We start from the raw sequence: 270,675 nt of genomic DNA on the forward strand, positions 1-270,675 counted from the left end.
CAAACTTACTGAAATTAGAGAGAAGAAAACACAAAAACATCTGAAAACCTTAATGGTCTTTGATGATTGATAGCCGTGACAGTGTGTTCAAGGTATTTTGTTGTTGTTGTTGTTGGGGTGTGTGTGTGTGTGTGTGTGTGTGTGTGTGTGTGTGTGTGTGTGTGTGTGTGTGTGTGTGTTTTTTGCCTTCGCAAAGTTCAGTTTGATATCAAGTTGTAATTTTAAATTACTCTTGTGGAGTATAATTTGATTGTCTCTTTGATTGTTGAAATAAAAGTATTTCTAATGTAAATTTGTGCAAGTAATTGTCTGAAATCATATATGATTTGTATATGCAGAGATATTGTAATATTTACAGAAATCATGTAAGATAATTATATGTAGAGATATGAGGAATTAGGTGGAAACATATAAAGTTTGAAGAACAGACACAATTTACCTATTAAAAACATATATAATCTGTATAAAATTCATATGAGCAAATAATGCAAAATTTAAATGAATCCTATATGACTTGCATATGATTCTTTAAGAATTTTAAATGATTTGTATAGGAAATTTACTGATATTCATATACATTTTCTACTAAAATCATATACTATTACATATTGTTGTCATGTAAAACTCATATAAGAAATTTGCAGTATTCATATATGACCTAAAAATCCCATATAAGTTTTATGTGTGCTTTTTAGTATGAAAGTGGCCATAATCGGTCTGATTTTGTATATGACATGTATTGGACTTATATGAAACACATAAGGAAATTCTGGCTGATTTGAGTAAGGAAGATATATGGTTGCTGTATATGAAACATACAGGTTTTTTTCATATGGGCTACCAAACTGCTGCAATGTCTGAAATCCAACTTTTCCCCTCCGACGATGACTCCTTCACTTCCCAGGAATCTCCACCTCATTCATCTCATGTCAGGAGTACCCGCGCATCACCGGTTGTCATCTCCGAATCTCCGGAGCCACTGCGTGGACGTCAGCCCATTCGGGCTACTTCCCGCTCTCCACGACGCCGAGGATTACCCTCGCCTCCGCCTACAAGACAAAAACCAGCATCTCCAGCGTCTTCTTACGCCTCGGCCCATCCAACAATTCCTGCAATTGAAAAATGGACAGTAGTAAGTCTGAGACAAGCACTCATCAGCGCTGACATTCATTTTTCTAGGAGGATGACTAAAGCTCAGTTGTATGATCTGTATGTGTCACTTCAATCCACCTTTCCTTCTCCCAAATCCACTCCTCCCTCCAAAAGCGCTAAAGCGCACAAGGGTCGCAAAGCCCCGACATCGCGTCCACAGGAATCACCGTCTCCTTCGCTCACAAGACCAGCGCTTCCTCGCACTTCAGGCCGCGGCAGCAAGCCTTCAGCAAGTTTGGGCTGCGCCCCAGACTCCGTGGCTGCTAGACCTGATCCTCTTTCTTCCGTTCTGCCCGCAGGCAGTTCTTTTAACGTGAGTATGACTCCGTTAGAAACACAGGCCCAGCCGTCGCAACCTTTTTCTCACACTGTCTCTCACACTGTCTCTAATCCTCTTCCCTGTCTGTGGCCTGCAGCCCCAGCAGTGGCCTGTGGCCAGCAGTGGCCAGCAGTGCCGTCACCTCGGCTCCCGCAGGAGCTCAGTTCTTCTGGCTATTTCCTCCACTGCCGCAGCAGTGATGTCGCCTCGGCTCCCGCAGGAGCTCAGTTCTTCTGGCTATTTCCTCCACTGCCGCAGCAGTGATGTCCCCTCGGCTCCCGCAGGAGCTCAGCGCTGTCCAATGTCTTCATCCATATGACGATAAACTCTACCGGTCCTTTACTAACCCTCCTAGCAGCACATTCAGCCTAAGCAAGGCAATTTTGGGGGTCAACAGTAATGTTCCGGCTGCTGTCCTGCATTGGTTTGCAATTTTTGGGGGGAGTAATCTGGGTTCGGGCCAAAATACCAAGCTCGGAGCCCTCTCCTCGGACAGCACGCCAAATACGCATACTACGCATACATTTTTCTGATTATTTGTAAGTGTGAACTCATGAAATTATGTTTTATTAACAAAATTCGGGAGGAGCAACGTTCAAATAATCTGACTAATCATCACGTCATCTCGGCCAGCTGTCAGCAATCAGTAATCAACATATCTACCCAATCAGCATGAGTGAAAGCATATATAAGACACGGTCGACTCACCCATATTCCTCGACAGTTTGACAGCATCCCTCCACCACCCCGTCTCCTCACACCTGCACTGGTTACTTTCCAGAATACTAACCAGAATGGGGGGAGTAATCTGGGTTCGGGCCAAAATACCGAGCTCGGAGCCCTCTCCTCGGACAGCACGCCAAATACGCATACTACGCATACATCTGATTATTTGTAAGTGTGAACTCGTGAAATGTCTGTTTTGTTGGCAATAGGCGCCTATGTGCACATAATGTAAATAACACAAACGTAGTGAATTAATAAATTCATTATTCATCATTCATTATTCATCATTCATTATAGTGATTTAAAAGTTATCCATGGATAATGCGATGGTGTATTGTGTGTGTTTAAATACAGTTGTTTAGCTGACCATTGATAGCTTGTAGACAATCTCTACACAAAAGCTGCGCGTACACGTGATAGCTCGTCACTCTATCTCCGCTCACAACGACACGGCTCCAGGCACTCAGCTGTTTTCAGAAATACTCGGTACAGCGTATGTATGTTTTATAAATATGATTAAACTAAAGACTTTTTGGAGATATGAAAGATGCACTACTACTCTATAGGTACTCAAGATTAACATGAGATTGGCAGAAACTATGTGTGATACCCCTCCTTTAAAGAAATCATTCATACAGTACAGTCCAAAAGTTTGGAACCACTAAGATTTTTAATGTTTTTAAAAGAAGTTTCGTCTGCTCACCAAGGCTACATTTATTTAATTAAAAATACAGTAAAAACAGTAATATTGTGAAATATTATTACAATTTAAAATAACTGTTTTCTATTTGAATATATTTCACAAAGTAATTTATTCCTGTGATGGCAAAGCTGAATTTTCAGCATCATTACTCCAGTCTTCAGTGTCACATGATCCTTCAGAAATCATTCTAATATGCTGATCTGCTGCTCAGCCCTTGCCATCTTGCCTCCAGCAAGCTCCATCCTCTGCCCGTTCCCAACAGACCATGGTCACACCTAGGAGTGGATTTCCTCACAGACCTACCTGCATCCAACAACTGTACCTGTATCCTGGTGGTAATTGACAGATTCTCTAAGTCTTGTCGTCTGATTCCCTTAAAAGTTCTGCCCACTGCAATGGAAACTGCTGAGATCATGTTCAACCACATCATCAGATATTATGGAATTCCAGAGGACATAGTATCGGATCGAGGACCTCAGTTCATCTCCAGAGTGTGGCGAGCATTCTTTTCTCTCCTAGGTGTGACCGTGAGCCTCTCGTCTGGATACCACCCACAGTCGAATGGGTAGACAGAGAGGAAGATCCAGGAGATCGGCCGGTTCCTCCGTACCTTCTGCCACGGCCACCAGGACTCTTGGAACCAGTTTCTGGGTTGGGCCGAGTATGCACAGAACTCCTTGCACCAACCTACCATTGGACTCACTCCCTTCCAGTGCATGCCCGGTTACCAACCTCCACTCTTCCCCTAGTCAGGGGAACCGTCGGATGTACCAGCTGTCGACTACTGGTTCCGAGAGAGTGAGAGGGTCTGGGACTCTGCTCACCATCAACTCCAACAGGCTTTGCGCAGACGCAGGATGACAGCCGACCTTCGTTTCAACACTCCAGTCTACCAACCGGGACAGAAGGTCTGGCTGTCTACTCAGGACATCAGACTGCCCTGCAGAAAGCTAAGTCCCAGATTCACTGGCCCCTTCACCATCACCAAGTAGATAAACCCGGTCACCTACCAACTCAAGTTACCTGCAAAGTACCGCATTCATCCCACTTTCCATGTGTAACTGCTCAAACCTCACCACCCTTCTGATTCTGTTTCCACAGAGCCTGGCGCAGCAGCTGAACCCCCCCTTCCTCTAATCCTGGAAGACGGAGCTGCCTACCAAGTGAAGGAGATCTTGGACTCCCGGCGCCATGGTGGTCTTCTGGAGTACCTGGTGAACTGGGAGGGCTTCGGTCCCGAGGAACGATCATGGGTACCCAGAAACGACATTCTAGATCCAAACCTGCTCGACACTTTCCACGCCTCTCATCCAAACAGACCTGACCCATGTGGAAGAGGACAACCTCCACGACGTCGGGGTCAGGAGTGGGCCATGAGGCGGGGGGTACTGTCACAGACACGCCAGGCTCCACCATCACCCAATCACACACCCACTCCCTCACCAGAGTACTGAGCACACGCACCTGTCTTCAATCAGCACCCCAATCAGTCACGACATAAAGGACTCACACACACTCCAGTCAGCGTCCGGTCTCGTTTGCACATAGAATGTCTTCTATGCTTACCTCAAGGACTCCAGTATACTTACTATCTCGCCTCCAGTGTGCTCCTCGTTTCCTTCCATGTTCCAGTCTTCGTGTGAGTTCCCAAGTGTCATCTCATCTCTGCTACGATCTCCATTCCTCTGCCATCCACAATCTCCACTTCTACAACACAAAGGACAGTATTACCATTCAGTATCTTCCATTCAACCTGACACTTTGCCATTTACTCACCTGATCACTGCCTGTTCATCTGGTTGTTCAATGAACATCACTTACCTGTTTCCCGTTGTCTCCATCCCTTCTGTATTGTAACAATATGAAAAGCGGCAATTCCTTATGTATTATTCAATATATTGATATATATTTACGCAATATATTTTTCTGTATGTTTTCAAATATACTGTTAAATCGTGTAATATATTGATCATTCATATATAGAGAAATATATTTTCTTTCCATAAGGGACTACCGGGGTTGGAGCGTTACTATCCTAGTGGCAGGGTGATCCACCAGCCCTCCATCCATGCGCCTTCTTATCCAAGAAACTGTCCCCAGCGGAGCGAAATTGCAACTTTGGTAACCGTGAGCTTTTGGCAATCAAACTCACCTTGAAAGAGTGGAGACACTGGCTGGAGGGAGGCAATCATCAGTTCGAGGTAATCACTGATCAGCGCAACCTAGAGTATCTCCACGAAGCCAGAAGGTTGAATCCCTGTCAAGCACATTGGGCATTATTCTTCACCTGATTCAATTTCATCGTCACTTATTACCTAGGGGATAAGAACCTTCACGCTGATGCCCTCTCTCACTCCACTGAAATAAATACCGGTGGCTTGAAATGACCCATGATGTTCAGTCTTTGCCATCTCCCCTTCATCTTCCTGTTGGCAAACTGGTTCCAATACTTATTCCCAACCATCCATGGTCCCACATTGGCAATGAATTTGCCACCGACTTCCCTCCGTCTGATTCCTACACCTGCATCCTGGTAGTCGTTGACCAATTCTCAAAGCCTGCAAGCTAATTCCCTTGAGGGATTACCCACAGCATTAGAGACTGCAGAATCCTTATTCCATCATGTCCTCCGCCACTTCCACATCATTTCCAACCATGGGCCCCAGTTCATATCCCAAGTCTAGCGTTACTTCCAACTGCTGGGTATTTCCATCAGGCTCTCATCCAGATATCACCCACAGACCAACGACCAGACTGAACATAAGATGCAGGATAAGATACCTGCGGTCTAACTGCCACCAACATGACTGGAGTAGTTTCCTTCCCTGGGCCAAGTATGCACAGAACTCTCTCCGTCAAACCACCACCGGGTTAACCCCCTTTCAGTGCATACTCAGCCACCAGCTTTCCCTGTTTCCCTGGTCAGGGGAACCATCAGACATCCCAGCTGTCAACTACTGGTTTCAAGAGAGAGAGAGGGTATGGGACTCAGCTCACGTCCGTCGCCAGCGAGCAGTACAAAGACACAAGAGCCAGGCTGATGCAGGTAGATCTGCCACTCCAACTTACCACCCTGGACAAAAGTTTTGGCTCTCAACCAGGGACATCCATCTTTTGTCCATTCCTGGTTTTCCAGGGACATCTACCGTGTGGATACCATCCTGGACTCCCGACGACAGGGCAGCCTTCTAGAGTACCTAGTGGAATGGGAAGGATATGGCCCTGAGGAAAGATCGTGGGTGAGTCGTGAGGACATCCTAGACCCATCCTAATTGGAGGACTTCCACAACAATCATCCAAATCATCTAGCTCCTACAAGTTAAGCAGTCACACTTCCCTTCACCATTGTCTGGCCTTGACTCAACTTACCCTACCTTACCTGTTCATCTCATGATTGATCCTCACCTTCATCAACCTTCGTCTTCCCTCATCTTCAGTCCTGATCATCCATCTGCCAGTCACCAGCATCTGCAAATACAAAGAGACTGTTATCATCAAGCTAAGTTAATTCAACCTGTCTTTATTCAGTCTACTCACCTGTCTGTTCTCCCACTCTTTGCCACTTACAATAATAAACCTTTGTGAACTGTATTACCTGTTTTGTCTCCTTCTGTCTGCTAACAAGATCTGTGTTTGTCCTTTTATAGGCTGAAGCAAACAAAGAGCATACACTTGCACATACACATGGTTAAAGTCCCCCTGTAGTGAACAATTTTATCCCTTAAAACTCATCTTTGATCACAAAAATGACATTTAATAATTTTTTCACGAGTTCACATGAACATATAATTAAATAGAGTAAAAGTTATGCGTATTTGGCTTGCTGTCCGAACTTTGTTAATAAAACATCATTTCCTGTTAGAAAAATTTCTTCATGCCTTAAAATAACTTGAATGTGGTGTGGAAAAAGTGCTTGTCCCCTTCCTGATTTTTTTATTTATTTATTTTTTTTTTGCATGTTTGTCACACTTTAATGTTTCAGATCATCAAACAAATTTAAATATGAATAGAAGATAACACAAGTAAACACAACATGCAGTTTACAAATGAATGTTTTTGTTATGAAGGGAAAACTAAATCCAAACCCACATGGGCAAGCAATTTTTCACACCACTGTAGTCCTCCACTCATGCTGATTGGGTTGACGTGTTGATTTCTGATTGCTGTCTACTGGTTTGGAATGATGTGATGATTGTATAGATCAGTGGTTCCCAGCCATATTCCTGGAGGCCCACCGACACTGCACATTTTGCATGTCTCCTCAATCAAACACACCTGATTAAGGTTATCAGCTCATTAGTAGTGACTTAAAGATCTAAAATAGGTGTGTCAGACAAAGGAGACATGCAAAATGTGCAGTGTTGGTGGGCCTCCAGGAATGTGGTTGTGAACCACTAGGAAAGATCTTTTGAAACTGCTCCTCCCAAAATTTTTTAATAGTTTGTTAATTCGAAGGGCCTGTAGCACCCCCCTCACTTCGGCTGGGTACAAGACCTAGTAGAAACCCCAGACATTAAGCTGGCAGAGGGCCAAGATGGAGTCTTGAACACTGTCCCACTACACATAGTCGAGCAACGCTGGACTAATAAAATGCAGTGTGTGGAATAATAAGCAACAAGTGTACTGGTGCACACAAATTAAACCAGCTCTTATGATAGCCTCAGCTGTAGCACCATAGAAATTATAGAACACAGAAGGCTGAGTCGTGAATGCATATTTTTAGCTTGCATATGCAGTAGCTTCTAATAGTGCAAGCAGTGGTACCATGGGCGTCGGAAGCCAAAAAAATGTGGGTGGGTCCTCCCTCCAAATTTTTTTTATGCAATTATATATATATATATATATATATATAATTTATATATATATATATACATTAGATAGATAGATAGATAAAATGCCAATCAATCGGTAGTTATTGATTTTTTTTTTTTAATAGAACAACGAGACACAAACCTTTACATTCAATCGCGTTTTTGCTCCCATTTATTTTCACACATTAGTGCATACAAAGTTTAGTCCCCAAGTGCACACAACCGGAGAAATACAGAATTACCTTTGATTTTGTTAGATAGAAAAGAAGCAGGGCTGTACGCAGGGTTTTATATTCACCGAGGTCACAAAATGTACTATGCTAGGGCGGTTCGGGGGCATGCTCCCCCGAGAAAATTTTGATTTCCTTGGTGTACATATATGCATTTTAAAGCAGAACTAAGTAACTTTTTTTACCTTCATAAATAGTTTTCTAAGTCCTTACGATGGTTAATTGACTTGTAGTGGTGTGTTTGAGGCGAGCACTAACCCCATCTGGCACGTCTACGCTAGAATACAGCACTTGCAAGTTGAGCTGCATCGACCCGAAACAATCTCGCCTCATGTTCACGTTCACGCGAGAGTGACAAAATGCTTTACGGTAATTCAAAAACAATGTATATATATTATGACTTTATAAGACAATTTCGAAAATTACCCACCTCCATCGAGTGTACTGTATTTGCAAATTACCCACCTCCTCTTTCTTGTACTGTATTTGCAAAACTACTGCGCTGGTGAGCGTTGTAGTCGTTGTAGTCCAGAGCTGCGCATGGAGTATTTATGACAGTGTGATTCACTGAAGGAAACTGTAGGGGGAGCTTCGCAAATATTACTGAGTTCCGCTTTAAGACATTTTAAGGCCAACAAATTGGATAACAATAGCTTTAAAACCATGTCAACAAATAATGAAACAGAATAATGAAAACAGAATAATGAAAAGAGGGCGGGTTTTACTTTAGCGCTCCTCCTCTCCATCTCTCACTCATAGCAGACTAACAGTTGGAAGGGAGTGGTTTAAGCATTTTCAACCCAAGCCGTCAAACTTTTTAGGTCTATTATAGCTACAATGAATCATAGGCCTATAATTAAAATTCTTAACAGTCTATATTAGGCTATTTCCTAACACCGTCATCAATGAAAATTAAGAGCAGCTTTACTTTAAGGACTTTAAAAAAAAACAACTTGTTTAACTCGAAATACTATTTTTCACATTTGTTTCACTATGTACGGGCCACAAGAGAAATAATGGAATAAATACCGTTATCAACATTTTATGTTAAAATTCGTCTCTGATCCGTTAATACAGCGTCCGATCGATGGTGCTCCACCGCAGTAAAGATAGTTTGCGGTTTGATATTCAGATTTCTTTTGGCTATAAATACGCAGTGTGCTGTCATAGACATGCAAATAATACCGAATATCGTTCTCCATGATTTGTGAATTAAGGTGACGCTGTCCTTTGGGCCGAAATCAGGTTTTTTTTTCGTAGCGACTCTTAATTTTATAATGGCTATAGCTCCAAATGTTGGACACTTAGAGGAATGAAACCGGTGTCATCTTCACCAGCTTGATCTGTGAATTTTTTCACAGCAAAGCTCTTGTCCGTAAATCCCTTGGTAAGTCCGCCAGTAAGGAATGTAAAAGAAAGGCGTTCTTCATGTTTAACGTCTATTACCAATGAACACGCGGACTGCTGGAATAAAATAACATTGTTTTAGGTAGAGCTCGATTTGTGAAAACTTTCACAATAGCATTTTATCTCGTGGCCGTGTTTCTCTTTGCTCTGCCCCCCGTTTTTTGTATTATATGATATATATATGTATATTTTTATATGTCTATATATATATATATATATATATATATATATATATATATACAATATGATATATATATATATATATATATATAGATATATATATAAATGACCTTGTACAGATAATGTACATCACTTTTCTGATCTGTGAAAACTTTCACAGTTCAGTACGGGTCAGCTGACCCTTCCCTGGGTCACTAACATCACTATTCTGATCTGTGAAAACTTTCACAGTTCAGTACGGGTCAGCTGACCCTTCCCTGGGTCACTAACATCACTATTCTGATCTGTGAAAACTTTCACAGTTCAGTACGGGTCAGCTGACCCTTCCCTGGGTCACTAACATCACTTTTCTGATCTGTGAAAACTTTCACAGTTCAGTATGGGTCAGCTGACCCTTCCCTGGGTCACTAACATCACTATTCTGATCTGTGAAAACTTTCACAGTTCAGTACGGGTTAGCTGACCCTTCCCTGGGTCATGTACATCACTATTCTGATCTGTGAAAACTTTCACAGTTGAGTTTTGGTCAGCTGACCCTTCCCTGGGTCACTAACATCACTTTTCTGATCTGTGAAAACTTTCACGGTTCAGTACGGGTCAGCTGACCAAAACTCAACTGTGAAAGTTTTCACAGCTGACCCGTACTGAACTGTGAAAGTTTTCACAGATCAGAAAAGCGATGCTAGTGACCCAGGGAAGGGTCAGCTGACCCGAACTGAACTGTGAAAGTTTTCACAGATCAGAAAAGCGATGCTAGTGACCCAGGGAAGGGTCAGCTGACCCGAACTGAACTGTGAAAGTTTTCACAGCTGACCCGTACTGAACTGTGAAAGTTTTCACAGATCAGAAAAGCGATGCTAGTGACCCAGGGAAGGGTCAGCTGACCCGAACTGAACTGTGAAAGTTTTCACAGATCAGAAAAGCGATGCTAGTGACCCAGGGAAGGGTCAGCTGACCCGAACTGAACTGTGAAAGTTTTCACAGATCAGAAAAGCGATGCTAGTGACCCAGGGAAGGGTCAGCTGACCCGAACTGAACTGTGAAAGTTTTCACAGATCAGAATAGCGATGCTAGTGACCCAGGGAAGGGTCAGCTGACCCGTACTGAACTGTGAAAGTTTTCACAGATCAGAAAAGTGATGTTAGTGACCCAGGGAAGGGTCAGCTGACCAAAACTGAACTGTGAAAGTTTTCACAGATCAGAAAAGCGATGTTAGTGACCCAGGAATGGGTCAGCTGACCCGTACTGAACTGTGAAAGTTTTCATAGATCAGAAAAGCGATGTTAGTGACCCAGGGAATGGTCAGCTGACCCGTACTGAACTGTGAAAGTTTTCACAGATCAGAATAGTGATGCTAGTGACCCAGGGAAGGGTCAGCTGACCCGTACTGAACTGTGAAAGTTTTCACAGATCAGAATAACGATATTAGTGACCCAGGGAATGGTCAGCTGACCCGTACTGAACTGTGAAAGTTTTCACAGATCAGAATAGTGATGCTAGTGACCCAGGGAAGGGTCAGCTGACCCGTACTGAACTGTGAAAGTTTTCATAGATCAGAAAAGCGATGTTAGTGACCCAGGGAATGGTCAGCTGACCCGTACTGAACTGTGAAAGTTTTCATAGATCAGAATAGTGATGCTAGTGACCCAGGGAAGGGTCAGCTGACCCGTACTGAACTGTGAAAGTTTTCATAGATCAGAATAGTGATGCTAGTGACCCAGGGAAGGGTCAGCTGACCCTTACTGAACTGTGAAAGTTTTCACAGATCAGAATAGCGATGTTAGTGACCCAGGGAAGGGTCAGCTGACCCGTACTGAACTGTGAAAGTTTTCACAGATCAGAAAAGCGATGTTAGTGACCCAGGGAAGGGTCAGCTGACCAAAACTCAACTGTGAAAGTTTTCACAGATCAGAAAGTGATGTTAGTGACCCAGGGAAGGGTCAGCTGACCCGTACTGAACTGTGAAAGTTTTCACAGATCAGAAAAGTGATGTTAGTGACCCAGGGAAGGGTCAGCTGACCCGTACTGAACTGTGAAAGTTTTCACAGATCAGAAAAGTGATGTTAGTGACCCAGGGAAGGGTCAGCTGACCCGAACTGAACTGTGAAAATTTTCACAGATCAGAAAAGTGATGTTAGTGACCCAGGGAAGGGTCAGCTGACCCGTACTGAACTGTGAAAGTTTTCACAGATCAGAAATCTGTACAAGGTCATTTATATATATATATATATATATATATATATATATATATATATATATATATATATATATATATATACATATATCATATTATACAAAAAACGGGGGGCAGAGCAAAGAGAAACACGGCCACGAGATAAAATGCTATTGTGAAAGTTTTCACAAATCGAGCTCTACCTAAAACAATGTTATTTTATTCCAGCAGTCCGCGTGTTCATTGGTAATAGACGTTAAACATGAAGAACGCCTTTCTTTTACATTCCTTACTGGCGGACTTACCAAGGGATTTACGGACAAGAGCTTTGCTGTGAAAAAATTCACAGATCAAGCTGGTGAAGATGACACCGGTTTCATTCCTCTAAGTGTCCAACATTTGGAGCTATAGCCATTATAAAATTAAGAGTCGCTACGAAAAAAAAACCTGATTTCGGCCCAAAGGACAGCGTCACCTTAATTCACAAATCATGGAGAACGATATTCGGTATTATTTGCATGTCTATGACAGCACACTGCGTATTTATAGCCAAAAGAAATCTGAATATCAAACCGCAAACTATCTTTACTGCGGTGAAGGACCCTTCCCTTTTTACTTTCACTTTCTGTAGTGAATACTGATCGAGGTTAAGACTTTTTCCCCGGCACAACTCTTGCCCAAAGTTTACACGTTGTTTTTGTGATATCCTTTGGCTCGCCTTCTTGGTTTAAAATGGAAATATTTGCAATATAATAATATTCTATTGCAATATAGCATACAGGCGAAGGATCGAGGGTAATCTATATCTGTTTGTGCATTCTGATTCAATTCCCATATGCTTGCATAGAGTGGTGTATTTAGCTTTTTCCTCTGCAAGAAATAATAAAATCAGAAAGACCTGCATCATGGGGGGTTATAACTGTTAACACCTTCGAAACAAAAGATTCTTAAAGGTTTCGAAGCTTCATGAAGTGTTTCGAAATAGCCCATCCCATACTGTCTCCACCTCTTTTTTATGTTATAAAAGATCATGTGTATCCGCGTTAAGATACTGCCGAGTGTGGGAGCTTGTGGTTTCGTTGCACAGTAAGTAGTCTACTTATGATTAACTGTTTTGTTTAATTGTGCTTTATGGTTTGCTGCATTTATGTCGTGAATATTCGTATATATTTTTACAAGTGTGGATTCCAATCGCGTATATTAAGCGGTTTACTATTTTCTTAATATGAAAATATTTCTATCTGTTATGTGTCTGCGGCCAACGGAAAGATTACAATGTTAAACAAGTTTGTTTTGTTTGCCATCGCCGTCGGACACAAAGTTGTTGTTTTTTTCCTCACTACGCCTATGCTGTGACTGCTGTAAGAACCATAAAATACACCAAAAATGCCGAGTCAGCAGTAATCGTAACCCCAAAATCCCGCGCTCGTAAAAAAAAAAAAAATCGCTGCCAGCTTCACGAGGCTTCACTGCACACGACAAACGACAGCCGTTGAACCAAAAGTCGTTCATTTCCAGTGGAGAGTAGTACGAGGGCTACGTGGGTTATTAATAATTATGTAAGAAAAAACATATTTTATAATTATTAGATAAATTTTTATGTTTATTAGTTCTATCTACTATGTTTTTTTTGTTTTGTTTTTTTAGATGTATTGAGGGTCATTTGCTTTGTGTGGATATATTCACATGCAACGTTACATTCATTATCAAATCGTTCAGTTTACCATGGTGAATAAGAAGAGGGAAATGGTTGCTTCCCGACCAATTTCAATGTTCCGTGCGACTGCCGTTAGGGGCGAAATGCGACAATGCGGATGTCGTGTAGTGGAAAGGCGGCTTTACAGCAGTGATGTCAAACGCTCATATTTCCCAAGGAGTGGTAACTTACCAGAGATTGTTATAGGAAGATAGGAAGTTATAGGAACATAAGAGAGTGTATCCCATTGGAGAAAGCGAAACTTGGATCACATACGGCACCTCTCAGCCTATCGTGTAATGGCAGTGACGTCAGTGCCCGCCGTTCAAAGTTTTATGACAGTTAGTTTACATTGATCAGTTTCTTGTAGATTACCGCGCTGGTCTTGTGAATAAATGTTCTATATTTGGTGTTATATCAGACTGCATTGTTTGTGGAATGTGCTTTACTGAGCAGAAAAAAAGGGCAGGAATATCTCTTAGCTGCAGGGCCGGCGCGTGCCCATAGGCGAACTAGGCAGCTGCCTAGGGCGGCAGCACACTAGGGCGGCAAAAAGGAGAGGGATTTAGTTTTTAAGTTAATTAATCAACATTCATTTGGGACATTCGTTTGGAATTATTTCACTTATATCAAAAAGTTATCACCCGATTAGTTATTCTAAATCTAAATTATCTTTCCCTCATTCTACTGACTACCAAACCCCGCCCCAACCTAGAGCAGCATATCACTGAAAAACTGGCGTTTTGAGCGGTGAGTGGACTGAATTTGCACGATCGCAAATTCTCTCATAAAAACAAAGAAATTTAGACATTATGTAAATAAGAGATTCAGTATGTGACAGCTTCATTTATTATAGCAGAACTTTGTGAGATATGACAACTTTTTAGTGATTACGGAGGGAGCACTCTTTGCGTGACTTCTGCCATGCCTCCTTACTGTAGGCCTATTTTCTATTAAAATTAACAGTGGTTTGTGAACGTAGTGAACAGACGTCCCCGTTTTCCGCAAAAAAAAGCCCGACCAACATAGCAGCCTGTTGGTTATCGGAGCAATGATGTAGTGATTATATTCACCAACAGAGGGGGCTGTGCAGCTACACTGTCACTGATACACTTGTTCGCGCGCGCGCCGCTAACCTGGACCAGAGCAGAGCATCATCAATTATCAAAAGAAACATCGTTATCTGTTTCGACTTTAAAAGGTAGTAACAACTATTCATGTTAAATTAAATTAATACGGTTATGTGTTTTATAACAGGGTGCGGGATTGTTTTAGACCGGTTAAACGTCCCCAGTCACAACGCAGCAGATCTGTATGAATAAAAAAATAATACACTTGCAACTTACTTAGTGCTTAAAATGAGACTAAAATGCAAAATAATTAAAAATATTTGTTAAATGCTGTTTTATTAATCTAATCTAATATTTATGCTGTTTTGTTTTTCTAATGTGATTTTTTCAAAATAGTGTAATAGTTTTTTCTTAGTTAGGCCTGGTTAATGGTGTAATATTTTTTGGTGAATTGTATTAAAAACAGAACAAAAATCCAAATAAAATTAAATCATAATAATTATTAATGCAATGATATAGGGAATCTGCAACAATTAAAAAACAAAAACATTAAAAAATGTATTGTCCCCGTCTTTTACTAATAGATAATAACAAATGAGATTTCGGTGAGATTTTCGCCTATGTGTGTGAGAGAAAGCGGAGCAGTCACGTTGCTCACCTTTGTGTGCACAATATTTATAAATGCCATATAGCCTATTATAATAAACTCTATTCATGATGGAGAGCTGTGCACGCGCAAGTGACGGGATTTGGGGCGTGAGAACCGCTTGCACACCGTCACTTCGCAATTAGCTAGAACCACCGATTTGGGGCTTTCGTGTGTCTCATTGAAAACGAACTAGAGACTTGTGCTTTGCGCGTCCTGTAAACTGTCTTTATGTCGAAGTAGGCTACTGCCGGCCCAATTTATCAGCGGCCCACCAGGAATTCTCCTAAATCTTCCAGGAGATATTCTTACTATTATATAATACATAATTGTTTGCATTTGTAGTTAGTGGTTACGTGTTGATTATTTTTTTACATTGCAGAATGAAAAAAAGAAAAGAAATCAGAAAACATGCTTGTACATTCTTTTATATTAGTGCAAGTTTATTAATAAATCAATAAACAAAACCTTAATTCTTTCACATGCACCTCAAAGATCGAGTTTAATTGTGAGTGTAATGTGGGGGCAGCACGACGGTGTTTTGCCTAGAGCGGCAGTTGAAGCTTGCGCCGGCCCTGCTTAGCTGCAAAGTTCACTGCAGGTGAACTGCCAACTTCTGGAAAGGAAAATAAGGCACAATCGTGGATCTTTTTATTCGTGTCAAAATCAACCAAATTTAAGAAACTTTCCCTGCTCAAATTTTTTCTTTTCTTTTTTTTTTTTTTTCCTAAAGAAAGACAAATATAAATGAAGAAGAAAGCCAAAATAGTAATGGATGTAGCTATATTTACTGAGTAGGATAATATCAGCTTCAGAGTTACAACTGAGTAATAATGAGGCTTGTCATCTGGTGGCTATGGTGGTACTCACTGCAGAGTCAAATTACGTTCAGCTCCAAATTCCTGGATGTCTTAATAGAGTGCCCCAGGGATGACGCGTTTTTGTAGGCCAACCCGGAAGTTAGCGGCGCACGGGTTCCCTCGACTGAAAGCCTATTCATTTTTCCCATAGACTTTTGGAAAATCGCAGAAAATAAGCTATGTGTTTAACAAAGGGTTATGACACTTACACGTTTTGTCTATCAAGATAATCTTTACAAGTTAACACAACATTTATAGATTTTGAAGCCTAAATAAAGTCGTCAGATATAAAAGGCTAACAGTAGGCTATAAACGGACTACAGCACACCATGGTCGCGGATCAACGTCGTCACCACCAAGCTTCCTCAAACTTTATTTAGAAAACAACTCTATTTAAAAACATGCTCGCTGATTATGATCTGTGTTGTGTATGAATACTTATCCACTTTTTCATGAGAAATGCTGTCCAAATGTCCTGTTTGTCATGATGACGTCTAAAGTCCCCGCCAAAGGAAGTAGTCCCTTTTAGCAATTTGTTAGCAACCGCCGATTTTAAGACACCCATAGATTTTACGGCGTTAGAACCGGAAGTCCTAAAATGCTAACTCGCTTCCGGGTTTTGCCTACAAAAACGCGTCATCCCTGGGGCACTCTATGCAGACAGAGCGACAAGCGTCATAATCTGAAAACCAATAGAGTCAATGGAGACGGTTGGATTGCCCCCACCCCACCCGGGTGGGCGTGGTTTTCAGATTATAAATGCGCTCTGTCTCTATGGGGTGGAGGGATAGAGTTGTGGGTTGGGTTAGGGTGTGGTTGGAAATTGTAGCTCAACCCATTAGGACCCATTTACATTCACTACTCCTTGCTGGAGTCATTTGCTCTTCAGTGAGCAGCTTCTCATCTTCACTGAATGGATTGAGAATATATTCAGCTATTAACAATTTGATTTCTGCTTCACAGGCCTACCTCATATAGACATAGTCATTTGGACTACTTTTGCTATCGCTTTTGACATTTTTGCAATAAAAGTGATTGTGATCACAGTCATCAGTCTATTATGCTTTTCTTACTGTACTCATTTGTAAGAAAAAGTCTATGGTTAAGTATCTTTTTATTGCTATATTGTTCCTAAAATTGCCATTGTAGGCCTACATATTTTTTCTATTATGTTTATCCTTTATTAAATGGTTATGTTTAGGTTTTGTGGTAGGGTAAAGGAATTATTTATCTATAAAATGCTAAAAGAGCAACTAAAAATATCTTTATGGTATAAAAGATTAGTAAATATTTTACGTTTCTTTAGTTGTAAATGCATATTATTGTTTGTTTTAGATGTTATCAGTACTTCTATTGCACATTTTAGCTTCTATTTCTATTATACGTTTAACAAAAATTTATGTTTTTTTTACCTTGATACATACTAATAGGCTACCTATGTATAAACAACAAGACCATTACTTTTTACTCAATTTTATTCAATTGTTATATTACTATTTCAGCTATGACATTATTTATATATCTTCAAGAGGCTCTGTACTAAATTTTGCTAAGTGTTGTAGGCTTTTAAGAGTTGATACAATATGTTAATTTAGCAAATCTTAAGTGAGTCTAGAGGTCACTTTTCCTGCATTGCAAGTGTTAGTTCACCCAAAAATTAAAATTATGCCATTTATTACTCACCCTCATGTCGTCCCACACCTGTAAGATCTTTGGAACACAAATTAAGATATTTTTGATGAAATCCGATGGCTTAGTGAGACCTCTATAGACCCTTTTCACAATTACTTCAGTTAAAGGGTTAGTTCACCCAAAAAGGAAAATTCTGTCATTTATTACTTACCCTCATGCCGTTCCACACCCGTAAGATCTTTGTTAATCTTCAGAACACAAATTAAGATATTTTAGTTGAAATCTGGTGGCTCCATGAGGCCTCCATAGGGAGCAATGGACATTTCCTCTCTCAAGATCCATAAAGGTACTAAAAACATATTTAAATCGGTTCATATGAGTACAGTGGCTCAATATTAATATTATAAAGCGACGACAATTTTTTTGGAGCGCCAAAAAAACAAAATAACTTATTTAGTGATGGCCGATTTCAAAACACTGCTTCAGGAAGCATCGGAGCACAAATGAATCAGTGTATCGAATCATGATTCAGATCGCGTGTCAAACTGCCAACGGCTGAAATCACGTGACTTTGGCGCTCCGAACAGCAGATTCGACACACTGATTCATTTATGCTCCTTTGCTTCCTGAAGCAGTGTTTTGAAATCAGCCATCACTAAATAAGTAGTTATTTTGTTTTTTTGGCGCACCAAAAATATTCTCATCGCTTTATAATATTAATATTGAACCACTGTACTCACATGAACCGATTTAAATATGTTTTAGTACCTTTATGGATCTTGAGAGAGGAAGTGTCCATTGCTCCCTATGGAGCTATCGGATTTCAACTAAAATATCTTAATTTGTGTTCCGAAGATTAACAAAGGTCTTACGGGTGTGGAACGGCATGAGGGTGAGTAATAAATGACAGAATTTTCATTTTTGGGTGAACTAACCCTTTAACTTCCACCTATCCGCAAAGCAGTGTATCAGTTGTTCCGTCTTACCTTCGCGCCGGCAACTCGGGAAAATGCTTTAATAACGGGTTCTTCTGGTAATGATATTTATTATTTCCTTTCTGTAACTGCCTTGGTTAGGGTTTCCATGAGCAGAAACTTTAGCAATGTTGTGTCCTTGAATTGCTGTCAGAGTTTTATCACAATGATTGTGTGTCCACACAAATCTGTTAGCCTATTTGGAATGACACAAATATTGTCTTTAAAAACAAATCTTTATTTTTAGAAATTGGTAGGCTATGATAATGGATATTGTTCTTGTGAGATTTATTTACAGGTAATGGACACCTGAAAGCACATCCACATACAATACTCCGAAGAATTAACAGTGTTAAGATTTTAGATCATTTTACATCATAGCAGTTTAAACTGAACTGGTGCAATATATTAAGATTGTATAATTTGTAAGAAGTGTATTGAAAATACAAAACGGAAGTAGCCTATGTGTTCATTTAATGTTATTCCACTTGGGTAAAGTTGGTTTTATATTCGCACATTCGGACATCCGTATTCAATAGCCTTGTTAATCACACTACATTGGACATTCAGTGGACATTCGGACAATTGTTGGTTGTCAATATCATGTTGCTGCTTAAAATTCGCAAACATTAATTTATTGCACATTTATTGGAAAGTCTGAATTTATCAGAAGTCCGAATGTGCGAATATAAAACCAACTTTACCCAAGTTGTTATTCCCTGGAGAAATAATTAGATTTTGTTCATTTAATGCTTCTATAACAATGAGTTCTGTTGTAAATCCTCTGTATATTTTTGTATGCGACGATCTTGTTCTGCAATAAAGAGATGAACGATGACAATGTTTTTTTACTATGGAGTCAGTTTTTACAACATTAACAGTCTTCATGTAGAAATAGTATTATATTAAACACAATTTGTATTCTTATGCATGTCATATTTATCGAAATAAAAGTGGAAAAATAGATTTTGATATTTAAAAAGAATAAGCTTATGTTGATCTTCATTGTACATAGGCCTGCAGGCACTGAAATAAGTAGTACATTAAGCTTTGAATGAGAAGTTTTCTACTGCACGTAAATGTTGGAAACATGCGTTTATTTCACAAATATATATAAACAGCTTCATCTGCAATAAAGACAGCAAAGTTTGCAAAATACGGGCAGCAGAAAGTGTATGTATGGCTTCAGTACGTATTCAACTCCTCCGACTTCAAGCAGCAAATCGCTCTGATCGGTAAGTTTGTTTCAGATCTGCGGCTGCCAAATACCTCACCTTGAATTTACATGAAATTAGGCGACTACAGTCATCCTTTAACCACATTTGTGGCATATGTACAACTGTTGAGTGCACTTCATTCGAGTCGCGCTAGTATTGCACTATACTAACGGAAGTGAGGATGCACTGCATCGAGTCCTAACAGAAGCTGTGTGACGTCATGTGAAAAGGGTCTATTACCGGCAAGGTAACTAACAGTAGTTCAACCTTAATATTATAAAGAGACGAGAATAATTTTTGTGCGCCAAAAACAAAATAACGACTTTTCAACGGTATCTAGTAATGGCTTAATTCAAAGCAGTACTTTACAAATATTTTGTTTCGAATCAGTGGTTCGAATTTTCATTTTTGGGTGAACTAATCCTTTAAATTTTACTTTTGACAGTGCTGACTGAAGAGCTCACAAAACTGTTTCTACCAAAATAACAACATAAACACATTTAAAATTAACTGAAAGACCATCAGTCCATCATCAACAAAATAACTCAATCAAAGTTGTCTGTGAATCTGTTTGTACAATTTTGTTGGTGGAAAGTTCAGAAATACAATGAATTCATTAAGCATGCTACATACTCTCATATAGCTGAAAGAAACCAAAACGATTCTAAAACATGTCTTTAACCTGAAATTTGGTCTTTTTTTCTTCAAGGTTTTTACTGTTAATTCCATAATGGATAGCTCTGGTATGTAATCTCTTCTATTCAAAACTTCATTGATGTGTCACAGCTTTACATGTTGTTGTTATTCAGGAAGTATTTGTTTTAAATTCTCTAACAGGGCCTAAAAAAAGACGTATTAATGATGAATTATCTGATTCAAATAACATTGCCTGTGCAAACTCACCACTGACACCAGGTACAGGTAAGTCAATTAGATAATTCAAAAAGATGTGAAGTATAGAACAAACCAGTTTTTATCAAATGTATCATGCAGTTTATTTAAAATATCTTCCCATGAACTATTGCATTGGACACAGATATGGCCACCATGGAGAAAGCAAAGCAGATAATGGAAAACGTAAAAATTAAAATTCAAGCCATAAAGAACATAGACCAGCCCATGACTGAATTGAAATCCTATATAGTGTAAGTGCTCACTAAGAAACAGTTTTATGATATGATTGTCCATATAACTTGATTTTTTTGAGAAGCATGCATCCTCAGATCCTCTGTTTCATCTGCACAATGCACAGAGATGTCATTTCAAAAATGGATCAGATAGATAAAGACAACAAAAGGAAGGCAATCATAGGGGTTTTTGGAAAATCAGGAAATGGAAAGAGCTCCTTATTAAATGCAGTCCTGGGAGAAGAGGATCTACTACCACCTGGAAGTTCAGGTGCCTGTACAGCCGTTTTTACTCAAGTGGAAGCCAATCTGGATGACTCCAACTACATAGCAGAGATTGAACTCTTCTCTGTAGAGGTTTTAGTACTTCAGTATTATAGTACTAATTTTACCATGATTTTATTTTAACTTTAACATTCAAAATGATTGTAATTAAATTTTTTTATTATTATTTATTGTATTGGATGCTTTGTGTGTTTGCAGGAGTGGGACAATATGCTTCGAGATCTTTTCAATGTTTTGTCAGATGAAAGTGAGGATAGGGATGACGAAATGTTTGAAACCGCTAAAGAAAAGATCACTGCACTGTATGGAGCTGATGCAGATAAGAAAACATTAGAAGAACTTAAAAGTGATGAGAAATTTGCTGAAATTGGCAAATTTTTGTCTAGCCCTCGCAAACCCATCTCAAAAAGTGAAGTATGTTTTATTGTTTTAAGCTGAATATTTCCAATACCTCACATCTGAATTTTTCAAAATATTTACCTATTAATAATATAAATAACTGTAAACATTGAGATTCAGAATTTTCACTTAATTAAATCAACATTACTTACTTCTTTTAACAGAACATTTAAATCAACATTACTTACTTCTTTTAACAGAAATATGACTTTGCCAATGAAGTTGCTTGTTACATACAATATAGTGTGTCCAGTCCTGGTGGCTGGTACTGGCCGCTTGTGAAGAATGTGAGAATCAAGGTTCCTAATTGTCGTGAACTTTTGGAGCACATTGTCCTTGTTGATCTTCCTGGGACTGGAGACTGCAGTACAAATAGAGATGACCTGTGGAAATCTGTAAATAATACACTCTTATTCAACAATTGCATATTCTAACAGTAGAAAATGTGTGCTTATTAAAAATGTGTAATTTATTATGCTACTGCAAGTATAATAGCTATCCTTCTGTAGTGAAATTTTAATATTTATAATTTCATAGATCCTGAGAGAGTGCTCTTCTGTGTGGATTGTAAGTGATATCAATCGAGCAATCACTGACAAAGACCCCTGGGGTATTTTAAAGCACTGCATTAAGGACCTGGGACCAGGAGGAGAATGCAAAAGCATCAACTTCATCTGTACAAAGACTGATGATATCTATCCAACAGCCTATATAAGGTTAGAACAAATTATTAAACAAACAAACAAAAAAGAAACAACACAAGATCATACATGTTATTATTTAACACTGTCAGAAAAAAAGTACAGTGCTTGTCACTGGGGCAGTACCGCAATGTACAAAGGTAAAAAGGTACTAATATGTACCTGTAAGGTACTAATATGCACCATTTAGGGGTAAAGATGTACCTTTTCACTTTTGTACCTTAGGTACTGCCCCTAGCACCATATCTTTTTTTCTGACAGTGAATGATAAATTATTTCAGTTTCAAATATCACTTGTCTTGTTTGACATTTAATTTATGTTTTTATTTATTTATTTTAAGATCTGCACGGCTGACTAATGAACAAATTTCAGGATGCAAGGTTTGGTAAATTTAAAAGAAACTATACTTTTTAGCTAAACTTGTTTAGTTTGCAAATTATTGTTTTTTTTTTTGTCAGTTGTTACCATGAATAAACTGCTATAGAGCTAGTCCTGATACCAAGATGTTGCTATGCAACATGTTGTGACACAGCCTCTGCATATCATTATGATTGTTATACACTTAAAATGTCTTTTATTATTAATATTTCTCAGGATCCAGCAACAGTGTGCATACTTCACAGAAACAACTCCACTAAGGATTTAGTAAAAACAAAGTTTGAAAGTTTGAATCCTGGAACCAAAGTAATACCTTTGATACTGTTATTTGTTCTCATTTATGTTTTTTGTGATCTTCACAATTTTCATTATTATTATTATTTTAAAGAAAATGATGGAGAAATTCAGCACTGATGTTTTTACTGTAAGCTCCAAGGCATTTTTCAAGCAAAATTCAAATATGGATCATACTGAAACAGGTAATATAACCAAAGGAAAGTGAGAAGTGTGGTTGCTTTGCCATTACTGTATTTCAGTGGTTCTCAACCCTGTTCTTGGAGCCTCTCAAACACTGCACATTTTGCATGGGTGCTTCTCAAATGGAAGGCTGCATTACTCAGCTGCTACTTCAATTTAAATATTAAATGCCATTTAAATTTGAAGGATTCCTGGAAAACAGCCTTTGCATTACGTCCTTTATTGAGTATTTTGAAGAATGCATCAAGTATATCTTTCACATCCTTCAGTCACCCACAATTCTTTGCACACATACCAAATCAAGACCATGCGTGTCCAATTTCATTATGTAATGCAATGCAAAAATTTATTTAGGACACAAAGTTATGTTTTCTTTTGTTTTATTGTAAATTAATCACTTAATGGGTAGCTGTCCATGTAAACCACTGAGAGACCTTCACTGTAATGCTTGCATAGGAAGTAAAAAACTCTTATGGCTTAGCCGTGCAGGGGTGCGTTTCCCGAAAACATCGTTAGCCAACTATGGTCGTAAGTCCTATTGAACTCTATTGGTAATGACGGAACTTGCGACCATAGTTCGCTTTGGGAAACGCACCCCAGAATCACCTGAATGTCTTGTAATATTGTTTAATGCTGAAGAGGATTCTAGTCTAGAAGGACTGGTCTAGGAAGGATGCAACCTTCCATTTAAGAAGCACCGTATGTCTTCCTGTCTGATTAAACACACCTGAATCAGGGGGGTATTGCAGAAAGCGAGTTATAAGTGAGTGGATAACCTCAACTTTCGTTTAATTAAAAATGCAGAAAATATTCTGAAATATTATTACAATTTAAAATAACTGTTTTATATTTTAATATATTTTACAATGTAATTTATTCCTGTGATGCAAAGCTGAATTTTCTGCATCATTGCTCCAGTCTTCAGTGTCACATGATCCTTCAGAAATCATTCTAATATGCTGATTTGCTGCTCAAGAAACATTTATTGTTTACAATTGTACAAAATATGTGTACAATATTTTTTTTACATTTCAAAAGCATTTATTTGAAATATAATATTTTGTAACATAAATGTCTTTACTGTCACTTTTGATTGATTTAATGCATCCTTGCTGAATAAAAGTATTAATGTCTTTAATTTCTTTCAAAAAAAAAAAATTCATAATGACCCCAAACTTTTGAACGGTAGTGTATAATGTTACAAAAGCTTTTTATTTCAGATAAATACTGTTTCTTTAACCCTCTATTCATCAAAGATTCCTGAAAAAAAAAATGTACACAACTTTTCAACATTGATAATAATAAATGTTTCTTAAGCAGCAAATCTGTTAGAATCTCACATGTGTTTTATTATGTCAAAACATACAACAACAAGGAAGCAGAAAGAACAGAATTGTTGTGTCACAGTAAATAGTAAGGTCTTTTCCTTAGTTCTTTTTTTTTTTTTTTTTTTTTTTACCACATTAGCAGTTCCCATTCAGTCGGTCACGTTCGACGTACGTCGGACAGACCGACGAATAGGAATCTCGCTAGAGAGGCCAATCTACTTCGAGTGTAACTAAACGAGCCAATGCACATTGGCATGCAATCATATGCATCAGCTGCTCGCCTCGCAGCGCGGGTATATAATGAGCAGCAGGTGCGTTGCATCTTCAGCTTTTCGCTTCGGAGCCGAACGGTGTTTGTTCCTGTTCTCTGCAAGCGAGTGTCTGCTAGAAGACGAGTCAAGCTTTTGGTTGAACTTCTCTTTTTTTTTCCGAGTGCGGGCGAACAGCACAGCAGCGGGGTCGACGTCCTCTCTTTTTCTGTTTCGTTTGCCGTTTTTGAGCAAATAGCTGTTTGACAGCGTCAGAAGGCTGTTCTCACGGCCGGTACGGTGCGCTTTTGAGCGCTGAAAAGCCGTTTTTACGGCTGGTAAGAGTGAGCGCCTTCAAAGAGAGAGAAAGCACATGACAGGCTGCACACAATCCCTGTCTGTGTTGCGGTGGCCGTTCCCCTGCGTGCTTCAGCACTTCTAAAAGAGTAAAGTCCCTGAAAGAGCTTACACAAGTAGATTCGCGTCTTTTTAAAGACGACATCCTACTTGTGTTTCTGGATGCGATCGTTCCTGTCCTCACTGACGGCCACGATCACCGTTTCGCATGTCTGGGCGCGTGCTGAAATGATGTTCGTGGGTGTTCATGTTTTCATATGAGAACATGATCACGTCGACACGCCGGTCGTGACTCTTCTTTCTCCGGGAAGCTTGAGTCCCCTCTGTTGTTGGCCAGCTGCCGCTTGTGTGTAAAAGCACAGCCGCGGCTCTGCCCGACACTCTGGGAGACCGCGGAGATCAGCGAGAGCAAACCTCTCGCTCCTCTGCGTGTCGTGTGCCGTCGAGCTGCCGGGCTGCAGCGCGGGTTGTCACGGCAACCCAGCGCTCGCTCGGCGCTCTAGATGCGCGGTTCCCTTGCGTAATCTCCATTGTAGCGCCCTCTCTGGTGCACCAGAAGAGGTCTACTTTGCTGATATGGCTTGGGTGACATGAGGTTGAGGGGTTCCTTCGGGGAACCAACCCCCTAGGGCCCCTCCCTCTCTAGCGCATTGCAAGCTGTGCAGTTTCTGGATTGGATTGCTGGTCCTTTTCATAGGGGAACCTAGCATTTCATTCAGAGCTCCAGCTGAGGGACAGACGTCGATTGCAGCATCGGAGAGAGTGCTGTTATGCTCTGGAAATGAGGGTGACGCTGCCCACTGTAATGGTGTGTGCTTATGCTGACTCAGATTCAGAGTTTACAGCCATGCTTTCCTGGGTCTTCCAGATGTGCATGGAAAACTTGGCAGTATGGGGGTATATTGGTGCCATAAATATGGAATGCCAAAGGTGCCAATCTGCATAAGTTTTTCCTCTCTCACTACCCTCTTGGATGGGGTGGCTGTACACAGACCACACCCACCCTGCATGTGAGGCCAAGGCACTCTTTTTGCATGAGGGTAGTTCTGTGCTGGGGTTGAGCTGCGCTTGTTGACTAACCGTGATCAAAGTCACGGCGCAGGCCCTCAGCCAGACGATGTCCACCTCCGTGGTCCAGAAGTGCCCCCTGGCTTACCTTGTGAGGTGTGAGAGGTTGTCAAGCTAAATGCTTTCTCAATGCTCCCATCTTACGAGGTGGCCTTTCGGTGACACTGTCGAGGACTGAGCCCAGCGGTTCTCCTCAGTTAGTAGCGGATAGGGGAGCTTCCCATGACAAACCATTGAGTTCCTCTTGGGCCGCCCCTCAGTCTGCTCGTCGCCAAGGGTGTCGTCCCCTGCAAGAAACTCCGGCCCAGCAGGCTCTGCTGTATCCATTGCGGGGAGATGACGCCTCCCGTCTCTGCAGCTGTTTAACTGGTTGGTGAGAATCACCCCTGAGACGGGCGACCCAGAGATGGGTGGGGCTGCTCTTCCACCCCTGGAGGAGGGCCAGGTGGTAAATCCTTTATTGGGTTTGTTTCTGTTCCGCCACTGACCCAAGAGGCAGCGGTACCCAAATTTTAAAGAGCAGTTCCTCCATTTCCAGGTCTGAAGAGGGTTTGGAGAGCAGTGGGAGGAGAAAAACCTCACCACTCTCATCCCCCTCTTCTGTCGCCAGTGGACAGCAGCGAGCAGCGGGCAGCCAAAGCCTCGACTGCTCCCTCTGTCCATCCGTGGAGCCAGGTAAGTGTTGCCTAGCACACTGTGACGCCGCTTCGGGCCGCCTCACAAAGAGAGCCCCCCGAGCCGCGTCCCTGTGTTCCACCTCGCTGCCCTGCTGCGGGTACACCGGTGGTCCCTTTGGTCCTGCTTGTACGGTCTCTGCGAGCCGGGTTAGCGCTCCCCAGTCCGTCTCGCTGGCTCCTTCGGACCATCAGGGTCGGCTTTGCGATTCAGTTCGCCCGGCTCCCCCCCAAGTTCAGGGACGTCCTCTTCACTACAGTGAAAGATGCCGATGCCCCTGTCCTGCGTGCGGAGATCGCAGTCCTACTGGCGAAGGACGCGATAGAGCCGGTCCCTCCAGCCGATTTGAGGTCGGGGTTCTACAGCCCCTACTTCATTGTACCCAGGAAAAGCGGCGGGTTACGACCGATCTTGGACCTGCGAGTTTTGAATCGGAGCCTCCACAAGCTACCATTCAAAATGCTCACGCAGAAACGCATTTTCGAGTGCATCCGTCCCCGAGATTGGTTTGCAGCGATTGACCTGAAGGACGCGTACTTCCATGTTTCAATTCTTCCGCGACACAGGCCATTCCTGAGATTCGCGTTCGAAGGTTGAGCATATCAGTACAGAGTCCTACCCTTCGGGCTGGCCCTGTCTCCCCGCGTCTTCACGAAAGTCGTGGAGGGAGCCCTTGTTCCCATGAGAGAACGGGGTGTTCGCATTCTCAACTATCTCGACGACTGGCTCATTCTAGCACAGTCCCGGGATCAGTTGTGCAAACACAGGGATTTGGTGCTCAGACACCTCAGCCAGTTGGGGCTTCAGGTCAACTGGGAAAAGAGCAAACTCGCCCCGGTGCAGAGGATCTCTTTTCTCGGTATGGAGTTGGATTCGGTCGAGCAGATAGCACGCCTCACAGAGGAACGTGCTCGGTCAGTGTTGAACTGCCTGAATACATTCAATGGCAGGACAGCGGTCCCACTGAAGTTCTTTCAGAGGCTCCTGGGGCATATGGCGGCTGCTGCGGCTGTAACACCGCTCGGTCTGCTTCATATGAGACCGCTTCAGCACTGGCTTCATGGCCGAGTCCCGAGATGGGCGTGGCAGCGCGGCACATTCCGGGTGCCAATCACTCAGGAGTGCCGCCGAACCTTCAGTCCGTGGTCGGACCCCTTGTTTCTTCGGGCAGGAGTGCCCCTAGAACAGGTGTCCCGGCATGCTGTGGTGTTCACAGATGCTTCTGCCACCGGCTGGGGTGCCACGTAATACGGGCATGCAGTCTCAGGGGTTTGGACGGGACCCCATCTGCATTGGCACATCAATTGCCTCGAGTTGCTGGCAGTACGCCTTGCTCTGAGCCGCCTCAAAGGCCTGCTTCAGGGCAAGCATGTACTGGTCCGTATGGACAACACTGCGACCGTTGCGTACATCAACCGTCAAGGTGGTCTACGCTCCCGTCGCATGTCACAACTCGCCCGCCATCTCCTCCTGTGGAGTCGGAAGCATCTGAGGTCGCTTCGCGCCATTCATGTCTCCGGTGTGCTCAACCGTGTGGCCGACGAGCTATCACGAGCTGCGCTGCCAGGAGAGTGGCGACTCCACCCCCAGGTGGTTCAGCTGATCTGGAGAGAATTCGGAAAGGCTCAGGTAGACCTGTTTGCCTCACCAGAAACCTCCCACTGCCAGTTGTTTTACTCTCTGACCGAGGGGACACTCGGGACAGATGCACTGGCTCACAGCTGGCCCCGGGGCCTGCGCAAATATGCGTTTCCCCCAGTGAGCCTACTTGCACAGACCCTGTGCAAAGTCAGGGAGGACGAGGAGCAGGTCTTGTTAGTTGCGCCTTACTGGCCCAACCGGACCTGGTTCCCAGAACTCTCACTCCTCGCGACAGCCCCTCCCTGGCCCATCCCTCTGAGGAAAGACCTTCTTTCTCAGAGACGGGGCACTCTTTGGCACCCGCGTCCAGACCTCTGGAAACTCCATGTCTGGTCCCTTGGACGGGATGCGGAGGTTCTAGGTGACTTACCCCCTGAGGTACTTAACACCATCACTTCGGCACGTGCACGGTCTACGAGACGTGCTTACGCCTCCAAAGTGGAACCTGTTCGTCGAGTGGTGCTCTTCTCGCCGGGAAGACCCCCGAAGATGCTCGATCAGAGTCGTGCTTTCCTTCTTGCAGTAGGGTTGGAGCGTAGGCTGTCCCCCCTCCACCCTCAAAAGTCCATACTGCTGCTATATCCGCTTACCACGACCACTTAGATGGCAAATCTGTTGGTCAGCACGACCTGGTCATCAGGTTCCTTAGGGGGCGAGACGGTTAAATCCTTCTCGTCCCCTCTCCATACCCTCTTGGGACCTCACTCTGGTGCTGAGAGCACTTCAGATTGCTCCCTTTGAGCCTTTGCTGTCAGTAGACTTAAAGATTCTGTCTATGAAGACTTTGCTGCTGGTGGCATTGGCCTCCATCAAGAGGGTAGGGGACCTGCAGTCATTTTCGGTCGACGAATCGTGCCTGGAGTTCGGGCCGGGTGATAGCCACGTGGTACTAAGACCCCGGCCTGGCTATGTGCCCAAGGTTCCTACCAGTCCCTTCAGGGACCAGGTGGTGAGCCTGCAAGCGCTGCCCTCGGAGGAGGCAGACCCAGCCCTGGCTTTACTCTGTCCAGTCCGCGCTTTGCGACTGTACATAGACAGAACCTAAAGCCTCAGGACCTCAGACCAGCTCTTGTCTGTTATGGAGGCCAGCAGAAGGGAAAGGCTGTCTCCAAGCAGAGGATGGCCCACTGGATAGTGGATGCCATCGCCCTGGCTTACCAAGCTCAGGGTGTGCCCTGCCCGCTCAGGTTGCATGCTCACTCCACGAGAGGTGTCGCATCCTCCTGGGCGCTGGCTCGTGGCGCCTCGCTGACAGACATTTGTAGAGCTGCGGGCTGGGCGACACCTAACACGTTCGCTAGATACTATAGCCTTCGTGTCGAGCCGGTCTCCTCCCATGTTCTCGCCACAGGTCAGAGGCACGGAGAGGCCCCGGCTTAGTGTCGGCTTGCTGCACTACATGCGCTTCTTTTCTCCAGAGAGTCCCTACAAGGCAGACCCTGTCGAGTCCTCCGATATCCCTTCGGCAGCCGACGTGGCGGAGCGTCTGGCGCCAGGCCTATACTCCGTTGTATCCTTGAGAACCGGGTTTAGGCTGGGTTCCATATGTGTGACCCTACGGGGATCCCATATGGTTGGTTCCACGGTTGCTCCTAAACGAAGCCCGTGTCTTTCCCTCTGGGAGAACCTACCCTTCATCGGGTTGGAGTCACCCCAGCTCTTCCATATGTAGCACAGCCCTACAGGGTTAGTCCATATGTACTTCTCCACATAACTTCTTCGGGGAAGGATGTGGCTTCCGCAGCGTTCCTTTCCCAGCGAAGGGTACGCTTTCCCAGCGTTATCCAATAGTCTCACTGAATGGGTTTTGGGGAACAGCAGTGATCGACTCTCTCTGTGTTAGCCCTGTCCCACCATCCTCAGGCAAGGGGGTTCAGGTGGCTTGCAACAGAGCGCTGGAAGGGGGCAGCTCCTGTGGCGCTTTGGTAGGGATTCCTATTCGTCGGTCTGTCCGACGTACGTCGAACGTGACCGACTGAATGGGAACGTCTCGGTTACAAAGGTAACCCTCGTTCCCTGAAGGAGGGAACGGAGACGTACGTCCCGTCGCCACAGTCGCTGTACCCCGCTGATGCTGCCGCCTATCCGGTTCGGCTCCTCAGCGAAAACCTGAAGCTGCAACGCACCTGCTGCTCATTATATACCCGCGCTGCGAGGCGAGCAGCTGATGCATATGATTGCATGCCAATGTGCATTGGCTCGTTTAGTTACACTCGAAGTAGATTGGCCTCTCTAGCGAGATTCCTATTCGTCGGTCTGTCCGACGTACGTCTCCGTTCCCTCCTTCAGGGAACGAGGGTTACCTTTGTAACCGAGACGTTTTACATCGTAACAGATTTAACACTAAACAAAAATACATATAAAGTCCAATCTCACTCCTAATATACTCAAACTTCTGTCTTACCAATGTCTTGGTCAAGTTATCTGCCTTCATGTCATCTGTAGGACAGTATCTCAGTTGTATTTGTCCATTCTGGACACATTCACGAATGTAATGATAACGGATGTGCTTAGTTCTTGAATGATCAACTGGATTCTTTGCGATTGCAATGACTCCATGGTTGTCTTCCAGAATCCCCACAGGCATAGAATTTATTCCAAGATCACTCAGTAGTTGTCTAAGCCAGACACATTCCTGAGCTGCCTGACTAAGTGCAACATACTCAGCTTCCGCTGTTGAAACAGGAACAGCTGACTGCTTCTTGCTGAGCCAACTCACTGCTCTTCCACCCAGTAAGAACACATTACCGACTGTTGAGTGGCGATCGTGGCAATCAAACTCATATTTGAGTGACTTCCAGTGTATCCTTCAAGTACTGTAGAATTCTCTTCACTGCAGTCAGATGAGAAGCACCTGGATTAACATTGAACTTTGACACAACACTCACTGCTTGTGCTATGTTTTCCAAAAAAACCGACCCTATAAGTCGTTTTTTAAGCACCATATAGGCATAACCTGATATTGCTGAGTTCAACATGTTCCTGGGTCAACATTTTTGTTGATCCTGGAACTACATTCAAATCAACCAATCAGATTTGAGGGACACGTTTTAGGCTTAAAATCATGAATTGGTGGCTCTACATCAGTGTTATTCATCTATCATTTCCCTCTGATTTTTGGGATAACTTATGGGAAGGGTTAGGTTTAAGGGTACGAATAGGGTCAAGACTAAATTTTCAGACTAGAATGTTGTTCCAGGATCAACAAAATATGTTGACCCAGGAACACATGTAACTCAGCAATATCAGGACATGCCACCGTATAGAGTACCTCAGGGATGACGTGTTTTTGTAGGCCAACCCGGAAGTTAACGGCGCACGGGTTCCCTTGATCGAAAGCCTATTCATTTTTCCCATAGACTTTTGGAAAATCGCAGAAAATAAGCTCTGTGTTTAGCAAAGGGTTATGACACTTACACGTTTTGTCTATCAAGATAATCTTTACAAGTTAACACAACATTTATAGATTTTGAAGCCTAAATAAAGTGGTCAGATATAAAAGGCTAACGGTAGGCTATAAACGGACTACAGCACACCATGTCGCAGATCAACGTCATCACCACCAAGCGTCCTCAAACTGTTTTTTAAAAATAACTTAATTAAAAAAAGGGGACGTATGACTGTCATTATGAAAATGAGTGTTCATTTAAATGCAATGTGTGGACTTTTTACACCATTTCTCCTATTTCCATTTACCAAACTTAAATTTTATTAATGACTACATTTAGTCCTCCAGTGTGACTTCTCCTACGATGAACGTCAAATTGTCTTCGTTTTTCAAGACAAGCCGTGATCAAAATTAATGATAGAGATGTGTCCCATGTGTAACGCAGCTCACAGTCACCGAATGTGTATGTTTTGATGATTTAAAACTCCGGACAAGTTTTCATGCGCGTCCGTTTTTTAACGCGTTTTGACTGTCATAGTCTGACATTAATGACAGCTGAGATCCCACAGTGTGACATGAGGATCATGTTCATACAGTCTGACAAGCAACCATCGTAAAGGACTATTGTAAATCGCACAGTGTGAACCCGGCTTAAGACAATTTGATGTTCACACTGGAGGATTGTGCACCAAATCTTCTGACATTGCCAGAATTTCGCCGGAGGTAAAATTTGATCGCAACGGTCATTGACCGGCTGTTGGTGAACATGTCAAACTAGCCATCAAAGACTACAGATTATAGGCTAGGATTATTGGAATCTTTTAGGATTTTCAAAATTTGTCTCAGATGACCAAATCGTGGCCAAATCGTGGCCAAAATCGCACAGTGTGAACCATCCTTAAGCAAGGTTTAGTTTTAAAATCAACTGAGAGTTCAGGGTATATGTGATGGTAAGTTAACACTGCTTTCCGGAATACCCCCCTGGTCACCAGGTTATTAGTAGAGAATCCAAGACCTGAAAAAGGGTGTCTCCTGAAAAGGAAACATTCAAAATGTACAGAGTTCAATCTACTTTTGAGTGTTCAATATTCTATGAAAATATTTTAATTTTGAAAATGTTCTATAGAAATACCAAGACTGCAGGAAGTTCTGAAGAGTATTAACAAGGAGATTAACCGAGAACTGACCAGAGATTATGTAAATGATGCAAAGGGAGTGCTGTCCTTGATCCAGATTTTCGCACCGAACACAAACCAAGAAATGGTATGACTGATATGCTTTAAATGCACATGCTTTACAGAAAGCAGTCAACAAATAATATTGTCTCATTTGCATGGATGTATTTTCAGGTTGACACAAAAGTCAATGAAGACCTGAAGGACAATCTAAAGAAGGCACTAACAGAGTTTGATTCTCAGTTCGGCAAACTTTATGAGAGTCTGAACAAGTGTCTTTCAGAGGGTGTAGAAAAATCAGTGAGATTATCTGTTGATACTGCGGAGAGAGAAGTGATAAATCCTGTAAGTATACATTTTTTGTCAAAATATTGCATTTATATTTTAATCACATTTGACATTCCTTTTCAATTTATATCTTTGACTTCATTACTGCAGTTAATGTTTTTGTGTTGTAACTCAGGAACAAAGAGATAATAGAGGATTTCATAAAACTCTTAAAGCTTTATGCAACAAAAGAGGACGCTATTGGTCAAAAAACTGGGATACAATCCTAGATCTCAACGAGTGTTTGGCTACACACATGCAGGAAAGCATAAATGAGGAATTTAATGATCTTTTTCCGTAAGTCTTGTTGAAGCTATGAGAGTGTGATTAATATTCTTTCTTTACTATATTTCTTATTTATATATATTTCTGTCTAATTCTGTGAATGATCCATGAAAGATAAACATTTCCATTATTCGCACTACTTTTTTCTTTTGATCCAGTGTCAATACCACAACAGAGAAATCCTTGCAAGCACACATTGGTAGAGTCAATATCATCCAGAGGGACAATATGTACTGCAGATCTTCTGTGTTACATCACATTCAGAACTTCATCATAACACGGGTAACTTCAGTTATTCTGCAAATGTCTTTCAGATTAAATGAATTTAAAACAATAAGAAGAGTTGTCTACACATAAATACATAAGGTATAAGATCAATGAGAAAGATCTCACTGAGAAACGCCTTATCGATAAAGTGCATTGCACACTGAATTGACAATTTAAACTATTTTAAGCATGAATATGAGATGATAGTGCATAAAATCATTTGCTTCATAAAATATATATTGTTCAAAAAGCTGTTTTAAAGTTGTAAACCTCATGTAAAGAGATATTGAAGTTGCCTCTAAATTGAGCATAACATATTTACATATCTACAGCTGTCACAAATTATTTAATGTTCTTTGTTTCATTTATTCTGACCCTCTAAAAAAGGAAAACAAACTGAAGGCATCACTATGTAGAAAGGTAGTCAAGGAGAAGGGGCCAATCTATTCATCAATCTCAACACTGATTCAGGAAAAAATGACTCCTGGCTATGAAAGTAAGTCAGCATTATTTTTATTTTTTTTTTCAGTCAGAAGCCCAATAGATGATGACTGAGACAATGTAACTATTCACACATTATACAGTATACTGTAAAAAATCACTTACTGCCTTAATTTTTTAAGTATAATTTGAATTGGCTGTACTTTTTAAGTTAAATTATATTAAACGAGCTTAATCAAGGTGAATCTTGTATAACTTAAAAAAATCAAATTGAAATTAAAGTTGAATTATTTTGATGAGCTAAAGTAACAGAAAAATATGTTACCATGGCTATTAATCATATAATTGTTTATACTACATAAAATCTTGCATAGCAAAGAGATTTTTTTATTTACAGCGTTTCATTGTCTCCATGTTAAAGATGAATACTACTAATACTTATTTCAGAAGCTGCAAAAGTAAAAGGAAAAGGAACCTTGATGAAAATGCAGAAAACTCTGACAGACACAATTGAGTCATTAAAAGATGACATGTTCAAAGATGCCGAAACGGAGGTCCTTGAGAAATTCAATAGCTTAAAGGTATTTTTATGCAGTTATTTTGCTTTTAAATGTTCTGCAGATGCCTTCTGAACCAACCAACATAATGCGCAAATTACATTAATCACAATCAAAACATATAAAATATTGAACAATTTTTGCTCAATTTCCAGTATAAATTTCCACCAAAAAAAAAAAAAAAGATTTTATCCCCAGAGTTTTTTGCCATGTCTTACCCCAAACTTCTCATGATTCTTTGCAAAGCTATATATAAAGGATGCCCTTGAGTCTGAGCTGAATAGATCAATGGAACCCTTTCATTATAAAACTGGCAAAACCACTTTGTTGGGTAAGTAAGCTTTACTCAATCACATTACAAAATAATCAGTCAATGTTAGTAATGTACAAATGTACTATGCTCATTTTGAATTACTTATCCCACTGAAGCTAAGCAGGATTTAGTTCATAGATAAGAGACCTCGGGTACACTAAGGCAGTGTCTGGTTTGCACATTTTGTATGTTTCTCTTATCTAACATGCTCAGTTCAGTTCATAGAGCTTTCTGTTACTGAGCTGATAAACTGTATCAAGTGTTTTTAAATATGGAAGACATACAAAATGTGCAGAGGGATGGATCAGCAGGAGGACAATAAGGGACACACCAAATATCTTTGTACCACATATGTTATGTTGGTGTATACTATGTCTGCAGCTACATATGTGTATAAAAAGCCTCTGCATTGCTAAATTAAATATTAAAATAAATCTAAGACAGGATCACTTTGCTTTCAGATACTAACATACATGTCAGATACACAACTCTATTTCCAGAAAAGTTGGGACATTTTGTAAAATGCAATAAAATTAAGAATCTGTGATTTGTTTTCAAATCTTTATTGAACTGACAAATGCACAAAGAAAAGATTCCTAATGTTTTCACTGACCAACATCTTGAGTTTTCTGAACTGTGGCGGCCTGACAAAGTCTGTTGCGCCATGAAATAGGAAGCTGTTGTAACTCAGGCTATGTACGATCTGCCCCAAACTTCACGTTTGACTGGCCTGAAGACATCTACATACAAATATTCAGTTAGTCATAGCGCCATGCAACACTTGGCTAAGTGCTGTAGTAGATTTTCCCCAACGCACCTGATTTAAGTTAAACCGGGTGTCCCAGTTACCCACAATATTATCTTTAGGTGAATGCCACTCTGCCCGCAAAGGTTGACGCATAAAGGCTCCAATGGTAGCTCAAAGGTGTTTAGGAGCCAGAGCGAACTTTCCCAAAAAAAATGCTTTGGCAAGCTGTTTCGAACTTCCAAAAAGAGCTGAAAATGAACTTCGTTTCGGCCTGAATTTGTTCGAAATGATTATATTTTGTTATATTTGTTATATATATTGTTATATTTTCTAGCAAAATAAACAGTAATTATTTTGAAAGCTTGTATGTTTTAGGGTACAAATGTATGTCTAAAAGATATGAATTTCTCTGTTCTTCACTCATTTGTGCAGTCACATTTATTAGAGTACAGTTACAAATGTGTGTCCCCTCTGACATAATGCGCCTTTTAAGTGATTTATCCTGGCACCAACACTGATGTTTCATGGAGTAATATGTGTCTTTTTTTAGATGTCTCCATTGAGATTGAGGAACTGTCAGAATTGGTTGTCTAAATGAGGTCATCGAGCAAAAGGAACAGCACAAGGCGCAAAAGTCAAATGACATTTATGGTAGTTTCTTTGGTAGTTTGTAATTTGCTAGTTTTAACAGAATATATGCTTTTGTTAGAATGTTTGTCTTTAATTACAAAACATTTTCTTTATAGCCATTTTTTGTTTAATTTTCAAGCTGGTAGATATTATGGGAAATGTATTACTACAAATCTTTGGATCAGCTTTGTTTTATATGCCTATTGATTGTGAGGTTTCAAGGATCAAAGGATTCTTTGTCGCAACCTTTGTGTTTTTGCTTCATTTTGCTTCAAGAGAGCAACCATACTTTTGTGTTGTATTTAATTTGCTTTATTTTATATTCATTCATTCATTCATTCATTCATTTATAATCATATAATCCATTTTTTTTATTCCATTTTAATCATATATTCATTTATAATATCATTTAAACCCTTTATATACTCATTTTATTGGTTCATTCATTGTCATTTTATATTATTCTATATTATAATATTTTTTATTGTTGCACAATAATCTTAGGAATGTGTGGTTTCAAGAGATATTTGTCTTCACGACTAATAGATAAGAGAATATCTTAATTTTAAGGTTTTTAACATCACATAACGATGTTGTGAAGCAGCAATTTTCTATTGCTATTGCTTGTTGTATAATAACACTTGTTGGATTTGTGCGTTTCAGACAAAGTTTGACTAAGCGTGGAAATTAAGATTATTCCATAAACTGCTAATTTTACAATCACTTCGTCTTCTGCTTTCTGCTTGATTGCTCACGATTCTGCTTTACTTTATGAATTTATTGGTGGCCCTGAAACATCAATAAGCCTAATAGCGAAAAGGTTACTGCTTAACTAAAATATATTTCTTTCCTTAAAAATAACTACTGTTTGTACAAATATCTGTTTCAACATTACTAGAAAGCAGCTAAACTGAGTGAACTATTGATGACTAAAATCGTGAAATGGCCTTAAACAAATGCGAGTAAAAAACGGTGCTGAAACAATGTTAGGCTTGCCAGACACTTGAAGATTATGCTAACATAGGAGAATGCTTGTTTCTAAATGTTCATCGCGGTTTCAAAATAAAAATTTACCCTCACTCTGACTCTGCATGTTTTGATGTTCTTGTTAAAGAAATTACAGAGACTGCAGCATTTATATCATAAAGATGTGGCCAAATATTAAAGAATAATTGAACATTTAGGTAATTATTAAATTAAATGTTGCTTGGCAAATATTAAAAAAGTATGATCATGCTGTAAAAACAATAGCAAGAAGTGTAACAACAACAATCACCTAGCCTCTGGCACCCTCTGCAGGAATTTAATATAACACATGTAAGTTGATTGTTTACATTATGTATTTTGACAGTGTTGTTAAAAAAACATAAAATAACTTGCTTTTGTTACTTTTGTTGAAACATTTATTACTGCCTCATTGTTATTATATAGCCTATGTTTAAGTCATTTTAAAGACTGTTGTTTGCTTAGGTCTATTTTTAAATATTAATATATATATATATATATATATATATATATATATATATATATATATATATATATTATTGAGTTTGTGTAGGGGGTTGGGGGTTCTGCTTAGGGCACCCTTTTGGCCAGCAACGGCCCTGATAATAACAATATTCAATGATTCATGTACAATTTTATATTCATGTGCACATTTTGTGTGCTTTCTAAGCACAAAATTGGTGATTAAAGACATCTCACATTTATATTTGTAAGCAATCATTCTAAATAAATAAACGGTAAAGTAGATATCTGTTTTTATCATTTATTGGCAATTAAATCAAAATCTAAATTTCAATAAAAAAAAAAAAAAGATTTAATACAATAAGAGTAGTCCAAAGCACTTTTTAAACTGAAAATTCCTTACCTATAAAAGCACCAGTAGGTTTAACTTTATAACAAGTAGCACTCTTTGCATACCTTGTTTATATCTTTAACATATTTGCAATTACTTAAAGCCAAATACAAAAAATGCCACATTTATTTGTTTGAGTGAACGTCTCGGTTACAAAGGTAACCCTCGTTCCCTGAAGGAGGGAACGGAGACGTACGTCGGACAGACCGACGAATAGGAATCTCGCTAGAGAGGCCAATCTACTTCGAGTGTAACTAAACGAGCCAATGCACATTGGCATGCAATCATATGCATCAGCTGCTTGCCTCGCAGCGCGGGTATAATAAGCAGCAGGTGCGTTGCATCTACAGGTTTTCGCTGAGGAGCCGAACCCAGCAGGCGGCAGCATCAGCAGGACAACGCCTGTGGCGACGGGACGTACGTCTCCGTTCCCTCCTTCAGGGAACGAGGGTTACCTTTGTAACCGAGACGTTCCCATTCAGTCGGTCACGTTCGACGTACGTCGGACAGACCGACGAATAGGAATCCCTACCAAAGCGCCACAGGAGCTGCCCTCCTCCAGCGCTCTGTTGTAAGCCACCTGAACCCCCTTGCCTGCGGACGGTGGGACAGGGCTAACATACAGAGAGGGTCGATCACTGTTGTTCCAAAACCCATTCAGTGAGACTATTGAATAACGCTGGGAAAGCGTAACCTTCGTTTGAAGGAACGCTGCGGAAGCCACATCCTTCCCCGAAGGAGTTATGTGGAGAAGTACATATGGACTAACCCTGTAGGGCTGTGCTACATATGGAAGAACTGGGGTGACTTCAACTCGATAGAGATGGGTTCTCCCAGAGGGAAAGACACGGGCTTCGTCTAGGAGCAGCCGTGGAGAAAGCCATATGGGATCCCCGTAGGGTCACACATATGGAACCCAGCCTAAATCCGGTTCTCAGGGATGCAACGGAGTATAGGCCTGGCGCCGGACGCTCCGCCACGTCGGCTGCCGAAGGGTAACCGGAGGACTCAACAGCGTCTGCCTTGTAGGGACTCTCTGGAGCAAAGACGCGCACGCAGCGCAGCAAGCCGACACTAAGCCGGGGCCTCTCCGTGCCTCTGACCTGAGGCGAGAACACGGGAGGAGACCGGCTCGACACGAAGGCTATAGTATCTAGCGAACGTGTTGGGTGTCGCCCAGCCCGCAGCTCTACAAATGTCTGTTAGCGAGGCGCCACGAGCCAGCGCCCAGGAGGATGCTACACCTCTCGTGGAGTGAGCATGCAACCTGAGCGGGCAGGGCACGCCCTGAGCTTGATAAGCCAGGGCGATGGCATCCACTATCCAGTGGGCCATCCTCTGCTTGGAGACAGCCTTTCCCTTCTGCTGGCCTCCGTAACAGACAAGAGCTGGTCTGAGGTCCTGAAGCTTCGAGTTCTGTCTATGTACAGTCGCAAGGCGCGAACTGGACAGAGCAAAGCCAGGGCTGGGTCTGCCTCCTCCGAAGGCAGCGCTTGCAGGCTCACCACCTGATCCCTGAAGGGAGTGGTAGGAACCTTGGGCACATAGCCAGGCCGGGGTCTCAGTACCACGTGGCTGTCACCCGGCCCGAACTCTAGGCACGATTCGTCGACCGAAAATGACTGCAGGTCCCCTACCCTCTTGATGGAGGCCAATGCCACCAGCAGCAAAGTCTTCATAGACAGAATCTTTAAGTCTGCTGACAGCAAAGGCTCAAAGGGAGCAATCTGGAGTGCTCTCAGCACCAGAGTAAGGTCCCAAGAGGGTATGGAGGGGGGACGAGGAGGATTTAACCGTCTCGCCCCCCTAAGGAACCTGATGACCAGGTCGTGCTGACCAACAGATTTGCCATCTATGTGGTCGTGGTAAGTGGAGATAGCAGCAGTATGGACTTTGAGGGTGGAGGGGGACAGCCTACGCTCCAACCCCTGCTGCAAGAAGGAAAGCACGACTCCGATCGAGCATCTTCGGGGGTCTTCTCGCAAGAAGAGCACCACTCGACGAACAGGTTCCACTTCGAGGCGTAAGCACGTCTCGTAGACAGTGCACGTGCCGAAGTGATGGTGTTAAGTAACTCAGGGGGTAAGTCACCTAGAACCTCCGCGTCCCATCCAGGGACCAGACATGGAGTTTCCAGAGGTCTGGATGCGGGTGCCAAAGAGTGCCCCGTCTCTGAGAAAGGAGGTCCTTCCTCAGAGGGATGGGCCAGGGAGGGGCTGTCGCGAGGAGTGAGAGTTCTGGGAACCAGGTCCAGTTGGGCCAGTAAGGCGCGACTAACAAGACCTGCTCCTCGTCCTCCCTGACTTTGCACAGGGTCTGTGCAAGTAGGCTCACTGGGGGAAACGCATATTTGCGCAGGCCCCGGGGCCAGCTGTGAGCCAGTGCATCTGTCCCGAGTGTCCCCTCGGTCAGAGAGTAAAACAACTGGCAGTGGGAGGTTTCTGGTGAGGCAACAGGTCTACCTGAGCCTCTCCGAATTCTCTCCAGATCAGCTGAACCACCTGGGGGTGGAGTCGCCACTCTCCTGGCAGCGCAGCTCGTGATAGCTCATCGGCCACACGGTTGAGCACACCGGGAACATGAATGGCGCGAAGCAACCTCAGATGCTTCCGACTCCACAGGAGGAGATGGGGGGCGAGTTGCGACATGCGACGGGAGCATAGACCACCTTGACGGTTGATGTACGCAACGGTCACAGTGTTGTCCGTACGGACCAGTACATGCTTGCCCCGAAGCAGGCCTTTGAGGCGGCTCAGAGCAAGGTGTACTGCCAGCAACTCGAGGCAATTGATGTGCCAATGCAGGTGGGGTCCCGTCCAACCCCTGAGACTGCATGCCCGTTGTACGTGGCACCCCAACCGGTGGCAGAAGCATCTGTGAAAACCACAGCATGCCGGGACACTTGTTCTAGGGGCACTCCTGCCCGGAGAAACAAAGGGTCCGACCACGGACTGAAGGTTCGGCGGCACTCCTGAGTGATTGGCACCCGGAACGTGCCGCGTTGCCACGCCCATCTCGGGACTCGGCCGTGAAGCCAGTGCTGAAGCGGTCTCATATGAAGCAGACCGAGCGGTGTTACAGCCGCTGCAGCCGCCATATGCCCCAGGAGCCTCTGAAAGAACTTCAGTGGGACCGCTGTCCTGCCGTTGAACGTATTCAGGCAGTTCAACACCGACCGAGCACGTTCCTCTGTGAGGCGTGCTATCTGTTCGACCAAATCCAATTCCATACCGAGAAAAGAGAACCTCTGCACTGGGGCGAGTTTGCTCTTTTCCCAGTTGACCTGAAGCCCCAACTGGCTGAGGTGACTGAGCACCAAGTCCCTGTGTTCGCACAACTGATCCCGAGACTGTGCTAGAATGAGCCAGTCGTCTAGATAGTTGAGAATGCAAACACCCTGTTCTCTCATGGGAACAAGGGCTCCCTCCACGACTTTCGAGAAGACGCGGGGAGACAGGGCCAGCCCGAAGGGTAGGACTCTGTACTGATATGCTCGACCTTCGAACGCGAATCTCAGGAATGGCCTGTGTCGCGGAAGAATCGAAACATGGAAGTACGCGTCCTTCAGGTCGATCGCTGCAAACCAATCTCGGGGACGGATGCACTCGAAAATGCGTTTCTGCGTGAGCATTTTGAACGGTAGCTTGTGGAGGCTCCGATTCAAAACTCGCAGGTCCAAGATCGGTCGTAACCCGCCGCTTTTCTTGGGTACAATGAAGTAGGGGCTGTAGAACCCCGACCTCAAATCGGCTGGAGGGACCGGCTCTATCGTGTCCTTCGCCAGTAGGACTGCGATCTCCGCACGCAAGACGGGCAACAACATCTTTCACTGTAGTGAAGAGGATGTCCCTGAACTTGGGGGGATGCCGGGCGAACTGAATCGCATAGCCGAGCCTGATGGTCCGAAGGAGCCAGCGAGACGGACTGGGGAGCGCTAACCAGGCTCGCAGAGACCGTACAAGCGGGACCAAAGGGACCAGCGGCATACCCGCAGCAGGGCAGCGAGGTGGAACACAGGGACGCGGCTCGGGGGGGCTCTCTTTGTGAGGCGGCCCGAAGCGGCGTCACAGTGTGCTAGGCAACACTTACCTGGTTCCACGGATGGACAGAGGGAGCAGTCGAGGCTTTGGCTGCCCGCTGCTCGCTGCTGTCCACTGGCGACAAAAGAGGGGGATGAGAGTGGTGAGGTTTTTCTCCTCCCACTGCTCTCCAACCCTCTTCAGACCTTGAAATGGAGGAACTGCTCTTTTAAATTTGGGTACCGCTGCCTCTTGGGTCAGTGGCGGAACAGAAACAAACCCAATAAAAGGATTTACCACCCGGCCCTCCTCCAGGGGTGGAAGAGCAGCCCCACCCATCTCTGGGTCGCCCGTCTCAGGGGTGATACTCACCAACCACTTAACAGTTGCAGAGACGGGAGGCGTCATCTCCCCGCAATGGACACAGCAGAGCCTGCTGGGCCGGAGTTTCTTGCAGGGGACGACACCCTTGGCGACGAGCAGACTGAGGGGTGGCCCAAGAGGAACTCAATGGTTTGTCATGGGAAGCTCCCCGATCCGCTACTAACTGAGGAGAACCGCTGGGCTCAGTCCTTGACAGTGTCACCGAAAAGGCCACCTCGTAAGATGGGAGTATTGAGAAAGCATTTAGCTTGAAAACCTCTCGCACCTCCCAAGGTAAGCCAGGGGGCACTTCTGGACCACTGAGGTGGACATCGTCTGGCTGAGGGCCTGCGCTGTGACTTTGATCACGGTTAGTCAACAAGCGCAGCTCAACCCCAGCACAGAACTACCCTCATGCAAAAAGAGTGCCTTGGCCTCACATGCAGGGTGGGTGTGGTCTGTGTACAGCCACCCCATCCAAGAGGGTAGTGAGAGAGGAAAAACTTATGCAGATTTTGGCATTCCATATTTATGGCACCAATATACCCCCATACTGCCAAGTTTTCCATGCACATCTGGGAGACCCAGGAAAGCATGGCTGTAAACTCCGAATCTGAGTCAGCATAAGCACACACCATTACAGTGGGCAGCGTCACCCTCATTTCCAGAGCATAACAGCACTCTCTCCGATGCTGCAATCGACGTCTGTCCCTCAGCTGGAGCTCTGAATGAAATGCTAGGTTCCCCTATGAGAAGGACCAGCAATCCAATTCAGAAGCTGCACAGCTTGCAATGCGCTAGAGAGGGAGGGGCCCTAGGGGGTTGGTTCCCCGAAGGAACCCCTCAACCTCATGTCACCCAAGCCATATCAGCAAAGTAGACCTCTTCTGGTGCACCAGAGAGGGCGCTACAATGGAGATTATGCAAGGGAACCGCGCATCTAGAGCGCCGAGCGAGCGCTGGGTTGCTGTGACAACCCGCGCTGCAGCCCGGCAGCTCGACGGCACACGACACGCAGAGGAGCGAGAGGTTTGCTCTCGCTGATCTCCACGGTCTCCCAGAGTGTCGGGCAGACCCGCGGCTGTGCTTTTACACACAAGCGGCAGCTGGCCAACAACAGAGGGGACTCAAGCTTCCCGGAGAAAGAAGAGTCACGACCGGCGTGTTGACGTGATCATGTTCTCATATGAAAACATGAAACACCCACGAACATCATTTCAGCACGCGCCCAGACATGTGAAACAGTGATCGTGGCCGTCAGTGAGGACAGGAACGACCGCATCCAGAAACACAAGTAGGATGTCATCTTTAAAAAGACGCTAATCTACTCGTGTAAGCTCTTTCAGGGACTTTACTCTTTTTAAAAGTGCTGAAGCACGCAGGGGAACGGCCGCCGCAACACAGACAGGGATTGTGTGCAGCCTGTCGTGTGCTCGCTCTCTCTCTTTGAAGGCGCTCACTCTTACCAGCCGTAAAAACGGCTTTTCAGCGCTCATATGGCAAGCCAAAGTACTCACAAACGCCTGGTCGGACGTCTGATTGCACACTGACGCGTCAAAAGCGCGCGTTTTGACAGCAAAACGCGCGTCCTCGACGTGTGATTTGCGTTAAGAACGCGCGTTCTTAACGCGCGCTTTGGTATCATGGAAAACGCGCGTCAAGAACGCGCGTTTTTGTGTACCAAAGCGCGCGTTCTCGACGTGTGATTTGCTATTAAAACGCGCGTTCTTGACGTGCGCTTTGGAATGACCAAAAAAAGCGCGCTTTTGACGTGCGTTTATCATAACAAAAATGGGCGTCGAATACGTGCGTTTTGAGTCAGACAAAACGCTCGTTATGAACGTTTAAACAGGTAAACCAAACAGGCAGTGCAAACGTGTGTTTGAAGTGTCCATCAGGCGAAAAGAACGCGCTCTTTCCTTAGTGTTCTCAAAAGTGCATGTCGAAAGCGTGTGCTCACTCTTTAGGGCTTTGAGTCTGTTATGTTTTTGTCCGCTATAGGTTTAGGACAGCATTATCATTAAACTCAACCAAAACAACATGGAATTATCGAGGATACATTTGGCAGATGATTATAATGGTTGAGTTATAATCCAGTATAATTAATATGAAATATGCATATGAAAACGTAAAACTATTATTTAAAATAGCCGTGGGGGGATGACAGTGGATATACCTTCGATCAAGGCCAAAACTTTGTAAGTTTGTAAGGAGCCAATAAAATACTACACCACATGTATGATCATCTTGGCTATATATTACGGTGGCGTATTGCCTCATACATAATAATTTTTTCCCCTCAATTATGTCGTTAAGACATCTTTTCTCGTAATAACGAGATGTTATGTTGTTAAGACATATTTTCTCGTAATAACGAGATGTTATGTCGTTAAAACGACATTTTGTTGGCATATATGACGTGAATGTATAGGCTATCTTTATCTGATCAATAATAGAGAATTTATCATGCCTTTATCACTCTTCCGCACTCAAAAAGCAGAAGCAAATATAGTGTAAAATATCATTCGATGCCTGTATCGATGGCAGTGCCCAGAGTAATGAACACAATATTGTTTTATAGGCGTGTAGCCTATGCAGTTTCTAATAGCCTAATAAAGCACAATTTTATTATTTAGCATTACTTACATTCTAGAAAATAACTCGCACCTGATTATGCCACATGCACCAATTCAGAATTAAGTTTTTGAGAGAAAAATATTATCATTGGTGTTTCAGTCGCATTTTATTATAGGCCTATTCAAAAATAATTTAGCTAAAATACCGGTAAACAGGCCTGGCGCTACGGATACAACAATAATGCTATATTGTCATAGACCTATTTATCAAAATAAAACTATTGAATGAAAGTGGAGACAATAGCCTACCTCAAAAAAGGTCAACATTTTAATTTTCCAACATTTGTGTCATTATTCTTAAAAGTAGCATAATGTAAATTATGTTTGCAGCTGTAGGTTTAGCCTCGATGAGTCTGAGACTCCCGGTCAGAGATTGTGTCTTAGACGGCATTAAATAATTCGTGAATATTTGTAAATATCCGTGGCTTAAACAGCTGGAAAAATTCCTGTATATGTATACTGCAGTTCTGTGGATGTTTTGCCTAGGCAAGGTTATTAGTCTATAGTTAACTAAAAAAACTATTCAAAACATTTATGCTAATCGAAATAAACCTGAAATATTAGAAAATATAGCCTAAATATTAGTTGAAAATTATATTTATTTTCAATATAATTTCCTTTCCCCAACGACCTTCAACCGACGCGATCCTTTCATTAACCGACAAGATTATGTTAAATTAGAATTAAACGAAATTAGAATGAGGAAAAAAAATCCCAGGGCTTTAGTTTTAGCCTAGGCTATATAGAAGAAACAATAAAACACGATGATTCATTGCATCATGCAGCGCTCATGTGAACGGAGAAAAAACAAGATGAAATCTTATAAAAGGAATAAATAACATTCCTATATAGCTAGGCATACACATATGAAAATGAAAGAAAAAAACTGCGACAAGTAGACCATCTATATGATGAGTTTCGATTCATTTTGGAGAAGTTCACGGAAAGGCATTGCTTGTCTTTATTTTTCAAGCAATGTTTTATTGTGTGAGTAGGGGCTACAAATAATAGTTACAATAATAGTTATACCTACACATATTCGAATGGTGTTACTCTTATGACCATAAATGTCTGAGTAATTTAAGTTGTTTATGCTTTTATAAGAAAATTCAAGTGAACGCGCCGGCGCCATATCAGTTGTAGTAGCTAGCCTACTATAACTTGACATCGCAGCCTGTTTATTGTCAAAACAAAATACATTCAACCAAATACAGAAAAAGTTTCACTGCTCATTTATAGTCTGTGTCAGGGCTGAATTTCCCGAAACCTCATACTTTGGTCTGGACCACTAACTACACTGCTGACAGTCTATACGAATATAATTCAGAAGTTGTAATGCACCCAGTGTTCAATTAGGATAATGACAAAGAATAAAATGCAAAGATTCACTTCAAATGTGCTTTAGCTCTGATCCAAAGACAGACGCGCTCAGCTCTTGTCATATATCACAACTATTTAGTGTTTTCAATCCCACATCAGGTTTATTTTAGGTTTCAGTCATTTAAATACACATATGAATGAGGTACTAGGCTATATAAAAATACATTTATAGTTTGTTAAATTCAAATTCAATACACCGATGTCTATAGAAGCTGCAATAATAACCCTTTCAATTATATAATTTGACGAAGTGTTTTATTAATATCAGATACACATTGTGTATGAAACATTAAAGTTTACTCTATTCTTCTCCCAGTTCATCAGCCACATACTTTAATGTATTTCGGGGAAAATTAAGTAAATCCGACATCGCGCGACAAAAATTCACTTCCACATATTTTACAATCGCAATAGCCTATATCATAAAATGCATGGTGTAGTTAACAACAGGGATGGACTGGGACCAAAAATCGGCCCTGGCATTTTGGCCCAGACCGGCCCACCACCACATAAGATCACAAATACCACCCGTCCTTCCGCTATATATATATATATATATATATATATATATATATATATATATATAAAATTTCATGAATATATAGTTATATATTTCTAATTATATAATTTCATTATATATGTAGGCTATATAATTTCATGACTATATAGTTATATATTACTAATTATATAATTTAATTATATATATATATATATATATATATATTTTTTTTTTTTTTTTTTTTTTAAGTTGTTTAAAACCAAGTCACCAAAATACGATGAATACACACTGAGCATAACCCAACACACAACAGTAAATCTATTAGCCTTATTACAGTTTACATATTCTTATCACAATGTTACTTGTTGTTGGTGTGGGTGACTTATATCAAACAAGCTATGGTAAACAAGCTAGGTAACATTTTAATCGCTAAAATAGCGGACTCACTGGAAAAAATCATCAGTTATCATCTTTTTTTGTTGTTGTTGTTATGACTAATTACTCAGCACCGTCAGCATTAAAGAGAAAATAATCACTTCATCCGATGTTTTTGAATAAAATAGCCTTGACAGCCGACTTACTGGAACTCATCTATCTGTAGAACTGTTCTCTCCCGCCGGCGCCGCCGGACTTCTACAGAATCTACACACAAGCGAGTGTGACGTGCGCGGTGGACCAAACCACTGTGAGGCAAGGGAGGGGTGACTCAAAATGTTTCTAAACTTAAAACGCCCGTTTGCGTTTGTATTGCTTTACTACTTACATAATTATTTTAAGTTTATATAATTTATGCACAATACTTAGCGTGGTTATTAATTATATTTTTTTGGGGGGACAGCACTCAGATAGGGGGGGTCCTTTTTTTTGTGGTCGGCGACCGTCGGCCCCCAAAAGCACGTCGGCCCACCGGGAAAGTGCCCGGTATGCCAGATGGCCAGTCCGCCCGTGGTTAACAAGTTTGTGAATATTTTGAATAACAAAGGAAAAACGATATAAACGAGCTACATACATATCTGCCAGCTGCATGACGCGTCTCCAAGGAATTAATACATTCTAAAATTATGTTCTAAATAACTGTCGCCTTAAACTCACACCGATGGGGGCTCCGCACCCCCAGAATATAGATCAATTACAATATAGATTTAGTTTGTAATTTGGATTATTTTTATAAGATCCAATGAGTCCTGATAAATGCAATTTCTACTTCTGAAGTGCTTCTTTTTATAAAGAACACTGATTTCTCACATAATGCAGTGAAGCAGCCCCTGCATAGAGTGAATTATTATTATTTCCACAACAAATCCTTTAAATTGTTCTATTCAAAATATAAGTATTAAATAAACATAAATTATATTGGCATTCATTACCTACAAACAATATTTTAAAGCCTAAACTACTAAATTTTGTTATACATTCAAGTTAATTTTACTGCACAAAGGTAGAGTTTTAAAAAAAAGTGTTCAAAAGATTACATGTATTGAAAAAAAATATTAAAAAGAAAATATTAGCCACATATTGCCAATCTAGACAAATACAGCCAAAAATAGCCTAAAGTTTGTCTATATTCTTATTGAATATTCATTAATATTAGCAGGTTATTTAGAATGATTAGAAATAAATTCATTAGGGATTGACTTGATATAGGCCTATGTATTGTTCATGCATAACATTTATTAAATAGGCCTATATCGTCCTATAGCCTATATATATTTTTTAAATCCCTCATTTGGGGCTGAGCCACCCTAATATTGAAATAATCGACCCTGTTCCAAACATGTTTTTGCGCATGTGAGTGCTGTTTTGGGACAAGAAAGCATTGTTTACATAATAGGCGTAAATATAATGTTCAAGTGCTAATAAACAATTGGATTTGTGCCAAATGAGAGCCCAACAGTTTCAATTTAAATATTTTTTTAGGCTTTTAAATAAATATGGTTTGTAATGAATGCCATAATTTGTTTAGGATTATTTTATACTTTTTATAACAATTTTCAGTCTTGTTTTGTATTGAATACCATTATGGATTTGTTGTGGAAATAGATGTTTAAACACATGTTTAAAGCTTAATGCTTGTATAATGACATAAATGACATATGTGACATAAAAGACCAAACTCAGTAAACACCATACTAAACCATACTATGTACAGCAAAACAGATGAGCCCAGAATATGAACGCAGTTCGTTTAATTAGCCTACATTAAGTGTTTTCTCTTATAGAGAACCGTTATAAAGAAAAAGCTCAAGGTCGCTTAATGTAGCCTACTAAGTGATAGGCTATTAGATCAAAATTCTGCACGAATACATTTTTCTGTGTAGTACCTATGCTTTCTTAGTAGGCTACAGCGTTTAATATGTAGGCTAGGCCTAAACATTTTGGACATGGCTCATTGTTTCTATGATACATTGTTTAAATTAATATGTTAGCTAACTACATATAGCCTATGTATAGGCTATATATGTCTGAAATTAGGCCATAACTTGTACAGTCACCTTTGATAACAGATTACTCCAAATTGTAATGTTAAAGCATTTCCTATAAAGCGGCTTTAAAATTATAGGGCTAAGTATTGTGAAAAGCGCTAAACAAATAAATGTAAATTGAACTGATATAGGCTATATGAGCTCTATAGATCAGATAAAGGTATAAAGGTATTTTTCGTACACGTCACGTACAAAATATGTCGTTTTAACGACATAACATCTCGTTTTAATGAGAAAATATGTCGTTTTACGACATAATTGAGGGGGAAAAAAATATTATCCACGAGGCAATACGCCACCGTAATATATAGCCAAGATGATCATACATGTGGTGTAGTATTTTATTGACTCCTTACAAACTTACAAAGTTTTGGCCTTGATCGAAGGTATATCCACTGTCATTCCCCCACGGCTATTTTAAATAATAGTTTTACGTTTTCATATGCATATTTCATATTAATTATACTGGATTATAACTCAACCATTATAATCATCTGCCAAATTTATCCTCGATAATTCCATGTTGTTTTGGTTGAGTTTAATGATAATGCTGTCCTAAACCTATAGCGGACAAAAACATAACAGACTCAAAGCCCTAAAGAGTGAGCACACGCTTTCGACATGCACTTTTGAGAACACTAAGGAAAGAGCGCGTTCTCTTCGCCTGATGGACACTTCAAACACGTTGGCACTGCCTGTTTGGTTTACCTGTTTAAACGTTCATAACGAGCGTTTTGTTTGACTCAAAACGCATGTATTCGACGCCCATTTTTATTATGATAAACGCACGTCAAAAGCGCGCGTTTTTGGTCACTCCAAAGCGCACGTCAAGAACGCGCGTTTTAATAGCAAATCACACGTCGAGAACGTGCGTTTTGGTACACAAAAACGCGCGTTCTTGACGCGCGTTTTCTATAATACCAAAGCGCGCGTTCAGAACGCGCGTTCTTAACGCAAATCACACGTCGAGGACGCGCGTTTTGCTGTCAAAACGCGCGCTTTTGACGCGTCAGTGTGCAATCAGACGTCCGACCAGGCGTTTGTGAGTACTTTGGCTTGCCATACGCTCAAAAGCGCACCGTACCGGCCGTGAGAACAGCCTTCTGACGCTGTCAAACAACTATTTGCTCAAATACGGCAAACGAAACAAAAACAGAAAAAGAGAGGACTTCGACCCCGCTGCTGTGCTGTTCGCCCGCACTCAGAAAAAAAAAGAGAAGTTCAACCAAAAAGCTTGACTCGTCTTCTAGCAGACACTCGCTTGCAGAGAACAGGAACAAACACCGTTCGGCTCCCAAGCGAAAAGCTGTAGATGCAACGCACCTGCTGCTTATTATACCCGCGCTGCGAGGCGAGCAGCTGATGCATATGATTGCATGCCAATGTGCATTGGCTCGTTTAGTTACACTCGAAGTAGATTGGCCTCTCTAGCGAGATTCCTATTCGAATGGGAACTCCAGATGATGTTGCTTTGTCTGCTGTTTCCTGGTCACCACAGCTCTTTCTGTTTGATTTGAGTGCTGTGAGTGTCTGTGACTGCAGTGTTTCAGCATTTCTGCTCATGCTCATGTGAGTGGAAGGCAAAATGGCTTACAGTTGTTCCAATCCATCACAAATATTTGCTAACACAGATTTAGGACTTCAAAACATATGAAATGCATTTAATGCTAAAAAAGATGAAGAAATTTCAAAGATTAAAGGTGTACACAAGATAAGAATAAAACTGCATTCATTACACTATCAATGTAAAAAAGCAACAGATCTGTTTTGTATTATTGCATAAAAAAGACCCTTGCTTCATTCCCATATAAATGCATCACCCACTCCACTCAAGTTCTTGTAAATGGGACAGATGCACTAAGCTTAAATGGCATTTATATTTCTTGCTGTAAACTGTCACGATAAAAAAAAGATTAAAATATATTTAAAAAAAATCTTGGTTGTAAAAAAAAAAGGGCTATAAATCAATGCACAGTTTGTGCATCATGCAACTTTCACTAAAAACTAAAATAAAACCCAATGTTCAAAGAAATTTGATGAAAGTGAACCATTTAAGAAACCAACACATTAATGTGAGTAAAGCAATTAGATCTATAATGTAAAACTAATGAAAACATTTACTGAAAATGTGTTACATATGTTCATCAGTTAATTGTACTTCTTCTCTTGGGCCTTTTATTGCTTGATGACCTCAGTCTGACAGTTGCTCTGAAAGTATCTCCAGCTGTTCGATCTCTTTTGAGACATCTAAAGACAGATGTTACATATTAGGGAGTGATTGACACATTTCACATACCAAAAGATTATTTGTTTAAACTGGTAAAATAGGATGACATTCTCTCTTACCCATCAATTTGATATTGCTGGTTTGTGACAGTGAGAGTTTCATTGATCTCTTTAGTTCTGATTCAAGAGCATCCTTTATGTCCAGCTTTACAAAGAAACAAGAGAAGATTCTGCTTGACTTTTATCATTGTATAACTAGCTAAATACATGATTGTCTTAATAAATATGATATCAGTACCTTTAATTTTTTTAACTTTTTAAGCACTTCAGTTTTTGCCTTGTTGAACATTTTATGTTTCATCTTATCGACTGTGGTTATTAGCAGTTCTTGCCTTTTCTTCATGGATCCGGTTCCAGTCACTGCTGCAGCTTCTAAAATAAGAAACACTGGGTTTTCTTTCTTATGAAGACACAGAACAAGAAAACGTGTTTACAATACAACAGCTAACACTGCTAATCTATATTTAGTACCATTTTGCATCAGTGGCTTGTGAATAAGTGATGATCAAATGATTTAGTAAATCAGGACTCAACAATGAGGATGGCCTGCCAGCCCTGCAGTCAGTGCTGGATTGTCTCCATTCTTGAATTTATCGATCAAGTATTCATTTTTATGCCTTGCAAACTTAAATATTTGGTTCATTATGGTGTTGACACTATGGGAACGCTCCTGCATGAGCCTGTGTCTAAACACAGCAATCTGATTGGGCGAACATATGAACATGGCGACACTATTAATAGACATCAGAAATGTGCGCCATCAGCATCTTTTTCTTCAGAAGCCACATGTTTATTCTGTGTGTATCTGTTCCTGTGTAAGTCTTTAGTCAGGATTTAGAAAAAACATGTCAGGACTAAAGTGCAGGAGATGTGTGACACCGCTGTACTACAGAGTCCTACTCACACAACATCTGCATGTGTGAATGAGTGAGGAGCACGCTAGGTCCGTCCTCGTGGGGGCTGAATGTGTTCATTGTAATAAATTCAGCTAGCTTAAGCTCCAATCTCATTTGGTCCTCTTCAGAAAGGGATGAGAGTAAAGACAGCCATCAGGAAGCAAAATGTCAGTCAGTGGCATTCAAGGAGCTGACCCCTCACCATGTCCAGGAGCCCACGGCATCAACTAGCCGGACTTGACAAGGGTGGGCAAAAGGGGGCCAGGGGTTTCCCTCAACCACAACTGCCTAGGGAGAGATCGGATTTGAGAGAGGTGATCTCCTTGAGGGCAGGCAAGAAAAAATAAACAGATGTCACTCTGCCCTGGTCCTGTGAGTGACCCCTCCCGAGGGAGGACTGTGCACATCATGCCACTGTATGCCCAACTTCCTTCGGGGCTCTCAGGGGGCACCTCTTCTAATCCTGCCACCGCAGGTGATTTTGGAGGTAGAGGCTTCCTATGTACTTCTGTCAGACTTTGTGGCAGTGTGGCAACTTCTCTCTCAGTGGGATCTAAATACCAAATATATATATGAAGAGCTCTTTTCCAAAACGTGATAAACACCAAATTAAAAAAAAATGAGTTCGTCATGCCATTTTGCTGTGTACTGAACCTATTCTCTGCTCCATCAATGTTTCATGCCAAATCGCTATATTTCCTTGTTTAAAATATACTGCAAGATGCAGTTTCTTTCCAAACTGCTATAAGTGCCGAACCTGTTTTTAGCCTAAATGCGATATATCCTCCTCTCGCCAATCAGAATTCGGCGAGCGTTGGACGCAATCTAACATGGCAGTTCTTTGAAGCGAGGGAGTTTATTTGTGCTCAGTCTTCAAAATGAGTGCTTTAAACTAGCCTGGATGAGCCAGTGAGACCTACACCTGGGGGCTGGAGTCCGGACCCCCAACTCGGCTCGGTTCCCGAGATGGTGCACCCGCTTCGAATGTTATCACTCGATTGAATGGGCGTTATCAGTGGTTATCAGCTCATAGATATGGGCCAGAAGGGGCCTGCTGCGCCTACTGGTAGGCTCAGATGGCTGTTATCATCCATCTACATGGTTAATCACCGATACAAATACAAGAGACGATTCCAGATCCAATCAGATCGGAAGTTCACTGGATGACGCGGCATCGTTGCGCCGGTTGATATTTTTCAGGTAAGACATGATAAAACCGAGCATTTAAACTGTAATTAATTAGTCAATAATCGAAAACAATACAGAAAATGTGTTTTAAGGTGGCGTAACTTGCATGAGATAATCGTGTTGCAATTGTGTTTGTTATATACGTTATTAGCCTATCCTTACGTTACTTGCTTTATGTGAGCATTAACGTTGCTAATTAGCATGTTTTTACGTGTCTGAAATGTCTAATGAGGAAATTTAGTTTAATAGTTAAAACCAAAGGTAGCCTGTGTAAAAATTACTTTTTCAAAACTGTAAGACAATAAGGATTATTGCATATTGTATCTGATCGTTAACGTTTCACTGAAGCTATATCATACTCATAGTGAGTGAAATATTCAAACCCAAGATGTATTTTATGGCTGTTTGGAAAGCTTGGGATCTTGAATAGAATGTAAGATAAAGTTCTGTGGGTTTGAACAAAGCTTGGCTGCATTTGATCCCACATGAGGAACCTTGGGGAACTGCGTTAATTTTAATCAGGCTGCTGCTCTATTAGCACACCTGTCACCTGTCTGTCTGTCTGTCCATCCATCCATTCGTCTGTCGCACCAAATACATATCCCTCATCTGCATCCCATGTTCACTGATGTGTTTCTGTCTTTTAGGCTGTGAGAATAAGTACAGGTTGCACTTTGATATATGTAATAATTGCCAAATATTTTTATTTCAGATATGGGAAAAGCACGTTTGAGGAGTGTAAAGATTAAGGTGGTGAGGAGGTGTATCACTGGCCCTGCAAAGGTTTCGTATCTTAGTCATTGTCTTCCCCAGCCCAACTCCAAACAGACTTCCAAACCTTGCATGTCTATTACACCTCAACAGGCTGAACATGATAATGTGGCACCGAGTTCATGTTCTGAGACTGCATACAGTAAGGCAAAGAAGAGAGAGCTTCATGCCTGGGATGCAGTCAAGGATGACATGCTTAAAGTGTCTTTTGAATGTTCAGCACCATTCACTACCCAGTGTGTTGTCTGCCTAGAACATGCTGATTATAGGTGCATTGAGTGCAGCACCACTGCAGTGTTTTGTGGGGCTTGTCTGAAGAAGACTCACAGAAATTCACTGCATCTTCCTGATAAGTGGAATGTAAGAACAATCTGCTTGTTAAGTCGTGACGTAAGGAACGCCGTTACTGGGTCTAAGCCTTGACACATTTCACTTGAGAATGCCATCTCCACAGATGTTTATGAGCACTATTTATTCATAATAAACATTTAACATTTTAATGTTAAACATTTAATATACTTACAGTCTACAAAACAGTCTCCATGCTCACAGCATCACAGACATTAATATTTTAACGATTTATAAAAGATGAATCACTGTCTGGCCATCTGGGATTTTGGTATGGAGATAAAGGTTATTTTTATCATTTTTTGATAGTATTACATAACATCGTGTGTATATTAGCACCATTTGTTGTTTTCTTGTGGTATGAGATTGGACCTGGAAGCGTTATTCGCGTGACGTCAGACTTAAGAACCGAATAGCATGCAATCACACATACAAACATCAAACTCACAGTAATTTCAACAGATTCACTAGATTCTTCAAATTGTTTTAGCAACATGTAGTATCAACTGTTAGTGTCTCTAGTTTGTTGTTTTAAAAACATTGTTAGAGCTATCAATCTTTCTTACAGAATGCCTACTATGAGCCATCCTCCCTGGGGTTATTCCTATATTTACCTGAAGGCCATGACACCCATGCTGTGTATACAAAGGACATGAAGGTCATTGTCAGTACAGGTGTGTTTTTTGACATGACACAAAGGTTAAGGAATCTAATTGTATTACATGTGGAATAATGATTTTCTATAAGGAATTAATCAAATTTGTGCCTGTTTCCTGATTCCAAAAATAACAAACATTAAGTTATTGAAGATTGAAGGGTATGCACGTAACGTCACATTTATATAAAGTGTTCACAGGCAGATTTGCTTTATGTACTTTTCTGTCGTCAAAATCAGGCACATGTAAATGTCAGGAAACACGACTCCTGGCTGCATGTCAATATCCATGGATTAGGTTTAATTGACAAGTTGTAAGGAACACTTTCCAGCCCAACCTTTAGAGTAATCGTTTGTTTTACTCGCATTTTCACAGTTTCCCCTATTAAATCCAGTCATGCAGCAGGTTCTTTTGCCACTCAGTCCAGCTGAGGGAGCGCGTTCTGGTGGGAAAGTGACTTCAATGCATACCCTCTATAGGTGACACTCAAGTGATTTAGTCTATGCTGATATGGTAGTCTCTATATTAGTACTTGTTTACTATACTAGTACTTGGTTATGTTTTTATTTTATTTCCCTCTTTTTATTTTGCAGGACGGCTCTGCACCGTCACAGTCAAAATGTGTGCGTGTGAACCAGAAACCTGCACTCTGCTAAGGTATGGGCTCTGGCCAGCATCAGCCGACAAGCCCCAGACAGCCTTCTCCATCCCTCTGCTAGAGCTTTTTGTTTGTCTGTCACTGGAGTGTCAGGTTTCTGTTGAGGGTTTTTGCAACACCCTGCGCTGGAAAAATAACCTCACACTTGCAGAGGTAAGTCAGTTTGCAGTGGTTCTTTCATGGAATACTGTCGAGTCCATATAGATGTGAAAATTACACCTTCTTTACTTCTCCTTTCTTTCTTGATTGTACTACATCATTAATTATCACAACTAAAAGTAAATATTTATGGAACCATCTAGGAGTGTACAGATGAATGCAAAAGTATTCTGGATATTTTTCAATAAAATAACAACTTCTGAGTAAACCACCATCACCAGATGTTAGTATATGAAACAGTTTGTTTTCACTGACTGCTACTTATATACCTTAGGTTAACACACTCTACAGAGCCCTGGTGGGAGAATCCATATCCCATTTTAGGCATCACCACTTCCGACAAAGAAGTTTGGTAGATATTTGCCCTCAATTAGATGATGGGACCATATGCCCAGCATGTCCAAAGGTTGGTTCTAGTTCCAGCATGGTTCTTATTTGATTAACCTGATTGCATTTTCCATGACCTGATGGCATTGAATTGATAACTGCAAAATTTGTTCATTTTTGTATAAAGTATAATAATAAGATAGTAATAGTATAAATGTATAAACCTGGTGCAGATACAAAACCAGGATTACTATGTGTTTGTTTTCCAGGCGGATGGAGATATGATTGTGACATTGGATGCCAACTTTGGCCTTGTGAGGAAGCAAAGCTCAGGTACAAGTGTGGTTGAGCCATTACATGGAACCCGCATGTTTGTTGATGAAAAGGATGTAGAAGAATACCTGCTATCACATCTTGACAGCTCAAAGCCTCACGAGGTTAGTCATAGTTGTAGAATTTATATAAATAATAAATATTTATTTAAAAAGATCATCATTCCTCCCATAAATCTCATTAATGTTTTCCTTAAATCTTTAGGACTGCAGTAACTTCAAGGCTGGCAACATGCTGAGGTCACAAAAACAAGCAAAGAAACTTGATGTTACAGGAGTGTTTGGAGCTTCTTGTCGTCATGAAATGCCCCTAATGTTTGTCAACATGAGCCAAGGAGAACGGCAAGTCTATGCCACAGTAGTGACATCTCTGACTATTGACCCAGTGTTCCAGAATGATAATTCCCCTGTTTGATCCTACCGATTTATAAATTGCTTAGAATAGCATGACCCTAACATAAGCTGTATTTTATATGGTATTTTGGCAATGTATATGGGAGAGTATTAATTTTTACTTTTCCTCAGTATAAAGTGTCATTATTCATTTTTTTGTGTTGAAATAGATTAGCCTATCCCCTGTATGTTATCGATGAGCTACTTCAAAGATGTGAGGACAAGAACATACACCTGCGAGTAGTCTATGACATTGCCTGTGTATGGAAGTAAATTAATGCCAAATGTTTTTGAAATAAAAAGCTTGTTGAATTGCTCTAACTGAAAACAAATATGCACTACATTAGCTGTGCTTGCATTTAGATGCACTGTATTTTTAAGGCTTGCATTTTTATGGGATGAAATTCAACATGGTCGTATATTTAAGCTGTGAATATTTCAATTAAAAATATTTCACACACATTTTCATTATTAAAAATTCAATAATTCATATTCACATTTCAAATTTCACTTCCAAGATATTTATTCTGTTTAAAAATACAACCTATAAAATTCAACTAGCAATTTTCAGTCCATTTTATTTCGCTTTACAAATTCGCTTCCACAAATTCAGTGGTTCAAATTCGGCAGAAAATTCAACATTTCACATCCGGGAACTGCAGGAAGAGCAGTAGAGTGCCGATGCATCATCTCTATCTGCTGTTAGTCTTCTTCACCAGCAGGTGCCGCTAGCGGCTGTTTAGGAAGACCAAAGCAACGCTAGTAAATCATCATTCATTCATAAAAACGGATTTACAGAATTAGAGCAAGCATAAGTGAATATGTGATGATTATCAGGGCCAGTATAAATGCAGAAAAGCTGATAAAGACACAAAAGCTGCATTTATGTTTAATTCAGTGTATTTACGCTTACTTTCCCAGTGTAGCTACAGCTTTCTGTACAGTGAACAAGATAACGTTATTGCCCGATGCTGGTGTACAGATCAAACGTTAAATCTGAGATAGACATATATTTCTCTCTGTTGTTTAGTTTCCTTAACTTTATATCGCGGCGCTGTGTTGTAATAATAGGGTTTCCCTCATCCGTCATAGGATTCCCCTGCCATCAGGACATATAAAACTCTTAACACAGCTTAATGGACTCGTACAGTGATATAAAAGACCAAACTCGCACCTCATTTGTGATGTAGGTTAGACTATATAGGCTCCAAGAAAGCAGATACTGGCATAAAGTTGATTTGACGCTGAACGTTTGATTATGATACTCGCAAATTTAGGGACCGTCTCTAAAGTTACGACATTTGGTATTCACGTTTCTACCTTCTACCAAACTCTTGTAGACACACATGCACATATACATATTCAAACACACCTCACTCAAAGTACATGCATATATATATACTATTTATTTTTTTTTATTTTTTTTTACACGTTCATCACACTATTTTTTTTTTACTTTGTTCATTTTTTATTTTACCTGATCATAGATTATCCTGCTTATACAAATTTTAAATAAAATTTAGAAATAAAATTAACTAAGTAGAACTAATTGTGTGATGAATGTGTAAAAAAAAGAAAAAGTATATGTGCATGTACTTTGAGTTGAGTGTGTTTGAATATGTGTGTGTGTGTGTGTGTGTGTGTGTGAGAGAGAGAGAGAGAGAGAAGGGTGCATCACTCTTTGACCTGGCACCTATAGATGAACACTTCACAGTTTTGGTGACTAAATCATTCTCATCATATGCTATTGAGCTTTAAGTTATGGCATTTTTTTGTATAATCCAATACAGTAGTGAAATACATAGCAATCTTTACATATTACTTGACACTTTATTTGGAACCACTTTACAGTAAGGTTCATAATGTATTAACTAATGTGAACTATCCATGAGCAACACATTTGTTGTTGTATTTGTTAATCTTTGTTAACGTTAATAAAAATACAGCAGTTCATTGTTCATGTTACTTCACTGTGCATTAACTAAAGTTGACAAATACAACTCTTGATTTTAGTAATGTATTAGTAAATGCTGGAATTAACATTAACAAAGATTAGTAAGTGCTGTAGAAGTGCAGTTCATTGTTCGTTCATATCAACTATTTAATATAAAGTGTTACCTTTTATTATAATAAACATCAAAAATCTAAAAGGTTTGCATTATACCTGACAGCTAGATGAACAATTTACAGTTGGTTTTGTGACTAAGTCATTCTCTTTAAATGCAATTGAAGGTAGAAACGTGAATACAGAATGTCGTAACTTTAGAGACGGTCCCTAAATTTGCGAGTATCATAATCAAACGTTCAGCGTCAAATCAACTTTATGCCAGTATCTGCTTTCTTGGAGCCTATATAGTCTAACCTACATCACAAATGAGGTGCGAGTTTGGTCTTTTATATCACTGTACGAGTCCATTAAGCTGTGTTAAGAGTTTTATATGTCCTGATGGCAGGGCAATCCTATGACGGATGAGGGAAGCCCTAGTATTACAACACAGCGCCGCGATATAAAGTTAAGGAAACTAAACAACAGAGAGAAATATATGTCTATCTCAGATTTAACGTTTGATCTGTACACCAGCATCGGGCAATAACGTTATCTTGTTCACTGTACAGAAAGCTGTAGCTACACTGGGAAAGTAAGCGTAAATACACTGAATTAAACATAAATGCAGTTTTTGTGTCTTTATCAGCTTTTCTGCATTTATACTGGCCCTGATAATCATCACATATTCACTTATGCTTGCTCTAATTCTGTAAATCCGTTTTTATGAATGAATGATGACTTACTAGCCGTTGCTCGTCTTTGTAAACAGCCGCTAGCGGCTCCTGCTGGTGAAGAAGACTAACAGCAGATAGAGATGATGCATCGGCACTCTACTGCTCTTCCTGCAGTTCCCGGATGTGAAATGTTGAATTTTCTGCCGAATTTGAACCACTGAATTTGTGGGAGCGAATTTGTAAAGCGAAATAAAATGGACTGAAAATTGCTAGTCGAATTTTATAGGTTGTATTTTTAAACAGAATGAATATTTTGGAAGTGAAATTTGAAAGGTGAATATGAATTATTGAATTTTTAATAATGAAAATGTGTGTGAAATATTTTTAATTGAAATATTCACAGCTTAAATATACGATTGTGTTGAATTTCATCCCATAAACATGCAAGCCTTAAAAATACAGTGCATCTAAATGCAAGCACAGCTAATGTAATGCATATTTTTTTCAAATAGTGCAATTCAACAAGCTTTTTATTTCAAAAACATTTGGCATTATCTTACTTCCATACCTGTGTTGTTGCCTCACATTTGGATGTAAGTACAATTTTTTTTTTTTTTCTGTTTAAAACTGAATTATTGTTTTGAGAAAAGACCATGACACATCAACTCAAAATTATGCCATACTGTGTTCAATCAGAAATCAGGGGAGGGCATACCACACAACATCTCCTTGGCTGTACCAGCATTTCACGTTTATGGACACAAATTGCCCTGCCAGGTGATTCATTGACTTTATAGAGACATCAGGACCTGTCACACATCATTCACTCCCTGTTTGGTCTCCATTTTCCTGTCTATCAACTGCACAGCTGAAATTAAGTAGATATGCCTAAAAGTAATCTTTAAAGAGGGGTATCACACACAGTTTCTCATGTTTCTCATGCCAATCTCATGTTAATCTTGAGTACATATGCAGGTACATCTCAATAAATTAGAATGTCGTGGAAAAGTTAATTTATTTCAGTAATTCAACTCAAATTGTGGAATTCGTGTATTAAATAAATTCAATGCACACAGACTGAAGTAGTTTAAGTCTTTGGTTCTTTTAATTGTGATGATTTTGGCTCACATTTAACAAAAAACACTATTCATTATCTCAATAAATTAGAATACTTTATAAGATCAATAAAAAAGGATATTTTAAACAGAAATGTCAGGCTTCTGAAAAGTATGTTAATTTCTATGCACTCAATGGTTGGGCATGCAGTAATCCGAAAAAAGCCGAGCTCCTGGAGGCGTTCCTGCTGTCAGTGCTGTGGGCAGAGCTAAAGAGTCGCATCTAAAGGCTGAATACTTCATCAAAGATGTCATATTTAAGAAAAGTAACCGTAATTAAATTTACTGATATTCATTGTAAAATACTGAAATTTCTTTCTGATGGGTGTGATCTTGCTCTGGGTGATGTGTGTGTGTGTGTGTGTGTGTGTGTGTGCACGCTTATCAGGGAGAAGTGCCTATAGAAGGAATTTCACCCTTTATGACATGGTACATTCATACCATGTCATAAAACATTCAGCGAAAACATTGGGCGAAACATGTCCACAACCTGAAGTTGTATATTTGGCACAGAAATACTCCGTCATATGACTCGTGTTTTGGCCATGTTTAGGATGAGAATGCAAATCTTTTACAATGTAAATTAGTCAGAAAGCATGAAAAAGCATTACACCCCCTCTTTAATGTAACATTTTTCCCACCTGGTGTTTGCCTAAACTTGTTTCAGAGATGCACTGTTTAGAACCATACAGTGCAAACCGCTTATCTCACATCTGTCTGGGTCAAAATAATCACTGTAAGCAGATGATTGTTATAACCAATTTTTTTTTTTTTCTTTTTAATTTATGCAGATTACTATGTAATTTGTATAATTATTACATGGATATAATGTAATAAAATGAACAGCGTTGCTATTTTTACTGATTTAAAGACAAAATAATATAAGCTGCGCCAAAGCCCTCTCCTGCTCCAAGCCCTGTCTAAATGGTCAGGGTGAAAGCATTATTGCTGCATTCAAGTTATGGTGGATTTACGAGCTGAATGCACATGAACGCCACCACAATGTCGTAAATACCAGTGGGAAGCTCTGGATTTTCCTTAAGCTGCGATCTGTACGAGTTGGGGGCGTGTCAGTGAGAAGCATGGCGAAATACCACAATGCTTAAAGGGATAGTTCACCCAAAAATGAAAATTTGCTGTTTATCTGCTTACCCCCAGTGCATCCAAGATGTAGGTAACTTTTTTTCTTCAGTCGAACGCAAATTATGATTTTTAACTGCAACCGCTGCCGTCTGTCAGTCAAATAATAGGAGTGGATGGGAACTTCTACTATAACAGTAAATAAAACTAGCTTAGACAAATCCAAATTAAACCCTGTGGCTCGTGACGACACATTAATGTCCTAAGACACGAAACGATCGGTTTGTGTGAGAAACCGAACAGTATTTATATAATTTTTTACCTCTAATACACCACTATGTCCAACTTCGTTCAGCTTCCTGTTAATGAGGTCAAAAAACACGCTCTGATGACGGAAGTGATGTCTCGCCCATATACTTCAATGAGCGCGAGACATCACTGCCGTTGTCAGAGCGCAATCAGACCTCACTCACCGGAAGCTGAACGAAGTTGGACATGGTGTATTAGAGGTAAAAAATGATATAAATACTGTTCGGTTTCTCACACAAACCGATCGTTTCGTGTCTTAGGACATCAATGTGCCGTCACGAGCCGCAGGGTTTAATTTGGATTTGTCTAAGCTAGTTTTATTTACTGTTATAGTTGAAGTTCCTATCCACTGCTCAATCATTACTCAATTAATCACTTAATTATCTCATTAACTTTAACACTCTGGAGTATGGTCTCACCTGTACTCCCTGGAGAGTTAATTTAACACTGCAGTTAACATAGAAGTATGCTTAAAGTGCAAAAATAATATATAAAAAGTAAACTATAAGTGTGATGTCATGTTCACTTAAAGAAAACTTAAAAGTATACTTGCACTAAACTAGCAGTTTACCGAGAGTATATTTCAAAGTGTACTTTCGTATACTAAAAATGTAGCTACTACTAGTATTAAAATAGTAAACTACTAGTATACTAGTATAAGTTTACTTTTAGTACAGATGCAGTACAAATGAGAAACGTAGCTGTGAACTAGTTAAAGTTTACTACTGTTACACTTATAGTACACTTAAACGTATACTTCAATTGGGCCAATTTAGTCCCAAGCGGTATTAAAATAGTACACTTACAAGTTTACTACTAGTACATTGATATTATACTTGAACATTACTTTAGTATACTTGATCAAATGAACTTGAAGTATACTAGTTTTTCGTAAGGGAAGTGTTCCTTCTGAGAGGGTATTTAGTGCCAGTGGACACATCCTCTCACCTCACCGTGCAAAGCTCAAGCCAGAAAAAGTGAACATGCTCACATTTTTGCACTTTAATCTGAAGGACTAAAACATAACGGCTCAGAAGAAATACCCAAAAGAGACCAGGAATTAGTACATTGTTTATTGTTGACACTTTATAGTTCTTTTACTTTTAAATGTGTTTAAAAGCAGTTACCAGAACACAGAAGTTGTTCTTTTGCAGTTTGCACTTTCTGTTTGATACAATTATTCACTTTATACATCAATACTGTGTTGTTTTATTTATATTTATTTGTATTTAAATGTTTGAGGTACTCTTTATTATTTAAAATAATTGACACTTTATATAGTTGTTTTACTTTTAAATGTGTTTTAAAGCAGTTAACAGAACACAGAAGTTGTTCTTTTGCACTTTGCACTTTTTGTTTGATACAATTGTTCACTTTATACATCATTACTGTGTTGTTTTATTTACATTTATTTGTATTAAAATGTTTGAGGTACTCTTTATTATTTAAAATAAATAAAGTTGTTATTAAAAGGACAATACAGAAGTTGGTCTATATTTTCAACCTTTATTTCTTATATAATTGAATACCGTGATAATACCGTATACCGTGATAAAACCTTAATCAATTAATCGCAGCATGGAAATCTGATACCGTCACATGCCTAACTCCATCACTAGCTGAGTTCTGGTGCAAGAATTCGATTTTAGGACTGGGATATTGTGGGCCTGAATTGGACTGACTTGGCTAATAGTGGTAGACGCCAGAATGTTTTGTACAAGACAAAAGGGGGTATTAAATATGGTGGGATCCTACCCATGGCTAGGCTATAAATAGAGTAAGTGATATCACGCAGCATATCATACAGTAGGGTGGTTATGAGTTTCATTTAAGTGAGATCACTTTAAACTACCAAAACACTATTTAAGCCACACGCATTCACACATTGCGAAGTCTTGATTTGCCCCAGTGATCATTTCTGAGCGTTTTCCTGTGGATTGTTATTCTGTTGCCGTTTGGACTGTTTATCTCCTGTGATTCTCTGCCGCTTGCCCTGATCCCTGCCTGTTTACTAGACTGTGTTTGCTTGCCGCCTTATGGCGGCATTTTAATGCCATTAATGACCGAGCGCACAATTGATGCTTGTGCGCGCAGTAAATCACTTCCGCGAGAGGATAACAGATCTGCACGCGAGGAAACGGGAGCCCGCGAGCTCATCTTAAACCCGTGCGCGCGCATGACATCTCCTCTGCGCGCAGATCAAGCCCTCGCGTGCTCGGACAAGACTCGCAGCACGCGCGTCATCATTCCCCACACTCGCGCTCAATCTTCTATTTCGCTCGCGTGAACACTTTTGATTTTTGTCAGTCGTGGGGCGGGACTTTACTTATTTCAGTGTAACCTCAAATGTCATTGGTCAATTCAGTTTTTCCAGAAGTCTGTTTTGATTGGACGCCTGTTGTAAAACAATTAGACAGGCTTCATCAATGGACTAGATGCAAGTGAGTTAAACTTTATTTATTAACTGATTGATTGCATTATTATTATAATATGGCCTTACTAGATACATTAACTTGATTTATTATTATTTTTATGGAGGTGTAGCTGCTGGGGAAATAAGAGAACACATATTATATTTGCTGTAGTTCACCGCTACATTACCACTATACTTCCACTAAACAGTATCTGTTTACCCAGCCAAAATTATGTCAGTTCTGAGAACTACAGAAATGTCAAAAGTGTCCATTAAATAGTTGTAACTATGATTCTAAATCCAGAATTGCTTCATGTGGCTTTGGATGAAAGATACATATCAACAAGAGTTGTTGTGTAAGCTTTTTGTTATCATTCTTTGTCAGTTTAATATATTATCAGGTTAATATATTTTCCATTAAATACAGTATAAAATGGTTTCAGCATTTCACTATGTTGAAAGGTTGCAGCTAAAGTTAAGATACAGTACACAGTATGAATGATCATATCCCCCGAAACCCAATTTAGAAATCTTTATATCTAAGACATATTTAGTTTTTTTTTTTTTTATATATATATATATATATATACTATTATGGGTAAACAGACTGTTTAGTGGAAGTATAATGATAATGTACTATGTTCTCATTTTTCCCCAGCAGCTACAGCTCCATAAAAATAATAAATCAAGTTAATAGTATCTAATAAGGACATATAATGATAATAATGCAATCAATCAGTCAATAAATAAAGTTTAACTCACTTGCATAATAATAGTAAATACTATAGTGTTTTGGACCATACTATAGTAAAGTGTAGTATACTATATACATTATACTATTTACAACACTTTGTTAATGAATGCTTCAGTATACAGTGTATTAACTATGATGAACTGATAAACTGTAATAAATACTGTATAGGCTACTTTAGTTTTTACTACAGTAAACTCTGGTGTATTGTAGTAATATAGTTGTAGAAAATTACAGTATTTGGGTAAAGTCAATTTGTTTATATTACCCTCAACAACTATAGAATTACCACAGCAAATTAAAGTACTTTACTTTAGTATGGTTCAAAAACACTATAGTATTTACTATAAATTACTAAAGTATTTTTTCATCTGGTCCAAGCCATGTCTAATCGTTTTACAACAGGCATCCAATCAAAACAGACTTCTGGAAAAACTGAATTGACCAATGACATTTGAGCTTACACTGAAATAAGTAAAGTCCCGCCCCACGACTGACAAAAATCAAAAGTGTTCGCGCGAGCGAAATAGAAGATTGAGCGCGAGTGTGGGGAATGATGACGCGCGTGCTGCGAGTCTTGTCCGAGCACGCGAGGACTTGATCTGCGCGCAAAGGAGATGTCATGCGCGCGCGCGGGTTTAAAATGAGTAGTGTAGATCTGTTATCCTCTCGCGGAAGTGATTTACTGCGCGCGCAAGCATCAGTTGTGCGCTCGATCATTAATGGCATTAAAATGCCGCCATACCGCCTGCCCTGATCTCTGCCTGTGTCCCGACTCTGTTTGCCTGCAGCCTGCCTCGACTATTGCCTGTCCCTGTTTATGTCTTTGCCTCTGCCCTTGTCTGCAATTATCATTATGTTAATAAAAGCTGCAAATGGATCCCCATTGTTGACCCATCATTACAGATTGTGAGTGCTTACCTCAGATATTTGTTTATTAAAAGTAGATTGTATATTTTTACATTTTACATTTTACAATTACAGTTTTTAAAAAAGATTCCACTGACTGTGACATCATATCAAGATCTTGCATGCCTAAAGCATGTAAAGAAACACTTGACAATGAATGTTTGAACAGATCAATTATGATAGATGTAAGAATCAATGTTTGACATTCAATGAACATCCAATGATATCCAATGAACAGAGAACAAAAATTTTGTAAACATCCAATTAGTGTTGCACGATATACCGGTACTAGAAAGGTATCGCGATACCCTGCTTTTAAAAACGGTCCGGTTCTTCATTTTATTAGTACCGGTACTTTGAGTGCCAGCTGTATTTCCTAATGTGTGACAGCAGGGGGCAGTGTGCGTGCAGCGTGCTGCTTCACATTGAGTGCGTGTTTATTCCTCTCAACTGCGCAACGGCTTTTATGGTGACGAAACGAGAGGTATGGTTGCATATACAGGTGCTCTTGCAGACCATCCACAAATTGTTGAGAAAGCAGATGCACGAAGCGAAATATGGCATTATTTTGCTTACATTGCCGACAGTAAGATCAAGCCCACGGACACCACAAAGCCCGTCTGCAAAAGATGTTAGGCTACAAAATAACGTAAGCGATGGGAGTCAAAAGCATCTTGCCGTCAAACATCCCGATTTGAACAAAGAATTTAAGGAGACAGGTTAGTGTGATACCAGCATTATGTTTATACTCTCAAACATTAAATGAGTGTTTTTTATTTATTTTACTCGTGCAAGCAGACCACCGAAAAGAGGTGTATTATTGAGTCTAAGTTTAATAAGTGATATCTGGTTGCAAAAATAAAATTAATTTAAAGATACATAAATATGTGAAGGGTATATACAGTTATTTTAAACCAATTTATGCTTTAATAACATTGCTATTAAGTATTTACAGTAATCTAATTTTTACAATAATCTTACTATCAAAAACACCTACATATATATATAAAAAAGCATAACAGCAAATAATTTACAATTTTATTGAGCATGAAAAAATAAACATTAAAAAATATATTAACTCTAACAACTTCATGGCAATGAAGCTCAAATCCAGAAGTATCAGCCTGCACACTGGTGAAGAAAGAAGTTCTGTCATATGTTATTTATTTACTTTTCCTGCTGTTTAAGGTTTTTGCCATAGTATTGTTTAAGTATCGGTATCGTGATATTTAAGTTATATATCGTATCGAAGTCAAAATTTTGGTATTTCCAATCTATAAAGTAAATGTATCTCCAATAAAAGTTTCTTGAAAATAGCACAGCTACATATTTTGTTTAGATTATCTTCTCTATCTTTTAATGCATATTCATGTATCATGAAACAAAGACTTACAAAGTATATTGGATAAACAAATGGACAGATTATCATAAGGTTTCCTTTCACCATATTTGTAAAAGTTTTCACCCTTTGCATGGTACTTGAAAAGGATTAAAAAAAAAAATACACAAAAGGTTTGCCAGATAAGGCAAATTGGATACCTTTTTTTCCCCCACAATTTTCTGAAAACAACAGATTGTTTTTTCAGGCTCCTCATTATGTCCTAATCTTAAGCTTACACGGCAAAACAGAAGAGAGTAGAAAATTGGGAGGAAGTTTACATCATGTAACCTTAAAATTCCTGCAAGCTGAGAGCCTATTTATTCTTACAGTTTTTAAATGTCTCGCTGTAAAACGGTTACAATGAAAACAGAGCAACAAATCAATATACAATTTATGTTTCACGCAACCCTAAAATAAATCCCAAAGTTCAGAGAAATTTGATAAAAGTTAACAACTTAAGATAAAGTACATCTTCCACCAAACAAATGTAAAGAAAAAAATAAAGCAACATGGACAAATAAATATAAGTAAAGAAATAAAATATTTGTTGTAAAATTTGTTTAAAAAAGAGACTATAGTCTCAATATGACTTCCCCTGGTTAAATAAAGAAATAATAAAAACTAAAGAAAACACATACTGAAATTGTTACACTTTATTTTTATGTTTGTTTCATCTGTATTTCCTGGGCTTCTTAATGCTTGATCCCCATTAGTCAGACAGTTGATCTGACATTCTCTCCAGCTGTTGAATATATCCAGAGACATCTAGAAATGACAACGATTGAAATTAATTAATCAATACCTGACATTGAAAAAGATTGTTTGTTCAAACCCTTGTTTCTGTGGTGTAATAGGACGACATTCTCTCTTACCCTCTCTTATGATTTTGCTGATTTGTGATTGTGAGCGTTCTATTGCTTTCTTTAGTCCTTTTTCAAGAGCATCCATTATGTACAGCTTTACAAAGAAACAAAAGAAGATTATATTTGACTCTAAACATTGTACAACTAAATACATGATCACCTTTAATGAATTTGAGATCACTACCTTTAAGTTATTCAACTTTTTAAGCACTTTCATTTTTGCTTTGTTGAACATGTCTTGTTTTATCTCATCGACTGTGGTTATTAGCAGTTCTTGCCTTTTCTTCATGGATCCGGTTCCAGTCACTGCTGCAGCTTCTAAAATGAGAAACACTCTGTGTTCATTCATTTTCTTTCTCATGAAGAACACATCAGAACAAGGAAATAAATCAATTCTTGGATGTGTGTTTCATGAATGAAATGTAATTTGTTACATGCTGGGTGTTTTTTTACTATTATTATTATTATTATTATTAACCCTTACAAAATTTAGGTAAAATTAAAGTTCATTTTATTTAGTATAGCTACTTATGGAGTGGTTTCACTGTAACCCTGAAAAAGTGGGAACGAGAAGCTGCGCTTTATTCAGCGCTATGGGAAACGTCTTTAGCAGTGACCAGCTGTGCATATGTGTATAAAACGTCAATGAAATTGACCTAGATTTTCGATAGCCTTGATCGTGACGTCTTCAGAATGCGCCGCGTCAGAGGCTATAATTAGATGAGCCACAGGTGCGTCTGCAGGATATTTGTCTGAAGAGCAGTCCTGGGACATCCCAGTGCGGCAATGAAGAACAGCTTCTCATTCCCGCTTTTTCAGGGAACAGGGTTAGAGTAAAGTAACCCGGGGCACTCCCTTTCAAAAGCTACACTCGAGCTGCGCTTTATTCAGCGCTATGGGAATGAGAATACCCACACCGCCACACTGCGTGTCCGGACCCCCCGGCTGTGAAGTGAAGTCACAATAACGCAGAGATAACAGATAACAGAGATAACACAATAACGCAGTCTCAGACACTAACTTTGTGATGTTGACTCAAGGACACGAGAGGCCAGAGTAACATGAACATCCTAAATATAAAACCTTACGAATGTGTGCGGTGAGGACCAACCCGCCGCATCACAAACATGTTGCAAGGGGGCGCCCCCGCCAAAGCTTTATAAGAGGCAACCCCCCTGGTAGAATGAGCCCTGATGCCTACTGGTGAAGCTTGATCGCACACCTCATAGGCAAGGGCAATAGCATCCCTCAGCCAATGTGACATGCTTTGTTTCATGGCGGCCACCCCCCATTACGGCCCCCATGACGAATAGTTGCTCTGACTTACGGCACTGGCTAGTGCGTTGGACGTAGGCCTGAAGAGCATGGATGGGTTACAGTCTGTGAATTCTCTCCTGATCCGGCGTAGTGAACGTCGGATGGCAGAAGGCTTTGAGAGTGACCGGATGCAAGGTTGAGAAAGGAACCTTTGGCAAATAGTCAGGATGAGGATGCAAAATTGCTTTCATCATTCCTGGGGCAAAGTCTAAGCAAGATGGCACGATGGACAGAGCCTGCATGTCCCCATTTCTTTTCAGAGAAGTTATAGCCATAAGAAAAAACAGACTCTATTGACTCTAACAGTTCAAACAGGGTCTCAACCAGGCCCTCTAGGACAGGGGTTCCAAAACTTTTTAGCCCACGACCCCCAAAATAACGGTGCCAGTGACTCGTGACCCCCACAATTGTAAGAGGTGGTTAAAGTATACAAACGTTGCGCGCAAAAACGCACACGCACTAATAGGCCTATCCAAACACAAGCATAATTACAACACATAAGAACACAACAGTCAAACAACCATAATATTACATTTATTATTACTTTTAATTTATTTAATTTACTCATTACTTTCATTTCAACACTAACCTCACCTAATTGAGATGGGTGGGCACAATGCTTGGAGCACAGCAAGTCCATTCTTGGTTTAATTTTGGAGACCGCCACTTGGAGAATTTTGGAATTAAACACTGTCTTTAAGGTTCGGTTGCTTGACAGTTCAATCAATGCGTCCTCCATGTCGGATGTCATATGATTTGCCCTTGTTACAGTGAATGGTTCATCCCGCAGCTCAAACAGGCGGCTGAGCACAGTTCCTCACGAAAGCCACCTGACTGTAATACAATGCGTGAAATTTACGTGAGGTGCCACCTGAAGACTCTTGCTTTAAGACCTTTCTTTTTCCCCAGCATCGCTCTAGCACCGTCTGTACACACACCGATGCACTCGCTCCAAGACAGTCTCTCTTCTTTTAGTTTGTTGTCAAGTTTTGTGAAAATGTCCTCGTCTGTGCACGTTCCCTCAAGCGGGGTGCAAAACAGAACGTCCTTGTTAAGTTTCCCCTAAAAACTGTATCTCATGAATACAAGCAGCTGGGGAGAGTTTGATACATCTGTGGATTCATCTAACTGTAATTTAAAAGTCTAAAACAAAATTCAATGGTTGGTTTTAGATTGGCATGAATACGGCGAGATAATAGGATTTGAAAATGCGGGCTGGTGTACAGGTGATGGGAATTAACGATTTAATTGGTTAGGGCTTGTTGCGCATTTCTGATGTGGAAGCGGCTGGATCTGATGTAGGTTTTGAAAGCTTCTGATGACCAATGACCAAGGGTTTGAATTTGTTGTTGTGAGAGACCTTTTTGGGCGGCTGTGGTTGCTGAATGACTTTTACACTGTTAAGGTGAGATATGAATGACGTTATGGATAGAAGAGAAAAATCGGGAAACGGCAGGTTGTGAGAGAGGTGAAAAGTTTTGTAAGGCTTGATTTTCCTGCTAAACGAAAACTGAGATCAAGCATCCTGCAATAAAGCGTATCTGGAGAGAAGATCTTAAAAGAATAGCATAGGACAACGCCTTGCCCCCACACATCTACAGTATGCAACCCCCCCCACACACACACAAACTCTCCTTCCCCCTGCCTCAAGTCACTGAAAGTTTACTCTATGTATAATGTAACTTGTATATCTATTGTTTTTCCCTTTCATGTTTGGTATCATTTTAAATGTCTCAGTGCGATTGGTAAAATGGTCTCAATTTCACAGCAGTCACTAGAATTATGAAGAAGATGGAAAATTAAGGAAAATTCTTAGAGGCTCAGAAGCAGCAAGCTCGAAAAGAGAATCATCATCCCCCGCGTAAGCTGAAGAAGCTCTGAAGTGCACTTCGAGTTCACACGAGTGGATAAAGTGGGCGATAGGGCAGGACCCGTCTCCCATTCATCAGCCTGATCCATTCTCGAGCCCCACGATCATAATGTGGGTGTTGGCCCTTGGAAGTAAACAAGACGAGCACAGAGCATTTTAACTGTGAACAGCTCACAATGCTCACACTCGCCCTGTTCCAACACAAGGGCAGCATGCTCTTCCCCCCAAACAAACAAAGCAATACTGGTGTGTGTCCGATTCGGAGATGAGATGTGAACATGGAGGCACACCGTTTGCTTTCATCACTCATACTTTTTCTCAATATATAATATATAATATATACAGTATATGTGTGTTCAATTTTTTACTTGCAAGCTGAGTTGAAAGAGGAACAAAGGGAGAGAAAGTTCTGTGCATTGCCTATCAAATCTAACTCCTAACAAACGGTTGAAGGAAAAAAAGAGTTTGATAAGAGCTTGTTTCACACACTTCACTAGGGGTGTGACGAGATCTCGTGTCACGAGATCTCGCGAGACTAAAATGTGACGAGATTTTTCGTCGAGGCGAAAAGTAGTCTCATGATATTGCCATGACAGAGTGTTAGGATGATTAGGAAAGAATATGCCACCGCTACATTTATATTACGCCTCCACTGTCATTTTGCTTTGTATTTAAATAAAAAACATTTAATTCAGTTGGATAACGGTCGCCACCACTCCATATTTACAGAGTTACGTGCGATCATGAAAGTGAAAGTAAACGCGAGCGCGCACTCAAACGCGATTTCAATACCCCGCATTTTGAAAGCGGCTCCCTGATGCATGCAAATATCTCTCAATATGAAAGCTATTTTAGGCTGGGCAGTGTAGTTGTAACCATCTCTTAGCTCTGTATCAACGAAAAATTTGGTCTTGTTTGCACTTTGAATATTGAGAGAGTGCGATTATGGTTCTACTTATTGTAAAGTGTTACCATAAAAATGAATAACAGTTTTCTCTTAATCTTATTAAGCACAAACAATAAGATTTCATTTGTTAACATTAGTTAATGCACTGTGAACTATCATGAACTGACAATGAATGACTATTTTTATTAACTAACATAAACAAAGATTAATAAATACTGTAGCACGTATATTGCTCATTGTTAGTTGATGTTGGTTAATTAATGTTAAAAAATGAGACCTTATTGTAAAGAGTTACCATTTTTATTTATACTGTTTTTATTTCTATGATCAGTTTGTGGAAAGGAGTTCAGTTAGGAGGTCAAATGTTGTAGAAGCTCATAAATCATGTACAGTAAGGCCTGAAGAGACTGGAATCATACAGAAGAGAAGTCAGTCAGTTGAGTTAGTGGCCTTTTACAGTGCTTGAGTATTGTTGTCTTTTACTGCATATGATAATTCATACTCAGAAGTAGAACTGAAATGAAATTCATTAGTTAAAACATTTCAAATAGACCTGCAGAATATTTTTTTCTAGTCATTTATTTCGCCATTGAGGATTTCTTAAAAATAGTGTGTAAAAAATCTTGTCTCGTCTCGTCTCGTGAACTCAATCTCGAGTCTCGTCTCGTCTCATCTCGTGAGATACCGGTCTCGTCACACCCCTACACTTCACAGTATGGCCTCTGAAGACAAAAGACCTGCAGATGCACCTGTGGTTCATCTAATTGAAGCTTCAAGAGCTCGTTCTCCCCTGTCAGGATTCAGTCAGGATGCATTATAATGACAGAAACTGCGAATATATGCTGCATGGAGATAGAACAGGTATAGTTTAGTTCAATAACGGTTATAACTTATATTGCCTTCTTGTTTTTATCCAGTATATTAGTACAGGCCTGTTGTACTGTCCGAAAGATGGCCAAAACTATACAGATGAGTTTTATGATGTTTATTATACTTCACACAAAAGATGAAGCGTCCGTTTTTACTCTAGAAAATCATTGTAAGAGCTTAATAAAACAAAGTGCAAGAGTGCATTAAAATATTATCCATATACTCTCTCTCTTTCCCTTGTATTATCATCACCAACATAACGTACATAGCGAAAAACACAGAAACACTCATTAAAACTAACAGTAAACGAATATATATAGACCTTATGCCTTTCGGGTGGTGCTTAATAAACTTTATACCCGTAAATAAACTCAGATGAACTGTAATAAAGTGCCCTCACCTTCATTACTGTCGTATCCAGTATCACTCTGGAGTCTTTAAGCTGGATCACAAACAGTTTTTACTTGTATATCCTTGAGTAGCATATTTTTACCACAGTTTGTTTTGTATTGTCCCTTTGTATTGATATTCGTTCATTAAACAGTCCGGTGTGAAATGATTCACGCAGACATAAATGAATTTCGACAGAACTGAGGGAGCATTTTCCTGGAAAACCAAGTTAATCCACCTTGTTTTCAGCATCTCAGATTTCGGGAGTAAATAGAGCTATGTGGATTAATCCATCCAGCTACAGAACACCTAAAACGCTTGGGAGACGTTCTCGTCAGTGCAACAATGGCGGACTCGCTGTGAACGCGCTCAGGGTTCTATGTTCAAACATCAGTGTCTGTCAACATTCGTGTGCGGGCTCTGTGGCTAATGTGACATCACACTGCCAGGAATTTGGAAACGGCTTGTTCTGAGACACTGCTTATGATTTATGGGGATTAAAAAAAAAAAGGAGTGGGTGGATTTTTATCACTATAGGGTGGTTGTGTACACACACTGCCAACACACATTTATGTCCAAACACCATGTAAAAGTAAATTTTGCATAATAGGTCCCCTTTAAAAGAATAAGAGAGACAAGATACTAATAGCACACTTGAAAAAACTTCTTTTTTGTAAGGGAATGAAAGAAGTTTTTTTGTTATGCTTAAAATAAAAAGTACAATTTACATTAAAATAGTTTGCGATGAACCGTAACTCTTAAAGAGATAGTTCACCCAAAAATTATCCCATGATTTCCTCACCCTCAAGCCATCCTAGGTGTATATGACTATCTTCTTTCAAACTAACACAATTGGAGATATATTTAAAAATATCCTTAGTCCTCCAAGGTTTATAATGGTTTTGAATCGGAGGCCACGTTTTAAAATCAAAAATAATGCATCCATCCATAAAAAAGTAATCCATACGACTCCAGGGGGTTAATAAAGGTCTTCTGAAGCGAAGAGATGCATTTTTGTAAGAAAAATATCCATATTTAAAACTTTATGAATTCAAATAACTAACTTCCGGTGGACGACCGTACACAGAACGTGCAAGTCGACTTGGGTCAATCCTCTAACCCGATGTATGTGTTACATGTGCACTCTGTTTTGGACTTGTGTTGTGCCATTTCCCGCCACTAGTTTATCACCATGGTTACTGATCACCCCAATCATCACATCCAGCTGTGTTCAGTCACCCTCCTTGTTTCCCTGTGTATACAAGCCCTGTGTTTCCTGTTCAGTATTGTCCGGTATCATTTGTGTATTGTGTGGTTGTCTCTCCGTTGAACCTGTCTGTGGATTATCTTTCCTGTGGATTTATTAAAAATTGTTATATCTTCCTCGTTGTGTGTGCTTATGCTTACAACCAGCAATATTGTAACAGTATGACGCAGGATGTAGTAGTATTGTAAGTTTAGATGACTATCGCGGTTCAAAAAAAGGGGCTGTGCAACTAATTTTAACTCCTCTTCTCTTATATCGAAATCCTCTGACATTTCTCTTTAAAAATGTTCGTTGATTTGACCGGTGATTTGCTTTGCTCTATCCTCTGCGCCTCCGTGTTCATCATTACGTTATGCGTCAGGTCAAAGGATACTCTTCTGCCACAAATCGCTAGTTATTTGAATTCATAAAGTTTTAAATATGGATATTTTTCTAACAAAAACACAGCACTTTGCTTCAGAAGGCCTATATTAACCCCCTGAAGTCATATGGATTACTTTTTTTATGGATGGATGCATTATTTTTGCCTTCTAAATGCAGCCCCCCATTCACAACCATTATAAACCTTGGAGGACTAAGGATATTTTTTAAATATATCTCTGATTGTGTTCATCTGAAAGAAGACAGTCATAGGATGGCTTGAGGGTGAGTAAATCATGGGATAATTTTCATTTTTGGGTGAACTATCCCTTTAATGCTAACATACCTTTATAGCAAGAGGCCATTTCATTCTGAATAGTTCTGTGTATTGATGAGTAGATGAGCTTCTTCCTGTCAATAATGTCTCCATTGAGCAATGTAGTCAATTTTGTTTCCTTCCAAAAGACGAAAAACACAAGAAAAGTCAGAAAAGTCTTGAAACATTAAGTCCCTGCTTACTTCAGTCCTGCATTAAAATTTGGTTTGTTGTATTTCAGTGCTTACTGGGTTAAAAAGAAGTAAAGAAAGTCATAGAGGACCAGGGTCGGCGTACGACCCATTAGTGTCACCAAGAGGACAAGTGAACTCACCTTAATTTTAATGAAGTCCTCAAAGTGTTGCATGGGAGATGAGGGGTTAGCAGAGTCACTCTGGATGATACTAAACTTATCAATCTGTTCCTGCACTGACTTCCCTGTTGTTTCAGTCACACTAGAGCCAAAAGAAAACCATTTTTAAAACATTTTACAGAACATGGTTGTAATCTTGATAATCTGATACAAGAATTACTGGAAGGAAATAGTGATGGGAATGGCCAAATCCCCAACCATGCAATGTTTGCTTTACATTGCTATAGTTTATCCTATGTGGCTGTCATATGAACAAAAGATTCAGAGGGGACTTGTGAGGTAAGCAAATCATATATTTTTTACTGCACAGAGTGTATGTGACTGGTCTAAATAACCCATCACTAGAAGGAATACCAGTACAAACCCACTCATATTTTGGGTCCTGCACAGATGTGATGAAACAAACAAGGATATAATGTTGTTCCCCTAACAAAACATTTGGCCTCAAACTAATCAAACTGGGCACAAATTATCTGTCACAAACTAAACCCATTGTTGAGAGCGCATTTTTGTAATGTATTGTTATGATTTCCTTTGCTTTCGCACAAAACTGGACATGCGCACTCAATGCTATTTCATGCATTCTGACTTATTTACACTGTTAAAGAGTTGGATTCTCATGCTAAATATGGCCAAAGTTTTAAAACATGAGTTGGATGCATGATGGAGTATTTCTGTGCCAAAAATACTCTTCCAAATCCTCATAAATTTCGGGATCTTTTTTTCGAGTATGTGCCTGTGTGACATCAGAAAGGTCAGAATTCCTTGTACGGACACTTCTCCCGGAAGAGAGCACACGTATACATCGACCAGAGCTAGAGAGCAAGAGCACACCCATCAACGTGTGGTCGTCGGCAGCGCTGCACAGGACTTGCTTGAGAAAGATTTGTCACTTTGTTGATTTTTTGGTCTAAAAACAATGTCACCAAAGAAGTGTGTTTTTGGTTGTGAGGGAAAGATAACCTTGCTTCCCAAAGAACCCAGTGTTCAGTGAAGCTGAGAGTTTTGTGCTCACGCATTACATTGATGCGCTCTCTATATTTTTTTATTAAAATAACCATAGAAACTGATAGTTTCAATCACTTTTTTATTGGTTAAAATGAATGGAGAGTATCTTGTGTTTTTCTGTGGCTGCTCGAGCCCTCAGGATCGGCACTTATGGTTTTATAAATCTGGATTTACAGATTGTTTGTATGGTGTTATTTTACTCTCTAATGTCGAGAGCACATTATGTGACATGAGAGCACATACATGTAATGTGCAAGCGCGAATCTCTCCGCTCGCATGTGGATTTCCTTTGCTCTCGCACAAAACTGGATGCGCGCTCTCAAATATACGTGCTCTCTTATGATCTGTCTCTCCTCTCACTCAGATATTGCATGTCCAAGCTCAAACTGTGTCTTGCGCGCTCGTGAATCTCTCCGTGCTCTTGCAGAAATTAATTTGCTTATGGATTAAATGCCGTCAACAGTGATCAACCAATCAGAAGAGACTACTGATCGATGACAATGCTAAGTGAAATTTTAATGGCTGAGAGTGAACTGCGCCAGGAATTCTTTTGACAAAGATGGATATTTAATTTCTTTACAATTTAATAATATTAATCAAATGTAACCTAGTCTAACTGCATCACATTACAGGTCAAACCCAATTTATCTAAACAAACAAGCAAAAAGGTTCTTAAAGTTATTGTGGTCGTATGTTTTGTCTTGAAATTTATATTAAAAAAATAGGTAACATTTTACAATAAGGTTTTTATTTGTTAACATTAATGTTTTATCTAACATGAACTAACAATGTGCTATACATTACTGTAATTATTAATTTTTAAGTTTAGTTAAAAATACAGCTGTTTGTTAGTTCACAGTGCATTTACTAATGTTAACAATTACAACTTTTGATTTTAATAATGTATAAGTAAACATTGAAATTAACTAACAAAGATTAATAAATGCTGTAGAAGTGCAGTTCATCCTTAGTTAATGTTAACTAATGTAGTGATGTTTCATGTTAATGAAATATTATTGTAAAATATTACAAAAAAATATCTTCTGATATAAGGCAGAACAAGATCAGGGTCAGATCATCATTCCTTAACACTTAAAATGTGGACATCAAATATACCACCATAGTGAATTTCTTTTGAGGTCTGGTATAAAACATGACATACAAAAATACTTTGGCTATAAGCTCTTATGTATGCACGATTAATCAAAAGAATGCAATCTTATTCCTAAATGACAACAATTCGGTTATGTCTATTAAACCTTTGAAATTACAATCATACCTGAACATTTAAACCTGCTTTTGCATTGCCGCTGAAAGCAGTGGTCATGTAGCTATATGTTTTAAACAGCTTCACAAAGTGTTTTCAACAACACACTATTGCTACTTCTGTGTTGCAAACATTAAATAATAACGCAAGTATTGCAATAACAATTTATAGACTGAATATACAGATTTCAGCAATCAAAATGAGTTAATGACCTTTGAAACTAATGTTATTACACTGTTCTGCCAGTAGGTGGCAACCAGTGGCTGTTAAAATGCATTTCATTAATGATTATCAAAATCATTCATTCAAGAGATTCGTTTAAAAACACTGGATGAAACAAGTCTTCATTAATTTCAAACGATTTTGTTATGAATTCATTTAAATTAATAAATGTTTTTAATAGGCTAATTTATAACATTTTACACATTTCTAAATAGACTGATTTATAACATTAAATTAGTTGTTTAATCTTTTGTTTTAAATTAATGTTTAATTTAATGTTTTGGTCCATGAAATTGGCTGATATGTTGGTTTTAGATAAATCGTTCATTGGGGTTTGACCTGTAATGTGATGCAGTTAGACAAACAAGCTTATTAATATAGAAATCATCCAAGCGCCCCATTCCAAGCCATTTCTAAGATAGGCCTACATCTGATTAATATGATTAAATATTATTAAATTGTACAGAAATTAAATATCCATCTTTGTCGAAAGAATTCCAGACGCAGTTCACTCTCGGCCAATAAGATTCCACGTTTTCATTTTCATTGATCAGTCGTCTATTCTGATGGTTGATAACATTTGACAGTGTTTAATCCAGAAGCGATTTAATTTCTAGTGCAAGAGCTCGGAGAGTTTCGTGAGCACGCAGAACACAATTTAAGCACGCACACATAATATTGGAGCGAGAGGAGACTGAGAGACAGTTCATGAGAGAGCACTGTATATTTGAGAGCGCACGTCCAGTTTTGTGCAAGAACAAAGGAAATCCGAGCGGAGACTATAATGTGCTCTCGACATTTGTCAGTAAAATATTGCTATAGATCTGTATCTTCTGGGCATCAGTCTCATTTGCTGGTTTACATGCAATCTACTGTTGGTCCATGTTTAGAAGCTTTGCTCCAGTTTATGCTCCAATATAATGTGAATAATTTGTAAACAAAATACCAACAATATAATTAACAGCAATGTTAATTAAAAGTATTTAAAAAAAATACTTGATCATGATAATGCCCTAAAAATCAACAAGCACTGAAAATAGTTTACTTTACATTTTATTCTAAGACTGGAAATAGAATGTTAAAAATCAAACTTACGGAAAAATCTTACTGAAATCTTCATCAATGCATTCATGCAAATGTTTGGCCAATGTCTTGTTCAGATCTAAAATTGTATTCCGATTTTTTGACGAATAGCATCCGTCGTTCTTGCACAAAGCTCCAAGGATTTTATGGAACCCCCTTCCATCTTTATTCTGAGTAACAACAACAACAAAAAAACATGTTAAAAGGACAAGAAAATTGTGATTAGGCATAACATTTGAATCATACTCACGGGTGCTATCAATTTCTTTGTGGAAGCAACACATGATTTCACTGATTCATCCACTCCCTTTGAGAGACACTGCTCAAGGTCACTATAAATGCTGTCAAAATATTTGCCTAGTTCATTTAGTGACATCTTTAGGTTTTCCTCTAATTCCTTGACTTTCATTTCCATCTAAAACACATGCATACAATTATGAATGAAAGGACATTGAGCAGTCAATTACAGAATAATACATATTGGCAGCATTCTAAATACACTCTAATTCTAGGAATTCTTATTCTGACTAAAATCTAAATACCATTTTCTTGTCCAGCTGACCACTGTGGATTAAGAGCAAAGTTGCCTTTGATTCATTGACATAATCTCTGACCAGTTCTCGATTCCTGCTCTTGTTAAGAGTCCTCAGTTCATCCTGTAGCTTAGGGATTTCTAGATATAAAGACAAGGATGTGATTTGGACTCATTTGGTCAGTGCTTTATTTCACTTTATAAAATATATAAACTTCAGTTTAATTAAAAAAAAAATATGAATAAAAATAATGAATAAAGTGGAAGCAATAGATAGATAGTTTACCTGTTTCACTAGATTCCAGATTTAAACTGGGGTCGAAGAATGCTTTGGAGCTTACAGTAAAAACTTGAAACTGATTATCAGTACTGAATATTTTCTAAAAAAGAAAAAAAGTAATGTTAATAAAATTAGAAGAAAACCATATATTGTATAGTATAAAATGTCATATCGAATATATTGTTTTTGAAAAAGTAATGTTAACAAAGAAAATTAGGTTAAAAAATACTACCTTAAGTTTAGATTTTTTAAACTTTTTTTTGACCTTCATCTTGGCATTTTCATTTCTATCAAGTATGTTTATTTTTTTCTGATCCTGAATGATTAAAAACAACACACACACACACACATAAGCTGTACATAGGTTTATAGTAAAATCTGATTCAGTAGTTGATTCAGTGGATCTCTTTTTACTCTCAGTAAATTATTACATTCATTTAATTGCAGTCACAGTGATATTAGCTCTCAGTGACATAAGTAAAATGAGTAAATTTACTCAGAGCCATAAGTACAAACTTACAGAGGAAACTGATAGCTAAAATTAGTATGAAAACAAAGGAGCAATACTACATAAATACAGCTAGTACAGTTCTTCTGTACATTTAACAAACCTTGTCTTCTGGGATTTGATCTGTAGGAAGCTGTGCACATCTAAAAAGGAATATTAAAAATTTACAAACTGTTCAGATTTGAAAAAAGATACAAGATTATTAGAATTAGAATTAGAATTATACCACTTCCCAGCCATTCACTTTAATATTCACAAAATACCTATCATCATTTTCTGGATCAATGGCATCAGTCTTTGTACAGATGAAGTTGATGCTTTTGCATTCTCCTCCTGGTCCCAGTTCTTCAGTGCAGTGCTTTAAAATCCCCCAGGGGGCACTGTCAGTGATTGCTCGATTGATATCACTTATAATCCACACAGAAGTGCAATCTCTCAGTTTCTACAGGATTTGAAATATAACACTGAGTTAGGGGAAATGTTCTTAGTGGCATAATATATTTCTTTTGTGGTTAATCTGGCAAACTGTTCATTAGAAAGGAGCAGAGTAAAATATTTACAGATTTCCACAGATCATCTCTAATCTTATTGCAGTCTCCAGATCCAGGAATATCAACAAGCACAATGTGTTCCAGAAGTTCACGACAATCCGGAATCTTGATCTTCACACTCTTCACAAGCGGCCAGTACCAGCCACCGGAATTTGACTCACTGTGTTTTATGTAACTTGCAACATACTTGACAAATTCAGAGACCTGTTGAGATAATAAAATGCTTTGTTTTACTTTGCTGAAAAGCAAATTATCAATGCATTATACATTTAATATGTTAAATATTAAAGTCTCCTAAAACTTACATCACTTTTTGAACTGTTTGATTTTTCCTTATTAGAGGACAAAAAGTATTCAATCTCAGCAAATTTATCATCATTCTTGAGCTCTTCTAATGTTTTCTCATCTGCATCATTTCCATACACCGCATTGATCTTTTCTACAGCAATTTCATACAATTCATCATCCCTGTCCTCGCTTTCATCCGACAAAACATTGAAAAGATCTTTGAGCTCTTTCTCCCACTCCTGCAGAGGTACACAAAACACAATATAGGAAAAAAATATGGCTTTGTTCCATTCCCTACAGTCTGATTTATTTACATATTTATGAAGAAATCTCATTAAAAGCATATTCAGATTAATACAAATGAGGAAACCTCTTTAGAGAAGAGTTCAATCTCTGCTATGTAGTTGGAGTCAGTCAGATTGGCTTCCACCTGAGTAACAACGGCTGTACAGGCACCAAAACAACCAGATGGCAGAAGATCCTTTTTCCCCAATATTGCACTTAATAGGGAGCTCTTTCCTTCTCCTGAACTTCCAGAAATCCCAATGGTTGCCTTCTTCCTGTTGCTTTTATCTATTTGATCTGAGTTTTTGTTGAATCTTTTCATAATTTGCCTCACATTCTCCATGATCATATCTGTGCAGAACAAAGAGCCATGTTTCTGATTAAATAACATTTTTGTAAGCAACATAAGTGACAGATGTTTAATTCTATTATAGCAGGTTCCCACCCTTTTTACTCCAAGCCCCCCTCCTCTCCATATTCACAAAAACAACTGTATTCTTGTATTATTACTTTTCAACTCCATGTTATTATTTTTAAACAATAGAAATTCAAGAAAGGTTTAATCATTCAGTGTTCTTTTTTGCAAACATTCTTTACAACTTAAAATACTTGCTCTTCTCAGTTATACAGTAAGCTAACTTAAATAAGCACAAGTCAACCTGCCATAGCAAACAAGACCACGGGGTGACGCCAAAGGACCGGATCCATTTGGAACTATCACATCAAAATATAAATGAAATATAAAAACATGTGAATGTGTGGAAACTCAGCGATCTGAAGGCTGGTCAGTGTCATCAGTGAACAGCTCCTCTGTCAGAACAAGCAATCGTGTCTATGTTTGAAGCATGTAATGCATATCATAATAACATAAACACTCCTCACAAACGTATCCAAAACATTTTGACAACTACGTGAATATATTCCATAATTTTTAACTGTGTTCATGCAGAAATATGTTATAGTGATCAGTGATCCGAGAGCTTACATACACGGTTTGTTTGCGCGTCAATAATAATGGACTTGCAGATCCCTAATGTGCGACTGCTGTATGTCACTGTAATCGTCTTTATCTTCATTAATTATCATCCATCAAAACTTTTTTAGCTTAACTGGTTTGTTGCATGTTTAGTTAGACTTATAATCTGATGTTTCATTAGAGTAAGGTATTTTGTTACATTGGTGGGATATAAGGAACGCCCGTCACTTTAAGAGTTCGGAATGCATAATGACGTTGAAGCTAGAATGTTAGAATGTTTTTCACGCAGTTCAGTGATGTGAGGGAAGTTGCGAGAACAATAAAAAGTAAAATAAGTCCAAGTATGAGTCATCATTACAGACAGAACAATTGACCCTTAGCTAAGCCACGCCCGAAAACCGCCACAGGTCAAGCTTTCGAGCGAGGGAAACATGCTGAAGCGTTGTGCGCAGGGATTGTGTAAATCTGATACCCGGTATCATAAAAGTTTGGACGGGGTGGTGGAATTTTTTTTCCCTTCCCGAAACCTAAAACCCAAGGGGAGAAATGCAGGTGTTCTGACAATTTGTGCTACCCTGTCAGATTTTGCTATCTCCAATTGAAACAGTGAGTAGCAAAATCTGACAGCGAATAATGCAAACATTACCTATCAGATTGTGCTTCTAGCGTGATATTAACGTGGTTTATGGCTTTATTAACATCTACACCTACCCAAACCCTAAATCTACCCTTATAATAATGCAAGTACAGTAGTGGTAGCACAATATGATATAGCATTAATCGTTAGAACAAGTATAAATCGAAAGCTAAAAATTCTACTTATCAGATTGTGCTTTATTAACATCTACACCTACCCCAACACTAAACCTACCCTTTACAATAATGCAAATAGACTACAGTCATTTTGTGTTATTTATCATGACAACAATGATGTAATATTGATGTGCGCCATGCAAGCCCGGGTACAATCTGACGGGTAGGTTAGCTAGCTAGCTAACTCAGCATCATTGCTTGGAAATAATGACGGTTCTTTGTTCATAGTGCATATATTTGAACGTAAAATAATATGATTAAAGGCAAGACGGAGTAGCTGGCGTGCTAAAAAATACAAGCGGGAGAATATCATTGCAAAGTGGTCAGGCTAATGTCTTGTGTTTATTCCACAAGACTTATGGATAAGCTGCTTGATTTATAATTATTAGGTTATTTTCACAAATTTCACTTAAAGCTGCTGTAGGGAGTTTTTAGAAAACATTGACTTAGCCTGAAAATTTGAACAAGCACAACTCACTGCTCTATGCTGCGCTACAGCCCTCCCTCCACAGCTCCTCCCCCATCACAACGGAGCCTGCCGTGAACGCGCAGGCTAGTAAGGCGGATTTCAGTTATGGCACATTCACTGGTACAGACGAAACATCAACAATATGATTTACATTGACTATGGCCTGCCCATACTTTGACTACAAACTTGGTCCTCAAAACATTATGTATTTTGCAATACATGTAATCCCTGACAGCAACATAGTGTCGGCCCAGATCCGGCCCACACCTGGTCCGCATGTAATCCACATGTACCAGATATGGGCCGGATCTTGGCCACACTATGTTGCTGTCTGGGATGTAACTATATGACGTTGCACTATTTTTATAAGTAATAAATAGCTAGTATGATAATATAACGGTAACTAACGTTACAGTATGCAAGTAATTATTCTATCGATATGTAATGCTAAATAAGGTTTGCTAGTACATTATTTCAGCAACATGACAAGCCAGTGAATTAGTAGGTTTCAATAGTTGCTTTGCACAGTGCATGACATTTTATCTGTATGTTATACAGCTAGAGTTTTGACACTGAGTCAATGGGCTCCGACGAGGAATCCACACCCACAGCGACTTCGAGGAGTCAACGGGCGGGGAGAAGAGGAAGCCGTGGTGTGCGCGGAGCATCAGGCGGGGGACGGGCAGGCCTGTTTTGAAATTATCTTAGTTGTGTAGTTCTTAAAAAATGAAACAAATCAAGCAGGGATACTTACTTGTCAAGCAGAAATGTGGCTGACTCTGCATCGGTTTTTAATCCTTTCAGGACACGCAGCTCCCTCCACCTCGGAAAAGCCGCTCCGATATTTACCCTCGTTTTATTTCGGGCTCTATCTAATTCTTTCTTTTTGGCTTTTTTATCATCGTCATCTGTCTTTTTCCGTTTACCCGTCTTTATTTTATGAGCAGGTGCCACTCGAGGAATTGGCAGTTTGGATTGTTTGTCCGGCATAAGCAAAGCTGCGGCACACCGGTAATCTTGAATTTGAACGCCTGTACGCGCTCTGCATGAGAGTGGTGTGATCAGCGCACACGCGAGCTTGATTGACACTGCTAAGACACGGTGCGGTGTATTTCTGCAAATGGCAATAGGACCACTGGGAGGAGCCAGAGGAGCTTGATTTTTTCACAGATTATCTGTCTCATATTCTACTGTCAGGACATAATGTCAGGTTTAACAAATATGTAAAAAATACATTTTTACAAAAGTTAGCAGCTTTAACCTGCTGTGGATGAACAAAGCTGTTCCTCAATTTGTGTATTTCTCATTTGAATGGTCAGTGTACTAGGTGGCTGCTGCTTGTGCTGGGAGCTTTAGCTTCAATTTTGATCAAATTATTTTCGAATCGGTTGCATATTATGTCGTGGATATATCCCTTGAATGCATAGTCCCTTTAGTCTTGCTCTCTCAGATATTTCACCTGTTTGCCAAAAATGACTAATTATCTCCTTGAAAATGTCTGACACCGGTGCATACATACTGTAAATGACTTGCCAGGCGCGAAAACTTGACAGGCGTAGCAACAGTAACTAAGGAGGGCGGGGCTTATCGAAGGGTCCATTGGCGACGAAAATGGCTGATGATTTCCCCATGCTGTCGTTATCTCCCCTGAGCCCCTTTTTGCTCCATCCTGGTGAGCCTATACTGTATACAGTCCCATGGGAGTAATGGAAAACGTCGTTTGAAACATACCTGCTAGCAACGGGCCTCGTATGGCGTTATTTTACTGACAAATGTCAAGAGCACATTATTGTGACGTGAGAGCACAATGCGCGAGCGCAAATCTGTACGCTTGCGCGCGGATTTCCTTTGCTCTCGCACAAAATTGGACCAAAACATTAAACATTAATTTAAAACAAAAGAAACTAATTGAATGTTATTTAGAAGGAAACACAATGCATTAAGAGCCGGGGGGTGAAAACTTTTGAATTCAAATATCAAGGTAAATTGTACTTAATTTTTCTTCCGGGAAACATGCACGTATCTTCTGTTGCTTCCGAAGGGCAGTAATAAATGAAAAACAATGATATTTAAATAAAATAGAAAAATTGTGACATCTTCATCCTGTTCAAAAGTTTTCACCCCCACACTTAATGCATTGTGTTTCCTTCTCATATATTCACTGCTGGAAAGGGTTCAAATATGCAAAAAATGCTTGAAAATTGAAGAATCTGCAGGACCTGGAGGATTTTTCTGATGAACAGAGCTCAGTTTAACTGCTCAGAACAAACAAGGGACTCAAGAACAACCATCACAAAACAAAAAAAACAAAAAACAGTCGTAGATCATCCAGGTAACCACACACAGTATTAAGAATCAATGGTTCACATACTTTTGAATGGGGCCATTTTAATAAATTCAGCTATTGTTTTGTCTTGTGAACTAAATATAAACATCTTTTATGTAAAATATCTTACTCAGGACAGTACTCAATAAAAAATAACATGTATGTTCCCTCTTATTTTATTAAAATGATTCAGTTTAGTTTCAGTCATGTGGCATTTATGGCACAGGTGCTTGACTCAAGATAATGAGATGGTAAATATGGAGTTTGCTTGTTCTGTGTTGGTGTGGGTTTTCTCCAGGCACAATCAAAATACTTGTAGGACAGGTAAACTGGAGACTCTAAATTGTGTGAAAATTATGTAAATTATGTTTCTGTACATTAGCCCTGTGATGGACGGCCTGAGATGCTGGGATAGGCTCTAGCATCCCTGTGACACTTCATAGTAATTGTGGGATGGATGGAAAATCCTGAAGGGGAAAAACCATACATTCTTATTTAAGATGTATTGTTTTTTCGGTAACAATTTACATTAAGATTCCCTTTGTAAAGGATTTATAAAGGTGTTTGTTAATGAGTAATAAGTCATTTACAAATGCATTATAAATCATTAATAATGCAGTTATAACTGCATGAATAAAAAGGGCGACTTTAATGCAATACCTGCCAAATAGTGAGCCGTTTTTAACTCACATGTTATAAATGCTTAATAAATACATTTTCAGATTCCTGGTTTATTTCATGATGCAGCAAAAAAATTACTATCATAATTAGACTGAAGGGTGTTGTATTTGTGCTTTTCTTATTAATATCTCATGACTGCCACTTGTCTTACTATGTTGCTTACCAGAAGTTTCTGTCTTACCCATGATACTCTCCAAAAAAGTCATGATGCCTATCCACAGCAGTTTATAAAAATAAATTTATTATTTTTTAAAGACAAAATTCCAACTTTATTTTGAAAATAAAACAAAAGATAATAACCATAACCAAGTTATGGATAATAACCATAACTTGATTAGATAATAATGAAAAATTTAATTCCAGTATTAGTTACCTGTGACCCCTAATGTAGGGTGGACACTTGTGAACCATTTATTAATGAGTTATAAACATTAATAACCTGTGAAAGTGAACCTTAATGTAAAGTGAAAAACTGTGAATCATTTATTAATGAGTTATGAACATTAATAACCTGTGAAAGTGAACCTTAATGTAAAGTGGAAACCTGTGAACCATTTATTAATGAGTTATGAACATTAATAACCTGTGAAAGTGAACCTTAATGTAAAGTGGAAACCTGTGAACCATTTATTAATGCGTTATAAACATTAATAACCTGTGAAAGTGAACCTTAATGTAAAGTGAAAAACTGTGAATCATTTATTAATGAGTTATGAACATTAATAACCTGTGAAAGTGAACCTTAATGTAAAGTGAACACATGTGAACCATTTATTAATGAGTTATAAACATTAACAACCTATGAAAGTGAACCTTAATGTAAAGTGGAAACCAGTGAACCATTTATTAATGAGTTATGAACATTAATAACCTATGAAAGTGAAACTTAATGTAAAGTGAACACATGTGAACCATTTATTAATGAGTTATAAACATTAACAACCTATGAAAGTGAACCTTAATGTAAAGTGGAAACCAGTGAACCATTTATACATGAGTTATAAATAACCTGTGAAAGTGAACCTTAATGTAAAGTGAAAAACATGTGAACCATTTATTAATGAGTTATGAACATTAATAACCTATGAAAGTGAAACTTAATGTAAAGTGAACACATGTGAACCATTTATTAATGAGTTATAAACATTAACAACCTATGAAAGTGAACCTTAATGTAAAGTGGAAACCAGTGAACCATTTATTAATGAGTTATGAACATTAATAACCTATGAAAGTGAAACTTAATGTAAAGTGAACACATGTGAACCATTTATTAATGAGTTATAAACATTAACAACCTATGAAAGTGAACCTTAATGTAAAGTGGAAACCAGTGAACCATTTATACATGAGTTATAAATAACCTGTGAAAGTGAACCTTAATGTAAAGTGAAAAACCTGTGAACCATTTATTAATGAGTTATGAACATTAACAACCTGTGAAAGTGAACCTTAATGTAAAGTGAACACATGTGAATCATGTATTTTATGTACTAAAATGAGGCCGCGGCCATCTTAGCAGTGCGTCACCGCACGTCACTCCAGGATAACTGAAAATGGGCAAAGAGGCAGGACGTAGTTTAACTGAGGTGCCATGGTTACTGAAAACACGCTACTTAGCTCGACGTGACCATGTTAGCAGGAAAAGGAGATACTATCTAAAATATTAATATTCTGATGATATAACTTATCTTTATTAGTTAATAAAGATAAGTTATATCATTAGAAAGTTATAAAGGTTTACTGTCAATCTACGGCGTCTTTTTTACGATATGCTCCAGCACCAGTAACTTAATTGAAATTTGTGTCAGGTTTGCACATGACAACACGAAAAATCAAAGGGGACTTCATACCTTTATAATGAAATAGTGATCGCGAAATAAATCCAATCCGTTGCACTTGGGTAAAATGTCCAAGAGTGTCCATTTTAAAAAACAAAAAAAAAGTACTTTTTGTCCACAAAAGCATTAAATCCATGAAATGTTAATATATTATCCATTGTTTGCATCACATTTCTTCTGAATGATCTGCTCTCCATCATCGTTCTTCAAGAAATTATGCAATCTGAGCAGCGTTTATGTTGTAAAACTGTATATGATCATATATCTCACAAAAAAATGAGCCTGCATCCAAAATGCAGCAGTTTTAGTTATAATATCCAAGCAGTGCTGTCGGAGTTTGTGGTGTCTTGAGAGGGATATTCTCCAGCCATAGTCATAGTAAATCTCTCGAACAAAACTTTTAGCCAATGCCACGACGATCCTTTCCTTCCGCATGCGTGCACATCTACACAGACGCACATCTGTCTCCACCATTAACGCAGCAAACCATATTATTTTATAATTGTATAAAATAATCGAGAAAAAAGCACAAACACGGCAGAGATGCCAAATTCAGCGGCTGGAATTAGCTGAGGTGACGGTCACAGACAGCAGCGACAATTTGTACCAGCTGTAAACATGTTTTTTCTGCTGTAAAATTGGCCATTTCAACACGGGACTCAATGAGATTCTGCTCTCTTTTGGAGCCTGTCCCTAGCGGCCAGTCGATGAATTGCAGTTTAAGTCACTTCCGTATTGGACTCAAGAGAAATTGGGGGAGGTTGCCGCTTGCTTTAAACACAAAATTTCACTTCAGAGCATGGCTACGTCCGAAAACCTAGGTAGCTGACTTGCTGCCTCACTGCCTTATCAAACAATGACTTGTAAGTCAGCATTTGTGCATGAAGGCACCTCATGAAATGGATTTCGGACAGAGTTCTGAGGCAGCATAAGAGTTTGATGATCTACAGCAATATAGTGCGAGCTTTGGTGAGAACTAAACAAATATTTAATTACTACATTACTCTCGCTAGAAATGACATCAAAAGTGGAAAATGTTGGTCAAAAATGTACATTTACTCACAAACTGGCCAGCAAACGCAACTTTCGGACGCCATCTTTATTTTTCTAGCTCAACTGTCACAGAATGGAAAGCACAGGATTGTGGGATATCAAAGGCAGCTAAGGATACATCTATGCTACCTTCAGAAATCGATCAGATGAAGGTATCTCAGGAAACAGGAAGTGAAGCTAACACTGAATTCGGACGTGCCTTGATGCCTTCCTACCTTAAAATGTGTCCTCAGAAGGCAGCATTTTCCAGTTTTCGGACGCAGCCCATGTCGGAACAGTACTGGTAACTGCATGACTTCTTCTTATGATAGTGGCAAGTCTTTATTGGATGCTCACTAGCGCCAACTCCTGTTACACGCCAGAACAGGAGTGATGTGATGTAGTGATGTAACCCTGAAAGAGTGATATGACCTGAAAGAGTATATAAAGTGTAGCCTAATATATTATTGTCACGTCTAGTTTTCTATAACTATAGTTATCTTCATAATAAAAAAAAATGCTGCATCTGAATCCTACTCCCTCACTGCTCTTTACACCAAACGTGACAATAATGTATAATAAGCAATGTATTCTTCTTCTTTTTATAATAATAATAATAATTATTATTATTATTATTATAAGTATTAGTAGTAGGTTATATAATCGGAAGCCAATCGGAAGCCTCTCAAGCGAGGACCTCTACATTCTAATTGGTTGCCGCCGAACCGCGTCATAGCTCATTACCATAAAGTTAACCTGATTTCAACTCTCCTCGACGCTCTCACCGTCCAAGACGCGCCGCGCCGCTCTCGCTGGAGCTCGCCGCCGGCTCTCATTGAAAATTAATGACTAGCGTCACTTTGACGCTCTCGCTGCCGGCAGTGTGAACACACAGTAAGCCAGGAACACACCAAGCCGACGGTCGGCCGTCGGGCAGTTTTTCTTCGTCGGCCGACTAAGTTTTCTCAGTGTGTTCCGCACCGTCGGCTGAAGTTGGTCCTCGTCTGCTTTTTTCGGCCTATTTGAAATGTTGAATCGCCGTCGGAGCTCGTCGGTCCATCGGGCCATCTGATCATTCTGATTGGCTGTTCAGTTACTGCCACCTGCTGGTTCGGAAAGGCATTTTATCTCACGCAGGCGCAGAACTGACGTGCTACTTGGCCGTCGGCTGTTTAGCGTCGGTTTGGTGTGGCAGGGCAACTTTGGACACAGACGCTGCCGACGTGAACCAACCCCACAGTCTGCTTTCGTCGCCACTAGTTTGTCGCGTCGGCTTGGTGTGTTCTGGCCTTTAAATAACCGCTCCGGCGTTCCCACGCAGGTACTGTAATGGTGCGTTCAAGTCATGTCGGAAAGATCATATTTACGAGCAGAACCGACATGAACGCCACCACAATGTCGTAAATACCAGTGAGAAGCTCGTAATATTCTTTAAGATTCGATCTGTGCGAGTTGGGGGCGTGGCAGTGAGAAACATAGTGAAATACCACAATACTTACAGGTATTTAGCAGTGACATTGTCAGGCTTTTCTATTTACAACGAAGTAAGCTGATTACCAGTAAAAATACGATAGCATCACAATATAAAAATGTAATATGTAACAATAAAGTTTACAATGGCTTCATAAATTAATTTAAAAACATAAAAAAGCAACATACAACTAATGCACATTCTTTGCTCTACATTTTTTAGAAGCAGAAGTGTTGTTATTTTGTGTAATTAATTTAGAGAAAGCACACCGCCATCATACTCCGACGAAAGTGACTTGAATGCACCTACAGTCGTACTCACGACTTCCCACCTCGTAAATACGAACTTCCCAGGAGGACTTGAACGCACCATAAGTGCGGATGGCCAAAGTCAAATACTCAAGTTACGGTGGCCTTTATCATGATATCAAAAATAATTATTGAATCCATATTAATATGCTAATGTTCTGTAATGGTGCATTAGGTCATTGATTTAAGGATCTACATAACTGTTAAATAAAAAAATACATATTTAGGTGGCTTTATTCAGCTTGTATCAAATATGTTTGGCTTATAGGTGTGATGCTTATTATCTTTTTTTGGAATACTTGATTGTTTCTCTGAACGTTTTAATTTGAGTTTACTTGCATAAGCCACTTTTCATGAGAAGTCATGCTCTGTAATTTTGTGTTGTAAAAGAACTTTTTTTATTATTTTTTTTGTTTGTTTTTGTTTTTTGTTTTTTTCAAGTTTAAAGTTGTGTTGTGGTGAGACATGCATCAAAAATAAAATATTTCATCTGAAAAAAATACTATCTTCTGTGTGTACATTAATAATTAATAAATACATGATTCACATGTGTTCACTTTACATTAAAATTCACTTTCACAGGTTATTAATTTTTGAAACTTATTAATAAATGGTTCACAGTTTTTCACTTTACATTAAGTTTCACTTTCACAGGTTATTAATATTAATGTTCATAACTCATTAATAAATGGTTCACAGGTTTCCACTTTACATTAAGTTTCACTTTCACAGGTTATTAATATTAATGTTCATAACTCATTAATAAATGGTTCACAGGTTTCCACTACATTACGGTTCACTTTCACAGGTTATTAATGTTCATAACTCATTAATAAATGGTTCACAGGTTTCCACTTTACATTAAGGTTCACTTTCACAGGTTATTAATGTTTATAACTCATTAATAAATTTTTCACAAGAGTCCACCCTACATTAGGGGTCACAGGTAACTAATACTGGAATTGCATTTTTCATTATTAATATCTAATCAAGTTGGTTATTATCTTTTGTTTTATTTTCAAAATAAAGTTGGAATTTTGTCTTTAAAAAATAATAAATTTATTTTTATAAACTGCTGTGGATAGGCATCATGACTTTTTTGGAGAGTATCGTAAGACAGAAACTTCTGGTAAGCAACATAGTAAGACAAGTGGCAGTCATGAGATATTAATAAGAAAAGCACAAATACAACACCCTTCAGTCTAATTATGATAGTCATAATATTAATAAGAAAAGCACAAATACAACACCCTTCAGTCTAATTATGATTTTTTGCTGCATCATGAAATAAACCAGGAATCTGGTTGTGAGTTAAATAAGTGTTAATAAATTTATTTATTAAGCATTTATAACATGTGAGTTAAAAACGGCTCACTATTTGGCAGGTAGCCTATTGCATTAAAGTCACCCTTTTTATTCATGCAGTTACAACTGCATTATTAATGATTTATAATGCATTAACAAACACCTTTATAAACCCTTTACAAAGGGAACCTTAATGTAAAGTGTTACCGTTTTTTCTTACCAATTTTTTAAAGAACTTTTTTATTTTATTACTTTTTTTAGTTTTGATTATAACTAATTATTATATTAGTTATAATTAATTAATTGGCTTACCCTCAGAGGAAGATTGTAATGGTACAGGAAGAAGAGGAGGTGTATTCTTCATCCAGTTATATGCTTCCATCTCTTCTTTTGGTGGTCCAGAAATGGCTGATCTACTAAACATATGGTATTTCCATATGTTAATTCAGATAAGTCACCTTTTTCTATAGTGCTTTTATACAATATAGATTGTCAAAGCAGCTTCACAGAGATCAACAAGAAAATAATAGAATCAATTATGTACACTCCATCACAGTTTGTCTCATAATGCTTTTTTTTTTTTTTTTGCTGGGTGATAATACTTATAGCCTAAATGTCTCATGGTGCTATAAATGAGTCTCTTTTATAAAGGGAGTTAGGGAACATTTCTTTGCTCCTGAGTAAAACACAATAACTGAGTCACTTTGAAATGACAGTATTTCCTAATCTTCATCAAAATATATTTAAAGCATATTATGTATATGGGAGAAGTCAGAATTTAGCAAGGATTTTAACCCATGTTCTCGCCTTCAGGTTTCTCTGTCCAAATGTCCATGTCCTTTCATTCATTATCCTCACCTTTCATCGACTTCCATTGATTCATCTTCCTCATAGATTTTAGACACACATTCAATCTCTTCATACACCTTATTCCCATCATCCCCTTCATCTGCTTTAGAGCAATTTTCTTCTGATTCTTCGCCATTATTCCCAAATATGTCTGTGTCCCATTTTTCCCAGTCCTCATCCTTACAATCATTTCCTAAGCAGTTTAATTGTAGCAGTTCACCATTTCCTCTGGATAATATCTCTATTTCATATACTTCATTAGTATTGTTCTCCACAGTAGCTTTGACCTTTTCTAGGTCCTCAGGTTGAAAGCAAACTATCACACTTTGTTTGAAAATAAAAACCCCAGAGTTTTCTAAATGTCCAAATAACTGTGAGGCGTAGCTTTTTAGAGCCAGCGTTATGAGTCCTGGGGTCAAAGGGCAGCCCTGATGTAGCAGTTTGTATTTCTCAACTGAAAAATGTTCTTTTGCATCACTGAGGAGATTTTCTATAATGAGAAGATCTTGTCTCAGAGACGGGTTTGACCGCTTTTGCTGTTCTAGCTCATCCTTAATATGACTCAAACTTATTAAAGCATAATGTGTTTTGGGAGTGATCATGACAGTAGCCGACTCTTTTGGTATCCGCCCCTTTGGAAGGGACTCAATGACATCATCTAGATGTCTTGCCAGAATAGTTGCAATGATGAGGAAGTCAACATTAAAAAATTGTTGACTATCATCATGTGGACTTTTCACAGTTTCATTAAAGTGTTTCTCAGAGCAGTTAAATCCACCACTGTGGATTCTGTCATAGAGTTTCTTTATGTATGGAATTAAATCCTGAATGATGTCTTTATAGAAGGAAACTGGGATGCCGTCTGATCTCGGTGTGTCTGACACTTGAAGAGAATGTACAGCTGACACAATCTCAACCTCACTGACCACATGTGAGCTTTCTTCACCCATCAATGAACCCGTCTCATCTGTCAAAAGGTCCTTTTTTAGATTCAGCCATTGGAAGGCTGTTTGTATCTGGGACACATCCTGAATAGGCATCGCAGGGATGTTGATCTCTAAAGACACAGGCCGATGGTCTTTGTTTTCATTTATTTCTAAGTCTCTTATTTCACAACTTCTGACACGCCACATACATTCTTCTGGAACAAAGAAGTAATCCAGCCTGGATGAAGGACAATCTTTTCTGCAGAATGTATAATCCTGTTTTATGGGGTTCTTTCTTCTCCAGACATCAACCAGCTGAAGAGATTTCATGAAATTCTCCACAAATAACAGCAATTTATTATGAGTACTGTTTATTGTCAAATTGTTCCATTTTTTGTCAATAAATCTATTGAGAACCGTGTTGAAATCTCCACCAATCACCAGCAGCCCTGTGGTCATGGACTGAAGGTACCTTGAAAGTTTTTCAAGGGTTTTTTTGTCTGTGTGATGATTATAAACACTAACAAGAGTGTACGACTGACCTTCCAGTTTACATTTCAACACAACATATGCTCCCCTGTTATCTTTTTCATCACTTATGTATTTGAAATCTAGTGTTTTCCTCACTAGTATGGCTGATCCCTTGCTGAAGGAGGTATACTTTGTGTAGAAAATATACCACTTATCTTTATAGTCTTCTATAATATTTTCATCTCCTACTCTAATGTGGGTCTCTTGAAAGAAAATAACATCCGAATTTTGTAGTTCTTGAAATTTCTGATCTCTGTGTTGCTTAAGTCCATTAACATTCCAAGTGATGAATTTTATGGTCTGTGAAGCCATTGACAGATCTGCTCTCACAGACCAAAGATCGTCAGCTTAGTAAGTTCCCTATCAAAACAAAAAGTGATGGAGGGTAGGAACTTTCTGTGTTGCATTTTGAGTGAATTACTGAGACATTTTTAGTAGTAACAATAGACATTTTTATCCAAATTGATTTCAATGCTTTTTGGCTGAATTTAATTTCAGTACTTGGTTTGGCCAGCGGTGTTGTGTAACACTTGTTAGACAGGTTATCATGTATCTGCTTCTCCCCCAACTGCACCTTCTTAATCAGGTTAGATTCTTACAGAGCAGGTTTTATAATGTCAATAAAATAATGTCAATGTTACTTTTTTAAAACTAAGCATCAAGAAAGCATAAATAAAATTTGTTCAAATATTGTCAAGCTTTCACTGTCTCTTGTCATGGTATAAATGCCTAAACCAATCTAAAACAACCAAGGAATAGGATATTTTAACATTTAACACTCACATGAGTTCCTTGAATTTCTTGCATTTATACAAATACATAACATCTTTAAACAAATACATCAAATTATAGATGATGATGTCAAATAGTTGTTTGACAAATCATACAGAAATAGTAATATGTATTTCTGTGGATTGTTTTGAAAACCTGAAATAGTATAAAAGAAGTTCTGACATAAAGTTGTTTCAAAATTATAGCTAACCTAAAGCACCATAATAATTTGAAGGAAAATTTACCTTTAATCTCTCAGGATAATGTCTGTGGGACAGAACACTGCCGTCGATTTAGCTGTCACATGTCCAGGTAAGAATTCTGACGTTAGATCTGATTCACCTGTGGGTGTGGACATCTTGTTGTCATAACCAAAGAGAAAAAAGATCATTAGAAACGGACACATTTCTCCTTTGTGATTTTATTTCACTTTACATTGCATTAAATAATTGTAAAATCAGTAGCATATATTTACTTGTTCTGAGTACTAATACTGAGAACTTTTTTTTTTGGTCTATCTATGGTATGCAAGTATATAAACACAAGAGTTTGCATATTGTTTGCATTTCTCTTTTGCTTGTCCTTTTAGAGCTCTGTGTTTGCCCTTAGGCTGAGGTTGAGTACACAAAGTTCCCTTTCGATACGGAACAAGTACTGCATGTGGGGAAAAACTCCTTTTTTCCTTGATACTGAAGCCTTATTCAACAACACAGTGCAACTGCACGGCCATTGATTCAAACTGGAAAACTTTTTGAACCAATGACGGTGCGGCGGAGCTGTGCGAGCCTGTGGCGATGCAGTGCCCCAAAGCCCGCCAAAATGGGTGGGGCATCTGGCTATATAAGCGAGCATTTCGCCATGGAATTTCAGATCTTTCTCCTTCAACGACGATGGCACTTCTCTTTGCTGGACTTCGAGACTGAACGCCTTCGCCTTCTCTCGCCTGCTGGAACAGCTCGCTTCTCGCCATTGAAGAGGCAACGCAGCAGACCAGCTGAAACTCGCCGACCACCTGCAGCGCCGGCGCCCTCGCAGACTGCCCGCCCTCGAGCACCGCTCTCGAGCCGCCCTCGAGCACTTCCGGTTTCTCAGCGTTTCCCCTGCCGCTGTCCGGCACGCTTTAAAAGAGCAATTTCCAGCGGTTTTCACCACTCACAAAAGAGCTATTTTCACCGCCGTTTTCACGCCACTGCGACGTTGTTACAAATGTCGCGCCACGGCTGTGACACATGCAGAGCCCCTCTGCATCAGGATGACGGGCACGGTGAGTGCGTTTTCTGCCTGGGCAAGTCCCACGCAGAGGCAGCGCTCACTGGGACTTCATGTTCTCATTGCGAGAACATGAGTGTCGCCTCTCTGCGCTCGTGGATCGCTTTCTTCACGGAAAGCAGTCCCGCCCCTCGCGCCCACCTGTTCTCTTCCTCCCACGAGCCTGCGAGGAAGAAACAGTGGGACAAAGGGGCTCAGCACTCGGAGACGAGTGATCTCACACCGGCTCAGCCCCCGCGTGCCTCACTCTCTCCGCCAAGAGAGTCTTCTCCCGTCCTGTTCTCCCATCCTGAACAGCGTCCCTCGGTTGAGGTGAGCGACCTCATTTCATTCAGCGGTTCTGAGGACGAGCCGCTTGATGACAGCATGGCTTCTGAAACGGAGGAATGGGCCGGCGACCCGGCGAAGATGAGTTATTCTGCGTCCCCTCCAAGGTTGTTGAGGAACTCGACCTCGAGTGGGCTCCCCCGGAAGAGCCAACGAGCAGCAGACTGGACGAATGGTTCCTGCCGGGACGCCGCCAGGCCCCTCGCCATTGCTCTGCACCATTCTTCTCTGAAGTATACGACGAGCTAACCAAGTCGTGGCGCGCCCCCTACTCGGCCCGCTTATGCACGACCACCTCTGCAGCTCTCACCACCATGGATGGCTCTCAGGAGAAGGGCTATGAGCAGATGCCACCCCTGGACGAGGCAGTGGCTGCTCACCTCTGTCCTCCCGCAGCTGTGGGATGGAAGAATAAACGGGCCCTTCCAACCAAGCCCTTCGGGACGACCTCTGCTCTAGCTGGTAGGGCCTACTCATTCTCAGGCCAAGCTGCCTCTGCGCTCCACACCATGGCCATTCTCCAGGTGTTCCAGGCCAAACTCTTCCGTTCTCTGGATGAGGCTGGAACTGACACTCCTGCCTTCCGAGACCTCCGCATCACCACGGATTTGGCCCTGGCCATTGGGCGGTCAATGGCCAGCCTTGTAGTATTAGAGCGCCATCTCTGGCTAATTTTTAATTTTGAAATTAAAATTTAACAATACTCTTATTAACCTTATTTAATGATACAAATGGACTCTTGATGTAAAGTGTTACCATTTCATATAAATCCAAACAGTTGTTCTGTTGCTTAAAAATTACCATCTTTACACACAGACATAGCAAATTTTACAGAGATTAAGGAGATCGACAAAGTGGCCTTCCTCGACACCCGTCTCTCCCGCCGGTCTCTTCTGACCCGCCGTAGAGGGCTTCACCGAGCCCTTCACCGCTGCACAGAAGTCGTCCCAAGCCATGCGACTTTATTAAACGTACGTATTAAACGTACTTAAGTATTGAAAGTAAAAGTACAAATAAATGTAAAATACAAAAAGAGCAAAAAAAATATTAAAAATTTTTCTATACACAGTTTGAGCAGCAATATTGTGTTCAATTTTAACTCTATTACATTTTGTTTCTTTGAATTAAAAAATGGCTAAATGTTCATTGTAATTTTTTAAATATAAAAAATACTAATATATTAATTATACACTGACCGTTCATGGTAATTCATAGTGCATTATAACTAATGTAAGAGACAACTTTAAAATGTTAAAATGTAAATGTTGAAATTAAAAATTAACAATACTCTTATTAACCTTATTTAATGATACAAATGGACTCTTGTTGTAAAGTGTTACCATTTCATATAAATCCAAACAGTTGTTCTGTTGCTTAAAAATTACCATCTTTACACACAGGCATAGCATGGGTCTATTATATGTAACGTTATACTTTCACACATTATTTGCCTCTTATTTTGGAAAACTTGATTATCTAATCAAACTATGTGTTGCCGATAAAAAAAAAAGAACTAAAATTGAATACATTTCTGATTTATGTTTCTGTCGCTGTATGATGAGAATACAGTTTAAATATCCAACGTCGCTGGATAATGAATGCATAACAGCGAACAAATGGATATAAACTAATGCAAACAAATATTAACAATCGTGACATTAAAGGGTTAGTTCACCCAAAAATTAAAATTCTGTCATTTATTACTTACCCTCATGCCGTTCCACACCTGTAAGACTTTCGTTCATCTTCAGAACACAAATTAAGATATCTTTGTTGAAATCCGATGGCTCAGCGAGGCCTCCATAGCCAGCAATGACATTACCTCTCTCAAGATCCATGAATGTACTAAAAACATATTTAAATCAGTTCATGTGAGTACAGTGGTTCAATATTAATATTATAAAGCAACGAGAATATTTTTGGTGGGCCAAAAAAACTAAATAACGACTTATTTAGTGATGGCCAATTTCAAAACACTGCTTCAGGAAGCTTCGGAGCATTATGAACGTAATCGGAGCATTATGAATAACCTCGGTTCCCTGAGATACGGAACGGGTACTGCATTCATTGCCGTGCCATGGGGCTGCACGACTCGTGTCGTCGCTTCAGCCGAATGAGCTGAAATCCTATGGCGAAATGCTCACTTATATAGCCAGACACCCTTCCCATTTTGGCGGGCTTTGGTGCGCTGCATCGCCATAGGCTCGCGCAGCTCTGCCGCGCCGTCATTGGTTCAAGTTTTCCAGTTTGAACCAATGGCCGTGCAGTTACACTGCGTTGTTGCACTTTATGCTTAATGAAACCGCTGAAACACGCTCAGACCAGTAAGTGGCGCTGTATTTCTGCCACAGAGATACACTTAAAACAGAGAATAAGACTTGCAGCATGTGCATTAACCTTGCGCGCTGTATACAAACTTTAGTAAAGCTTAGAAATAACGCTTTATTTTGGCTCAGTAGCTTCTGACTTGAAATAAAGTTTGATCATTTTGACTCAAGACTGCTTCAAACTGTGCAAACTAGCTGAAAACCATGTGATCATTCATACACAAAACATAAAACTGACATGATTGCGAGAGACAATAGTGTAGGCTACATCAATCGGTTCACTTGACTTTGGGGAAAACATGCAATTTTAAGGGTGCCCTAGAACCCTTTTTCACAAGATGTAATATAAGTCTAAGGTGTACCCTGAATGCGTCTGTGAAGTTTCAGCTCAAAGATTTTTTATTATAAAATTTTTTATCTGCCTATTTTGGAACATAATTAAAAATGCGCCGATTCTGTGCGTGTCCCTTTAAATGCTCGCGCTCCCCGCCCCCAAGCTCGCAACTCTATAATACATTGCATAAACAAAGTTCACACAGCTAACAGTTAATATAACCCTCAAAATGGATGTGGCCAATGGGGCTAAAGCTAACATTACACTGTTGGAGAGATTTATAAAGAATGAAGTTGTGTTTATGAATTATACAGACTGCAAGTGTTTAATAATGAAAATAACGACAGTCTTGTCTCCGTGAATACAGTAAGAAACAATGGTAACTTTAACCACATTTAACAGTACATTAGCAACATGCTAACGAAACATTTAGAAAGACAGTTTACAAATATCACTAAAAATTTTATGATATCATGGATCATGTCAGTTATTATTGCTCCATCTGCCATTTTTCGCTACTGTCCTTGCGTGCAAGTCTGCATAAAGTCTGTTGATTCAGCTGTGCAGCTCCAGACGTTAATACTGGCTTGTCTAATGCCTTGAACATGGGCTGGCATATGCAAAATTTGGGGGCGTACATATTAATGATCCCGACTGTTGTGTCACAGTCGGTGTTATGTTGAGATTCGCCTGTTCTTCAGAGGTCTTTTGCACAAATCAAATTTACATAAGGAGGAAACAATGGTGTTTGAGACTCACTGTATGTCATTTCCATGTACAGAACTCTAATTATTTAACTATGCTGAGGTAAATTCAATTTTCAATTCTAGGGCACCTTTAAACTCTTTTATGATAAACATTAATATTTGTCAATGTATTTTAGCAAGCAGTTCTGTTAGAAGGAAAATCATGGTCTCTAAATTGATTCATGAATAACACACACGCTTGTCAACATGAGAAATATAGATTGCCTCGATTTTGCCGGGTGGACTAAAAGCAGACTGCACATAGCCTATCCAATTCAGAGCTAAATTGTATAGATAGACCATGTCATGAAATGACACTTACATGTTGTAGATATCATTGACATTGCAAACATGATGGGATATCAACCATCTCATGCACTTCCTGTCCAAAAAATACAATAAATCAGGATTGACTATATGCGGGACTAATAGCTGGTCTAATGAGCTAAATCATGGCTATGCACAGCCTACGCATAGAACATGTCAAAGATATGAAACCAAACACCTTGTAATCACTGTTGACTTTGCTTACATGATGAAATATAGTACATCTCGCAAGTTATTTTGGTAAAAACAACATGTAACCAAATTAAAGATTATTTTGGCTAAAAGTGGGTTCAATGGATTTTACATGTGCTTCATGACACAGAGGCGTACCCACAGTGTTGAAGACTTCCAATGAAGCGTCTTGTTCCCTTCTCAGGGAACCATGGTTACATGGTTACATTTTACAAATGCTAGGAATGTGGCTTTCAGTGACAGATTTCTATCAAATAGCACACAGATGTTATAGAAGCATCTATCAAGATGGTATTCTAGATTATTATGTGTTGAGTTGTTTGGTCTAATAATTAAAATCTTTTTTTTTTCTGAATTAAGTGATTGGAAATAACTAGTCATTTAATTTTTAATATCAGCTATGCATTCCATTCGTTTTGTCATTTGTTATGTTTCATCGGGCCTTGAAGATCATTAGTGTATCAGTTTTGTTGTTGACAGACAGTATGCAGTATGCAATGTTAATGATTACTAAAGACTATTTTATAAAGATTATTAGCCTATAGATGACACTCTAATGATTAGATGCACTCTCTAACACTGAAAACAGAGCAGAAATAAGAATCTAAAAATATAACTCAACTGTGTAAGAGAGTATTTTAAAGTCAATGAAATATATAATTTATGCAGAACATGAAAGAAATTAATGAATAAAATTATAACAATAAAATTACAATTTAGACATCAATGTTGTAGAGTCATATTGATTACTTTTATTAATCCATTAGTATTTTGATGATTTTGTGATAGATCAGCTTGGGAATTGGGTTTTAGCTTTCTGTCTAATATTATTGTGGAGTGCTTATCTCATGTTCGTATTTTTATTTTAAAAATACTTTTGATCTTGTTTCATGACCCCACCCTGACAGTGTCCAAGTGTGTTGTGTTTGCAGTGCATTTGTTATCAGGGCAAAGTCACTTCTATTATTGTGTAATATGAAACAGATGGTTATGGTTCTTGATTATGATTGGCTGAGCCATGTTCAAAGATGTTGTAAAATACACCTGTGTAAAAACACACCTGTGACCTATGTTGTTGTGCAACTTGCGCCGCTTCGTCGGTGTGTTTCTACATCTGTGTGTACATCTGCGATTTCTGTGTTGCTAAACTACATTGCTTGGCAGAAGGATTATAATTTGTTGTCAATAAATTACAATTTTGTTGCTGTGTGTTTATTTTTCCAGCTATGTAATAAATATTTTATAAAAGCTGTGGTTTACAGTGATTTTAAAAAAGCTAAAGAGCTCCCCTGTTCTAAATTAGCTGTTCTAAAATCACTGTAAACAACAGCTTTTGGGGCTTATTGTTTTAATAGAAGAAAAGATTCAATTTATAAAACCTTAAAGGGTTCTATCAGGCACTTCATATATATATAATATACATCATTAATTCAAAGCTGGTGCGCTTGTGCTTAGAATGTTATGGGTGGATGTTTTAAGTATCAAAGCCAATATCGCTGTAATAACAATAAGGATTCATGTAAAATATTATATTCATGTACACATTTTGTGTGCTTTCTAAGCACAAAATTGGCAACTAAATACATTTCACATTTATTTTTGTAAGCAATCATTATAAACGGCAAAGTAGACATCTGTTTTTATTATTTATTGACAATTAAATCAAAGTCTAAATTTCAATCAAATAAAAAATAAAAAATGTAATGATTTAATACAATAAGAGTAGTCCAAAGCACTTAAACAGTAAACTGAACATTCCTAACCTAAAAAGCACAAGTAGCTTTCACTTTATACCCAAGTAGCATTCTTAGCATAGATTGTTTATATCTTTAACAACATATTTGCAATTACTTAAAGCCAAATACAAATAACTGATGTTTATGATGTTTATTTTTCTGCTGTTACCTGGTCACCACAGCTCTTTCTGTTTGAATTGATTGCTGTGAGTGTCTGTGACTGCAGTGTTTCAGCATTTCTGCTCATGATCAGATGAGTGGAAGGCAAAATGGCTTACAGTTGTTCCAAGCCATCACAAATATTTGCGAACACAGATTTAGGACTTCAAAACTTATGAAATGCATTTACTTTCATTTTAAAAAAAGATGAAGAAATTTCAAAGATTAAAGATGCACACAAGATAAGAATAAAACTACATTCTTTACACTATCAATTCAAAAAAAAAAAAAAAAAAATCTTGCTTCATTCCCATCTAAATGCATCACCCATAAAGGTTCTTGAAAATGGGACAGCTGCACTAAGCTTTTAAATGGCATTTCCATTCTGTGCTGTAAACTATTGCAATAAATAAAAGGTTGTAAAAAAGGGCAATAAATCAATACACAGTTTGTGTAAGTTTTCACCCTAAAATAAAACCCAAGATTCAGAGAAATGTGATGAAATTTAAAATACCAACATATTAATATGATAATGTAAAACAAATGAAAACAATTACTGAAAAGGTGTTACATATGTTCATCTGTTAATTCTACTTCTTCTCTTGGGCCTTTTATTGCTTGATGACCTCAGTCTGACAGTTGCTCTGAAAGTCTGTCCAGCTGTTCAATCTCTCTTGAGACATCTAAAGACAGATGTTACATATTAGGGAGTGATTGAGATTAATTAGTCAACACTTCACATTGCAAAAGTTTATTTGTCTCTGAGGTAAAATAGGATGGCATTCTCTCTTACCCATCAATTTGATATTGCTGGTTTGTGACAGTGACAGTTTCAGTGATCTCTGTAGTCCTACTTTAAGATAATCCTTTATGTACAGCTTTACAAGGAAACAAGAGAAGATTCTGCTTGACTTTAGTCATTGTACAACTAAATACATGATTGTCTCAATAAATATAATATCGGTACCTTTAAATCATTGAACTTTTTAAGCACTTCAGTTTTTGCCTTGTTGAACATGTTATGTTTTATCTCATCAACTGTGGTTATTAGCAGTTCTTGCCTTTTCTTCATGGATCCGGTTCCAGTCACTGCTGCAGCTTCTAAAACAAGAAACACTCAGTTTTCTTTCTTATGAAGACACAGAAAAAGAAAATGTGTTTATAATAATACTGCTAACACTGCTAATTTATAGTTTGCAGCATTTTGCATTGGTGGCTTGTGAATAAGTGATGATCAAATGGTTTAGTAAATCAGAGCCACAACAATAAGGATGGCCTTTATTGTGGCATGTTCATCTAGCTTAAGCTCCGATCCTGCTTGGCACTCTTCAGAGGGATGAGAATAAAGACAGGCATCAGGAGGCAAAACGTAAGTCTCTGCAAGTCAGCTGTTTAAGAGCCCTGAGCAGACAGATTCTATCGAAAAAATTATTCCTCTGTCAGACTTTGTGGCAGCGTGGCATCTACTGCAGAGTGTCTCTCAGTGGGGTCTGAATACCGTAAAGAAAAGTTACAGTATTCATTTCTTTCACATTTCATTTTGTATCACTCTACTTGTCTCTATTTGCATGTTCCAAACAGACTGTCAGATTTTTCAGTGACAAACTAGTCACGTAGCTTGTTTCTGTTTCTCTTTTTCATCACGCTTTGTGTTTGATTGTTTCAAATTGCTCCCTTTTACTTTATATACAATGAGCTAGTGATTAGAATAATTGTTTTGCAAGCCCATATTGGCGACAATTAATAAAAACAATTAGTGATTTATTTGTAACATTCAATACTAGCTTACGATCATAGCAAGAAGACATTTCATTCTCAATAGTTGTTTGGATTGATGAGTAGATGTGCTTCTTTGTACCAACAACGTCTCTTTTGAGCGATGCCTTCAGGTTAGTTTCCTATCAAAACAGGGGAAAAACACAAAGTCAAAAAAGTGTCAAAAAGAGTGGCTAAAGTGTTTTATTTTTTTCTATTAATGTCCCTGCTTACTTCAGTAATGAGGATTGAGGGCATTGACTTCAGAGGAAGTGAAGACAGAGAGACCCAGGGTCGCATTAGTACCCCCGAGTGCCCACAAGAGGACAAATGAACCAAACTTACCTCTGTTTTGATGAAGTTCTGAATGTGATGTAATATGGGAGATCCAGGGTAAGCAGAGTCACTCTGGATGATACTGAACTTGTCAATCTGTTCTTGCACTGACTTCCCTGTTGTTCCAGTCACACTGAAGCCAAGAGAAAACAAAATACAGTTTAATTTCACAAGTTCATACTTACAGTCAGACAGAATGAATCGTATGCGTATTTGGCGTGCTGTCCGAGGAGACAAGCTCGGTATTTGGCCCAAACCCAGAGTACTCCCCCTGTATTTCAGGTTAGGAAAGTAACCAGGTGAGACTGAGGGGACAGTGTGGTGTAGGGATGCTGAAAAACTGTCAAGGTATGGGAGAGTCGACTGTGTTTATATATATATGCTTCCACTCATGCTGATTGGGTAGATATGTTGATTACTGATTGTTGATTAGGTCATAGATTATTTGAATGTGCTCCTCCTGAACTTTGTTAATAAAACGTCATTTAAAAACAGTTTACAGTATATTGTTGTAATGATATAATCTAATATAAAAATCACCAGATAACCAGTATAAACATAATTATATATTTCCTGTGTGAAACAAAGCTTTTGGCCTGATATTAATCTGGAATTGACAGCATGTCAACAGTGATTCATTCACTCAACAGATTCATTCAAATTGTGGATTCTGTCACGGAACGGAGGAATTACAGACGGCAGGCAGAGGTGAAGATCCAAATGCAGGGAGAATTTAATGGAAATAAACAATTCAAGCATAAATCAGGAACAAAATAACACTGAGAAAAAACAAAGAAAACACGGGAACCACAGACACCTGCATGACATCAAACAACGACCGACAGAGAACCAGAGAATAAAAGGGCTATTTATACAGAGGGGTTAATGAGCTAAACAAGGTAAACTGACACAGCTGGAGCAGACTAATGAAAAAGGAAAAAACTACAATCTGGCCACAGGATACAGGACAGAACACAGCAACTAGACAGAAAACTTCAACATAAAAGTCCCACAGAGCACCAAACACAGAACCAGATCTGACATTACCCCCCCCTCAAAGGAGCGGCTTCCAGACGCTCCACAAACGGTCCTGGAGGGAGGTGAAGCGGTGGCGGAACGGGGGAGGGATGGAGGGTTAGGAACGCATATTGGAAGCAGGTTGGTGACTGGGGCGGTTCAGGTGGCAGATGGCCAGTGTGGAGCAAACTGGTCAGGTGGCCTGGGTGGCACAGGCTCAGCAGGAGGCCAGCCTAAAACAGACCGGTCAGGTGACCAGGGTGGCGCAGGCCAATCGGGAACCCCAGCAGGACCAGAGGGTGGGACCGGAGGGACAGACCAGGGAGGCTCCATCAGGCCTAAAGTCCTGGCAGAACACCAGGGTGGGACTGGAGGGACAGACCAAGGGGGCTTCAGCTGGTCTGGAGTCCTGGCTGAGAGCCAGGGTGGAGCTGGAGGCATAGTCCAGGCAGGCTCCAGCAGGTCTGTTGTCCTGGCTAAGGGCCAGGGTGGCGCTGGAGGCATGGACCAGGCAGGTTCTGGCAGGTCTGGCGTCTTGGCTGATGGCCAGGGCGGTACTGGAGGAATGGGTGGAGCCCGCTCGACCAGTATCAAGGACAGCACTGGCAGGGCAATAAACCTGGGTGACGCCGGCAGGGCTCAGGAGCGGACTCACGGGCTGGAGCGGGCTCAGGAGCGGACTCAGGCATTGTGGCCATCTTGGATGGAGTTCCCAGTCTTGACCCCATCGCAGAGACGCCAGCCGCTCGCACCGAACAAAGCGGTGTGTCCTCCAGATTCGATGCCAGTCTTAAATATCTATGGACCACCCTATTGTCTTCATCGGCAACGATCCCAGCTACTAGGAACTGTGACTTGGTGTCCAGGACGGTTGAAGACTCTGGCATGAGTGCTAATGTATCGACTCCCTCAGTCAATACTGAGCCGCTCAGTTCCAGAGCAAGACCCATGTAGCATTCCAACGTCCAGTTAGGGTCCCATAGTGGCATGCGTGAACGGAGCGGCTCTGATAATCCCCCCCGAAAGAAGATCATCAGACAAACTTCATCCATCTTAGTCAAACGTGCCAACCTGATAAATTCCAGCACATAGTCCTCAGTGCTGTTCTCTCCTTGACGGAGATGTGTTAATCTCCCTGCTGGATCCATTTGGTCGGGTCGGTCGTTCTGTCACGGAACGGAGGAATTACAGACGGCAGGCAGAGGTGAAGATCCAAATGCAGGGAGAATTTAATGGAAATAAACAATTCAAGCATAAATCAGGAACAAAATAACACTGAGAAAAAACAAAGAAAACACGGGAACCACAGACACCTGCATGACATCAAACAACGACCGACAGAGAACCAGAGAATAAAAGGGCTATTTATATGGTGCTTGGGTGGCGACGGCAGGGCAAGGCGCTTGGGTTGCGCCGGCAAGGCATGGCGCTTGGGTGGCGCCGGCAGGGCAAGGCGCTTGGGTGGCGCCGGCAGGGCAAGGGTGGCGCCGGCAGGGCAAGGCGCTTGGGTGGCGCCGGCAGGGCAAGGCGCTTGGGTGGCGCCGGCAGGGCATGGCGCTTGGGTGGCGCCGGCAGGGCATGGCGCTTGGGTGGCGCCGGCAGGGCATGGCGCTTGGGTGGCGCCGGCAGGGCATGGCGCTTGGGTGGCGCCGGCAGGGCATGGCGCTTGGGTGGCGCCGGCAGGGCAAGGCGCTTGGGTGGCGCCGGCAGGGCAAGGCGCTTGGGTGGCGCCGGCAGGGCAAGGCGCTTGGGTGGCGCCGGCAGGGCATTGCGCTTTGGAGGCACAAGAATGGCCTCTGGGGTGGCCTCCAGGCCTACAGCAGGCTCTGGGAAGGCCTCCGGGCCTACAGCGGGCTCTGGGAAGGCCTCTGGGCCTACAGCGGGCTCTGGGAAGGCCTCCGGGCCTACCGTGAGCTGCTCTGGGAAGGCCTCCGGGTCTACCGTGAGCTGCTCTGGGAAGGCCTCCGGACTTACAGCGAGCTCTGGGAAGGCCTCCGGGCCTTGAGGGATGGAGGAAGCCTTCTTCCTCCTCTTCCTCCGTTTATGTGGGTGAGGTGGTGGCTCTGTGCCTACCTCATCGGTGGGCGCTGCAGCGGGCTCACGGGCTGGAGCGGGCTCTGGAACAGACTCACGGACTGGAGCGGGCTCAGGAGCGGACTCACGGGCTGGAGCGGGCTCAGGAGCGGACTCACGGGCTGGAGCGGGCTCAGGAGCGGACTCACGGGCTGGAGCGGGCTCAGGAGCGGACTCACGGGCTGGAGCGGGCTCAGGAGCGGACTCAGGCATTGTGGCCATCTTGGATGGAGTTCCCAGTCTTGACCCCATCGCAGAGACGCCAGCCGCTCGCACCGAACAAAGCGGTGTGTCCTCCAGATTCGATGCCAGTCTTAAATATCTATGGACCACCCTATTGTCTTCATCGGCAACGATCCCAGCTACTAGGAACTGTGACTTGGTGTCCAGGACGGTTGAAGACTCTGGCATGAGTGCTAATGTATCGACTCCCTCAGTCAATACTGAGCCGCTCAGTTCCAGAGCAAGACCCATGTAGCATTCCAACGTCCAGTTAGGGTCCCATAGTGGCATGCGTGAACGGAGCGGCTCTGATAATCCCCCCCGAAAGAAGATCATCAGACAAACTTCATCCATCTTAGTCAAACGTGCCAACCTGATAAATTCCAGCACATAGTCCTCAGTGCTGTTCTCTCCTTGACGGAGATGTGTTAATCTCCCTGCTGGATCCATTTGGTCGGGTCGGTCGTTCTGTCACGGAACGGAGGAATTACAGACGGCAGGCAGAGGTGAAGATCCAAATGCAGGGAGAATTTAATGGAAATAAACAATTCAAGCATAAATCAGGAACAAAATAACACTGAGAAAAAACAAAGAAAACACGGGAACCACAGACACCTGCATGACATCAAACAACGACCGACAGAGAACCAGAGAATAAAAGGGCTATTTATACAGAGGGGTTAATGAGCTAAACAAGGTAAACTGACACAGCTGGAGCAGACTAATGAAAAAGGAAAAAACTACAATCTGGCCACAGGATACAGGACATAACACAGCAACTAGACAGAAAACTTCAACATAAAAGTCCCACAGAGCACCAAACACAGAACCAGATCTGACAGATTCATTCAGTAAAGAAACAGTGCTGTGTTGCTTCAAAAAGAACAATATTCACAATGTTGTGTTCAGGGCTTGACATTAACATCCGCCAACCCGCCAAATGCGGGTAGATTTCAGCTGTGGCGGGTAAGACAGCCACTCCCACTAGCCACTTTGGCGGGTTGAATATAATTTCAGCCTACAGCCAAATGTAAAGTAGCCAAGCTCGTCGTATCACAAAATTACAATTCAGTCACAATTCTTTATCGATTAACTTGCAGTTAGTGAAGGCGGGATAGGCGGAATCGCGCTGAATGACACAACAGAAGCGCTCGCGTGCACGATCAGTTCTCCTTGCGTCTGAATACACGCACACACAGATGTCAAAATGCATTGTGTGGAGTGTCTCACGTGAATACAGTCGGCTATGGCTTACGGCTAAGTGGACGTAAAGAGGTGGGTAAAAACTGGATATGTGTCAGTATATGACGTCCATGCATTCAGCAGCTCCCAAATAAACTGTCATTAATGTTAATCAAACATCAAAAAATGTTAAATAAATGTATACATGTATGCTAAATAAACATATGTATCTAAAAAAATATATGTATTTTTTAAATTACTATTTGTAATTTGCTTCTTTGTTCTTTTTATATAGCCTAACAAAAATAACGTCTCGGTTACAAAGGTAACCCTTGTTCCCTGAAGGAGGGAACGGAGACGTACGTCGGACAGACCGACGAATAGGAATCTCGCTAGAGAGGCCAATCTACTTCGAGTGTAACTAAAACGAGCCAATGCACATTGGCATGCAATCATATGCATCAGCTGCTCGCCTCGCAGCGCGAGTATATAATGAGCAGCAGGTGCGTTGCATCTTCAGGTTTCCGCTGAGGAGCCGAACCGGATAGGCGGCAGCATCAGCGGGGTACAGCGACTGTGGCAACAGGATGTACGTCTATGTTCCCTCCTTCAGGGAACGAGGGTTACCTTTGTAACCGAGACGTTCCCATTCAGTCGGTCACGTTCGACGTACGTCAGACAGACCGACGAATAGGAATCCCTACCAAAGCGCCACAGGAGCTGCCCCCTTCCAGCGCTCTGTTGTAAGCCACCTGCACCCCCTTGCCTGAGGATGGTGGGACAGGGCTAACACAGAGTGAGTCGATCACTGCTGTTCCCCAAAACCCATTCAGTGAGACTATTGGATAACATTGGGAAAGCGTACCCTTTCACTGGGAAAGGAACGCTGCGGAAGCCACATCCTTCCCCGAAGGAGTTATGTGGAGAAGTACATATGGACTAACCCTGTAGGGCTGTGCTACATATGGAAGAGCTGGGGTGACTCCAACCCGATGAAGGGTAGGTTCTCCCAGAGGGAAAGACACGGGCTTCGTTTAGGAGCAACCGTGGAACCAACCATATGGGATCCCCGTAGGGTCACACATATGGAACCCAGCCTAAACCCGGTTCTCAAGGATACAACGGAGTATAGACCTGGCGCCAGACGCTCCGCCACGTCGGCTGCCGAAGGGATATCGGAGGACTCGACAGGGTCTGCCTTGTAGGGACTCTCTGGAGAAAAGAAGCGCATGTAGCGCAGCAAGCCGACACTAAGCCGGGGCCTCTCCGTGCCTCTGACCTGTGGCGAGAACACGGGAGGAGACCGGCTCGACACGAAGGCTATAGTATCTAGCGAACGTGTTAGGTGTCGCCCAGCCCGCAGCTCTACAAATGTCTGTCAGCGAGGCGCCACGAGCCAGCGCCCAGGAGGATGCGACACCTCTCGTGGAGTGAGCATGCAACCTGAGCGGGCAGGGCACGCCCTGAGCTTGGTAAGCCAGGGCGATGGCATCCACTATCCAGTGGGCCATCCTCTGCTTGGAGACAGCCTTTCCCTTCTGCTGGCCTCCATAACAGACAAAGAGCTGGTCTGAGGTCATGAGGCTTTGGGTTCTGTCTATGTACAGTCGCAAAGCGCGAACTGGACAGAGTAAAGCCAGGGCTGGGTCTGCCTCCTCCGAGGGCAGCGCTTGCAGGCTCACCACCTGGTCCCTGAAGGGAGTGGTAGGAACCTTGGGCACATAGCCAGGCCGGGGTCTTAGTACCACGTGGCTATCACCCGGCCCGAACTCCAGGCACGATTCGTCGACCGAAAATGACTGCAGGTCCCCTACCCTCTTGATGGAGGCCAATGCAACCAGCAGCAAAGTCTTCATAGACAGAATCTTTAAGTCTGCCGATTGCAAAGGCTCAAATGGAGCAATCTGAAGTGCTCTTAGCACCAGAGCGAGGCCCCGGGGCCAGCTGAGTGCCAGTGCGTCTGTCCCGAGTGTTCCCTCGGACAGGGGGTAAAACAACTGGCAGTGGGAGGTTTCCGGTGAGGCAAACAGGTCTAACTGAGCCTCTCCGAACTCTCTCCAGATCAGCTGGACCACCTGGGGGTGGAGTCGCCACTCTCCTGGCAGCTCAGCTCGTGATAGCTCGTCGGCCACATGGCTGAGCACACCAGGGACAAGAATGGCACGAAGCGACCTCAGACGCTTCTGACTCCAGAGGAGGAGATGGCGGGCGAGTTGCGACATGCAACGGGAGCGTAGACCACCTTGACGGTTGATGTACGCAACGGTCGCAGTGTTGTCCGTACGGACCAGTACATGCTTGCCCCGTAGCGGCCCTTTGAGGCGGCTCAGAGCAAGGCGTACTGCCAGCAACTCGAGGCAATTGATGTGCCAATGCAGATGGGGTCCCGTCCAAACCCCTGAGACTGCATGCCCGTATTACGTGGCACCCCAGCCGGTGGCAGAAGCATCTGTGAACACCACAGCATGCCGGGACACCTGTTCTAGGGGCACTCCTGCCCGGAGAAACAAAGGGTCCGACCACGGACTGAAGGCTTGGCGGCACTCCTGAGTGATTGGCACCCGGAACGTGCCGTGTTGCCACGGCCATCTCGGGACTCGGCCGTGAAGCCAGTGTTGAAGCAGTCTCATATGAAGTAGACCGAGCGGGGTTACTGCCGCCGCGGCCGCCATATGCCCCAGGAGCCTCTGAAAGAATTTCAGTGGGACCGCTGTCCTGCCATTGAACGTATTCAGGCAGTTCAACACCGACTGAGCACGTTCCTCTGTGAGGCGTGCTATCTGTTCGACCGAATCCAGCTCCATACCGAGAAAAGAGATCCTCTGCACAGGGGAGAGTTTGCTCTTTTCCCAGTTGACCTGAAGACCCAACTGGCTGAGGTGACTGAGCACCAAGTCCCTGTGTTCGCACAACCGATCCCGAGACTGTGCTAGAATGAGCCAGTCGTCTAGATAGTTGAGAATGCGAACACCCTGTTCTCTCATGGGAACGAGGGTTCCCTCCACGACTTTCGTGAAGACGCGGGGAGACAGGGCCAGCCCGAAGGGTAGGACTCTGTACTGATATGCTCGACCTTCGAACGCAAATCTCAGGAATGGCCTGTGTCGCGGAAGAATCGAAACGTGGAAGTACACGTCCTTCAGGTCGATCGCTGCAAACCAATCTCGGGGACGGATGCACTCGAAAATGCGTTTCTGTGTGAGCATTTTGAACGGTAGCTTGTGGAGGCTCCGATTCAAAACTCGCAGGTCCAAGATCGGTCGTAACCCGACGCTTTTCTTGGGTACAATGAAGTAGGGGCTGTAGAACCCCGACCTCAAATCGGCTGGAGGGACCGGCTCTATCGCGTCCTCCGCCAGTAGGACTGCGATCTCCGCATGCAAGACAGGGGCAACGACATCTTTCACTGTAGTGAAGAGGACGTCCCTGAACTTGGGGGGATGCCGGGCGAACTGAATCGCATAGCCGAGCCTGATGGTCCGAAGGAGCCAGCGAGACGGACTGGGGAGCGCTAACCAGGCTCGCAGAGACCGTACAAGCGGGACCAAAGGGACCAGCGGCGTACCCGCAGCAGGGCAGCGAGGTGGAACACAGGGACGCGGCTCGGGGGGCTCTCTTTTTGAGGCGGCCCGAAGCGGCGTCACAGTGTGCTAGGCAACACTTACCTGGTTCCACAGATGGACAGAGGGAGCAGTCGAGGCTTTGGCTGCCCGCTGCTCACTGCTGTCCGCTGGCGACAGAAGAGGGGGATGAGAGTGGTGAGGTTTTTCTCCTCCCACTGCTCTCCAACCCTCTTCAGACCTGGAAATGGAGGAACTGCTCTTTTAAATTTGGGTACCGCTGCCTCTTGGGTCAGTGGCAGAACAGAAACAAACCCAATAAAAGGATTTACCACCCGGCCCTCCTCCAGGGGTGGAAGAGCAGCCCCACCCATCTCTGGGTCGCCCGTCTCAGGGGTGATTCTCACCAACCACTTAAACAGCTACAGAGACGGGAGGCGTCATCTCCCCGCAATGGACACAGCAGAGCCTGCTGGGCCAGAGTTTCTTGCAGGGGACGACACCCTCGGCGACGAGCAGACTGAGGGGCGGCCCAAGAGGAACTCAATGGTTTGTCATGGGAAGCTCCCCGATCCGCTACTAGCTGAGGAGAACCGCTGGGCTCAGTCCTCGACAGTGTCACCGAAAAGGCCACCTCGTAAGATGGGAGCATTGAGAAAGCATTTAGCTTGACAACCTCTCGCACCTCACAAGGTAAGCCAGGGGGCACTTCTGGACCACTGAGGTGGACATCGTCTGGCTGAGGGCCTGCGCCGTGACTTTGACCACGGTTAGTCAACAAGCGCAGCTCAACCCCAGCACAGAACTACCCTCATGCAAAAAGAGTGCCTTGGCCTCACATGCAGGGTGGGTGTGGTCTGTGTACAGCCACCCCATCCAAGAGGGTAGTGAGAGAGGAAAAACTTATGCAGATTTTGGCATTCCATATTTATGGCACCAATATACCCCCATACTGCCAAGTTTTCCATGCACATCTGGAAGACCCAGGAAAGCATGGCTGTAAACTCTGAATCTGAGTCAGCATAAGCACACACCATTACAGTGGGCAGCGTCACCCTCATTTCCAGAGCATAAAAGCACTCTCTCCGATGCTGCAATCGACGTCTGTCCCTCAGCTGGAGCTCTGAATGAAATGCTAGGTTCCCCTATGAGAAGGACCAGCAATCCAATCCAGAAACTGCACAGCTTGCAATGCGCTAGAGAGGGAGTGGCCCTAGGGGGTTGGTTCCCCGAAGGAACCCCTCAACCTCATGTCACCCAAGCCATATCAGCAAAGTAGACCTCTTCTGGTGCACCAGAGAGGGCGCTACAATGGAGATTATGCAAGGGAACCGCGCATCTAGAGTGCCGAGCGAGCGCTGGGTTGCCATGACAACGCGCGCTGCAGCCCGGCAGCTCGATGGCACACGACACACAGAGGAGCGAGAGGTTTGCTCTCGTTGATCTCCACGGTCTCCCAGAGTGTCGGGCAGACCCGCGGCTGTGCTTTTACACACAAGCGGCAGCTGGCCAACAACAGAGGGGACTCAAGCTTCCCGGAGAAAGAAGAGTCACGACCGGCGTGTCGACGTGATCATGTTCTCATATGAAAACATGAAACACCCACGAACATCGTTTCAGCACGCGCCCAGACATGTGAAACAGTGATCATGGCCGTCAGTGAGGACAGGAACGACCGCATCCAGAAACACAAGTAGGATGTCATCTTTAAAAAGACGCGAATCTACTTGTGTAAGCTCTTTCAGGGACTTTACTCTTTTAAAAGTGCTGAAGCACGCAGGGGAACGGCCGCCGCAACACAGACAGGGATTGTGTGCAGCCTGTCGTGTGCTTTCTCTCTCTCTCTTTGAAGGCGCTCACTCTTACCAGCCGTAAAAACGGCTTTTCAGCGCTCAAAAGCGCACCGTACCGGCCGTGAGAACAGCCTTCTGACGCTGTCAAACAGCTATTTGCTCAAAAACGGCAAACGAAACAAAAACAGAAAAAGAGAGGACTTCGACCCCGCTGCTGTGCTGTTCGCCCGCACTCGGAAAAAAAGAGAAGTTCAACCAAAAAGCTTGACTTGTCTTCTAGCAGACACTCGCTTGCAGAGAACAGGAACAAACACCGTTCGGCTCCGAAGCGAAAAGCTGAAGATGCAACGCACCTGCTGCTCATTATATACCCGCGCTGCGAGGCGAGCAGCTGATGCATATGATTGCATGCCAATGTGCATTGGCTCGTTTTAGTTACACTCGAAGTAGATTGGCCTCTCTAGCGAGATTCCTATTCGTCGGTCTGTCCGACGTACGTCGAACGTGACCGACTGAATGGGAACTGTACTTACCTGATATATACAATGTTTAGTATTGATTTGGGTGGTCAATCTGCATTTGTAAGTTTGAAAGGGTTTTAAATCTTGTAAATCAAGTAAAATGACTCAAAATCAAGTAATTTAAGCCAAAGTCAACTTTAATCATATAAAATGTAATTTCCCAACAGCAAAATTGTGGCCAGTGAAAATGCTGAGTAACTTTGGAAAACCACTAGCCACATTGGCTGGTGAGCAAAAAAGTTAATGTCAAGCCCTGGTTGTGTTTAAAACTCACTCAATGTTAACTTCTTGTTCATTGAACTGTTGAATAAATCAATATCACATTTGCAATTGTAATGATATTCAGGAAAAACAATACTCTTCACTTCTCCAATAATCTGTTGAGAAAGCAACCTTAGATATTCCAAAGTATTCATGACTAACAAACATTCAGAATTTTCACATCTTAGCTCAAAATGGGGGGTGACAGTTAACAGGTTAAATGGAATAATAAAACAGAACTTACGGGAAAAATCAGATTGAAATATTCATTAATATATTCATGCATGTGTTTGGCCAGTTGCTTGTTCAGATCTAGGATTACATCCCAATTTTTCGACCAGTAGCATCCGCCGTTCTTGCACAAAGCTTGAAGGATTTTATGGAATCCTCTTTTATCTATATTCTGACCAAAACATAAATACCAATGCCATTAAAAGGGCAAGACAATGGTGATTCATTTTGCACAACATTAAAATCACTTACAGGGGATATCATTGCTTTTGTGGAATCAACACATAATTGCACTGATTCTTCCACTCCCTTTGAGAGACACTGCTCCAGATCACTATAAATGGTGTCAAAACGACTGTCCAATTCCTTCAGTGCCTTCATTAGGTTCTTCTCTAATTCCGTGTAGACTTTGACTTTTGTCTCAACCTGAAACATCCACACAACAGCAGTGAATTACAGGATAATGTATATTGGCAGCAGACATGCATGTGAAATATCAGCAATTCAGACTCATACCATTTTCTTGTCTGTATCCAGCTGGACACTTTGGATCAAAGACAAAACTCCCTTTGCTTCACTGACATAATCTCTGGTCAGTTCTCTGTTAATGTTCTTGTTAAGAATCCTCAGATCATCCTGCAGCTTTGGGATTTCTAGAAGAGTGTGATTTTGGTCAGTCCTTTGACTGAATTGCTTGTAAAATAATTTTAGATGTTGTGAGTACACAACAACTTGGCATTTAGCTCATGTATGATTTTTTTTTTTTTTTATATATATATATATATAGGAGTAATAAATAATGTTGGAATAATAAATAATGTTGTAGTTTGGTCAACAGTATAGTTTAGTTTACCTGTTTCACTAGGTTCCAGATTTAAATTGTGGTCGAAGAAGGCATTGGAACTTACAGTGAAGACATTAAGAAAATTACCATCAGTGCTGAATCTTTTCTAAAAATAAAAATAAATAATTATAATAATAAAAATATTGCATGTATATTTGTATTATTATTACCAGAAATTATTAAAAATGGTAAGATTGAAGAAAATACCTTGATTTCAGAATTTTCAAACTTTTCTTTGACTTTTGTCTTGGCATGTTCATTTCTATGAAGTATGCACACTTTTTTCTGATCCTTATAAGAATGATAAAAACATCAATATATTAATGTAATGTATAATAATATAATACCGGTGTGAAATTTAATTCATTTGTTGATTATACATTCAGTACTCAATGTACTCAAACTAGCTGTATGTAAAAGCAGCTTGAAACTTTTTACATCAAGTCAGCTCAGAGCTGGAACACTTATTACACTCCAGGATATTTTAAGTTATTTTGTGGACTATGAAATGGCAGTTCCCTTTCAAAGGCTACACTCTAAGCTTCACTTTATACAGCGCTATGGGAACATCTTTAGTCGTGACCAGCTGTGAATATATGTGTAAAACAACGTCAATGAAATTGACCTATATTTATAGCCTTGCGTGACGTCATTGGAATGCGTCGTGAGCGAGGCTATAATTAGATGTGCCACCTGTACATCATCAGCAGGTAATTTGTCTTCAGAGACCATACTGTGAAGTGTGTGTGTGTGTGTGTGTGTGTGTGTGTGTGTGTGTGTGTGTGTGTGTGTGTGTGTGTGTGTGTGTGTGTGTGTGTGTGAAGCAGCTCTGCTCAAATTCTTTCCTTCCTTCATTACCTTGTTAGGAGTTAGATTTGACAGGCAGTGCGCAGAACTTTCTCTCCCTTTGTTCCTTTTTCAACTCTGTCTGACAAGTGAAAAGTGAACACACATATATTATATATATTATATTTGAGAGAAAGTCATCGCTGAACAAAGCAAACGGTGTGTGTCTCCGTGTTCGCGGTCCATCTCCGAATCAGACACACACCAATATTGTTTTGTTTGTTTGGGGAAGAGCACGCTGCCCTTGCGTTGTAACAGGGTGAGTGCGAGCATTGTGAATGTTCACAGTTAAAGTGCTTCGCGTTCGCTTTGCTTATTTCAAAGGGGCAGCAACCACAATGTGATCGTGGGGGTCTCGTGGCGATCTGGCTGAGGAGCGAGACACGGGTTCATACTTTATTGCTCTCACTCTCACTCCGGATCGCGATGTCCTTTACCGAGACCGAAGCGTGCTCCGGCGCTTCTTCGGCTCGGGCAGAGGACAATTAAGTGTTTTCCATTGGAATGGAATGAGTGTGTCCGTCTCTGAGCGTTCCTCCCGTGATGATAAAGTGAAACAGAACTGCTCTGGGCGGTCATTCATGCAGTGAAACACAAGCATACCCCAAACATTTCTAATATAAATGTGTTTGTACCCGTGACGTCGATCCGATCGACTATCGCGGGTGCAAAGGCACGCGTTTTTGCCTCACCCATACGGAAATGTAATATATGACATATATGTCCCTATATCGCAAGTGACATTGTCATATATGCAAAATATATGACAATATATTGCTATCACATATATACATATCTCTAGATATATGTTGATATATGTTTATAACATATATAAAAATTTCATATTAAATAAATATATTGACATATATTAATACCATGTATATTATTTTTGTTTATATAATATTATGTTATGACAATATATGTCACATATATATGTTTAATTTATATATGCCAATATATATGTTTATAACATATAAAAAATGTCCATATTAAATAAATATATTGACATATATTTATACTATCTATATGATTTTTGTTTATTTAATATTATATGTTATGACCATATATGTCACAGATATATGTTTAATTTATCTATGACAATATATGTTTATAACATATATAAAATGTCCATATTAAATAAATATATTGACATATATTTATACTATCTATATGATTTTTGTTTAGTTTATATAATATTATATGTTATGACCTTATATGTCACAGATATGTTTAATTTATATATGCCAATTTATTTACACAACATACATAAAAACATTTTACATGCTTGTTTTCCTTACTAATTCCTTATGTTTTCATTATTTGAACAGACTGAACTTTTAACAAGTCTATACACAATCCACATTTCATTTAAATTTCTCTCCCATTTAGAATTAGCACAATATTTTAAAAACTTGATATATTTTACATTATTTATTTTACCTTATCTTAACTAGCTCATAAAAACTGTTGTAAAAAAAAACAAATGCAATGAAAATAATCTAACCCATCTTCAAATAATTTTAATTAAATTACTGATTTTGTATGGTTTAAATAACTTTTTATTGTTGTTATTTGGCATTACTGTGACTTAACCAAGAGTTACATAATGAAAATAGTATGCTTAATGCTTACTATTGAATAAAGCGTTTAGATTTGACCCAAAAACAAACAAAGAAACAAACAAAAATGTTAGAAACACTTTCAGTCTGCATTTCAGGCTTTGCATTTAGAATGGTGCGCAGTTACGTCATTGCGCGCGCCCAAATTCAAACGTAATCAAAATACCGCCAAATTACGCGCATTCAGGATCGAGACCAACGGATGAAAATGTTTGCGCTTGTCGAGTGGAAACAAGAAATGGAATGAAAAACTTATGACAGATCTGTATATTTAACCGAGTGGAGAGGTGGACTGAAGAAAAACCTCAAGGCAGATGGCATTTGTACGAGGCAATGGCGCATAAAGTTGCAGGTAATTTCTGATTTTTTTATTATAATTCACACATTGATATTGAACGGAGAATACATTTTAAATGATCGTTAAACTGCATGAGCCATTGATTTACTAAGCTACTGGTAACGTTAGCGCAGCTAGTAGGCTACAGATCGGTTAAATGAGCAGAAATTAACCGTGTTTAACTATTAGGTTTTTAAATTGCTCTATTACTGCATAATTGTGTGCGTTATATGTTCATATTTAACAGCTAACATTAAGTACGAGTAGATTATTACAATGAAGTGCATTATTCTATGATCTTTAAATGTTTATGTGAGAATAATATGTTTAAAAAGTAATATTTTAGCTGTCAGACACATGTAGTGGAGAAATAAAAGTGGATGACTGTTAACTACATTGTGTTTCACAGACATGCCTAAAGCAGGATTAGGCCTTAGTTCAATATAAACGTATACTAGAAAAAAAAAACATTAACGTTACTTGTGTGCATCTTGAGACAGAACAATGGCTTAGACATGATTTAAGATATATTAGTAAGTTTCTTTCAGTTAAAGCAGCTCAAACATACATTTTAGTCTAGGACTAGCTTAAGCCTTGTCTGTGTAACCAGGGGTGTTTAAAAATATCATAACCCTAGTTGTAACTTTAGATTCTACATTTTGTTTTCCCCTTTTTCCCACAGAGACAGTCCACCCTAGAAAAACCAACAAGGACTCAACATCAGTCCAGTCCAAAACTTCCGAGCAAAAGAAAATGCAGGCCAAGCTTTTTAAGAATAAGGAAGTTGTTCTTGCGGAAGCGGATATTTAACTTCATATCTTGTTAAGTTTAATTATTATTATTTATTAATAATAGTAGTAATAGTATAGAAAATATGTGATGCAAAGCTAAATTGTATCAGGCCCCCTAAACACTTTTTGTTAAAGCAATCTTCTATTTATTCACGTAACTTTAATATTGATTCATGTTTGCCTTTCCTCACAGCTTGAAATTCACCCGGCTCAGGAATTTGTGTTGTGGTCATGCAAACAGCCTCACTGCTATGGCATGGATGCTTCTTCTTGGAGTATTTTGACACTTTTGCTAAAGCGCAATCTCAGAGGTATGTAATTGGTCATAGTGTGTGCATGTGTCTGTACAATTATTATTATTTTTTGGTAATTATGTAGATTGAACTTGAAACTGTCCTATTATAGTTATTCTGGCATATTTACAGATATATGTACACACATTTACATTAAAATATGATGATTTATAAATAATTTGAGTTGTACTATTTACATTATCATTTTACTGAAGCAGGCTGTCCAAGAATTAAGTTGAAAAATGTAATTTATGGTTGAGTAGTTAGATAAGAGTGGAGTGAGTTTTGATTTTGTTCTAAACTGTTAACTTATGTTGCTTTCTTAGGTGGCAAGTCTAAAAAAAGCAAGCCCTGGGGAAACAAAGGAGGCCTTGGACAGAACAAAAATTGATGCAATAATGAGTATGTATATTATTTTTTTAATTCGGCTCATTTTTTAAAACTGACGCTTGCATGCCATCTCTCCCCTGGGGCCGCATCATCAGAGGCGTTTCACAGCGAGTCAAGCTGGTACTGCACTGTACACAATGGCTGTGTTACAGGCATATCAGACTGATCTATGAAGATTTAAGCACAGCCTTTCATTCAGACCGTGTTTACTTGTCTGGTAATTGGCTGCATTTAATTCTGAGGAAATTAATATGTGGAATGGCCTTATAATATACATGTATATATTTATATAATGTATATAATATGCATATATAAGCAAAAAAAATAGGTCCTCCATGGCGTTAACTCGTTCATGGGGAAAACCTTATTTTTCTTGTGCCTTCAATGTCAACTTATTTGACTATTGTGGGTGCAAGGGCATGTGATTTATACAATGATGCTCCAGTTTGAAGAGACGCTTGCGAGCTATCTCTTCTCTGGAGCTCATAGTCACTTAAAGACACAGCACTCCCCACCAAGCTATGCATAATAATCCATACTGGTGGGAAGGCGTTTTGATCAGTGTGTCAGACTGGTACTGCTGCACACTATGGCAGTGTTGTAGGTGGACCAGGCTGACCTGCTAAGAAGGCTCAAAAGCAGGCTGTGGCGAGTTGTGCTTCCCCTCGTAAATCTGGGGACCAGCTTGTCACGTTCAGTAGCCTCATAATATCTATTACCCGCCCCTTCTCAATATCTTCACATAAACTCTCCTTCCCCGCCACCTTTGGTGCTTCGGGGGGCAGCGGTTTTCAGTGAAATGTTAGGTGTTCCGTTGATTTCTGTAACACATCAGGACACGGATTATTTAACATCCTCTCAAAGGGAAGTATCTAAATTAGTGCCCATTTTAGAGAACTTGGCAGCGTGGAAACTACTGCCAGGGATTTCTGCGTGGGTTCTAAAGACAGTAGAAAAGGGATACAGAATCCAATTTATTCATCATCCTCCGCGTTTCAATGGCGTGATCTCCACTACCGTGAAGCCGGGGCAAGTGACTTTACTGTCATAAGAACTGCAATCTCTTCTGAAGAAAGGGGCCATAAAGCATGTTTCCCTCTCTAGAGAGAGAGTCAGGTACTACAGCAGATACTTCTTAGTTCCCTAAGGATGAGGGCTGCATCCAATCTTAGATCTTTGAGGCTTAAACCATTTAGTCAAAGCTCTAAAGTTCAAGTTGTTAACCATAAAGATGATCGTGTCACAATCCAACATCATGATTGGTTCGTCACGATCAATCTCAAGGATGCATATTTTCACATAGAAATATTGCTACAACACAGGATGTTCCTGAGGTTCGCTTTCGGGTTCTTCCATTCGGCCTAGCCTTATTACCCCGCCGCACATACACAAAATGCATGGATGCAGCACTGGCTCCATTCACATTTTGAATTACACGAACGACTGACTAATACTAGCACAGTCACAAACGATGGCGTTACAACAGATGTCGTACTAGTCCATCTAGTTTCTCTGGGGTTGAGACTAAACAAAAAGAAAGTGTTCTGTCCTACCCAGAGAATGACATATTTAGGGGTCGTATGGTATTCGACCACGATGTGGGCACAATTGTCTCCCGCTCGAGTCGAGTCCTTTCTAACCACCCTGAACAATGTCAGGCTAGGCCAAGATTGCACTGTTCTACAGTATCAAGAAATGTTAGGTCTCATGGCATCAGCGTCCTCTGTGATTCCTATGGGCCTCTTGCATATGAGACGTTTCAGTTGTGGCTCAGAGCCGAGAGGTTTTGTCTAAGCAATTCCCCACGGCAAATAAGGGCGAGGGCACGAGCTGAGTGCTTCGTGCCCTTTCTAAAATCCATGTTTATGGTAAGTCAAGCGCTAATGCTTCGTGCACTTTCTAAAATCCATGTTTATGGTAAGGGTTACGCGTTGCGGCTTCGTTCCCTTTCTATGTGGCTCAGACCCCGGTTCTTCACCTTGGGTCCCACTCTATATGCGTTGATGTTGCAAGATGCCAACAACAGACGCTTCCTGTATGGGCTGGGGAGCGGCCTTAAGTGGCCGTCCAGTCCAAAGGGATATGGTGAGGTCATCATCTCGATTGGCACATCAATTGCCTCGAATTGATGGCTGTATTTCTGGCCCTGAAGTACTTCCTCCACCAGTTAAGGGGTTACCATGTCCTAGTGCGGGTGGACATTACTGCGGTAGCCTCTAATATGAATCGCCAGGGTGGCCTGCGTTTGCGACGTCTAGACATGCTAGTGCAGCGCTTTCTGCTCTAGGCTCAGGACAACTTCCTGTCCCTCAAGGCGATTTATATTCCCAGATATCTGTCCAGACAGATTATACTGACAGGGGAGTAGAAAACTCCACCCAAGGTAGTCAAACAAATCTGGTAAGATTTTATGAAACAGATGGACCTCTTCGCCCCAACAGGCAGCGCAATGTCCAATCTATTTCACTGAAAGTCCCCAGCTTCCCCTGGGTCTGGATGTGATGCGCATATGTGGCCCAGAATGTGCCTGTATGCGTTTCCTCCTGTTTCTGTGCTCCCAGGAGTTTCTAGCCAGATTTTGCCAACAAGGGACTTGCCTCTTTCTGATAGCGCCGCGTTGGCTGAATGGAATATGGTTCTCGGAGATAATATCTCTTCTCAACGGCTCGCCGTTGGCGATACCGAAGAAGAGAGACCTTTTGTCTTGGGTGCAGGGGACATTATTTCATCCCCTGATGGAGATGTGAAACCTTCATGTTTGGCCCCTGAGGGGAACCAACTGAGGGACACAGGGCTTTCACCTGATGTTTTTGAGACCATTTAATGCTAGGGCTCCCTCCCCTAGATAGAGTTATGCCAACAAATGGGGTGTCTGAAGATGGTGTACTGCACACAATGCAGATCCAGTAAATTGCCAAATTGCTACAGTTCTGGTTTTTCTGCAGGAGAAATTATGGTAACACTTTATTTTGATGGTCCCTTTATAGATAGTCTATAGATAGTCTGCTTACTATAAGTTACTTTACAAGTGCATATCTACTTACTCTCATCAGGATAGTATCTGTAGATTGTCTATTATGTGTTTTGTAACAAGCATTACACTGTATGTAACATGTATACAGCTATTAAACAGTCTGTCAGTAAAGTGTTACCAACGTGTTATCCATTTAGGTTGTAGATGTTCAACAGCATATTAACAGACATGCAACAAATCCTCAACAAGTTTTCAGTACTCTAAAGTACAACAAAGTAAGATCTTTTAAGTAGTCAGCATGTAGCTATTAACCAAAGTATCAACAGACTTTCACTAAACATTCAGTTGTCTATCAGTAGCAACACAAACATTTCAAATGAACTTTATGTATATATCAGGTTACTTACAATTGATATTTTTCTTTCGCAAGGATTTTCAGAAGCGCTCAACTAACAGTTTGTTGCATTTAAATTACATTTCAGTAGACTGTCATTTTACTTTGAGGTGAATTCATATATCCATCTGTTGCCATATTAGGCCCATCAAAATGAAGTGAAAATCTAGGAAATGCTGTCGAATGACTCTTACAAGAATTTTCAGGAGTGCTCCACTGACTGTTTGTTGCATGTAAGTTACATTTCAGTAGACTATCATTTTACTTTCAGGTAAATTCATTTATCCATCTGTTGCCACATTTGGCCCATCAAAATGAAGTGAAAATCTAAGAAATGCTGTTGAATGACTCTATAGGCCAACATCAAAGACAACATGGCTACTAGTTGTCAGTGGATTTTCAGCAGACAGTCAATAGATAGTAAGTACAGACACCAATAAGTATTTGGTCTAAGATTAAGAAAATGACAGCACCACAGTACAAGTACATATCTGCCAAATGGGAAATAAATACCAGAGTCATTAGTTTGTCCAGCCAACTGCTTTTAATGAACTGCTGTAAAAAAATAAAATAAAAATAAATAAATAAAGTGGACAGCATTAAATTAACAGACCACAGAAAAAGTAAACATGGGGAAAAAAAGTAGTCTGTTTTTCCTAGATTCACCAAAAAAAAACCTTTCTGTAACAATAAAATGTTCCCCTCAGTTCAAACACTGTAGCAAATGACAGTTAGAAATATAAACAATGCAAACATCCTCTTAGCGAAGAGCAAACATAGCAAACAAACTTATCACTTATTCAGACAAAAAGGCAAAAGTGAACCTTTAATTTTCATCGATAACACTTTTTTTTTAACATCTCCCACAATGTGTTCTCGGCATCTCTCCGCAAACTCGGCTAGCTTCCCTGGTGTGAAGCTGATGCTGTTGAACTGCACCCTGTCTGCAAAGTACAGCTCTGCGATAGGGGCGAGCTGGGCCACTGCATTCCGAGAGACACCCTCTTTTCTGAAGGCTTTGGTCATGGTGGCTCCACGTTTCGTAAGCTTCAAAAGCCTTTTGTATCGACGTATGACATCACGAACATTATTAGCTGAAAAACAATTTAAACAAACAAAAGTGACTACCTCAATGGCAGAGATACTCCCCAACCAGTTTATTTTAAATAATATGAGGCCATATGTTTCTTTGGTTGTATTAGGTTTTAAGGCCAGTGATTTTTAAAATTTAGTTCAAAAGAATTTAACACATTTAACCCACCTTCAAATAATTTCACAAGGATATTTTCTTACTTTTGTTTGGTTTATTTTTCCAGATCAAGTTAAAAAGTAAACATCTTGAAAAGTGGATGTTTTAGAAAGTACTGCGGAAAGTTTTTGCGCCATCTAGTGGTTTAAAGAAAAAATAAAATCTAGGGAGCCTTTCACCCCGGGGGGCCTTTAGCCCTGTTGTGCCCTATATATTAGGGGTGAAACGGTTCTCGGTAAAAAAAATCGAACCATACCGTTCTGCACACTCGGTTCGGCACACACTTGCACCACAGTTCATCTGCACGTGATGACGCATACACATTTAGGATGCCGTAGGCTATGCTTTATATGACCAGTAATTTACATCATTTATCATCACCCAGGTGTTGATAGCGCGCGAGTGCAGGTGAGACCTGAACAGCACACGTTGCTATCTGCGTTTAAACCAAACTCATTTAAGCCTTGCCAATTTAAACATTCAAGTGCAAGTCGCGAAAGAGTGTGCGTGCTGTGAGAAGATTTGTGCACTCAACCAAATATTGAGGTCTCCTTCTTCTTTTTTTCTACACTCGAGAAAGAACGCATGTGTTCAGTTTCAGTGTACAGATCCATGTATTATGTCTTAAAGAGACAGCAGCCCTTGCATTCTTGCTCTCTGAATGTGTTTTTAATGTTAATCAAACAACAAAAGACAAGGAAATCACTCATTGCCCATGACGGAATAGTAACTTAATAATTAATAATGATTGATCTTTATTCAATTTATACAGTGAAGATTACATGCAATGTTGTTTTACATTTTATTAGCTACTTTATTCAATTTCTGTACCTTAAAACTGGATACATGAAAAACCAGAAAAAACTTTATTTATTTTTATCTTTGCTTTACTGTGTTTAATTGTGCTGTTTAATTATTTGTACTAATTTTCTTTATTTTTATTTGACATACCGAACCGTACCGAAACCATGAGCCTAAAACCGTGATACAAACCGAACCGCGAGTAATCTGAACCGTTGCACCCCTACTATATATAGTTTTTTTACTTTTTTAATGTTAATGCATGTTTGCATAAATCACTCAATTGTGTCAAATTATGTCAAAAATTGTTTGGAATCCTTAGAACCCATTTTCTCAAAACAGGATTTTATGACGGCCAGCATAGTAATATATCAATAGAAAGCTAAGACTTACAAATAATCACACATTTGGAGATTGTGTTAGTTTTGAAATTGTAGCTTTATGACACAGCTCATATAAATTATATAAATCACATCTATAAATTATATAAAGATTGAATGAGTGAACTCTTATTTTATAGTTTGTTACAAATATTGTTTGTCATTTGCTATTTTGTTTGTTTGAAATGGTGGTAGCACTTTATTTTACAGTATGTGTGTTTTCCTGGTACATATATAGTAATTATGTTGTACATACAGGTAAAAGAGTGGTAACACAAGGTACTTACCTGACATGTATGTACATGGAAACTAATAAGAAACACTGCTGTACTTTCCAATGGTACATACATGGTAATTACTTTGTACATATAGACACACACACACACACACACGCACATTAACTAACTGGTATATTCACTACTAATAAGAAACACTGCTGTACTTTCCAATGGTACATACATGGTAATTACTTTGTACATATAGACACACACACACACACACACGCACATTAACTAACTGGTATATTCACTAGTAAGTTGATACTAAGTACATGGAATTAGGACTATAAAATAAAGTGCATACTTGTACATAAACATTACATAGGAATTACCGGCTCTTACCAGTGGCCAGTTTAAACTGCTTAGACTAGTCTTAAAACTAAAGTCATCTATTTTTTTCTTCAAGACTGGTACTAACTTTGTAAAGTCAGTTACATAAAAAGGTAGATCAGTCTAATCAGAAAAGTAAGACTGATTAGCCCTAATTAACTGCTAGTTGGTCAAACTAGATCTTAAGTCATAGTCTTAACATAGAGGCTAAGTTTATGCAACCGGCCACAGGTGTAACTTACACGTTAACTAACTGGTATATTCACTAGTACGATCATAGTAAGTACATGGAAATAGGACCATAAAATAAAGTACACCCTTGTACATAAACATTACATAGGAATGACCAGCTCTTTAACCTTTGTAATAATAAGCTTAAGCATATTAACTAGTAAGGACTGTAAAATAAGATGCACTGTTGTGGAGAGCAATTTAGCATTAACAGTTCATAAAACACAACATAAATACATACATAGTGCAGCAAAACAATTACTTTATTTCTTGATAATTTTGTTTTTTAAATGGCATCAGTGAGAAAACACTATTTGGTAAGCCTCTGTTTTGTACTGTTGTTAACATGCACACACAGTAAGTAAGTGTCTGTTATGTGTGTTCACACTTGTCTGTAAGTACAACATAGTTACCATGTATATACCACTAGGAAGTACAGTAATAGGTCTTACTAGTTACCACACACATAAGTGCCTGTTATTACCCACACTTGTCCATAAGTACAACATAGTTACTGTGTATATACCATTAGTAAGTACAGTAATGTGTCTGTTGGTTACCATATACGGACACGATAAGTAAGTGCCTGTTATTACCCAACACTTGTCTATATGTACAAAGTATGTACCATGTTTGTACCAATGGAAAGTACAGCAGTGTTTCTTATTAGTTTCCATGTACATACATGTCAGGTAAGTACCTTGTGTTACCACTCTTTTACCTGTACGTACAACATAATTACTATATATGTACCAGGAAAATACACGTACTGTAAAATTTTTACTGTATTAGTTTTTCGCACACAAATATATCATGACTAATGTAAATGAATTAAGCATGGGAATCAGCATCCAGTAATATTCTTTAAAAAAATTTTTTTTTTTGTGTTTCAAAGATAAAACGGTGTACATTATACAACATGAGGTTGAATAAAGTTTCCGTTTTCATAAACACATTTGTGTCTGTGGAGTGTGGTCTGTTCCTGTAAGTGTGAAGATGTGCAAAAGTATTTAAATTCTGTTTTATATGCAGTAATCCACACCTCTACCTAACTGCCTCTTCCTGTGCTATACAAAATGTGGATACGTATTTATAAGAATAAGTATTTGCATTGCAAATAATTAAATAAATAAATAAGTAGCTTATCATTCACTATGATTTAAACAGAAAAACAACCATAAAAAGTCAACTGTGTTTACCTCGTTTTATCTTGTCATATTCATTCTTGCCCTTCTTCTTGTTCTTCTTATGTTTCTTGCTTTTGTTTTTCTTGGTTTTCCTTTTCTTTGTTTTTCTTTGAGTCTCTTCAGAACTTGAACTTGAAGAGGAATCATCAGATGATTCTTCTGTGACCGATGACTCCACATCAGTTGATGTGTTCCCATCACTAGTTAGGTCATCAGCACCACTTTCTCCATGTGCCACTGAAGTACTAGGAATCAGATCTGAATGAAGAAATATAACAAATATTGCATCAAAATCAATACAAAGGCAATATACATTTTCATGATACATACAATGAATTTCTGGTGTACTATCTGAAACAGTGCTCAAAATACATTTTACACATCTAAAATATATATCTATACAATCTAATATATTCTATGTATATAATAATGTATAGATTATACAATTAATGTGTTGAGCTGTTACTTTGCTGTGCTGAAAGCTCCACAACTTGCTGCCGAAGCTCGCTGTTCAAGGCTTCCAACTCATTCACTTTATTTTGTAATACTTCTGCCTTGTTCTGCCACATCAGTATTTCTTGCTTTATTGGCTTCATTGTATTCACTGGAGCTAAAACAACAACAAAAACACTGTGACCCTTTTCACTGTTGTAAACAGTGATTACACATTTATGTAGTTTAGTTATATACAGAGTTAGCAGCACTATTATACACAAGCAACAGATCATACAAATATATAAAGACATAACAGATTTCCTATATATTGAAGGGCACAAATAAACTAAAGAAACCAGTGTGAAGTTAGGTGTAAGAAAACTGCTATATAATTATTTGTCAAATGACTTACCTTCACATTCATCCTCTACATTTTCTGCGTTGCGTTTTTTGCGGGTGTTGTAATGTGACATCTAATAATCAAATAAATAAAATAATTAATTAATAAATTATGTTACATGCAGAAGCATGCATACCATAAATCATTTCAGTGGGTGGCAAAATTTTCAAGGTAAGACCATAGGCCAGTTGCAAAGACAGTCTGGTAACACTTTTCAATAAGGTTCATTAATTAACATTAGTTAACTAGATTAGTTAACATGAATTAATAATGAACTGCACTTCTACAGCATTTATTAATATTTTTTAATGTTAATTTATTAAAATCAAGAGTTGTATTTGTTAACATTAGTTAATGCACTGTGAAGTAACATGAACAAACTATGAACAGCTGTATTTTTATCAACTAACTTTAACAAAGATTAACAAATACAGTATCAGATGTATTGCCAAGTTAACGTTAGCCAGTTCCCCAAGGGGTAATCAGTCTTAGTTTGTGTTTTTGGTCATAGATTTGACCAGTTTTTATGTAAGTGACTTAAAAATGACTTGATGACTAAGCAGTTCGTGCAACAGGCCCAGTTTCCTGAATGACAATGTTTAATTTTTCCACTTTGTCATTGTTATACTTCTGGTATACTTGTATACAAAAGCTTTTAGGCATTAAAAAGAAAATAACAAAAATGTAGTTTACTACTAGTGACTACAATATAGCCTGATACATTTAAATGGATCACACTATAAGTTTTTTTTATAAACAAATAAAGCCAATCACTTTTCACTTCTTAAAACAATACTTTGAACATTGTCAAGTGACATAGTAACTTTAAATAAAAAGCTAAATAAAATACCTTTTTTTTCTGGAGCGTTCGATCACACCGTGCGGGAGTTCAAAAATTGCTTTCTGCCGTTAAAGAAGATCCACTGGGCGGCAAAACTTTTAAGCACCATAGTCTTCCTCAAGAGGGCGTTTGGCTGCTCCGAAAATCGTATATTCTATTCGAGTCTGTCTTATAACACTAAAACGTATAATAATTTTTTTTATTTTTTAAAAAGTACAACATATCATTACAATATATCTGAAATACAAATGAAAATCTGCCCCGGTAAGCTTTAAAAATGATTAAATAAACTTGGTTTGAGTAATCGGAAAACACTGTGTGACGACAGCGCTGAGATATGTATCAGGTACCTTATGACAACGCCGCTGGTGCAATCGGGACAGAAAAAACTACTAAATAATAAAACAAATAAACTTAGTTACAACTTAATAGTAATTAAACGTTATAAAAACAAATAGCATAGAGTATATTATTTTATTTAAAATAATAATTGTTGCCAAAACAACTGGGCCGTCAAGTCCCGCCCATTTCCGGATTTGTCTGTTCGCGCCTGATTGGAAACTGAAATCGCGCAGTTAGAGCTCAACATTAAAAAAACATTTGAATTTGCAGGTTATGAAGTTCGAGTAGGAAGGAAGATATCAAACAGAAGGTAAAAGAAGTAAAAAGAATAGTTGGACATTAAGGCTAATCCACCGTGTAGATGAGCACTTTATTAAGAGGACTCATTGAGAAAGTTTATGTTAGTGAAACGAAAAAGTCACGTCTGAAATTAATAAAGTGGATGCAAAGAAAAAGATTACTCCATGGTAAAATGAAATGCAGGCGATGCAAGAAACGCATGAAAATGGTGACCTCTTCTTGTAAAGATGGATACATCTGGTAAGTATCTGATTTATTCATTTATATGGATATTTAAATATAAGGCATGTTAAACAAGTTGAGAAAATAGCATCAATAGAAGTACCATTTAGATGATTATAACTGGGAAAAAATAAATAAAAAATAAAGGAAAACAGGTTTCCGTTCACATAAGCATTAATGGATACTTATATACTATTAGACTTTAACAAATATTTTTGCTTTGCTACTTTTACAAAGTTTCACCATCTTATAGTAACACAGTACCTATCAGAAATCATTCAGATTTGGGTTCCATTTCAAATTGTGAAGAAATAATCTTCCAAAAATAATTTATATATATATATATATATATATATATATATATATATATATATATATATATATATATATATATTGATATGATATAAAAAGATTGACATCTTTATCATTGTGTTAAAAAATAAAGATTTTTTTTATTTTTTTATTTTTTTTTTAGAGAAAGATTAAAATATTTTTTTCCTACGTACAAATTAACAAATTAAGAGACATCATTTCAGAATTTAACAAGATAATTCCAGACAGTGTGGGATGATGATTATATTAAAGAGTTAAAGTTTGAAGACCAATGAATGGGAATTCAAACAAAATTTAACAATCTTCAAACAAAATTTAATAATCTTTAACAGAGTAAATTAAATAATTCTGAAAGTTATATCTTTAATTTTATTGTTGTTGTTAAATGTTTCGTGTGCAATGAATCCATAACATGCAGTGTAACCAATTCACTAACAAATGAGTCTTGTGTCTGTAGCTCATATGACAATATGTCAAGGTAGTTATCAAGCCCCACTGTAGTAGTCTTTAGAATTTGCAAGTTGCCATATACATCTGTATGGATATAAATCGGGGCTTCTCAAACGCAAGTCAAAATAAATAAAATTAGATTATTTTGATATATATATATATATATATATATATATCCCCACTAAACCAGATCAGTCTAGGTTGATGGTTTTTTTGTTTGTTTGTTTGTTTTTTAAGGCAGTGCCAACAGGAATGTATTTTATATGATGAATATTTCTCATTTGCAGGCAGTGCAAGAAGTCATGTGGACGAAACAGAAAAAGCATTAGGACTAAGTCCATTTTTTCCCATTCCCATGCAAGCCTTTTTAGTTGGATGAAGTATATACACAGGTAAGTTTTTATTTTTTGTGTTCTCTAGTGCCTTTTCATCCATAAGTCTGCACATTTATTTTTTGCTTCTCTCCTTTTAAAACAATATTGTATGGCATTGTGTTTAGATTTTCACAGGGTCTCCATATGCGACAGGTGGATATGATGCTAGATGACATCTCAAATAGTAGTGCGACTCTGTCCAAGATGTCCATGAAATTGCGAAGTGTATGTGTGAGAAGTATGCGGAGGCTGAGGAAAAAAAGAGGACAAAAAGTTGGTGGGCTCAATGTATGTGTTCACATTGACGAAAGCAAGTTTCGCCACAGACGAAAAGTAAGCCTTGACCTCAGAAAACATATCTAATATATCTTTACATGTGGATGTGTAGACAAGACACAATATTGTTACATTATTAATAAAATAAAAAATTAAAAGAAATTGAGATACTATAAATCTTGTAAAACTACTTAAATTTGGATTAGAAGTAGGCCTATCAGTTGGCATGAAAATATTTATTGTAAGGCTAGTGATTTTTACTTTTAGAAAACAGGAGTGTCTGACATAAATTTCTGTTTTTTCAGTATGCCAGAGGCCGTTTTGGAGGTGCATGGAGAAGGAAAAGCTGGGTATTCGGAATGGTTGAGATTTTGCCTTCCCGAAAACCAGTATTGCGGTTGGTGGACAAAAGGGACAAGACAACCCTTTTACCAATCATAGAGAAACATGTAAAAAGAGGCAGCATCATTCATAGTGATGAGTGGCGTGCATACTCAGCGCTTTCAGAGAGAGGATACCAACACCACACAGTGAACCATAGCATTAATTTTGTTAATCCATTGACTGGGGTGCATACACAAAACATTGAAAGGGCATGGGCAAACTTCAAAAGGGAAGTGTGGAGGTTGCGTGCAAACCGGTCAGAGAAGGCTCTCAAAAAACATCTGATATACATAGAATGGACATATTGGTTAGGCAGGAGACACAGACAGGGGATTCTCGGAAGGCTTTTGCATGATATCAGTCAGTTCTATCACTGACTTTATTTTATTATTATTATTATTTTATTTTTTTTGTTTTAATTCATGTTTATAACCCTATAAAAAAGTGTTGTTGGTAATATCAAATTTTCATGTTTTTTTCTTGGAACTTTCTCACAGATGCGCACACATATATCAAAGTAAAAAAAGAGAATTTCATTTTGTGTTGTCCACAGCCTCCTTTTTTTATTTAATTATTTTTTTTTTTTACAGCAGTTTATTAAAAGCAGTTGGCTGGACAAACTAATGACTCTGGTATTTATTTCCCATTTGGCAGATATGTACTTGTACTGTGGTGCTGTCATTTTCTTAATCTTAGACCAAATACTTATTGGTGTCTGTACTTACTATCTATTGACTGTCTGCTGAAAATCCACTGACAACTAGTAGCCATGTTGTCTTTGATGTTGGCCTATAGAGTCATTCAACAGCATTTCTTAGATTTTCACTTCATTTTGATGGGCCAAATGTGGCAACAGATGGATAAATGAATTTACCTGAAAGTAAAACGATAGTCTACTGAAATGTAACTTACATGCAACAAACAGTCAGTGGAGCACTCCTGAAAATTCTTGTAAGAGTCATTCGACAGCATTTCCTAGATTTTCACTTCATTTTGATGGGCCTAATATGGCAACAGATGGATATATGAATTCACCTCAAAGTAAAATGACAGTCTACTGAAATGTAATTTAAATGCAACAAACTGTTAGTTGAGCGCTTCTGAAAATCCTTGCGAAAGCAAAATATCAATTGTAAGTAACCTGATATATACATAAAGTTCATTTGAAATGTTTGTGTTGCTACTGATAGACAACTGAATGTTTAGTGAAAGTCTGTTGATACTTTGGTTAATAGCTACATGCTGACTACTTAAAAGATCTTACTTTGTTGTACTTTAGAGCAGTGGTTCCCAACCACATTCCTGGAGTACCCCCAACACTGCACATTTTCCATGTCTCCTTTGTCTGACACACCCATTTCTGGTCTTGGAGTCTCTGCTAATGAATTGATGACTTGATTCAGGTGTGCTTGATCAAGGAGACATGCAAAATGTGCAGTGTTGGGGGTACTCCAGGAATGTGGTTGGGAACCACTGCTTTAGAGTACTGAAAACTTGTTGAGGATTTGTTGCATGTCTGTTAATATGCTGTTGAACATCTACAACCTAAATGGATAACACGTTGGTAACACTTTACTGACAGACTGTTTAATAGCTGTATACATGTTACATACAGTGTAATGCTTGTTACAAAACACATAATAGACAATCTACAGATACTATCCTGATGAGAATAAGTAGATATGCACTTGTAAAGTAACTTATAGTAAGCAGACTATCTATAAAGGGACCATCAAAATAAAGTGTTACCGAAATTATCAACAGGCACATGCCCCGCCACTCTCAGGGTTTATGTGGCCGCTCTTTCAGCTTGCCACGCTCTGGTTGACGGGGTGCCTTTGGGCAAGCATACCCTGCTCTCTCGCTTCGTTCGAGGAGCTAGGCAGCTTAAGCCTCCTTCTAGAACCAGGATCCTTTCATGGGAACTAGCAATAGTCCTAGAGGGCCTGGTTGAGACCCCCCTTTAACAAACTATTTGTTTGTTATGGCGGCCATAGCAGGGGTGCGGCCACCACGAAACAGACCATGTCACTTTGGGTGAGAGATGCTATTGCCCTTGCCTACGAGGCGCGTGGTCAAACTTCGCCAACAGGCATCAGGGCTCATTCCACCGGGGGGTTGCCTCTTCTAGAGCTTTGGCGGGGGGTGCCCCCTTACAAAATGTTTGTGATGTGGCAGGTTGGTCCTCTCCGCACACATTCATAAAGTTTTATAGTTTGGATGTTCATGTTACTCCGGGCTCTTGCGTCCTTGAGTCAACATCGCAAGCTAGTGTCTGAGACTCTCTACGCTTTGTGACACACTTCACAGCCAGGGGGTCCGGACACACAGTGCGGCGGAGTGGGTATTCTCGTTCCCATAGCGCTGTATAAAGCGCAGCTTAGAGTGTAGCCTTTGAAAGGGAACACCCCGGGTTACTTCACTGTAACCCTGTTCCCTGAAAAGGCGGGAACGAGAAGCTGCACTTCATTGCCGCATTGAGAAGTCCCTGGACTGCTCTTCAGACAAAATATCTGCTGATGTACAGGTGGCACATCTAATTATAGCCTCGCTCACGACGCATTCCAATGACATCACGCAAGGCTATAAATATAGGTCAATTTAATTAACGTTGTTTTACACATATATTCACAGCTGGTCACGACTAAAGACGTTCCCATAGCGCTGTATAAAGCGCAGCTTCTCGTTCCCGCCTTTTCAGGGAACAGGGTTACAGTGAAGTAACCCGGGGCGTTTACTTATTTTATCTAATCTAAAAATAAACAGTTCTTTCAGTACAAAAATCCAAGGAAGACTTACATAAAGGAGAAACATATGATATACTACAGTTCAAGATTTTCCAAACCTTGTCTCCTGAGAACTGGTCTCTAGTAAGCCGAGTAGATCTAAAAAGAAAAATTTAAAAGACACAAAGTGTTTTTGTTTTGAAATTCTGATCTTTGTTTTGTCCAAAATAGCTGTCACAAGCAGAAGTTATGTAAAGGGGTACTGTTTGTGAGATTTTAGCAAATTCCTGTCAGGCTGAATTAATCCACCATCCAGACCCTCAACCATTCTCTAAAACAGGGGTGTCCAAACTTGGTCCTGGAGGGCCACTGTCCTGCAGGACAGTGGCCCTCCAGGAGCAGGATTGGACAGCCCTGCTCCAAAACATGTCAGAAAACCTGCAAAAGCAAATGTAAAAAGCAAAATGATTGAAATGTTTCCCGATTGGCTTAAAAAATGGCCCAGTTTTTTTGTTGTTGTTTTATTTTTTTCACAGAGACAAGTTGATTTATCTTTGATACCTACTTCAGTGATATCTGCCGATATTAATTACAGCACCTTTAATGGTAAAGAGAATCTAATTCTAACCTTATATAGGCTGCTGGATTGATATCATCCGTCTTTGTACAGATGAAGTTGATGCTTTTGCATTCTCCTCCTGGTCCCAGTTCTTCAATGCAGTGCTTTAAAATCCCCCAGGGGTCTTTGTCAGTGCTTGCTCGATTAATAGCACTTACAATCCACACAAAAGAGCACTCTCTCAGTTTCTACAAGATTGGAAATAGTGAGTTGGATGACATGCTATTAGTAGCATAATAGATTGTGTGTTTATGTATATACAGTGTTAGGGGTAATGCATTACATAATCAGAATACTTTTTTGATGTAACAACTAAAGGAATGCATTACTTTATAAATGTACAGATTAATATTAAAAGTTACACTGAATGTTCAGTGTAACTACAATAATGAAATAAAACAACAAAACGGAAGTAAAGCACGGCAGCCCCTCACGAATGACTGTAGCCAGGCATGTGCACACATAGACAAAAAAGGGGCTTGAGCACCTGCCCTTTTTCTTCCTCGAGAGAAAGTGCCCTTTTTTCTGGGGTGCTTTTTTCTTTCTTTCTTTTTTTTATTAAATTAATTAAAGGTGTAGGGAAAACACCCTAGGAAGTAAAATTAGCTCAAATGAAATATTTAGGGAATTATAAAGAGTTGTTTAGATTACGACCGAGCAACTGATTCGTCCAGCGTTCATTTGCTCGAGCCGTAATAAGCTCTTGTAACGGATATAAATATCCAACAATCGTGAAAACACTGATTAGAGCACGGTAACTTGATCACAGTTTAAGACATTAAATCATAAAGCACATAATACAAGACACTTTCCTTTTAAAATCTACAAGAGATTTTATTTATTCTAACACAAACTAATCTAACACAAAGGCACGCACATACACACACACACACATTCATACGCGTTGCAGTAAGAAGGAAATGAGAGAGAAAGAGTTTTGAAAGAGAGAGAGAGAGACAGAGAGAGAGAGAGTGATCTGATTAACCGAATTCCTATCAATGCATAAGGACCAGAACGAACCATGAATCATTCATTTATGCACCAGTTCAGTTTTGGTCTGGAGGTACTTGCTTGCGTTGACTTAAAGGTGAATTTCCCTCGTCGTGCAGAGAGGGGTTTCCCAAGTCGATGATTGGTCCAGATCAGGTCCGTGTGGAACAATGAAGGAAGTCTCTTTGTCGCTGGAGTTGAAGCGGCAAAAGTCGTTGGTTGAACTTTGCGGCGAAACGTAGGACACGAGACTTTCAGCGGTAAAGGAAAATTAAGTAAAGAAAAGAAAAGTGAGTGAAGGTTGGATGGCTTGAATGAGCGGCTGGTCTGTTCTTCTTGTTACTCCATTGTTCTTGGTACTCTGGTCATGGTTTCTCTTACCAGAACAGAACCAACTCCAGTTCGTTTACTAACCAACTTCTCTCCATTCACTATCTTGCAATATGATCATTTAAACTTAGTTGTTTGTCACACCTCTGAGGAGTCTTGGCCAATCAGACATTGTCCTGTTTCAAGAGGGCCTTCCTCTGCCCCCAATAAAACATAAGTGTCACATCCCGGTCTGTCTCTGCTTTAGCAGCTTGCCATTTTAACCTAATTGCTGTTAAATGGGATACAATACATTTTAAACAGATTTCATTCAAGTCAGGATATAGGAAAGGGGGAAAGAATCAAATTAAGTCCAAATAAGGCATACTTTCAATCATTCAGTCAAGAGTTAACACATTTACATGAATTGTGAGTGTTTCTAAAGCCTAGCTGTTTACAGGTAGTACTTGTGGACACATAATGCAAAATGTATGTAGTTAAAAGATGTTTGATAAGTCCGTTAAAATTGTTGGAACAATTTTGAAGCAGATTTATTTGTTCAACAGTCTCTTTGGCTCTCCTGTGAAGTAAGGAAACAAAAGGGTCTGGATTGTCTCTCTGTCTTCTTGGGTGACCCTTTGGTATGTCGCTTCTGCTATCAGGAAGCATGTGTCGTAAAAGTAATCAGCCTGGCTTTATCTGCAGACGGTCCGGAGCCGGAACCTCAATTCTGAATTAGAATTATGTTTTGAAAGAATCATCTAAATGATTCATTTGTCTGGTTCGTCCACAGTTCTTACATATCCCCCCTTGGTTCGGAGATGTGTTGAGATGAAGACATCGGCGGACACTGTAGAAAAATGGACACGAAGCAGACACACACAAAGCAACAACAAAACAACACCTCCATGATTGACCACTATACTGGTGCAGGGCATTAGATTATCTGAGTACTGATGGATTAAGTTCAATTTTGGGAGTGTTATTCTACATTGTGTGATTAAATTGTTAGTTTCCATCTCTTCTAACTTGTTCTAGGTTGTCTGGTGACATCATTTGTGGTAAAAATGATGTGACCCATCATGGAGCTCTCTCGGGCTCACATTCGAATTTTCAAATGGCTTTCAGACCTTAGGCGTGGTGCGTCAATCCTAATGTCATGACCTTGACCCTTATGGGGCAGACAGGTATTTTACCTTATAAAGAAGAAGGGAAAGAGAGGAAGAGGAAAACAAAACAAAATAAAACACTTAAGTGTTTCCTGGTATGGCTAACACTACTGCGTGCATCTTAGATGTCATGTACCAGCTTAATGAAAGGTGTTCTACTTGTTGGGCAGATGGTTGCATGTTTCTTATGGTGAATGTAGCTAAGTCGATGTTGAGCTAGGTTCTGAAACTAATATCTGTCTGTAGGAAGAGCATGTTGGTGAGTATGTTAATGTAGTGTAGTGTAAAATGTAATGTAGTGCAGTGTAGGTATGGTCAGATCTGGTTCAGTCTGTCTTGCTCCCCCCTTTTCTTGAAGGGCTTAGATGAAGATTGGCTCTTTGCATCTTGGACTTGGGATGAGAGATCATCCCTAATTTGATGGGAGTCAGTCCAGTGAGGCAGGAAGTTCTTTGGCAGAAGGTAGGAGGAAGTTTGACATGGCTGTGTTGAGCTGTGGTGCAAAACTTTGTCTCCTACGTTGCATTCCTTTTGTAATGCCTTCTGGTTGTGACAGACTGTCTGACCTTCTGTGCTTACTGTTGTTACTGTTGCACAAGCATGGTTCTTGAGATGGGAACTCGTTGGGTTTATTGGTGGGTGATGAGTAACCAGAACTGTGTTCTCTGGTACTATTGAGTTTCCAGCGGTGTTTGGCTGCAAGAGACCGCTTCGTTCTGTGCTGTTGTAGAACAGGTGGCAGTCATCTCCATTTGGAAGGTGGATCAGGTGATCACTGACCTTCCGTTCCGTCTCTAGTCATAACGAGGGTGACTGATCCTTGTGATCATTGCTGTTTATGTTGTTTGCAAAGAATGCTGTAATTTGCCTCATCAGTTGTTCCATGTCTTCTGAGGTGGAACTGTCTTGTTCTTGGGCGTTCTTGTTCTCAGTGCTGTGTTTAACTGAGTGATGCAGAGGTGGGTTCCGCCGTCGCTTACCCACAGTGGATGCATTTGAATGTGTTGGTTGGTGGACTTGGGCTGTCCAGTTTGGATCCCAGATGTTTCTTTCTGGTGGGTTTCTTGAGAAGTGTGGCTGGTCCCATGGCATTTTCCAGCTGTCGGTGTGGAAGCTGTCAGTGGCATGGGGGTCACGTTCTCCGTGTCCTTTATGACAGGCTGTGGCATTGTCATGCCACTGGCTGTCTTGCAGTGCACGGCTTGAGTCTTGGCTGCCGGAGTTTGAAATTGTGGCTGTTTTCAAACCTTTCTTTGAGTTCATCTTCTGTTTGATGTAGGCCTTGTGTGTCAAGTCACGTAGCTGTTGGATTGACATTGTGCTTGGGCAGGCCATGACGCCAAGATGGTGACTTAGTCCAGGGTGCAGGTTTCTCAGGAAGAGGGTTTTGAAGTTCACATCCTCTTCAAGTTCAGGTTTGTGATGTGCACCTAAGTAGGCTTGTCGGAAACGGTTGTAGTAAGCTTGGGGAGTCTCTTGTCGACCTTGTTTGGTTTCCAAGGCGACTAACAGTCCATGTTCAGACTCTGGGCCTGTAAATTCTTTGATCAGTGACTCACGTAATAGCTGGTAGTTGTGCTTAACGTGAACAGGTTGTCGATCTAAGAAGCTTCGTACCTCTGGGCTGGATGTGGACCTGAGGAGATACAACCTGTCTCTGTCAGTCACATTGGGTCTCACCTCTAGGTAGAAGTCAATATCTCGGAGGTAAGTCTGGATGTTGTGGTTCTCCATGGAGTTCGGGTTGAACTGTGTGATGTTCTTAGCCAGCTTGTTAAGGTCTTTAAGGGTCATCTCGTGTGCAACTTTGGGGTCTGCATGGATGAGCTCTCTTTGGTTGACAGGGAAGAATTCTGTAGTGAAGGCCGGTGATGTTGTGGGTTGTGGCCACTCACTTCTAACGTTGCATGGCAGTTCTTGGATGGGGGACTCTGTTGTGCTCAGCTGTGGTGATGCTGAGGGAGGCCCCTCCCTTCTTGACTCTGGTTTCTGGGTGTGAACATGTTTAAGTTCATTTCTGACCATGTAGAGCTTGCCGTTGGCATCGTCTAATTGTTGGTTTAGATGGTCCATTTCAGTGCTGTACCATTTCAAATGGTCTTCCAGAGCATTGATTTTAAAGTTCTTATCTTTAATGTCAGAATTGGCGTTTTCTAGTTGGTTTACCAGGTGACATTGGACAGTCTTTAATTCTTGCTTGTCACGTTCCGCAACTGCAAGGGCTTCTTGGAGCTTGTCAACTTGTTCCTTTGTTTCTTGCTCCACAAGTTTGTCTTGAGCTTTCACCTTGTGCTGGTCTGCGCAGCGTTGGATGTGCATCAGCTCTCTCAGGAACTCAGTGGTCTGACGTTTGAAGTCGTCTTGGACTTTCACTTCCAGCTTGTCTATGCGGTTCTGGGCACGTGTCAGCTCCTCCTGTAGGTGGGTGATGTGCTTGTCGCTTAGTTTCAGCTGGGCTGTGAAGGCAATGCTTAGAGAATTGGTTATCTTGCCTAGTTCAGTGTGGTCTTGGTTCTGGCTTGAATCATGCGTCGGGAATCTTCTCAGAATTATGATTATTATTAAAAATAATAACAGTTCAATTGTCTTTGGCATGAGGCAGTTTGTAATGCCGCTGAGCCAGGCGTCCACATCTTGGGCAGTGGGGTTTTCCGTCTGCGACATGTTGGCACGCTGGGGAGAAGAGACTGACACAGATCTGTGTGGGGTGCAAGCCTATATGTGGTGGAACAGCTAAGTGTCGTTCAGTGAATGTACACCAATCGTGAAGTGTGATGGCTACGTGTTGGTCTCAGATTGTAGACAGGTAGGCTAGTGATGAGAAGGCTTTGTCACTCAACTGAGTAAGAGAGAGAAAGAGAAAAAGTTAAAACAAATTTCAATAGATGAAATATTTTCTATAAATATTTTCTATTAATGAAAAACTGTTTTCAACTCGTGATGTGAGGACTTTGTCACTCAACTGAGAAAGGGAAAAGAGAGAAAATGTTAAAACAAATTGTAAGTTTTTTTTTTTTTTAATTTAGAGAAATATTTATTTCAAATAAATATTTTCTATTAATGAACAACTGTTTCTAAAACTAAAAGAAAAGAAAATATATATATTATTGTTTATGTTCGCAAGGACAATAAGACAATAATAATGCTGATACCTCTTTTCTTAGTTTGACAGGATTGACACCACACACCTTCAGTTGAACTGCTTACCAGGGATGCTGTGAAGGCAACGGTTGCTCAACACTTGTCTCTGTTAAATGTTCTTGGAGGAAATGTCAAAATTTAAATTGCGTTTACAAATGCAGGGAGTATGGAGAACACAAAAGGGTTTGATTAAAATCAAAAACCTAATGAATTGTTTCTTTGGAAAGATTGTGTTTCTCTTTCTTTAGAATTGATTGATGGTTCGTCCAAGCTTGATCCCTACAAAAGTGAAGAATAGGATGGAAGAAAGCAGGAGAGCACAGGAAAGACGTGAGGAAAAGGAAAGGAGAAGAAAGGAGACCAGATCCACAAATGGCTCTGAAGCCTTTGTCTAATTACGAGGATATAATTGGTAGTTGATGGACAACTAACCCATGAGAATAAAAATGTTAGTAAGAGAGGGTTGTCTCTGATTGGTTTGAAACTCGTAATAAGTTATCAATGTCTCCTAAAAAGGCTCAGGTGTGTCGTTCCTAAGCTAGAATACAAAGAGGAAAGGAAAAAGGTAAGAAAGAGGAAAAATGAAAATAATGGGATGAGATAAGAAAAAGGGAATTAAACAAAGAGGTAAATGAATAAATAAAATAGAGTGGCTAAGTGTATAACCAAGAAAAGGAAAAGAAAGATGTAACGCAATAAAATAATGAACAAATGTGAGTCAAAATTAGGAAAAACTTTGGTTGAATAAGTTTGCTTAATCTTTTAAAGTTCAAGGCTTATTCATACCTGAAGTAATTAGATCTAAAATATAATTTTAGTTATGAAAGTTATGAAATTAGAAATAATGGAAATTTGGAAATGTAGAAATCATTTAAAATTACTTTCTAGAAAAATAGGATTTCAATTTCAATTTAATTAGTTTTATTAAATTCAAATTTGACAATTAAAAATTGTAAGCCAGTATTTCTTTTTCAAGTCAAATGCAGGTAAAACGATTAATAATTGTAAACCAATATTTTTCTATTTAAAGTAAAATATAGGTAAGGTAATCAGTGAGAAAGTCAAGGGGAAAATAAGGACAGACCAACAAGTGTACATAAAATTGAAGTGTTTTAAATGGTTAAATCACTTAGTTACTAAAACAGACACTGTGTTCACACAATGATGTTAACTAGCTTAGCTTCGAGGCTAAAGGCTTTAGCATATGAACTTCAATGTAAACAACTGCAGAGGTTAGCTTTAGCAACACCGTGCGGTTTGTTTACAATGACGTTCTTCCGGAAGCGTTGGTTAAGACTTCCGTGCCACGACTGTAACTATGGCGACCAACAAAAATGATAGTGGCGAACATGTGAATTACATCAAATACATGTAACTGTACAAATGAAAGACACATGCACGTACAATCAAGCGTTACGTGAAATGTCGGCGCATTTCAACTCTAAATAAGAGACACCACTCGTAGCTGTTTTACGACGTGGGGCTTAAACTTTAAGTGATAGCTTTCTGCTGTAATAGATGGAAAAATCGCGACCTCGGCGGGTCTCTTTGCGTGCAAAATATAACAGGTTCAAAAGCTTCACTTGATCAGTTTCAAATCACTTAAATTGCGCTCGGGAGCTCAAACAAGCAAGCGTATAGCGTTTAGCAAAAAGGGAGAATATAGCAGATTGAGTACAGTGGAACACGCACTATAATCAGTTTAGCTATAAATATGTTTTACAAAGGGGAAAATAGCAGATTGAGTACAGTGGAACACGCACTGACACTTTAGCTATAAATATATAGTTTTAGAAACAGATCGAGGAACACGCTCGATCTTGCCGTTCTGTGAGGAGAGTATTCGTCCTGCACAGACTATTTTATCTAAATGCAGTTTAGTTTCAATTCAGCTCTCTGATACACAATAACGTTATTATAGCTATTTGAATGACGCTGGAACACGCAGACATCAGGATAGCTATAAACAAGGCATTCTAGAATTTAAGGAACACGCTTTATTCTTACCTTATAGTATGTGTGCTACAGATCTGAAATTTACTGCAGACTGGAGTTTAGAGACAAGACAGCAGACTGGGGTTACAGCTCTCACTCATTCAGGCACTCGTTCAAACGGACCGCGCCGTGCGCGCTGCATACGTCACACAAACACTGAGGGGTTTAATAATTTGCGTTGATAAAAAGCAAAATGACTTGATATGTGCTCCAAATTTAGATTAAACTGCCCGAATTATTCTCCACCATTACTGTAGGGAAAACACCCTAGGAAGTAAAATTAGCTCAAATGAAATATTTAGGGAATTATAAAGAGTTGTTTAGATTACGACCGAGCAACTGATTCGTCCAGCGTTCATTTGCTCGAGCCGTAATAAGCTCTTGTAACGGATATAAATATCCAACAATCGTGAAAACACTGATTAGAGCACGGTAACTTGATCACAGTTTAAGACATTAAATCATAAAGCACATAATACAAGACACTTTCCTTTTAAAATCTACAAGAGATTTTATTTATTCTAACACAAACTAATCTAACACAAAGGCACGCACATACACACACACACACATTCATACGCGTTGCAGTAAGAAGGAAATGAGAGAGAAAGAGTTTTGAAAGAGAGAGAGAGAGACAGAGAGAGAGAGAGTGATCTGATTAACCGAATTCCTATCAATGCATAAGGACCAGAACGAACCATGAATCATTCATTTATGCACCAGTTCAGTTTTGGTCTGGAGGTACTTGCTTGCGTTGACTTAAAGGTGAATTTCCCTCGTCGTGCAGAGAGGGGTTTCCCAAGTCGATGATTGGTCCAGATCAGGTCCGTGTGGAACAATGAAGGAAGTCTCTTTGTCGCTGGAGTTGAAGCGGCAAAAGTCGTTGGTTGAACTTTGCGGCGAAACGTAGGACACGAGACTTTCAGCGGTAAAGGAAAATTAAGTAAAGAAAAGAAAAGTGAGTGAAGGTTGGATGGCTTGAATGAGCGGCTGGTCTGTTCTTCTTGTCACTCCATTGTTCTTGGTACTCTGGTCATGGTTTCTCTTACCAGAACAGAACCAACTCCAGTTCGTTTACTAACCAACTTCTCTCCATTCACTATCTTGCAATATGATCATTTAAACTTAGTTGTTTGTCACACCTCTGAGGAGTCTTGGCCAATCAGACATTGTCCTGTTTCAAGAGGGCCTTCCTCTGCCCCCAATAAAACATAAGTGTCACATCCCGGTCTGTCTCTGCTTTAGCAGCTTGCCATTTTAACCTAATTGCTGTTAAATGGGATACAATACATTTTAAACAGATTTCATTCAAGTCAGGATATAGGAAAGGGGGAAAGAATCAAATTAAGTCCAAATAAGGCATACTTTCAATCATTCAGTCAAGAGTTAACACATTTACATGAATTGTGAGTGTTTCTAAAGCCTAACTGTTTACAGGTAGTACTTGTGGACACATAATGCAAAATGTATGTAGTTAAAAGATGTTTGATAAGTCCGTTAAAATTGTTGGAACAATTTTGAAGCAGATTTATTTGTTCAACAGTCTCTTTGGCTCTCCTGTGAAGTAAGGAAACAAAAGGGTCTGGATTGTCTCTCTGTCTTCTTGGGTGACCCTTTGGTATGTCGCTTCTGCTATCAGGAAGCATGTGTCGTAAAAGTAATCAGCCTGGCTTTATCTGCAGACGGTCCGGAGCCGGAACCTCAATTCTGAATTAGAATTATGTTTTGAAAGAATCATCTAAATGATTCATTTGTCTGGTTCGTCCACAGTTCTTACAAAGGTGCTAAAGAGGATGTTTTGTTTTATACATTTTTGCAATATTACTTGAAACTGTCTTTACTAACTGATAAAAGACTATTTATTAGGTGCACTGAAAGTAATAATATTAATATACATCATCTGTGCACAAGGTAGGGCCTTAAAAACATCAGCCAATCGTTTACGCGATGTCAATCACTGCCGTGACGTTCCTTGTGAGAGACGTGCGCGGCTGCGCGCTCCAGTAACTTTCCACACTCCATAGGCGCCGCATGCAATGTTTTTGTCAGGAGACAGGAGTAACAACTGCAGATTATGAGTTACCTGCGGTGAGTCCGACATAATGAATCCAAAAAACATGACACAGCGAATGCCGGTGGTAAACACTCGTGTTCCAATACTCGTGCACGAATTTTGGGAGGCGTTCCTTTAAAATGAGCTGTGAAGGAGGGGGGCTGTTCTTATGCATGCGCTCATTTCAAAAACTCAGTAACAGTCTTTGGATTCTCAGTCGACGAAAAAATCCTCTCTATCACATTTAATATATATTCCTGTTTGTGCACAGCTTCCCTTTCAAACAAATATTACTGAATAAAACAAATTAAAAAATACTATATCAGGTCGGCTTTGTCGAGTTCAGATGCCCTCACTCCACGACACGCCATTCATGCCCGCACCCACGCGCACCCCGCCCCACCTCACCTCGAGTTTGCTGTTGCCTGAAAACTTGTGACAACTATTCCCGCGAAAATGCAACTGCTGTCTGGCGATGAGAAGCGAAAAAGAAAAAAGCCCTAGATGGATGCATCCCGTGCATTTCTTTCAGGTAGGCTAGCCTATGTTCACAAACCTGAAAGTTTTGGCTATTTAAGGGTTATTTTATACATGTAACGCTGCATTAATAGTTTGACCACAATCAACGCATCTGCCTGATTTGATACTAATTTATGTTATATTATAATTTCAATTATTTTACTGTGCTATGCATTGCGTTTGAACCATGGTGAAGATATCGGTTGGGCTGTCAATACCAGAAGAGGAGCATCCATGAACCGCATCATTAGACAGTTTTCTAAGGATGCATGATTTGTTAAAACTATTTAAAAATCATAATACAGCATTAGCTACATAATGATATTATTAAATCTACACTTACACAGGAGAATACATAAAAGTTTAAACCCTCGCTCTGTCTTTGCATGTTTGATGTCCACATATTCTTGTTGAAGAAATTACAGTGGCTGCAGTATTTCTATCACAAAGAAGTGGCCGAATATTATCATTTAACTAATAATATATTTTTAATCATGGTGGTTGGCTTTGATCGTGGATTTGATCGTGATGTGCTGTGTAACAACAAAAATCAGCAGGCTTTTGGCGCCCTCTGTAGGCATTTGTTATAATATATAATGCATTAAGCATTAACAGTTCAGGAAAACAAATTATTGATGTGTTTAAATATGCAAATTAGCTTGTATTGTTTAATTTAGAAGAAATCTACAGATGCAAACAGACGGAGGGTAGTAGGCTTAAAACAAACTCCATCTAAATGTGTAGGGTTGGGGTTGAGTTTTCTTTCCATTAGAGTAAAACACATGGCAGCAAAAATGAAACAAAATCTTAAAATTGTCCACTTCATGAAAGAAGAATTCCAATATCACCAAAAAAATTAAAACGATTTATTGATTTAAACATATTATTAGTGAAACTATGTCCCTCTCCTTGGTGCAGTCATTTATTCTAAATATATATAGATACTTGAAAATAGTTGCTGTTGACTTCTCTTGTGATAAACCGAGTGAATACTAAAGAAAACCATGGTCTCTATATGTGAACTAATTATTTTGTAGAAATCTGTGGAGTATAAAACAATTGCGTGAGTGTAAGGGAAGTCAGAGTTGTCTTAATATATTTAAGGGTTTATTATTTTTTTAAATAAATAATTATGAAAAGTGCCCTTTTTCCATTTGAGCCCCTGCCCCCCAAAATGTCTGTGCACGTCCCTGACTGTAGCATAAAAAAAAAAAAATAAAACAACATTAATAGCCCAGGTCCCTATCTCGTCCTTAACTGTCATCACTCATCCACTGCTTCTTTTATCCTTCCGGAGTTCGCTCCGTGAGACTTGTTCCATTCCCAGGGTCTCTGTCCCGCCCTGCTTACCACAGCTCATTACTTTTCAGTTTACTTAATTTGCTTAAATATTTTGTAAACTACGGAATTAAAATTTTCTCTCTTTTCCATAACAGTCACTTAGACCTGCACACTCATTTGTGCACAAAGAACAAAAAAAAAAAAAAAAAAATACTGAAAACACATTCCTTTTTACTTTGAGTAAAAAGTTGTACAGTAGGTAATATAACTCGTAATGTTTATTTTTATTATTTAATTTATTTATATATTTATTTATTTACTTTATTTATTTATTTATTTTTTGGCATACATAGCTCTAGGGGTCAGGAAATATGGTAAAATGGTAAAATTTTATAATATTCTAAATGTGTTTTTAAAATAATTAAAGATGTATGTAAAGCAAGCAATTTTGCATTTAAAAGATGTCTAATAGTCATCCAAACACAGCCTTGACATCTAGGCTAAAACAATGCAAAATCAGTGAAAATTTAATAGACATCTAACCATAGCCACCTATGCATAAAATGTCAAAGAAATGAAACCAAACACCTAGTAATCACTGTTGTGTGGTATAACAAAATAGAAGGCTATATGCACAAAATATCGGATTTGGATCGGGTCTCGTCTGACTGATACTGAATATCGTATCAGCGCACCCCTAATACAAAGACAAAATTTGATTTCTCATGTCATGACCTGTTTAAAAGTAACTTTCCCCAAACGCTGTATGTATAGTTAACAAAACGTTCATTGGAAAAGAGTGCAGTAATATACATACAGATTTCCACTTGTCATCTCTTAACTTGTTGCAGTCTCCAGTTCCAGGAATATCAACAAGCACGATGTGTTCCAGGAATTCACGACTATCTGGAACCTTAAATGTCACACTCTTCACAAGCGGCCAGTACCAGCCACCAGGACTGGACTCACTGTGCAGAATGTAACATGCAACATCATTGGCAAATTCAGAGACCTGTTTAGAAAAAAATTAATGTTAAGGATATTCATATACAAATTCATTTAATGTTATGAACCATCAGGGGTTAATTATAACATATTTAGGCTACTTACATCATTGTTTGAGATCGTTTTCTTACTGACAGACAAAAAGGTTTCAATTTCAGCAAATTTGTCATCTTTCTTGAGCTCGTCTAATGTCTTCTTATCTGCATCATCTCCATACAGTGCAGTGATCTTTTCTACAGCTATGTCAAACATGTCCTGATTCCTGTCCTCACTTTCATCTGATAAAACTCTGAAAATATCTTCAAGCTCTTTCTCCCACTCCTGCAGAGGTACAATAAGGATTTATTTCCATCCAGTCTGATTTATTTACATATTTATAAAGAACTATTTGCTTTAAATACTTTAAAAGCATAGTAAAATGAATACAAATGAGGAAACCTCTTTAGAGAAGAGTTCAATCTCTGCTATGTAGTTGGAGTCAGTCAGATTGGCTTCCACCTGAGTAACAACGGCTGTACAGGCACCAAAACAACCAGATGGCAGAAGATCCTTTTTCCCCAAGACTGTACTTAACAGGGAGCTCTTCCCTTCACCTGATTTTCCAAATATCCCAATGGTTGCCTTCTTCCTGCTGACATTATTCATTTTATTTATCTTTGAAATGATGTCTCCTTGCATAATGATTGTGTAGACTAAGTTGTCAGTGACTCTTTTCATGATTTGCTTTGCCTTCAACATGATCTCCATATCTGCACCATGAAGAAGAAAATCACAATGGGGATTATTTAAAGGGATAGTTCACCCAAAAATGAAAAATATCCTATTATTTACTCACCCTCAAGCCATCCTAGGTGTAGTTGACTTTTTTTCTTTTAGACGCACACAATCAGAGATATATTTAAAAATATCCTTAAGGCCTTTGCACATTGAGTCTGAATTTTTTCGTGTTTTTTCATATTCGTGATACTGAAAATTTGTCACGCACAGTGGCCTTGCAAACTGAGTTCGATGCGTAGGCTATTAATTAATCTGTTGCAAAAAAATTTGCAAAACAATACAAAATGGAGTCTTCAAGCAGTGAGCATGATTTAGTTGTCCACTCTCTTCTTGAGAGTGGGACATAGCGTAGTGTAGAAGGTCATTGCATTGTGTACTACGTTGCTGAAGTTAACGCTTTTTGGACGTACGTCGAATGCGTATGGCTGTCGCACCAGAGGCTTGTTATTTTACTTTATAAAGTTTTTACACAAACACATCGATTTGCTTCAGAAGGCCTTTATTAACCCCCTGGAGTCGTATGGATTTTAATGGATCAATGTTTTTTTTTTTTTTTTTGGCAGACATTCACAACCATTATAAACTTTGGAGGACTAAGGGTATTTTTAAATATATCTCTGATTGAGTTTGTCTGAAAAAAGATAATTTAGGATGGCTTGAGGGTGAGTAAATCATGGGATAATTTTCATTTTTAGGTGAACTATCCCTTTAAAGCATGCATTAATGAAAGAAAATTTGTGCAGACGTTCTTGGCAACCAAGTGATTTATTCTAGTAGTACAGGATTAAGGGAAAGATTAATATTTTACTTGCCTGTTGTCAGCAGTGACTCTACGTTCGAGTCAGATGATTCGTGACCACGCTTTCTTTTAGTACCTATGAGAGGATTCATTCCGCTCATTTTGCCTCAATCACTGTCTGTAAAGTAAATGCACAGTCATTTTTTTATTTTTTATTTGAGAAACATTTTTACCTTGGCTAGCCATTGTGAGATCGATGGATCCTGGAGGGGGAAAAACACTCTGATCAAGCACTTGTAGATTTGTTTTTAACCAACTTTATGCACTGTTAACATGCTGCTTTTCATATCAGAAATAGAACATAATTTAGCCTATATTTATTATTTATAGATTTTATCTAGTTTTAGTGCAAGAATTCTTTATTCAGCTTACAGCTATAAGGGAGAACTGTGATGACTCTAAAATGTTTTGCTTCAACATTGTTTCTTTATCAAACATTATCACATTTTTAGCTTACATTTATTTATTTTATTACAGACACAGCATTAGCGCAACTCTAAGTTAAAAAAATTGACATTTACTAACAATTAGTTTTTCAAAATTTGAGAACTAGAATAATTTGAGGTAAGTGTTACCTTGTATTTCTCAGGATAATGTCTGTGGAACAAGACACTGCCGTCGATTCAGCGATCAAGTCAAGCTCTGAACTTTGACTAGGAGAGTTCTGATGTTAATTCTGCATGTACAGACACAGCTTATGGGTGTGGACTTCTTGCTAAACCATCCTGATATCAAATGAAACACACTGTGTGCTAAGCAGGGATAAAAAAATTAAAAAGATAAAAAAAAAAAGTCTCAAGTTTTATTTGACTTCATATTGCACTAAATGTAATATTTATTAGATCTTTTTTTACTGAGCTTTAGTCCACCAATATAATTTATACAATACAGATCTCAGGAATAATGAAATTAAAAAGCACATGAAGTGAAAGCAAAGGGGCACAATGGTCTCTTTGCCCTGCAGGCCATATGAAAATCTAGACTAGGCTTCAAAGACAAATATAAAGGATTCAGGTCTGTTAGGTAAATGAGAATTGACTGAGATACAATATGAACTTTTGTTTTGTCTAACTAGGTCACTCAACTTGTCTAACTAGGTAACTCAAAAGTAGTTAGAGACAAATAGATATATAATATCCCTTTTCTAGGTTATATTATCTCATGACAAGATCTCATCACACCCCTAATCAAAAGTTTTTTTTTTTTTTTTTATGTTAACGCATTTTTTATTATTATTGTTATATGTAATACTACAATACTTTATGCCTATCTGGAATATAGAGCTTTTAAATGTTACAAAACTTATAGGGGTGTAACATATAGGCTGTTCGTACCAAATCATTTCAGTAAGGTCTCCTGTTTGGGAACACTTCGGTTTTCAGTGAATTACGACAATGGACAAAAACAGTTGGATAGGACCAAAGCAGTAAACGACAAATACAGTGTTGTAGCCTAACCACCATTAAAGGGTTAGTTCACCCAAAAATGAAAATTCTGTCATTAATTACTCACCCTCATGTAGTTCCTCACCTGTAAGACCTTCGTTAATCTTCAGAATACAAATTAAGATATTTTTGATGAAATCCGAGAGGTATATTTTCGTTCATAGACAGCAATTTAACCAACACTTTCAGTAGACTAGGGGTGTGTATTGCCAAGAATCTGGCGATACGATACGTACCACAATACAGGGGTTATGGTACGATATATTGCAATACTGGAAGAAAGGATATATAATGCGGCTTATTTTTAAAGAGGATCTAATGTTAGAAAAAAAAGTCATTAAGAACACACCACCATATGCATAAAACCTGACATATATTTTATATATCATTAAAAACGTCATCATTAAAAACGGGACATTTGGACAGCATTTCTCATGAAAAAGTGGATAAGTATTCATAACAGCACAGATCATAATCAGCGAGCATGTTTATAAATAAAGTTGTTTTTTAAATACAGTTTGAGGAAGCTTGGTGGCAGTGACGTTGATCCGTGACTATGGTGTGCTGTAGTCTGTTTATAGCTTACTGTTAGCCTTTTATATCTGACGACTTTATTTAGGCTTCAAAATCTATAAATGTTGTGTTAACTTGTAAAGATTATCTTGATAGGCAAAACGTGTAAGTGTCATAACCCTTTGTCAAACACAGAGCTTATTTTCTGCGATTTTCCAAAAGTCTATGGGAAAAATGCATAGGCTTTCAACCGAGGGAACCCGTGCGCCGCTAACTTCCGGGTTGGCCTACAAACACACGTCATTCCTGAGGTACTCTATATCACTTTGATTATAATGGGATTAAAATCGCAGGGGCCCACGCAATTAAACACGCTACTGACTATAATTTCAATATTTTAATGTGCTAGGTATTGGATTTTGAACCATGGTAAAGATATTTGTAACCAGATTTCACGATTCCTCAAATCATTTTAAATGTTCAGTTTCGCCAAAATATTAAATAAAAAGTAAAATCATAATTAAACCATTTTCTAAGACTTCACAATATAATGCTATCATATATAAACCTACGCTAACATAGGAGAACGCTTATTTCTAAATGTTCAACACGGTTTCAAAATAAAAGTTTATTGCATGTTTTGATAACATGTTCTTGTTAGAGAAATTATAGAGACTACAGCATTTATATCATAAAGATGTGGCCAAATATTAAAGATTAAGTGAACATTAAGTTAATTATTTAATTAAATGTTGCTTGGCCAATATTAATGTACACATTTTGTGTGCTTTTAAGCACAAAATTGGTGATTAAAACATTTCACATGTATATTTGTAAGCAATCATTATAAATAAATAAACTGGAAAGTAGATATTTGTTTTTATCATTTATTGGCAATTAAATCAAAATCTAAATTTCAATAAAAAAAAAAAAATGATTTAATACAAGAAGAGTAGTCTAAAGCACTTAAAGATTAAACTGAACATTCCTTACCTATAAAAGCACCAGTAGGTTTAACTTTATACCCAAGTAGCACTCTTTGCATACCTTTTTAACAACATATTTGCAATTACTTAAAGCCAAATACAAAAAAATGCCACATTTATTTGTGCGATAAGAGAACGATAAGAGAGAGACTTGCTCTTCATCTCACCACTTGTGAACTCCAGATGATGTTGCTTTGTCTGCTGTTACCAGTTCACCACAGCTCTTTCTGTTTGAATTGAGAGCTGTAAGTGTCTGTGACTGCAGTGTTTCAGCATTTCTGCTCATGCTCATGTGAGTGGAAGGCAAAATGGCTTACAGTTGTTCCAAGCCATCACAAATATTTGCTGACAGTTTTAGAACTTCAAAATTTATGAAATGCATTTACTTTAATGCTAAAAAAGATCAAGAAATTTCAAAGATTAAAGATGTACACGAGATAAGAATAAAACTGCATTCATTACACTAACAATGTAAAAAAGCAACAGATCTGTTTTGTACTGTTGCATAAAAAGACTCTTTATTCCCATCTAAATGAATCACACTCCACTCAAGTTCTTGTAAATGGGACAGCTGCACTAAGCTTAAATGGCATTTCCATTTCTTGCTGTAAACTGTCACAATAAAAAAGATTGAACTATATTTATAAAATTCTTGGTTGTAAAAAAAGGGCAATAAATCAGTGCACAGTTTGTGTATCATGCAGCTTTCACTAAAAACTAAAATAAAACCCAATGTTCAAAGAAATTTGGTGAAAGTGAACCATTTAAGAAACCAACACATTAATGTGAGTAAAGCAATAAAATCTATAATGTAAAACTAATGAAAACATTTACTGAAAATGTGTTACATATGTTCATCAGTTAATTCTACTTCTTCTCTTGGGCCTTTTATTGCTTGTTGACCTCAGTCTGACAGTTGCTCTGAAAGTCTCTCCAGCTGTTCGATCTCTTTTGAGACATCTAAAGACAGATGTTACATATTAGGGAGTAATTGAGATTACTTACACATTTCACATACCAAAGATTATTCGTTTAAACTGGTAAAATAGGATGACATTCTCTCTTACCCATCAATTTGATTTTGCTGGTTTGTGACAGTGAGAGTTTCATTGATCTCTTTAGTTCTGATTCAAGAGCATCCTTTATGTACAGCTTTACAAAGAAAAAAGAGAAGATTCTGCTTGACTTTTATCATTGTATAACTAGCTAAATACATGATTGTCTTAATAAATATGATATCAGTACCTTTAATTTTTGTAACTTTTTAAGCACTTCAGTTTTTGCCTTGTTGAACATGTCATGTTTTATCTCATCAACTGTGGTTATTAGCAGTTCTTGCCTTTTCTTCATGGATCCGATTCCAGTCACTGCTGCAGCTTCTAAAATAAGAAACACTGGGTTTTCTTTCTTATGAAGACACAGAACAAGAAAATGTGTTTACAATAAAACTGCTAACAGGGGGAGGGGCCAAGATGGCGTCCGATACAGACAGAGTATTTTGTTGTTAGAGTTTATTCTCGTTTTTCACACCCATTGAACAACTTTACAGACTTTTTAACCCTTGTACAGCGTATAGCATTGAATAATGGAGATGCAAATGTGTAAATTAACAGTCTTCAACCTTTAGAAATAAGTATTTACAAAGGTTATACCAACGACCGAAAGCTGCGCAGTTGAGAGATAGCCTAGCTACTTTTCCCCGTGAGTAGTTTGCTGTAATGGCCGAAAGGAAACGAGGGAAAAATACAGAAAAGGGAAAATCTGGTTCAAGGAAAGATCGTTTTGGTGATCACGCTGAAAATCAAAAAATGGAAGTCATGGAGACGCATTCCTACGCTCGTTGCAGTAGTCCAGATCCCACTCCAATCCCGGGTTCGGAGCCATGCACGCCAGATCCAAAAAAAAGTAAACAAGAGCCATCACTTTCTGATGTACAGAATAACATCGTACAAATACTGGCGGAGAAAATGAATCAAAACACTGAATCCCTACACCAAGAGATCAAACAAAACAGAGAATGCATAAACTCTTTAAAGGAGGCTACCGATTTTCTCTTCAAAGAGATGCAGGATGTTAAGAAAGACGTTGTAACTGTTAAGGAAGTGAACGAAGAACACCAGAAGAGAATATTAGAGCTGGAAGAAAGGGTAAATGAGGCTGAAAGATACCAAAGAAGATGGAATCTAAGGCTTTATGGTCTGACAGAACAAGAAGGAGAGAATGTCAAACAACGAGCGATTGACATATGCCGCGCTGTGGTACCGGAGGCTGCAGATAACTTTCTTCATCACATTGACATTGTACATCGAGTCGGGAGGAAAACTGCAGAGAAAGTTCGACCGGTCATCCTGAGATTTACAGCGAGATCAACCAAGGAGCTTCTATGGAAAAATTCGAAGGGATCAGAATATCTTCATTCCAGAAAGTTAAGGTTTGCAGAGGATCTAACAACGAAAGACAAAGACACTCGCAACAGACTTTGGCCTCAAATTGATGCTGCGCGCAAACAAGGGAAAAAAGCATTTTTTGTTGGTGCTAAAGCTATAATCGACGGCAAAGAAATCCGTGGATAGCCAAATTGATGATGAGGTTTCATGTTTCTTGAAGGAAATATCCTTTATATCTTTTCTAGAAAGTTTCAAAGTAAATGCAACATTACACATTTATTTTTGAGTTGATATAACTTGGGCCTTATATATGCTGAGCATTTGTTTATATGCTGAATATGATGATGAAGGGCTGGTATTTTTGTGTTATTTAATTTTTATTCTTTTACCTACAGTTTTTGTAGGTACATTTTTGGTGTTATACGACACGCGATTATTTAAGTTATTAATGTAAAGGTTGTTCTTGGGTGAACGGAAAGCACTTGTCTTAGTAGCTTATTAAGATAGTATGTCTTTATGTTTATATTCGTTCAATGTTAAGGGCATTCGTGATTTGTTAAAGAGAAAGGCAATTTTTTTTATTTCTTAAAAGATTTAAGGCTGACTTTTATTTTTTACAGGAAATTCATGCAGTAACGTCTGACTTTATTTTTTGGAAAAATCAGTGGGGTAGTGATATTTGGTTGGCATATGGGAGTAATAAATCCGCAGGGGTTGCAGTTTTGAAAGGCAATTATAAAGGGAAAATTCTAAAAAGTAAAGCTCACTCTGGTGGAAGGTGGTTGATTTTGGTTGTAGAAAATGAAAATAATGTTTTAATTTTGGGGAACATCTATGGTGACAATCATACCTTACAAAATCGGCTGTTATTGCAAAATTTTAGGGAAGAAATAATGGATTTCTTAAAAATATACTCTAGAGCACAATTGATTTTAGGTGGTGATTGGAACACCATTAATGATCCTTTTTTGGATTGTTTTCCTCCTCGTATTAGTAGACCATCCCAATACACTGATATATTCAATTTAAACTCCCAATTAAATTGTTGTGATGAATGGAGGCACAGATATCCTGATAAGATAGACTTTACTTGGAGTAATAAAGATAGATCTTTACAATCTAGAATCGACTTTTGGTTGACTTCTGAGGAACTTGGAGGTCAAATTCAAGAGATTGACATTGTGCCTTCTGTCTTCAGTGACCATAAAATGATTCACATAGTTATAAACCTTGGAGATACAAGAACTCGAAGATTCAATTTTAACTATTGGAAATTAAATAATTCACTGCTTGAAGATACTCATTTTAAGGATAAAGTTAAAAGTCTGATAAAGAGATGCTACAATAATGCTAAAATATCAGGCTTATTTGGAATAAATTGGGAAATTATGAAATACGAAATTAGAAAATTTGCAATCTCAAGAAGTAAAGAAATAGCCAAAACCAAAAGAAACAGAGAAAATGTTTTAATTCAAAGTATAACCGACATCTATGATAAACAAGTAGAAAGTGAACAAGATAAAAATATTTTAATAAAATTGCAATTGGAATTAGAACAAATCTATGAATATAAAGCTAAGGGTGCATTCATAAGGTCACGGAGAAAGTGGTTAGAAAAAGGTGAATCCAATTCTAAATATTTTTTCAACCTTGAAAGGAAAAATGGAGATTTTTCTTCCTTAAAGAAACTTAAGATTAATGATTCTCTTACAATGGATCCAAATTTAATATCTAATTATGTTGCAACATTTTATAAAAATTTATATACACAAAATGATAATATAGGTAATACTGCTCTTTTTCTTGATCCACTTAAGAAATATGTTAAAATTATAAATCAAGAATCCAAAATAATTTGTGATCAAGACATCACTCTTAAAGAAATTCAAAAATCTATTGAAAAACTTAAATGTAATAAGGCACCAGGTAATGACGGTCTGACCGGCGAATTTTACCAAGAATTTAAAGAAGATATCTCAAAATTTCTTTTATATGTCTTCAAAGAAATATTGGAAAAAGAAGTAATGTTGCCAACTATGTTACAAGGATTGATTACCCTCATTCCTAAGCCAGGTAAAGACTTACTAAATATAGAGAATTGGAGACCTATAACTTTGATCAATAATGACACTAAATTATTTTCACATATTTTTGCAAAAAGACTAAAGTTAGTTTTAAATGAAATCATAGATGACTCTCAATCTGGCTTCATAAGTGGAAGATATATTGGCAATAATATTCGATTAATACTGGATCTGATTGATTACGATTTTCTTTTAAATGATAATAGTTATATTCTCTTTATAGATTATTATAAAGCATTTGATACTGTAAACCACAACTTTATATTTGATGTTCTTGACTTCTTTGGTTTTGGCAATAACTTTACCCGTGCAGTTCGTACATTATACAATAATTGCAATAGTTCTATTAAACTACCTTTGGGGACCACTCCTAGATTTAATATAGGTAGAGGTGTCAAACAAGGAGACCCATTATCTCCTCTGTTGTTTCTATTGGTCATGCAAGTAATGTATCTACATATTAAAATTAATCCGTTTCAAGGTATTCAGTTGGCCAATAATGTAATTAAATGTTCTCAGTTAGCAGATGATACGGCAATTTTTCTAAAAGACATAAAAGAATTAAAATTGGCTCTAGAATGTCTTAATGAGTTCTATTTAGTATCAGGGCTGTCTATAAATATGAAAAAATGTGAATTATTTGCCTTAAAAGAAAGACCTTGTAACTTGTCAGATTTATGTGGCATTCCAATTAAAGACCATTTTTCTTATTTAGGAATTAAGATCTGCAAAGACCAAAAAGAAAGAGTAAATCTTAATTATACTCCATTAATTAATAAAATTCAAAAGAAATTCAACATTTGGCTAATGAGAGACTTATCCTTAAATGGGAGAGTTTTATTAGCAAAGTCTGAAGGGTTATCTAGATTAGTTTACATGGCAATGGCCATAGATGTTCCAAAACGTATCATTATTGAGATAAACAAAAATATATATAATTTTATTTGGAAAAATAAACATCATTACTTGAATAAAAAAACACTTTGTAATTCACTTAACCAAGGTGGGCTTAATGTACTTGATTTTGAAATATCTAATACTATTTTTAAAATTAAATGGATACAAAATTATATTCGTTCCAAAGATAAATTATGGTATTATATCCCTAATATTATTTTTGCAAAAGTGGGTGGTATTGAATTTCTTCTTAATTGTAATTTTAATATTAACAAACTTCCCATAAAACTTTCAAATTTTCATAAACAAGCACTTTTATCATGGATTCTTGTATACAAACACAACTTCTCCCCTCACAAATGCTTAATTTGGAATAATAAATACATTACACACCAAAATAAATCTTTATTTTTAGTCAATTGGCTTAAAGAAAATATTTTTTTGGTTTCACAACTATTGAATTGTAGTGGTCATTTACTTACTTATTCAGAATTTTTTTTTAAAAAATTCAATTTTTATACCTGCCAGTGAGTTTATGATGGTAATTAATGCTATTCCCTCAGAACTTATAAATTTACTACAAAATAATTTAAATGAAAAACCAAAATTAGATCTTAGTCTTAAACTGGAAGGTATACATTTAAATGACAAAAAATGTAATAATAATTATCTCAGAACAGTGTGCCAAATTTCCACTGTTCCGTTAGCTATTGGATTTTGGAGATCACAATTTCAAGATGTCAATTGGAAAGAGACCTTTACAATTTCCAGACGCTTTTGTATCACCAATAAAATTAGGGAGGTATCATTTAAAATAGTTCATCGCATTTATCCTGTAAAACAGGTAATTTCAAAGTTTTGTAAAGATATTGACCTGAAATGTGTTTTTTGCAAAGAGGGAAATGAGAGTATTGTACATTTATTTTATGATTGTATTTATACAAAACTATTTTGGTGTGATCTGGCTTTTTTTGTGAAAAATAATACTAACATTGAATTACAACTTAAAGTAAAAGATGTTTTATTTTTTTATGAGAATACTGGTGACTTCAAATTTTGGTATATTGTGAATTTACTCATTATATATGGAAAATTCTTTATCCATAAATGTAAATGGGGAGGAAAAAAACCTAATTTTACTCATTTTAAAATAGAATTTGATCACTACTTGTATACATTAAAAGAAACAAAAAATAACAAAGCTAAAAAAACTGTAACTTATTTTAAAGCCTTAAATCTATTCTGTGAATAATTTATAATATCTACTTGTTTATACATGTGACATTTTTGCTACTTTCTCTTCTTTCTTTTTTTTTTTTTTTTCATAATATTTAACTTGATGTATATATAATGTAAAATATGTTATTGCCCTTGTATGTTTATTGTTCAAAATTGCAATAAAAAAATAAAATAAAAAAAAAATAAAATAAAAAATAAAACTGCTAACACTGCTCATCTATATTTAGTACCATCTTGCATCGGTGGCTTGTGAATAAGTGATGATCAAATGATTTAGTAAATCAGGACTCAACAATGAGGATGGCCTGCTAGCCCTGGGTCAGTGCTGGATTGTCTCCATTCTTGAATTTATTGATCAAGTATTCATTTTTATGCATTGCATACTTAAATATTTGGTTCATTATGGTGTTGACACCATGGGAACGCTCCTGCAAGAGCCTGTGTCTAAACACAGCAATCTTAATGGGCAAACATATGAACATGGCGACACTATTAATAGACATCAGAAATGTGCGTCATCAGCATTTTTGTCTTCAGAAACCTTTCTGTTTATTCTGTGTGTATCTGTTCCTGTGTAAAGTAAGTGTGGCCAGTCAAGCCGCCCTTGTAAAGAAAGGGGGCCAGGGGTTTCCCTCAACCACAACTGCCTAGGGGGGAGATCGGATTTGAGAGAGGTGATCTCCTTGAGGGCAGGCAAGAAAAAATAAACAGATGTCACTCCCTTTTACTGTACATACAATGAGCTAGTGATTAGAATAATTGTATTGCAAGCCATATAGGCAACTGTTGATATAAATAGTTAGCAATTTAATTGTAACATTTGATGCTAGCTTACCTTCATAGCAAGAAGACATTTCCTTCTTAATGGTTATTTGGATTGATGAGTAGATCTGCTTCTTTGCATCAACAACGTCTCTTTTGAGTGATGCCTTCAGCTTTGTTTCCTTTCAAAATAGTGGAAAAACACAAAGTAGAAAAGTGTTTGTTTTTTTTTTAAATCAATGTTCCTGCTTACTTCAGTAATTACGATTGGCATTGACTTCAAAGGAAGTAAAGACAGAGAGACTCAGGGTCGCATTAGGACCCCCGAGTGAACTGAACTCACCTCTGTTTTGATGAAGTTCTGAATGTGATGTAATATGGGAGATTCAGGGTAAGCAGAGTCATTCTGGATGATACTGAATTTGTCAATCTGCTCTTGCACTGACTTCCCTGTTGTTCCAGTCACACTGAAGCCAAGAGAAAACATAGTGGTCTCATATTAATCTGGAATTGACAGCATGTTAGCAGTGATTCATTCACTCAACAGATTCATTCAAATCGTGGATTCGTTCAGTAAAAAAACACCCCACTCTGTTGCTCCGAGATACAATGTTCTGCTGTGGCCAGTGTTGGGCATGTTACTTAAAAAATGTAATTAGTTATAGTTACTGGTTACTTCTCACAAAGAGTAACTGAGTTACATCATTATAAAAGTAATTAATTACCTAATTAATTAGTTACTTTAAAAAAAAAAAAATAAAATATGTCAATTAACTTGGACACCCCCAATATTAAATATAAGTCTAAAAATAAATTATTATTATTTGTTTAAGTAGGCCTATGTTATGTTTTAAATTCATCTATTTGATTATGAAAAGTGAACAGCATGAGTAAGATAAGAGGATAAATCATAAGATGCGCAATATATTGGGAGACATGGAGTGGGTCGGACATAATTTTGACTACTTCATTTTGTTTTATTTTGTAGAAAGCCTTTCTTTAAAGTTTCGTTTTGTAAAAATGTTATCTTAATTATAATCAACGTTTTATCAACCAATTGGATTTAATAAATAAGAAGCAAATATTGCAGACAATATAATAATGACATGGAGGCGCCGGCGCGATCATTTGCACATCAACTGACACACACACCAGAGAAAAAACTTTGAAGGTCCTATGGCTGAGAGAGACCCTACTCGGATGAAAACCGCTTCATGAGCTTAATTATAGTAACGCGGCATTTTTGTCAGTAACGGTAATGGCATTGTAACAGGGAAAAAGTAATTTGCTTGATTACTCGTTACTGAAAAATGTAACACCGTCAGTAACGCCGTTTATTTATAATGCCATTATTCCCATCACTGGCTGTGGCTTATTAGCCAAATAGAACAAAAAGAACTATATTCACAATTTTGTGTTTAAAACACTCAATATTAACTTTTTATTTATTGAACTTGTGTATAAATCAATATCACATTTGCGATTATGATGACATTCAGGAAAAACAATGCTCTTCACTTCTCCAATAATCTGTTGTTCTTAAAAGAAAGCAACCTTAGGTTTGTGTTCCAAAGTATTCATGACTTAAGTTCAAAATTTTCACATCTAAGCTCAAAAACAGTTAACCGGTTAAATGGAATAATAAAACAGAACTTACGGGAAAATCAGATTGAAATATTCGTTAATATATTCATGCATGTGTTTGGTCAGTTGCTTGTTCAGATCTAGGATTACATCCCAATTTTTCGACCAGTAGCATCCGCCATTCTTGCACAAAGCTTGAAGGATTTTATGGAATCCTCTTTTATCTATATTCTGACCAAAACATAAATACCAATGCTATTAAAAGGGCAAGACAACGGTGATTCGTTTTGTACAACATTAAAATCACTTACAGGGGATATCATTGCTTTTGTGGAAGCAACACACAATTGCACTGATTCCTCCACTCCCTTTGAGAGACGCTGCTTCAGATCACTATAAATGGTGTCAAAACGACTGTCCAATTCCATCAATGCCTTCTTTAGGTTCTTCTCTAATTCCGTGTAGATTTTGTCTTTTGTCTCAGCCTGAAACATCCACACATCAGCAGTGAATTACAGGATAATCTATATTGGCAGCATTCTGAAGACATGCATATGAAATATCAGCAATTCAGACTCATACCGTTTTCTTGTCTGTATCCAGCTGGACACTTTGGATCAAGGATAAAACTCCTTTTGCTTCATTGACATAATCTCTGGTCAGTTCTCTGTTAATGTTCTTGTTAAGAATCCTCAGATCATCCTGCAGCTTTGGGATTTCTACAGAAGGGTGTGATATTGACTCATTTGTTCAGTGGTCTTGCTTGTAAAATAATTAAATATAAAATATTTACATGTTTAATTTAAATTAATAACAAAACAGTCTTTTACATCATTTATGGATTTTTTTTTTTTTTTTTTTTTTTGCCCTAATAACATAGTTTAGTAAAAAGGAGAGTTTACCTGTTTCGATACTTTCCAAATTTAAATTGGTGTCGAAGAATGCATTGGAGCTTACAGTAAATACTTGAAGAAAAACATTGCTGAATCTTTTCTAAAAAATAAAAAAATAGAGACAAGTAATTAAATAAGAAGAAAATTAGGCATAATCATAATTTATTAAAAATTTTAACAATATAGAAAATACCTTGATTTCAGAATTTTCAAACTTTTCTTTCACCCTTGTCTTGGCATGATCATTTCTATGAAGTATGCACACTTTTTTCTGATCCTGAAAAATTATTTTAAAAAACAACCCATGAACATAACATGTCTAATAATATAGGTCAAATGTGAAATCATTTTCAATGGCTGAATTTTAAAGCTGTATAAAATACTGAATATTATTAGCTGGAGAAGTAAAAACGGCATTATCAACGAAGTAAGTTTTTTTTTTTTACAGAATAATAAATGGACATTTAAAAAAATTATAAAATATTTCAAAATATATTTTTTATATACTTTTAATTTTTCATAATACACTTTAATATATATCAATAGTATATGTGGAATTTCAATGCCCCTTACATTTAACTTCAAAAGTTTCTATTAAAATATACCAATATTTATGTAAAACTTCTGCACTTTAAAACAGATTCTCCTTTCCTCTTAATAAATTATTACATTAATTAAATTTAATTTATAATTCTATGAAAGTTCTCAAGTATACAACCATATTTACTGAGGAATAGCAGTACTTTAGAAACTTTAGAAAGTTCTACCTTAAAGGGTTAGTTCACCCAAAAATGAAAATGATGTCATTATTTACTCACCCTCATGTCGTTCCAAACCCGTAAGTGGAACACAAATTAAGATATTTTTGATAAATCAGTGGTTTGGTGCGTGTATAAAACTGTCAAAGTTACGTGAATTATTGAAGTTAACTTATGACGTAACGAAGCCTTGGTTACTGAAATCATGTGATTTTGGCGCTCTGAACCACTGGTTCGAAACAAATGATTTGTAAAGCTTCGAAGCTTCATGAAACAGTATTTTGAAAAAGGCCATCACTAGATATTATGGAATAAAGTCGCTATTTTGTTATTTTTGGTGCACAAAAAGCATTCTCATTGCTTTATAATATTAAAGGTCCCGTTTTTCGTGGTTTTTTGAAGCTTTGATCGTGTTTATAGTGTGCAATATAACATGTGTTCATGTTTCGCGTGTAAAAAAACACAGTATTTTTCACATAATTTACTTATCTGTATACCGCTGTTTCCACTGTCATAAAAAACAGGCTGATGACTTCCTTGTTCTATGAAGTCCCTCCTTCAGAAATACGCAACGAGTTCTGATTGTGCCAGCGGTTCCTGTGTTGTGATTCGACAGCAGCTTAGCGAACCTTGCCCGGAAAGGTCACGCCTCTTACCATAACGTGGAGATGCACACGCTCAGTGTTATTGTAAACATGTCTTTAATTTTACCCTGTCAATTTGAGCCGGAATCAGACCCGGTGATTGGACTGCGGGATGAAAATAACAGCGACATGGCGACAAACACACTCTACAAACGCAACTCTTGTGTATTCCTGTGGGCGGAGGTTAGTCAAAAAACGTCTTGGGTTACGAGTGTAACCCTTGTTCCCTGAGTAAGGGAACGAGACGCTACGTCAGTGACGTGATGGGAATCCTCTGCATTTTTGTGTTCGTGAAGCACTATTGTATCCAACCAATGAGAGAACGTGACGTCAGAGGCGGGCGACGTCGCGGACCGGAACCTATAAAGCATGCCCAGAAACAAAGAACGCTAGCTTCTGTGATATGTCTGAAGTAAGCGCTCCAGGCATGCTGGAGGTACGGCAACGTGACGTAGCGTCTCGTTCCCTTACTCAGGGAACAAGGGTTACACTCGTAACCCAAGACGTTCCCTTTCGTGGGAACTATCGACGCTACGTCAGTGATGTGATGGGAACGCTGTCCCCACTACGCCGTGCCTCCGAGTGCCTGGCTGCTATCTTGTAACACCAAAGCACCCGGAGTACTACTCACATTAAGATTATAAAATCTGATGAAGGTGTGCTGGGATGACCATCCAGCAGCGCCACAAATATCCGCCAAGGAAACTCCTGACATGTGAGCTCTTGAAGCAGCCATACCTCTAGTTGAGTGTGCCCTAACATCCAAGGGGCATGGACGCCCCAGGGCTTTATACGACAATGAGATGGCCTCAACCACCCATTTACTCATCCTCTGCTTAGACGCTGGGCCCCCTCGACTCGGGGACCCATAACATACAAATAGTTGGTCTGATTTTCTCCACAGGGCAGCTCTGTGAACATAAGCGTCCAATGCCCTCACAGGACACAGCAGATTAAGTTTTTCCTGATCCGGATTAGTGAACGGAGGGGGATAAAAAGCCTCCAAAACGATAGGACCTGGGACCCTAGTGGGGACCTTAGGAATGTAACCAGGCCTTGTATGTAGAAAGGCCTTAACCATGCCTGGTGCAAACTCTAAACATGATGGTGAAACCGAAAGAGCTTGAAGGTCACCTATCCTTTTCAAGGATGAGATGGCCAGTAAAAACAGTCTTCAATGTGAGCATTTTATCTGACACATCTTCCAAAGGTTCAAAGGGCGCCTCAGCCAACCCTTGTAACACAATGGCTAAGTCCCAGGTCAGAGATTTTGGGCGTACTGCAGGCCTCAGCCTCAGTGCGCCACGAAGGAAGCGAACAACTAAGGGGTCTCGACCTACCGAGACACCACCCATAGGAACATGATAGGCTGAAATAGCAGCCACATACACTTTTAATGTGGAGTGAGTTAAGCCTCCTGAAAGCTTTTCTTGGAGGAATTGAAGCACATAGCTGACAGATGAGTGGACCGGGTCCACCCTATGATGACTACACCATGTAGCGAAAACCTTCCACTTATACATATAAAGCTTCCTTGTAGATGGAGCTCTGGACTGAAGGATGGTCTCCACAACCTCGGTTGGGAGACCAGATTCTATGAGCCTTGCCCCCTCAGGGGCCAGGCCCACAGTTTCCACATTTCTGGACGGGGATGTAAAATCATGCCGCCCGCTTGGGACAGGAGATCCTGTCTGACTGGAAGCTCCAGAGGAGAGCCGTGAAGAAGTGATACTAGGTCCGCAAACCATATTCTTGTTGGCCAGAAAGGAGCCACCAATATCAGGTCTGCCCCTTCCTGACGGACTTTGTCCAGAACTCCCGGGAGCAGAGAGACTGGGGGAAAGCATACAAACGTCGCCTCGGCCACGTCTGTATCATGGCATCCAACCCCAGAGGAGCTGGGTGCCTCAGAGAGTACCACAGTGGGCATTGAGTTGACTCCTCTGTGGCAAAGAGATCGACTTCCGCTCGACCGAATGTTTTCCATATGAGCTCCACTACCTCTGAGTGAAGCTTCCATTCCCCCGGACTCGCGCTCTGCCTAGACAGAGCGTCCGCCCCCATATTCAAATACCCCGGAATATACGCCGCCTTTAGCGAGAGTAATTTCCCCTGGGTCCACAGGAGGATGTGACTGACCAGTTTGCATAGTGGCCGAGACCGCAGTCCCCCTTGGTGATTTATGTAGGAGACCACCGTAGTGTTGTCTGTCTGAACCAACACATGGTGGCCCCTCAGGTCGGGGAGGAAGTGCTTCAGAGCCTGAAACACTGCCAGCATCTCCAGCCGATTTATGTGCCAGGAGAGCTGGTGTACCTCCCAGTGACCTTGAGCTGAGCGACCACTCATGATCGCTCCCCAGCCCGTGAGGTACGCATCTGTCGTAAGCATTACGCGACGACATGAAGTTCCCAACACGGGTCCCTGGGACAGGAACCAAGGCTTTTTCCACATGACCAGAGCACGAAGGCACCGCCGCGTGACTTTGATCATGCGAAAAGGATTTCCCCTTGGAGAAAACCCCTTGGTCCTGAGCCACCACTGTAAGGGTCTCATGTGCAGAAGGCCAAAAGTAACAACGTTGGACGCAGCTGCCATCAGACCCAACAGTCTCTGAAACTGTTTTACAGTGAGTGACCGGCCTAACTTCACCCCATTCACGGCCCCAAGAATGGAAGTCACACGAGCGGGAGTCAATTGCGCCTGCATCGCGATGGAATCCCAGATTACCCCAAGATAGTTGGCAACCTGACTCGGAACCAGCACACTTTTCTTGGCGTTGAGCCTCAGCCCAAGCTTCTTCATGTGCGACAACACAACATATCGATGTTGAGCTGCCAGACGTTCTGTTTGAGCTAAAATCAACCAATCGTCGATATAGTTCAGCACGCGGATGCCCTGGAGTCTCAGCGGAGCCAAGGCTGCATCCACGCACTTCGTGAACGTGCGGGGTGATAGTGATAGGCCGAAATGAAGAACCTTGTATTGGTATGCTTCGCCCCCGAAAGCAAACCTGAGGAACTTCCTGTGAGAAGGATGGATGGAAATGTGAAAATATGCGTCCTTCAGATCTATCGCCACAAACCAGTCCTCGGATCTGATCTGTGGAATAATCTGTTTGAGTGTAAGCATCTTGAACTTCAACTTCTTTACAGATTGATTTAGTATACGAAGATCTATGATCGGACGCAACCCCCCATCCTTCTTTGGAACAATGAAGTAGCGGCTGTAAAAGCCCGACATTTTGCTGGGAGAGGGAACCCGTTCTATAGCCCCTTTTTGCAAAAGCGTCGTAACCTCTTGTTCCGTTACCAGAGACTGCTCTGGAGCTACCACTGTGTGAATCACTCCACTGAACCTGGGCGGACGAGAACCGAACTGAATTCTGTAACCCTGTTCTACCATGAGCAGCACCCATTTCGAAATATTCGGAAGAAGTTTCCATTCCCCCAAAAATTCTACTAAGGGAACCAGCCTCTCGAGACTGGTCTCTGGTGTTTTTTGAGCACTTGGCTCGTTTATCTGGCACGGCGCACCGGCAGATAAGCGAATCATGTGCTGGCCGACCCTCCTCGAAGGATCGACGGGTACTGCTGCGCCCTGTCGCACACTGGGTGGCAGGGTTGGCAGAACAGCCCCCTGAGGGCACCGATGGGGAACGATAGATGTTAATCGTCGAACCCCTTCGGAGGGGACTGCTCTCAGAAACCCTGACCCATGACCGTCAGGATTTCTTTTGGGAAGCCTTCCGGGAAATAATGACGGTCCTCAGATCCGCCCTACCCCCAGAAGGCTTCTGCTGTACAGCGCGCACCGGTCCCCAAGCTTTCCGCGGGGGAGCACGGGCGGCCACACTAGCTTTTTGCTGGGACCTGTATCCCGAGGAGCCGGCTATCGGCTGAGGCTGCTCCCGCCCAGCAGCCTCAGGGGGATGAGATTTCCGGGGAAGGAATCTTTGGAACGGCGCTTTCTGTTTTTCTGGCGCATCCATAAGGATATGTTTGTCCTTATCCTTAATATCTGCGAGATTGAGCCACAGATGTCTCTCCGTGGCCACCAGGGCTGCCATAGAGCGGCCTACTGACTTGGCCGTCTCCTTGGTGGCACGGAGAGCTAAATCTGCGGCTTTTCTCAACTCTTGAATCGTTTCAAAAGTAGCTTCCCCAGTCTCCTCAATCTCCCCCAGCAGATCAGCTTGGCAGCCTGCAGTATGGACATTGTGTGCAGACATGCCGCAGCCTGACCCGCTGCCGAATAAGCCTTGCCCACCAGACTCGATGTTTGTTTTAGTGGTTTGGTGGGCAACGTCGGGGATTTCAGGGACGATGCAGACTCGGGCGAGAGATAGCTCGCAAGCATCTCCTCAACCCCGAGGCATCGCCCCATACCCGTGTTGCTTCAGCCCCGTGATATTACTGTACATTGTCGTTTGTGGGCTGAAGACACGGTACTGCACGGGTCTATTCCACGACCTCGACACCTCGGTGTGGAGGTCGGGAAAGAACGGCAGTCCCCGACGCTGGGGTAGTGACCTAGCTGGGAGGAAGCGTTCATCTAGCTTGCTTTTTATTTTTGGAACGCTCTCCTCCACGGGCCAGCTTATTTTCAGTTTTTCCACTGCCCGGGTCACTACCTCCATAAGCTCCTCATGGGCTGGAGATGAGGATGACGGTCCCTCATCACCACCCTCGACACCTTCAACATCAACCTCCTCGGAGGAAGATATATTCAGTGTCGGTGCCTCCCTTTGAGGGGAAGAAACCGCAGCGCGTGCTTCCACCACCAAAGGAGAGACACTAGATCTAGCAGGTAAGGGAAGCGATAAGGCAAAGCCCGTCTCTCCCCCCTCTGCTAGATCCATTTGTGAACCCCACGAGTGCAGCCTTCGCTGTGCCTCGGCAGCAGCGGGACCAGACCCGTGGGGAACACTCGCCGCGGCGCCCTCCTCAAAGAGCGCCCGGCGTGAGCGCAGCGCCCTGAGAGTGAGCCGCTCACAGTGCACACAGACAGCCCCCTCAAGAGCTGCCTGTGCGTGCTCAACTCCCAGGCATTTCACACACATCTCGTGTGTATCTCCCTCCACGATGAATCGCGGGCAAGGAGGTGCACACTTAGTGAAACGCTGGCTTTTCTCCGTCATTTTCTTTATATATATATATATATATATATATATATATATATATATATATATGTCTTTTATGTGTCTTATTTCACTTGTTAGAAACTCTTGTCCTCAGACGAAGAGATCACTTTCTGGCGAGATGGTAGACAGACAACAGTAAATAAGACAGACAAGATACAAATAGCGCTTACTGAAGACAACAGAAGCTAGCGTTCTTTGTTTCTGGGCATGCTTTATAGGTTCCGGTCCGCGACGTCGCCCGCCTCTGACGTCACATTCTCTCATTGGTTGGATACAATAGTGCTTCACGAACACAAAAATGCAGAGGATTCCCATCACGTCACTGACGTAGCGTCGATAGTTCCCACGAAAGGGAACTGTTTTAGTGACATCATTAAAGAAGGAAGTAGAGGGATGTAGTCCAAACTGGCCGTTCGATGTAGGCGACTTCTGTTAAATAAAATATCTCGCTTGGCATTGAACTTTGAGCTTTAAAATTTTACAGATTTTATTTATACTCTAACAACAACATTACACACTAACTAAAGTTTGAAACATGGGATCACGAAGAACGGGACCTTTAAGGTTGAACCACTGTAGTCACATGAATGTTTTAAATATGTTTTTAGTAGCTTTATGGGCATTGAAAGAGGGAGTGCTATTGCTGCCGATGCAGGCCTCACTGACAGGCCCATCGGATTTTATCAAAAATATCTTAATTTGTGTTCCGAAGATGAACAAAGGTCTTACGGGTGTAGAACGACATGAGGGTGAGTAATTAATGACAGAATTTTCATTTTTGGGTGAACAAACCCTTCAATGCAGTTCTTATCAGAACAGAATATCTTATCAATGTGAACAAAAGGGGAAAATATATGCTACTACAATTAAATATTCCAAACCTTGTCTTCTAAATTGTGGTCTACTGTAAGCCGTTCAGCCCTAAAAAAGACAGATTAAAAGTCACAAAGTGTTTTTTTGAAATTCTACAAGATGTACAAGATTACTATGAAAGAGAAAGCCATTGTCAGTTATTTGGTTTTGTTCACTCTTAGTTTTCACCATATGGATATTTTCACCTTAGTCATCATGGTTGTTAATTTGATTCATCACTCAGTTCAGGTGTGTGTCTTTGTGTTCAGGTGTTTATATCTCATTATCCTCACACTATTTAAGTTCAGTTCTATTTGTGTTCATGGTCGGGTCTCATTTATGTTGGCATCAGGTGTACATCTACAGTTGTGTTTCTACCGCTGTTGGATTACTCTGAATTATTAAAGACTTACTTTTCATCTTCTTCTTCATCATCCATCTGTTATCTCCACACAACCGTGTTACAGCTGTATGTAACGTAAATCATTTTGCAAATGCACATCAACAACTTAAACTGAATTAGTCCAATCTCAAAAGGCATGTCAGCAATTCTGATACCAAAAAAAAACTGAATGACCAAACTGGTTGGCAAAAAAAGTGTGACCCATTCTTAGATTCTTTTTTGCCGTTTACATAAGGTATCTGTCACAGAGACTATTTCAGTTATATCTGGACATATCGTGCGAACATTTTATGCATAATATAAAAAAAAAATAATACTGTTATTACTCACAGCACCTTTAATGACAAAGAAATTCTAATTATAACCTTATATAGGCTGCTGGATTGATATCATCAGTCTTTGTGCAGATGAAGTTGATGCTTTTGCATTCTCCTCCTGGTCCCAGTTCTTCAACGCAGTGCTTTAAAATCCCCCAGGGGTCTTTGTCAGTGACTGCTCGATTGATAGAACTAATAATCCACACAGAAGAGCAATCTCTCAGTTTCTACAGGAGTTAAAATAGTGAGTTAGATTACATGTCATTAGTAGCATAATGTATAATTATGTGTTTCTATAATGTATACTTATTTTTTATTTGTTTTAAAGTGTAGTAATATATTTACAGATTTCCACATATCATCTCTAATCTTATTGCAGTCTCCAGTCCCAGGAAGATCAACAAGCACAATGTGTTCCAGAAGTTCACGACAATCTGGAATCTTGATCGTCACACTCTTCACAAGCGGCCAGTACCAGCCACCAGGACTCGACTGACTTCTCAGTATGTAACATGCAATGTCATTGGCAAATTCAGAGACCTGTTGAGAAAATAAATAAAGATGAGAAACACATTCAAAATGCACTATTATTTGTATTATTATTGTTACTACAGTTGTTGTTTTATGAAACATTAAAGGGTTAGTTTACCCAAAAATGAAAATTTTGTCATTTATTACTCACCCTCATGTCGTTCTACACCCGTAAGACCTTCGTTCATCTTCGGAACACAAAGTAAGATATTTTTGATGGAATCCGATGGCTTAGTGAGGTCAATGTCACTGAACCTCTCAAGATCCAGAAAGGTACTCAAAACATATTTAAAACAGTTCATGTGACTACAGTGGTTCGACGTTAATATTATAAAGTGACAAGATACTTTTTGTGTGCCAAAAAAAAAACAAAATAGCGACTTTTCAACAATATCTAGCGATGGCAGATTTCAAAACACTGCTTCGAAGCTTTACGAATCTTTTGTTTCGAATCAGTGATTCGGATTGCGTATCAACTGCCAAACTGCTGTAATCACTTGACTTTGGCGCTCTGAACAACTGATTTGAAACAAAAGATTCCTAAAGCTTCAAAGCAGAGTTTTGAAATCGACCATCACTAGGTATTGTTGAAAAAAGTCATTATTTAGTTTTTTTGGCTCACAAAAAATATTCTTGTCGCTTTATAATATTAAGGTAGAGCCGCTGAACTCACACGAACTGTTTCAAATATGTTTTGAGTACATTTCTGGATCTTGAGAAGTTCGGTGACATAGCTGTCAATAGAGCTTGGCCTCACTGAGTCATCGGATTTCATCAAAAATATCTTAATTTGTGTTCCGAAGATGAACGGGGTGTGTCTTATGGGTGTGAAATGACATGAGGATATGACGTAAATAATGACATCATTTTATTTTTGGGTGAACTAACCCTTAAAAATGTTATATATAGTGTCCTAAAAACTTACATCACTTTTTGAGATTGTTTTCATATTGTCCTCATTAGTGGACAAAAAGGTTTTAATCTCAGCATATTTTTCAACATTCTTGAGCTCGTCTAATGTTTTTTTATCTGCATCAGCTCCATACAGCGCAGTGATCTTTTCTTCAGCAACTTCAACCAAGTTGTCATTCATGTCCTCCTCACTGTCACTTGTCCTCGCCTCTGATAAAACTGTGAAAAGATCTTTGAGCTCTTTCTCCCAATCCTGCAGAGGTACATGAAATAAGACTTTATGTCCCTCCCTCCAGTCTGATTTATTTGCATTTTTATTAAGAAATCATATTAAAGCCATAGTAAGATAAATGAAGAAACCTCTTCAGAGACGAGATGAATCTCTGCTATGTAGTTGGAGTCAGTCAGATTGGCTTCCACCTGAATAACAACAGGTGTACAGGCACCAAAACAACCAGATGGCAGAAGATTCTTTTTACCCAAGACTGCACTTAATAAAGAGCTCTTCCCTTCACCTGATTTTCCAAAACTCCCAATGGTTGCCTTCTTCCTGCTGACATTATTCATTTTATTTATCTTTGATATTATGTCTCTGTGCATAATGATTGTGTGGACTAAGTTGTCAGTGACTCTTTTCATGATTTGCTTTGCCTTCAACATGATCTCCATATCTGCACAATGAAGAAGAGAATCACAATGGGGATTATTTAAAGCACAGATTAAATAAAGAAATGTGTGCAGATCTTCTAGGCAACCAAGTGATTAGTTACTAGTTCCAGATTAAGGATAGACAGATTTTAATTACCTGTTATCAGCGGTGACTCTACACTCGAGTCAGATGATTTGTTATCACGCTTTCTTTTAGTACCTATGAGAGAATTAATTCCACTCATTATATCTCCTTAATCACTGATTGTAAAGCAAACACAGAATCTTTTTATATATATATATATATATACATATATATATATATATATATATATATATATATATATATATATATAAACTTTTTTTTTTTTTAGAAACTTTTATTCTTGTCTTGCCATTGTGAGATCAACAGAAAGTCCTGGAGGGGAAAAACATACACTGGGATCAAACACATTGTCTAGATTTGTTTTTGACCAACTTTATGTACCCCACTGTTAACATGCTGCTTTTTATATCAGACATAGAACATTATTTAGCCTAAATTTATTCTTCATAGATTTTATCTTTATGATTCTTTATTCAATTTACAGCTACAACTTACAAAGGAGACCTGTGATGACTCATTAAACATTTTGCTTTATTAGTTAATAAATTAGACATTAACTAACAGTTACATTTTACAATTTTAAAACTCTCTCAAGCTGCCTGCATCGCCACCTAGCGGTTTCTCAGCGCTTCTCCTACCGCCATCTGGCGGCCCTACAAGAGCTGTTTCCTGCGGTTTAAACCACCTAAAAGAGCTGTTTCTCTTCTAGGCAACTGAGTGATTAGTTACTAGTTCCAGATTAAGGATAGACAGATTTTACTTACCTGTTGTCTGAGGTGATTCTACACTCGAGTCAGATGATTTGTTATTACGCTTTCTTTTAGTACCTATGAGATAAATCATTCCACTCATTTTATTTTCCTCAGTCACTGATTGTAGAGCAAACACAGAATCTTTTTTTTTTTTTTTTAAACTTTTATACCTCGTCTTGCCATTGTGAGATCAACAGAAAGTCCTGGAAGGGAAAAAACCTACAATGGGATCAAACACATTGTCTAGATTTGTTTTTAACCAACTTTATGTACCCCACTGTTAACATGCTGCTTTTTATATCAGAAATAGAACATAATTTAGCCTTTATTTATTATTTATATATTTTATCTAGTTATAGTGCAAGGATTCTTTATTCAATTTACAGCTACAAGAGAGACCTGTGATGACATTTTTTTGTTTACATTTATTTATTTCATTACAGATGTAGCATCATTAACACAACTTAACCCTAAACTAGTTAATAAATTACACATTAACTAACAGTTACGTTTTAAAATTTTTGGCCAAATTAATGAGAACTATTACAATTTGAGAGAAGTGTTACCTTGTATTTCTCAGGATAATGTCTGTGGAACAAGACACTGCCGTCAATTGAGCGATCAAGTTGAGCTCTGAACTCTGACTCGAAGAGTTCTGATGTTAGATCTGCCTGTACAGACTCAGCTTTTGGGTATGGTCTTCTTCTGATATGAAATGAAACACATTGTGTGCTGAGCAAGGAAAACATTTAAAAAATTAATGATTCTGAAGTTTTATTTGACTTCATACTGAACTAAATTTATTAGGGCCCGAGCACCAATGGTGTGGACCCTATTGTAATTGCTCATTCAATTATTCTACTCTGAAAGTAATCGCATTTTTTAGGGCCTAAACATGCTCGAAAACGTATGAAACTTTGCGCACACATCAGAAGTGGTGAAAATTTATGTCTGATAAGGGTCTCAGAATTAGGTGTGGCAAAATGGCTCGATAGCACTACCTACAATATTTCAATTAAGCGCCCTTCACACTACGATATTTAGTAGACACATGTAACAGCCCAATCCCTACAAAAAAGTCCCTGGGTGCAAAATCTGAAAACCCAACAGGAAGTGAGAAATTTTTAATTTTCTCTGCAAAATTTTAGCTGTTTTTGCCATTTCCAGATATTGTACTTTAATGAACTGCTCCTAGAGCTTTAATCAGATCAACATCATATTTGGCCAGTGTAATCTAAAGGCCTTTGCAACAATAAATTGCGAAGATCTAGAGTTTTCCTTAGAGGGCGTGTCTGTGACGCCCTGACAAATTTCGATGTTTCGCCATGAAACAGTTAGTTGTTGTAACTTGGGTATACAATGTCCGATCTGCCCCAAACTTCACGTTTTATTAGAGTCCTGGCCTGAAGACATCTACATGTCAATATTCAGTTACAGTTATAGCACCACCTGAGGGCAACAGGATTAACTCCTCATAGAGATTTAACCAGATCAACATCATATTTGGTCAGTCTAATCTTAAGGCCTTAGTGATGATAAATATCATATCAAAGATTTTGAGTTCCCTTTCGATACTTCACTTGTACTGCGGATGCGGAAAAACTCCTTTTTCTCCGATTCACTGAAGTCTTTTACAGTAACGCAGTGTAACTGCACGTCTATTGGTTCGAGTAGTGTAACTTTTTTAAACCAATGACGACACAGCAGAACCACGCAAGCCTATGGCGATGCAGCGCACAAGAGCCTGCCAAAATGGCCAGAAGATCTGGCTATATAAGCGAGCATCTCGCCATAGGAAATCAGATCTGTCTCCTTCAGCGATGACAATACTTCTCTTCACTGAACACCGAGACTGAATGCCTTCGCCTTCTCTCGCCTAGCTACAGATCAAGTTCACTTCTCGCCATTAACGGGGCTTCGCGGTGGACCAGCTGAGACTCGCCGACTGCCTGCAGTGTCACCCTCGCAGACTACCTTCTCTCGAGCTGCCTGCACCGCCACCTAGTGGTTTCTTAGCGCTTCCCCTACCGCCATCTGGCGGCCCTAAAAGAGCTGTTTCTCTGCCGATTTCACTGTGATTGCAGCATTGTTCGCTCCCCTGCAACCGGATGATGGGCATGGTGAGTATGTTTTCTGCCTGGGCAAGCCCCACACAGAAGCTGCGCTCTCCAGGACTTCGTGTTCTCACTGCGAGAACATGAGTCTTTCCTCTCTGCGCTCGCGGATCACTTTCTTTTCAGAAAGCGGTCCCACCCCCGCGCCCTCCCGTTCCCTTCCTCCCAGGAGCCTGCAAGGAAGAAACAGCGGGGCAAAGGGTCTCAGCGTATGGATATGAGTGAGCTCACGCCGGCTCAGCCCCCACCTACCTCACTCTCTCCACAGAGAGAGCTGTCCCCCGCTGGCCCCAATGCCTCCGAAATCCTCCTGATCAGTCAGGAAGGAAGAGGATGGGGCATTGTCCCGCTGTGGCTGGACCACCCCCAAAGCTGCCTCGTTTAAGTCTCCCGCCACCCGGAAGTGAAAGGGTGTCAGAGAAAAGATGTTTGTTGTATGCGCTGGGCCCACAAATGTTGCGTCCACAGCAACCGCCGTTCTCATGGTGAGAAAAATAAACATACATTTTCAAAAAGCAAATTTCCTCTTCCACCCATCACGGTTCACAGGCCCCAATTCAGCAGTCTGTCACCCAACTTAGGCCATCTCCGGAGTCTCAAGCTGGGTTCTGGGGATAAAATATCAAGGTTACGCCCTGCAGTTCGCCTGGAGACCCCCGCATTTCAGTGGGGTGGTCTCCACTTTAGTAAAAACGGATGACGCGCATGTCCTCCGTGCCGAAGTGATGGCTCTGATAGAAAAGGGAGCCATAGAAATGGTCCCTCCGTCCGAGAGAGAGTCAGGTTTTTACAGCCGGTATTTCCTCATTCCCAAGAGAGGTGGTGGCTTCAGGCCAGTTCAGGATGTTAAAGGTGATAGAGAGGATTTTTTCGTCGACTGAGAATCCAAAGACTGTTAGTGAGTTTTTGAAATGGAACGCCTCCCAAAACTCGTGCACGAGTATTGGAACACGCAGCCACAGCTGCGCTCGTCTCTCACAAGGAACGTCACGGCAGTGATTGACAAGCAGAGACTCTCGCGATGGCCTAAATTGCCCCATAGGAGTACGAGCCGATTCCACTAGAGGAATGGCCTCTTTTTGGGCATGGTCTTGTGGTGTCTCCATTAAAGACATCTGTGAGGCGGCTGGCTGGTCCTCGCCGTCCACATTTGTCAGGTTTTATAACTTTGACGTTCTAGCTTTACACGCCCAGGTCCTCTCGGCATGACTGGACGGCCGCCTCTCAGCCCGTCAGCAGCGCTGTAGTAATGTGTAAATGTGGGGGTGTGACAGCTTTGCCTCCCAACTTATCCTCCAGGCCCCCATTACCACATAATAGGGTTATGAACGTGTCCGACGGGTTACGGCCTGTCCGTGGCGGCCTGACAAAGTTTGCTGTTTTGCTATGAAACAGCATTTGATTAGTTTGGAACAGACTGGACATTGTATACATAAGTTACAACAACTTCCTGTTTTGTGGCATTAATCGCATACATTAGCACTACCATGCCTACCCGGGTGGGGTGAGTTATTCTCACATTCAGTTCACCACATTCGTGCTTGCTATGCACCCTCACGGCCTATTCTATGGTGACTGGTTGGCATACCCTTGTTCCCCTTAATGGATTCTTACTCAACAGCAATGAACATACCGGGACTATATAATGCATGTCTTTTAATTTATTATTTCTTGCAGAGGAAAAAGCTAAATACACTATGTCAGGATGTAATCTGGGAAATCTGTGAATCAGAATGTACAATCACAGATAAAGCTTACCCTATCCGTCATCTGTGTAAACGTGTCTCTAGGAAATGTCAGGTGTATCTTAAGGCTTGAATCTGAAGTGCTGCTTTCCTCTTTCTACTGCTCGTTGAGATGTTTGTGTGCTCTTCTCTCAAGATTAAAGGAAGTGGGAGCTACAAAACACTTCCTCTTATGCTGTCAGTGTAAGTGAGGTGCTGACACACATACCTGCCCTAATCTAGCACACATATCTGCAATTACAAAGTGTTATACTAGCTGTGTCAATGCATTTCCTGTTTCCTGTATCAGTGCACTTGCTGTTTGCGAAGGTAATGCAATTGAAATACATATTTTTCCCTCCTTTTTTATTGTACATTTTATCAGATTTCTTTCTAAGCATCTCACTCCTAACTCTCTACAATTTAATTTGACAGTGTCACACACACACACACACACACACACACACACACACACAGTGTGTGATGTCTTTTGCACCCTGAGCCGAAAGTTATATTTTACAGGATGTGGTACATATGTCAGCTTACAGGATGTGTGCATGTGCTATAAAATCTATGACTGTGGCCACCAGTTTCTCCTTTTCTTCCTGTTTTTATAATTTAGACCTTTATTTAGTAGTTCAGAAGAAAACACTTAATTTCTCTTGTTATAGACATAAATGCAAGTGTGCTAATCATTAAACACAAGTGTTTGCAAATATTGTTTGTCTTCCCTTTTAAAGCTATGTTTGTCCTTATAGATACACTTATATTGTAGGCCTAAGCATTACTTCTATACTTTCACAGACAGGGCTTAGACTATAAGCCAGGATTAGGCCTTAGTTCAATTAGGGCATTTAAGTAGCTTTTATAAATGTTCACTAGAAAAAAAAAAAAAACATTACTGGTGTGCATCTTAAGAAAAAATACTGGCAATGACATTTTAAGATCTGTCAGTAAGTTACTTTCAGATAAAACAGCTTAAACATGCATTTTAGTCTGGGACTATCTTAAGCCTTGTCTGTGAAACCGGGATCTTTCCATAACTGGAAAGAGGAGGTGTCTTAGAGAGTGTCACTGTTTGGGCCTGTGGTGATTTGGGACTTGGGACATCTCCCCAAGTCTCCGTTTCCTGGTTGTGGATTTACACATTAAGGTCACAAAGTGTTACTTAGCCATCTGGTCTTGAAGTTTGTGGAAAAAAGGAGGGTCTTTTTTATTTTTATTCAGCTTTTGTTCATGCAAACCCTGGTTTCAGATAAGCAGGCATGGGAGAGCAGTCTCCTTCAGCAATTTAGCAACACGGGTTTGTTTTTATGACTCGCTAATGGTTTGGTGTGGGGATCCCCGTGATCTTTGGAATGTGGTGTTGTTCATTTGATGGGCTTTGTTTATGGGTAATCCTACTGTTAGATTTTGCTGTTTTTGGCCGTGCAGTCGTTTGGTGGCTCGCCAATGTATTAGATTTCTCTAATACATAAAATAAGTAAGCTCTTCAGTGGCGATGTTAGCATCAGCCTTCAAAATACCTTAACCCAAAGTTCTGTCGGTGGGACAGAACTTTATACATGACATCAAAAGGGCTACAGGAGATCGATCTACCCTGTGATCTACTCTGAGCAATGCTGTTTCTTTGTCATTCACTCCCATCAGTTGCTGTGGGCCATATGTCTGTAGGGCCATTTGGTTCACACCTTTACAAACAGAGTTGATTGCATCTGAGGCACAGTCACAATGTAAATGCATCTAACTAAAGATAATGAAAATACACATAATCTTTCAATCCCCCATCTGATCATTTTTGACCATAAAACAAACTTCCATAAATCATGTATACAGTATGCTGCATACAGGTTTCATTACTTAATGTAATGACAGAATAAGTGTTTATGATGAAGACTGCATCCTCCTAAATGCTTGAGTCCTTTCTTATTTTGACATTGTGGTCTTGAAGAAGTGGCGGATAGTGTTGTTTCCTGTGAACATTCAGGCACGTTCAGCTAGGTGGCCAGTGCAGTGCGGTCTAGGCGTTGGACGTCTTTGGTCATCATCTGGAGTGCTGAAACACCTGCAATCACACAAAAGAGAAAAGGGAAACGTATCTTGCCAAGGAAAATATTTTAATCAAATACTCTTAACTGCTCCTAAAACTGTCCCTATTTAATATTGGCAGGACACTACTGTGTTTATCAGTGGCTGTATGTTTATGTCTTCGTCCTCAGGCGACAAGCTAGAGCCTAAAAACCCTAGTCCCACCATTTCTGGACTCTGATAAACACTACTGCCATCTATCCCTCATCTCTAGGTAGATGTTTCAAATCCCACTGGCTCATGTCGATCCACTTTTCTTTTCTTTGCACCTTAAATGCTCCATCAGCTACCAAGAGATCCTGACGTGGGCTTTTCCACCTGGATTCTTTCATTGACCTCTGAGTTTTTTTTTTTAATTGTTACTCTACCATGGCCCCCCTTTGGAGGTGTCAAAACTTTATCCTTCACATTGTGTACTGCCAGGCTGAGTCTTTCAAGGCTGTTTGGACAAGGCTGTCAGATGTTTGATTTTCATTGGGCATGGGCCGGCCTGTGACATGTTCAAAGAAGTATAGTCCTGTTTCCCTGTGGTCATCCTCACTGCATTGGTTGTCTTCATGCAGTTCAACTCCATTTTCCATCAATGGTGTTTTTTCTTTGTGCACTTCATTCTGTATCTGTTTACTGTCTGGTTGTATGTCTTGCTCAAGTTGTCTTAATGCCGCTCTATGTGCACCTCTCTCCTTTACGGATTGTTTAGCAGTACCGTCTACTAGGACATCATCTTTGGCTTCAGTTGTTAAAACTTCTGTGTATGCTTTTACCTTTGGGATGGGGTGTTCATTTGTCTTATTTGCATACACATGGAGTACATTAGTTGTTGGATGAGATGTCACTAGTTAGTGCTGCATAGAGAGGTTCTTCAGTTTTCCTGCAGCTCAAAAGCTTTCAGCAGAGTCTGCTTTTGCTTGTCTGTCAGCTGCTGAAACCTTTTCAACAAGTTGTCCTCATCATCACTTTGATGTGTTAAAATCAACTTGCAATCACGAACCCAGTGTCCTTCTTCGTTGCAGTACCTGCATCTCCCTTGACTTTTTGCTTTTGGGTATCTCACATATTCATGTTCTTCATACCCCATTGTCCTTTTGTTGAATGACAAGGTTTTGGTTTGCAAAGCTCTGAGATTGACTTCCTGTGTTCTTTCAATCTTTGCTGACCATTCAACAATCTGCATGAATGCTGTTCCAATGCTGTCCCAGTCATCATACCTGATTTTAAGGCATGCCGGTATCTTTACTGAGATCTTCATTGTTGTTCACACCGGCATATTCCAACCAAATTTGTATGAAGCGTTCTTCATACTCAGCAACACTTTCTCCTGTCTTCTGCATGCATGAGGTAATTTTAGCCCAATTAACGTCTGCAGGTTTCAGTTCAAACAAGAATGTTCGTACAGCTTGCCATCCAGCCTCAATGTTCTCTTGAGACTCACCAGTCCTTCTTTCAACACTTTCCGTTAATCTCTTTTGGTCATTGTCCCTTAAGTTCACATTAACAATCATCACTCTGTCTAGTGGGTGCAAATTGTAGATTTTCTGCAAACACTGAAGAAACTGCCAAGCTTTCCGTGGTTGTTTGTACACATCTGGCAAATCATTTGACCATTTGTCAACTTGCTCTGGAGTAGCTGGCTGGTATGTTCTGTGTGGAACATATTTCTTTACCACTTTTGTGACAGTTCGAGTTCGTCATTCACCATTTTCCTCATACTCCTCCTCATTGTCAATTTCAACTTCAGTTCTTCTGTTTTTGACAATTAAAGGAGCAAGCCTAACCTTCAAGTTGTCCTTTATGATATCATCATGTGTGTTTACATCACTGTCAGAGTTCACTGTGGAACTGTTGTCACTTTCTCTAAGCAGATAAAGGTCTTGTTGATCTTTATTCTTCTGGAGATCACTGAATGGATAGAGAAACTCTTGTTCTGCTTTGCTGCTAGATCTTATGGAATGACTCTTTTTTTCCAGAACAGTCTTTTGATTCCAATCGTTTGGAAAGCAAATTTAACAACTGGGTCTTCTCATTTAGTAGTCTTTCTTTGTCTTTCTTTTCATTCTGCAATTGTTCAGCCAGTGCTCGAACCTTTGCTTTCTCTGCTTTGTTCTCACGTAGTAATTTGTCAGTCTCACACTTCTGTAGATGCTGTTGAATTTGTTTGACCAAAATTACAGACAAACCATCTCTGTTTGTGTTTGCTCCTGAGTGCTACATCTTTCCATAAGCCCTTTTAATGTCCGGCAAGGCCCATTGTCCATTCTCTGAGTGCCTAATGTTGTACTTCTGGCAGATGTCACCCTGGCACTTCCTTAGTCCCAGCCTTTTGTCCAAATATTCATTCAGATTTTCCATCATCTGATTAATAGTAACATTTGGAGGTTCTGTTCCATGTCTTTCTGTTGTTGGTCTCAATGCAGGGCCATTACCCTTGTTTCGTGCAGACTCAGCCATGGCAAGTACAAGAGATGTACCCTCAGAGGTGTGAAACAGAACAAAAGGTGTTAGAGCCGTTAAGGTGCTTATTCAGATTTAAATTCTCAGAAATATTTTAGACTGACCATTTCAGATACACAGACAAATCAGACAAATGTTTCCAAAATACAAAATTGTGCATTATGGACTCTACTTGTACTCCTAACAAGTTTTCAATATTACTGTTAAGACAAAACATTCATTTTCAGACTAATTTCCTTGTTTCATTTCTGAAAACTTCTGACTGAAAAGACTTGTTCTATTCTTTTTGAGTCCTAGCTCACAAGGCTGAGTTTGTCTCTTAGACAGTTTACTTTAGATCTTTCCGTATCTTTCATCGGAAGGCTAACCAACTTATAGTTCCATGCCTTTATGCCATCATCTTCTAACCCAGTTAGAACATTTAGTTCAAAACTAAAATATTGGCTACTGAATTAGCACCCAGTCAAGAAATTATAATTCTTGCAGCAACATCAGTCCCAAGACATTCTATGGTTTCTGCAGTCTTTGGATGAATGGACTAAACTGTTTCTTTAACAATTTCTACAGACACAAAGAGAAAGGACCAAGCCTTTGCTTCTACAATCTCTTAATGAATGGACCAAATTGTTTCTTAAACAATTCCTACACACTCCAGAGAAAGGACCAAACCGTGTACTATATATATGTGGCTCCTACAGTCTCATGAGAATGGACTAAACCTCTTCCTTAAATGATTCCTACAGATTCAAGAGAACAGGGCCAAGCTATAAACCTTATATCTATAGCTTCTACAGTCTCAGGAGAATGGACTAAATCATTTAAAAGGTTCCTACAGACTCAAAAGAAAGGCCCAAGCCTTGTAATACATATCTATGGCTCCTACAGTCTCATGAGAATGGACTAAACCTTTTTCCAATCTCCAAGACTTTTATGTTCACTTCTTGTTGCAGTTGGTGAGTTCTCTTCTTGTCAATCTCTCCTGGCTGGCTCGCCAAATTGTTAGATTTTGCTGTATTTGGCCGTGCAGTCGTTTGGTGGCTCGCCAATGTATTAGATTTCTCTAATACATAAAATAAGTGAGTTCAACCAGAGTTCTTGTGGGGAGAAGAATTTATTGAAGGTAGTAGTGTAGCACAGTTCTTCAGTGGCGATGTTAGCGTCAGCCTTCAAAATACCTTAACCCAAAGTTCTGTCTGTGGGACAGAACTTTATACATGACATCAAAAGGGCTACAAACAATAGAATACTGTTAGGACCTCCCACAGGAGATCGATCTACCCTGTGATCTACTCTGAGCAATGCTGTTTCTTTGTCATTCACACCCATCAGTTGCTGTGGGCCATATGTCTGTAGGGCCATTTGGTTCACATCTTTACAAACACAGAGTTGATTGCATCTGAGGCACAGTCACAATGTAAATGCATCTAACTAAAGATAATGAAAATACACATAATCTTTCACTATATATCCCCCCTTCAGTCAGTGATGTTCCCGGTGTGGACATTGGCGAGCAGAGAACAGGCAGAGTGCTGGAGAACAGGCAGAGAGAGACCGGCACACATGCAAACACAACACTCCATCACTAGCTGAGCTCTGGAGCAAGAATTTGATTTTAGGACAGGGATATTGTGGGTCTGAATTAGACTGACTTGGCTAATAGAAGTAGATGCCAGAATGTTTCTTACAAGACAAAAGGGGATATTAAATATGGTGGGATCCTACCCTTGGCTAGGCTATCAATAGAGTGAGTGATTTCATGCAGTATAGCCTATCGGACAGTAGGGTGGTTACACTTGAGCAAGATCATTTTGAACTACCGAAAAGAGTTTGTTGATTGATTTGTTGGTTTGGTTCAATATAGTGCTGTGGGTGCGTTTTTAGCAACCCTAGCTGTTCATGGAGTACAATTCTCAATGCTGTGCCTGTCAATGTGACTTTGGGTTGGGGCATTATCCTGTTAACAGGGAGAAAATCAAAAACATTTATTTGAATGCATTAATGAGAGCGATTGCGTGTGTGTATAAGTCATAATGTTTCTCTATTATGGGTGGGTTGTACGTTACTTAAAAAGTAGAAAAATATATAGTATAACATTTGAGTTTCTTAGCTACTTTAGTGATAAATCACAGGACAGTGTTGATAACGAGTTTCTCCTCTCCTCTCTGTGCACGCGATCTTCACGTGATGTGCAGCTACTGTTTTTTTTTTTTTTACAGTCAATGGTCTGTATGAGTGTTAGTGTGCCACTATTCAGCTGCGCTAGTGCAGTAGCTCTATATAATAATACACATCTGATGGTCTAAAATCGTTTTAATGTCCAAAATGACAAGCCTTAAAACACATGGAACTGACTGTGTGTGTTGACTCTGCAATTGTTTTCGCCTCCGTGTTGCTTCCACGCCATTGACTGCGGAGTCACGTGATTACACAAGCAGTAGTATGTGTTTAAAGGGGAAAATACTAACAAGATTAAAAAACTAAATAACAGACATGAGAAAGGTTCTGAATTAAATTATTCATTTTCAATTAAAGAAGGGGTAAGAGGCTACCTGTCACTTTTGCAAAGCAGATAGCAATCAGAGTAATACAAAAATTGTGTTGTCTATCTTTTTTTTATTTTGTTAGATTATTTTCTGATTATTTTTGTTAGATTATTTTCTGTATCTCTGTGCCTTCAGATACTCTCAATCCTTTCAGGAATGCACAGCTGCAGGAAGAAATAATTGCAGACACAAAGATCTATGGTCAAACTTCTTCGAAATTTATTGTCAGATTCTGATTTATGCTTTACAAATATGTTTTTATATCTTTAATCCATATTCATGTATCATAAAACAAAGACTTACAAAGTATATTGGATAAACAAATGGACAGATTATCATAAGTTCCTTTCTCCTTTTACCATAATTGTAAAAGTTTTTACCCTTTGCGAGGCGTTTGAAAAGGGTAAAAAAAAAAAAAAGAAAACACACACACAAAAGGTTTGCCAGATAAGGCAAAGTGGATACTTTTTCCCCCCATACTTTTCTGAAAACAACAGATGTTTTCCGAATGGGATATTCATACTTTTTCAGGCTCCTCATCATGTCCTAATCTTAAGCTTACACAGCAAAACAGAACTGAGAGGAAGTTTACATCATGTAACCTTAAAATTTCCGACAAGCTGAGTGTTTATTTATTCTTACAGTTTTTGAATGTCTTGCTGTAAAACAGTTACAATTAAAACAATTTATGTTTCATGAAACCCTAAAATAAATCCCAAACTTCAGAGGAATTTGATAAAAGTTGACAAAGTACATCTTCCACCAAACAAATGTATAGAAAAATTAAAACAACATGGACAAACAAATTTAAGTAAAGAAATAAAACATTTGTTGTAAAACTAAAGAAAACACATACTGAAAATGTGTTACACTTTATTTTTCTGTGTTTGTTTCTTCTGTTTTTCTTGGATTTCTTTTTGCTTGATGCCCATCAGTCAGTTAGTTGATCTAACATTCTCTCCAGCTTTCCAATATATTCAGAGACATCTAGAAATTACATCAATTGAGAAATTAGATCATTACAAAAGATTGTTTGTTCAAACTCTTGTTTCTGTGGTGTAATAGGACGACATTCTCTCTTACCCTCTCTGATTTTACTGGTTTGTGATTGTAAGCGTTCTATTGCTTTCTTTAGTTCTTTTTCAAGAACATTCATTATGTGCAGCTTTACAAAGAAACAAGAGAATATTAGACATTAGACAATATTTAGACATTCTACAACTAAATACATGATTGTCTTTAATGTATTTGAGATCACTACCTTTAAGTTATTCAACTTTTTAAGCACTTCCATTTTTGAATTGTTGAACATGTCATGTTTCATCTTATCGACTGTGGTTATTAGCAGTTCTTGCCTTTTCTTCATGGATCCGGTTGAAGACTTCCAAAGAAGCATCTTGTTCCCTTCTCAGGGAACCATGGTTACATGGTTACATTTTACAAATGCTAGGAGTGTGGCTTTCAGTGACAGATTTCTATCAAATAGCACACAGATGTTATAGAAGCATCTATCAAGATGGTATTCTAGATTATTATGTGTTTGTGTTTGGTCTAATAATTAAAATCTTTTTTTTTCTGAATTAAGTGATTGGAAATAACTAGTCATTTAATTTTTAATATCAGCTATGCATTCCATTCATTTTGTCATTTGTTATGTTTCATCGGGCCTTGAAGATCATCAGTGTATCAGTTTTGTTGTTGACAGACAGTATGCAGTATGCAATGTTAATGATCATTAGCCTGTAGATGACACTCTAATGATTAGATGCACTTTCTAACACTGAAAACAGAGCAGAAATAATAATCTAAAAATATAACTCAATTGTGTAAGAGAGTATTTTAAAGTCAATGAAATATAGAATTTATGCAGAACATGAATGAAATGAATGAATAAGATTATAACAATAAAATTACAATTTAGACATCAATGTTGTATTTAGAGTCATATTGATTACTTTTATTAATCCATTAGTATTTTGATGATTTTGTGATAGATCAGCTTGGGTATTGGGTTTTAGCTTTCTGTCTAATATTATTGTGGAGTGCTTATCTCATGTTCGTATTTTTATTTTAAAAATACTTTTGATCTTGTTTCATGACCCCACCCTGACAGTGTCCAAGTGTGTTGTGTTTGCAGTGCATTTGTTATCAGGGCAAAGTCACTTCTATTATTGTGTAATATGAAACAGATGGTTATGGTTCTTGATTATGATTGGCTGAGCCATGTTCAAAGATGTTGTAAAATACACCTGTGTAAAAACACACCTGTGACCTAAATATGTTGTTGTGCAACTAGCGCTGCTTCGTCTGTGTGTTTCTACATCTGTGTGTACATCTGCGATTTCTGTGTTGCTAAACTACATTGCTTGGCAGAAGGATTATAATTTGTTGTCAATAAATTTAAATTTTGTTGCTGTGTGTTTATTTTGCCAGCTATGTAATAAATATTTTATAAAAGCAGTGGTTTACAGTGATTTTAAAAAAGCTAAAGAGCTCCCCTGTTCTAAATTAGCTGTTCTAAAATCACTGTAAACAACAGCTTTTGGGGCTTGTTGTTTTAATAGAAGAAAATATTCAATTTATAGAACCTTAAAGGGTTCTGTCAGGCAGTTCATATATATATAATATACATCATTAATTCAAAGCTGGTGCGCTTGTGCTTAGAATGTTATGGGTGGATGTTTTAAGTATCAAAGCCAATATCGCTGTAATAACAATAAGGTTTCATGTAAAATATTATATTCATGTACACATTTTGTGTGCTTTCTAAGCACAAAATTGGCAACTAAAAACATTTCACATTTATTTTTGCAATCATTATAAACGGCAAAGTAGATATCGGTTTTTATTATTTATTGAGATTTAAATCAAAGTCTAAATTTCAATCAAATAAAAAGTAAAAAATGTAATGATTTAATACAATAAGAGTAGTCCAAAGCACTTAAACAGTAAACTGAACATTCCTTACCTATAAAAGCACCAGTAGGTTTAACTTTATAATAAGTAGCATTCTCAGCATAGATTGTTTATATCTTTAACAACATATTTGCAATTATAAATCAATACACAGTTTCTGTAAGTTTTCACTCTAAAATAAAACCCAAGATTCAGAGAAATGTGATGAAATTTAAAATACCAACACATTAATACGATAATGTAAAACAAATGAAAAAAATTACTGAAAAGGTGTTACATATGTTCATCTGTTAATTCTACTTCTTCTCTTGGGCCTTTTATTGCTTGTTGACCTCAGTCTGACAGGTGCTCTGAAAGTCTCTCCAGCTGTTCGATCTCTTTTGAGACATCTAAAGACAGATGTTACATATTAGGGAGTGATTGAGATTAATTAGTCAACACTTCACATTGCAAAAGTTTATTTGTCTCTGAGGTAAAATAGGATGGCATTCTCTCTTACCCATCAATTTGATTTTGCTGGTTTGTGACAGTGAGAGTTTCATTGATCTCTTTAGTTCTGATTCAAGAGCATCCTTTATGTCCAGCTTTACAAAGAAACAAGAGAAGATTCTGCTTGACTTTAGTCATTGTACAACTAAATACATGATTGTCTCAATAAATATGATATTGGTACCTTTAAATCATTGAACTTTTTAAGCACTTCAGTTTTTGCCTTGTTGAACATATCATGTTTTATCTCATCAACTGTGGTTATTAGCAGTTCTTGCCTTTTCTTCATGGATCCGGTTCCAGTCACTGCTGCAGCTTCTAAAACAAGAAACACACTTCTTATGAAGACACAGAAAAAGAAAATGTGTTTATAATAATACTGCTAACACTGCTGATTTATAGTTTGCAGCATTTTGCATTGCTGGCTTGATGATCAAATGGTTTAGTAAATCAGAGCCACAACAATGAGGATGGCCCTTATTGTGGCACGTTCATCTAGCTTAAGTTCCGATCCTGCTTGGCACTCTTCAGAGAGGGATGAGAGTAAAGACAGCTGACTTGCAGAGACTTACATTTTGCCTCCTGATGCCTGTTTAAGAGCCCTGAGCAGACAGATTCTATCGAAAAAATTATTCCTCTGTCAGACTTTGTGGCAGCGTGGCATCTACTGCAGAGTGTCTCTCAGTGGGGTCTGAATACCGTAAAGAAAAGTTACAGTATTCATTTCTTTCACATTTCATTTTGTATCACTCTACTTGTCTCTATTTGCATGTTCCAAACAGACTGTCAGATTTTTCAGTGACAAACTAGTCACATAGCTTGTTTCTGTTTCTCTTTTTCATCACGCTTTGGGTTTGATTGTTTCAAATTGCTCCCTTTTACTTTATATACAATGAGCTAGTGATTAGAATAATTGTTTTGCAAGCCCATATTTGCGACAATTAATAAAAACAGTTAGTGATTTATTTGTAACTTTTAATGCTAGCTTACCTTCATAGCAAGAAGACATTTCATTCTCAATTGTTGTTTGGATTGATGAGTAGATGTGCTTCTTTGTACCAACGTCTCTTTTGAGCGATGCCTTCAGCTTAGTTTCCTTTCAAAACAGGGGAAAAACACAAAGTCAAAAAAGTGTCAAAACACAGAGTGGCTAAAGTGTTTGTTTTTTTTTCTATTAATGTCCCTGCTTACTTCAGTAATGAGGATTGAGGGCATTGACTTCAGAGGAAGTGAAGACAGAGACACACAGGGTCGCATAGGACCCCTGAGTGCCCACAAGAGGACAAATGAACCAAACTTACCTCTGTTTTGATGAAGTTCTGAATGTGATGTAATATGGGAGATCCAGGGTAAGCAGAGTCACTCTGGATGATACTGAACTTGTCAATCTGTTCTTGCACTGACTTTCCTATTGTTCCAGTCACACTGAAGCCAAGAGAAAAAAAAATACAGTTTAATTTCACAAGTTCATACTTACAGTCAGACAGAATGAATCGTATGCACATTTGGCGTGCTGTCCGAGGAGACAAGCTCGGTATTTGGCCCAAACCCAGAGTACTCCCCCTGTATTTCAGGTTAGGAAAGTAACCAGGTGAGAGTGAGGGGACAGTGTGGTGGAGGGATGCTGAAAAACTGTCGAGGTATGGGAGAGTTGACTGTGTTTATATATAGGCTTCCACTCATGCTGATTGGGTAGATATGTTGATTACTGATTGTTGATTAGGTCATAGATTATTTGAATGTGCTCCTCCTGAACTTTGTTAATAAAACGTCATTTAAAAACAGTTTACAGTATATTGTTGTAATGATATAATCTAATATAAAAATCCCCAGATAACCAGTATAAACCCAATTATATATTTTCTGTGTGAAACAAAGCTTCTGGCCTGATATTAATCTGGAATTGACAGCATGTCAACAGTGATTCATTCACTCAACAGATTCATTCAAATTGTGGATTCATTCAGTAAAGAAACAGTGCTGTGTTGCTTCAAAAAGAACTATATTCACAATGTTGTGTTTAAAACTCACTCAATATTAACTTCTTGTTTATTGAACTGTTGTATAAATCAATATCACATTTGCAATTGTAATGATAGTCAGGGAAAAACAATACTCTTCACTTCTCCAATAATCTGTTGAGAAAGCAACCTTAGATATTCCAAAGTATTCATGACTAACAAACATTCAGAATTTTCACATCTTAGCTCAAAATGGGGGGTGACCGTTAACAGGTTAAATGGAATAATAAAACAGAACTTACGGGAAAATCAGATTGAAATATTCATTAATATATTCATGCATGTGTTTGGCCAGTTGCTTGTTCAGATCGAGGATTACATCCCAATTTTTCGACCAGTAGCATCCGCTGTTCTTGCACAAAGCTTGAAGGATTTTATGGAATCCTCTTTTATCTATATTCTGACAAAAACATAAATACCAATGCCATTAAAAGGGGAAAATGGTGATTAATTTTGCACAACATTAAAATCACTTACAGGGGATATCATTGCTTTTGTGGAAGCAACACACAATTGCACTGATTCCTCCACTCCCTTTGAGAGACGCTGCTTCAGATCACTATAAATGGTGTCAAAACAACTGTCCAATTCCATCAGTGCCTTCTTTAGGTTCTTCTCTAATTCCCTGTAAGCTTTGACTTTTGTCTCAACCTGAAACATCCACACAACAGCAGTGAATTACAGGAATTGGCAGCATTCTGAAGACATATATATGAAATATCACCAATTCAGACTCAAACTCCTTTTGCTTCATTGACATAATCTCTGGTCAGTTCTCTGTTAATGTTCTTGTTAAGAATCCTCAGATCATCCTGCAGCTTTGGGATTTCTAGAAGAGTGTGATTTTGGTCAGTCCTTTGACTGAATTGCTTGTAAAATAATTTTAGATGTTGTGAACTTGGCATTTAAGTTCATGTATGTTTTTTTTTTTTTTTTTGAATAATAAATAATGTGGTAGTTTGGTAAACAGTATAGTTTACCTGTTTCACTAGGTTCCAGATTTAAATTGTGGTCGAAGAAGGCATTGGAACTTACAGTGAAGACATTAAGAAAATTACCATCAGTGCTGAATCTTTTCTAAAAATAGAAATAAATAATTATAATAATAATATTGCATGTATATTTGTATTATTATTACCAGAAATTATTAAAAATGGTAAGATTGAAGAAAATACCTTGATTTCAGAATTTTCAAACTTTTCTTTGACTTTTGTCTTGGCATGTTCATTTCTATGAAGTATGCACACTTTTTTCTGATCCTTATAAGAATGATAAAAACATCAATATATTAATGTAATGTATAATAATATAATACCGGTGTGAAATTTAATTCAATTGTTGATTATACATTCATGATATGTACTCAAACTAGCTGTATGTAAAAGCAGCTTGAAACTTTTTACATCAAGTCAGCTCAGGAACACTTATTACACTCCAGGATATTTTAAGTTATTTTGTGGACTATGAAATGGCAATTTTCTAAAGGTACTTATTTTACCTAATCTAAAAATAAACAGTTATTTCAGTACAAACATCCAAGGAAGACTTACATAAAGGAGAAACATATGATATACTACAGTTCAAGATTTTCCAAACCTTGTCTCCTGAGAATTGGTCTCTAGTAAGCCGAGTAGATCTAAAAAGAAAAATTTACCCAAAGTGTTTTTGTTTTGAAATTCTGATCTTTGTTTTGTCCAGAAGTTATGTAAAGGGGTACTGTTTGTGAGATTTTAGCAAATTCCTGTCAGGCTGAATTAATCCACCATCCAGACCCTCAACCATTCCCTAAAACATGGGTGTCCAAACTTGGTCCTGGAGGGCCACTGTCCTGCAGAGTTTAGCATCAGCTTGCCTCAACACACTGGCCTGGAAGTTTATGTTTAGTAAAACCTTGATTATTCAGGTGTATTTAATTGGGATGGAGCTAAACTCTGCAGGACAGTGGCCCTCCAGGAGCAGGATTGGACAGCCCTGCTCCAAAACATGTCAGAATACCTGCAAAAGCAAACGCAGAAAGCAAAATCATTGAAATGTTTCCCGATTGGCTTAAAAAAAAAATGGCCCAGTTTTTGTTGTTGTTGTTTTTTTGTTTTTTGTTTTTGCAGAGACACAGAGACAAGTTGATTTATTTTTGATACCTACTTCCGTGATATCTGCCAATATTAATCACGGCACCTTTAATGGCAAAGAGAATCTAATTCTAACCTTATATAGGCTGCTGGATTGATATCATCCGTCTTTGTACAGATGAAGTTGATGCTTTTGCATTCTCCTCCTGGTCCCAGTTCTTCAATGCAGTGCTTTAAAATCCCCCAGGGGTCTTTGTCAGTGCTTGCTCGATTAATAGCACTTACAATCCACACAAAAGAGCACTCACTCAGTTTCTACAAGATTGGAAATAGTGAGTTGGATGACATGCTATTATGTGTTTATGTATGCACAGTGTTAGGGGTAATGCATTACGTAATCAGAATACTTTTTTGATGTAACAACTAAAGGAATGCATTACTTTATAAATGTACAGATTAATATTAAAAGTTACATTGAATGTTCAGTGTAACTACAATAATGAAATAAAACAACAATACAGAAGTAAAGCACGGTAGCCGCTCATGAATGACTGTAGCATAAAAAAAATGATAAAACAACACAAATAGCCCAGGTCCCTATCTCGTCCTTAACTGTCGTCACTCATCCACTGCTTCTTTTATCCTTCCGGAGTTCGCTCCGTGAGACTTGCTCCATTCCCAAGGTCTCGGTCCCACCCTGCTTGCCACAGCTCATTACTTTTCAGTTTACTTAATTTGCTTAAATATTTTGTAAACTACAGAATTAAAATTTTCTCTCTTTTCCATAACAGTCACTTAGACCTGCACACTCATTTGTGCACAGGGACAAAAAATACTGAAACACATTCCTTTTTACTTTAAGTAAAAAGTTATACAGTAGGTAATATAACTCGTAATTTTTTTAAATTATTTAATTTATTTATATATTTATTTATTTTATTTTTTTGGCATACACAGCTCTAGGGGTCAAAATAAATTAAAATAATTAAAATACATTAAAGATGTATGTAAAGCAAGCAATTTTGCATTTAAAAGATGTCTAATAGTCATCCAAACACAGCCTTGACATCTAGGCTAAAACAATGCAAAATCAGTGAAAATTTAATAGACATCTAACCATAGCCACCTATGCATAAAACGTCAAAGAAATGAAACCAAACACCTAGTAATCACTGTTGTGTGGTATAACAAAATAGTAGGCTATATGCACAAAATATCGGATTTCGCTCCAATACTGCAATTTTTTGCTGGATCGGGTCAGTCAGACGAGACCCGATCCAGCAAAAAATTGCAGTATTGGAGCGATACTGATACTGAATATCGTATCAGCGCACCCCTAATACAAAGACAAAAAAATCAAGGCAAATTTGATTTCTCATGTCATGATCTGTTTAAAAGTAACTTTCCCCAACGCTGTATGTATAGTTAACAAAACGTTCATTGGAAAAGAGTGCAGTAATGTACATACAGATTTCCACTTGTCATCTCTTAACTTGTTGCAGTCTCCAGTTCCAGGAATATCAACAAGCACGATGTGTTCTAGGAATTCACGACTATCTGGAACCTTAAATGTCACACTCTTCACAAGCGGCCAGTACCAGCCACCAGGACTGGACTCACTGTGCAGAATGTAACATGCAACATCATTGGCAAATTCTGAGACCTATTTAGAAAAAAAATAATGTTAAGGATATTCATATACAAATTCATTTAATGTTATGAACCATCAGGGGTTAAATATTAAAACATATTTAGGCTACTTACATCATTGTTTGAGATCGTTTTCTTACTGATAGACAAAAAGATTTCAATTTCAGCAAATTTGTCATCTTTCTTGAGCTCTTCTAATGTCTTCTTATCTGCATCATCTCCATACAGTGCAGTGATCTTTTCTACAGCAATGTCGAACACGTCCTGATTCCTGTCCTCACTTTCATCCGATAAAACTCTGAAAATATCTTCAAGCTCTTTTTCCCACTCCTGCAGAGGTACAATAAGGCTTTATTTCCATCCAGTCTGATTTATTTACATATTTATAAATAACTATTTGTTTTAAATACTTTAAAAGCATAGTAAAATGAATACAAATGAGGAAACCTCTTTAGAGAAGAGTTCAATCTCTGCTATGTAGTTGGAGTCAGTCAGATTGGCTTCCACCTGAGTAACAACGGCTGTACAGGCACCAAAACAACCAGATGGCAGAAGATCCTTTTTCCCCAAGACTGCACTTAACAGGGAGCTCTTCCCTTCACCTGATTTTCCAAATATCCCAATGGTTGCCTTCTTCCTGCTGACATTATTCATTTTATTTATCTTTGAAATGATGTCTCCTTGCATAATGATTGTGTAGACTAAGTTGTCAGTGACTCTTTTCATGATTTGCTTTGCCTTCAACATGATCTCCATATCTGCACAATGAAGAAGAGAATCACAATGGGGATTATTTAAAGGGATAGTTCACCCAAAAATGAAAAATATCCCATTATTTACTCACTCTCAAGCCATAGGTGTAGTTGACTTTTTTCTTTTAGACGCACACAATCAGAGATATATTTAAAAATATCCTTAAGGCCTTTGCACATTAAGTCAGATTTTTTTCGTGTTTTTTCATATTCGTGATACTGAAAATTTGTCACGTACAGAGGCCTTGCAAACTGAGTTCGATGCGTAGGCTATTAATTAATCTGTTGCAAAAAAATTGCAAAACAATACAAAATGGAGTCTTCAAGCAGTGAGCATGATTTAGTTGTCCACTCTCTTCTTGAGAGTGGGACATAGCGTAGTGTAGAAGGTCATTGCATTGTGTACTACGTTGCTGAAGTTAACGCTTTTTGGACGTACGTCGAATGCATATGACGCACCAGACAGGGGCGGAGCCAGGGGGTGGCTTGGCCACCCCTTTGGCCACCCCGCTCACAACCGCTGTTTCAGAATAAATTTTTTTGTTGACAAGAATTGCGTTTATTTAACCATCTCTTTAAGACCACAAAAAAATGGGAGACTTTTCAGACGCGCACTCCAACTTCGCCTCAGCGCCAGGCTCAAGTCAAACGCGCGCGGAAATGATACAGGTGCCGAATGAGCTTCAGCAGAACAGCAGTGAACGGCGAACATTATATATAGCTTATGTAAATGTTTCTCAACTGGTGGGTTGCAAGACGCGCAGTTTTCAATCACGCGCAAATACGGCGCGCTGTATATTAGCCTACTCACAATAAATAAAGCGTAAAAGAAACTACGAGCATGCAAAGTTGTAGTTCTGTCGTCTGTTAAGTTATGAAATGACAAAAAAAGCGATTAAAGCTGCATCAAAACTGTGCATGCATGTATGTAGGCCTATTTGAGATTTATGCGTCACATGTCTCTGGACTAAAAAATTCTGCTATGTCAGATCACAATATAGGCCTAAGGCACAAACTGATATGTACTTTTTTTTAATGCATAAATAAATGTAAGAACTGTGCATTTGTATTAGAAGATGCTAATTTTGAAATAATTTATAAAGTACAAACAAAAGTTATAACATTTAAATGCTTAAAATAATTAATTTTACATTCTGGCATTTATGTGCTGTTGACTTCTGCATCAGCAAATGGGAATTCAAAAGAGAACACTTTTTTTTCTTTGTATGAGATTAATTTAGGTATGATAGAACTGTTGCAATTATTTATTTTGACTATATAGAAAGTTTAAAATTTAGTTATTACTTTTTTGGTTAATTTTTGAAACAGAATAATCTTTGAACTACAGTATGTAGTTATCTGCATGTCTCATCCATAGATATGCAACAATGGAGAACAAGTTATTGGGGGTTTTGAGAACTAGAACAAGCTGACTGGACAAGTTGAAATTTAGCTATAGTGTGAGCCACTTTACTAATATGCCTGCAAGTGAGGAACGCAAAAAAAATAAAATAAAATGAAAAGGTCACATTCACTCATCTCAATTAATTAAGTACAAATGAACTGTATTAGTTGTGTTGTAGGCACAGTTCAGTACTTTATTGTCAGACTCGTTTTTATGTTGAAATAATGAAGATTTCTGTGCCACCCCAGACTGGTTGCTGGCCCCTGCCTGGCCACCCCTATGAAAAAATCCTGGCTCCGCCACTGGCACCAGAAGCTTGTTATTTTACTTTATAAAGTTTTTACACAAACACATCGATTCGCTTCAGAAGGCCTTTATTAACCCCCTGGAGTCGTATGGATTTAAATGGATCAATGTTGGTTTTTTTGGCAGCCATTCACAACCATTATAAACTTTGGAGGACTAAGGGTATTTTTAAATATATCTCTGATTGAGTTTGTCTGAAAGAAGATTATTTAGGATCCCTTGAGGGTGAGTAAATCATGGGATAATTTTCATTTTTGGGGGAACTATCCCTTTAAAGCATGCATTAAAGAAAGAAAATGTGTGCAGACCTTCTAGGCAACCAAGTGATTTATCCTAGTAGTACAAGATTAAGGGACAGATTAATATTTTACTTGCCTGTTGTCAGTCAGAGCAGTCTCTACGTTCGAGTCAGATGATTCGTGATCACGCTTTCTTTTAGTACCTATGAAAGAATCATTCCACTCATTTTGCCTCAATCACTGGCTGTAAAGCAAACACACAGTCATTTTTTTATTTAAGAAACATTTTTACCTTGGCTAGCCATTGTGAGATCGATGGATCCTGGAGGGGGAAAAACACTCTGATCAAGCACATGGTGTAGATTTGTTTTTAACCAACTTTATGTACCCCACTGTTAACGTTGCTTTTTACATCAGAAAGAGAATATAATTTAGCCTATATTTATTATTTATAGATTTTATCTAGTTATAGTGCAAGGATTCTTTATTCAACTTACAGCTATAAGGGAGACCTGTGATGACTCTAAAATGTTTTGCTTCAACATTGTTTCTTTATCAAACATTATCAAATTTTTAGCTTACATTTATTTATTTTATTACAGACGCAGCATTAGCACAACTCTACATTAAGTAAAAAAAAATAGACATTAACTAACAATTAGGTTTTCAAATTTTAGCAAAATTTGAGAACTAGAATAATTTGAGGACAGTGTTACCTTGTATTTCTCAGGATAATGTCTGTGGAACAAGACACTGCCGTCGATTCAGCGATCAAGTCAAGCTCTGAACTCTGACTAGGAGAGTTCTGACTTTAATTCTGCATGTACAGACACAGCTTATGGGTGTGGACTTCTTGCTAAACCATTCTGATATCAAATGAAACACACTGTGTGCTAAGCAGGGATAAGATTAAAAAAAAAGTCTCAAGTTTTATTTGACTTCATATTGCACTAAATTTAATATTTATTAGATCTTTATTTATGCTTTAGTCCACCAGTATAATTTATACAATACATATCTCAGGAATAATGAAATTAAAAAGCACATGAAGTGAAAGCAAAAGGGCACAATGTTCTCTTTGCCCTGCAGGCCAGATGAAAATCTAAAGACTAGGCTTCAAAGCCAAATATAAAGGATTCAGGTCTGTTAGGTAAATGAGAATTGACTGAGGTACAATATGAACTTTTGTTCCCATTCACTCGGTCACGTTCGATGTACGTCGGACAGACCGACGAATAGGAATCTCGCCAGAGAGGCCAATCTACTTCGAGTGTAACTAAACGAGCCAATGCACATTGGCATGCAATCATATGCATCAGCTGCTTGCCTCGCAGCGCGGGTATATAATGAGCAGCAGGTGCGTTGCATCTTCAGCTTTTCGCTTCGGAGCCAAACTTCTGCAACACTGAAGAAAGCTACTGAAAGCACGAGTGTGGTGAACGAGTCAGCTCTTCGAGACGTCTCTTGGTTGCGGTGCAGGCGGACAGCGCAGCAGCGGGGCCGATTTCTCCTTTGCTTTTTTTTCTTTGCCTTTTATTTTGAGCAAAAACGCTGTAGTCAGCGTGAAGGCCGTTCTCACGGCTGGTGAAACGGTGCGCCTAGAGCGGTAAAAAGCTGTTATTACAGCTGGTAAGAGAGCGCCTTCAAGGAGAGTGCACACGACAGGCTGCACATTTCCCTGTCTGTGCTGCAGCGGCTTTTCCCCTGCGTGCTTCAGCACCTAAAAGAGTCAGTCCTTGAAAGAGCTTACACGAGTAGTTTGCGTCTTTTTAAAGATGTAGTTCTACTTGTGTGTTTCTGGATGCGGTCGTTACCTGGCGCCTCAGGATGGTCACCAACGCTGTATCGCGTGCTTGGGCTTAAGGCACGCTGAGGCGGCGTTTGTGGACGAGTCATGTACCCATTGTGGGAAGATGACCGTCGTGGAGTTGCGGTCGAGACTCCACTTCCTGCAAAGGGGTGGAGTCCCGGTCCCGACGCCGTCTCTCCCTTCCCGGGCCTGTAAGTATTCGTCGGATCTTACCGGCAAGGCTTATCAGGCCTGTGGGGAAGCCACTTCCGCCTTACACGCTATGGCGTTGTTGCAGGTCCATCAGGCCAAGGCACTGAAGGACCTGCACGAGGGTGGTCATGATCCGCAAGTTCTGCAAGAACTTCGTGCCGCGATGGACCTCGCGCTTCGAGCGACGAAGGTTACGGCGCGGTCAGTGGGTCGTGCGATGTCCACCATGGTGGTCCAGGAACGCCATCTCTGGCTGTGTCTCGCGGACATGAGGGATACCGACAAGGTCAGGTTTCTTAATTCCCCTGTGTCCCAGACCGGCCTTTTCGGCGACACGGTCGAGAACTTTGCCCAACAGTTCTCGGCTGTACAAAAGCAGTCAGAGGCCATCAGTCACATCCTGCCGAGGCGGTCAGCTGCTGCACCTCCACCGCCGACGGCACCTCAGACTGCCCGTCGCCGAGGGCGCCCCCCTGCAGCCTCCCCGCTCCCACGCCCCAGCAGCCTCCATCCAAGCGCGTCGTGGAGCCGGTCGCGGGCGGGGTGCCCAGCCCGTCCAGCCACCCCCTAAGAAGAAGGGTGGCAAGGCCAAGTCCAAGCGGCCCTAGGACGGGCGACCCGGAGATGGATGGGACTGCTCTTCAGGAGGTGGTGACCGCACCGCTCCTTCCCCCGGAGGAGGGCCGGGTGGAGAATCTTTTGTTTCCCTTTTTTGTTCCGCCGCTGGCTCAACGGCCAGCGGTACCCAAATTTTCAATAAAAGAGCAGTTTCCTCTATCTCCGGGTCTGAAGAGGGCTCGGAGAGCAGTGGGAGGGCTAGAACCTCACCACTCGCATCCACCTCTTCTGTCGCCAGCGGACAGCAGCGAGCAGCAGGTAGGCAAAACCTCGACTGCTCCATCTGTCCACCCGTGGAAGCAGGTAAGTGTTGCACAGCACACTGTGACCCCGCTTCGGGCCGCCTCACACAGAGAGCCTCCCGGGCCGCGTCCCTGCGTTTCACCTCGCTGCCCCGCGGCGGGTACGCCGGTGGTCCCCTTGGTGCCGCTTGCGCGGTCTCTGGGAGCCTGGCGAGCGCTCCCAGTCCGTCTTGCTGGCTCCTTCGGACCATCAGGCTCGGCTATGCGATTCAGTTCGCCCAGCGCCCCCCCCCAAATTCAGGGTCATCCTCTTCACTACAGTGAAAGATGCCGATGCCCCTGTTCTGCGTGCGGAGATCGCAGTCCTACTGGCGAAGGACACGATAGAGCCGGTCCCTCCAGCCGAGCCCTACTTCATTGTACCCAAGAACAGCGGCGGGTTACGACCGATCTTGGACCTGCGAGTTTTGTATCGGAGCCTCCACAAGCTACCGTTCAAAATGCTCATGCAGAAACGCATTTTCGAGTGCATCCGTCCCCGAGATTGGTTTGCAGCGATCGACCTGAAGGACGCGTACTTCCATGTTTTGATTCTTCCGCGACACAGGCCATTCCTGAGATTCGCGTTCAAAGGTCGAGCATATCAGTACAGAGTCCTACCCTTCGGGCTGGCCCTGTCTCCCCGCGTCTTCACGAAAGTCGTGGAGGGAGCCCTTGTTCCCATGAGAGAACAGGGTGTTTGCATTCTCAACTATCTAGACGACTGGCTCATTCTAGCACAGTCTCGGGATCAGTTGTGCGAACACAGGGACTTGGTCCTCAGTCACTTCAGCCAGTTGGGGCTTCGGGTCAACTGGGAAAAGAGCAAACTCGCCCCAGTGCAGAGGATCTCTTTTCTCTGTATGGAGTTGGATTCGGTCGAACAGATAGCACGCCTCACAGAGGAACGTGCTCGGTTGGTGTTGAACTGCCTGAATACGTTCAACGGCAGGACAGCGGTCCCACTGAAGTTCTTTCAGAGGCTCCTGGGGCATATGGCGGCTGCAGCGGCTGTAACACCGCTCGGTCTGCTTCATATGAGACCGTTTCAACACTGGCTTCACGGCCGAGTCCCGAGATGGGCGTGGCAACACGGCACGTTCCGGGTGCTAATCACTCAGGAGTGCCGCCGAACCTTCAGTCCGTGGTCGGACCCTTTGTTTCTCCGGGCAGGAGTGCCCCTAGAACAAGTGTCCCGGCATGCTGTGGTTTTCACAGATGCTTCTGCCACCGGCTGGGGTGCCACGTACAACAGGCATGCAGTCTCAGGGGTTTGGACGGGACCCCATCTGCATTGGCACATCAATTGCCTCGAGTTGCTGGCAGTACGCCTTGCTCTGAGCCGCCTCAAAGGCCTGCTTCGGGGCAAGCATGTACTGGTCCGTACGGACAACACTGCGACCGTTGCGTACATCAACCGTCAAGGTGGTCTTTGCTCCCGTCGCATGTCGCAACTCGCCCGCCATCTCCTCCTGTGGAGTCGGAAGCATCTGAGGTCGCGTCGCACCATTCATGTTCCCGGTGTGCTCAACCGTGTGGCCGACGATCTATCACGAGCTGCGCTGCCAGGAGAGTGGCGACTCCACCCCCAGGTGGTTCAGCTGATCTGGAGAGAATTCGGAGAGGCTCAGGTAGACCTGTTTGCCTCACCAGAAACCTCCCACTGCCAGTTGTTTTACTCTCTGACCGAGGGGACACTCGGGACAGATGCACTGGCTCACAGCTGGCCCCGGGGCCTGCGCAAATATGCGTTTCCCCCAGTGAGCCTACTTGCACAGACCCTGTGCAAAGTCAGGGAGGACGAGGAGCAGGTCTTGTTAGTTGCGCCTTACTGGCCCAACCGGACCTGGTTCCCAGAACTCTCACTCCTCGCGACAGCCCCTCCCTGGCCCATCCCTCTGAGGAAGGACCTCCTTTCTCAGAGACAGGGCACTCTTTGGCACCCGCGTCCAGACCTCTGGAAACTCCATGTCTGGTCCCTAGACGGGACGCGAAGGTTCTAGGTGACTTACCCCCTAAGGTACTTAACACCATCACTTCGGCACGTGCACTGTCTACGAGACGTGCTTACGCCTCGAAGTGGAACCTGTTCGTCGAGTGGTGCTCTTCTCGCCGAGAAGACCCCCGAAGATGCTCGATCGGAGTCGTGCTTTCCTTCTTGCAGCAGGGGTTGGAGCGTAGGCTGTCCCCCTCCACCCTCAAAGTCCATACTGCTGCTATCTCCGCTTACCACGACCACATAGATGGCAAATCTGTTGGTCAGCACGACCTGGTCATCAGGTTCCTTAGGGGGGCGAGACGGTTAAATCCTCCTCGTCCCCCCTCCATACCCTCTTGGGACCTTACTCTGGTGCTGAGAGCACTCCAGATTGCTCCCTTTGAGCCTTTGCTGTCAGCAGACTTAAAGAGTCTGTCTATGAAGACTTTGCTGCTGGTGGCATTGGCCTCCATCAAGAGGGTAGGGGACCTGCAGTCATTTTCGGTCGACGAATCGTGCCTAGAGTTCGGACCGGTGCCCAAGGTTCCTACCACTCCCTTCAGGGATCAGGTGGTGAGCCTGCAAGCGCTGCCCTCGGAGGAGGCAGACCCAGCCCTGGCTTTGCTCTGTCCAGTTCGCGCCTTGCGACTGTACATAGACAGAACTCGAAGCTTCAGGACCTCAGACCAGCTCTTTGTCTGTTACGGAGGCCAGCAGAAGGGAAAGGCTGTCTCCAAGCAGAGGATGGCCCACTGGATAGTGGATGCCATCGCCCTGGCTTATCAAGCTCAGGGCGTGCCCTGCCCGCTCAGGTTGCATGCTCACTCCACGAGAGGTGTAGCATCCTCCTGGGCACTGGCTCGTGGCGCCTCGCTAGCAGACATTTGTAGAGCTGCAGGCTGGGCGACACCTAACACGTTCGCTAGATACTATAGCCTTTGTGTCGAGCTGGTCTCCTCCCGTGTTCTCGCCTCAGGTCAGAGGCACGGAGAGGCCCCGGCTTAGTGTCGGCTTGCTGCGCTACATTCTCCAGAGAGTCCCTACAGGCAGACCCTGTTGAGTCCTCCGGTTACCCCTCGGCAGCCGACATGGCGGAGCGCCTGGCGCCAGGCCTATACTCCGTTGTATCCTTGAGAACCGGATTTAGGCTGGGTTCCATATGTGACCCTACGGGGATCCCATATGGGTTTTTCCACGGCTGGTCCTAAACGAAGCCCATGTCTTTTCTTCTGGGAGAACCCATCTCTCACCGAGTGGAGTCCCCCCAGTTCTTCCATATGTTGTACAACCTACAAGGTTAGTCCATATGTACTTATCCATATAACTCCTTCGGGGAAGGATATGGCTTCCGCAGCGTTCCTTATCTCATGTAAGGCTACGCTTTCCCAGCGTTATCCAGTTGTCTCACTGAGTGGGTTTTGGGAACAACAGTGATCGACCCTCTCTGTGTGAGCTCGATCCCACCGTCCTTAGGCAAGGGGGTTCAGGTTGCTCACAACAGAGCGCTGGAAGAGGGCAGCTCCTGTGGCGCTTTGGTAGGCATTCCTATTCGTCGGTCTGTCCGACGTACGTCGAACGTGACCGACTGAATGGGAACGTCTCGGTTACATAGGTAATTGAATTGGCTCGTTTAGTTACACTCGAAGTAGATTGGCCTCTCTGGCGAGATTCCTATTCGTCGGTCTGTCCGACATACATCTCCGTTCCCTCCTTCAGGGAACGAGGGTTACCTATGTAACCAAGACGTTTTGTCCAACTAGGTCACTCAACTTGTCTAACTAGGTAACTCAAAAGTAGTTAGAGACAAATATATAATATATATAATATCCCTTCTCTAGGTTATATCATCTCATGACAAGATCTCATCACACCCCTAATCAAAAGTATTTTTTTTTATGTTAACGCATTTTTTTTATTATTGTTGTAATACTACAATACTTTATGCCTATCTGGAATAAAGAGCTTTTAAATGTTACAAAACTTATAGGGGTGTAACATATAGCCTGTTCGTACCAAATCATTTCAGTAAGGTCTCCAGTTTGGGAACACTTCGGTTTTCAGTGAATTACAACAATGGACAAAAACAGTTGGATAGGACCAAAGCAGTAAACGACAAATACAGTGTTGTAGCCTAACCACCATTAAAGGGTTAGTTCACCCAAAAATGAAAATTCTGTCATTAATTACTCACCCTTATGTAGTTCCTCACCTGTAAGACCTTCGTTAATCTTCAGAATACAAATTAAGATATTTTTGATGAAATCCGAGAGGTGTATTTTCGTTCATAGACAGCAATTTAACCAACACTTTCAGTAGACTAGGGGTGTGTATTGCCAAGAATCTGGCGATACGATACGTACCACAATACAGGGGTTATGGTACGATATATTGCAATACTGGAAGAAAGGATATATAATGCGGCTTATTTTTAAAGAGGATCTAATGTTAGAAAAAAAAGTCATTAAGAACACACCACCATATGCATAAAACCTGACATATATTTTATATGTCAGGTTTTATGCAGATTAAATATTTTATTTAATCAAGACAGTGTCATTTGCATTTATATCACTAATCACTATTTTGTGCGATCTAAGTAAAGGAAAAATAGTAAAGTCACTTTTCAAACTTTTCAAATAGTAAAGGGCTTTTCAAACTGGGGTCCAGGGACCCCCAGGGTGTCCATCCTGTGTAGACAATAGAGTACCTCAGGGATGACGCATTTTTGTAGGCAAAACCCGGAAGCGAGTTAGCATTTTAGGACTTCCGGTTCCAACGCCGTAAAGTCTATGGGTTTTTTGAATGGGATTTTGCTAAATCGCCTGAAATAAGGTCTGTGGTTAACAAAGCCTCTAAATACTTTCACGTTTTGATCTATGACATAAAACACACCAGTTATAACCCACTTGTGATTTTTTTTTTTACTTTTACTGTGTCTTAAAATCAGCAGTTGCTAACAAATTACTAAAAGGGATTACTTCTTTTGGCGGGGACTTTAGACGTCATCATTAAAAACAGGACATTTGGACAGCATTTCTCATGAAAAAGTGGATAAGTATTCATAACAGCACAGATCATAATAAGCGAGCATGTTTATAAATAAAGTTGTTTTTTAAATACAGTTTGAGGAAGCTTGGTGGCAGTGACGTAGATCCGTGACTATGGTGTGCTGTAGTGTGTTTATAGCTTACTGTTAGCCTTTTATATCTGACGACTTTATTTAGGCTTCAAAATCTATAAATGTTGTGTTAACTTGTAAAGATTATCTTGATAGACAAAACGTTTGACAAAGTGTCATAACCCTTTGTCAAACACAGAGCTTATTTTCTGCGATTTTCCAAAAAGTCTAATTGAAAAATGCATAGGTTTTCAACCGAGGGAACCCGTGCGCCGGGTTGGCCTACAAACACACGTCATTCCTGGGGTACTCTATATCATTGTGATTATAATGGGATTAAAATCGCAGGGGCCCACGCAATTAAACACGCTACTGACTATAATTTCAATATTTTAATGTGCTAGGTATTGGATTTTGAACCATGGTAAAGATATTTGTAGCCAGATTTCACGATTCCTCAAATCATTTTAAATGTTCAGTTTCGCCAAAATATTAAATAAAAAGTAAAATCATAATTAGACCGTTTTCTAAGACTTCACAATATATTAAACAATTTAAAAGATGATAATATAGCATAACATAGTGCTATCATATATAAACCTACGCTAACATAGGAGAACGCTTATTTCTAAATGTTCAACACGGTTTCAAAATAAAAGTTTATTGCATGTTTTGATAACATGTTCTTGTTAGAGAAATTATAGAGACTGCAGCATTTATATCATAAAGATGTGGCCAAATATTAAAGATTAAGTGAACATTAAGTTAATTATTGAATTAAATGTTGCTTGGCCAATATTAATGTACACATTTTGTGTGCTTTTAAGCACAAAATTGGTGATTAAAACATTTCACATGTATATTTGTAAGCAATCATTATAAATAAATAAACTGGAAAGTAGATATTTGTTTTTATCATTTATTGGCAATTAAATCAAAATCTAAATTTCAATAAAAAAAAATAATGATTTAATACAAGAAGAGTAGTCTAAAGCACTTAAAGATTAAACTGAACATTCCTTACCTATAAAAGCACCAGTAGGTTTAACTTTATACCCAAGTAGCACTCTTTGCATACCTTTTTAACAACATATTTGCAATTACTTAAAGCCAAATACAAAAAATGCCACATTTATTTGTGCGATAAGAGAACGATGAGAGAGACTTGCTCTTCATCTCACCACTTGTGAACTCCAGATGATGTTGCTTTGTCTGCTGTTACCAGTTCACCACAGCTCTTTCTGTTTGAATTGAGAGCTGTAAGTGTCTGTGACTGCAGTGTTTCAGCATTTCTGCTCATGCTCATGTGAGTGGAAGGCAAAATGGCTTACAGTTGTTCCAAGCCATCACAAATATTTGCTGACAGTTTTAGAACTTCAAAACTTATGAAATGCATTTACTTTAATGCTAAAAAAGATCAAGAAATTTCAAAAATTAAAGATGTACACGAGATAAGAATAAAACTGCATTCATTACACTAACAATGTAAAAAAGCAACAGATCTGTTTTGTACTGTTGCATAAAAAGACTCTTTATTCCCATCTAAATGAATCACACTCCACTCAAGTTCTTGTAAATGGGACAGCTGCACTAAGCTTAAATGGCATTTCCATTTCTTGCTGTAAACTGTCACAATAAAAAAGATTGAACTGTATTTATAAAAATCTTGGTTGTAAAAAAATGGCAATAAATCAATGCACAGTTTGCATCATGCAGCTTTCACTAAAAACTAAAATAAAACCCAATGTTCAAAGAAATTTGATGAAAGTGAACCATTTAAGAAACCAACACATTAATGTGAGTAAAGCAATAAAATCTATAATGTAAAACTAATGAAAACATTTACTGAAAATGTGTTACATATGTTCATCAGTTAATTCTACTTCTTCTCTTGGGCCTTTTATTGCTTGTTGACCTCAGTCTGACAGTTGCTCTGAAAGTCTCTCCAGCTGTTCGATCTCTTTTGAGACATCTAAAGACAGATGTTACATATTAGGGAGTAATTGAGATTACTTACACATTTCACATACCAAAGATTATTTGTTTAAACTGGTAAAATAGGATGACATTCTCTCTTACCCATCAATTTGATTTTGCTGGTTTGTGACAGTGAGAGTTTCATTGATCTCTTTAGTTCTGATTCAAGAGCATCCTTTATGTACAGCTTTACAAAGAAAAAAGAGAAGATTCTGCTTGACTCTTATCATTGTATAACTAGCTAAATACATGATTGTCTTAATAAATATGATATCAGTACCTTTAATTTTTGTAACTTTTTAAGCACTTCAGTTTTTGCCTTGTTGAACATGTCATGTTTTATCTCATCAACTGTGGTTATTAGCAGTTCTTGCCTTTTCTTCATGGATCCGATTCCAGTCACTGCTGCAGCTTCTAAAATAAGAAACACTGGGTTTTCTTTCTTATGAAGACACAGAACAAGAAAATGTGTTTACAATAAAACTGCTAACACTGCTCATCTATATTTAGTACCATCTTGCATCGGTGGCTTGTGAATAAGTGATGATCAAATGATTTAGTAAATCAGGACTCAACAATGAGGATGGCCTGCTAGCCCTGGGTCAGTGCTGGATTGTCTCCATTCTTGAATTTATTGATCAAGTATTCATTTTTATGCATTGCATACTTAAATATTTGGTTCATTATGGTGTTGACACTATAGGAACGCTACTGCATGAGCCGGTGTCTAAACACAGCAATCTTATTGGGCGAACATATGAACATGGCGACACTATTAATAGACATCAGAAATGTGCGTCATCAGCATTTTTGTCTTCAGAAGCCGCATGTTTATTCTGTGTGTATCTGTTCCTGTGTAAAGTAAGTGTGGCCAGTCAAGCTGCCCTTGTAAAGAAAGGGGGCCAGGGTTTTCCCTCAACCACAACTGCCTAGGGGGGAGATCGGATTTGAGAGAGGTGATCTCCTTGAGGGCAGGCAAGAAAAAATAAACAGATGTCACTCTGCCCTGGTCCTGTGAGTGACCCCTCCCGAGGGAGGACTGTGCACATCATGCCACTGTGTGCCCAACTTCCTTCGGGGTTCTCAGGGGGCATCTCTTTTAATCCTGGCACCGCAGGTGATTTGGGAGGTAGAGGCGTCCCATGTACTTCTGTCAGACTTTGTGGCAGTGTGGCAACTTCTCTCTCAGTGGGATCTGAATACCAAATATATATATATATATATATATATATATTTTTTTTTTTTTTTTTTTTTGTGGTGGGGACAATGAAAATGTTGAGGTGCTCCAACAAGTCACAGCTTTTTTCTGTTCTCTTTTTTTTATCGTGGCTTTGTGTTTTTAGTAGTGATTGTTTCCAAATGTTCCCTTTTACTGTACATACAATGAGCTAGTGATTAGAATAATTGTATTGCAAGCCATATAGGCAACTGTTGATATAAATAGTTAGCAATTTAATTGTAACATCTGATGCTAGCTTACCTTCATAGCAAGAAGACATTTCCTTCTTAATGGTTATTTGGATTGATGAGTAGATCTGCTTCTTTGCATCAACAACGTCTCTTTTGAGTGATGCCTTCAGCTTTGTTTCCTTTCAAAATAGTGGAAAAACACAAAGTAGAAAAGTGTCAAAACACAGAGTTGATGAAGTTTTTTTTTTTTTTTAAATCAATGTTCCTGCTTACTTCAGTAATTACGATTGGCATTGACTTCAAAGGAAGTAAAGACAGAGAGACTCAGGGTCGCATTAGGACCCCCGAGTGAACTGAACTCACCTCTGTTTTGATGAAGTTTTGAATGTGATGTAATATGGGAGATCCAGGGGAAGCAGAGTCACTCTGGATGATACTGAACTTGTCAATCTGCTCTTGCACTGACTTCCCTGTTGTTCCAGTCACACTGAAGCCAAGAGAAAACATAGTGGTCTCATATTAATCTGGAATTGACAGCATGTTAGCAGTGATTCATTCACTCAACAGATTCATTCAAATCGTGGATTCGTTCAGTAAAAAAACACCCCACTCTGTTGCTCCGAGATACAATGTTCTGCTGTGGCCAGTGTTGGGCATGTTACTTAAAAAATGTAATTAGTTATAGTTACTAGTTACTTCTCACAAAGAATAACTGAGTTACATCATTATAAAAGTAATTAATTACCAGGGAAAGTAACTATTGCGTTACTTTAAAAAAAAAAATCAAATATGTCAATTAACCCCAATATTGAATATAAGTCTAAAAATAAATTATTATTATTTGTTTAAGTAGGCCTATGTTATGTTTTAAATTCATCTATTTGTTTATGAAAAGTGAACAGCATGAGTAAGATAAGAGGATACATCATAAGATGCGCAATATATTGGGAGACATGGAGTGGGTCGGACATAATTTTGACCACTTCATTTTGTTTTATTTTGTAGAAAGCCTTTCTTTAAAGTGAATTTCGTTTTGTAAAAATGTTATCTTAATTATAATCAACGTTTCATCAACCAATTAGATTTAATAAATAAGAAGCAAATATAGCAGACAATATAATAATGACATGGAGGCGCCGGCGCGATCATTTGCACATCTACTGACACACACACCAGAGAAAAAACTTTGACGGTCCTATGGCTGAGAGAGACCCTACTCAGATGAAAAACGCTTCATGAGCTTAATTATAGTAACGCGGCATTTTTGTCAGTAACGGTAATGGCATTGTAACAGGGAAAAAGTAATTTGTTTGATTACTCGTTACTGAAAAATGTAACACCTGTAGCAACTGTGGACGAACCAGACAAATGAATGATGATTCTTTCAAAACATAATTCTAATTCAGAACTGAGGTTCCGGCTCCGGACCGTCTGCAGATAAAGCCAGGCTGATTACTTTTACGACACATGCTTCCTGATAGCAGAAGCGACATACCAAAGGGTCACCCAAGAAGACAGAGAGACAATCCAGACCCTTTTGTTTCCTTACTTCACAGGAGAGCCAAAGAGACTGTTGAACAAATAAATCTGCTTCAAAATTGTTCCAACAATTTTAACGGACTTATCAAACATCTTTTAACTACATACATTTTGCATTATGTGTCCACAAGTACTACCTGTAAACAGTTAGGCTTTAGAACACTCACAATTCGTGTAAATGCGTTAACTCTTGACTGAATGACTGGAAGTATGCCTTATTTGGACTTAATTTGATTCTTTCTCCCTTTCCTCTATTCTGTCTTGAATGATATCTGTTTAAAATGTATTGTATTCCATTTAATAGCAATTATGTTAAAATGGCACTCTGCTAAAGCAGAGACAGACCGGGATGTGACACTTATGTTTTATTGGGGGCAGAGGAAGGCCCTCTTGAAACAGGACAATGTCTGATTGGCCAAGACTCCTCAGAGGTGTGACAAACAACTAAGTTTAAATGATCATATTGCAAGATAGTGAATGGAGAGAAGTTGGTTAGTAAACGAACTGGAGTTGGTTAGTTCTGGTAAGAGAAACCATGACCAGAGTACCAAGAACAATGGAGTAACAAGAAGAACAGACCAGCCGCTCATTCAAGCCATCCAACCTTCACTCACTTTTCTTTTCTTTACTTAATTTTCCTTTACCGCTGAAAGTCTCGTGTCCTACGTTTCGCCGCAAAGTTCAACCAACGACTTTTGCCGCTTCAACTCCAGCGACAAAGAGACTTCCTTCATTGTTCCACACGGACCTGATCTGGACCAATCATCGACTTGGGAAACCCCTCTCTGCACGACGAGGGAAATTCACCTTTAAGTCAACGCAAGCAAGTACCTCCAGACCAAAACTGAACTGGTGCATAAATGAATGATTCATGGTTCGTTCTGTTCTTTGAAATGCATTGATAGGAATTCGGTTAATCAGATCACTCTCTCTCTCTCTCTCTCTCTCTCTCTTTCAAAACTCTTTCTCTCTCATTTCCTTCTTACTGCAACGCGTATGAATGTGTGTGTGTGTATGTGCGTGCCTTTGTGTTAGATTAGTTTGTGTTAGAATAAATAAAATCTCTTGTAGATTTTAAAAGGAAAGTGTCTTGTATTATGTGCTTTATGATTTAATGTCTTAAACTGTGATCAAGTTACCGTGCTCTAATCAGTGTTTTCACGATTGTTGGATATTTATATCCGTTACAAGAGCTTATTACGGCTCGAGCAAATGAACGCTGGACGAATCAGTTGCTCGGTCGTAATCTAAACAACTCTTTATAATTCCCTAAATATTTCATTTGAGCTAATTTTACTTCCTAGGGTGTTTTCCCTACAGTAATGGTGGAGAATAATTCGGGCAGTTTAATCTAAATTTGGAGCACATATCAAGTCATTTTTCTTTTTATCAACGCAAATTATTAAACCCCTCAGTGTTTGTGTGACGTATGCAGCGCGCACGGCGCGGTCCGTTTGAACGAGTGCTTGAATGAGTGAGAGCTGTAACCCCAGTCTGCTGTCTTGTCTCTAAACTCCAGTCTGCAGTAAATTTCAGATCTGTATCACACATACTATAAGGTAAGAATTAAGCGTGTTCCTTAAATTCTAGAATGCCTTGTTTATAGCTATCCTGATGTCTGCGTGTTCCAGCGTCATTCAAATAGCTATAATAACGTTATTGTGTATCAGAGAGCTGAATTGAAACTAAACTGCAATAGTTAAAATACGTTACCTCTGTGTAGGACGAATACTCTCCTCACAGAACGGCAAGATTGAGCGTGTTCCTCGATCTGTTTCTATATATTTATAGCTAAAGTGTCAGTGCGTGTTCCACTGTACTAAATCTGCTATATTCTCCCTTGTAAAACAGTAACGCTATACGCTTGCTTGTTTTATAGCTAAACTGATTATAGTGCGTGTTCCACTGTACTCAATCTGCTATATTCTCCCGTTTGCTAAACGCTACATGCTTGCTTGTTTGAGCTCCCGAGCGCAATTTAAGTGATTTGAAACTGATCAAGTGAAGCTTTTGAACCTGTTATATTTTGCACGCAAAGAGACCCGCCGAGGTCGCGATTTTTCCATCTATTACAGCAGAAAGCTATCACTTAAAGTTTAAGCCCCACGTCGTAAAACAGCTACGAGTGGTGTCTCTTATTTATAGAGTTGAAATGCGCCGACATTTCACGTAACGCTTGATTGTACGTGCATGTGTCTTTCATTTGTACAGTTACATGTATTTGATGTAATTCACATGTTCGCCACTATCATTTTGTTTGGTCGCCATAGTTACAGTCGTGGCACGGAAGTCTTAACCAACGCTTCCGGCAGAACGACATTGTAAACAAACCGCACGGTGTTGCTAAGCTAACCTCTGCAGTTGTTTACATTGAAGTTCATATGCTAAAGCCTTTAGCCTCGAAGCTAAGCTAGTTAACATCATTGTGTGAACGCAGTGTCTGTTTTAGCAACTAAGTGATTTAACCATTTAAAACACTTCAATTTTATGTACACTTGTTGGTCCGTCCTTCTTATTTTCCCCTTGACTTTCTCACTGATTACCTATATTTTACTTTAAATAGAAAAATATTGGTTTACAATTATTAATCGTTTTACCTGCATTTGACTTGAAAAATAAATACTGGCTTACAATTTTTAATTGTCAAATTTGAATTTAATAAAACTAATTAAATTTAAATTGAAATCCTACGTTTTCCTAGAAAGTAATTTTAAATGATTTCTACATTTCCAAATTTCCATTATTTCTAATTTCATAATTTTCATAACTAAAATTATATTTTAGATCTAATTACGTCAGGTATGAATAAGCCTTGAACTTTAAAAGTTTAAGCAAACTTATTCCACCAAAGTTTTTCCTAATTTTGACTCACATTTGTTCATTATTTTATTGCGTTACATCTTTATTTTCCTTTTCTTGGTTATACACTTAGCCACTCTATTTTATTTATTCATTTACCTCTTTGTTTAATTCCCTTTTTCTTATCTCATCCCATTATTTTCATTTTTTTCCTTTCTTACCTTTTTCCTTTCCTCTTTGTATTCTAGCTTAGGAACGACACACCTGAGCCTTTTTAGGAGACACTGATAACTTATTACGAGTTTCAAACCAATCAGAGACAACCCTCTCTTACTAACATTTTTATTCTCATGGGTTAGTTGTCCATCAACTACCAATTATATGCTCGTAATTAGACAAAGGCTTCAGAGCCATTTGTGGATCTGGTCTCCTTTCTTCTCCTTTCCTTTTCCCCACGTCTTTCCTGTTCTATCCTCCTTTCTTCCATCTTATTCTTCAGATTTGTAGGGATCATGCTTGGACGAACCATCAATCAATTCTAAAGAAAGAAAAACACAATCTTCCCAAAGAAACAATTCATTAGGTATTTGATTTTAATCAAACCCTTTTGGGTTCTCCATACTCCCTGCATTTGTAAACGCAATTTAAATTTTGACAATTCCTCCAAGAACATTTAACAGAGACAAGTGTTGAGCAACCGTTGCCTTCACAGCATCCCTGGTAAGCAGTTCAACTGAAGGTGTGTGGTGTCAATCCTGTCAAACTAAGAAAAGAGGTATCAGCATTATTATTGTCTTATTGTCCTTGCGAACATAAACAATAATATATATATTCTCTTTTCTTTTAGTTTTAGAAACAGTTGTTCATTAATAGAAAATATTTATTTGAAATAAATATTTCTCTAAATTAAAAAAAAAAAAAAAAACTTACAATTTGTTTTAACATTTTCTCTCTTTTCCCTTTCTCAGTTGAGTGACAAAGTCCTCACATCACGAGTTGAAAACAGTTTTTCATTAATAGAAAATATTTATAGAAAATATTTCATCTATTGAAATTTGTTTTAACTTTTTCTCTCTCTTACTCAGTTGAGTGACAAAGCCTTCTCATCACTAGCCTACCTGTCTACACTCTGAGACCAACACGTAGCCATCACACTTCACGATTGGTGTACATTCACTGAACGACACTTAGCTGTTCCACCACATATAGGCTTGCACCCCACACAGATCTGTGTCAGTCTCTTCTCCCCAGCGTGCCAACATGTCGCAGACGGAAAACCCCACTGCCCAAGATGTGGACGCCTGGCTCAGCGGCATTACAAACTGCCTCATGCCAAAGACAATTGAACTGTTATTATTTGTAATAATAATCATAATTTTGAGAAGATTCCCGACGCATGATTCAAGCCAGAACCAAGACCACACTGAACTAGGCAAGATAACCAATTCTCTAAGCATTGCCTTCACAGCCCAGCTGAAACTAAGCGACAAGCACATCACCCACCTACAGGAGGAGCTGACACGTGCCCAGAGCCGCATAGACAAGCTGGAAGTGAAAGTCCAAGACGACTTCAAACGTCAGACCACTGAGTTCCTGAGAGAGCTGATGCACATCCAACGCTGCGCAGACCAGCACAAGGTGAAAGCTCAAGACAAACTTGTGGAGCAAGAAACAAAGGAACAAGTTGACAAGCTCCAAGAAGCCCTTGCAGTTGCGGAACGTGACAAGCAAGAATTAAAGACTATCCAATGTCACCTAGTAAACCAACTAGAAAATGCCAATTCTGACATTAAAGATAAGAACTTTAAAATCAATGCTCTGGAAGACCATTTGAAATGGTACAGCACTGAAATGGACCATCTAAACCAACAATTAGACGATGCCAACGGCAAGCTCTACATGGTTAGAAATGAACTTAAACATGTTCACACCCAGAAACCAGAGTTAAGAAGGGAGGAGCCTCCCTCAGCATCACCACAGCTGAGCACAACAGAGTCCCCCATCCAAGAACTGCCATGCAACGGAAGAAGTGAGTGGCCACAACCCAAAACATCACCGGCCTTCACTACAGAATTCTTCCCTGTCAACCAAAGAGAGCTCATCCATGCAGACCCCAAAGTTGCACACGAGATGACCCTTAAAGACCTTAACAAGCTGGCTAAGAACATCACACAGTTCAACCCGAACTCCATGGAGAACCACAACATCCAGACTTACCTCCGAGATATTGACTTCTACCTAGAGGTGAGACCCAATGTGACTGACAGAGACAGGTTGTATCTCCTCAGGTCCACATCCAGCCCAGAGGTACGAAGCTTCTTAGATCGACAACCTGTTCACGTTAAGCACAACTACCAGCTATTACGTGAGTCACTGATCAAAGAATTTACAGGCCCAGAGTCTGAACATGGACTATTAGTCGCCTTGGAAACCAAACAAGGTCGAAAAGAGACTCCCCAAGCTTACTACAACCGTTTCCGACAAGCCTACTTAGGTGCACATCACGAACCTGAACTTGAAGAGGATGTGAACTTCAAAACCCTCTTCCTGAGAAACCTGCACCCTGGACTAAGTCACCATCTTGGCGTAATGGCCTGCCCAAGCACAATGTCAATCCAACAGCTACGTGACTTGACACACAAGGCCTACATCAAACAGAAGATGAACTCAAAGAAAGGTTTGAAAACAGCCACAATTTCAAACTCCGGCAGCCAAGACTCAAGCCGTGCACTGCAAGACAGCCAGTGGCATGACAATGCCACAGCCTGTCATAAAGGACACGGAGAACGTGACCCCCATGCCACTGACAGCTTCCACACCGACAGCTGGAAAATGCCATGGGACCAGCCACACTTCTCAAGAAACCCACCAGAAAGAAACATCTGGGATCCAAACTGGACAGCCAAAGTCCACCAACCAACACATTCAAATGCATCCACTGTGGGTAAGCGACGGCGGAACCCACCTCTGCATCACTCAGTTAAACACAGCACTGAGAACAAGAACGCCCAAGAACAAGACAGTTCCACCTCAGAAGACATGGAACAACTGATGAGGCAAATTACAGCGTTCTTTGCAAACAACATAAACAGCGACGATCACAAGGATCAGTCACCCTCGTTATGACTAGAGACGGAACGGAAGGTCAGTGATCACCTGATCCACCTTCCGAATGGAGATGACTGCCACCTGTTCTACAACAGCACAGAACGAAGCAGCCTCTTGCAGCCAAACACCGCTGGAAACTCAATAGTACCAGAGAACACAGTTCTGGTCACTCATCACCCACCAATAAACCCAACGAGTTCCCATCTCAAGAACCATGCTTGTGCAACAGTAACAACAGTAAGCACAGAAGGTCAGACAGTCTGTCACAACCAGAAGGCATTACAAAAGGAATGCAACGTAGGAGACAAAGTTTTGCACCACAGCTCAACACAGCCATGTCAAACTTCCTCCTACCTTCTGCCAAAGAACTTCCTGCCTAACTGGACTGACTCCCATCAACTTAGGGATGATCTCTCATCCCAAGTCCAAGATGCAAAGAGCCAATCTTCATCTAAGCCCTTCAAGAAAGGGGGGAGCAAGACAGACTGAACCAGATCTGACCATACATACACTGCACTACATTACATTTTACACTACATTACATTTTACACTACACTACATTAACATACTCACCAACATGCTCTTCCTACAGACAGATATTAGTTTCAGAACCTAGCTCAACATCGACTTAGCTACATTCACCATAAGAAACATGCAACCATCTGCCCAACAAGTAGAACAACCTAGAACAATTTAGAAGATAAGGAAACAAACAATTTAAATCACACAATTTGATCCAAGCATTAACATACTGAGACAATGTAAAATAACACTCCCAAAATTGAACTTAATCCATCAGTACTCAGATAATCTAATGCCCTGCACCAGTATAGTGGTCAATCATGGAGGTGTTGTTTTGTTGTTGCTTTGTGTGTGTCTGCTTCTGTCCATTTTTCCACAGTGTCCGCCGATGTCTTCATCTCAACACATCGCCGAACAAAGGGGGGATATGTAGCAACTGTGGACGAACCAGACAAATGAATGATGATTCTTTCAAAACATAATTCTAATTCAGAATTGAGGTTCCGGCTCCGGACCGTCTGCAGATAAAGCCAGGCTGATTACTTTTACGACACATGCTTCCTGATAGCAGAAGCGACATACCAAAGGGTCACCCAAGAAGACAGAGAGACAATCCAGACCCTTTTGTTTCCTTACTTCACAGGAGAGCCAAAGAGACTGTTGAACAAATAAATCTGCTTCAAAATTGTTCCAACAATTTTAACGGACTTATCAAACATCTTTTAACTACATACATTTTGCATTATGTGTCCACAAGTACTACCTGTAAACAGTTAGGCTTTAGAACACTCACAATTCGTGTAAATGCGTTAACTCTTGACTGATAGACTGGAAGTATGCCTTATTTGGACTTAATTTGATTCTTTCTCCCTTTCCTCTATTCTGACTTGAATGAAATCTGTTTAAAATGTATTGTATTCCATTTAATAGCAATTATGTTAAAATGGCACTCTGCTAAAGCAGAGACAGACCGGGATGTGACACTTATGTTTTATTGGGGGCAGAGGAAGGCCCTCTTGAAACAGGACAATGTCTGATTGGCCAAGACTCCTCAGAGGTGTGACAAACAACTAAGTTTAAATGATCATATTGCAAGATAGTGAATGGAGAGAAGTTGGTTAGTAAACGAACTGGAGTTGGTTAGTTCTGGTAAGAGAAACCATGATCAGAGTACCAAGAACAATGGAGTAACAAGAAGAACAGACCAGCCGCTCATTCAAGCCATCCAACCTTCACTCACTTTTCTTTTCTTTACTTAATTTTCCTTTACCGCTGAAAGTCTCGTGTCCTACGTTTCGCCGCAAAGTTCAACCAACGACTTTTGCCGCTTCAACTCCAGCGACAAAGAGACTTCCTTCATTGTTCCACACGGACCTGATCTGGACCAATCATCGACTTGGGAAACCCCTCTCTGCACGACGAGGGAAATTCACCTTTAAGTCAACGCAAGCAAGTACCTCCAGACCAAAACTGAACTGGTGCATAAATGAATGATTCATGGTTCGTTCTGTTCCTTGAAATGCATTGATAGGAATTCGGTTAATCAGATCACTCTCTCTCTCTCTCTCTCTCTCTCTTTCAAAACTCTTTCTCTCTCATTTCCTTCTTACTGCAACGCGTATGAATGTGTGTGTGTGTATGTGCGTGCCTTTGTGTTAGATTAGTTTGTGTTAGAATAAATAAAATCTCTTGTAGATTTTAAAAGGAAAGTGTCTTGTATTATGTGCTTTATGATTTAATGTCTTAAACTGTGATCAAGTTACCGTGCTCTAATCAGTGTTTTCACGATTGTTGGATATTTATATCCGTTACAAGAGCTTATTACGGCTCGAGCAAATGAACGCTGGACGAATCAGTTGCTCGGTCGTAATCTAAACAACTCTTTATAATTCCCTAAATATTTCATTTGAGCTAATTTTACTTCCTAGGGTGTTTTCCCTACACACCGTCAGTAACGCCGTTTATTTATAACGCCATTATTCCCATCACTGGCTGTGGCTTATTAGTCAAATAGAACAAAAAGAACTATATTCACAATTTTGTGTTTAAAACACTCAATATTAACTTATTGATTTATACACAAGTTCAATAAATAAGATCACATTTGCGATTATGATGACATTCAGGAAAAACAATGCTCTTCACTTCTCCAATAATCTGTTGTTCTTAATAGAAAGCAACCTTAAGTTTGTGTTTCAAAGTATTCATGACTTAAGTTCAAAATTTTCACATCTAAGCTCAAAAACAGTTAACCGGTTAAATGGAATAATAAAACAGAACTTACGGGAAAATCAGATTGAAATATTCGTTAATATATTCATGCATGTGTCTGGTCAGTTGCTTGTTCAGATCTAGGATTACATCCCAATTTTTCGACCAGTAGCATCCGCCATTCTTGCACAAAGCTTGAAGGATTTTATGGAATCCTCTTTTATCTATATTCTGACCAAAACATAAATACCAATGCCATTAAAAGGGCAAGACAATGGTGATTCGTTTTGCACAACATTAAAATCACTTACAGGGGATATCATTGCTTTTGTGGAAGCAACACACAATTGCACTGATTCCTCCACTCCCTTTGAGAGACACTGCTTCAGATCACTATAAATGGTGTCAAAACAACTGTCCAATTCCATCAGTGCCTTCTTTAGGTTCTTCTCTAATTCCGTGTAGATTTTGTCTTTTGTCTCAGCCTGAAACATCCACACATCAGCAGTGAATTACAGGATAATCTATATTGGCAGCATTCTGAAGACATGCATATGAAATATCAGCAATTCAGACTCATACCGTTTTCTTGTCTGTATCCAGCTGGACACTTTGGATCAAGGATAAAACTCCTTTTGCTTCATTGACATAATCTCTGGTCAGTTCTCTGTTAATGTTCTTGTTAAGAATCCTCAGATCATCCTGCAGCTTTGGGATTTCTACAGAAGGGTGTGATATTGACTCATTTGTTCAGTGGTCTTGCTTGTAAAATAATTAAATATAAAATATTTACATGTTTAATTGAAATTAATTACAAAACAGTCTTTTACATCATTTATGGATTTTTTTTTTTTTTTTTTTTCCCAAATAATATAGTATAGTAAAAAGGAGAGTTTACCTGTTTCGATACTTTCCAAATTTAAATTGGTGTCGAAGAATGCATTGGAGCTTACAGTAAATACTTGAAGAAAAACATTGCTGAATCTTTTCTAAAACATAAAAAAATAGAGACAAGTAATTAAATAAGAAGAAAATTAGGCATAATCATAATTTATTAAAAATTTTAACAATATAGAAAATACCTTGATTTCAGAATTTTCAAACTTTTCTTTCACCCTTGTCTTGGCATGATCATTTCTATGAAGTATGCACACTTTTTTCTGATCCTGAAAAATTATTTTAAAAAACAACCCATGAACATAACATGTCTAATAATATAGGTCATATGTGAAATCATTTTCAATGGCTGAATTTTTAAGCTGTATAAAATACTGAATATTATTAGCTGGAGAATTAAAAACGGCATTATCAACGAAGTAAGTTCAGGTAATATTTTTAGTTTTTTTACAGAATAATAAATGGACATTTAAAAAAATTATAAAATATTTCAAAATATATTTTTTATATACTTTTAATTTTTCATAATACACTTTAATATATATCAATAGTATATGTTGAATTTCAATGCCCCTTACATTTAACTTTAAAAGTTTCTATTAAAATATACCAATATTTATGTAAAACTTCTGCACTTTAAAACAGATTCTCCTTTCCTCTTAATAAATTATTACATTAATTAAACTTAATTTATAATTCTATGAAAGCTCTCAAGTATACAATCATATTTACTGAGGAATAGCACTACTTTAGAAACTTTAGAAAGTTCTATCTTAAAGGGTTAGTTCACCCAAAAATGAAAATTATGTCATTTATTAATCACCCTCATGTCGTTCCAAACACGTAAGTTCTTTGTTCATCTTTGGAACACAAATTAAGAAATTTTTGATAAATCAGTGGATTGGAGCGTGTATCAAACTGCCAAAGTTACGTGAATTATTGAAGTTAACTTATGACGTAACGAAGCCTCGTTTACTGAAATCATGTGATTTTGGCACTCTGAACCACTTATTCGAAACAAATGATTTGTAAAGCTTCGAAGCTTCATGAAACAGTGTTTTTAAAATGGCCATCAATAGATATTATGGAATAAAGTCGCTATTATTCTCGTTGCTTTATAATATTAAGGTTGAACCACTGTAGTCACATGAACTGTTTTAAATATGTTTTTAGTAGCTTTATGGGCAATAAAAAAGGGAGTGTTAATGCTGCAGATGCAGGCCTCACTAAGCCATCGGATTTTATCAAAAAATATCTTAATTTGTGTTCCGAAGATGAACAAAGGTCTTACGGGTGTGGAATGACATGAGGGTGAGTAATTAATGACAGAATTTTCATTTTTGGGTGAACTAACCCTTCAATGCAGTTCTTATCAATGGGAACAAAAGGGAAAAATATATGCTACTACAATTAAATATTCCAAACCTTGTCTTCTAAATTGTGGTCTATAGTAAGCCGTTCAGCCCTAAAAAAGACAGATTAAAAGTCACAAAGTGTTGTTTGGAAATTCTACAAGATTACTATGAAAGAGAAAGCCATTGTCAGTTATTTGGTTTTGTTCACTCTTAGTTTTCACCATATGGATATTTTCACCTTAGTCATCATGGTTGTTAATTTGATTCATCACTCAGTTCCGGTGTGTGTCTTTGTTTTCAGGTGTTTATATCTCATCATCCTCACACTATTTAAGTTCAGTTCTATTTGTGTTCATGGTCGGGTCTCATTTATGTTGGCGTCAGGTGTACATTTCGTGTGAGTTGTGTTTCTACCGCTGTTGGATTACTCTGAATTATTAAAGACTTACTCTTCATCTTCTTCTTCATCATCCATCTGTTATCTCCACACAACCGTGTTACAGCTGTATGTAATGTAAATAATTTTGCAAATGCACATCAACAACTTAAACTGAATTAGTCCAATCTCAAAAGGCATGTCAGCAATTCTGATGCCAAAATAAACTGAATGACCAAACTGGTTGGCAAAAAAAGTGTGACCCCCTCTTAGATTCTTTTTTGCCGTTTACATAAGGTATCTGTCACAGAGACTATTTCAGTTATATCTGGACATATAGTGCGAACATTTTATGCATGATATTAAAAAATAATAATACTGTTATTACTCACAACACCTTTAATGGCAAAGAGAATCTAATTCTAACCTTATATAGGCTGCTGGATTGATATCATCCGTCTTTGTACAGATGAAGTTAATGCTTTTGCATTCTCCTCCTGGTCCCAGTTTTTCAACATAGTGCTTTAAAATTCCCCAGGGGTCTTTGTCAGTGACTGCTCGATTGATAGAACTAATAATCCACACAGAAGAGCATTCTCTCAGATTCTACAGGAGTTTAAATAGTGAGTTAGATTACATGTCATTAGTAGCATAATGTATAATTATGTGTTTCTATAATGTATACTTAGTATTTTTTGTTGTTGTTGTTGTTGAAAAGTGTAGTAATATATTTACAGATTTCCACAGGTTATCTCTAATCCTATTGCAGTCTCCAGTCCCAGGAAGATCAACAAGCACAATGTGTTCCAGAAGTTCACGACAATCTGGAATCTTGATCTTCACACTCTTCACAAGAGGCCAGTACAAGCCACCAGGACTCGACTGACTTCTCAGTATGTAACATCCAATGTCATAGGCAAATTCAGAGACCTGTTGAGAAAATAAGTAATGTTAACTTTACTGAGAAACACATTCAAAATGCATCATTATTATTATTATTGTTGTTACTACAGTTGTTTTATGAAACATTAACATTTTATATATATTTAATGTCCTGAAAACTTACATCACTTTTTGAGATTGTTTTCATATTGTCCTCACTAGTGGACAAAAAAGTTTTAATCTCAGCATATTTTTCATCATTCTTGAGCTCTTCTAATGTTTTTTTATCTGCATCAGCTCCATACAGCGCAGTGATCTTTTCTTCAGCAACTTCAACCAAGTCGTCATTCATGTCCTCCTCACTGTCACTTGATAAAACTGTGAAAAGATCTTTGAGCTCTTTCTCCCAATCCTGCAGAGGCATAATACAGGAAATAAGACATTATGTCCTTCCCTCCAGTCTGATTAAGAAATCGCATTAAAGCCATAGTAAGATAAATGAAGAAACCTCTTCAGAGACGAGATGAATCTCTGCTATGTAGTTGGAGTCAGTCAGATTGGCTTCCACCTGAATAACAACAGGTGTACAGGCACCAAAACGACCAGATGGCAGAAGATCCTTTTTCCCCAAGACTGCACTTAACAGGGAGCTCATCCCTTCACCTGATTTTCCAAATATCCCAATGGTTGCCTTCTTCCTGCTGACATTATTCATTTTATTTATCTTTGATGTTATGTCTCTGTGCATAATGATTGTGTGGACTAAGTTGTCAGTGACTCTTTTCATGATTTGCTTTGCCTTCAACATGATCTCCATATCTGCACAATGAAGAAGAGAATCACAATGATTATTTAAAGCACACATTAAATAAAAAAAAATTTGTGCTGACCTTCTATGCAACCACGTGAGTTATTCTAGTAGTGCTAGATTAAGTAGACAGATTTAGGTTTTACTTGCCTGTTGTCAGCAGTGACTTTATACTCGAGGACGGTTCTTGATCACGCTTTCTTTTAGTACCTATGAGAGAATTCATTACACTCATATTTCCTCAATCACTTACTGTAAAGCAAACATACAATATTTTTTTATTTGAGAAACGTTTATACCTTGGCTAGCCACTGTGAAATCGATGGAAAGTCCTGGAGCGGAAAAAACATACACTAGGTTCAAGTGCATGGTCTATGTCTATATTTGTTTTTAACCAACTTTATGTACCCCACTGTAAACATGCTGCTTTTTATATAATAAATGAAAAATTATTTAGCCTACATTTATTATCCACAGTTTCCATTCACACTGCAAGGATTATTTATTCAACTTACAGCTATAGTGGAGACCCAGGATGACTGTAAAACTTTTTGCTTCAACATTGTTTCATTATCAAACATTACCAATTTTTTAGCGTACATTTATTTAATTATTTATTTTATTACAGGCGCAGCATAGTAAACAACTTAACCCTGAACCCTTGAGTTCATTTTTAGTACAGTCAAATAATAAATATTATTTTATGTGTTGGTATCTTAAACACCCCAAATGTCAGGTGGAGCATTGATCTGCACAAATGCTATAGAATATTAATATAATTTAAAATGGTCTTTTAATAAGAAGAAATTCATAATCAAATAATATGGCATAATTTTATGTTTGAAACCTTTCATATGAACACATTTTATATATATCAATCATTTTAAAGCTGTTCAGACAATTGAACACCTTTTTTTCTGGCAATTTGGATCTTCTCAAATGTCTGCAAATATGGGTATTTTATTTTGAATTGGTAAGGTAATAAAAAGCAAGCATAATGGAAAGGACCCCAACTTATCCATGTGTCAGTGAAAAGGTTTGTAGATCTCTCTAAAATACTAATAAAAATAGTTATTTTCAAGTATTGGTAGGTTGGTACACTTTCTATTGGTATATCTTGGTACAACCAATGTAAAACTAGGAAAATGCTATTTTATCATAAATTTCTTAATTGTATTAAAAAAAATTCTATGTATGAACTTGCTTGCATAGGCAAAAGCTAATACAGACAGACATCCAAGTAGAAGCATGTTCAATGTAAAATTAGTTGCACAAGTAGTGCAACTGCAATGAATGTCCCTGTATGAAATAAAAAACGTCTCGGTTACGTATGTAACCCTCGTTCCCTAAAGGAGGGAATGGAGACGTACGTCAGTAGTGACCGACGAATTGGGATATCGCTAGAGAGCCCCTATCAGCTTCGAGAGAACTAAAACAAGCCAATGGACATTGGCGTGCGATATTTGCATAATGCGCACCTCCCCTAACAGGTGGATATAAAAAGGGGGCAGATGCAATCGCACTCTGTTTTTCGCTGAGGAGACAACTGGTGTCCGCACTGCAGCAAGGCTACAGAAACTGTGGCGACGGGACGTACGTCTCCGTTCCCTCCTTCAGGGAAAGAGGGTTACATACGTAACCGAGACGTTCCCTTTCAGTCGGTCACGTTCGACGTACGTCAGTAGTGACCGACGAATTGGGATCCCAAATAAAACGCCACAGTTACGAAACCCCTTCCAGTGCCCAGCGCAGGCTCTAGCCGCCCGTCGCACTAAAGGGACGGAGAAGGGGTGAGCTTACGCCGGGAAGTCTACTGCTGTTCCGATATACCCACTAAGTAAACTAGAATACACTGGGGAAGTGAACCTGTAAGGAACGCTGCGGAAACCACTACCTACCCAGAGGGGAAGGAATTTACATGGAAAACATATGGACTGGCCCGCAGGGCAGAACGCATAAGAGTCCCTGGGATGGCTCCACCTGAGTAGGGGGACACTCATCTGACAGGTGACATCAGAAACTCTGCTAAGGGAAAGACACGGGCTCACCGTAGGGAGTAACCGTGGACAATACACATATGGAATCACTCACATAGAGGGACTGCAACATATGGAACCCAAACGTAAGCCAGGGCGATGGCATCCACTAACCAGTGGGCCATCCTCTGCTTGGAGACAGCCTTCCCCTTCTGCTGGTCTCCGTAACAGACAAAGAGCTGATCTGAGGTTCTAAGCTTCGAGTTCCATCCACGTAAACACGCAGGACGCGAACTGGACAGAGCGAAGCCAGGGCTGGGTCTGCCTCCTCCGAAGGCAGCGCTTGCAGGTTCACTACCTGATCTCTGAAGGGAGTGGTAGGAACCTTGGGCACATATCCAGGCCGGGGTCTCATGATGACCTGAAAATGCATGCAGGTCCCCTACCCTCTTAAAGAGGCCAATGCAACCAGGAGGACTGTCTAAGAGACAGTACTTTTAACTCGACTGATTGCAAAGGCTCAAGGGATGACGCCGAAGTTAGCTAAGAACTAAGGTGAGATCCCTAGAGGGTAAGGAGGGTGGGCGAGGAGGATTCAGTCCCCTCGCCCCCCACAGGAACCTGATGATCAGATTGTGTTTCCCCAGGGGCTTGCAATCAACTGCATGGTGATGTGCAGCGAAGCGGCAACATACACCTTGAGGGTGGAGGGAGACAGCCTTCACTCCAAGCCCTCTTGCAGGAAGGAAAGCACAGATCTGACCGAGCATGATCGGGGGTCCTCTCGGCGAGAGGAGAACCATTCAACGAATAGGTTCCACTTCAACGCATAGAGGCTCCTAGTGAAAGGCCCCGGGGCCAGCTGAGTGCCAGGGCATCCGTGCCGAGCGAGTCGCCAGTCAGGGAAAACCACTGGCCGAGGGCAGTTTCTGGGGAGGCAAACAGGACTACCTGGGCCTCGCTGAAGTGCTGCCAGATCAGCTGGACCGCCTGGGGATGGAGCCGCCACTCGCCCGCAAGTGGAGGCTGCCGTGAAAGCTTGTCGGCTGCACGGTTAAGCACACCTGGGACATGATTGGCCTGAAGCAACCTCAGATGCTTCTGACTCCATAGCAAGAGATGGCAGGCGAGTTGCGACATGTGACGGGAGCGTAGACCAGCCTGATGGTTGATGTACGCAACGGCCGCCGTGCTGTCCGAGCGGACAAGTACGTGCTTGTCTGACAGCAGCTCCCTGAAGCGGCCCAGTGCAAGACATACTGCTAGCAACTCGAGGCAATTAATATGCCAATGCAGTCGAGGCCCCGTCCAAAGACCCGAAACTGCATGCCCGTTGTACGTGGCCCCCCATCCGGTGGTAGAGGCATCTGAGTGGACCACAGCGTCCAAGGGGCACTCCAACCGCAGGAACAAAGGGTCCGACCACTGGATGAAGGTAGGGTGGCAGCTCCGTGTCACGAGGACACTGAGCGTGCTGCGCTGCCACAGCCATCTCGGGACCCAGCCGCGGAGCCGGTGTTGAAGCGGCCTCATATGGAGCAAACTGAGCGGCGTGAACGCGGCTGCAGATGCCATATGCCCCAGGAGCCTCTGAAGTCTTTCAGTGGGGCCGCCGTCCTGCGCTTGAGCGAGCTCAGGCAGTTCAACACCGACTGGACGCGCTCCTAAGAGAGGTGCGCAATCCAGGCGACCGAGTCTAGCTCGAGACTGAGAAAAGAGATCCTCTGCCCGGGGGCAAGTTTGCATTTGTCCCAGCTGACCCAAAGACCCAACAGGCTGAGGTGAGCTAAACCATGTCCCTGTGTACGCACAACTGCTCTCGCGAGCTGGCCAAGAACAACCAGTCGTCGAGGCAGGTGAGGATGTGAACGCCCTGTTCCTTGAGGGGAACAATGGCCACCTCCGCAACCTTGTAAAGGCGTGGGGTGACAGGGCCAGCCCGAAGGGTAGGAGTTTGTACTGACATGCTCGACCAGGTCGAACGCTGCAAACCAAACCCCGGGACGGACGCACTTGAAAATGCGCTTCTGCATGAGCACCTTAAACGGCAGCCTGAAGGTACCGGTTCAAGACGCGCAGATCCGGGACTGGCCATAGCCCACCGCCCTTTTGGGTACAATGAAGTAGGGCTGAACCTAACTTCAAATCGGCTGGAGGGACCGGCTCGATTGTATCCCTCGCCAGGAGGACAGCAATCTCCACTCGGAGAACAGGTGCATTGTCCAACGACACCTGAGTGAAGTGGACACCCCTGAACGCCGGAGGACACCAGGCGAACTGAATCGCATAGCCAAGTCTGATAGTACGAATGAGCCAGCGGGACAGGCTGGGGGCACTAACCAGGCTTCCAGACACCGAGCCAGCGCCAAACGCACCACAGATGAGGGGACCCGACTCGGACGGCATGGTAGCGGCCCAGAGTGTGATCAGACTCTGCGAGGTAGCAGTGCGTATGGGAGACGGCACACAGGGCGCGGCCTGCACCAACACACTGACACCTGCTGGCGAGGTGAGAGGGGGCTGGGAGTAGCAACGCGGGGCCTTGCACACCGCCAGCCACACTCTTGGGACCTAGAGGATCGGAAAACAGTTCTTAGTGGGTACCGCTGGACTCCGGAGAGCCAGCGGCGGAACAGACCAAATTCTCCACCCGGCCCTCCTCCAGGGGAGGGAGCGATGCGAGCATCGTCCCCCGAAAGAACCGTTTACGTCAGCTCCAGGTCGCCATATCTACAGGACCGTCTCCCGCTAGTCAGGTGACTGCGGGCTGAGTGGGCTGGGTTTAAGGCCAGCTTGTGAGATGAGCGCATCGAGAAAGCATACTTTGACGACGGCACATCCCAGCAAGACTCGCCAGGGGTGTTTCTGGACCACCATGGTGGACATTGTCTGGCCAGGGGCCTGCTCTATGATTTGCATCCTGCGTAGCTCAACCCCGACTCAGAACTACCCACATGCAATGAGTGCTTTGACCTACCACAGACTTGCCGGGGGCCAAGACTCATGCAGGGCAGAGGTGGTGTGCCCGTAGCACTACCACCCCACCCTAGGGGGTAGTGAGAGGAAAAACTTGTAGTGCAGATTAGGACCCTTTTGGCGTTCCATATTGACACAAAAAAAAGGCCACAAACTGCCAAGTTTTTTTCATGCACATCCGGGCTAAGCCAGGGGGTGGGGCAAGGTGAGTACGCGTCGCCCGACACCCCCAGGGGCCCGGTAAAGCATGGTTGCAAAGTCTGAATCCGATTCGGCATGAGCACGCCACAACCGTGGGACGCTTAGCCTCATCTTCATGTTCACAGACCAACAATACTCTCTCCAATGTTGCAGTCGACATCTGATCCTCTGCTGGAGCCCTGACTAAGATGTTAGGTCCTCCATTTTTTTTTTTTTTGAGGAGGAGGAGGACCAGCAACCCATGCAGAAGCTACCAGCCATGTTGGACAGTGAACGTGGCCGCCCAACTGGACGACACACGGCGCACTAGGCACCGACGTGGCCATGTTGTTTCTAAACATGATCCACCCACGAACATAGTCACAACATGTTTGCGATGCACTAGAGGAGTGGGGGGCCCACGGAGAAAGGCTCGGCGGGTATTGCCCCACTAGCACTTTTCTGATTCAGAAAAATAACTAGATCGGGGAATAAGTGAGGGGACTCCACCTCATTAAAGGCAGCCGAGTCTCGACCGTGCATCTAGAGCGCCAGACAGCTCGCAGGGTTGCCGTGGCAACACGCGCTGTCAGCCGGCAACTCGACGGCACACGGCGCGCTGAGCGCTCAAGCCCTTACAAGAAAGGCGAGACAAACAACACGCCGACGTGGACATATTCTCATAAGAGAATATGACCACCCACAAACACAGTCTCAGCACGCTAAGCAGACATGAGAGAAAGTGATCGTGGCCGTCAGTGAGGATAGGAAACGACCGCTCCAGAAACGCACAGACAGAATGACATCTTGAAAAAGACGCAGTGTCTGTTTGTGAAGCTCTTTTAGAAGGGGAAACTTCAGCTCTTTTGTGTCGAGACACACAGGGAGCGTCACAATGTGTTTAGAAAAACACGGGATGAACCAGACCAAATCGCAGACCAACCAGTGGAATTACAGCGTAACGCTGAGAAAACAGCAGATGTTTCCCCCCGGCTCACTCCAACTCGCGACCTCGCTGCAGGCGTCGTCACACCAACACAAGCGCCGAAAACTTCTTCAGAGGCTTGAAGTTCTAACAGCCGCGGGACACCAGGTAGGCTCCGAAGCTAAAGACAGAGTGTGATTGCATCTGCCCCCCTTTTTATATCCACCTGTTATGGGAGGTGCGCATTATGCAAATATCGCACGCCAATGTCCATTGGCTTGTTTTAGTTCTCTCGAAGCTGATAGGGGCTCTCTAGCGATATCCCAATTCGTCTGTCACTACTGACGTACGTCGAACGTGACCGACTGAAAGGGAACACTATTTAAGCTAACTAAATAATACATTTAAGCTAAGGTTGTGTATTACTATTCTGTTTTTTATTTATTGTTCTAAGGTAAGTTACAGATGTTTTATACTTTCAATTATTTTCATTATAATATATATTTTTTTTAATTTTAGATGCCACTATGGAATCAAGCAAGAAAAATACACTTTATGTTAGGTGTCTTTAAAGGGTTAGTACACCCAAAAATGAAAATTCTGTTATTAATTACTCACTCTCATGTAATTTTAAACCTGTAAGACCTTCTTTCATCTTCAGAACACAAATTAGATATTTTTAATGAAATCCAAGAGCTCTCTGACCCCTCCATAAAAGCAACGAGAATACTTTTTGTGTGCAAAAACAAAACAAAAATAATGACTTTATTCAACAATTTCTTCTCTTCCCTGTCATTCTCCTACTCTGTTGATGTAGTAAACACAGACTGTGCTTCCGGGTTATAGGTCAAAACACAAACTCTGGCAAACGCTGTATACATGAGCAGCACAATGCATGCGTGTAATGCTGATGCAGGAACCGGCCAATAATGAGTCAGCGTTCTGACGTAGAACCCGGAAGCGCTGCACTGTGTGTTATTTTATAACGTAAAAAGCACTTCAAAAAAATTAAGGTTGAACCACTGCAGTCATGAGAACTATTTTACAAAGTCTTTACTACCTTTCTGGGCCTTGAAAGTGGTGGTTAAATTGCTGTCTATGGACGAGTCAGAGAGCTCTCGGATTTCATTAAAAATATCTTGTTTTTAATTTTTTTTATTTTTAATTCTAATTTGTGTTCTGAAAATGAACAAAGGTCTTATGGTTGTGGAACAACATGAGGGTGAGTAATTAATGACAGAATTTTCATTTTTGGGTAAACTTAACCCTTTACTTTTTAGCGGCAGATGCAAACAAACAAACAAAAAAATATATATACACACACACACTCAAATATCTGGTTGTACCACCTGACAAAATGAATTTAAAATTAATTTAAACACTTTAAAATGTTATTGAACAATTGTGTGGCAGGACGAGGCTAAGGGCTGTGAGAATGGAGCGAGGCCAGTGGCGTGATTGATAATGAGCGTCACCTGCACGCCACACCAGACTCGTATCTCACAGAGGAGCTTCTGAAGCATAAAAGGAAGAGTGATGACACTGAAGGACGAGAGATGGTAAGTATGCTGATTCCAAAAATGCGTCTGGGAATAAGTTTAGCCAACCAACACAGAGTTTGTTCCAGTTAACACACAAGACATTCTCAACAGAGCAACAAATCGATGATTCACCATGGAAACAGACGCTAAGAAAAAATCGTGTCATTCTACTTCCTCCTTTTGTTTAATGGCGATTTACATAACCTACTTAGTGCACATCGCCACCTTTTTGGTGGTTGTGCAATCATTATTTCAATATTTTCATTTAATAAGTCATCTTTATTCACTAAGAATGAGAATTATATTGTTTGTTTGATGTTAATTATTTAATACGATATCACATATGTATTTTATCGTAGAAATTATAACAGAGAAAATGCAGAAAAAAGCAGATCCATGTGAGAGGATGAAAATAAATACATACATTAGAATATATATATATATATATATATATATATATATATATATATATATATATATATATATATAAAATATATATATATATATATATATTATATATATTTTATGATATAGTATATATAACTGTAACTAAATATATAAAATTTAGTTACATTTATATAACTATATTATATATAACACATATCTGAATACCTCTTAAGCAAACTAACCCTGGAACATAACTGCTACTTACATTCCCCTAAAGTTACCTCCATTTTTGGATCTTAAAATTGAGGTTACCTTCTCTTAAACATACCCAGGTATGTCACACAACCTGCTTTCGGGAATACACCCAGGCCTAGACTTTACGCTGTGTTTTGTTTGTTTTTATGCGCTAGTCATCAATGAGGGGCTTCTGCTTCACTTTCGCTTTGTTGTTGGTTTATTCTGATATTAAAATGTGTTTGAATGTTCGCCAGTTCCCATCTCCTTCTTCCCTGAACACTAACTTCGTTACAAATTGAAACCTGTTTAAACACATTGCTTCTGACTCAAAAATATGCATTACATCAATTTTGAAAAAAAAAATTGTCATTGACCCTAAATCAATACGATTTGGCTTCAGCAGAGTGTGATTATCTGAATTTTTGTGTCTACAGTTCTTGAAGCTAAGAGAAATTAGGGATGTGCAAACAACATATTTTCAAAACTATTAAGGCCTTAGTAGCATGAATAGCAAGGTAACGTATCAGTAAGGAAGCTATCGGTAAGATTTGTAATGTTTTTAAAAGTTTCATCTAAAGAGTTTCATCGGCTCACCAAGGCTGCATTTATTTAATTAAAAATAAAGTAAAAACAGTAGTATTGTGAAATATTATTACAATTTAAAATAACTGTTTTCTATTTGAATATATTTAACAAAGTAATTTATTCCTGTGATGAAAAAGCTGAATTTTCAGCATCATTACTCCAGTCTTCAGTGTCCTTGGGAAATCATTCTAATATGCTGATTTGGTACTCAATAAACATTTCTTAGTATTTTCAATGTTGAAAACAGTTGACTTTTTTTTTTTTTTTCAGGATTTCTTGATGAAAAGAAAGTTCAAAAGAACAGAAAATATCTGAAATACAAAGCCTTTATAACATAATACACTCCTGTTTAAAAGTTTGGGTTCAGTAAGAATTTTATTTTAATTTTCATGAATATAAATTAAAGAAATTTCTTACTCAGCAAGGATACATTAAATCGATCAAAAGTGCCAGTACAGACATTTATAATATTACAAAAGATTAGATTTCAAATAAATATTGTTCTTTTGAACTTTCTATTCATCAATGAATCCTGAAAAAAAAATATTGTACACAAATATTTTGTACAATTGTACACAATAAATGATTCGTGAGCAGCAAATCAGCATATTAAAATGATTTCTGAAGGATCATGTGACACTAAAGACTGGAGTAATGATGCTGAAAATTCAGCTTTGATCACAGGAATAAATTATTTTGTAAAATATATTCAAATAGAAAAGTTATTTTAAATTGTAATAATATTTCACAATATTACAGTTTTTACTGTATTTTTAATTAAATAAATACAGCATTGGTGAGCAGACAAAACTTTTAAAAACATTAAAAATCTTACCAATCACAAACTTTTGAACAGTAGTGCATGTATAATTAGGTATTCACCTAACCCAGGTGGGTCACATTTGGGGGCATTTAAATAAAATGCATTCCAAAAACAGAGCGCAACATACATTGTTGGGGTCTCAATACACATTTTTAAAAGTTTTATTAATTGCCAGAAGCATGGAATTTGAGTAAGTGTGAGAGTGTGAATGCGTGTCTTATGTATGTGTATGAGCCCTTTGAGGAACTGGCCACCTGACAAGTGTGTTTTCCTACCTTTGAGTCGAAATGTTGATGGGATAGGCTCCAGCACTCCTCTGACCCCACATAGTGATATAGATGGATCCGGTGACCACAAAAAAATACTAGGTCTTACAAACTGCTATATCATCGAACAAAACTTCTGCTTTTTTATTTCAAATGCTTCATATATTTCCATAACGTAGACAGACATTTAACGGAATGTTGCAAAAGTATTTGGCACACCATGAGGGGGAATTTGAGGAAGAGTAGATGCTGGTACAGAAAACAATGGAGATTTGAAAAAAAATCTGGAAAAAACATGATAAAAGAATAAGAAATTAATATAAATCAATAGAAAGCAAAACAACTAATCATGTAAAACAAAAGTACATTTGTTTATTTCATAAGTAAAACATTTTTCAAAAACTATGAAATAGCTCTCAATATTGCTTACCTTTCTCTCTGTTCCTTTAATGATTTTTGCTTCTCCATAGCCTGTTTATATGTGGCTACAATAAAATATTGAAAATATGAAATATAATGAAAATATTGGTTAAACACAACAGCAACACAATACTTAACAACAACAGCAAGTTATAAATTTGAATGAATTACAAAAAAAGCAAGCCCACATTACTGTAAAACATTCTTATCTCAATATGTCTTTCCAAGTATGATGAATTTATATTGTTACATGAATTTACTTAGTTATAGTATATTTTAAAATAGAGATTATTACCACATTCCATGTGAACTTGAATATTTAATGTCTCCCACTGTTTTTCAACAGTTACAGGAGGCTCAAGTCTGTTCTTTACAGCTTCCGTGCACTTCTCTGGTGACTTAAATGGAGGCCAATGACATTGTGTTTTTTCTTCATTGAGCCATGTTGCTGGTATCACTGTCAGCTCATTTGACTCTTTCAAGGTAACAACTTTATACAAGACAAGCCTAGTAAAACAAGATAGTATATTTTTAGTTCCAGCTACTCTAGATTGGCATCTGTGGGTTCACAATTCTAAAAAAAAAAAAAAAAAAAAAAATTCAAATGCCAACATTGGTTTGTTTCATTATTGATGTATCAGTATAAAACTACAGTGTATTCAGAAAGTATTCAGACCCCCTTAATTTTTTTCACTCTTTGTTATATTGTAGCTATTTGCTAAAATCATTTAAGTTCATTTTTTCCCCTAATTAATGTACACACAGCACCCCATATTGACAGAAAAACACAGAATTGTTGACTTTTTTGCAGATTTATTAAAAAGAAAAACTGAAATATCACATGATCCTAAGTATTCAGACCCTTTGCTGTGACACTCATATATTTAACCCAGGTGCTGTCCATTTATTCTGATCATCCTTGAGATGGTTCTACACCTTCATTTGAGTCCAGCTGTGTTTGATTATACTGATTGGACTTGATTAGGGAAGCCACACACCTGTCTATATAAGACCTTACAGCTCACAGTGCATGTCAGAGCAAATGAGAATCATGAGGTCAAAGGAACTGCCTGAAGAGCTCAGAGACAGAATTGTGGCAAGGCACAGATCTGGCCAAGGTTACAAAAAATTTCTGCTGCACTTAAGTTTCCTAAGAGCACAGTGACCTCCATAATCCTTAAATGGAAGAGCTTGCCGTCCGGACAAACTGAGCTATCGGGGGAGAAGAGCCTTGGGGAGAGAGGTAAAGGAGAACCCAAAGATCACTGAGGCTGAGCTCCAGAGATGCAGTCGGGAGATGGGAGAAAGTTGAAGAAAGTCAACCATCACTGCAGCCCTCCACCAGTCGGGGCTTTATGGCAGAGTGGCCCGATGGAAGCCTCTCCTCAGTGCAAGACGCATGAAAGCCCGCATGGAGTTTGCCAAGATGGTGAGAAATAAGATTCTCTGGTCTGATGAGACCAAAATAGAACTTTTTGGCCTTAATTCTAAGCGGTATGTGTGGAGAAAACCAGGCACTGCTCATCACCTGTCCAATACAGTCCCAACAGTGAAGCATGGTGGTGGCAGCATCATGCTGTGGGGGTGTTTTTCAGCTGCAGGGACAGGACAACTGGTTGCAATCGAGGGAAAGATGAATGCGGCCAAGTACAGGGATATCCTGGACAAAAACCTTCTCCAGAGTGCTCAGGACCTCAGACTGGGCCAAAGGTTTACCTTCCAACAAGACAATGACCCTAAGCACACAGCTAAAATAATGAAGGAGTGGCTTCACAACAACTCCGTGATTGTTCTTGAATGGCCCAGCCAGAGCCCTGACTTAAACCCAATTGAGCATCTCTGGAGAGACCTAAAAATGGCTGTCCACCAACGTTTACCATCCAACCTGACAGAACTGGAGAGGATCTGCAAGGAGGAATGGCAGAGGATCCCCAAATCCAGGTGTGAAAAACTTGTTGCATCTTTCCCAAAAAGACTCATGGCTGTATTAGATCAAAAGGGTGCTTCTACTAAATAATGAGCAAAGGGTCTGAATACTTAGGACCATGTGATATTTCAGTTTTTCTTTTTTAATAAATCTGCAAAAATGTCAACAATTCTGTGTTTTTCTGTCAATATGGGGTGTTGTGTGTACATTAATGAGGAAAAAAAATGAACTTAAATGATTTTAGCAAATGGCTTCAATATAACAAAGAGTGAAATTTAAGGGGGTATGAATACTTTCTATACCCACTGTATATGGGATTTCAGGCTGGTTCAAATCTAACTAAAATTCTGTACAATTCCTTAACTCTGACTATACACAAAGATAAGTTTGAACAGAAATAATCTCTGAACCACTCTGAGCACGTTGTTTATAAATCTTTATTTCCAGAAGAATGACTGTCATATCATACCTGTTGATGAACATTTCGTGTTAAGACCATCTTCTGAACAGTTCAATTAAGAAATTCTCTAATACTTACCCATATTTCAGTGCTCTTTGCTCCATTTGGTTATTTACAGCCTCCTCATAAGTGTCTGAGATATTCAAAGATATTACAACATTTTTGTTAAACTCAGATGCAAAAGCCACTAAACGTCATCTCTGTCAAAAATGAGACAATGACATTGAACGAATGCTTACGGCACGTAGTATATGTTCAACAAATCATGTGCTTCAAATCCTCTAAATCGCAGCGTCAGCCCATTCAGAAATATCGGTTTGTTAGCAAAAGCCTCTAGAGCAGGGGTACTCAAGTTCAGAGGCCAAGAGGGCCGCATTTTAACCAAATGAAACGCGAAGGGCCACAAATTATTACTTGGATCGTAAGACTTTTATTTAGGCCTACTTAAGACAATATTTGTAGTTTTACTGTTTATTTACTAAAAGTGCAGTTTTTAAGGTCTGGCTGTTGTTCACTGGCTGATGAGAGTTTGTCCATAAGATGAAAACATTGCACTTTTTTATAGTCTTTTTATACTCCATTGCACCTTTTTAACACTTTTTATAGCACCTATTTATACTCAGAGAATAAATGTTTTATTATTTGTATTATTATTACCTACCTTTTAATTTGGTCAAAATCCAAAAATATTTTTTCTTTTTTTTAATGTTCAATCACAATTTTATGAATTATCTAACTATAACAAACATTGTAAACATGATAAATCAGATATTCTCCGTGAGCTCAATGATGTGATGACAGATCTGTAATGGTTGCTGCTTGCTTTCTGTTTATAACACATTGACATTAAGAATAAAAGGTGTGTTTTTTATGCTGCTCGGCAACTTACACACTGAAAAGTTTGAGGAATGTCAACTGCATTTCATCATGGAAAAATAAGGTTACTTTGTTTTTTACTTGCGCGCACAGTCTCGAGCCTTTGGTGGCGTTCACGAACACAAGTGCTCGACACATGCGCACTAGAGAGATTAATGCTTGTCTAGTCTTTTTCGCTCAAATAATTACAATAAAATCTCTTTGTACTTGTTTAAAATTAGAGTTGCTGGTATCTTTTAATCCCCTCAAACGAGCGCTCTTCAACACGGTAGGTTTGTTGTTACTCTTGTTCTGTCTTCTCCGTTTCTTTTCAGACTGAAACAACAGCCCGTTTCAGTGCTGACACCTTGTGGACAAACTAAATTAGTGCAAAAACTATTCAATGCGCGCGTGCAAAGTGCCTTCAGTTTATATTGTTCTTTGCGGTTAGAAAAACTGTGCTGCGCGTGTACACTATACGCGATCTCTGCTGATGATTACAGCGTCACATGCACTGTACGCCTACCCTTGTGTACGTGTAAAAAAACGAAGTAATACTCACGCTAATTTTGAACGCAAATTATAATAAAAATACATTTATATGTAGCATGATGCGGGCCACAAATGTAATGCTGACGGGCCGGATGCGGCCCGCGGGCCGCCTGTTGAGTACCCCTGCTCTAGAGGCCACTTCCCTTTGGCAGCAAAAGCCGCTATATCCCGAGAACCAATCAGAAGGCGCAAATCGAATCATATGATTCCGAGCGGTTTCAATCCGCTTTGTTAAGTCATGACGTAAGGAACGCCGTTTCCGGGTCCAAGCCTCGACTCGTTTCACTTGAGAATGCCATCGACGGCCGTTTATGAGCGCTATTGATTCATATTAAACATCAATCATTTAAAAACGTTAAACATTTTAAATACTTACAGTCTACACCAGTGGCATAGCCACGTGGGGAACATGCAGGCCCCCCCAGATTTCTGAGCGATTTTTTATTCTTTATGTTGATTTGTTACACTGATGCATATGCTGCGCGATAAAATGCAATAGCTGTTTTCAGACTTATTGGTTTGATTTTTTCATGTGTTGTTATTATCTTTGCGCGTGAGAGTTCGTTATTACGCGGTGAGAGGCAATGTGAAGCGACAACCGAGGTTTCCCGTTTCCAGGACGCGCATCTCAATGCAGTGAAATCCGGTGGGTGCTCTCCATTAATTTTAACCAATAAAAAGTCGTTAGAGAATCAAGAACCTCTGACTGCACCGCACACAGCTTTCTTCTCGTCATTATAGTTAATTTGAGGCAGTTTCCGTGGCGTTATTTGCTCTCGCTCAGATATATTTCCCCTCTTCTGGTCTATGTATCCCTGCCTCTGCTGAATTATTTTTATCCCTGGTGGGGATAAAAAAAAATTCCCTCCCGGGTGTCGCTACTCCACAAACCACCAACAGATCATATAAAATACCGAAAATAAAAATCGTTTTTTAAAACAGTAACAGTAAAAACAGTAAAACGCTGCGTTAGAACTGTCTCTTTACAACACAAAAAACGGGACACTTCAGACGCGCATTCCGACTTAGCCTCAGCACTAGGAGCAAGTCAAACAAGTCAAAATAATTGCATGCGCAAATGCGCCGGCGCGCGCTGCATAATTACTTTATTTTAGCTTAAATAAAGTGCAATAGAAACTACGAGCAATGACCGTCGTTTGAAGATGAAATTGCCAAACATGCGATTAAAGCTGCCTCAAAACTGTGCATGCATGTATTTGTTGGCATGGTTTTAAAGCTATTGTTATCCAATTTGTTGGTCTTAACCTCTTAAAAATGCACATATGTACACCAAGGAAATCTAAATTTTCTCAGGAGAGCTTCCCCCCATACCCCCCTAGCAAAATACTTTTTATGACCTCTGCAATTATGAAACTCTGCGTACATGTTCTATAAATTCTATCTAATGAAATCTGAGGAAAACGTGTATTTCTACAAATGTGCGCACTTTGAGAGTTAAAGTTTGTATATGTAGTATGCACTGTAATCAAAAATAAATGGGACCAAACGCGTTTGAATGTAAAATAATCATCCAGCTGTTGCATTTTTCCACGCAGCATATGCATCAGTGTAACAAATAAACATAAAAATTAAAAAAAATCACTCAGAAATCTGGGGGGCCGGCATTTTAATTCAGGCTCCCCCGTGGCTATGCCACTGATATATATATAAAAATAATATTATATAATATAGCGGCTCCCTCATTTTTAGATGGGCCCCCCCAAAAACAAAATTCTGGCTACGTCACTGGTCTACACAACAGTCTCCATTCTCACAGCATCACAGACATTAATATTTTAACAATTTATAAAAGATGAATCATTGTCTGGCCATCTGGAATTTTGGTATGGAGATAAAGGTTATGATTATAATTTTTTTTGTAGTATTACACCACATCGTGTGTGTATATTAGCACCATTTGTTGTTTTCTTATGGTATGAAATAGAGCGTTGGACCCGGAAGCGCTGCCGCGTGACGTCAGACTTAACAACCGAATGCATCGACATCACTTTATCGCCGAAAACGCGCTACCTCAGCTAGAAAGAACCTGGAAAGAACCAGTTGCGTAAATGGATTAATAGGAGAAATGGCGAAAACGGGAGCAAAAAACTAACGAATTACCCTAAAGGTTGGACTCGAAAGTGTTCTTACAACTTGTCAAATAAACTTAATCCATGGATATTGACATGCAGCCAGGAGTCGTGTTTCCTGACATTTATATGTGCCTGATTTGACGCCGGGGAAATACATAAAGCAAATCTGCCTGTTAATATTTTATAACTACAATATCGCTTGGTTTAAATCTGATTAATCACTTATATCAATGTTATATCGTCATATTGTCCAGCCCTAAAACTTTTATAGTATAGTTTTTGACAGTGTTGTTTATTTAAAAACACCCAATTATGCATAATATGGCGTAGGAGCCATTATACGATTTTTCAACTATTTACCATGTCTTGTCCCAAATAGGTGGATTTAAAGGTTTTTGCAAAAAAAAGCACAAGTGGATTTAGCTGGTTTTGACGCAAAAGAAAATCTAACTTGTTAAAAACCAATAAATTGTCTAGAGTGACATTTTTGAAAAAAAGTTATTTTATTCACTAGCTAATAACCTTCTAATTACCTTTAAAATTAAACTCCTGAACGTGATCGTAAAAGCCTGGTAAACAAATGCTCATTTTAAAGAAAAGAAGTCTGATGGATTTAGAGGGTTTTGCATCTGAACTGGATAATATAAAACTCTGTCATACCGCAATATTTATTTATTATCAAGCTAACAAACAATGTGTGATGAACATTCACATGCAGCTGCATGAATTCATATACCAATCATATGGTCTTCATGAATAGCATCTGTCTGTGTTTACAGAATTTGTACCACTTATAAATACACTATATGGCCAAATGTTTGTGAACATCCCCTTTCTGGTCTGGGTTTTGTGCAGACTAGTCAAGTTCTTTCACGCAAGACTGAATAAAGCATTTTTATATGGACCTCGCTACAGATACACTGCCATGCTGCAATAGAAAAGGCCCTCCACACAGTTTTCTCCATCATGTCTTTATGTGGTGTATAGCATTTGTTTGTCAGCAAGATTTGTTTCCAGTGGAATTACTAAAACGTTAATTAGAAGGAGGAACCACAAACCTCTGGCCACCTTGTGCATAACATGAAAAGAAATCATTTTAAAACAGTCAGTGTTACCATATTCTGCATGAAAGATGACATTTAATATCTCCCACGGTTTCTCTTCTGTTGAAGGTCCAAGATTGTTCTTAACTGCTTCCAAGTACTTCTCTGTGGATTTGAATGGGGGCCAGTAACATTGTTTCTTGTCTGTGCTCAACCAGTCTGATGCTGCTACCATTACTTCATCTGTATCTTGCAAGGTAACAACAGCAAATTTCGGCCTAATAATAAAAACAAAATAGCATATTTAGCTCTGATTAAAAGCTAATAGAGCAAATTACTGACCTACGCTTTAAAAAGAAATACTCAATGAAACCTCAGTGTGAGATTGTTGTTGCAGTTACACTGCAACTCTGCTTACATCATGCTTTTGAATGCATGTGTAAAAACAGGCATTAAAGATTGCTATCTTAAATTGGTGCTGCTCCAGATACTGAAAGGCAATTTAATTTTTTTAGCTGAAATGTCTTTTGATAAAGTTAAACAAATTATATTTTTTAGCATTGTCCTGATTGTGTCACCCTTTATCCATTGATCTGTTGTCCTCCTCATCTGCCATAGGCTCATAATCACTCTCTTCACCCATCTTATGCTCTTCACCCTTTTTAAAGTGAAATTCCTTTTCTTTGGCTTCTTCCTTCCATTCAACGCAATCCTCAACCTTATTCCTCAAGGCCATTGAAAAGGCCTGGAAAAATCATTTATTAGTCAAACTGATGAGATGAGACTAACAATAGTAATTTTCAGTCTTTGTAAAATAAAATAGAATTGTCAATAAAACTGACTAAAGTCTGAAAAATGTCCTAGGACCAAATCATATTATCCATGATACTAATGTTGAGTATCCTGCAGCTGCACAATTGAACATTTGAGAATATCTGCAGTTAACTACACAAAATCATGATATTTATCATGACTAATTATTTTCTATTAGTAGACCATTAGCTTCAAGTTGTTTGGGTTCTTCTGTAGTTGGTAAATCTAGCCAATATTTATTATCTCTGAATTTTGTGGTAGGTAAAAAAAAAAAAAAAAAAAAATTAAGACAAAACAGGGTTTTTACTGAACCCGCCCAATAGAAATTTTGGAAGCAGATGTAATTATGGTTGTTTGATAACCAATTATTTTTATTCTCAATTAAAAAAGCAAGTTAAATTCCATAATAAAATGTGAAAATAAAGCATGCATAGATTATACTATTATGATTAATAGTATAAATGAAGATTTTTTTCTATTAATAATCTAGGTCTATTTTTAGAAAAAAATGTTAAAAACTCCATGTTTTGCCCACACAGAGAAATTGATCCTCTTATAGGTCATCTGTATTTATTTTTTATTTATGCATTTATTTTATTATGTATTTATTTTATTTATGTATTTTATTTATGTATTTGTCCACTAAGGACTATATGAGTGCAGACAAGGAACTCTGTGAATTATGGGCAAATTATCAATTGTCCTCCAGTGTTAAATATATTCCGTTTAAGGATTGATATTAGGAAAAAAACTGACCTTGTTTGCATTTAGATATTCCAAGAGATGCCTTAAGTCATTAAGAGCCTGAAGAAAGAAAAATGATATCTGTTAAAGGGTGAGAAAAAAAAAAAAATTCAGTTGCACGGGCCCACTCAGTGGTCTTCTCTCAAGTTATAAAAAAACTCATATAAACTGATTAAACATTTTATAAAATTGATTAATTTCAGAAATGTAAATCAACCAGTTTTGTGCATGTGGGTGACCATGTATTTTAAACTAGAAACAGAGCAAGCAACTATGAAACTGCATTACAAAGGCGACCTGCCATGTAGCTTTTTCACCCGCTCTTTTACATTTTACATGTAGTCATTTAGATGTCTTTATCCAAAATGTCTTACAAAAAAGGAACGTTACAAGCAATCCCAAAATTACTGACCCTTTCATCCATCCACTGATGCATCATATAGCCTTTACATGTCTAAAAAGTGTTGACCTTTTTCTATCTAATCACTGTGGTTTTAATGCCAGAAAGGTGAAAAATGAGTGAATAAGTGAGTGAATTAATAAATTAATGAATAGGTAGACAAAATCAAATCAAAATCAACAGTTCAACTAAAACTAAATAAATATAAAATAATATGGATTTCCATAATCATTAGGCTATTTACAGCATAATCTGATGAATGGTTAATCTGTGTGAATGGTTTTGACAGATGTTTTAACATTACACACCTTTAACCACAAAGTGTAGCGGGGTTTTGATAAAATGGGATTTCAGTATTGAGGCGACATCCTAGCGCGTCATTTCAAATCAACAGCTTATGTCCTGCCCACGCTAGGCTAGGGGTTTGTTTTGGTGTTACTCCAGCCTCTCACAAAATTTATTTGTGGTGGCTTTTCAGTATTTTCTGCATGGCTAGATCTGTTACCTACATTTTTAATCAACAAAATTAAGGTCGACGAGTTTTTTCGTCGCTCCTAGGTGAAAACAGGTGAAAACAGTAAATTAATTCTTGCTTAAACGTTTGGGTAACGGTACACGAAAGTGTTTTAGACGCACATACCCTGCGTCTTGAAACAAGTACCGTTATATTACTTACTGTACACTGATGGAAGATTAAGTAACATCGTTATTTTACTTATTGTACACTGATGGAAGAAAAGTTACCTTGTATGTCTCTTTTTATGGATAGTGAAGGTACGAGTAGGCTGTTGCAGGTTTGAGAAGACTCGCCTTTTAAATAACGATTAATTCTTCTGACGGAGATCTGGTTAGGCTGTATCCAACTTACTTTGCAACGAGGAAGTGAGCCATTTCCATGCGAGACTTTAGATTTATTAGCCACTATAAGTAAACAATACCAAAGTGCAGTAGCCTGAACAGTAAAACTATTTGCGCTACAAACCAACACGTTTACAATTATGCTACAATATATTAGAATAATATAAGAAATATCAGTTTGTAATATCATGCAACAATAACGAGCTGTTTTATACAACTGAAAGCGAATGACATCGGAAGCCTCGCTCATTTATGTTACAACTAACCACATCCGCTCCGAGAGAGAGACAGAGAGATTTCAATTCAATTGAGCTTTATTGGCATGACTGTGATTTCTACATAGGCTTTACTCAGATGTTCTGTTCTAAATATTTTTCTATATTGGTTAAATGCTTTGGCAATACAAAATGTATATATATATATTTTGTGTCATGCCAATAAAGCTATCTGAATTGAATTGAGAGAAACGTGGTAGCACATTTGACGATGTCTGTAATTGCTGGACAAACAGATCCTGCCCAAAAGCCAAACACAGCAGTAATCAAATTATTACAGAACCAAAGTGCTTGCTTTGGGAAAATGAACCAACAGATGGCTTAATTATGTATGTCTAGTAAAAGTTAAAGCACTTCTTTTAGTTTAGGCTACATAACTTCAGCATTGGGGTAAACGCAGAGAAGTAACCTTGTTTTCTCTCTGGTCAGGTTGAAGCCAAAGTGCTTAGCTGAAATAGTTTTAATATACATAGGTACAATATTATACATATTAAGTCTTTTTAAAACATTGAGTAAATCAAAACTAGGTTCAGCTGCTTACTAGCAAATGACAGAGATATTGGTGCAAACAGCATTGTTACTTTAAAGGTGGAAAATGAAGGATTTATTTTTTTAATAAAGCAGTTTGTACTTTGTAAAACGATTTCCAATGCTGCCAAGACCTTTCAGAGTCAAATCACCAATACAAAAATTCATCAAATGAAGCTCATAAACAGAATCGTTACAACATAAGCTTGATAAGGAATAATAATAAATACATGAGCAGTAGGAAATTGTGCAGTTCTAGTTCTCAGTTAAGGAAGAGATAAAGCACTGTGGTAGTCCGACCCAGAGAACAGTCTACAATGAATGCAGAAGTCAAAAGCAGCACAAATGATATTGACACCATCTGATCTGGGGTGCAACCAGCTTCTCTCAGACATCTCCAGACTGTCTAATTTTCAGAATGTCATTCCTGGTGGTTCTGGGGTCACTGGGATTGGACAGTGGGCAGAGGACGTCTGAAGAGCAAGATATGTGGTTCTGTAAAGAAAATAAGTCATGAACATTCAGTGAGGACAGGAATATTTGAGCAAGTTCTTGACATCTACTTCACACACACACATACCGGGCTGATGGATCATGTAATGCACCCATCCTTGACTCTGCTGAACACCCAGGTTCCTCCATTCAGTCTCTGACATGAGATGAGTCTTGGGAACTCTTTTAGCAATATCCTTAGGAAGCATGACATGCCTAACAAAGAATGGAAGACAACATATTACACTTTATCTTCATTATAAACCTCTGTAGAAGACCTAATTTTAACAGCTCAGAAATACACGTGGGTATCATGTTTATACTTTTCTGAACTTATCAAAACTGAATGCAAACTAGATTTAACTTAGTTTTATCTCATATTGAGATACAACAGGTGGTTAGCCCTTCATGCATAGGAGGTCACTACAGTGGACAGCTAATTCAAAGCCTTTTTGTTTTTTTTTTGCATACATGGGTTTTGATGGCATAGTTGCACGTCAAACACTACAGTGGACCATAATGTATTATACACTGCCACCAAGTGGCAAGCCTTTGCATGTGGAATTTGTTTTCTCCAAACCAAGATGTCCGACGGCCAGTCACAAAAAAACAAGTTGCTCCAGAATATCAATCTGTTCTTTCTATCCTAGGAGACTATTGCAGATTTTAAAAAAATAAATGTTTTAACATCGAAGGAGTCATATCTTTGTTAAATTTTCCAAGTATTGATTTTTGATTGGGAGGAAATTCTGATTAATCAAAGATATTGATGGAATCACATCCTCTTGTTCTGATATAAAAGACAAGTGACATTTAACTTGAAGTTCTTCTCTGTCTGCAGTCTGCAAACTCAAGTGTGTTTGCAGTAATTTAAGCTCAAATGTGTTTGCAATAATTTAAGATGTATTATACTCTTGTTTATAATTTTCACATTTTATATAGTTTTTATCGATGGTTTGTTAAATACAAACTGTATTACAAATAGTATTGCTGTACTATTACTTTATCAAGTTTAAAACAGCATCTCTTCAGTTAAAGCATAAACGCATACTGCTAATAAGGGTAAATTATGAAAATATATGAAAACCTCTTTGTAAAACGTGTAAAAAACAAACAAACAAAAAAACATGTGTATGTGTAAAATAAAATGTTTTTCATGCCATAAAAGCAAGAAAAACGCATAGAAAAAAAAAATCCTGACAGTGGTTATCATAATTCATGCATGAAAGGGTTAAGCAGCTGAACATCATCATTATTGTTATTTGCAGTACTGCGGTCTTTGGGACTCCACAACATAAAACAGTAATTATAAACTAAATATTTGCCTACCTGTACTCGAATTTCTCGTCGTCATATTTGTCAGAGTAATAAATCTGCTTGTGGGACATGGCGTGATGTTGTTTCTGGATAATAAACAGATGGAATAACTGACATGTCATTGATTTACATCGTGTATGTATAATCAACTAATACTTGTCTTAACCTAAAAATGTAAAGGACAATATTAAATACTGTTTCTCAATAAATGTAGAGATTTTATTAATACATGCATCAATCAGATTGTTCCCTCCAGTGCTGCTAGCTGCTCATACCATTATAGCTAACGAAAGCAACCACAAATCTGACATTCATCCTGGATTAGTATATTCATACCACTTACTGTTTCTTATTTCTTGTAAATTTAATAATTGTGGCGTTTACTAAATCAAATATTCCTTTCGTTTTGTTTTGTTTTTTCAAACGCAACTAGCAAAAACCACCACCGCTTACGTTTCACTCGCGCTTAAACTTCCCTCTCAGTGATTTCTAAGCCCGCCCATAAGCATTCGAATGTTTATAAGTCATTTCTTATTGGTCAAGGTGTGAGGACGTCACTAAGACGTACGTTTTCAAAATAAAAGTCTCTATGGTCACTTTACTATTCTAGCCTGATTCTAAATTAAAGGCTTGCCTCTTTATCTGTTTTTCCTTCGTTACCGTGTTAGTTACCCTATTTATATATATATATATATATATATATATAATTTTTTTTTTTTTTTTGTATTGTACATAATTGCTATTTCTTTGTACTGTTGTTATAACGACAAAATAAATAAATTAATTATTACGAGTTATCGTTGTGCATGTCGTCAAGGATCTCTAGATGGCAGTAAAACCCCATGAAAATAACAGACGAGATAAATTTAGAACTCATTTATTGCTGCTTTTCGAGTGTAGTAGCAGTAGTAGTATCTTATGCTGTGCATATTTATCCATTTCAATGCACTTGATCCCGAGATGATCAATAATTGATTGAAATATATATATATATATTACCTCTCAAACAAGGAACCTGGCCATTCACGATTTATGTTAAGATTTGTTATGTATCCATGCATTTGCATCTTAATCTTGTCATTTTTATCTTGTAATCGCAATAATGATGATTAACAGTTTAACTGTGATGTACAGTGTTCGTGTATAAAGTATTAGTCTTTCATATTGGTTGCTAATCTATTGATAAAATGTCTGTTGTCTGTAAATGCAAGAATATTTTTGTGGATAATATATGAAATGGCAACAGCATTTCTAAAGCATATAAGAAAAGAAACTAGTCTGTTTTCTATTCAGTTATGGGCTATAATACTTTACAATACTATACTATGATAAACATGAAGCTTCTGCCCTTTGGGGGATGCAAAAAAAAATAAAAATCAGAAACCTTCTAACCAAGGCCTAAACCAAATCAACCTAAAGACAGTGAAATATGAGATCCTGGAAGGATATAAATACAAAACGACTATACATCCATAAAATTCAATCATAATGTTCATGTTTTTCCTTGAGTTTAATATAAAAAGCTAATTCTCACAAGATCTATTCATGCAAACATAACAATATAACAAAAGAAGACGAAAAATCATTTTCCTGTCCATTGTTATCACAGTTATCTGCCAAGACCTTGCCGTACTCGATCGATGACGGGAAGTTAAGGCGCTTCATCTGGAGCGAGGATAGTCGGGAATCTCAAAAAACAGGTAAACAAAATAACTGTCCGTGCATGAAAATACACAATCAGAAAATAATACACACGTACATAAAAATGCATGATCATTAAGACATAATGTGGCATCCATGTGAGGTTATTTATAAACAGGTAAATGTTGCCGTGCACATGCAGTGGCCTGCGCTTAAATGACCCTCGCGACGGGGCAGCACGGACCCCGCCGTCATGACAGAACAAACCCGAAAATACACCTCATATATCTGTTTATCAGCCCACGAGCGCTTTATTTATCATTCTATGAACACCAAAACCACACCTAAGGGACTAAATGTGACAAAAGCCCTTTAATGGTACCATAAGCGATTCAGTTTCGGTCCCCATATGTAGTTAGCCAGGTCAGATGCTGATTTTAGCCGTTCTCAGGCAATTGTGTGTGTCGTATATATACCAAATTGATCTCTATAACGTGCTTAATGGTTCTTGAATCATTATCTTTCTTTATTGGCCGATATTGTGTTCATGCAATGTTATTTAATATAAGAGGGCTTGTTTGGATTCTCTTGTTGATACCATAGCAGCTGTAGCGTGCTAAACAGGCTCTGTTACCTGTAAATAAACCATTGTTAAGCAAAAGGGAAAATGGGTGTTGGATCATACTATTACCATATATATGTTTCAAATATATTTTTTATATATATCGCATAAGTGAATATGTCTTCCAGTTCAGCCATCAATGCTAAGTTTATACAGAACCATTACGTGGCTGTTAGCCAAAGCTAACAAAAGCCGTTCGATGTCATTTTGCTGTAGCGCGATGTATTTATATATTATGTAATGTATGTATTTGTTATTTTAGTCGAAGTAAAGAACGGGCTATCATTAAAATAACAGAATGCTTGTGGCTAAAGGCATTGTCAATTTTACCTAATTGGTACCTCAGCACGAAACCGTTTCTATTAGGATTACAATTAGCTGGAATACTTGAAATGTTTTAATAAACTATGTTTGTGCAAAAAGGACATTTTTATATGTACCAAAATCACCTTATGTAACTAGATGACTTGCTATGAAATATTGTTTAAAAAAAATATAACACATTACCCCCTGCCTGCATGAAAGACACCATTAAATCACACTGTGATTTGTATGAACAGTATTACATTTCCTTTTTAAATAGAAAATAATGTAAACACAGTACTTAATGGAATAGTTCGCCCAAAATTGAATATTATGTAATCGTTCCAAACATGTGTGACCTTTTTCTGCAAAATGCAAAAGAAGATATTTTGAAGAATGTTGGCAACCAAACTGTTTTGGTGACCATTGACTTCCATTATTTATATGTTCCACAGAAGAAAGAAAGTCATACAGGTTTGGAACGACATGAGGGTGAGTAAATGATGACAGAATCTTAATTTTTGATTAACTATCCATTTAATGCAATTCTTATTACAAACTATTTTTCAAACATTTTATTTGTGTTCTAGGATTGAGTCCACTGACCCGGCATGGGGGACATGAAAACCCCCGATTTTGATGACCTGTTGGCAGCGTTTGACATTCCTGACATTGATGCCAAAGAGGCTATCCAGTCTGCACCAGATGAGGTAGAGGGGCATCAAGGAGCAGGTGGAGGATCACTCATAAAGTCTGGTGATGCTTCAGTGGGTGGAAGTTCAGCCATAAGATCACCCAGCCCATCCTCGGATTCTCAGAGTGACCCTTCTATTGTTAGTGTGATTGTGAAGAACCGTGTTCGTCCTGAGCCCTTTGATGGTGGTGACAACTCAGTACCAGACCCACTCAACCATAATGGATTTGTGTCGTCTGGTGGGTCAGTACATATGTCGCAGGCCCGTTGCCAGCCGAATGGGGAGCAGTGGCCCATATGCAGCTCAAAGACTATTCCAGAAAATGCAGGATCTGTCCTTGGATCTTCCGGCAGTTCCAAACAGGGCAGCAACATCTTTAATAAACTGAAGCCTTTAATGGCACAAGGTGCTGGAGACTCTGTCGGAAGGGCCCGGAAAATGCAGCTTCTGCAACAGCAGCATATGCAGCAGGAGATGAACATAGAAGGTTCAGACAAGGCGAAAGCCCATGCAGTTCCTAGTGGGGCAAGTGGAGCAGCATCTCCTTTCTTTCCCCCACCTAAACCACTTCTTTCCACTCCCTCCACAGCTACATCCTCCTCACCGTCATCGTCCTCTCCTTCAGTTGGGTCCAGAGTTTCTGGGGCTGTGGCATCATCTCCGCTTGCTACATCTCTAACAGAGCCGTTTAACGGAACACCGCGTCTTAGTTCGTCTGCTTTTAGACGCGTAGATTCAGATGAAGAGGACTCAGATCCTGATTCTGGAGGATCTCTAGTCATCCACGAGAGTCCGGACTCACCCACCCCTCCGAAACTGTCACGCAGGCTGAGGTCACCTCCAGAAAATTCACAGTCTCCTTCTCTCCCTCCTTCCACGTCCATATCACCCAGCGCTTACCCCAAACCAGGTGATATTCCCTTGGCTTCACCTGCTTCACCTCGAGCTCAACAGAACTGGCTTTCTTCACCAGTCCAGACAGGAACCGGAAAGAGTATCCCCCAAGAGGAGCGAAACCCAGAGCATGTGATTGAAGAACGAGACTCGCCGGAGAGCCCTGAGCCTGAGATGCCCAAGTCCTCCATGCCAACGTCTGCAGTTACCAAAAGATCATGCAGCCCTGCGGTGGCATCTTCATCACCATCTGCCGCCCTTCGAGAACCCAAGGAAGAAGAAGAGGAGATGGAAGTAGACAAAGGGTCTACAGAGAATGGAAAAGATGTGGCTAATGTGGATGGTAAAGATGGTGGAAAAAGGGATGGAGAAAAAATGGAGGTAGATACTGCGCAGTCCCTACCAGCAGACACTGGCTCGACACCAAGCACTGGTGGCAAAGCTGTAGCTGGCAGCAATGTTCCTTCCAGACCACTGAAAGTCCGCATCAAGACTATTAAGACATCTACAGGAGGCATCACCCGCACAGTTACCCGAGTAGCAGGTAAAGGAGGTGCTGCCAATGCAGGCAAAGATGCAGGTAAATCCCAAACGGGAAATAGAGCCGCCCCTGCGAAAGGCGCCAGAAAAAATGACACCACTGCTGGTCAAGTGGTAAAAAGCTCAACCCTACCAGTATCCACTCTAGAAGCCAGTAGTGCCATGTTAGCAGCAGCCAGCAAGGTCCAAAACAAAATGACAGTGCAATCCGATAAAATGAAAGTTTCTGCCACAGCAGTAAGCATCACAAAAGCCACCACTTTACCAGTCGCACCAGCTGTCGGTGGAATAAGTGTGCGCCCTACAGTCGCTAAAACCGCCAACGGAGGAACTGTGCCGTGTAAACCTGCGTCTATAGTCAACAGCACCGGTGCTGTTATTTCCCGTAGCCAGTCCAGCCTGGTTGAGGCTTTCAACAAGATCCTGAATAGCAAGAACCTGCTGCCCAGCTATCGTCCAGACCTCTCGACCCCACCACCCCCTGAATGGGGTCTTCCTATGCCTGCTGCTGGCTACCGATGCTTGGAGTGCGGAGATTCTTTTGCTTTGGAGCGCAGCCTGGCACGACACTACGACCGGCGCTCTTTGAGAATAGAAGTGACATGCAATCACTGCGCAAAGCGGCTGGCTTTCTTCAATAAGTGCAGCCTGCTGCTACATGCTCGGGAACACAAGGAACGAGGCCTGGTCATGCAGTGCTCACATTTGGTTATGAGACCAGTTACAGTGGAGCAGATGATTGGTCAGCAAGACACTACTCCCATTGGTAAGTTATGAAAAAAAACTGTAGTTTTTGTGAAGATTTGAATAGGACTTCTTCAGCTTAATATTGAACCGTAAATGTTCTTGTTCCTTTAGGTATGCTCTCTCCATCGCTGTCCTCTCCACCTCTGACATCCTCCACCACCCCAACAGGGACGACCACACTGCCATCCACTTCCAGTCCACTGAAGGATTCCCCCTCACCAGGCACAGCTGCAACCCAGCCCAGCCCTGCCCGCCGTGGACCCCAGAGTCCCCAAGCCCTGATGCCGCTGCCCTGCAAGAAAGGAGAGGCCCTGCAATATCACAACTTCAAGTGTCCTGAATGCCAAGCCCAATTTTCAAGCAAGGCTGAATTAGTGACCCATTTCCAGCAAATCAGAGCTACTCCTAACTCAGTAAGTTGGAAAATTGTAAACGCAATATTGTAAACAATGATTTTCTTTCTGGTGTGTCTGATTTTATATTTATTTTTTTACATGCCCTACCAGAATTTTCTACTTACTATGTGTGTATGTATATATATATATATATATATATATATATATATATATATATATATATATATATATATATATATATATATAAAATAAAATAATCTATATAATTTATATAAATTATTTAAAAAATAATAAAATTATATTATTTAAAATATACTATTTAAAATGTGTGTGTGTGTCTGTAATAAATATATATATATATATATATATATATATATATATATATATATCATTTTTTTAAAAGTAAATAACATTGCTGACAGAATTAAAAGTGTGTGTATGCGCGCGCTGTCAATTGATTAAAAAAATTAACTAATTAATCACATTTTTCTGTAATTGTGATTAATTTGATTTTAAAAATTGAATTTTTTTCCCTCAAATTTAGCTGTTAATTATAACCATATATTCAACATTACAGTATAATTGAAAGCTATCAAAGATAAAATATTAAACAATTACGTGATATTATTAACTAAGAAAGATTTATGTACACGTTTGTTAGAAAATAAATGTGTATGGTGCAATCAATACAGATTTGATTGATGTTTCTATCATTACAAGTCAGTTTTGTAATTTCGAAAAGCCTCATCTATGTTAGCCAACTTGGTGACTTATTTAAAACAACAGAATTCAACAGACATGTTCAGTACATCACAGAAGACCAAATAATAATCATTGCAACAAATTGTTGCATTCAGTGTGACTTGGTAAATTGTTGCATAAGAAATGTTATGCATTTAATGTTTATTTTTGATGAAATGTGCATTTACATAAGAATTTGTTTACGATCAATTTACACATTTATTCTACTCGTGTTTCTTAAATAGGGCCCAAAATCAGTGTATAAGTTAGAAAATTACTTTATTTACTAACTCCTTTATGTTGCCCCTGCTGTCTCTTTTTTTCAGACTTGTATGCTTTGCTCTCCCCCCATGATGCTGCCTAACTGGTGCAGTGTGTCGGCCCATCAGCGGATCCATAAGCACCGCGCACCCCATGTGTGCCCGGAGTGTGGTGGCACTGCCCGTCAGGCCACGTTTCAAACCCATCTGGAAGAGTCCTGCTTGCACTTTGCCAGGCGCATCGGCTACAGGTTCCTGGCTTTCAATTTCCTATCCATGTTTTATAATATTTCAGGCAGTTTCCTTTTGAGATTCCCTGCAAGGAAATAAAAAAATTGCCCACTTACACTTGCACATGCTCAAATCTACTTCCTTTATTCCAGGTGCTCCAGTTGTCAAGTTGTGTTCGGAGGTTTGAATTCCATCAAGTCCCACATTCAGACAGCTCACTGTGAGGTGTTTCATAAGTGCCCCAATTGCCCGATGGCCTTCAAATCTGCGCAGAGTGCCCAGGGGCACATCACTTCCCAGCATCCCGCCCTCACAGCTGCACAGGCTAAGTAGGTTGAACACACAGCTTTTCATGATTAGCCATGGATGTGAAATATTTTGATGTTAAAAATAAATTCCTTAAACATATAAACTCTGATCCTCTACTATTCTTATACTCTTTCTACAGAATGATCTACAAATGTGTCATGTGTGACACTGTGTTCACCCAGAAACCTTTGCTCTACATGCATTTTGACACTCACCTGGCCAAACAGAAAGTGCATGTGTTCAAATGTCCAGACTGCACTAAACTTTATGCCCAGAAAGGCTCCATGATGGAACACATCAAGGTAGATATATTAACAATAATAATTTGAATAATAAGTTTGTGATCTAGTTTATTATTATTGTTGTCATTAAACAAGGCATTTAAGGATTTTAATTGATTTAAAGGGTTAGTTAAAATTGACCCATAATTTACTCACCTTCAAGCCATCCTATATGACCTTCTTCTTCCAGTCAAACACAATCGGGAGTTATATTAAAAAATATTCTGTCTCTTCCGAGCTTCATAATGGGAGTGAATAGTAACCAATATTTTTAAGCCCAAAAAAAGCACATCTATCCATCATAAAAATAATCCATACGGCTCCAGGGGGTTAATAAAGGCCTAAGTAATACGTTTTTGTATTGCTTTGCTTCAGAAGGCAAAGCAATACAAAATACATTTGGGTGAACTAACTAAAAAATGAATTGTTATTTTGCCTTTTGTGTTACCCATTCTTTTCACTTCCTCTAGAGAATGTGGTGTCAGTAAAGGCATACAGTAAATCTCTTGGTTTGGCTTTTACAGAGTGATTTCTGTGTATCACATTGTCTAAAGCTCATACCAAGTACAAAAACCACCTCAGTGTGAATTGTCTTATTTTCCTGTCTGTCTCGCTCATGCTTTTGACCAGAGCTGTCTTTCAATATTTCCCTTTAGACTGCTCATAGAGGCCTGTCTGTCAAAGCAGAGACTCCGCCCACCACCTCATCTCCTGTCTCGGCTCCTGCCAACAACTCCACGTCTAAACCCAAACCAGCCGAAAACAATTCAGATGAGTTGAGCCAGGGACAGGGAGAGGAGGAAGAGGAGGGGGAAGAAGAGGAGGGAGAGCAGGAAGGGGAGGAGAGAGAAGAGGAAGAAGAAGATGAGAATGAGGAGGAAGAGCAGCCAAGTTCTCCAGAGAGTGGGAATATGGAGTGGAGGTGCAGGGAGTGCAAGAAACGCTTTGCAGAGAGAGAGGATTACATCGACCACATGAAGAATGACCACGGCACGGTTGGTACTCTTATAAACATACATGAAGCAATCACAAAAAAAACCTCAAGCACAGAAGTTATTATATATATTTTATCTAAGAGATATATTTTATAATAAATGTGTGATTCTTTTATATACTATTGTGCGTGCATTTTCTTGTAATTGATGGTATTTATTTAAAAAATATATATTTATTTTATATTTTGGTCAATGACGTGACGAGTCATTTTTTTTGTCCAAAGACCTTAAAGGGTCACCACCCTGTTTTAGCCTAGTCGTTCACACCTCTGAGCTGCAAAAACTCTGTTAAAATGGGCATGTAAAGCTCTGGAAAAGTGGGAGTGTAGAGGGGGGGGAAGAGGGGAGAGAACAACCAATGAAGCACAGACATAGAACCCACTCATTATACAGAATAATGAATATTAATATATGAGCACGGAGAAAATGACAACAAACTCCCAAGTACAAGGGAGAAATGCGAAAGAATATTTAATAGGGCTAATAATAGGCTACTTTGATAACGTTTACGATCACTGCAGTCTCAAAATCAGTCTTTTGTCTATTCGAATAATCGTGTCGTCGCGTTCAGATAGGCTACACCACTGTATCAGTGTCCAGTTTGCACAAAAAATTCATTTGAAGAAGACTTGATGAAATATGTGTGCATACACCATGCTGGTTAATGTTTGGTGCAGGAGAATGTGTAAAATAAAAACTTTAAACACGGATACCTTATTCTGTATGAGCTATGTGCCACGTGGCTAGTGTTATTAAACTCATTGCGGAGCTCCGCACTGAAACCGATATATTATAAAACTGGTATATCATAAAAACAATCGTATTTTTCATGTGTTCGTATTCAAACTCCAGTTCTGACCGCATCACGAGCAAAATACAAACAACACACGTGCAGTGCTGAGGGAAACAGCCTACGGCTTGCGTGTTTTAACGCAGCTAGAGCAGGCAGAGGCGTGATATTTGAGCCGCACTTTTGTGACATTTGAATTCTCTGCTGTAATGCGATCTCATGCGAACATGTTTTCCATTTGTGCTAGTAGATTACAGCAGAACAATCCACATGCACACAAACCTCTGCTCTGGTCACGTCGCAGGAAAAAACACTGTGTTGTAGCACTGAGGAAACGAACACCAACGACATGTATCTGAATGACAAGAGACCGAGGCGAGAGAAGTGATACTTCCTCATGCATAATACCGCAATCATAATCTTATGCATACTACAGCGCAGTGATTGGATTGAATGAGCTTTATGTCATGAATATATGTCGAGAATCGCTCGAAACGGTCTACGTCAGCATGTTCGACCATGCCCATACTTGGGTCGAAAGTACACAATGACGTCAGATTTTGTGACGTTGCTCCGACTCAGCTTTTCAAACCGAAAAGACAGAAATCGCTCTGAAAAATGCAAAAATAACTATTTTTCACTTATAAATAACATTGAGTACCTTTAGTGTTTTCACTGATGTGCAGCCTATACATATCTGTTTACATCTCAAAAAAAGTGTTTTGGGGTTTCATGACCCTTTAATAATAATACATAAAAAAAGATAAGACATCCAAAGTATGTAAGGTAGCACAACTAGATCTCTTTTATTAAATCCAAAAAGTTTTAATTATATTCTGCTACATATAAAGGTATTTTAAAGATTTTAAAGTGTCAAAAGGTCATTTGGTTTAACCGTACAAAGGCCAATACAGCCATTTCATTTGTGATTAAAATATCTTAAAATGTAATAAATGTATATATTTTTTATTCTGGTATGATTTTATAACATCATATATCAACATAGTGCAAAATGTTATTAAAATTATGTGTAGAAGTCGTTGCTTTGTTAGGAGAAAGAAAGAATTTCATTGATGTCATTCGGAGTAACCAATATAAAGAGACCGTTTTGGATCAAGTCATGCGGTCAATATCATGTGACAGGATGTGACATCATTCAGACACCTGCAAAGGACCACATGGTTGTGAAGCAAAGTAACTTATTCTCTCTTAACTATTTGAAGAATTCATGTTTTCATTTGCTCATACACATGTCCTGAAATATCAGGTCATTCGGTACAACCACTATAAAACATGGAAAATGTTGTAATATTTTAAAAACTTGTACTAAATATAAAATGTTTGATTTTCCTTTTGCTAGCTAGATGGCTAGATTTCAGCCTATTAGTACTGTTTGAAAATAGCATCATTTGGTATAACCAAAAGTGTCATTCGGTAAAACCGAAACTTTGGTTAATCCAAATGACTTTTTTGGTGACAAATTTTGACCATCGTATAAAAAATGACAAAAGCAGTGTTAATTGATTTATTAAACCACAATCTCATTGTTAACACTTAATAAAACTTCAATATTAATTATATCCCCATTGTTTTTTTACACTTTTAAAAACCTTATTTGTCTATGACCCATATCCAAAACATGAAGAGATTTGTGTTTTTTAATTTATTGACTGCTTTTTTATTTCTTCCTCTAGTTAATGAAGAAGTTCCCCTGCAGATTGTGTGAGCGTTCGTTCAGTTCAGCCAACAGCCTTCGTCGACATGTCAGAATAATACACGAGGGCGTCAAGAGAGTCTTCCACTGCCCGTGAGTCAAATATTCATCAACCACAAATTTATTTGAATCTTGTCCTTCCTAAAATGATTCTTTATTTCATTACTTATCTCTTCTAATTCTGTATACGTTGTTCTCTTCAGACACTGCTCAGAGGGCAAGCGTACATTCAGTAGTCGTCTGATTTTGGAGAAGCACATTCGGGTCAGACATGGCATTAGAGCGCGACAGACAACAGACAGACCGGTCAGTTTAAACACTCTATGTCTTTACAGTTTGCTATATTTAACTGTCCACATATTAATTTTAATTTCCTCTCTCAGAATGCTCCAAACACCAGAAAGCGTTCACTTCCAGGTGACGGGGCGGGCAGTTCATCTGAGCTTGACAATGAGGGCGGACCTCCAGCTGCAGGGGGCGGCGCCGATACGGATGACGTCACGGGGGAGGATGCCTCGGGTCCAGCGAAGAGAACTCGAGCGTCTGAAAACCGACCGGCCGATCAAGAGGAAGACGACGGCATGTTCCGTTGCACACCCTGCGGCTTCACCACCCAGGATTGGGATGAGTTTCAGCGCCACATTCCCGTCCACTGTGACGCGGAGAACGCGTCTCAGCAGTGCCTGCAGTGCGGAGCCTGCTTCGCCTCGGCCGGCTCTCTCAGCCGACACAAATTCATCACGCACCGCTTGCGTCAAGGTCAGCATGACGGTCGTGGTGGAAACGCATCACCTGGCGCATCTCCACAGGACGGATCGCCGTCCTCACCTAAAGCGGGCGAGGAGGGGGAGGGAGGGGTGAGCTGCAGGGTGTGTGGCCGGCGCTTCGACAAAACCTCGGACCTTAACACACACTTCCGCACGCATGGCATGGCCTTCATAACGGCACACAGGACCGACAAGCCCTAGTAAAAGGAGTGAGATGGGAAAAAGCAAAGAAAGGAAAAGCCATTGCAAAACAGGACACTGCGTTGAACTAGCCAATAAGACGAGTTTAAAATGAATACATATAATTTGGAAAATTTAACCTGTCGTTATAATTGTAATGTGATCTGTCTTCCGAAATACAAAGATATTAAAGCTATTTCCCCCTTTCCTCCAATCGATCCCTGTTTGTAACATCCTCAGCATTGTATTGCTCAAAAACTACTTTACATCTAGAGCAATTCGGTGTTTGCTGAGCTGAGCGTCAATCCACAAAAGCATTAAAGCAAAAAGGGTGCTAGTGAAGGTTTTTTTTAACGAATAAAGGAAAACACTGACTTTTAAATGTAACAATATTGTACAGACATTGTAGTACTGATATTTATTTATATTGAAGCATTCATCAGTCTTTTGATAATCATTGAGAATGAAAAAGTTTCATTTGTGCAAGGAGAACAGACATATATGAGGTCAAAAATGGATTGTAAAGTTTAAATAGTCAAAAGGTCAATATAAGTAAACATGGATACATTTCAAATCACAGATACACTTGAGCACATTTTATGTGTGTATAAATGCAGTACATCAGTTTGAAATGGTTGTTGCATTTGGAAATGTGAATAAGTTCGGTCTTTGTATTTTTTTTTCTTTAGCTGAAAGGCGAAATTGAAATACTACTAGTGAAAGTTTGTGTTTGGGACCTGATGTAATTTTTACGACTTCATCTGATTGAAAAATCGACACTGAGTTTGAAGGATTGCTTGTGTGTTTTATGGCAAATTATGTACAAATATGAATGTTGTTTGTGTATTTTTTCTTTGATAAGAGTTTTTTCTATCAGAAAGTTCTGTGCTTGTCAAATCCACATTTCTTAAAAATAATATTGTGATCGTGTGAATCATCTGTGTGAGTGTGACTTTCTATCCCTCCAGTAATAGATGTATACGTCCCATACATAGACAGTCTATAGACAGCCATCTTATTCTGTGATGACCTGCCTGTTTCACTGCCGTACATCTGTGTCAGTTCTCTTTCTAAATAAAACAGTAAATTGGTACGGTACAGATCATGGTGTGCTTAATGATTTATGTCCCGGTGCATGCTGGGAACACTAATAAGTTTAATATCAAACAATTAAGTGACAGTTTAATATCAAAATTAGCCAAATCATTGAATGCAATTCAATTACTGATAAATACATATAAAACTAAATTGATGTCTATGTGCATACATTTTTTTAGGTAGAAAATTTATAGATAATTTGTCTGTGCATTGACAAATATTATTTCCCAGAATTTATGAATTTTTGTTAATGTTAGTAGTATTTATATGTTAGTGCATTAATGTTAGTTTTACTGCTGTATTGGAGCTGGAATTGAATTGCTAACAAAACTAAATATAAAGTACTCTTTGCTGCACCACAATTCAATAGTAGATATTGTGCTACATTGTCTTAAATAGTAAAGTTTTTAGACATCAGTGAGCCTTACAAAGTCATTGTTTATATATTTGATTATAAACCTATAAAAAAATTCCTAAATTACAAGACATGATGTAGAAGACCCCACAATAAGGTCATGTAGTTCATAAAACTTTTCCAGACATTATTGTGATAACGACTGTGCTTCAAAAGAAGTTAATTAAATATATTTAATATATAAATAATAACAATTCAGATTCCATCATGTGTTTAACAGATTATTTTCACTTTAGTGTATGTCTGCTGAGGTTATGGAAAAGATCCTGTCCTTGCCCATTTCTGGATACACACCCTCTAACTCCACAGTTTTCTGGACCATTGCTGTCGGGCCTTCAGGATCCATTGGCTTTGAGTCTGGATGATGTACTCCGACCAGCAGCTCATAAAGTAACGAACCCAGAAGAGCACCTACACATGTTACAATCAATGGTACCCACCACCATCCATGCCCAGCCCTGACAAGAAAGAAGTCTCCTGTTAGTGTCCACAAGTTTTTGTTGTTGTTGTTGTTGTTGTTGTTGTTTGTTTTGTTTTGTTTTGTTTTTTTGTTTTTTTTTGCACAGTTTGGGCACTATATGAGTTTTTATGAGTTTTAATATTACTTTTGTCCAGCAAAGATATATTAAACTGATCAAAGACATTTGTAATGTTACAAAAGATTACTATTTAGAATAAATACAAAGTTCTATCAAGAAACTCTAGGTGGCAGAGGCTGTCAGGCCCTTAACTAAATCTGCTTGCAATCACTAGGGATGGGCAGATCGATATGAAGTATCGATATATTGATACTGACGTTGAGTATCGAAAGTATTGATACTCAAATAAAAATATCGATACTAAGGTGGTTTTTTTTTTTTTTTACCAATGATTTTGTTTAATTAACAATACATGTAATGCATACAATATGCATTGAATTGGACAAATAACTTATGTTAGTGAATAATTGTGTAGTAGAAGTATTTTCCTGCTCATCTGAACACGCAAATGCTGCAAGTCAGAACCAATCAATCACAGAAAGCGTTCGCTCACTGCAGACACTACATTCAAACGGCTGCATGCGTTTAACATTGTAAGAACCCATTGATGCTTTTGGGAAACGCTGCCCTGAACAATGCTTAACAGCAGACCTAACAACATAATATGTTTGAGTTATTTCACAACAAACAAAATGAAATAGTAGCCTACATAGTTTTTGCAATTACATTTATTTAAATTGAACGTTGAAAGTATGTATTGATGTGTTCTGTAACTACACTTTCAGAATATAAAGTTTGCATTTTATGAGTGCAACAGCCTATCACTGGCAGTCCCTTATGAAACTGAACCATTACTACAGTGACCATAGTTCAGCTAGGCCTATAGTATTTGTAGATTTCCATGGTCACCACTACAAATAAACATTTTAACCGTGTGTAAACAAAAATATAATCTAATAAATTGCAATTAAAGCGTATTGAATGTTAAAATACCTTTCAAATATAATGTTAAGTGGGTACCATTACCAATTTTACTCAAAGAAATTCAATAATTTAAGGACCTAAATTGTTAATAATTTAATATCTTAAATTCAGATTAGAGGTATCGGTATCGATATCTGCGATTTTGGCCTTAAAAGTATCGGTATCGTATCGAAAACAAAATAAGTGGTATCGCCCATCCCTAGCAATCACATTGTTCTCTAAAGGGCACAGCTGATTGGTTCCTGCTGTATCAGTAGCCAATAAGCTCGCTGCTCAACCGTCAAATACTTGTTCACCGTCTGCTGTTGCAGTTTGGAGCGCACTTTCAGAAAACCTCCACCTTCCCTGACCCTGCATGTGTATGTGTGTTAAACTGACCTGAACACCTCGTCTCCCCAGCCTGCAATGTAAGAGAAGAGTCTTGGTCCGAAGTCTCGTGCCGGGTTGATGGCATATCCGCTGTTAGATCCCATGGAAATGCCGATCACCAGGACAACTGCTCCTACCAGGACAGGCTCCAGACCAGGAGGTGCTGGTGTGTTATGAGGGACTCCCAATGCAAGAACACATGCTAGCAAAGCGGCTGTGCCAATAATCTGCAGGACAAGCTCAAGTTAATGCTATGACTGTCTACACAGCTCACTTCAGATCAAACTCTTAAGTTTTTTTAATGACATGTTTTGTAAAGGAAACTAACATGCAGCAGCTTCTCAAGCAGAGTAGGTGTTACTTGCAGAAAATGTCATAAAAAAAAACTACACTCAACAAGTCACCACACTCAAAAATAAAGGTTCAAAAAGGGGGTTTTCGCAGCAATGCCATCAAACAGGGGTGTCCAGTCCTGCTCCTGGAGGGCCACTGGTTGGAGCTAAACTCTTAATTAAATTAAAGCTCCAAGCGGCGATGAAAGGGCCCTCGCACCCGGGCTCATCGCCACCCGTTGGCATCAGGAAAACAGTGAACAGTGGGCGACATGCATGTAAGCGAGTGAATACAGGAGAATTATGGCCAAGTCATTTCAAAGTGCCACACTTCCTGCTGCCAACAGGTGGCGCTTTGACCGTAACTGAATATTGCTATGTAGATGTGTTCAGGCCAGGACTATTATCATACATGTGAAGTTTGGAGCAGATTGGACATTGTATGCCTGAGTTACTACAACTTCCTAACTTCGTTAAAGTACAAAGTGAGGAAATGGCAAAAACTGCCAAAATTTTGCAGAGAAAATTCAACAAATCTCATTTCCTGTTGGGTTTACAGATTTTGCACCTATGGACTTTTTTGTAGGTATTGGGCTGTTAGATGTGTATACTGAATTTCATAACTGTATGTGAAATGTAGCGCGAAGGGTGTTTAATTGAAATTTTGTAGGTGGCGCTATTGAGTCATTTTGCAACACCTAATTCTGAAACCAATATAAGACGTAAATTTTCACCACTTCTGACGCGTGTGCAAAGTTTCATGAGTTTTCGAGCATGTTTAGGCCCTCAGAAAGTTAATCAAGGTCTTACTATAGGCTAGGAACTTCTAGGCAGGTGTGTTGGTCTGAAATCGTTGGTCCAAAGACTGGATATGACCATTCCAATATGTCACACTGCTTACATATATATATATATATATATATATATATATATATATATATATATATATATATATATATATATATATATATAGAAGCCCATAGAAACACACACTAGTGAGGCATCTATTATATCAATAGCTGCGTCCCAATTCGCATACGTATGCACTATTCTATGCCCTTTAGTAGTATAAATAGACATGTTGGAGCTAAACTATGCAGGACAGTGGCCCTCCAGGACAGAATTTGGACACCCCTGCCATAGAAGAACCATTCTGGGTTTCCCAGAGAACCTTTCAGTGAAGAGTAAAAGAACTAGGCTATAAAGAACCTTTTGTGCAAAGGAAAGTTCCATGAATGCTAAGGGTTCTTCATGGAATCACCAATGCCAATAAAGAGCCTTTATGTTTAAGAGTGCACTACACTTCTGGGAATAGAAATCTCAACAATGGTAGCACACATTCACAAGTGATATTACATACAATTCTGGACTTTTAAGTAACAAAGAACACACTTGCAAAACCCATTTCACTTCAGAATATTTGGACCCAAACCTTGTCAGAACTCAAGTCAATTGCGATGCTGGAATACTGTCACCACAATAACTTTTAACAGAAATGGAATTCAATGAACTGAGCTGAACTTGATTTGACAGTTCCAATATGGCGGATGACTTGCATAGCCCATAGAAATAGACACTAATGAGGCATCTATGTATATATATATATATATATCAACAGGTGCATCCCAATTCACATACTTATGCAAATGATGCTCTTCATTAACCAGAAAAACAAAGTGTTCATTGCTGGACACTTCATGCCATAGATATGTATACGTAGATTCCACATTCGACCGCTCAAGACATGGGATATGGGATAAGAAATGGGATAACCTTTCACAGGTGAGAATGTGTTGGTTTGTGTTTTAATAGGTTATGTTATTGTTATTAACAATAAATGTTATTAACTTAATATTAAAGGTTTTTATACTATGGTAACTTTTTAATGTCATGGTAGCCGATGCGTATTGTCAAATAGCAAAATCATCTGCTGAAATCTATTGCAGATATAGATATTCATACATGCATCTAACTACAGTTGCAGACACTCAGTCAACCTGCTCTCGCATGTTCACGGACCAGGTTTGACCGTTCCAATGTGGTGGACGGCTTACATATAGCAGCCCATAGAAACAGCCAATAATGAGGTATCTATGTTTATATATCTATGCTTCATGCACTTAATTGTCACAGCTTTAATTATGTAGCGGATGAGGAGGGGCTATCAGACTCTGATGTTGAATGACAAAATAGCCTTGTAAAATTCATACACAATACAGTTGAGTACATAGTGCATAAGTATATATGAGTATATAAAAGTGTACAAATGCATAGTGTATAGTGCATCATTTGGAATGCAAAAAGTCTGAAACATCAATCAAGGATTCAGTGTCTCTAAACCCCTCCTTTTCATGAGCCTACTCTGCTCTGATTGGTCAGATGGACCAGTCTGTTGTGATTGGTCTACTGCTTACAGTGCGGGTCTTAAACAAAACACCCATTACCATCTGAATTTCAGCTCTTCCTCAGAACTTAATATACACTGATACGAACAGTAACGGTGGAGTCGGCGGAGTCGGTTTTACCGTATCCGTATTACTCGGTTTTACCTATTACCGTATAACTCAAGCCTGAGTCCTCATCCTTTGGAAGTGCATAAAGTGTATTTGCTTTGACAGCGCAGAAAACAGCATCTTCTCGACATGTCTACAACACAAACCAAACTCTTCCTCAGCTACGACTACAGCGTTTGAGGGCGGGTCAAAGTAGACGTTGTTTGAGGGCAGCCAATGGTAGGTTCGTAGGTTCGTGAATGATGACTCGCTTTAGGCAATTCCAAATCACTTCTTTCTTTTGAGAGACAATAACTCCATTTGTCGTGCACTTTGATCTTTAAAAATTTGCAGTACTTTAAGTCTTTTTCATTGCAAAACATTTCATATGTTACTGACCTGGTCTACCACTCCCCCCCATAGACTCAAGTAGTCTGCTGGGTAAGTTGAGAAGATGCCAGCTGTGGCAGTGGCACCACTAACTGTCAGATGCCCTCCAGTGTAATCCATTATGGCATCTAAACAAAATACATATAAATAAGTAGATTTACTTACTGTACTGTATTTTTAGAGATTAGGGACCAAGATCCACTCACCATAGTACTGAAGAGCAACAGTTGCTGCAGCCAGAAATGCACCTAATAGCTGCGAGCACACATAGAAAGGAAGACGGGTCCAGGAGAACCTGCCCAGGACACACAGGCTGAGAGAAACAGCTGGATTCAGGTGAGCTCCTTAAACAGATGAAAAATATTTTAATTTACACGGATATACTTACTATACACAGCTGCACTGGAGAGTTTATACCTGACACCCCCTTTGCAATGTAGATTCCAAATGTGGTGCCAAATGCAAATCCAAGGTTGATTGACAGGTAGTCGCCCTTAGTGTTTTGAGAGGTCGTCACCTGGGCAACTGAGCCACACCCAAAAAGCTGAAGTGTAGAGAGAGTGAAATCAAGAATTTTTAAAGAAATAATCTGGTGTGAATGTCAGCATGATGTTGTATGCTTTATGGCACAATGAGATTGTTGTGTGTTATGGTAACTGCAGTTCCTGAGAAGCAGCAAAAGATTATTAAGTAGTTCAAAGTCTTCAAAGTTTGACCTCTAGAATATTGCTGAAAACTGAATAGATGTAATGTGCACAAGGCAGTACATTTTAATAGGATATTATAAAGACAAAAATTTGTTTTATACATTTTATAAGTGCTATACCATTTACATTTGATGGTAAACATGTATATATACAGTGGGTACGGAAAGTATTTAGACCCCCTTAAACTTTTCACTCTTTGTTAAATTGCAGCCATTTGCTAAAATCATTTAAGTTCATTTTTTTCCTCATTAATGTATACACAGCACCCCATATTGACAGAAAAACACAGAATTGTTGACATTTTTGCAGATTTATTAAAAAAGAAAGACTGAAATATCACATGGTCCTAAGTATTCAGACCCTTTGCTGTGACACTCATATATTTAACTCAGGTGCTGTCCATTTCTTCTGATCATCCTTGAGATGGTTCTACACGTTCATTTGAGTCCAGCTGTGTTTGATTATACTGATTGGACTTGATTAGGAAAGCCACACACCTGTCTATATAAGACCTTACAGCTCACAGTGCATGTCAGAGCAAATGAGAATCATGAGGTCAAAGGAACTGCCTGAAGAGCTCAGAGACAGAATTGTGGCAAGGCACAGATCTGGCCAAGGTTACAAAAAAATTTCTGCTGCACTTAAGGTTCCTAAGACCTATTGCGTCCATAATCCTTAAATGGAAGACATTTGGGACGAACAGAACCCTTCCTAGAGCTGGCCGTCCGGCCAAACTCAGCTATCGGGGGAGAAGAGCCTTGGTGAGAGAGGTAAAGAGGAACCCAAAGATCACTGTGGCTGAGCTCCAGAGATGCAGTCGGGAGATGGGAGAAAGTTGAAGAAAGTCAACCATCACTGCAGCCCTCCACCAGTCGGGGGTTTATGGCAGAGTGGCCCGACGGAAGCCTCTCCTCAGTGCAAGACGCATGAAAGCCCGCATGGAGTTAGCCAAGATGGTGACAAATAAGATTCTCTGATCGGATGAGACCAAGATAGAACTTTTTGGCCTTAATTCTAAGCGGTATGTGTGGAGAAAACCAGGCACTGCTCATCACCTGTCCAATAGCAGTCCCAGCAGTGAAGCATGGTGGTGGCAGCATCATGCTGTGAGGGTGTTTTTCAGCTGCAGGGACAGGATGACTGGTTGCAATCGAGGGAAAGATGAATGCGGCCAAGTACAGGGATATCCTGGACGAAAACCTTCTCCAGAGTGCTCAGGACCAGACTGGGCCAAAGGTTTACCTTCCAACAAGACAATGACTCTAAGCACACTGCTAAAATAATGAAGGAGTGGCTTCACAACAACTCTGTGACTGTTCTTTAACGGCCCAGCCAGAGCCCTGACTTAAACCCAATTGAGCATCTCTGGAGAGACCTAAACATGGCTGTCAACCAACGTTTACCATCCAACCTGACAGAACTGGAGAGGATCTGCGAGGAGGAATGGCAGAGGATCCCCAAATCCAGGTGTGAAAAACTTGTTGAATCTTTCCCAAAAAGACTCATAGCTGTATTAGATCAAAAGGGTGCTTCTACTAAATACTGAGCAAAGGGTCTGAATACTTAGGACCATGTGATATTTCAGTTTTTTAATAAATCTGCAAAAATGTCAACAATTCTGTGTTTAATATGGGGTGCTGTGTGTACATAAATGAGAAAAAAAAAATTAACTTAAATGATTTTAGCAAATGGCTGCAATATAACAAAGAGTGAAAAATTTAAGGGGGTCTGAATACTTTCCATACCCACTGTATATTAAGAGAAATAACACTTTACAAAAAGATTGTTTTTGTTACATTAGTAAACTATATTTGCTAACAAGAACTAACAAGGAAAAATATTCTAAAGAATTTATTAACCTTAGTTCATATTAATTTCAAAATTTACTAATGCATTATTAAAATCAAACGTTTGTATCTGATAATATTATTTAAGGGACCTGAACTAACATGAACTAACAATTGTATTTTTGTTAATTAATGTTAACAAATAATATTAATAAATAATGTAGCACATGAATTGCTCATTGTTAATGTTAACTAACGTCAACTAATGGAGCCTTACTGTAAAGTGCTACCAAAAAAAGATACAAAATTTGGTATAGAAACTTGAGATTGCTTGTAAATTTTCACAAATAATTATGAAAGCAATGGCAAGTAACACTGAATTAACATGCAATTTTAAAGACAGAAATAGTATTTTCTTGTAAAATGTACTCCAATAATCTGTTTTATTTACAACAACAAGTGTTGGCCTCATTTTGAGACCTCATTTCCATATTACAGATTCAGATATGAAAATTACAGACTTACTATCAAAACATAGACTCCGAAAAATTCAGCCAGACATTCTCTGGCCAAGCTGCTCTTGATTCGGCATCTCCTCAGCAGACGATCCATTATTTCAGCCTTCTTTACTTTCTGCGTTTTTCTGTTCGTTTACAATAGGAGTAAAAGCAGGCCAGGAGATTCGGGACTTCAGACAGATGATTCTCAGGGCTCCATTGAGAAGATCTCTAATGAAAAGACCCAGTCAACACATTGGAGAACGCATGGTCTTCCGATTAGATAATTATCACACCACATAGGTAAACTCAGACTATCTGTAGTGGTTAAAGTGTGTTACGTGTGCATCTGGGGAAGGAATGACAATTACATGCAGTACATTGCCCTTTTGTGTAATAAAACAATGAATAGTTTATTGTTAACTTTTATCTGTGTTGCACTGCTGGCATTTTCAAGACTCAGATAAATGCATAAATCATCTACTATTCATATTTAAATCAAAGGAAAAAGTTATATCCTTTGCCAATAAATGCCAAATACATTCAACATTTTTAGAAATGTGACTATATAGAGAGTAAAACAGAAAATGCTTTGTTTTCAAACATTTTTATCTCCCATTTAATTAAATGATACATTTGTTCTCATTTCCTGAATGATTTTCTTAACGAATGAGTTTTCTAGTCAGTTAAGCAAAGCTACACTAGCTGACGTCTGGCGTGTAAATGTTTGACCCTGATGTCCATGATTGGTTCCAGAAGAGTTAATGTGTCCATGCAGTTCCCATTATTTTGAGTCTTGATAACAGACTAAAATTTTGCTTACATTTCTGACATGAAAAAATAGTGGCCCCAAAACACCAATGGGACACTTTGTACACTGGTTACTCTGCTAAAGTCAGTTTTAATGTAAACTAATGTCTTAGCTTCTATCTGCTTGGGAGGAGATAATCATTAGATAAGTCAATCTCCATAAAGTTGATGTCACTCATGTCTCACTAGATAAAGATCAAACTGGGTGCAAAGCTAACCAATGCTCACTACAATTAATGCTGTGATACACACTACAAACAGCAGTGTGTCAGGCCTGGTGCTCGCCTGAGATTTTCACTTTTTCTCTTCATTGTTAAATCACTTTAAAAACCTGGTGAAAATGAAAAAATGATTAGTGAACTATTTGCTAATCTTATTAGCTTGCATTGTCTTGCAAAAGCAACAGACTGTCAGTTTACTAGAAAATCTCTAGACTGGTAAGTCTAGATGTGGCAGAACTGGGTGAGCCTGTTGTTATAAGACTGCCAGATTCAAAAAACACTTTGTGCACTACATACTGGTATACAGCATATACCGGAAAGACACTAACAGAAACCTGAAAGCGCTTATTTTAACAAGAACATTGAGTTCTGTAATAAAGCAACTCTCTGAACAGGTTCA

At 39.4% G+C, this 270,675-nt stretch overlaps 12 protein-coding genes, 2 long non-coding RNA genes, 1 other non-coding gene and 1 pseudogene across 23 annotated transcripts; 5 read left to right on the forward strand and 11 right to left on the reverse strand.

The window, feature by feature from the left end:
• The first annotated feature begins 12,736 nt into the window (after positions 1 to 12,736).
• Positions 12,737 to 38,058, forward strand: LOC137037324 (nuclear GTPase SLIP-GC-like). Of its 2 annotated transcripts, none has more exons than XM_067411221.1 (19): positions 12,737 to 12,787; positions 20,506 to 20,539; positions 20,634 to 20,717; positions 20,833 to 20,941; positions 21,049 to 21,280; positions 21,407 to 21,622; positions 21,808 to 22,002; positions 22,145 to 22,323; positions 22,650 to 22,689; positions 22,904 to 22,993; positions 23,076 to 23,166; positions 32,996 to 33,132; positions 33,219 to 33,389; positions 33,508 to 33,668; positions 33,815 to 33,938; positions 34,311 to 34,419; positions 34,812 to 34,945; positions 35,168 to 35,252; positions 36,533 to 38,058. In XM_067411221.1, exons 2-19 carry the CDS (start codon positions 20,527 to 20,529, stop codon positions 36,574 to 36,576), a joined length of 2,214 nt encoding a protein of 737 aa, XP_067267322.1. In that variant the 5' UTR covers positions 12,737 to 12,787; positions 20,506 to 20,526; the 3' UTR covers positions 36,577 to 38,058. The 2 variants fall into 2 exon arrangements, with proteins under 2 accessions (XP_067267322.1, XP_067267323.1); XM_067411222.1 differs by having other exon boundaries at positions 20,634 to 20,711.
• Positions 38,059 to 54,179: 16,121 nt separating this feature from the next.
• Positions 54,180 to 58,040, forward strand: LOC137002099 (uncharacterized). The gene is made up of 7 exons (XM_067361611.1): positions 54,180 to 54,232; positions 54,933 to 55,351; positions 55,908 to 56,013; positions 56,589 to 56,806; positions 57,087 to 57,218; positions 57,409 to 57,576; positions 57,677 to 58,040. The coding sequence occupies exons 2-7, from the start codon at positions 54,935 to 54,937 to the stop codon at positions 57,884 to 57,886; spliced, it is 1,251 nt and encodes a 416-aa protein (XP_067217712.1). The 5' UTR covers positions 54,180 to 54,232; positions 54,933 to 54,934; the 3' UTR covers positions 57,887 to 58,040.
• Positions 58,041 to 69,252: 11,212 nt separating this feature from the next.
• On the reverse strand, positions 69,253 to 97,675 carry LOC137002147 (nuclear GTPase SLIP-GC-like). Its single transcript, XM_067361654.1, has 15 exons — positions 97,645 to 97,675; positions 94,635 to 94,735; positions 83,186 to 83,451; positions 82,833 to 83,054; positions 82,537 to 82,731; positions 82,240 to 82,418; positions 82,080 to 82,119; positions 81,701 to 81,784; positions 81,475 to 81,568; positions 81,199 to 81,329; positions 80,907 to 81,071; positions 80,669 to 80,826; positions 77,038 to 77,158; positions 69,416 to 69,500; positions 69,253 to 69,308 (listed from the first exon to the last, which is right to left on the reverse strand). The coding sequence occupies exons 2-15, from the start codon at positions 94,702 to 94,704 to the stop codon at positions 69,253 to 69,255; spliced, it is 1,866 nt and encodes a 621-aa protein (XP_067217755.1). The 5' UTR covers positions 94,705 to 94,735; positions 97,645 to 97,675.
• Positions 97,676 to 105,443: 7,768 nt separating this feature from the next.
• Positions 105,444 to 153,187, reverse strand: LOC137002148 (nuclear GTPase SLIP-GC-like). Its single transcript, XM_067361655.1, has 17 exons — positions 153,027 to 153,187; positions 152,465 to 152,654; positions 151,314 to 151,624; positions 150,981 to 151,196; positions 150,688 to 150,882; positions 138,423 to 138,601; positions 137,914 to 137,953; positions 118,819 to 118,902; positions 118,621 to 118,717; positions 118,284 to 118,420; positions 118,016 to 118,193; positions 117,764 to 117,923; positions 106,917 to 107,028; positions 106,606 to 106,714; positions 105,784 to 105,917; positions 105,610 to 105,694; positions 105,444 to 105,499 (listed from the first exon to the last, which is right to left on the reverse strand). The coding sequence occupies exons 2-17, from the start codon at positions 152,550 to 152,552 to the stop codon at positions 105,444 to 105,446; spliced, it is 2,181 nt and encodes a 726-aa protein (XP_067217756.1). The 5' UTR covers positions 152,553 to 152,654; positions 153,027 to 153,187.
• LOC137037955 (coiled-coil domain-containing protein 106-like) lies at positions 126,624 to 132,464 on the reverse strand. The gene is made up of 5 exons (XM_067412406.1): positions 132,397 to 132,464; positions 131,559 to 131,619; positions 131,178 to 131,321; positions 130,724 to 130,969; positions 126,624 to 127,349 (listed from the first exon to the last, which is right to left on the reverse strand). The coding sequence occupies exons 2-5, from the start codon at positions 131,617 to 131,619 to the stop codon at positions 127,048 to 127,050; spliced, it is 753 nt and encodes a 250-aa protein (XP_067268507.1). The 5' UTR covers positions 132,397 to 132,464; the 3' UTR covers positions 126,624 to 127,047.
• Positions 132,714 to 135,565, forward strand: LOC137037956 (uncharacterized). The gene is made up of 4 exons (XR_010897329.1): positions 132,714 to 133,269; positions 134,322 to 134,426; positions 134,534 to 134,741; positions 134,990 to 135,565. It is a non-coding gene; the product is annotated as an uncharacterized lncRNA (long non-coding RNA).
• Positions 153,188 to 155,291: 2,104 nt separating the features above from the next.
• LOC137001976 (nuclear GTPase SLIP-GC-like) lies at positions 155,292 to 180,301 on the reverse strand. 7 transcript variants are annotated; one of them, XM_067361359.1, is made up of 20 exons: positions 180,180 to 180,301; positions 176,874 to 177,012; positions 176,478 to 176,510; positions 176,320 to 176,382; positions 175,607 to 175,669; positions 175,162 to 175,472; positions 174,815 to 175,054; positions 173,704 to 173,898; positions 173,407 to 173,585; positions 172,668 to 172,707; positions 165,435 to 165,518; positions 165,251 to 165,341; positions 164,931 to 165,067; positions 164,660 to 164,833; positions 164,422 to 164,579; positions 163,108 to 163,231; positions 162,838 to 162,946; positions 156,641 to 156,774; positions 156,463 to 156,547; positions 155,292 to 156,355 (listed from the first exon to the last, which is right to left on the reverse strand). In XM_067361359.1, exons 3-20 carry the CDS (start codon positions 176,488 to 176,490, stop codon positions 156,300 to 156,302), a joined length of 2,256 nt encoding a protein of 751 aa, XP_067217460.1. In that variant the 5' UTR covers positions 176,491 to 176,510; positions 176,874 to 177,012; positions 180,180 to 180,301; the 3' UTR covers positions 155,292 to 156,299. The 7 variants fall into 7 exon arrangements, 6 of the variants coding, with proteins under 6 accessions (XP_067217460.1, XP_067217459.1, XP_067217462.1 ...); XM_067361358.1 differs by having other exon boundaries at positions 176,478 to 176,526; XM_067361361.1 differs by having other exon boundaries at positions 176,478 to 176,526; positions 176,874 to 177,009; positions 180,180 to 180,288.
• Positions 180,302 to 183,095: 2,794 nt separating this feature from the next.
• LOC137037812 (uncharacterized) lies at positions 183,096 to 184,681 on the reverse strand (annotated as a pseudogene).
• A 3,296-nt stretch (positions 184,682 to 187,977) lies between these two features.
• Positions 187,978 to 188,603, reverse strand: LOC137037080 (uncharacterized). Its single transcript, XR_010897242.1, has 3 exons — positions 188,489 to 188,603; positions 188,311 to 188,392; positions 187,978 to 188,214 (listed from the first exon to the last, which is right to left on the reverse strand). It is a non-coding gene; the product is annotated as an uncharacterized lncRNA (long non-coding RNA).
• Positions 188,604 to 190,070: 1,467 nt separating this feature from the next.
• On the reverse strand, positions 190,071 to 199,902 carry LOC137037785 (nuclear GTPase SLIP-GC-like). Of its 2 annotated transcripts, XM_067412074.1 has the most exons (16): positions 199,791 to 199,902; positions 199,367 to 199,396; positions 199,211 to 199,277; positions 196,820 to 197,130; positions 196,487 to 196,702; positions 196,191 to 196,385; positions 194,859 to 195,037; positions 193,829 to 193,912; positions 193,712 to 193,730; positions 193,131 to 193,304; positions 192,896 to 193,053; positions 191,934 to 192,057; positions 191,623 to 191,728; positions 190,817 to 190,950; positions 190,643 to 190,727; positions 190,071 to 190,532 (listed from the first exon to the last, which is right to left on the reverse strand). In XM_067412074.1, the coding sequence occupies exons 4-16, from the start codon at positions 197,126 to 197,128 to the stop codon at positions 190,477 to 190,479; spliced, it is 1,839 nt and encodes a 612-aa protein (XP_067268175.1). In that variant the 5' UTR covers positions 197,129 to 197,130; positions 199,211 to 199,277; positions 199,367 to 199,396; positions 199,791 to 199,902; the 3' UTR covers positions 190,071 to 190,476. The 2 variants fall into 2 exon arrangements, 1 of the variants encoding a protein (XP_067268175.1); XR_010897317.1 differs by lacking the exons at positions 190,071 to 190,532; positions 190,643 to 190,727 and adding an exon at positions 191,205 to 191,323.
• An 8,130-nt stretch (positions 199,903 to 208,032) lies between these two features.
• On the reverse strand, positions 208,033 to 226,248 carry LOC137037272 (nuclear GTPase SLIP-GC-like). Its single transcript, XM_067411124.1, has 17 exons — positions 225,255 to 226,248; positions 225,106 to 225,165; positions 224,656 to 224,966; positions 224,332 to 224,559; positions 224,001 to 224,195; positions 223,693 to 223,871; positions 222,960 to 222,999; positions 221,720 to 221,803; positions 221,536 to 221,626; positions 221,220 to 221,356; positions 220,949 to 221,122; positions 220,711 to 220,868; positions 210,822 to 210,945; positions 210,529 to 210,637; positions 209,329 to 209,462; positions 209,151 to 209,235; positions 208,033 to 209,043 (listed from the first exon to the last, which is right to left on the reverse strand). Exons 1-17 carry the CDS (start codon positions 225,322 to 225,324, stop codon positions 208,988 to 208,990), a joined length of 2,235 nt encoding a protein of 744 aa, XP_067267225.1. The 5' UTR covers positions 225,325 to 226,248; the 3' UTR covers positions 208,033 to 208,987.
• An 8,628-nt stretch (positions 226,249 to 234,876) lies between these two features.
• On the reverse strand, positions 234,877 to 245,687 carry LOC137037273 (uncharacterized). The gene is made up of 7 exons (XM_067411125.1): positions 244,903 to 245,687; positions 242,780 to 242,946; positions 242,274 to 242,479; positions 237,737 to 237,791; positions 235,567 to 235,778; positions 235,282 to 235,336; positions 234,877 to 235,135 (listed from the first exon to the last, which is right to left on the reverse strand). Exons 2-7 carry the CDS (start codon positions 242,935 to 242,937, stop codon positions 235,039 to 235,041), a joined length of 783 nt encoding a protein of 260 aa, XP_067267226.1. The 5' UTR covers positions 242,938 to 242,946; positions 244,903 to 245,687; the 3' UTR covers positions 234,877 to 235,038.
• A 154-nt stretch (positions 245,688 to 245,841) lies between these two features.
• Positions 245,842 to 248,105, reverse strand: cks1b (CDC28 protein kinase regulatory subunit 1B). Its single transcript, XM_067411126.1, has 4 exons — positions 247,972 to 248,105; positions 247,641 to 247,714; positions 246,400 to 246,527; positions 245,842 to 246,314 (listed from the first exon to the last, which is right to left on the reverse strand). The coding sequence occupies exons 2-4, from the start codon at positions 247,697 to 247,699 to the stop codon at positions 246,262 to 246,264; spliced, it is 240 nt and encodes a 79-aa protein (XP_067267227.1). The 5' UTR covers positions 247,700 to 247,714; positions 247,972 to 248,105; the 3' UTR covers positions 245,842 to 246,261.
• A 1,155-nt stretch (positions 248,106 to 249,260) lies between these two features.
• On the forward strand, positions 249,261 to 259,720 carry znf687b (zinc finger protein 687b). The gene is made up of 11 exons (XM_067410930.1): positions 249,261 to 249,328; positions 250,650 to 250,686; positions 250,785 to 253,089; positions 253,182 to 253,483; positions 254,494 to 254,678; positions 254,811 to 254,987; positions 255,107 to 255,269; positions 255,905 to 256,243; positions 258,728 to 258,840; positions 258,951 to 259,053; positions 259,131 to 259,720. The coding sequence occupies exons 3-11, from the start codon at positions 250,806 to 250,808 to the stop codon at positions 259,713 to 259,715; spliced, it is 4,251 nt and encodes a 1,416-aa protein (XP_067267031.1). The 5' UTR covers positions 249,261 to 249,328; positions 250,650 to 250,686; positions 250,785 to 250,805; the 3' UTR covers positions 259,716 to 259,720.
• On the forward strand, positions 255,682 to 255,820 carry LOC137002297 (small nucleolar RNA SNORA13). The gene has a single exon (XR_010891827.1). It is a non-coding gene; the product is annotated as a small nucleolar RNA SNORA13 (small nucleolar RNA).
• Positions 259,721 to 261,436: 1,716 nt separating the features above from the next.
• On the reverse strand, positions 261,437 to 269,575 carry aqp10b (aquaporin 10b). Its single transcript, XM_067410931.1, has 6 exons — positions 269,273 to 269,575; positions 266,671 to 266,797; positions 266,460 to 266,597; positions 266,263 to 266,381; positions 263,049 to 263,266; positions 261,437 to 261,665 (listed from the first exon to the last, which is right to left on the reverse strand). Exons 1-6 carry the CDS (start codon positions 269,357 to 269,359, stop codon positions 261,440 to 261,442), a joined length of 915 nt encoding a protein of 304 aa, XP_067267032.1. The 5' UTR covers positions 269,360 to 269,575; the 3' UTR covers positions 261,437 to 261,439.
• Between the last annotated feature and the right edge of the window lie 1,100 nt (positions 269,576 to 270,675).

Source organism: Chanodichthys erythropterus, chromosome 15 (assembly GCF_024489055.1).
Source record: "Chanodichthys erythropterus isolate Z2021 chromosome 15, ASM2448905v1, whole genome shotgun sequence".
In the NCBI taxonomy this organism is placed as follows: domain Eukaryota; kingdom Metazoa; phylum Chordata; class Actinopteri; order Cypriniformes; family Xenocyprididae; genus Chanodichthys; species Chanodichthys erythropterus.

Bases quoted from the DNA above. Each gene is read 5' to 3' on its own strand.
- LOC137037272 (XM_067411124.1), bottom strand. From the start codon at position 225,324: ATGCACTTGAACCTAGTGTATGTTTTTTCCGCTCCAGGACTTTCCATC. The intron at 225,166-225,254 runs GTATAAACGTTT...ATTCTCTCATAG, and splicing joins TTTCACAGTGGCTAGCCAAG to GTACTAAAAGAAAGCGTGAT. The intron at 221,357-221,535 runs GTAAACTCTCCT...ACCCTTCTGTAG, and splicing joins TTTGGAAAGTATCGAAACAG to AAATCCCAAAGCTGCAGGAT.
- LOC137037785 (XM_067412074.1), bottom strand. From the start codon at position 197,128: ATGGAGATCATGTTGAAGGCAAAGCAAATCATGAAAAGAGTCACTGAC. The intron at 195,038-196,190 runs GTATGTACATTA...CCAATCTTGTAG, and splicing joins GAGATGACAAGTGGAAATCT to AAACTGAGTGAGTGCTCTTT. The intron at 193,054-193,130 runs GTAAGTGATTTT...TGTTTTTGTCAG, and splicing joins CAAAAGCAATGATATCCCCT to AATATAGATAAAAGAGGATT.
- LOC137001976 (XM_067361359.1), bottom strand. The intron at 175,055-175,161 runs GTTTCTTCATTT...GTACCTCTGCAG, and splicing joins TTCATCTCGTCTCTGAAGAG to GATTGGGAGAAAGAGCTCAA. The intron at 173,586-173,703 runs GTAAATATATTA...TAACTCCTGTAG, and splicing joins GAGATGATATGTGGAAATCT to AAACTGAGAGATTGCTCTTC.
- LOC137002148 (XM_067361655.1), bottom strand. From the start codon at position 152,552: ATGAGCGGAATGAATCCTCTCATAGGTACTAAAAGAAAGCGTGGTCAC. The intron at 118,903-137,913 runs GTTTGGAAAATC...CATTCTTATAAG, and splicing joins ACCAGTTCTCAGGAGACAAG to GATCAGAAAAAAGTGTGCAT. The intron at 106,715-106,916 runs GTAAGTTTGGTT...CTGTTTTGATAG, and splicing joins AGAACTTCATCAAAACAGAG to GAAACTAACCTGAAGGCATC.
- LOC137037324 (XM_067411221.1), top strand. The intron at 33,390-33,507 runs GTAAGTATACAT...GTTGTAACTCAG, and splicing joins AGAGAGAAGTGATAAATCCT to GAACAAAGAGATAATAGAGG. The intron at 34,946-35,167 runs GTATTTTTATGC...TTCTTTGCAAAG, and splicing joins AGAAATTCAATAGCTTAAAG to CTATATATAAAGGATGCCCT.
- cks1b (XM_067411126.1), bottom strand. From the start codon at position 247,699: ATGTCCCACAAGCAGATTTATTACTCTGACAAATATGACGACGAGAAA. The intron at 246,528-247,640 runs GTAGGCAAATAT...ATTCTTTGTTAG, and splicing joins GACGAGAAATTCGAGTACAG to GCATGTCATGCTTCCTAAGG. The intron at 246,315-246,399 runs GTATGTGTGTGT...TTTTCTTTACAG, and splicing joins TTACATGATCCATCAGCCCG to AACCACATATCTTGCTCTTC.
- LOC137002147 (XM_067361654.1), bottom strand. From the start codon at position 94,704: ATGGAAGCATATAACTGGATGAAGAATACACCTCCTCTTCTTCCTGTA. The intron at 81,569-81,700 runs GTAGTATTTTTT...TTTCTTTTTTAG, and splicing joins TTAAAAAATCTAAACTTAAG to AAAATATTCAGTACTGATAA. The intron at 81,330-81,474 runs GTAAACTATCTA...CTTTATATCTAG, and splicing joins TCTGGAATCTAGTGAAACAG to AAATCCCTAAGCTACAGGAT.
- znf687b (XM_067410930.1), top strand. From the start codon at position 250,806: ATGGGGGACATGAAAACCCCCGATTTTGATGACCTGTTGGCAGCGTTT. The intron at 253,090-253,181 runs GTAAGTTATGAA...TTGTTCCTTTAG, and splicing joins GCAAGACACTACTCCCATTG to GTATGCTCTCTCCATCGCTG. The intron at 258,841-258,950 runs GTGAGTCAAATA...TGTTCTCTTCAG, and splicing joins AAGAGAGTCTTCCACTGCCC to ACACTGCTCAGAGGGCAAGC.
- LOC137002099 (XM_067361611.1), top strand. From the start codon at position 54,935: ATGGGAAAAGCACGTTTGAGGAGTGTAAAGATTAAGGTGGTGAGGAGG. The intron at 57,219-57,408 runs GTTGGTTCTAGT...TTTGTTTTCCAG, and splicing joins TATGCCCAGCATGTCCAAAG to GCGGATGGAGATATGATTGT. The intron at 57,577-57,676 runs GTTAGTCATAGT...TTAAATCTTTAG, and splicing joins ACAGCTCAAAGCCTCACGAG to GACTGCAGTAACTTCAAGGC.
- aqp10b (XM_067410931.1), bottom strand. From the start codon at position 269,359: ATGGATCGTCTGCTGAGGAGATGCCGAATCAAGAGCAGCTTGGCCAGA. The intron at 266,598-266,670 runs GTATAAACTCTC...CATCTGTTTAAG, and splicing joins CATTGCAAAGGGGGTGTCAG to GAGCTCACCTGAATCCAGCT. The intron at 261,666-263,048 runs GTCAGTTTAACA...CTTTCTTGTCAG, and splicing joins TGGGGAGACGAGGTGTTCAG to GGCTGGGCATGGATGGTGGT.
- LOC137037955 (XM_067412406.1), bottom strand. From the start codon at position 131,619: ATGTCACATTACAACACCCGCAAAAAACGCAACGCAGAAAATGTAGAG. The intron at 130,970-131,177 runs GTAACAGCTCAA...TTCTTCATTCAG, and splicing joins GGAGCTTTCAGCACAGCAAA to ATCTGATTCCTAGTACTTCA. The intron at 127,350-130,723 runs GTAAACACAGTT...ATTGTTTTTCAG, and splicing joins ATATGACAAGATAAAACGAG to CTAATAATGTTCGTGATGTC.
- LOC137037273 (XM_067411125.1), bottom strand. From the start codon at position 242,937: ATGGCCTTGAGGAATAAGGTTGAGGATTGCGTTGAATGGAAGGAAGAA. The intron at 235,779-237,736 runs GTAAGTATTAGA...TTGTTTTACTAG, and splicing joins CAAAGAGCACTGAAATATGG to GCTTGTCTTGTATAAAGTTG. The intron at 235,337-235,566 runs GTAATAATCTCT...ATTTTATTGTAG, and splicing joins TCAAGTTCACATGGAATGTG to CCACATATAAACAGGCTATG.